The sequence below is a fragment of the Bufo bufo genome, chromosome 3 (assembly GCF_905171765.1).
Source record: "Bufo bufo chromosome 3, aBufBuf1.1, whole genome shotgun sequence".
NCBI classification, from domain to species: Eukaryota; Metazoa; Chordata; class Amphibia; order Anura; family Bufonidae; genus Bufo; species Bufo bufo.
Genome location: NC_053391.1, coordinates 373,921,600 through 374,157,631, shown reverse-complemented (window position 1 = coordinate 374,157,631; position 236,032 = coordinate 373,921,600). Strand labels below are relative to the sequence as shown.

At 43.1% G+C, this 236,032-nt stretch overlaps 1 protein-coding gene across 1 annotated transcript; it reads right to left on the bottom strand.

Moving 5' to 3' along the window:
* Positions 1-36,999: 36,999 nt before the first annotated feature.
* Positions 37,000-235,674, bottom strand: LOC120993805. Its single transcript, XM_040422271.1, has 21 exons — positions 235,591-235,674; positions 230,196-230,339; positions 227,394-227,555; positions 221,666-221,781; positions 215,113-215,144; positions 214,424-214,524; positions 213,925-214,096; positions 205,312-205,419; positions 199,357-199,518; positions 197,155-197,242; positions 196,075-196,216; positions 194,539-194,740; positions 191,531-191,709; positions 180,057-180,222; positions 176,493-176,654; positions 173,714-173,877; positions 167,950-168,125; positions 111,900-111,957; positions 60,083-60,235; positions 48,540-48,740; positions 37,000-37,126 (listed from the first exon to the last, which is right to left on the bottom strand). The coding sequence occupies exons 1-21, from the start codon at positions 235,672-235,674 to the stop codon at positions 37,088-37,090; spliced, it is 2,811 nt and encodes a 936-aa protein (XP_040278205.1). The 3' UTR covers positions 37,000-37,087.
* Positions 235,675-236,032: the final 358 nt, after the last annotated feature.

Below are 236,032 nucleotides of genomic sequence, written 5' to 3'. Positions count from 1 at the left end.
CAATAGTGGGGGATGGGAAAGTGCAGAGCGCAAAAAACACATATGGTCGGTCATATGCATGAGACCTAAGCGGGATGTGCTGCCGACAATATGCAAAGTGACTTATTTTTGCTGTTTTAGGGTCCACACACACACGGACAAGAATAGGCATTTTCTATTATGGTTACGACATGTGCGGTCCGCAAATTGCGGAACGCACACGGCCAGTATTTATGTTTTGCGGATCCACAAAACACTACGGTCTTCTGACTGCACCCTACAATATGCTGCATTTTTTAAAAAGAGGCCAGAAAGACAAAAAATGCCCAGGATCAAAGAAATGTGAACGCATTGCACTCGCACTGAATCCTGATGGGGCTGTGCACATGAGCAATGTTTTTCAAGCATCACTTGTGCGTTGCGCGAAAATCGCAGCAGGTTCTATATTCTGCGTTTTTCACGCAACTCAGGCCCCATAGAAATGAATGGGGCATGCGTGAAAGGTCCTTCAATCTTCATTCAGCAGGACCTGCGCTGACGTCGTGGTGAGGGCGATGACATAATCGAAGGTCCTTTTGCAGGTCCTGCAGGAAGAAGAAAGAAGACGATGCCGGCTGCGCGATCAAGTGGATGAGGTGAGTTAATTTATTTTTATTTTTTAACCCCTCATGCCACATTTTACTATGCATTCTGTATTCAGAATGCTATTATTTTCCCTTATAACCATGTTAGAAGGGAAAATAATACAATCTACACAACACCTAACCCAAACCTGAACTTCAGTGAAGAAGTCCGGGTTCGGGTCTGGGTAACACATTCAGTTTTTTATCACACTCGCGCAGAAAAAACTGAACAACGGAACGCAATCGCAGACAAAACTGACTGAAATTGCGTGCCTACTCGCGTGGGTTTGCCGCAATGCACCCGCAACACATCCGGACAAAATCCGTGACATCCGTGTGAAAGAGGCCTAAGGCTACCTGCACACCCTATGGATACCTGATTCTCATGCGGAGAAACCGCAGCGTAATACAGTACCAAAAAAGTGAATGATATTACAAAAATCTTATGTATACTTAGCTTTTTTTTATCCGTGTGGAAATTGTGTGATGTTTTTTTTTTATGCAATGCAAAGGGTGAGATCAAGGCAAAACCACTTCAAAATCAGCAAGTAACATGTGGATTTTGGTCCAGAAAGGTAGAGAAATCCGCACGAAAATCCAGGAGGAATTTGCGCTTTCAAACCTGCAGGAACCCTAAAAAAGGGTTTTTCCCACAATGGAGATGTACTACCTTTCCACAGGGTGATAAAAGTCCATTGTGGGAGAATCCCTTTAAGGATACATCAGCAAGGAACATAAAATGGGCAGAAAAAAATCGGAGTTTCATGCAGAGTTGTCATGGAGTTTGCTCCAGATCTGAAGTGTGTTTAAAATGGAGGTTCTGGCCTGGAGTCTGTATATAGGTGCATCTGGGGTTTGTATATTAATTTCGGAGGCCCCCTGTGGGGTCATTTATACTACCTCAATATTCAAATGGTGCCTGATGATGTTGTGTCCTATAGAAATCTGCAGGGCATATGGCAATCATTTTGGGACACACAGTGCTTTTTGTTCCCCTCTTATAAACAGAAGACACAAATGGCCCCACAATAGACCCTATTAACCTATAATGGGGTCTATTGGGGTTCCAACCTGGTGTCTCTTGTGATTTCATGGGAAGAATGCTGTACTGCTTTTCCTATCAGTATGAAGAAACTGTCGAGAGACTCCAAAGAGGACCTTAGATGGTAGTGTGAGCATAGCCTTACTTTGGCAACATTTATACCGGATCTCTTCCTCGAGGGTCAGTCAGTTTGGGCTCATTGAAATTAGGGGTAGCTGGCTAGAAAAGGGTGAGAAACACTGCTCCACATGACAGTAAACATGTTTATACACCATCTTCCACCTGTTGTACTTCCACTTACTGTGTCGTCTCACCATATGGTGCTGTTCCTGTGTGGCCAATGCTTCCACCGTGTACATGTAGAGCAGCTGTGCTTGGTTTGTATATGTCAGGGATGGCCAACCTGAGGCTCTCCAGCTGTTGCAAAACTACAACTCCCAGCATGTCCACACTGCCTACAGCTATCAGCCTACAGCAGGGCATGTTGGGAGTTGTACAGTTGTGTTCAAAATAATAGCAGTGTGTTTAAAAAAAAATGAATACAGCTTAAAATCCTTCTAATGGCTTTTATTTCCATACACACAAATGCATTGGGAACAATACACATTCTATTCCAAATCAAACATGAAGAAAAATATATCAAATTTGTGTTGTTCCTCTAAAGAAAATTGAAGAAAAGGGAATATTAGACTGTTCAAAAATAGCAGTGTTTGTATTCTTCTTTACAAACTCAAACATTCACTATATAAACTGAAAAATGTTTGAAGATTTTGCTTTAGTTTGAATCACTTTACTAATATTTAGTTGTATAACCACTGTTTCTGAGAACTGCTGTACATCTGTGTTGCATGGAGTCAGCCAACTTCTGGCCCCTGTGAGCAGGTATTCCAGCCCAGGATGATTGGACTTCATTCCACAGTTCTTCTCTATTTCTTTGTTTTTCCTCAGAAACTAAATTTTTGATGTCACCCCACAAGTTTTCTATTGGATTAAGACCCGGGGATTGGGCTGACCACTCCATAACGTCAATCTTGTTGGTCTGGAACCAAGATGTTACACGTTTACTGGTCTTGTTGGAACACCCATTTCAAGGGCATTTCCTCTTCAGCATAAGGCAGCATGACCTCTTCAAGTATTCTGATGTATTCAAACTGATCCATGATCCCTGGTATGCGATAAATAGGCCCAACACCCTAGTATGAGAAACATCCCCATATCATGATGCTTGCGCCACCATGCTTCACTGTCTTCACAGTGTACTGTGGCTTGAATTCAGTGTTTGGGGGTCGTCTGACAAACTGTCTCCAGCCACTAGACCCAAAAAGAACAATCTTACTTTCATCAGTCCACAAAATGTCTCTTTAGGCAAGTCAATGTGCTCTTTGGCAAATTGTAACCTCTTCAGCACGTCTTTTTTTTCCACAGTGGGACTTTGCGGGGGCTTCTTGCAGATAGCTTGGCTTCACATGGGCGTCTTCTAATTGTAACAGTACTCGCAGGTAACTTTAGACCTTCTTTGATCTTCCTGGAGCTGATTGTTGGCTGAGTCCTTGCCATTTTGGCTATTCTTCTATCCATTCGAATGGTAGTTTTTCGCTTTCTTCCACGTCTTTCAGGTTTTGGTTGCCATTTTAAAGCATTTGCGATCATTTTAGCTGAGCAGCCAATCAATTTCTGCTCTTCTTTATATGTTTTCCCCTCTCCAATCAACTTTTTAATCAAGGTACGCTGTTCTACTGAACAATGTCTGGAACGACCCATTTTCCTCAGAATTTCAGAGAGAAATGCATGTACAACATTCGCTGCCTTCCTTCCTTAAATAAGGGCAATCATTTCCACCTGTTTTTCAAAGAATTAAGGACCTCACTAATTAAACTCCACACTGCTATTATTTTGAACATGCCCCTTTCAATTAGTGATTCAATTACACAGAATCAGCAGCATGCATGTCATGACTGTTGGATTTCTATTACTCTACTACACCTGCTAGTAAATTATTTGTCATGTAGAAATATCATTTCTACAAAAAAACTGTGATTGATCAGGTTAGTGATGTCTGACTGCTATTATTTTGAACACAACTGTAGGTTTACAACAGCTGGAGAGCTGCAGGTTGGCCATCCCTGGATATTTTCTGACTTCAATACCAGGCTAAACAAGTGACAGTGTTTATGTAGTAAGGTTGATAATAATAGGAAGGTCACGCTAGATACAGAATTAAAATCTGTGAAAAGTTCTTTATTGTTCTCTGGCTAACACTAGTTCTGTGCCTAATATATTATCATTATTATTAATTGTAATATACCATTAATTCCAGAGTGCTGTACATATGAAAAAGGGTTTACGTATATAACATAGACAAAAACAAGTACAATAAACATTAAGTAAAAGAGTGATAGACTGTCAGAGGTGGACTGGCCATAGACTGTACAGGGAATTTTCCTAGTGGGCCAATGGCCATAGGGCCAACCAAGCCTTCCTCAATGATGCTGTCCAGGTACATATTACTGGGGGAACTATAAGGGTCAATATTAGGTAGCATGCTCAAATAGGGCTGGCTTGTTGTTGTGGCCCACATCTCACCTCCCAAGCCACCTGCTCCATATGCATATTAGAGACATTTGGATACCAGAACATGGCAACTATTGATGGTAACCACAGAGGGATGACTTCTATGGTGGTATTTTGTGTTGCATTGTTGTGTTTGGTTCTGTAGGATGGTATTCTGTGCTACACTATGTAATTACTGACACTGCCAACTTGTTTTGTCCCCATCTACTGGTGTTGCCCCTCCTGTCAAGTTGTACCCACCTACAACATTGGGGCTATTTTAAGTTCCTAGTAAACCACCCCTGTAGACTGTTGCAGAGAACCCTGTAAGAGGACCCTGCCCGCGAGGGACTACAGTCTACAGGGGAATGGGCAGGAGACAATAGGTGAGGGTAGAAGCTCCTGCTGGTAGTGGGGTGGTAATGTATATTGCAGGTTGTAGACCTTTCTGAAGAGGTGGGTTTTTAGGTTGCATTTGAAAGTCTGGATGGTGGGGGAAGAGTCTGATGTTTCACTGTAACGAGTTCCATGGGAGAAGCCTTGGAGATGGTTGTGTGTGGACAGAACGAGAGGAGAGCAAAGAAGGAGGTCTTGTGAGAAGCAGAGATTACACGTGACAAGGAATCAGGAAATTGCCAAAGACGTATGGAAGGGACAGGTTGTGAATTGCCCAGGGGCGTAGCTATGGGGAAAACAGGTGCTTTAGGGCACAAACTTAGAAGGGACCGACCCAGGAGGAGGACTAAAAGATTTTATTGTCAGAGCCCCGTCAACAGTATTATAAAATGACATTATATACAGAGACACTGCAGGAAACGGACTGGGTGGCTGGTCTGAGAAAGCAATTTTGACTAGCCACAGGAGTGGAGGTTGCATGGGAGGAGAGGTTGCGTAAAAGTTGCTTGGGCAGGGGGGTGGCATTCAAAATTTGCTGTGGGGCCCAGTCATTTCAAGTTGCGCCACTGGGATTGCCTTGTATCCACTGTTAGTAGATATAACTGAATTCTATAGGTTGATGTGAGGATGGATTGAAGGGTCAAAAGAGTGTGAGATGGGAGTCCACAGAGAAGGATGTTGCAATACTTTTTTTGGGTAATGATGGAGGTATGCACTAGCATTTTTATTGGAGGTTAAGGAAAGAGCAGTGAGCTTGTGAGACTGGGGAAAGTATAGAGCCTTTAACTGTGATTGATAGTTCTGGTGGAGACGGTTGAGTAAGATGGGGGAAAGACGATAAAATTAATTTTCTCCATGTTGATTTTAGGAAGCGTGAAGAGAAGAAGGATATTTCTGATATACACACTGGAATCTAGGATAGCAGAGGGTAACTGAACCAAGGATGTCAATTTGTGTTTTATCAGTGTAACAGTGGTGCTGAAAGCCATATGATTCCCAGGCCAAAAGTATAAATGGAGAAGAGTAGGGGTTCCAGAACAGAGCCTTGAAGGACAGAGATAAAGAGAGGGTGAGGAGCTGTGTGAGTGGGAGACACTATAAATGTTTGGTAGATGAAGTATGAGGATATCCAGTAGAGGTCTGTGATGTCAAGGGGTGAGAGGTTTTGTAACAGGAGGGGATGGTTGGCTTTATCAAAGACAGTGGACCGGTCTAGAAGGAGGAGTACAGAGTAATGTGTGGTTTTGATAACTTTGGTTAAGGCGAGTTTAGTTAAATGCTGAGGCTGGAGCCTGATTGTAGCTTGCTGAAAAGTTGGTAGGATGAGAGGTGGGAAGACAGTTCAAAGTGGACACTTTTTTCATGGAGTTTTGAGGCAAACAAGAGTAGTGAGATTGGATGAACGTGGAATGACGTGTTGAGGAATGGCTTAATAAGGATAGGTGTGATGGTTCATGTTTAAATGAAGATGGGAAGACTCCAGGGGTTAGTGATATGTTGGAGACTGCTGTATTAAAACTGGTCCTTGTTGCAGCCACAACTTATGCACAATTTTAAGGAAATATGTCAGCAGTTTTATGCTGCCCTATCAGAGGACAGCATAAACTTGTGATAAAGACCATGATTTAAATGGTGTGCCACTTTTACTTGAACTGACCAAATCATTATTGAGCTTCTCCAGTGCTAGTACAGAGCTGGAGTTGGCTCACTACAAAGCATAAGCTCAGGAGTCCTCGTATTCATGAGTTCCTGAGGGAAATAGTTTTTTTTTTATCAGATCAATTTTTATCTGCTGCTCTCACAACAGCTCAGTTGGGTTGAGATCTGGTGAGAATTCTGGTCAATCCATCCCAGTTGCAAGCTGGAAATATAGCTGTCTTTGTTTTAGATTATTTTTATTTTTTTTGTAAATTTCCCACTCTACCAGCACCAAAGCATTGCCAGACCATCACATTTCCACACAGATGGCGTCAAGCAGTCCTCCAGCATCTTTTCATTTGTTCTGCGCCTCACAAATGTTCTTCTTTGCTATCCAATGTAAATTAAGACAAATCTGTCCACAATTATTTATTTTATGCACTTATATGCTCAATACTTTTCTCCAATCATCTTCTATCCAATATATGTGTTATTTTCCTGTTCGCTAGTGTCATATATGTTTGCTGGGATTGAAAACTTCCCAGAGTCAGCTTCTGAATGTTGAAGATAGACTGGTATTTTTAGAGTACAATTTATAGGGAACCTGTTACTATCAAAATGCTGTTTAATCTATGTTATAGAGCAGGAGGAGCTGGACAGAATTATAAATGGTTTTGTGGGAAAAGATCCTGTATAACCTGTAACTTATTGATTGAACTCCATGCTCTTTCTATACTTAGAAGTCCAGTGGGTGGGCTTGCTCAGTCATTTACAGCCTTCCCTATATAAGCATGCATAAAGAGATGTCTGTTATAGAGTTTGTGTCCCAAAGCATATTCTAGATTTTTTCAAATCAGCACCTGGATCTGAATACTTTTGTACCATGTACAGTGAGGAACAGAAGTATTTGAACACCCTGCAATTTTGAAAGTTCTCCCACTTAGAAATCATGAAGGGGTCTGAAATTCACATTGTAGGTACATTCCCACTCTGAGAGACAGAATTAAAAAATAAAATAAATCAGGAAATCACATTGTATGATTTATTTGTCTTGCACTGCTGAACATAAGTATTTGAACACCTGAGAAACAGCAAGAGTTTTGGCTCTCAAAGACCTGTTACTGTGCCTTTAAAAAGTCCACCTCTACTCCACTCATTAATCTAACTTAGTAGCACCTGTATGAGCTCTTTAAAGACACCTGTCCACCCCACAGTCAGTCAGATGCCAACTACTACCATGGACAAGACCAAAGAGCTGTCAAAAGACACCAGAGACAAAATTGTGGACCTCCACAAGGATAGAAAGGGCTATGGGGCAATTGCCAAGCAGCTTGGTGAAAATAGATCAACTGTTGGAGCAATTGTTAGAAAATGGAAGAGGCTAAAGATGACTGTCAGTCTCCCTTGGACTGGGGCTCCATGCAAGATCTCACCTCGTGGGGTATCACTGATGATAAGAAAGATGAGGAATCAGCCCAGAACTACAAGGGAGGAGCTGGTCAATGACATGAAGAGAGCTGGGACCACAGTTTCAAAGGTCACTGTTGGTAGAACACTACGCCCTCATGGTTTCAAATCATGCATTGCACGGAAGGTTCCCCTGCTCAAGTCATCACATGTCCAGGCCCGTCTGAAGTTTGCCAATGACCATCTGGATGATCCAGAGGAGGCATGGGAGAAAGTCATGTGGTCAGATGAGACCAAAGTAGAACTTTTTGGTCTAAACTTCACTCCTCGTGTTTGGAGGAAGAAAAAAGGATGAGTTGCATCCCAAGAACACCATCCCTACTGTGAAGCATGGGGGTGGTAACATCATGCTTTGGAGGTGCTTTTCTGCGAAGGGGAAGGACGACTGCACTGTATTAAGGAGAAGATGAATGGGGCCATTTATTGTGAGATTTTGAGCAACAACCTCAACATGACAACGACCCAAAGCACACAGCCAGAATAACCAAGGAGTGGCTCCGTAAGAAAGCATATCAAGGTTCTGGAGTGGCCTAGCCAGTCTCCAGACCTAAATCCAATAGAACATCTTTGGAGGGAGCTGAAACTCTGTGTTGCTCAGCAACAGCCCCGAAACCTGACGGATCTAGAGGAGATCTGTGTTGAGGAGTGGGCCAAAATCCCTGTTGCAGTGTGTGCAAACCTGGTCAAGAACTACAGGAAACAAACAAAGGCTTCTGTACAAAATATAAACACTAATTTTCTCAGGTGTTCAAATACTTATGCTCAGCAGTGTGATTTCCTGATTTTTTATTTATTTATTCTGTCTCTCAGAGTGGGAATGCACCTACAATGTGAATTTAAGACCCCTCCATGATTTCGAAATAAGTAGGAGAACTTACAAAATCACAGGGTGTTCAAATACTTCTGTTCATCACTGTATCTGTATAGCCCCACCTGCTGTTTATTCTCTTCCTTATTTCTTGTCCACCTCAATGAGTTGGTCGCACATGCTCAGTTTAAGGCCTCTTTCACACGGGCGTCCCGAATTTGCTTCGGATGCGTCGCGTGTGCATTGCGGGAAATGCAAAGGGACCTTTGATGACAAAATCGCGCTTACCAAGTGGTGAGCGTAGTGACGTCAGCGCAGGTCCTGCTGAATGAAGATAGAAGATCCTTCTATCTTCATTCAGCAGGACCTGCGCTGACATCACCACGCTCACCACGTGGTGAGCGCGATTACGTCATCAAAGGTCCTTTTGCAGGTCCTGAAAGAAGACGATGCCGGCTGTGTGATCAAGTGGATAAGGTGAGTAATTTTTTTTTTTTAACCCCTCAATCGACATTTTAGTAAGCATTCTGTATTCAGAATGCTATTATTTTCCCTTATAACCATGTTTTAAGGGAAAATAATACAGTGAATTTACTTTAATGGGGTCCGGGGTTGCTCATCCCTATCATCTCCTAGCACCCATGAGTGAAAATCGCACCGCATCCGCACTTGCTTGCGAATGCTTGCGATTTTTATGCATCCCTATTCATTTCTATGGGGCCTGCTTTGCGTGAAAAACGCATAATATGAAACATTCTGCGACTTTCACGCAATGCACAAGTGATGCGTGAAAATCACCGCTCATCTGCAAAGCCCCATTGAAGTGAATGGGTCCGGATTCAGTGCGGATGCAATGCGTTCACCTCACGCATTGCACCCGCGCGGAAAACTTGCCCGTGTGAAAGGGGCCTAAATCTTCAACTGCCACCAGCCATATGTTCTTTTAGAAGCTGTAGCAGTTACAGTAAAAGAACTACAACAGAAAGGACCCCCTTCCCCCAAAAAAGGAGACACTCCCTGAGAAAGGACATGTCCCCTGAGTTGCCAGCCTCAAATAAATCTAGCAGAACAATTGGAACAATGAATGGTGAAATCTCTGGTTCCATATGAGGTACATAGTGGTTCTAGCTTTTGGTAGAAAGAGATTGTCATGTACGACATGATGTCTGATTTTCATTTCTTACATCAATCATGGCATAACCCCTTTAATCACTGATTAGGGCAGCCCAATGGACTCCTAAGCCTAAATTCAAGATATACTGAATGTTTTCCCATAGACCCAGGGATGGATTGGCCATTATCTTTACCAGGAGATATCCTGGTATAGTAGATGGGTCATAAGTTTGGGGAGGCTGTATTCAGGGGACCATGGAAGCTCTAATGAGATATCCTCTTAACTTGTACTGATTTTGCTGTCTCAAGTGCTGGTGATTAGAGTTAGGAACAGACACAGACAGGTATCGGCATCAGTGCCCTGCCCATACTGCACAATCATCTCAAACATACAGGAAGTTTGGGAAGCAGGGCCAATGACAAGATGTCCCAATTATTATAATGCCACCCTTCTCACCATTGAGAGGGGCCATTTGGAACAACTAGATATCACAGAAGGTCCTTTTCAGCATTGAAATGTTTTTTTTTAAGAATAAAAAGAGTCACTGACCCTTGGATTTATATTACGGCTGCACTCAAGGAGACCACAGTGGGGGACATTTTCATCTATACGGTTATGTAATATCACAGTCAGGGTACACAAAAGATTGCTCCATTAGTTACCAACACCTTTATGTGAAGCTGTCATAATGTGAATGTAATATTGTTTTATGGAAGGAAACAGGTTAAGATAGTGTTACAATTGCACTTAAATTATTTGTTGCACTGTTTGCAATGACCACTGATGATGAAGAGATTTGACTGACAAAATATGATGGGTTGTGATGATGAGTCATGGGGTGGATCCTTCTGGTATAATGGGTTAGTATAACCTTATGAGCTGATTAGTTCTGGAAAACAGGTGACGCTACCTGAACTAATTCTCATGGCACACCCTTCCATTATGGAGGAATAATCAGTTCCCTACCTCATGTGAGCGCAGGTGTGGAATTGGTGAATACTGCAGCCTTGGGGGGGGGGGGGGGGGGGGGAACGCTGCCTGAGGCTGGGTATACTGGCCGGGAACGAGGGGGAGGGTTAGGAACGGGGGTTGGATGCCCGACTGAGCCCGCAGTTTGGTGTGAGCTTTTTGGGTTGGTGTGGCTTGTTGCTGTGGGGGACTGGGCCTCTATGGTGTGTGTGTTTGGGTGGGAGGCTGCGGCATATGTGCTTCTGTGAGTCAGAAGTAGGGGTGTAACTAGAAATGCCTGGGCCCAATAGCAAATTTTTGACGGTCCCCCCATCTATATCCCCATTTCCCCACTCCTGTGGCTAGTCGAGCTCATCCATGCTTGCTATACAACCCCCCTCCTTCTCATATAAAAAAAAATATGAAAATAAAATAAGATTTTTTGCAATGTTGGGGTCATGGCAACCTGCAAGTCACGCTGGGACTGTAATGATTTCTATGGCTGCACTGCGATCCTTGTTTGCATGACAGCTGTCGCACCAAAGATCGCTATGTAGCCCTCAGCCTAACGCACATGAACATTGCACCTACTGTATTGTGCGCTGCCATACATCAATATTGTAGGCAGGAGATCAGTAACCTCTGGCACTCCAGCTGCTGTGAAACTACAACTCCCAGCTGTTCCTGTAACCCCCAAGGAAATTAAAGGAGGATTCTGGGAGTTGAGGTTGCAGAAGAGCTGCAGTGACGGAGGTTGCTGATCCCTGCTTATGGAGATCTGAACTCCAGGTCCCAACCAATCATCACAGTGAAAGGAGCTCTACACTCCTCCAAGTCACAGACACCAGGGCCATCCATATGACGGCTGTGCCGGACACTGCGTCTTGTCCTGTTTAAGTGAAAAAGCACAGATACAGCCATATGTACATGGATGAAGGGGAGGCAGAAGTCTCAGGAGTGACATGGCCCCTTCAGTGTGATAATTGGCGGGGGCACTGAACCCCCACCATCAAACAGTTGGTGCCTAAATTCCTGCAGAAATGTATATGCTGCACCGACAGTAAGATTATAAATTGGGGGATGCAGCAGTGCAGAGGGTGCGGGGAAAGGGGGAGACGTTACCGACAGTCCTATGAGTATGTAACACTATAGATAACATAGTGATCTCTCCGAGTACAGATAATTTAGTAGATGTTACCTGCAGTCCTATGTAACACCACAGATAACACAGTAATAGCTCTCTGAGTACAGGTAGTAGATCTTACCTGTAGTCCTATCTAACACCACAGATAATATAATAACTCCTAGTGCAGATAATATACTAGATGATTCCTGCAATCCTATGTAACACCAGAGATAACACAGCGATAAATCTCTGAATACAGATAATGTAGAAGATGTCACCTGCAGATAGATAACACAGCAATAACTCTCTGAATACAGATAGTATATGTTACTTGCAGTCCTATGTAACGCCACAGACAACACAGTGATAACTCCCAGTGTAGATAATATAGTAGATGTTTCCTGCAGTCCTGTGTAACACCACAGATTATACAGTGATAACCCTCTGAGGGCAGATAACACAGTGATAGCTCCCTTAGATAGTTAAAGGGGTTTTCCAGGATTTTACTACTGATGGCCTATTCTCTGGATAGGTCATCAGTATCTGATCAGTGGGGGTCCGACACCTGGGACCCCTGCTGATCAGCTGTTTGAGAAGGCACTGGTGCTTCTGCCACTGCCTTCTCCTAGCTTACACACATCACAGCGCCATACATTATATAGCAGATGTGCTTGGTATGGTGCTCAGCCCCATTCACTTCTATGGGGCTGAGCTGCAACTAGGCTATGTAACAGATGAATGGTCCAGGGTGTCGGACCCCGACTAGAGGATAGGTCATCATTGTTTAAATCTCGTAAAACCCCTTTAATGTTACCTGGCTGAATACTCCTCATTTTAGAAGCTGCAGCTTGATCGGGAGCCTCAGTGAAGGAGGTAGGGGGCCTGACCTAACTGCTGGCTACCTCCTGCAATTATCAATAGATAGCGCTGCGCTAGACAAAGGAGTCAGACAGTAGTATACCGGGCCTGCTGCTGCTTTGTATGTAAATGTTGGTCCTGCACTGCCTAGCTGCTGTCCAGGCCGCAAGCTAGTGGCCCAGGCCCTATTCTAGTGATGGCTCTGTAGCAGCCGCTACGGCAATAGTTAGCCCCTGGCCCGAAGTGAATCTGCCTAGTAAAGACCAACTGTAGGTTTAAAGAGGACCTTTCACTAGTTTAAAAACTAACTATCAGTGGGCAGAGCGGCGCCCAGGGGTCCCCCTGCACTTACTAGTATGTCTGGGCGCCGCTCCGGTGTCTGCAGCTCCCTCTGTTGTACTGGGCGGAGTTTTTGTATTAGGGTTGTCCCTTGCTGCAGCGCTGGCCAATCGTAGCGCACAGCTCATAGCCTGGGACTCCCAGCAAGGGACAACCCTAATACAAAAACTCCGCCCAGTACAACAGAGGGAGCTGCAGACACCGGAGCCTATACCGGGCGAACGGAGCGGCGCCCAGACATACTAGTAAGTGCAGGGGGACCCCTGGGCGCCGCTCTGCCCACTGATATAGTTAGTTTTTAGTTTTTAAACTAGTGAAAGGTCCTCTTTAAACCTGTTCCAGTTTTAGGCTTTAAACTTTAGACAGTGTTTGATCAGTGAGTTCTACCAGTGGTTGTGAGCCAAAACCAGCAGTGGAGGATACACAGAGATAAGGTATAATGGAAAGATTTGTACTTGATCTGTGTTTTTGGCCTCCACTCCTGCTTTTGGCTCACAGTCTCTGATGGAAGTCATTGATCAAACACTGACTGTGTGAAAGCGGCCTTACTGTTTATCATTCCATTCTCTTCTTCCTCTGTGGGACAGTTTAGTAACATCAGGGGGTGCACTATATTCCTACGTCTACTCCACTACTTCCCAGGTAGCAGATACACACGTAAACACCAGAGAACACAGAGTCCATACAACCTTCACCACCACATAGGCTGATTCAGAGGACTCTGCCTCCCTACGCACAGGTGGAGAAGGTTGTATGAGTTCAGCGTTCTCTGATGCTCACATGTGTATCCATGTAAGGGAACTATATCTATTCAATAAAACGATGGAAGGAGTATATGTTCCTCTATATGCTGCGTGAGAACTATAAGCCTATAGGAAAGCCTGTGATGTTTAGAACTTTAAATAAGAAGAGGCATCTCTGAAAATTATTTGCATCATATAGTATGAACAAAATTTATCAAAAGGGCACACGCCAAATGTATCTGCGTCATGGGTAGAATACTGAAATGAATGCAGAAATTATTATTGTTCCTGCTACCCTGGATTCTCCTGGTGGTAAGGCAGCAACAGAAGACAAGAGGTTTACAAATGTCTAAGAGTGATTCCCACATATGATATAATTGATTCCTGCTAGAATATAATACAATTTTACAGATATTGTAGTTGGTTAAATTGTTTATATAGTGCGACAGCATTTTATCAAGACAAATATTTAACACGCTACCAAACCATGAAAAGCATAGTTGTATAATCTATCATGAGGAGGATCAAGGGCTTTGTCCAGAGATTATTTCAGGTCAAAATAAAAGGATTAAAAAGAGTGCTGTGAACTTTCCTTTTACATCGCTATTTCTCGCTGATATGTGTATTACAGTTCTATATGGAAAAAATATTGTGTAATGTATTTGCAGCAACAAACAGAGTTCTATATTTTTAAGCATTTAAAATGTATTGTCCTGAAAAGAAACGCTAGATAACTTTCAAGGTACTTTTCCCACCAGACTCGCTGATCTTTGGTAATTTCTATTGACCCTCCACCTGCTAAATGTGAGTTGTTTTCCACCACCACCTTCATTAGAGTGCCCACTTGGTTCACCCCAAAAAGGAGGACATTGTAGGCCGCGTCCCCAACTCTGCTATGCCACACCACCACAGTAGCAGTGCCGTGCGAAAATAGAAAAAAAAAAAAAAAGATGTGAAGACCTGAAGTTGAGCTGCATGGTGCCCAGAGTGCTTCTCTCACCCTCAGTCAGTCAGTGTGCATGCTGGTATAACCTGGGCATCTCTCGTGTATAATTATATATGTACAGCTGGTATAAGTTATACATCCTATTCTATATAGTGATATGGAGCATGCTGGTATAACCTGGGCATCTCTCGTGTATAATTATATATGTACAGCTGGTATAAGTTATACATCCTATTGTATATAGTGATATGGAGCATGCTGGTATAACCTGAGTATCTCCTGTATATAATTATATATGTACAGCTGGTATAAGTTATAGATCCTATTGTATATAGTGATATGGAGCATGCTGGTATAACCTGAGTATCTCCTGTATATAATTATATATGTACAGCTGATATAAGTTATAGATCCTATTGTATATAGTGATATAGAGCATGCTGGTATAACCTGGGTATCTCCTGTATATAATTATATATGTACAGCTGGTATAAGTTATACATCTTCTTGTATGTAGTGATATGGAGCATGCTGGTATAACCTGGGTATCTTCTGTATGTAATTATATATGTACAGATGGTATAAGTTATACATCTTCTTGTATATAGTGATATGGACCATGCTGGTATAACCTGGGCATCTCCTGTATATAATTATATATGAACAGCTGGTATAGGTTATACATCTTCTTGAATATAGTGATATGGAGCATGCTGGTATAACCTGAGTATCTCCTGTATATAATTATATATGTACAGCTGGTATAAGTTATAGATCCTATTGTATATAGTGATATAGAGCATGCTGGTATAACCTGAATATCTCCTGTATATAATTATATATGAACAGCTGGTATAGGTTATACATCTTCTTGTATATAGTGATATGGAGAGTGCTGGTATAACCTGGGTATCTCCTGTATATAATTATATACTGTATATGTGCAGCTGGTATAAGTTATACATCTTCTTGTATATAGTGATATGAAGAGTGCTGGTATAACCTGAATATCTCCTGTATATAATGATATATGTACAGCTGGTATAAGTTATACATCTTCTTGTATATAGTGATATGGAGAGTGCTGGTATAACCTGGGTATCTCCTGTATATAATTATATACTGTATATGTACAGCTGGTATAAGTTATACATCTTCTTGTATGTAGTGATATGGACCATGCTGGTATAACCTGAATATCTCCTGTATATAATGATATATGTACAGCTGGTATAAGTTATACATCTTCTTGTATGTAGTGATATGGACCATGCTGGTATAACATGGGCATCTTCTGCATATAATTATATATGTACAGCTGGTATAAGTTATACATCCTCTTGTATATAGTGATATGGACCATGCTGGTATAACCTGAGCATCTTCTGTATATAATTATATATGTACAGCTGGTATAAGTGATACATCTTCTTGTATGTAGTGATATGACGCATGCTGGTATAACATGGGCATCTCCTGTATATAATTATATATGTACAGCTGGTATAAGTTATACATCTTCTTGTATGTAGTGATATGGACCATGCTGGTATAACCTAAATATCTCCTGTATATAATTATATATGTACAGCTGGTATAGGTTATACATCTTCTTGTATACAGTGATATGGACCATGCTGGTATAACATGGGCATCTCCTGTATATAATTATATATGTACAGCTGGTATAAGTTATACATCTTCTTGTATGTAGTGATATGGACCATGCTGGTATAACATGGGCATCTTCTGCATCTAATTATATATGTACAGCTGGTATAAGTTATGCATCCTCTTGTATATAGTGATATGGACCATGCTGGTATAACCTAGGCATCTCCTGTATATAATTATATATGTACAGCTGGTATAGGTTATACATCTTCTTGTATATAGTGATATGGACCATGCTGGTATAACCTGGGCATCTGCTGTATATAATTATATATGTACGGCTGGTATAGGTTATACATCTTCTTGTATATAGTGATATGGAGCATGCTGGTATAACCTGGGTATCTTCTGTATATAATTATATATGTTCGGCTGGTATATGTTATACATCTTGTATATAGTGATATGGACCATGCTGGTATAACCTGGGCATCTCCTGTATATAATTATATATGTACAGCTGGTAAAAGTTATACATCTTCTTGTATATAGTGATATGGACCATGCTGGTATAACCTGGGCATCTCCTGTATATAATTATATATGTACAGCTGGTATAAGTTATACATCTTCTTGTATATAGTGATATGGAGCATGCTGGTATAACCTGAGCATCTCCTGTATATAATTATATATGTACAGCTGGTATAAGTTATAGATCCTATTGTATATAGTGATATGGAGCATGCTGGTATAACCTGAGCATCTCCTGTATATAATTATATATGTACAGCTTGTATAACAAAGATTATGAACAAGACAGCACTACTCACTGAATCCTTCCAGCTTTTCCGTTTCGTGGCGGTGCCCACAGTGTTGAGTCCTGGCCTCCATGAGCTTGATAAAGACCTAACAGGTCGAAACGTCGCAGATTTCGGTGTAATAAAAGGTGAAGTTTCTATGACATTGGAGTGCCGCAGTTTTCTATAATATTCCAGCTTGTATAAGTTATCCTTCTTCTTGTACATCGTGATGTATATAATTATATACTGTATATGTACAGCTGGTATAAGTTATACATCTTCCTAAATATAGTGATATGGAGCATGCTGGTATAACCTGAGTATCTCCTGTATATAATGATATATGTACAGCTGGTATAGGTTATACATCTTCTTGTATATAATGATATGGAGCATGCTGGTATAACCTGGGCATCTCTTGTGTATACTTATATCTATGGGCCCCCAGAAATGCCATGCTCAACCCTGGCCAATGTCTTATTTAGTACGCTAGATTCGATGTTTGACCAATGTGACAATTATCTCATGTTTGATTGTCCTATCGTCCACCTTTGACTATGCATTTCTCAGCTCTAAGCTGACCCCGCTCAGCAGCTGCCAAGGCTTAGAGGGAACACTGCCAACAGGCTGTTCTGGCAGAGACAGGGATAATTCAAAGGAAAATTGTCCAGCAAGCATATATTCCATTAAAATATTGCAAACTTTATTTCCAAACAGCCTGCTGGAGTTCTCTGGATCCGGCTTACCCAGATGATACCGCAATGCTTACTGACCCCATTGACAATAATGGGATCCGGTGGAGATCCACCTGGCAAATATTGCAGTAACATATAGCTATGCCAGATCCAGAAAGCTTTTGCAGTCTTTTACCTGCCGGCACAGCCTGCCAGAGACTAATGTTGCTAGTGTGAAACTAGCATAACTGGTTTAATAAGTAGCTTAGTGATAGGAAACAGAGTATGGGTATTAATGGTACAGTTTCAGACTGGGTCACAGTCACCAGTGGGGTGCCACAGAGGTCAGTATAGGGCTCTCTTTTTAACATATTTAGTAATGACCTGGTAGAGGATTTATGCCTCATTCACACGTCAATGTTTTGGTCAGTGATTTCCATCAGTGATTTTAAGCCAAAACCAGGTGCGGCTCCAAACACAGAATAGGTGCAGATCTTTCCTTTATACCTTAAGTAATCAATACAGAGGAGGATATTATAATATTTGAAAGTGATTTTGGGAAGCTAGAGACTTAGGCCTCATGCACACGACAGTTGTTTTTCTCGGCCTCCGTTCCGTTTTTTTGCGGATAGGATGGGGACCCATTCATTTCAATGGGTCAACAAAAAAATGCTGAAAGTTCATCCGTTTGTGTTCCGCGTCCGTTGTCCGTGTTTCCCTTCAGCAAAAAAAATAGTTATTGTCCAACTTTTTTCACATTTGCAGACAAGGATAGGCATTTATTACAAGGGATCTGTGAAAAAAAACGGATCCTCCCAAAAAAACGGATGCCGCATCATTTTTTTTTGGCGGACGCACAATTTGTGGACGCAAAAAACAACTGTCGTGTGCATGAGGCCTTAGGCGAAAAAAAGGCATATAAGGTTCCATGTGGAAAAATGGAAGGGCCATGGAAACAAAATAAACACTTGGAAAAACTGCCAGTGAAAAAGACCAGGGGATATTAGTGGACTGTAAATTTAACTCCTTAGTGACCAGCCTGTTTTGGGCCTTACTGACCAAGCGTTTTTCTTCCCTTTTTAATCGTCACCTTCCAAGAGCTATAGCTTTTTTATTTTTCTGTCTATGTAGCTGTATGAGGACATGTTTTTTGCGGGACAAGTTGTAGTATTTAATGGCGCACAATGGGGTACACATAACCTTCTGATTAAGGGCTCATGCACACGAACGTATTTTCATACCGTGTCTGTTCCGGGTTTTTTTGCATTCATTTCAATGGGTCCGTAAAAAAAAAAAAACGGAAGGTACTCTGTGTGCATTCCATTTTCGTATGTCTGTATTTCCGTTCTGCAAAAAAATAGAACATGTCCTATTATTGTCCGCATTACGGACAAGGATGGGACTGTTCTATTAGGGGCCAGCTGTTCCGTTCTGCAAAATACGGAATGTACACGGATGTCATCAGTCTTTTTTGCGGATCCGTTTTTTGCGGACCGCAAAATACATACGGTCTTGTGCATGAGCCCTAACTATGATTAACTCTTTCTAGGGGGGAGATGTGAAAAGTTTTTACATTATAAATTTGGAGACGTTCATTTTTCCGCATAAATAACATAATATCTTTATTCTTTGGGTCAGTACAATTACAGCGATACCCAACACATAGTTATTTTTAACGTTTTACTACTTTTGTGGAATAAAACCCCCCTTTTTTTTTTTTACAAAGAAGAAAATCTTTTTGCATCGCTTTATCCCAAGACCCATAACTTTTTTTTTTCTTTCTATGGAGTTGTGTGAGGGCTTTATTTTTGCGTGATGACTTGTAGTTTTCATTGGTATCATTTTTTATTAAATAAGGCTTTTTGATCGCTTGTTCTAAAAAAATTTCGGTGGTGACTAAGAATAAATTAGCAATTCTGGGATTTTTTGGTCTTTTTTATGGCATTCACCATAGGGGATAATTTACATGATATTTGTATAGTGCAGGTGGTTACTGACACGGTGATACCAAACATGTGAATGAGATTTTATTTTTGCAATTTTTTAAAATTGAAAAGCGTATATTTAATGGAAAAAAAAGTTTTCTTTGTTTGTAGGATGATTATATGGTGCTAACAAATATAACCTTTATTGAAATTCTCTGCCATTTTCTATAGGTGTGTCCCCTTGTTTGCCAAGTCTTTTGTACTGTCCACACTGAGGGCCTGTCCATAAAATGGCTAATGATGGAGGATCATTTCCCCATCAAATCACCTCCATGTGATGTCTCCACCATTCAAATGCACTGCACCTACCATCTGCACTTGTACTGTGGGAGTGTAGGCTGAGTGATGTGTATGGTCACATGACCCTCCATCAGTAGTCATCTTATGGACAGGACCCCTATGCGGACAGCACAGAAGATTTACCTAACAAGGGAACATGGCTTATGAAATATGGTAAACTGCAAAGACTATCAACAAAGGCTATATTAGTAAGTGCCATATAATCATCTTATATACACATTGGTCAACAGTAGTCACAAAAAGCCCAATGGGCATTACTACTATGAAGGGGGCACAATGTGCATTAGTACTATGAAGGGGGCACAATGGGTATTACTACTATGAAGGTGGCACAATGAGCATTATTACTATGAAGGGGGCACAATGGGCATTATTACTATGAAGGGGGCACAATGGGCATTACTACTATTAAGGGGGCACAATGGGTTTTATTACTATGAATTCAGCACAGAGGGCATTACTGCTATGAAGGGGGCACAATGGGGGGCATTACTACTGTGAAGGGGTATAACTACTCTGAAGGGGCACAGAGAGGTCATACTACTTTGAAGGGCACAAAGAGGGCATTACAACTGTGAAGGGGCCACAGATAGGGCATTAACACTGTGAAATGGGCACAGATAGGGCATAACTACTGTGAGGGGGGACAGAATGAGGGCATAACTACTGTGAGGGGGTAAAACAATTTTAAGTATTGGGGCAGGGGTGCCAGAGAAAGGACCCGCCCCGGGTGCCAAACACCTTAGGCACGCCACTGCTTTTTTTCTATAGTGTGCAATCATGGCCACCAATGCTGGATTGCAGGGTGGTCATAACCATGGAAATGAGAAGTATATAATGTGATGGAAAAAAAGAGTAGCCACCAAAGAAAGCAATATGATAATAACAATACATTAGTAAATGCTTTTTATGACTTTCTCTACATGATAAATGCCACCTGCTGAAGTGAGACAACCCCTTTAATACACAAAAGCCCAGATGACTGTCAGTCAACCCCTACTTTTAATATGATACACTATATGGACAAAAGTATTGGGACACTCCTCTTAATCATTAAAGGGGTTCTGCACTTTGTTTTAACTGATGATCTATCATCTGGAACATCTCCTGTAACACGGAGGGGGTGGTGTACTATGCTCAATGCCCCTGCAGTTTGATTTACATAGGGATGACGACAAGGGACTTGAAAGTGAGAGTTTTAGAGCATGTCCGAGACATAAAAGCAGCAGCTGAGGTTCATGATTTCAACAAGCTTAAAAAATAGCGACCTATTACAAAACATTTCAGAGTGTTCCATGGCAGTAACCCAAAGGGGTTGTTTCAAGGGGATTGACAGATTGAATTCTCTGAAACGCCTTTGGAGATGGCTTATGGTAGAGAAATGAACATTCATTGCATGGGCAACAGCTCTGGTATTCCTGCAGTCAGCATGCCAATTGCACGCTCCCTCAAATGTTGCAACATCTGTGGCAATGTGGTGTGTGATCAAACTGCACATTTCAGAGTGGACTTTTATTGGGCAGTCTAAGGCACACCTGTGCAATATTCATGGTGTCTAATCAGCACCTTGATATGCCACACCTGTGAGGTGGGATGGATTATCTTGGTAAAGGAGAAGTGCTCACTAACACAGATTTACACATTTGTGAACAATATTTGAGAGTAATGGGTCTTTTGTGTATGTAGAAAATGTTTCAGATCTTTGCGTTCAGCTCATGCAAAATCGGAGCAAAACCGAAAGTGTTGCGTTTATATTTTTGTTCAGTGTATATGCAAATTTTTGGTTAGTTTAGATACATACTAAATTGGGTTTATATACATGCACCCTGTACATGCACTTTATGATTCAGAATTTTATTATATTAATCATTTGAGTTTTATCTGTACCTTTATATAAAGTATCTGGCCACTCTCTTCATCTCATTATGTCTACAGGTGAGTCCAGTGGGGGTTAATATTTAATATAGTTGATTATCTTCCAGCCTTTATTCACTATGGGACATCCCTTCTGTGTATTATTATGTTACTGGATATAGGCGCGGCTATATGAAACCTGTATTTCAGTATCTGGTCTCACCTGCAATCCCACCTTCTGGGGCATGTAATACATTCTTTTCAGGGGCAGTAGGGCTGAAGGCCAGTGATTCTATACAGCATTAAGGTCACTGTTACCTATTTCTGACATTGCTATCCCCGATTTATGGTTTTTATATATATTTTTTGGATTTTGTATAATAAACTGATATTTTTTTTTTAAATTCTGGGTATGTTGTTTTTTTTTTGTTCTTGTCTTGGGAACATGTTTGTAGGCTATATATAATATAGCCTACAATAATATTGGTTGAGGCTTTTTAGTTTTTCTTTTGTATTCAATTGGAAGAGCAGAGAAAGCTACTGACAGACACTTCTGGTTGCAGTTTATCTCCCGGAAGAACAAAAGGATTGGGAGAAAATATTAATTTAGTCCAATCCTTGTTTCTCCGGACATCATCTGTCTGGGGAGAGTAAGGAGATCCCCACACATGTTAGAGTGTTGGCTGAACCCGCCGTTTCTGGTGGGTTTAGCCGACAAAAGACAAATGTGTATGGGTAGCTTTAGTTCCACTGAAAGGAAATGTTAAAGCTTCAGCAAACCGAGACATTTTGGACAACTATATGCCAACTTTGTGGGAACAGTTTTAGGAAGGCCCTTTTCTGGACCAGCACGACTGTGCCCCAGTGCACAACGCAAGATCTATAAGGCATGGTTGGATGAGCATGGTGTTGAAGAACTTGACTTACTCTCGTAGAGCCCTGATCTCAACCCCATAGAACATGGTTGGGGTTAACCCCTCAAGGACCTTGCCATTTTTCACCTTAAAGAGGACCTTTCACCTTGAAATACATTGTGAACTAAGTATGCTGCCATGGAGAGCGGCGCCCGGGGATCTCACTGCACATAACGGGAGAATGGGCGCCGCTCCGTTCTCCCGTTATGTCCTCCGGTATCTTCACTCACTAAGTTATAGTAGGCGGTGTCTGCCCTTGTTCTGTGGGTGTCTCCTTCTCCTAGGCTGTAGCGCTGGCCAATCGCAGTGCACAGCTCAAATCCTGAGAGGTTTTTTTCTCCCAGGCTGTGAGCTGTGCACTGCGATTGGCCAGCGCTACAGCCTAGGAGAAGGAGACGCCCACAGAACAAGGGCAGACACCGCCTACTATAACTTAGTGAGTGAAGATACCGGAGGACATAACGGGAGAACGGAGCGGCGCCCAGGGATAATAGTAAGTGCAGTAAGATCCCTGGGCGCCGCTCTCCATGGCAGCATACTTAGTTCACAATGTTTTTCAAGGTGAAAGGTCCTCTTTAAGGACCAGGACATTTTTTGCAAATCTGACATGTGTCACTTGTGGTGATAACTTTAAAACGCTTTTACTTATCTAAGCCATTCTGAGATTGTTTTCTCGTCACATACTGTACTTCATGACAATGGTAAATTTGAGTGAAAATATTTCATTTTTATTTATAAAAAAATACCAAATTTACCAACATTTTAAAAAAATTCACAATTTTCAAAATTTCAATTTAGCTGCTTTTAAAACAGATAATGATACCTCCTAAAATAGTTATTACTTTACATTTCCCATATGTCTACTTCATGTTTGGATCATTTTGTAAATTACATTTTCTTTTTTTAGGACGTTAGAAGGCTAAGGCCTCTTTCACACGGGCGTTGCGGGAAAATGTGCGGGTGCGTTACGGGAACACCCACGATTTTTCCGCGCGAGTGCAAAACATTGTAATGCGTTTTGCACGCGCGTGAGAAAAATCGTGCATGTTTGGTACCCAAACCCGAACTTCTTCACAGAAGTTCGGGCTTGGCATCAGTGTTCTGTAGATTGTATTATTTCCCCTTATAACATGGTTATAAGGGAAAATAATAGCATTCTGAATACAGATTGCATAGTAAAATAGCGCTGGAGGGGTTAAAAAAAAAATATAATAATTTAACTCACCTTAATCCACTTGATCGCGATGCCCTGCATCTCCTTCTGTCTCCTTTACTGAACAGGACCTGTGGTGAGCATTCATTACAGGTCAAGGACCTGTGGTGATGTCACTCCGGTCATCACATGATCCATCACCATGGTAAAATATCATGTGATGGATCATGTGATGACCGGAGTGACGTCACCACAGGTCCTTGACCTGTAATGAATGCTCACCACAGGTCCTGTTCAGTAAAGGAGACAGAAGGAGATGCCGAGCATCGCAATCAATTTTTTTATTTATTTTTTAACCCCTCCAGCGCTATTTTACTATGCATTCTGTATTCAGAATGCTATTATTTCCCCTTATAACCATGTTATAAGGGAAAATAATAATGATCGGGTCTCCATCCCGTTCGTCTCCTAGTAACCGTGCGTGAAAATCGCACCGCATCCGCACTTGCTTGCGGATGCTTGCGATTTTCACGCAACCCCATTCACTTCTATGGGGCCTGCGTTGCGTGAAAAACGCAGAATATAGAGCATGCTGCGATTTTCACGCAACGCACAAGTGATGCGTGAAAATCACCGCTCATGTGAACAGCCCCATAGAAATTAATGGGTCGGTATTCAGTGCGGGTGCAATGTGTTCAACTCACGCATCGCATCCGCGCGGAATACTCGCCCGTGTGAAAGGGGCCTTAGAAGTTTAGAAGCAAATCTTGAAAGTTTTCAGAAAATTTCCAAAACCCACTTTTTTAGGACCATTTCAGGTCTGAAGTCACTTTGTGAAGCTTACCTAATAGAAACCACCCATAAATGGCCCCATTTTAGAAACGACACCCCTCAATTATTCAAAACTGATTTTACAAACTTTGAATTAAAGGAAAATGGAGATGAAATTTTTGAATTTCTCTTTTTTGGCAGATTTTCAATTTTAATAAATTATTTCCAGTAACCAAGCAAGGGTTAACAGCCAAACAAAACTCAATATTTATTACCCTGATTCTGTAGTTTACAGAAACACCCCATATGTGGTCGTAAACATCTGTACGGGCACACGGCAGGGCGCAGAAGGAAAGGAATGCCATTTGGTTTTTGGAAGGCAGATTTCACTGGGATCATTTTAAGTTGCCATGTCACATTTGAAGACCCCTGATGCACCCCTAGAGTAGAAACTCCAAAAAAAGACCCCATTTTGGAAACTACTTGATAAGGTAGCAGTTTTGTTGGTACCATTTTAGGGTACATATGATTTTAGGCAAGGTAACAAAAAATAGCTGTTTTGGCACCATTTTTTTTATTTTTTATTTACAATGTTCATCTAACAGGTTAGATCATGTGCTATTTTTATAGAGCAGGTTGTTACGGACGCGACAATACCAAATATGACTACCTTTTTTTGTTGTTTGTTTCAATTTTACATAATAAAGCATTATTGAAAAAAAAGATTCTTTAGTGTCTCCATATTCTGAAAGCAATAATTTTTTTATTTTTTGGGCGACTATCTTATGTAGGGACTTATTTTTTTTGGTATGAGATGATGGTTTGATTGGTACTATTTTAGGGTGCATATTACTTTTTGATCGCTTGGTATTACACTTTTTGTGATGTAAAGTGACAAAAAATGGCTTTTTTTTTTTTACGGTGTTCACCTGAGGGGTTAGGTCATATGGTATTTTTATAGAGCAGGTTGTTACGGACGCTGCGACACCTAATATGTCTACTTTTTTGTTTATTTAACTTTTACACAATAACAGCATTTTTGAAACTGTTTTAGTGTCTCCATATTGTGAGAGCCATAGTTATTTTTTTTTTTGGGCAATTGTCTTAGGTAGGGTGTCATTTGTTGCGGGATGAGATGACAGTTAGATTGGTATGATTTTGGGGTGCATGTGACTTTTTGATCACTTGGTATTACACTTTTTGTGATGTAAGGTGACAAAAAAAGGCTTTTTTGACACCATTTATATATTTTTTTTTTACGATGTTCACCTGAGGGGTTAGGTCATGTGGTATTTTTATAGAGCAGGCTGTTACGGACATGGCGATACTTAATATATTTACTTTTTTTGTTTATTGAAAGGGGTTCTCCAGGCTTTTAATATTGATGACCTATCCTCAGGATAGGTCATCAATATCAGATAAGAGGGGGTCCGACACCTGGCACCCCCACCGATCAGCTGTTTGAAGAGGAGGCGTGCGCCGTGCCAGCACTGCCTCCTCTTCACTGTGTACCTTCTCGCCGTCGCCTCTGCAGCGGTGAGCAGGTGTAATTACACCTAACCGTCCCATTCATTTTAATGGGACGGATCGTTCCCATACACTTGTATAGGAGCGATCCATCCCATTGAAATGAATGGAACGGCTTGGGTGTAATTACACCTGCTCACCGCTGCAGAGGCGACGGCGAGAAGGTAAACAGTGAAGAGGAGCCTCCTCTTCAAACAGCTGATCGGCGGGGGTGCCGTGTGTCGGACCCCCGCTGATCTGATATTGATGACCTATCCTGAGGATAGGTCATCAATATTAAAAGCCCGGAGAACCCCTTTAAATTTTACACAATAATATAATTTTTTAAACAAAAACAAAACATGTTTTAGTGTCTCCATATTCTGAGAGCCATAGGTTTTTTTTATTTTTTGGGCGATTGTCTTAGGTAGGGTCTAATTTTTTGCTGGTTGAGATGATAGTTTGATTGGTATGATTTTGGGGTGCATATGACTTTTTGATCGCTTGGTATTACACTTTTTGTGATGTAAGGTGACCAAAAAAATTTTTAGCACAGTTTTTATTACTTTTTTTTTACGGTTGACTAGACAGGGTGGATCACGTGATATTTTTATAGAGCAGGTTGTAATGCACGCGGTGAAACCTAATATGTCTGTTTTTTATTTATTTTTTCTATTTTTTACAATTTTATATGTCTCTTTTTATGGGAAAGAGGCTTTTTTTTTATTGAAACTTGATTTTTTTTTATTGTTAAAAAGACTTTTTTTCACTTTTATTATTTTTAATTTTTGTCCCACTATGGGACTTCAACATTACAGGGTCTGATCCCTGTTTACATCTGTATTGTACTGCACTGACTATCAGTGTATTACACAGTGTAATACACTGATAGTTTGCCTATGAGACCCAGCCTGGAGGATGGGCCTCATAGGCCTACGTACATGCCGGGCCCCAAGGCCTTGGAATGGCTTGGGGCTGCCATGGCAACCTTCGGGTCCCCGCCACCGCAGCGCGGGGACCCAATGGATGAGGAGAGGGAGCGCAAACCTCCCATATGCCGCGGTCAGCGCTGACCGCAGCATATGAGGGGTTAATCCACCGGCATCGGCGTTGTCACCAATGCTGGTGGATGCAGCAGGGATACCGGTCATTTAGGATGAGCATTCTCGTTCTGGGTCCTTAAGGTGTTAATTGGAATGGAGATTATGAGCCAGGCCCTCTTGTCCGTCATCAGTGTCTGACCTCACAAATGTTCTTCTGGATAAACGGGTAAAAAATTTCCACAGACAAACTCTAAAATCTTGTTAAAAACCTTCCCACAACAATAGGAGCTGTTTTAGCTCCATTAATACCTAATGATTTAGAATGGGATGTAGGCGTCCCAATACATTTGTTCATATAGTGTACATCTGAGCAGTGCAAATAAACTTAGTTTAGAAGTTTCCCTGACAGCAAGACATGCACTACTGCCTTAGATAAGAAGAACAGCCCAGGGTGAACTTTGGAAAGAGAGTGTCACTTCACAGTGCCGTATATGCAAATGTAAGTGAGGGGGAAGTGTTGGCAGTCACCCAGAAGAAGTCTGAAGTTTATACAAACAGTAGGAATTGTAATCAAGGCCTGTTACATCTTTACACTAGGAGTCCCTAATTGCATCTAAAGAGGTACCTGAACTAATCAGAGTGCTTATGTCGTTATTACCATGTAAATTGGGTCTCACCATGTAAAATGTTTCTAGGTTTGGTATAATTTGACCTCAGAACTAAATCAACCATTTTAAGGCTCGGGAGGGGCAAAGAAATAGAAAAGCAAAAACAAGTGTCTGATTAGATGCTCATCTTCCTTTACCCAGAAATTTCCTGAATTGAGAAAGATTACAAACATGCGTTTCTGGCTGCCTAGTGTAGCTGTTTTCACAAAGGTGGGGGATGGGAGGTGTGACAATGGGATATGCAAACAGATCTCCCATACAAAGTGTAACTATATGTATTGCATTACATTTATATCTCTTTACACATAGTGGGGCAGATATAGTAGGAGTTATCTTTAAGGTTTATTTTGCACCAGAATATTGTGCTTGTGCCATTTTTACCCAAGAGTATAAAGTGTCCCCCCACATGGAATATACTTACCCCGCTCCTGGTTCCCGCACCACCACTGCTGCTTCTCCCCATGCACGGATGAAAACATCCGGTGTCGGTGGGGGGGAGCAGCCAAATGGCAGGCAGGGACGGGGACGAGCCTCCATATTCCATGTGGGAGGCCCGGCAACATTGGGGGACACTTTATACTCTTGAAAAACCCCTTTAATTTCAAATTTATGACCAGTATGTATTTGGCTTTTTAAATGCATCTTAAGGCTCATGCACATGACCGAATGTATTTTGCGGTACACAAGAAACGGTTGACGTCCGTGTGCATTCTGTATTTTGCAGAACGGCCGGCCCCTAATAGAACAGTCCTATCCTTGTCCATAATGCGGACAATAATAGGACATGTTCTATTTTTTTTCAGAACTGACATACAGACACAAGGAAACGGAATGCACACGGAGTAACTTTTTTGCGGACCCATTGAAATGAATGGTTCCGCATACGGTCTGCAAAAAAAACAACGGACCGGACACGAAAAGAAAATACGTTTGTGTGCATGAGCCCTAAGGGTGTGTTCACATCTGCATTGGAGGTTCAGTTCAAACCAACATCGCAGATTCCATTAAAAAGACCGCAAGAAAAAGTCCTGCATGCAGTACTTTTTATATTGTAAAAACACAGGATTCCAAAGGGAAATTGAATGGGCTGTAGTCAATGGAGTCTGTTCAGCTCTAATTATGTGCCCTATCCGACACCTCCGATATTTCCATTGTTCTGCTCCTCTAACGGTGCAGAACAATGGAAAAAAATAGCAGTGATGTGAACCCGGACAAAATTTTTTTTTTCTGTAAGGCAGTCTGAAGGGAAAATGCAACACAGTGAGCCACGGCATTCCTATCTGTGACACAAGACTACCTTGGAGCTATTATAGTTTTTGACCATAGATACACCAAAATCTGTTTAACCCCTTAACGCATAATGCTATACATGTATGGCATTATGCGCAAGGGCTTGTATGCAGCGGGTGTGGGCTGTATAATACTGCAGGCACCCAGCTGTAATGCCCGGGATCAGCGATGACGCTGAAACTGGCCATTTAACCATGAATCTTCCCAGGCCTGTCTTCGTAATCTTCATGCTGAGCTCAGCAGGCAAAGTGTCAGAATTCCATTCACCATAATAGATCATAATGGAGGGGGGGGGGGGGGGGGGTTAAAGTTATTGTGTAAAAAAAAAAAATATATAGATAATGAAAGTTCGCAGCACTCCTTAAAAAATAAAATGTGCTCTTTATTCACACATATCAAGTGACAACGTTTCGGTTCTCTCACAGAACCTTTCTCAAGTCAGGTCTATATATACAGTACAGGCCAAAAGTTTGGACACACCTTCTCATTCAAAGAGTTTTCTTTATTTTCATGACTATGAAGGCATCAAAACTATGAATTAACACATGTGGAATTATATACATAACAAACAAGTGTGAAACAACTGAAAATATGTCATATTCTAGGTTCTTCAAAGTAGCCACCTTTTGCTTTGATTACTGCTTTGCACACTCTTGGCATTCTCTTGATGAGCTTCAAGAGGTAGTCCCCTGAAATAGTCTTCCAACAGTCTTGAAGGAGTTCCCAGAGATGCTTAGCACTTGTTGGCCCTTTTGCCTTCACTCTGCGGTCCAGCTCACCCCAAACCATCTCGATTGGGTTCAGGTCCGGTGACTGTGGAGGCCAGGTCATCTGGCGCAGCACCCCATCACTCTCCTTCATGGTCAAATAGCCCTTACTTTCAAAGTTTTCCCAATTTTTCGGCTGACTGACTGACCTTCATTTCCTAAAGTAATGATGGGCACTCGTTTTTCTTTACTTAGCTGCTTTTTTCTTGCCATAATACAAATTCTAACAGTCTATTCAGTAGGACTATCAGCTGTGTATCCACCTGACTTCTCCTCAACGCAACTGATGGTCCCAACCCCATTTATAAGGCAAGAAATCCCACTTATTAAACCTGACAGGGCACACCTGTGAAGTGAAAACCATTTCAGGGGACTACCTCTTGAAGCTCATCAAGAGAATGCCAAGAGTGTGCAAAGCAGTAATCAAAGCAAAAGGTGGCTACTTTGAAGAACCTAGAATATGACATATTTTCAGTTGTTTCACACTTGTTTGTTATGTATATAATTCCACATGTGTTAATTCATAGTTTTGAAGCCTTCAGTGTGAATCTACAATTTTCATAGTCATGAAAATAAAGAAAACTCTTTGAATGAGAAGGTGTGTCCAAACTTTTGGTCTGTACTGTATATATATATATATATATATAAAAAGAAAAATGGCGGCACTGGCTACGAGGGAGAAATGCGGGTGCACGTCTCAAGGGAAATAGACTAATGACCCCAATGAATAAATCCGGAAAAAAGAGCGGCACTCCAGTAAGTAAAAGAAGGTGAACCCTTTATTCACCCAAGTGGTGCAAGGTTTCGGCTCTAGTCACGAGCCTTCCTCAAGCAAAGACACAACTCAAATAACTGTGATTATATAAGAAAATACAAATCATGTGATCACAGACCCAGTGGGTGTGTTTAACAAATCATAACATATCATACAACAATGTGCAGTGAATATACATAGTGTTAAATAGTGCAGACAATACATTATCATCATTAGAAGCAGATGTAAGAAACATGATCCTACATACCGAATATATATAAATCAGGTGCATGAAACATGATCGGACAATATATCCACATTAGTTGTACATGGTGTAAGTGATAAAGAGGGGGAGGAGCAAGGAATTGGTATCGCGAACATACCTATCAAACAAGGAGGCTCATTCAACGCTGTGTTGTCGGCATTGTGGAAAACATTCTGCGCAGGCGTGGCTGGGCACCAATAGCAGATCAACACCAGGCCGGAGAAGCTGTGCGTCATCAAAGTGAGCCGACACACCTACGTCACTTTAGGCGTCTTTCCAGTTGACTCGGTGTGTTGCATGCGCATGCTCAATACACAGCTAGGCTAAAAGCGCCATCTTTAGGATTGGAGAATTGCCCATAGGAAATAACTCAACATAGCGCATCTAACCGAAACCAAAATATTTATATATATTTATTAACAGTTCAAATCACCCCTTCCCAATTTTACATATAAAAATATATAAACAATAAAAAAAGGTATTGCCGCATCTGAAAATATGTTTAACTAATAAAACATACTGTATTTGTTAAATGTTAAATATTTAAAAATACTTCCTGCGCGTTAAATGCCATAATGGAAAAAACAATAATGGTACCAATAAAAACTATAGTTTGTTTTGCAAGAAACAAGCCGTCATACAGCTCTGTAGACCGAAATATAAAAAAAAGTAATGGCTGTCAGAAAATGGCGATGCAAAGTAAATTTTGAAAGTAATAAAACAAAATAAAAAGTATACAAATTCAGTATCGCCGTAATTGTATTGAGCCGGAGAATAAGGACGGCATGTCATTTTTAGTGCACAGTGAATGTCGTAATATCAAAACCCCAAAACCTTGGCGGAATTTAGTTTTTTTTTCACTTTTCCAATACAAGATATGCACAAACAGAAGATATACTGAGACTAAAATGGGTATAGTAGCAAAATATGAATATACTTTATTGAGTGATACATAAAAAATTATATATAATGTAATATATCAGATAAAAAAGGTGGACTACACCTGAGGGGACATAACATAGTCACACAAAAATAAGGAAAAAAGGGGCAGTGAAGCAACCAAAAAATTAGGACATATATCGAACACCTTGACACATAAGGATATCATATATAGATCTCCAAGCATACATATGCATATAAAAGACCTATCCAATGTGTCTAGAGATGTCACTAATGCAGGGCCGGCACCACCTGTAAGGCGACCTAGGCAGCTGCCTAGGGCGCAATTTAGCAGGGGGCGCCGGAACTGTCCGGTTTAAAAAAAAAAATATGTTTGTTAAGTGGCCGGCGGCATCCCTCATGCTGCGCCGCTGCTCTAGTAAGGCAGGACTGTGGACACATGTCACACGGAGATGAGCGCTTTCATTGTGGAAGCGCTCATCTCCAGTCATCTGTATCACCGTCCTCAGGACAGCGATACAGATGGCTGTGCAGCAGGGCAGGGGAGGGAGAGGTGTGTCCCTTCCCCTTCCTCTGATAGGCTGCAGGCACTAGGTCGGCAGCCTATCAGAGGCCGGCACAGGCGGCGCGGTGACTTAATCGCGCCGCCTGAGCCCTGAGCCGTACATCGCAGGACACAGGCCGGAAGAGGCCTGCATCACATCGCTGACATGGAGGTAAGTATAAGTGTTTTTTTGTTGTTGTTGTTGTCAATACTGGTGGCTACTGGGCTGGCACATGATGGGGGCCTATGGCTACTGGGACATGAGAGGGATAGGGGGGGCCCTATGGCTACTGGGACATGATAGGGGGGCCCTATGGCTACTGGCACATGATAGGGGGGCCCTATGGCTACTGGCACATGATAGGGGGGGGCTTTGGCTACTGGCACATGATATAGGGGGGGCTCTGGCTACTGGCACATGATATAGGGGGGGGCTCTGGCTACTGGCACGTGATATAGGGGGGGGCTCTGGCTCCTGGCACTGGATATGGGGGGCTCTTGTTACTGACACATGATGGTGGGGGGGCTCTTATTACTGGCATATGATTGGGGGGCATCTATGAGGGAACATTTTACTGGCACATTATTGGGGGACATCCATGGGGGAACTTATTACTGGCACATTGGGGGCACTTCTTACTGGTACATTACTGGTGGGCACTATAGGGGCATCTACTGAGGCCACAAAGAACGGCTATTTTATATGGGGGCTCTGTATAGGGGCATTTTATACTGGGACACATTATGGTGGGTACTATAGGGAAGGTGGGAGAGGAGTACTATGGGGTCATCTACGGGGGCACTGAGAAGGGGTATTTTATACTTACAAATTATGGGGGACACTGAGGGCATCTACTGGGGCACTATATATGGGGCATTTTATACTGGTACATTATGGGGGGCACTAGGAGGAAGGGGGGAGAGGAGCACTATGGGGGCATTTACTGGGGGCACTATATAGGGGTATTTTATACTGGCACATTATGGGGGCACTATGGGGACATTAGCTCAACTGGGGGCATTACAAGGGGGTATTTTTTGCACTGTCACATTATAAGGAGAATTATTTCTACTGGGAGGGGCATTATGGTGGGCTTTATTACTCCCCCATGGTATGACCCCCTAGTAGCAGCACCAGCCTCTCCCTGCTCTGCTATCCCTCTGCCCCTTCTCCAAATTCTTATTATGAAATCTTTCTCATTAGGATAAAACACATCAGCTCCGCCGAGCCCCCGACCAAGTGTTGAAGTGGTGTCAAGCCAAGTAATTGTAAGTTTTCATATGAAATATGTTTATGTTATACACATATAGCCCCATGCTTGTTTCTTTAGCTATGGCTTAAGTTATGGTAGTTATTCTCCACCATTCTTAATAGGGGGCTTTATTGCAACATATAACTCTCTTTTAATTGAAATGCTGAGAAAGGGGTGGAACATATGTGATGTCATGATATGGGCAGATCATCTGATAACGGGGGGGGGGGGGGGGGGGGCGGCAATTTTTATCTCGCCTAGGGTGGCAAAAATCCTTGCATCGGCCCTGCACTAATGTCTAGATCGTATTAGTATGCACCTGCATGTCTCCACATGGACAAAAAACTGCATGTGCACTATACTAAATCCCACATGAAGACATGCATGTGCATAACAATCAATCACTTTAATGGTCCCATGCATGTAAATGACCGCTGTAAGTAATACCATATATAAAGGTAGCGGGGATTAATCACCCAGACGCCCGCATCCACAAAGTGAACAACGGAGATCACAGAGATTAACCCCCGCAACATGCACAGAGTAGCTAATTGTGCCAATAAATTGCAGGATTTAGTATAGTGCACATGCAGTTTTTTGTCCATGTGGAGACATGCAGGTGCATACTAATACGATCTAGACATTAGTGACATCTCTTGACACATTGGATAGGTCTTTTATATGCATATGTATGCTTGGAGATCTACAGGGTGGGCCATTTATATGGATACACCTTAATAAAATGGGAATGGTTGGTGATATTAACTTCCTGTTTGTGGCACATTAGTATATGTGAGGGGGGAAACTTTTCAAGATGGGTGGTGACCATGGTGGCCATTTTGAAGTCGGCCATTTTGAATCCAACTTTTGTTTTTTCAATAGGAAGAGGGTCATTTGACACATCAAACTTATTGGGAATTTCACAAGAAAAACAATGGTGTGCTTGGTTTTAACGTAACTTTATTCTTTCATGAGTTATTTACAAGTTTCTGACCACTTACAAAATGTGTTCAATGTGCTGCCCATTGTGTTGGATTGTCAATGCAACCCTCTTCTCCCACTCTTCACACACTGATAGCAACACCGCTGGAGAAATGCTAGCACAGGCTTCCAGTATCCGTAGTTTCAGGTGCTGCACATCTCCTATCATCTGAAGGCAATCGTCTATGCTGTGAAGATACGAGATGTGCAGCACCTGAAACTACGGATACTGGAAGCCTGTGCTAGCATTTCTCCTGCGGTGTTGCTATCAGTGTGTGAAGAGTGGGAGAAAAGGGTTGCATTGACAATCCAACACAATGGGCAGCACATTGAACACATTTTGTAAGTGGTCAGAAACTTGTAAATAACTCATGAAAGAATAAAGTTACGCTAAAACCAAGCACACCATTGTTTTTCTTGTGAAATTCCTAATAAATTTGATGTGTCAAATTACCCTCTTCTTATTGAAAAAACAAAAGTTGGATTCAAAATGGCCGACTTCAAAATGGCCGCCATGGTCACCACCCATCTTGAAAAGTTTCCCCCCTCACATATACTAATGTGCCACAAACAGGAAGTTAATATCACCAACCATTCCCATTTTATTAAGGTGTATCCATATAAATGGCCCACCCTGTATATATGATATCCTTATGTGTCAAGGTGTTCGATATATGTCCTAATTTTTTGGTTTCTTCACTGCCCCTTTTTTCCTTATTTTTGTGTGACTATGTTATGTCCCCTCAGGTGTAGTCCACCTTTTTTATCTGATGTATTACATTATGTATAATTTTTTAAGTATCACTCAATAAAATATATTCATATTTTGCTACTATACCCATTTTAGTCTCAGTATATCTTCTGTTTGTGTATGTTTATGTACACTGAGTGGGTACGTTATTATAGGGTACTCTTTATCACATAGGATCACTATTAGTGAATGCAAATCTATGTGTATTTTGTGACGGTTGTATTTCAAGATTTGGTATATTGAATGGTACTATCAAAAAATGCTCTTGTCCCACCAAATAAAAAGTTCTTATATGGCTATGTGAATGGAAAATGTAAAAAGTTATGGCTACTGGAATGTGGGAAGGAAAAATCAAAAATGCAAATATGAAAATAGGCCCAGTCCTTAAGGGGTTAAGACTGGAACAAAAGAAGGTGCACAGCAGAAGTAGACAAAAGTTGGTTAAAAAGTTGACTGGCAGACAGCCTGTCCAGTATGTCACAAATGGGTACAAATATTGGACTAGGTCTGCCGCAACAAAAGCAACACAGCTGCGACATGTGCCAGCAACTTAAAGGGTTTCTACCACTTCGTTTCACATAATTAGCTGTCAGACACTAGCGATCCGCTAGTGTCTGCTCTGCCAAACCATCCTAATATAATTGCTTTTGGGGCAGCCGTTTCGCTAAAAAAATAACTTTTATTAATATGCTAATGAGCCTCTAGGTGCTATGGGGGCGTCATTAGCACCTAGAGGCTCGGTCTACCTTCACAAACTGCCGCCGCCCAGCGCGTCCCTCCAGCCTGCCCATCTCCTCCTGAATGCGGAGCGTATGTATTCGGCGCATGCGCAGTGAATGTCTGACCGCTTCCCTGCTCAGACATCTCCACTGCGCCTGTTCCTCGGAGCACTATGACGTCATCTCGCAGGCGCAGTGGAGATGTCTGAGCAGGGAAGCAGTCAGACATTCATTGCGCATGCGCCGAATACATACGCTCACAGGGAGGATCGCATTCAGGAGGACATGGGCGGGCTGGAGGGACGCGCTGGGCGGCGGCAATTTGTGAAGGTAGACCGAGCCTCTAGGTGCTAATGACGCCCCCATAGCACCTAGAGGCTCATTAGCATATCAATAAAAGTTCTTTTCTTAGCAAAACGGCTGCCCCAAAAGCAATTATATTAGGATGGTTTGGCAGAGCAGACACTAGCGGATCGCTAGTGTCTGACAGCTAATTATGTGAAAACGAAGTGGTAGAAGCCCTTTAAGGCTTTCAGCCAACAGGTCATGCAGCTCCCAGGCTTCTGATACTAAGTGAGCATTTCAGCCCTCTGTTTATTCCCACAGTAATGAGCCCAGCAACTACACCTGGGTTTGCCTCAGGCTAGGTGAAAGTGTTGTACTGGAGTAGGGAAGGAATGGTATGTCCCACTACAACAACTAGATGACATTCCCTAAAAATCCAGGCCCATAAAAATACTAAAGAAAAGTGCCTTAGCAAACTACACTTTGCTGAAACCATCCAGCTTTCCTGGAATCTTCATAGATCACCTCTGTATTCGTGTGATTGAGGAAGAAAACATTAGACAGTTGAAAGTGGGGCTATGATCTGATATGCTCTGATCGTAGAAAGTAATAAGAATAAGGAAGACTAGTCACCACAGTTTTTTTTTATTAGGAGCGCCATGTACAGTGATTCAGAAAATATACTTTGTTCCAGGTACTGTTGTACAACATATGAGTTATAAAGGACCATAGCCAGCATTCAGCAGGGCCATCTCCTGAAAGAAACAAATGTAACATAATAAATAAAAACAATATAAATGCAAAAAAACCTGAAAAAATTGATATCAGGAGCAGACGATGGATTTAAGAATGAATATACAAAAATAAAACCAAATCTACAATAATGATGGATGAACATCGTCCGGGACGTTGCGCGAACGTGCGTCCGCGATCAAATGTTCGCGAACCGCGCGTCGTGGCGGGCCCCATTCACTTTAATGGCAGGCGAACCTGAAAAGTGCAGAAATAGTCCCACAACATGGACAGTGATATACCAGAGGGGGAGCAATGGCAAAAATTCCCACAAAAAATATGTATTTTAATCAGGGGCCATTTTTATGCGTCTTAAAGGGAAACTCTCAAAAATGTGCCCCGCTGGAGCCTAGCAAAGTTTTATTTTAGTCCACGGGAGTACGGGCCCCAAAAATTTGGCATTCACTGGACAGAAAAGAACAAGTGATTATGTGGCTGGAGGTATATTAGACGGTCAGTGGATAACAATTTTACTGTAGGCCAGTGGAGTACAGGCCCCAAAAATTATGCATTCACCTGACAGAAAAGAACAAATGATTATGTGGCTGGTGGTATATTAGGCGGTCAGTGGATAACAATTTTACTGTAGGCCAGTGGAGTACCGGCCCCAAAAATTATGCATTCACTGGACAGAAAAGAACAAGTGATTATGTGGCTGGAGGTATATTAGACGGTCAGTGGATAATTTTACTGTAGGCCAGTACAGGCCCCAAAAATTAGGCATTCACCTGACAGAAAAGAACAAGTAATTATGTGGCTGGAGGTACATTAGGCGGTCACTGAATAACAATTTTACTGTAGGCCAGTGGAATACAGGCCCCAAAAATTATGCATTCACCTGACAGAAAAGAACAAGTGATTATGTGGCTGGAGGTATATTAGACGGTCAGTGGATAACAATTTTACTGTAGGCCAGTACATTCCCCAAAAATTAGGCATTCACCTGACAGATAAGAACAAGTAATTATGTGGCTGGAGGTATATTAGACGGTGAGTAAATAACAATTTTACTGTAGGCCAGTACAGTCCACAAAAATTAGGTATTCACCTGAAATAAAAGAACTAGTGATTATGTGTCTGGAGGTAGATTAGGCAGTCACTGGATAAAAATTTAACTGTTTTCCACTGGAGTAGAGGCCCCAAAAATTAGGCATTCACCTGACAGAAAAAGCCTTTTATACTGCTATATATACATATGACCAGGACCTCTCTTTGTTATGGGTGGTGGCGGATATATGTGTGGGCTGGCATGAGGAAATTCAATTACACATGGTCGTCACAGGTGTTGAAACTGCAGAGGCATGTGTCGGCGTCCTGGGAGAGCCAGATGTGACCGTGCATGGTGGATGGCTCGCTCCAGACACATTTGCAGTCTGCCTTTTGCCTCCTGTGTACTGCGAGTTCTGCCTGCTTCTCCTACTTATACCCCCTATCTGCTGCTCTGTCTCTCCCTCTGAACTCCCCTCCTCTTCCTCTCTTGTGGGCACCCACATGACATCCATCGACACTTCATCATCGTCACCTTCACCACCAATGACATTAGAGATCTTGGAGTAGGCAGCAACAGCGGGGATCTCCGTACTTGGGCTGATCTGGGAACTGTTGTCAGACCGCTGGGTGGCAGCGGTCGCTACCTCCTCTTCCTTATCCGATACCAAGAATGGCTGTGCATCGGTAAAGTCTGGGATTGGATGGGAAAATAATTCCTCTGACTCGAATGGAGGGGCTATGGTGGTGGTGGTGTCTTTGGGGGTGCACACAGCAGAGAGTTGGGAGAATGCAGATACAGAGGATGAGGAGGGTGCAGAAGCGGAAGGCTGAGTGGCTCAACCAACTCTGGTGCGTCCTTTGACGTAATCGCACGCACCTTTTCCAACTTCCCACTGAGGTTCTGGCCTGGTGCACATGCCCAACCCCTACCACCCCTGTGGAACGGCCTGCCTCTTCCTCTGCCTGTCATTTTCAAAATGACCCTGTGCCAAAGTCCCTAGAGAAGAGCAGTATTTGTGGAAGCAGGTAAATCGCATGCCTCAATCAATATTTTGTGGAAGCAGGTATATAGAACCTCTTAATCAGTATTTTGTAGAAGCAGGTATATCGCACCCCTCAATCAGTATTTTGTGGAAACAGGTATATAGAACCCCTGAATCAATATTTGGTGGAAGCAGGTATATCGCACCCCTTAATCTGTATTTTGTGGAAGCAGGTATATCAAACCCCTTAATCAGCAGTTTGTGGAAGCAAGTATATCGCACCCCTCAATCAGTATTTTGTGGAAGCAGGTATATAGAACCCCTTAATCAGTATTTTGTAGAAGCAGGTATATCGCACCCCTCATTTAGTATTTTGTGGAAACAGGTATATAGAACCCCTGAATCAATATTTGGTGGAAGCAGGTATATCGCACCCCTCAATCAGTATTTTGTGGAAGCCGGTGTATCGCAGACCTCAATCAATATTTGGTGGAAGCAGGTATATTGCACCCCTCAATCAGTATTTTGTGGAAGCAGGTATCGCACCCCTCAATCAGTATTTTGTGGAAGCAGGTATATAGAACCCCTTCATCAGTATTCTGTAGAAGCAGGTATATCACACCCCAATCAGTATTTTGTGGAAACAGGTATATAGAACCCCTAAATCAATATTTGGTGGAAGCAGGTATATCACACCCCTCAATCAGTATTTTGTGGAAGTAGATATATCATACCCCTTAATCAGTATTTTGTGGAAGCAGGTATATCGCACCCCTTAATCTGTATTTTGTAGAAGCAGGTATATCAAACCCCCCAATCTGTATTTTGTGGAAGCAGGTGCTGAAACGTCTCAATTGGCTGTCCTGTCCCACCTGATGTATGTGTTATGGGTCAAAGTTCTGTGCAATGCAAGAGAATATGGTGCATGCGACCATCGCCATATGTTCACATGTTCGGCGAATCGTGAACGAGCAAAGTTTGCCGCGAAACGACCGCCGGGCGAACCGCAAGGCCATCTCTAATCTACAATAATGCTAAAAACTAAATTATTCATATATAGCTATTATTTCATATATGTATCCTATCCATTTGCCTTTTCCCCTCTTGGTTCAGATGGCAATTAGGTAAAAAGGCATTGCAACTGATGACAAATTTGTCATCTAATGCATCAGTTATTGCATCCACTGACTTCAATGTGAAAAAAAACAAGGGAACTGATGGGATAATTTCAGATTTTCAGCACAAATGTCATTGTATCTGTTTTTGCATCCATCATATTTTTGGACTGAGATCAAAGGGACAGAAAAAAAGAATGAATGGGAGAGAATTCATCACAGAGAGGAAAATGCTGCATCCATGCATGAGACGATGGATGCATTTGGAGACATTTTGAAACCAAACAAAATTTCATTGGAATCAATATGATTTGTTCCAGCATGATTTATTCCGTAAATGACAGAACCCGACAGTTTGTATCAGATTATGCAGGACAGTCATCTAAAGAAGAGCTTTTGAAGAGTTAGTTTGGGTATGATGCTAGGACTGAAAAGCTGTCTCTTTGTGGTGGCCATCAGTAGCTGCCACTTTCCGTCTCCTCCTCCTCCAGTTGTCTCTGATTAAGATACGGAGCAGGGGGCTTAGGAGGTGAGATGCAGACCACAGCAGTTGAATTCAGGAGAGCATGTGCGGTCTGCCAGGGGCAGAGGGGAGGGTTTGGGCAGCTCTCTGGGCATCGGCCCACCAGGAAATTTCCCTGTAAGATCTATGGTCAATCCGCCCCTGGTGTGTGTAGACATATCAAAGGTTTTTATTAGTATGGTTCTGAGTGCTGAGACCCCCATGATCATTAGAACGAGGAGAGATAAGTCCTCGCATAATGAGCTTAAACTTTAAAAAAAATAGTCTAGGGTACTGTTGCGATTCCGTCCCCTGCAGCCTTGAAGGACAGCACGATATGCACGTGCGTCCTTCTTCTCATTCTAGAGATTGGTGGAGGTCTCACCACTCAGACCCGATCAAAACATTTGATATGTCTGACTAGGGTTGAGCGAACCCGAACTGCAAAGTTCGGGTTTGTACCAAACTTTGCGAGTTCGGGTACCCGGACCCGGACTTTTTCACTGAAGTTCGGGTTCGGTGTTCGGGTGATTTTATTATTTTCCGTTATTACATGGTTATAACGGAAAATAATAGCATTCTTAAGACAAAATGCTAAATAAAATGGCCATGGAGGGGTTAAAAATAATTTTAAAAAACTCACCTCATCCATTTGATCACGCAACCTTGATCGCGCAGGTCTTTCTTTCTTCAGGACCTGAGAAAGGACGTCACCGCACTTACCACGTGGCGAGCGTGGTGACGTCATCGCAGGTCCTTTCGCAGGTCCTGAAGAAAGAAGACCTGCGCGATCAAGGCTGTGAAATCAAGTTGATGAAGTGAGTTTTTTAATTATTTTTAAAGGGTTTCTACCACCAGATTTTCACCTATTTAGCTGTCTGACACTAGCGATCTTCTAGTGTCTGCTGTACCTAACCATGTTCATGTATTACCTTTGTCTGGAGCGGTTAAGCTTAAAAACATAGTTTTATTGATATGCAAATGAGCCTCTAGGTGCTTTGGGGGCGTCTTTTCAGCACCTAGAGACTCCGTCTACTCACTATTTCTGCCGCCCAGCGCGTCCCTCCAGCCCGCCCCTCTCCTCTAGATTGACAGCCTACTTCTCTCCATCTCGGCCGAATTCTCACGCCTGCGCCGTGTGCTTCTGTATTCGGCGCAGGCGCAGTGATTGTCGGACCGATCCCTGCGCCGGCATCTTCACTACGCCGATTACGGCGCAGGTAGCGGTCCGACAGTCCCTGCACCTGCGCCGAATACAGAAGCACACGGCGCAGGCGCGAGAATTCAGCTGAGATGGAGAGAAGTAGGCTGTCAACCTAGAGGAGAGGGGCGGGCTGGAGGGACGCGCTGGGCGGCAGAAATAGTGAGTAGACGGAGTCTCTAGGTGCTTAAAAGACGCCCCCATAGCACCTAGAGGCTTATTTGCATATCAATAAAACTACGTTTTTAACCACCTCCGGACCGCCTAACGCAGGATCGCGTTCCGGAGGTGGCAGCCCTTCGCACAGTCACGCATATACGCGTCATCTCGCGAGACGCGAGACTTCCTGTGAACGCGCGCACACAGGCGCGCGCGCTCACAGGAACGGAAGGTAAGAGAGTTGATCTCCAGCCTGCCAGCGGCGATCGTTCGCTGGCAGGCTGGAGATGTGTTTTTTTTAACCCCTAACAGGTATATTAGACGCTGTTTTGATAACAGCGTCTAATATACCTGCTACCTGGTCCTCTGGTGGTCCCCTTTGTTTGGATCGACCACCAGAGGACACAGGTAGCTCAGTAAAGTAGCACCAAGCACCACTACACTACACTACACCCCCCCCCCGTCACTTATTAACCCCTTATTAGCCCCTGATCACCCCTAATCACCCCTGATCACCCCATATAGACTCCCTGATCACCCCCCTGTCATTGATTACCCCCCTGTCATTGATCAACCCCCTGTAAAGCTCCATTCAGACGTCCGCATGATTTTTACGGATCCACTGATAGATGGATCGGATCCGCAAAACGCATCCGGACGTCTGAATGAAGCCTTACAGGGGCGTGATCAATGACTGTGGTGATCACCCCATATAGACTCCCTGATCACCCCCCTGTCATTGATTACCCCCCTGTCATTGATTACCCCCCTGTAAAGCTCCATTCAGACGTCCGCATGATTTTTACGGATCCACTGATAGATGGATCGGATCCGCAAAACGCATCCGGACGTCTGAATGAAGCCTTACAGGGGCATGATCAATGACTGTGGTGATCACCCCATATAGACTCCCTGATCACCCCCCTGTAAAGCTCCATTCAGATGTCCGCATGATTTTTACGGATGCACTGATAGATGGATCGGATCCGCAAAACGCATCCGGACGTCTGAATGAAGCCTTACAGGGGCATGATGAATGACTGTGGTGATCACCCCATATAGACTCCCTGATCACCCCCCTGTCATTGATTACACCCCTGTCATTGATCACCCCCCTGTAAAGCTCCATTCAGATGTCCGCATGATTTTTACGGATGCACTGATAGATGGATCGGATCCGCAAAACGCATACGGACGTCTGAATGAAGCCTTACAGGGGCATGATCAATGACTGTGGTGATCACCCCCCTGTCATTGATTACCCCCCTGTAAAGCTCCATTCAGATGTCCGCATGATTTTTACGGATGCACTGATAGATGGATCGGATCCGCAAAACGCATCCGGACGTCTGAATGAAGCCTTACAGGGGCATGATCAATGACTGTGGTGATCACCCCATATAGACTCCCTGATCACCCCCCTGTCATTGATTACCCCCCTGTCATTGATTACCCCCCTGTAAAGCTCCATTCAGACGTCCGCATGATTTTTACGGATGCACTGATAGATGGATCGGATCCGCAAAACGCATCCGGACGTCTGAATGAAGCCTTACAGGGGCGTGATCAATGACTGTGGTGATCACCCCATATAGACTCCCTGATCACCCCCCTGTCATTGATTACCCCCCTGTAAAGCTCCATTCAGACGTCCGCATGATTTTTACGGATGCACTGATAGATGGATCGGATCCGCAAAACGCATCCGGACGTCTGAATGAAGCCTTACAGGGGCATGATCAATGACTGTGGTGATCACCCCATATAGACTCCCTGATCACCCCCCTGTCATTGATTACCCCCCTGTCATTGATTACCCCCCTGTAAAGCTCCATTCAGATGTCCGCATGATTTTTACGGATGCACTGATAGATGGATCGGATCCGCAAAACGCATCCGGACGTCTGAATGAAGCCTTACACGGGCGTGATCAATGACTGTGGTTATCACCCCATATAGACTCCCTGATCACCCCCCTGTCATTGATCACCCCCCTGTCATTGATCAACCCCCCTGTCATTGATCAACCCCCCTGTCATTGATCAACCCCCCTGTCATTGATCAACCCCCCTGTCATTGATCACCCCCCTGTCATTGATCACCCCCCTGTCATTGATCACCCCTCTGTAAGGCTCCATTCAGATATTTTTTTGGCCCAAGTTAGCGGAATTTTTTTTTTTTTTTTCTTACAAAGTCTCATATTCCACTAACTTGTGTCAAAAAATAAAATCTCACATGAACTCACCATACCCCTCACGGAATCCAAATGCGTAAAATTTTTTAGACATTTATATTCCAGACTTCTTCTCACGCTTTAGGGCCCCTAGAATGCCAGGGCAGTATAAATACCCCACATGTGACCCCATTTCGGAAAGAAGACACCCCCAGGTATTCCGTGAGGGGCATATTGAGTCCATGAAAGATTGAAATTTTTGTCCCAAGTTAGCGGAACGGGAGACTTTGTGAGAAAAAAATTAAAAATATCAATTTCCGCTAACTTGTGCCAAAAAAAAAAAATTTCTATTCGCCATGCCCCTCATTGAATACCTTGGGGTGTCTTCTTTCCAAAATGGGGTCACATGTGGGGTATTTATACTGCCCTGGCATTCTAGGGGCCCCAAAGCGTGAGAAGAAGTCTGGTATCCAAATGTCTAAAAATGCCCTCCTAAAAGGAATTTGGGCACCTTTGCGCATCTAGGCTGCAAAAAAGTGTCACACATCTGGTATCGCCGTACTCAGGAGAAGTTGGGGAATGTGTTTTGGGGTGTCATTTTACATATACCCATGCTGGGTGAGAGAAATATCTTGGTCAAATGCCAACTTTGTATAAAAAAATGGGAAAAGTTGTCTTTTGCCAAGATATTTCTCTCACCCAGCATGGGTATATGTAAAATGACACCCCAAAACACATTCCCCAACTTCTCCTGAATACGGCGATACCACATGTGTGACACTTTTTTGCAGCCTAGGTGGGCAAAGGGGCCCATATTCCAAAGAGCACCTTTAGGATTTCACAGGTCATTTACCTACTTACCACACATTAGGGCCCCTGGAAAATGCCAGGGCAGTATAACTACCCCACAAGTGACCCCATTTTGGAAAGAAGACACCCCAAGGTATTCCGTGAGGGGCATGGCGAGTTACTAGAATTTTTTATTTTTTGTCACAAGTTAGTGGAAAATGCTTATTTTTTTTTTTTTTTTTTTTTTCATACAAAGTCTCATATTCCACTAACTTGTGACAAAAAATAAAAAGTTCCATGAACTCACTATGCCCATCAGCGAATACCTTGGGGTCTCTTATTTCCAAAATGGGGTCACTTGTGGGGTAGTTATACTGCCCTGGCATTCTAGGGGCCCAAATGTGTGGTAAGGAGTTTGAAATCAAATTCTGTAAAAAATGACCTGTGAAATCCGAAAGGTGCTCTTTTGAATATGGGCCCCTTTGCCCACCTAGGCTGCAAAAAAGTGTCACACATCTGGTATCTCCGTAATCGGGAGAAGTTGGGGAATGTGTTTTGGGGTGTCATTTTACATATACCCATGCTGGGTGAGAGAAATATCTTGGCAAAAGACAACTTTTCCCATTTTTTTATACAAAGTTGGCATTTGACCAAGATATTTATCTCACCCAGCATGGGTATATGTAAAAAGACACCCCAAAACACATTCCTCAACTTCTCCTGAATACAGAGATACCAGATGTGTGACACTTTTTTGCAGCCTAGGTGGGCAAAGGGGCCCACATTCCAAAGAGCACCTTTCGGATTTCACAGGTCATTTACCTACTTACCACACATTTGGGCCCCTAGAATGCCAGGGCAGTATAACTACCCCACAAGTGACCCCATTTTGGAAAGAAGAGACCCCAAGGTATTCGCTGATGGGCATAGTGAGTTCATGGAAGTTTTTATTTTTTGTCACAAGTTTGTGGAATATGAGACTTTGTATGAAAAAAAAAAAAAAAAAAATCATCATTTTCCACTAACTTGTGACAAAAAATAAAAAATTCTAGGAACTCGCCATGCCCCTCACGGAATACCTTGGGGTGTCTTCTTTCCAAAATGGGGTCACTTGTGGGGTAGTTATACTGCCCTGGTATTCTAGGGGCCCAAATGTGTGGTAAGGAGTTTGAAATCAAATTCAGGAAAAAATGAGGAGTGAAATCCGAAAGGTGCTCTTTGGAATATGGGCCCCTTTGCCCACCTAGGCTGCAAAAAAGTGTCACACATCTGGTATCCCCGTACTCAGGAGAAGTTGAGGAATGTGTTTTGGGGTGTCTTTTTACATATACCCATGCTGGGTGAGATAAATATCTTGGTCAAATGACAACTTTGTATAAAAAAATGGGAAAAGTTGTCTTTTGCCAAGATATTTCTCTCACCCAGCATGGGTATATATAAAATGACACCCCAAAACACATTCCCCACCTTCTCCTGAGTACGGAGATACCAGATGTGTGACACTTTTTTGCAGCCTAGGTGGGCAAAGGGGCCCATATTCCAAAGAGCACCTTTCGGATTTCACAGGTCATTTTTTACAGAATTTGATTTCAAACTCCTTACCACACATTTGGGCCTCTAGAATGCCAGGGCAGTATAACTACCCCACAAGTGACCCCATTTTGGAAAGAAGAGACCCCAAGGTATTCGCTGATGGGCATAGTGAGTTCATAGAACTTTTTATTTTTTGTCACAAGTTAGTGGAATATGAGACTTTGTAAGAAAAAAAAAAAAAAAAAAATCATCATTTTCCGCTAACTTGTGACAAAAAATAAAAAGTTCTATGAACTCACTATGCCCATCAGCGAATACCTTAGGGTGTGTACTTTCAGAAATGGGGTCATTTGTGGGGTGTTTGTACTGTCTGGGCATTGTAGAACCTCAGGAAACATGACAGGTGCTCAGAAAGTCAGAGCTGCTTCAAAAAGCGGAAATTCACATTTTTGTACCATAGTTTGTAAACGCTATAACTTTTACCCAAACCATTTTTTTTTTACCCAAACATTTTTTTTTTATCAAAGACATGTAGAACTATAAATTTAGAGCAAAATTTCTATATGGATGTCGTTTTTTTTTGCAAAATTTTACAACTGAAAGTGAAAAATGTCATTTTTTTGCAAAAAAATCGTTAAATTTCGATTAATAACAAAAAAAGTAAAAATGTCAGCAGCAATGAAATACCACCAAATGAAAGCTCTATTAGTGAGAAGAAAAGGAGGTAAAATTCATTTGGGTGGTAAGTTGCATGACCGAGCAATAAACGGTGAAAGTAGTGTAGGTCAGAAGTGTAAAAAGTGGCCTGGTCTTTCAGGGTGTTTAAGCACTGGGGGCTGAGGTGGTTAAGCTTAAACGCTTCATACAAAGGTAATACATGAACATGGTTAGGTACAGCAGACAGTAGCAGATCACTAGTGTCAGACAGCTAAATAGGCGAAAATCTGGTGGTAGAAACCCTTTAACCCCTCCATGGCCATTTTATTTAGCATTCTGTCTTAAGAACGCTATTATTTTCCGTTATAACCAAGTTCGGGTCCCCATTGACTTTCGGGGTCAAGTTCGGGTTCTGAACCCGAACTATGTCCTGAAGTTCGGCTGAACCCGGCGAACCCGAACTTCCACGGGTTCGCTCATCCCTATGTCTGACATATTAAAAGTTTTATGAAAACTCAGTGACCCTTTAATAAGTAATCCTTCGTAAGGGCAGCATATTATAGTTACACAAAAATATTATGCCATTTTGCTATTATCAAAAATACCCTGGACTCATAGCTGTGGACCCCAGGCAGTGAGCAAGGGTAAGAAAGAAGCATCCTGGACACAAAGGTCCAACATGTATTTTTGAGAGGGACACATCCACATGAGAAAGGTCTAAAACTAGGAGCAGGCTGAATATCAGGAACCAATGCACTCTCCATTTACAGAATAAGGACTATTGCATGCATTCTGCTCAGGGCACTCAGAGAGCAGTCTTGGTGATATCTAGACCCATATTGCTCTAACTCCTACAGCAAGATATTTTGGGTAGCAGATAATATTTATTTGCTGATCATCCAATTCCAAGTTGTCTGGAATTGGACACTGCCACACCGGTCCACAGGTTGTGTGTGGTACTGCAACTCTGCTTTTATGTATGGTTTACTACGGCTTTAAAAATGGAGCTTTGCACCAGTACACATACCCTGCATTATAGGCATCAGTGCTTCTCAACGTGCTTTTTGCCTAAGCTCTGCAAATACACTGATGTTTAGTCACGTCAAACTTACAGAAAATATGGAAATCTGTTTTATTGGTGTCCTCTAGCAATACATTCTTCCCATGAAAGTGCCTTATTTATTCCAAAATTATATTCCTCTATCTGTGGAAACGACCACTCTCACTGAAGACATTTCGTACTGAGAATACCGCATACCTAGTATATTACTTACAATAAGATCATAAAACTTCTCTCCCATTGCCTCTTCATAAAAGAGTTGGTGCTGCTGATATTCTTGACTATTCCTTTGCAATTTCCTCAGTTTTTTATCCAGACTTTCTATGATCAGCATAGACATTTGTTTTCCTTTCTTACTCATCTGAGTGGCCATGAATTTCTTCATATTGCTTACTGTGAGCAAGTCATTGATAACCTGTCAAAGAAGAGATAACCACAAGAAAATATCTTACACTTTAACACAGATAACAGTTCTTCTCAAAGGCAATGCGGACAGATTTATCAAAGCGTGCATTTGCATAATGAGTTCATGGCAACTCCACAAAGATGTCCCATCCAGGGATGTAGCTATAGTGGAAGCAGCGGCCCGAACTCAGAAGAGGCCCGTCCGGGAGGAGAACTAAAAGACTTTATTGTTAGGGCACAGTATTATACAATTACATTATATCCAGAGACATGACCTACAGTATATATGTGTGGGAAACGGATGGAGCAGCTCCCGGGCTTGGTCTTAGCGATCTTGACTAGCTGCCGGAGTGGGAGTTGCGAAGAAGTTCCTTGGGGGAACTTTCTGCAGTCAGTGGAACTAGCTAGAAATCTGTGACAGCTCAGAGCTGCCGTAGATTTCTGGCTTCATATAAATGAAGAAAAATTTGTCGCTGTAACTGGCCACGCCTCCTTCCCCACTTTTGCCACACCCCCTTTTAGAAAAGTAGCAAGGACGGGCAAAAAAGGGAAGTCGCAGTTAAAAAGTTACACCTGCGACTTTTTAATGCCACTTTTCAGGCATAAAATGAATAATAAATCTCCCCCATAGATTTCTATTCATAAGAATTCATTGAACAAAACTATTGGGGTACATTCACACATGGCAGACTTATTGCAGAAATTTCCAGGACTGTTCCGTTCATCTGAATGAGGTTTGCAGAAATCCATGCACATGCTGCTGAAACAACCCCATTCACCAGGAATGGAACAGGTTTTCAGTTGCCGAAATTTCTGCAACAAACTTGCAAAATGTGAATATCCCCTGGCAGGAGATACAGAAACAATAAACAGTGCTAACGCGTTTTGCCTTGCACATGCTTGCCCACACGGCTGCCACTATAGATGAGCTTTGTACATTTCCCTCTAATAAAGGATCTACATAGCCCAATTGTCTGGCAGATTATCAGGAACGAACGTTCCTGCGAACGCTCGTTCCCAACAATCTGCCTGTGTAAAGGTGCCGCCTATCACCCGATGAAGGAGCGAAATGCTCGTTCATCAGGTGAAACTGTGCAGACAAGTAAATTATTGTTTCTGGGCAGCAGATTGTGCGGTCTAAACAGTGATCTGCTGCCCAAAAACAACGCAGCTGTATGACGATGAGCTGTCGCAATAGCGATCCCTCGTTCTCATACTGTGGAGGTGATTGTTGCATTTAATTGCAGCGCTTCACCCCCACTGTACGAGCAGCCGACTGTCAGTAAGGAGCGCTTCCTTCCCGATAATCTGCTGCTCCTCTGGCCATGATGTAAACCCACCATAAGTATATGGCTCACCCTATGAATGAGCAGTGCACAGACTCTACACAACATATCTATATAGGCAGCTGTATGGACGTGCAGGTTGACCATGTAGTGCTAGCCTCTAAGATGTCAGGGGCCAAATTGTTTTAAAAAGTAAATCAGTTATTTCTAAATGTGTGCTCAGTAGAATGAGCTCTAAGGGTACCGCTACACGGTGATATGTGTTGCACAACTAGAAAATGTGCATTTGGTGTCGTGCGCAACTTTTCTACCACTGGCTTTAACGGACGTCACACACAAATCACAGCTCTAAAACAGTTGCCATAGAGCAAGTTGCAGTCAAGTCACGCATATTTTTCACATCACTATTCTGCATGTCACCGTGTAGCTGAACCCTAGTGTTAGGCCTCTTTCACTCAAACGTATTTTGATTCCGTGTCGTTCCGTTTTTTTTTTTGCAGACCGTATACGGAACAATTAATTTCAATGGGTCCAAAAAAAAACGCAAGGTATTCCGTGTGCATTCCGTTTCCATATTTCGGTTCCGCAAAAAAATAGAACATGTCCTATTGTCCGCATTACAGACAAGGATAGGACTGTTCTATTAGGGGCCAGTTGTTCCGTTCTGCAAAATACGGAATCCACACGGATGTCATCCGTATATTTTGCGGACCGCAAAATACATACGGTCGTGTGCAAGAGGCCTTAAGCTGGGTTTTTTTATACAGTTTTTGAAGCCAAAACCAAGCATGGATCATAAAAGGAGATAAAGTATAAAGGACAGATACCATCTAATTTCTTTAAATCCACTCTTTGGCTCCAAAAACTGCTTCAGAAAAGCTAAACATGGAAACCCAGCCTTAAGCCTCATGCACACGTCCGTGGAACACGGACCGTGTGATACCGGCCTGGATTTCTTCAGAGTGCAGGAGCGCACTGCGTCATTGGTTGCTATGACGCCGTGCGCTTTCTGCTGCCGCCGCAGTACTGTAGTATCTATACCAGTGTATCACTGTACTGCGGCGGCAGCAGGAAGCGCATGGCGTCATAGTGTAGTGTCCCACTAGGTGAATGTGGGCACTACACAAGGGTCAATTGGGCCACGTGGTACTCTTACTCCTGAGGGACAGTGGCAGTGTATTTAACTGTCCATTTTAATGTATTTTCTATATGTTTTTATGTGTATTGTTCCCCTGTGATATGTACAGCAGGCCTATTAGGGTGTAGTTAGGCATCCTAGGCACTAGGGGGAGCCAGTGAATACTTAGTATAAATACTTAGACCCAGGCAGGGTGGAGTTAGTCTGTAGTCAGGAGTCTGTGGACACAGAAGTGAGAGGGCATCTTAGCCAGAGATATGCTGAGGGCCTCCTCCTGACATGCAGCTAGACAGTCCAGGCTTCTAGTTGCCACCAGGAGGCTAGTGAAGGATTATAGCCTGCCTGCGGATAATGAGCCTCAGTTAGCTCAGAAGATTTACCCCAAGAGAAGAGTTTCCTCCTCGGAGAAAACCTGCAGTTCCCACAAGCCAAGCAGAGCCAGTGTTACCAGCTAGTACAAGTAAGCAGAAGGGCAGAAGAAGTAGTAATGTAAAGCTGTACGCCTGCCCAGGGTTCTCCTACAAAACTGTGAGTAACCCTCGCTTGCCCAAAAACCGTGACCTCACAATTGCAATACCCTGCAGGTCTGGCGTGCTGCATAACCAGTGACGCCGTGCGCTCCTGCACTCAGAAGAAATCCAGGCCGGTATTACACGGTCCGTGTTCCACAGACGTGTGCATGAGGCTTTACAATCACAGAACCCCTTCAATAAAGACCTTCTACTTCATAACGACATGTAAGCCAGGGGCATCGCTAGGCCAAAACATCCGGGGCTAGAGTCTAGGATGTTTTCCCAGGGCCCCAAACATCATGAGCACAGCAGTACATTCAACTGTATTGTTGTCCTCAAGATGGTGATATGATTGAATACTGCGGCGCTGCATGGGAGCCCCATCGTTCATTCTAATAGGCCACAGGCCACTCTAGGCCTCAAGCCTATAAGAGAATGCATCTGCACTGCAGGCTGTGCAATAATGTCATTGCGACTGTCTTAGCCGGGACTCGGCAACTCAGGCCACAGCCCGGAAGAGGCAGATGGCAGCATGTAACGGGAATGAGGTGAGTTTTTTTATTTTATTTCTCACTATAGAGGAATATAATACTGTGTCAATATAGGGGCATTATAACTACTGAGATACTACAAGAGGCAAGAGCATTTTAAATACTTCGGGGCATATTAACCACTGGAGGCATTACAAAGGGGCATTTTATCTACTAGGGTCATTAGAGTGAGACATTTTAACTACTTTAATTTAACAGGGGTCAATTTAACTACTGGAGGCACTATAGGGGGCATTGTAACTACAGTGGAACTATAGGGGCATTATAAATACTTGGGACACTACAGGGGATATTACAACTACTGGGGACACTACAGAGGACATTATAACTACTGGAGGCACTATAGGAGCATTGTAACTACAGTGGAATTATAGGGGCATTATAAATACTTGGGACACTACAGGGGATATTACAACTACTGGGGACACTACAGAGGACATTATGACTACTGAGGCACTACAGGCGGCATTATAACCACTGGGGCACTATAGTGGGCACTGTAATGAATGGAGCACTATAGGGAACATTTTAACTACAGGGGGCATTATAGCTACTGGGGTACTATACACTGCTGGGAGCCCTGAGGAGTGTTCATTCACAGTTTAACAACATTCATTGGAGCTAAACCACAAGTGGGTCCGTAGTCTTGGAACTGAAATACCTCAGCAGAGACCGTAATAATTTTTGTCAGTGAACACAAGGTAGATTTTGCCTCTGCAAAATCCACCATGTGAATATTCCCTAAGGGCTCATGAACACGACCGTATGTATTTTGTGGTCCGCAAAAAATGGAGTCGCATAAAATACAGATGACATCCATGTGCATTCCGTATTTTGCGGAAGTGAACAGCCGGAGCCTAATAGAACAGCACTATCCTTGTTCGTAACGCGGACAATAATAGGACATATTCCGTTTTTTTTGCCTAACGGACATACGGAAACGGAATGCACACAGAGTAACTTTCGTTTTTTGGGGGACCCAGTGAAATAAATGGTTCCGTACACGGTCCGCCAAAAAAAACCTGAACGGACACAGAAACAAAATACATTCGTGTGCATGAGCCCTTACAGGGAGAAAATTACAGCAGAAAGGACACTACACCTGATTGATTTTATTGTTAGTGTTTTAATTTTAATTTGCCTATTTTTTTACTTCCTAAGACACATCCTTTTATGTACTCACCTTCTGGATCCACCCGGGTATCAGGTGTTCATCACCCTATAAGGGTTTTTAACACTTCAACTTGGGATTCTATGGTCCCTACTTTGACACCCTACGGCTAGACTCTTTATTGCTCTAGCTTTTGGTGCTCCACTATTCTCTTTTTTCCCTAAGGCCCCTTTCACACGGGCGAGTTTTCCGCGCGGGTGCAATACGTGAGTTGAACGCATTGCACCCGCACTGAATCCCGACCCATTCATTTCTATGAGGCTGTGCACATGAGCGGTGATTTTCACGCATCACTTGTGCGTTGCGTGAAAATTGCAGCAAGTTCTATTTTGTGAGTTTTTCACGCAACACAGGCCCCATAGAAGTGAATGGGGCTGCGTGAAAATCGCAAGCATCCGCAAGCAAGTGCGGATGCGGTGCGATTTTCACACACGGTTGCTAGGAGACGATCGGGATGGGGACCCGATCATTATTATTTTCCCTTATAAAATTGTAAAATAGGGCTGGAGGGGTTAAAAAATATAAATTAATAATTTAACCTATTTTACTTAGCATTCTGTATTCAGACTGCTATTATTTTCCCTTATAACCATGTTATAAGTGAAAATAATACAATCTACAGAACCTTGAACCCAAACCTGAACTTCTGTGAAGAAGTTCGGGTCTGGGTACCACAGTCAGTTTTTTATCACGCGCGTGCAAAACACATTGCACCCGCGCGATAAAAACTGAACAACGGAACGCAATCGCAGTCAAAACTGACTGCAATTGGGTACCTACTCGCGCGGGTTTGCCGCAACGCATCCGGACCTTATCCGGACACGCTCGTGTGAAAGAGGCCTAAGTCTTGTAGCTTTATTCGAAAGAGATAGTCATGTACTATATGATGTCTGATTTTAATTTTTTACATTCATCTTTGGATAACACCTTTAAGGAGAAGTCAGAGATATGTTTATACAGAATACTACATTATGTATGTCAGTGAAGATCTACAACTCTTCTAATAACCATTGGAATAACCATTTCATGCAGAGGCCAGAGGTAGTCAGAGTTACGAAAACAGCCAGCCGGGCTGTGAAGTGAATGAGAGCTATGGAAACAGGGTGGCAGAGTGATTTCCACTGTTTCCATAGCTCCTGAGTCACAGAAACAACACAACTCATGGTGCTACTCAGGTTATGCAGTTCCCTTTCACTTCGTTGGGACTTACAGGAACAGAGAGGCAAAGCCCACTTATCTGTTTCCGTAACCCCAGCCACCTGTGCCCACGGCATATGACGGGTATTCTGATTTTGGCCATGAATGGCAGAGATGGGGAAACCCCTTGAAAGAAAGAGGGAACACTACTACGTTTCCTATAAATGTAATCTGTGACGGACATTTTGTGCAGGAAGAGATAATTAGGGGCATATTTATTAAGATCATCGTTTTAGGCGCCGGTCTTAAAAAAAGGCCTATAGCTGGAGGTGGATCCTGTCACAGCCAGACAGTTGAGAAGCTCTGACAGGAGCCTTTCAGATCCTCCTCCTTGAATTTCTTTGTTTTGGTTGAGTTCCTCATCTCGTTAGTCTATCTCAGCTGTCATGCAGTAGGACTGATTGCTGCCCTTTTAAGTTCCTCCCCAGAATGCAGTAGTGTGCGGCTTATACAACTTCCTGGAGTGTGTGTGCATGCTGTTCCTAGTTCTCAGTCCACAGTCCCCAGTCGTCTGCAAGAGAAGTGCTGTTTATGTATTTATGATTTTCTGTTTTCTGGATCCAGGTGACCCTGACTCCCTCCGTGTCTGTGTAGGGAGCCGGTGGTCGTATCCCCTCACTATTGTAGGGTCTTCAGGTGTAAGATAGTTGAGGTACGTGGATATGCGCCCATCCACCTTTGGGGTGGTCGCATAGGCTGAGCAATTAGGGAGAGCGGCAGGTCTCATGCAGGGGTCTCCCTTTTGTTCCTTAGTTGTGGATCCAGTGAGTCATTGTTTATATTGTATTGTCTTGTTTCCTGTACACCATCCGTGACATTATAAGCCGCCAAAACCGTCTCAAGCATGGATCCGGTTTCACTTTTGGCTGAACGCTTCCAGGGTCCTTCATTGGAGGTAGCTGATCTCCGTAAGACTTTTTCTCTGTTTCAAGTGACCGGTTCAGCTTGCGTTCATGGAGTTTGTTCTGAGCCTAAGATTTCGCTCCCGGATACGTTCTCCGGGGGTAGTGAGTATTTTGTGCGTTTTAGAAAGGCTTGCAAACTCCATTTTCGCCTTCTTCCCCATTCCTCTGGTGATGAAGAACGGAGGGTGGGGATCATTATATCGCTGCTCAGGGGTAACGCTCAATCCTGGGCCTTTTCGCAGCCGGAGGGGGCACGGCCCCTCCGTTCAGTGGATGAATTCTTTTTAGCCCTGGGTCAGATATATGATGATCCGGATCGTATTGCTCTGGCTGAGTCTAGACTACGTCTGTTATGCCAGGGTAAACAATCCGCAGAGATATACTGCTCAGAATTTCGGAGATGGGCAGCTAATACTGGTTGGAATGATGCTGCACTCCGAAGTCAATTTTGCCATGGTCTTTCAGAGGGATTGAAAGATGCATTTGCCTTTCATGAGAGACCTACCTCCTTGGATTCTGCTATGTCTCAGGCTGTTCGTATTGACAGGCGTCTTAGAGAGAGAGGAGAGATCTCTCCTTCCTGTCATACTCAGTCCCGGGACAGTGCAGCGGTCTCTTTCTGTGCGCAGGGGTCTCAGTCGCTGTCAGCCCCTTCTGAGCAGGAGCCCATGCAGCTGGGGTTGATTGCCTCTGACAATAGAAGATTCAGCCCGCATGGGAGGGTTTGTTTTTGTTGTGGAGGTATAAATCATTTGGCAAATGTTTGTCCCTCTAGGAGATTCAGGCAGTCTTCTGGGAGTAATAAAGAAACAAAAAGGAAAAAATCTTTTAAAAATGTTCCGTCTGTTACTATTGGCAGGGTTGAGGCGGAAATTGAAGGTTTTCCGTTTGCTTGTAGTTCCCGTTTTGTCCTGCCTGCTAGGGTGGCGCTAGAGAGCAAGAGCATTTTTTGTGAGATTTTCGTGGATAGTGGAGCAGCTGTCAATCTCATTGATAATCAATTTGCAATAACTCATGGTTTCCAGGTATGCACTTTGGGAAAGGATATTCCTGTTTTTGCTATTGATTCCGCTCCACTTTCTCAGAAATCATTAAAGGGCATAGTTCACAATATTCGTTTAATTGTGAGTGATGCTCATGTTGAGGATGTGTCATGTTTCGTCCTTAGCGGTTTGCCTACTCCTCTAGTGTTGGGGCTACCCTGGCTCACTAAACATAACCCCACCATTGATTGGCAAGCGAGGCAAATAAATGGTTGGAGTGACTTTTGCAGAGAGAATTGCCTCATGACATCTGTTTCTGAGGTTTCTACTAAGACTGTACCACCTTTCCTCTCTGAATTTTCGGATGTCTTCTCTGAGAGTGGAGTTCAGGATTTGCCCCCGCACAGGGAGTACGATTGCCCTATTAATCTCATCCCAGGCGCCAAACTGCTTAAATCTCGTTTATACAATCTTTCCCAACCTGAAAGGGTCGCTATGCGTGCTTATATCTCTGAGAGTCTGAGAAAAGGACACATACGACCCTCGAAGTCACCTGTTGCCGCTGTTTTTTTCTTTGTTAAGAAAAAAGATGGTTCTTTAAGACCTTGTCTGGATTTCAGGGAGCTGAACAGTATCACTATTCGTGACCCTTATCCGCTTCCTCTGATCCCGGACCTGTTTAACCAGGTTGTTGGGGCTAAAATCTTTTCCAAATTAGACCTAAGAGGGGCATACAACCTGGTCAGGGTCAGAGAAGGAGACGAATGGAAGACGGCTTTCAATACCCCTGAGGGCCATTTTGAGAATTTGGTTATGCCTTTTGGTTTGATGAATGCCCCAGCCGTTTTTCAGCATTTCGTGAACAGCATTTTTTATCATTTAATGGGAAAATTTGTATTAGTGTATTTGGATGACATTTTGATTTTTTCTCCTGATTTCAAGACTCATAAGGAACACTTACGTCAGGTCTTGCTCATCCTGCGGGAGAATAAATTATACGCGAAACTGGAAAAATGTGTGTTTGCGGTTCCAGAAATTCAATTTCTGGGGTTTCTTCTCTCCGCTTCTGGTTTTCGCATGGACCCCGAGAAGGTCCGCGCTGTGCTTGAGTGGGAGCTTCCTGAGAATCAGAAGGCGCTGATGCGTTTTTTGGGCTTTGCCAATTATTACAGGAAATTTATTTTGAATTATTCCTCTGTTGTTAAACCACTCACTGATATGACCAGAAAGGGGGTAGATTTTTCTTCCTGGTCGGTAGAGGCGCGTAAGGCCTTTTCTAATATCAAGGAGAGTTTTGCTTCCGCTCCCATCCTGGTACAACCTGATATTTCGTTACCCTTCATAGTTGAGGTTGATGCTTCTGAGGTAGGGGTGGGTGCGGTCTCAGGGTTCCTCTCCTGCCAAATGGCAACCATGTGCCTTTTTCTCAAAGAAACTCTCCTCCGCGGAGAGAAATTATGATGTGCGAGATAGGGAATTGTTGGCCATCAAGTTGGCTTTTGAGGAATGGCGCCATTGGCTAGAGGGAGCCAGACACCCTATTACCGTGTTTACTGACCATAAAAATCTGGCCTACTTGGAGTCAGCCAAGCGTCTGAACCCGAGACAGGCCAGATGGTCTTTGTTCTTTTCAAGGTTTAATTTTGTTGTCACGTTCCGCCCTGGGGTTAAGAATGTGAAGGCAGATGCCCTGTCACGTTGTTTTCCGGGAGGTGGGAATTTTGAAGACCCGGGTCCCATTTTGGCTGAAGGTGTGGTGGTCTCTGCTCTTTTTCCTGAATTGGAGGCAGAGGTGCAGGCAGCCCAGTCAGAGGCTCCTGATCTTTGTCCTCCTGGGAGGTTGTTTGTGCCTCTCGCTTTGAGACACAAGATTTTTAAGAAACACCACGATACGGTCCTTGCTGGGCACCCGGGGTCAAGAGCCACAGTGGATCTCATCGCTCGGAGATTCTGGTGGCCTGCGCTTCGTAAGTCGGTTGAGGGTTTTGTGGCAGCTTGAGAGACTTGCGCTCGTGCCAAAGTCCCTCATTCACGGCCATCAGGTCCTCTCCTTCCCTTACCCATTCCTTCCCGTCCTTGGACACATCTGTCCATGGACTTCATAACGGACTTGCCTCGTTCCTCGGGGAAGACTGTGATTCTGGTGGTGGTGGACCGTTTTAGCAAAATGCTGCATTTCATCCCTTTTCCTGGTTTGCCCAATGCTAAGACGCTGGCGCAGGCATTTATTGACCACATTGTCAAATTGCATGGTATTCCTTCAGACATGGTCTCTGATAGGGGCACGCAGTTTGTTTCCAGATTCTGGAAGGCTTTCTGTTCTCGCTTGGGGGTTCGGTTGTCATTCTCTTCTGCTTTCCACCCGCAGTCGAATGGCCAGACAGAGCGCGTCAATCAGAATCTGGAGACATATCTGCGCTGTTTTGTGGCGGAGAATCAAAAGGATTGGTGTTCTTTTTTTGTCCCTTGCTGAGTTTGCTTTAAATAACCGTCGTCAGGAGTCCTCTGATAAGTCACCATTTTTTGGTGCATATGGGTTTCATCCGCAGTTTGGGACTTTCTCGGGAGAGGGGTCTTCTGGTTTACCTGATGAGGACAGATTCTCCTCGTCTTTGTCATCTATTTGGCAAAAGATTCAGGATAATCTAAATAGCATGAGTGAGAGATATAAGCGTGTGGCAGATAAGAGACGTGTGCCTGGTCCGGACCTGAATGTTGGTGATCTGGTGTGGTTGTCTACCAGGAATATCAAATTGAAGGTTCCCTCCTGGAAGTTGGGTCCTAGGTTTATTGGGCCTTACAAGATCCTGTCTGTCATCAACCCTGTTGCCTACCGTCTTGATCTTCCTCAGACTTGGAAGATCCATAATGTTTTTCATAAGTCCTTATTGAAACCTTATGTTCAACCTATTGTACCCTCGCCTTTGCCTCCTCCTCCGATTATGGTTGATGGAAATCTTGAATTTCAGGTCTCTAGGATTGTGGATTCTCGTCAGATCCGCAGAAGTTATGAAGAGGCGCTGGGATCTCCATAACTTCTGCGCATCCAGCGCCAGTTCTAAATATAAAACCGCTTCCTTGCTGTCTTACATTTAGACCTTTTTCTACGTCTGAAACAGGCATACAAAATGGTAAATGATAGGGGCCTGCTGGCTTTTCCCCTTCCCCACCCACGCCACGCCCACAATTTCAGACCTGGCATGAGAGGGGCGAACTCTGAGACACAGATAGCGGCACAACAGTTAGTTGTGCCGCTAACTGCATCTGAAGTACGCCTAAAATAGGCATATTTCAGCATGATAAATGACCCCCTAAGTGTCTATACAGCGGCACTCAAGTTGTAACATAAAAATGTGATGTATTTATTGGAGGAGATTTATCAAAACTGGTGTAAAGGAAAACTGGCTTTGTTGCCCATAGCAACCAATCAGACTCCACCTTTCATTTTTCAGGAAATTGAAAGGTAGCATCTGATTGGTTGCTATGGGCAACTAAGCCAGTTCTCCTTACACTGGTTTTGACCACTGGTTTTGGCCAGTTCTCCACCACTGTTTACAGAGATTTCAATGGAAAATGTCCATTATAGAACTGAATTTTAGCAAGGCTTACCGGTAAAGAGGGATGTTCCTCATCAAAAAAATGCCCATCCCAAATTTCAACTGTTATACTTTCATAACTTTTGTTGATTGATATCGTATTTTTCTTCAAGCCCTCCTCGATTGCTGCTTTCAGAGAAGTCACAGATACAGACTGTAGAAATGCCTGCCGATAAGATAATCATTTTGTAGGTGTTATTAAACTCCTTACAATCTGGCTACAGTTTGCACTTCAAACTCATCATTTCAGCAGTCAATTCTATTTCATTTTTATTTTGCGGATCCGTTGTTTGTGTAGCAGAATACGGACGTGGCTACGTACATGAAGCATAACTGGCACTTTGCATAAAAATGTACATCATTGCATACTATTCATAATGCAGGTCAAAGAATTAAAACAATTCAGAAAAATGTACACATTTCTACAGTTAGGCCACTTTCACACAGTCGGTGTTTGGTCAGCGTTTGATCAGTGATTTCCATCAGATATTGTGAGCCTAAGGCTTCGTTCACATTTCCGTGTCAGTGTCACATCTGTGAAAAAAGCGTACATGTTTCATCTGCGAAGATGTCTGTGAAGGATCTGTGGTTGGTCTGTGTGTCCGTTTTTACCATCTGTGTGTCATCCCTAATTCACTGACGTTGTTCAGCTGAAAATTAATTTCCAAAGAATCTCCTATTAGTCTTTAGTGAAAAACGGACGCAACACGGATGTGTGTCAGTGATTTTCACGGACCCATCGACTTCAATGGACGTGCTTGGGCCGCATCACGGATCAAAGTAGTGCATGTCCCCGTGATTTTTTTACTGAACCAGGATACACTGAATACTGAAATGTGAACAGACACATTCAAATCAATGGGTACATGTGCTGTCCGCAGAAAATGCAGTCAGCACACGTCAGTGAAAAACGGAAATGTGAACGAGGCCTAATCCAGGAGAGGAGGTTACACAGATATAAGGTATAATGGAAAGACCTGCACCTGTTCTGTGTTTTTGACCCACACCTGCTTTTGGGTCAAAATCACTGATCGAAATCATTGATCAAACACTGAAAATGGCCTTGCAGATATATTAGAAATCCAGCCTGTCTATTCATTGCTCTTCAATGTCTGTCACCTTAAAGGGGTTGATCAAAGTGTCTGTAAAATGATCGTATGGCACTTACTAATCTACAGTAGTCTTTGTAGATATTCTGCATCATTTTATACATTTCATAAGGTATGTCCCCTTGGCCAAGTCTTTTGTGTTTTCCACACAGAGGTCCTGTCCATAAAATGGCTGCTGATGGAGGGTCACATGACTAGGCAAATTGCTCACCCTCTTTAATTCAAATACATTGCCCTTGCCATCTGCATTTGCAATGTTGGGAGTTTAGTGCAAGTGCAGAGTTTGAAGAAGGCAGAGTGATGTCTGGTCACATGACCCTGCATCAGCGGCCATCTTATGGACAGGGCCTGTATGTGGACAGCACAGAAGATTTGCATAACAATAGGCATGGCTTATGAAATATAGCAAACGGCACAGAATATCAACAAAGATTATATTAGTATGTGTCAAATAGTAATTTTACCTACACATTGGTCACAAGTAGCCGGACCCCCCTTGCCAATGGCGCACTGCCAATTACCATAGTTTTTGCTTTATAAGATGCAGTGCATCTTATAAAGTGAATACTAGTGATTGCTTCCATGATGAAGGCGCTCACTAGTATGCAGGAGTCTCGGGGAATGGTGAGTGAAGCATTGTACTCACCCCTCCCTGGTCTTCTCCGGGTCCGCTCTGCACTGACTGCATACAGCAAAAGGGCATAGTGCGCACACTATGACTTGACTTTGTATGCAGTCAGGTCACAGTGCAGCATGGGCTAGGAGAACATAACGGAGTGTAACTGCAGGATAGAACCCCGGACCTGCAGAGTAGCGGCAGAGCAGGACAGGTAAGTTAATTTATATATTTTGGATCTGATCTGAGGTCTGATATGTGGGGTCTAACATGGAGGTCTGATGAGGATGTCATATGAGGTTTGATATGGGGGTCAGAGCTGAAATTTGATATGGGGATCTGATCTGAGATCTGATATGAGGTTTGATATGGGGGTCAGAGCTGAAATTTGATATGGGGGTCTGATCTGAGATCTGATATAGGGTTCTGATCTGAGGATCTGATATGGGGGTCTGTTCTGAGGATGTGATATGGGGGCGTCTGATCTGAGATCTAATATGGGTTCTGATCTGAGGATCTGATACTGGGGTCTGATCTGAGGATCAGAGATGGGGGTCTGATTTGAGGTCTGATATGGGGTTCTGATTTAGGGGTTTGATCTGAAGATCTTATATGGGAGTCTGATTTGGGGTATTATATGGGAGTGTGAAATGAGGGTCAGATCTCATATGGGGGTCTGATCTGAAAGGTAAGGGGGTATTTTTGTAGTTGCGCAGATTTTAAGGGCGTGTTTTTTTGTACTGGTGCCATTGTAAGGAGTGTTTTTTGTACTGGTGCACATTCAAGGGGGTGATTTTTTTGTACTGGCACACATTAAAGGGGTATTTTTGTACTAAGATGTAATATTATCAGCAGTAACAAAATCTCATGTCTATGCCCACCTAGAAAGATCACCACCTGAGACATTGACATTGGAAGAGATTGCTCAACTGACAATTCAAACCACAGATGCAGAAATGAGCGTTCTGATGTAGGGCACATTTCTCATTAAAGGGATTTTCCAGGAGTTCAATAGTGATAGCCATTTCTCAGAATAGATCATCAATATCTGATTGGTGGGGGCCTGACTCCCAGAGCTCTTCCTAATCCAGCGAAGTCTTGTTCATTGGTTGCATGACCTATTTGCAGTTCAGTCCCAGTCAATTGAATAGGCCTGGGCTGCAATATCAAGCACAGCTGCTATATATTGTACTAGATGGTGATGTGAGGAGAGACCAACATTCACCTGAATGCCTCGGCCTCTTCAAACAGCTGATCGGTGGGGCCTGCCTGGAGTTGGATCCCCACAATCAGATATTGATGACCTAACCTTAAGGTACGCCATCAATACTGGTCTTCTTAATTATCTTAAAGGGGTTTTCCAAGACTTAAAGATCATCAGTATCTGATTGGGGGGGTCCTACACCCCTGTTTAAGAAGGCACCAGCACTCCTGTGAGCGCTGTGGCCTTCTCTATGCTTGTCCTAGGCTGGGTGACGACACATTCATGTATCACGTGGCCTAGGAACAGCTCAGCCCCATTCAAGTGAGCTTGGTGAGCCAGGAGAAGGAAGCGGCACTTTTGTGCCTTCTCAAAACAGCTGATCAGCAAGAGTCCCGGTTGTTGGACCCCGATTGATCAGATACTGATGACCTACCCAGAGTATAGTAGTAAAATGTAAATAGAAGCAGCACTATGCGGTCCTTGGTCGATGTAAAAATACGATGCAACAGCCTCACCGTTGACCCTTGATCCAACAGGCCATATAATAAGCGAAAAATAAGAATGGCACCGGCAGCATCTCACATCATCCAATCTTTTATTGCGACCTTAAGACAAATACAGCAGCGGGCTGCTGTATTTGTCTTAAGGTCGCAATAAAAGATTGGATGATGTGAGATGCTGCCGGTGCCATTCTTATTTCTACCCAGAGTATAGGTCATTAGTAAAAAGAAATCCTGGAAAAACCTTTTTAAGCATTTTAGGTGTTTTTTTTTTTAAACATATAGCAAATAAAAAGTACACTTTTTCATTAAGAATTTTCTGGCCTTTGGAATCACTCTTGCCTGAAGAGAGATAAAAATATCTTTGAAGCCCAATCAGAGGCATACAGGTGTCTTCTGATTGGCATACTTGTGAAGTAAGTTATGTTCTGTGTAATTTGACATTTAGAAACAGTTCACAAGTTGAGAGTATCATCAAAAAGTTCTAAACTTAGACCTGATATTTTGTTAACAAGCTAGCTCTATTTTAATAAAATCAGGCATAATATTATTCAGTAGTGCTCTAAAAAAATGTATATACGGTATAAAACAGTCAATTATCAATTGCCCTCATACTCTCGTATATTTCAAAGTTCTCAGCACTTTGAACTGTCAGCAGTCCAGGAGAAAGCAGTACTTCACTGCTCTAGATCTCCGTTTTCACATATACGTTTTCATGCAGTTTTTCCCAGTGAAGTTACTAGAGGGAAAATGCTAAATAAATGGCAAGAATGGGATGAACATTTTAAACATAAAACAGCAGTCTCTCTCGACTTTTAGTCATTTACATGACTGTATTGGCAGCAGCATATCTCAAATTTACAAACTCTTTCACCTGGAAACAAGCGTAAAAGAGGAGTGAAAACGACTCTAGTCAGGGGCTAGAGTAGTTTTGTAAGGAGCACGCCTTGTCATAAATTAGGCAAATCCTCCAGCAAAGTAGAGGAGAAACAATGACTGACGTAAAAAAAAGGGTTTTTCTAAATGACCCCTAAAGTTAGACAGCACATTCTGTGATATGAAACACGTGTACAGATGCATGTAGCCATAGCTGAAGATGCAAAACCAGTATCAGGCCTCACATGTTTGGAGCTAATACTCAGTTACCCAAGCTCACCTCTCTCACGGATTACTGATGCTAGATTACTGATGCTGGACTTCACACTGCAACATACTAATGTACTCATCAGCAGTGATGAGCGGCAGGGGCAATATTCGAATATTTGGGCGAATATTCGTCATATATTCGCGAATTCAAGAATTCGTGATCTACAGTCATTATTTTCTTGATTGCGAAAATCGGCAATCGGGAAATTCGTGATACGAAATTTTTCGATCAACACTACTCCTAAAGTCAAAGATATTGCAGCCTTCTCAATGGGCCACAAGCAAGAAGCAGTGAGGGATCATGGGTACTGATGAAAAAAAATCTAGAATATTCGCGATTATGAAGATATAGCACTATATTCCGGATATTCACAAATTCTCGAAGTGGCAATATTTGCGATAAAAATTCGCGATTAGAATATTCGCGATCAACACTACTTACTGATCAGACAACATTGCTTTGTGGTGCACCCTTTCAATGAGCTTCCTTCCACTGAAGTCCCCCCATTACTAATCACTGAAGTCTCCGATGCATCTCTAAGGATTGTGCAGTATGTGGCTCGTTATCCCCTCCTCCTAAAAAAACACAACTTTTTTTAAAAGTGTGATGCAGTCGCGTACATAGAGAAGTAAGGGCCCCATAGCAAGTCTCAAACCAGGCCCCCCACACAGGACATAAGGGTTTCTGCCTAAACTCTTTTCAATTACTCTTGGGCCATTGTTTATATTGCCTCATTTGCTAAAAGTTGTTCCTTTAGAGGGTAGAGTCAGGATCAAGTTTTCACCTCCAGTAGAAGAGGAGATGGTCCCAACTAGGCCCCCTCTTATCCTGTGCCCCATAGAGGTCGCATTGTCTGCCACTACAGTAGTTACGCCCCTGATGTGATGAGAAACAGGGGAGAGGGTTGTAAAGAATATATTTCCATTTATTTTTTGGTCACTGAAAGCTGGCCCCACCCTTCCAAAAGGCATCACCCTTGGCACTAGACCTCCAGTACTTAGTGGCAAATACGGCCCAGATGGCGACATGCACACTTGTTTCATCTTGTCAGATGAACACTCCCTTAGATATGTATTCCCCATGGGTCTGTCATATTGACCTGTATGGACATGATGTGTTGAGCCTTTATGGAGATCAACCTATGTTGACATGTTACATATACAATGTCCATATTATCTGAAATAAATCAGAGTTGTGCTTTAAAGGAATATGGCAAGAGGTAAAATATGCTATAAAACAAAGAACTGAACTTCCACAGTAGATATTTATAGCTTGTTAAATCCCCAAGGTGTACAGTCGTGGCCAAAAGTTTTGAGAATGACACAAATATTAGTTTTCACAAACTTTGCTGCTAAACTGCTTTTAGATCTTTGTTTCAGTTGTTTCTGTGATGTAGTGAAATATAATTACACGCACTTCATACGTTTCAAAGGCTTTTATCGACTATTACATTACATTTATGCAAAGAGTCAGTATTTGCAGTGTTGGCCCTTCTTTTTCAGGACCTCTGCAATTCGACTGGGCATGCTCTCAATCAACTTCTGGGCCAATTCCTGACTGATAGCAACCCATTCTTTAATAATCACTTCTTGGAGTTTGTCAGAATTAGTGGGTTTTTGTTTGTCCACCCGCCTCTTGAGGATTGACCACAAGTTCTCAATGGGATTAAGATCTGGGGAGTTTCCAGGCCATGGACCCAAAATGTCAACGTTTTGGTCCCCGAGCCACTTAGTTATCACTTTTGCCTTATGGCACGGTGCTCCATCGTGCTGGAAAATGCATTGTTCTTCACCAAACTGTTGTTGGATTGTTGGAAGAAGTTGCTGTTGGAGGGTGTTTTGGTACAATTCTTTATTCATGGCTGTGTTTTTGGGCAAAATTGTGAGTGAGCCCACTCCCTTGGATGAGAAGCAACCCCACACATGAATGGTCTCAGGATGCTTTACTGTTGGCATGACACAGGACTGATGGTAGCGCTCACCTTTTCTTCTTCGGACAAGCCTTTTTCCAGATGCCCCAAACAATCGGAAAGAGGCTTCATCGGAGAATATGACTTTGCCCCAGTCCTCAGCAGTCCATTCACCATACTTTCTGCAGAAGATCAATCTGTCCCTGATGTTTTTTTTGGAGAGAAGTGGCTTCTTTGCTGCCCTTCTTGACACCAGGCCATCTTCCAAAAGTCTTCGCCTCACTGTGCGTGCAGATGCGCTCACATCTGCCTGCTGCCATTCCTGAGCAAGCTCTGCACTGGTGGCACTCCGATCCCGCAGCTGAATCCTCTTTAGGAGACGATCCTGGCGCTTGCTGGACTTTCTTGGACGCCCTGAAGCCTTCTTAACAAGAAATGAATCTCTTTCCTTGAAGTTCTTGATGATCCTATAAATTGTTGATTGAGGTGCAATCTTAGTAGCCACAATATCCTTGCCTGTGAAGCCATTTTTATGCAACGCAATGATGGCTGCACGCGTTTCTTTGCAGGTCACCATGGTTAACAATGGAAGAACAATGATTTCAAGCATCACCCTCCTTTTAACATGTCAAGTCTGCCATTTTAACCCAATCAGCCTGACATAATGATCTCCAGCCTTGTGCTCGTCAACATTCTCACCTGAGTTAACAAGACGATTACTGAAATGATCTCAGCAGGTCCTTTAATGACAGCAATGAAATGCAGTGGAAAGGTTTTTTTGGCATTAAGTTAATTTTCATGGCAAAGAAGGACTATGCAATTCATCTGATCACTCTTCATAACATTCTGGAGTATATGCAAATTGCTATTATAAAAACTTAAGCAGCAACTTTTCCAATTTCCAATATTTATGTAATTCTCAAAACTTTTGGCCACGACTGTAGTATAACATCTTTATTGGGAAGGAGTATTCCTGGGGACACTCATTCCTGATAATTGGCCTGCATAAATGTGCCACCAATCACCCAATGAATGAACTAAAACTCACTCATTGTTTCTCGACAGCAGATCATCCTCTCTAAACAGTGACCTGCTGCCAGCAAGCAATGATTTTCTATGGGAACAAGTGATCTCGGTAGTGATTACTCTTCTCCACATAGAGGAGGTGATTACTGCATGTAAATGCAGCTCTCTACTCCTCTGACAAACAGGCAATTATTGGGAATGAACTGTTTGATCCTGATAGTTGCTTGCTGTGTCGGACTGTGTAATGGGGTCTTTAGTTTTGTAACTCACATTAAAGAGGAATTCTGGTTATGTTAAGTTATCCTCTATCCATGGGATAGGAGAATAGTTATCAGATCAACCGCTGGGAACCCCCACCGATCATGAGAACGAGAACTCTGTACCCCATGGAGCCCCCCCGAATTGAACTGAGCAGATGGTCAAGCATGTGCACAGCCTCTCCATTCATTTCTGTGGGAGTTCCGGAGATAGCTGAGCACTTTACTCAGCTATCTCCATAACTCCCATAGAAATGAATGGAGAGGCTGTGCACATGCTTGACCATCTGCTCAGTTCAATTCGGGGGGGGGGCTCCATGGGGTAACATGGTCCCTGTTCTCATGATCAGTGGGGGGTCCCAGCAATAGGACCCCCACCAATGTAATAGTTATCCCCTATCCTATAACGTAACATAACCAGAATACACCTTTTACTGGAAATTGCAAAAACTTGCAAAACTACAACCTAGACTAAGTGAGAGTGAGCAAAATAGCTACTCAGAGCAGGTGAGTTTTTAAGCTAAGCCTATATTCAGACAAGCAATGTTATACTCATCCGTGTTCCAGCTGCTAGAACAGACGATTTTTAAATGGACTGCAAGTGGATGGTGTCTGTGTACGATACATTTTTCTTGTGAACCCATTTTCTTAAGTGAAAATCGGACCAGTAGTGTATGCTGCAATTTTCTCTGCATGGACCACGTGAATTTAGTGACCAGCCTATTTTGGGCCTTACTGACCAAACTATTTTTTTCATTTTTTCATTGTTGCCTTCCAAGAGCTATAACTTTTGTTTTTCCATCTATGTAGCTGTATGAGAGCTTGTTTTTTACAGGACACGTAGTTTTTAATGGGGCCATTTTGGGGTACATATAACGTACTGATTAAATTTTATTAACTCTTTCTGGGAGGGGAATAGGAAAAAACAGCAATACTGCCTTGAGTTTTTACGTTATAAATTTTGTGGCATTCATTTTTCAGCATAAATTACCTGTTAACTTTATTCTCTGGGCCAGTACGATTACAGCGATACCAAATATATATACCGGTAGTTTTTTTTATGGTTTACTACTTTTGCGCAATAAAAAATATGTTTTTAAAAAGAAGAAAATGTTTTTGCGTCGCTGCATTCCAAGACCCATAACTTTTTCATTTTTACAGAGCTGTGTGAGGATTTGATTTTTGCAGGATGCCTTGTAGTTTTCATTGGTATCATTTTGGGATACATAATTTTTTATCGCTTTTTATTCCGTATTTTTGGTGACGAATAAGCAAAAAGCAGGAATTCTGGCATTTCTTTTTTTTTTTTTTGTGTTTACCGTACAGGATAAATGACATGATTAATTTCCATTAAAAAGCATTTTTTTTCAATGAAAAAAAAAGTGTTTTTTATTGTCATTTTTTTATCATAATAAGTATTTATATAATACAATACACGATTTCTATAGTGTATTTTAATGTCCGTGCTATACTAACATTGACCAGCAGGCTATGCCAGAGAGGCACAGGCTGCTGGGAAACTCAAGAGGCAGGCCAGGGCCTGGGTGGACACACATCGATGGGAGACAGAGGGAGTCCGCTCCCACTCCGTGTGCTACCCGCATCCGTTTCTCCATTCCGTGGCCGCGCAAAAAGAATAGAACATGTCCTATTCTTGTCCATTTTGCGGACAAGAATAGGCATTTCTATAATGGGTGTCCATTCCGTTACGCAATTTGTGGATCGCAAAACATGGCACGGTTCTAAGAAGAACTGCTTCTATGCAATGTAAAGGAAGGGCCTATTTAATGGCACAATTATCGACTGAATTTTCATATAATCTTTTGAATTTGAGCAATTATCATAACATGTAATAGTGTGCAGCGATCCTGCTTCTTTTAACCAGGATCAGACAAATCTGTCTGACTGATTATCATTAGTTTCCACAATATCCCCTCATCTAATCAGAAATCTAACAGCATTTAGCAGTATAAATGCTCTAGGGGCGACCAAGCAACGTTCAGCGTAATGAGCAAACAGCAAAAAATATTTAGCGAATATTGTTATCTGTAATTAAACATCTTTTGTACGCAAACGACTCGCTAAATCGTCGACTGCTACTCGTTAATAAAATACTATCCATTATAATAAAACAGTTCAACATGAGTAGAGATGGCCTTGGGGTTCACCCGGCGGATGTTTTGCGGCAAACTTTGCTTGTTCGCGATTCGCCAAACAAGCAAACATATGGCCATGTCCGCCGGTGCCATATTCTTTTGCATTGTGCAGAACTTTGACACATGACACATCCATCAGGTGGGACAGGACAGAAAATTGAGACATTTTAGCACATGGACACACCCCCTACCCTATAAATAAACCCGATCTGGCTGCCATTTTACATTCAGTCTTTTGCCAGTGTAGGCAGAGGTTGCTGTTAGGGACAGCAGGGACAGACTGTTAGGGACACCAAACGCTAGCTAATAGGGCCACAAAAGTCCTTTTAAAGACTGGTATAGGTGTGCTATCTATAGGTGTGACATAAAGAGGGATGTGATATACTTATATTATACTTTCTAACATAGAAAGTATATTATAGTGCATTATAGTGCACCACCATAGCCCGTCCGCTCGAGCCAAAGGAATTATTTTCCCATCCATTCCCAGATCTTACCGATGCGCAGCCATTCTTGGCATCGGATGAGAAGGAGGAGGTAGCAACGGCCGCCACCCAGCGGTCGGACGACAGTACCCAGATCAGCCCAAGGACAGAGGTCTCCGCTATTGCTGCCTACTCCAATATCTCTAATGTCAGTGGTGGTGAAGGTGACAATGATGACGTGTCGATGGATGTCACATGGGTGCCCACAAGAGAGGAAGAGGAGGGGAGTTCAGAGGGAGAGACAGAGCAGCAGATAGGGGGTAGAAGTAGGAGAAGCAGGCAGAACTCGCAGTGCACATCGTTCAAAAAGCAGACTGCAAATGTATCTGGAGCAAGCCATCCACCATGCACGGTCACATCTGGCGCTCCCAGGACGCTGGCACATGGCTCCGCAGTGTGGGCTTTTTTTAACGTGTCCGCTGCTGACAATAGTGTTGCTATCTGCAGCCTGTGCTGTCAACGCATAAGTCGCGTTAAGCCCAACACTCACCTAGGGACGACCGCCTTAAGAAGGCACCTGGCCTCCCATCACCGAGCCCAATGGGAGCAACACCGTCAGAACACACAAAGCCACACTCCCGGTGCTCCACATCCTGCCTCTTCTCCTTCTCCTCCCATTTGTCCTCCACTACACCTTCCACCATGCCGTCGTCGCGTTCATCTGGCAAAAGGCAGGCTTCCGTGGGCCAAATTTTCGAACGTAAAAAGTTGATGAGTCTGACACCAGATAACCCTCTTCCCCAAAGGCTGACCAACAGCTTGTAGGAACTGCTAGCCCGCCGAGGACTTTAGAAAATTTGTGGGTATTGGCACACCGCAATGAAAGGTCCCCGGAAGGAAATATTTCACACAGAAGGGTATCCCAGAGCTATATGGCCATGTTCAGAGGCAAGTGAATGTATCTCTGGCATACAGTGTCGTGCCAAGATACATCTGACCACAGACACGTGGTCTAACAAACACGGGCAGGGAAGGTACATAAGTTTTACTGCCCACTGGGTGAACCTTCTGATTGCTGTCAAGCATGCAACCCGTGACGCCCGTGTGGATTTGGTGTTATCGCCACGGATTGCATGCAGGCCTGCCTCTTCTTCTCCTACTACTCCATCCTCCGTCTCCTGTTCGGCTGACTCCTCATTTTCCACTGCTACCGCCTCTTTTGCAGCCTTCCCCAGCTCCCCAGAACCTATTCGACGTGCCAGGTGAGACGTTGCCATGCTGTGCTGTGGATGTTGTGCCTGAAAGCCAAGATCCACACTGGTCCTGCACACCTTTCAGCTCTGCGGTCACAGGCCGATCAGTGGTAACCCCGCTCAATTTGACAGTTGGTAAAGTGGTGTGCGACAACGGTGCCAATCTGCTGAGCACACTGAAACAGGGCAAAATGACACACGTGCCGTGCATGGCACACGTCCTGAACTTAGTCGTGCAGTGATTCGTTGCCAAATACCCCGGGGTCAAGGACGTCTTGTTGTGGCAGGCCAGCAAACTCTCTCGCCATTTTAGAAGATCTTACACGGCCATGGCTCGCCTTGCTGACATTCAGCGGCGACACCACAAGCTGGAACTCCACCTTGTATATGCTTGATAGGCTGCTCCAGCAGCAACATGCCATTAACGACTACCTGTACGAACTCTGCGGCAGGACAGGTTCTGGGAGCTTGTTTTTTTCCCCCCGCGCCAGTGGCTGCTCATGCGCGACGCATGCAGACTTCTGCGGCCTTCTGATGAGATCACCAAACTGGTCAGACGCAACCAGGGCGCCATCAGTGACATCGTACCTTACGCCTTCTTTCTGGAGCGTGCAATGCATCGTGTCATTGATCAAGCCATCGAGGAGCAGGAGCAGGAAGATGAGGAAGTCGCAATGCTGAATGAAATCCCAGAGGGGGGGGCTATTCCATCTGAAACAAGGCAGCAGGAGTCTGAAGAGGAGTCAGAGGAGGATGGTGCCTGGGGGGAGGAGGGGGAGGAGGAGGAGCAAGAAGAGCAGGCTTTAAACTTTTCGGGTGTTGTCCGTGGATGGGGGGAGGAGACTGAGGACGACATTCTCCTGGGCGATGAGCAGGAGTCGGGCCGCTCCACCACTTCCAATTTAGTGCAAATGGGGGCCTTCATGCTCGAGTGTTTGAAGAGGGACCCCCGTATAAAAAGCATAAAGGGCAAGGACCAGTACTGGGTGGCAACGTACTTAGACCCCCGGTACAAACACAAAATGGCAGACATGTTACCAGCATCACAGAGGGCTGTCAGAATGCAGCATTTCCAGGCCTTGCTTCGAGAGATGCTGCATTCTGCTGTTGCGGGCGCTGGTAGAGTAATTTCTACCCACAGAGAAACAGTTGCGGATACCAATCCTACCGCACATGCAAGAAGAGGGCGGTTTGAAGATATGTTGGTCACTTCGGATATGAGATCATTCTTGCAGCCAACCTATCGACAGCCCTCCGGATCCAGCCTCAAGGAACGCCTAGAGTGACAGGTGTCCGACTACATCGGGTTAACGGCCGATGTGGATGCTCTGAGAAGAGAGGAACCCCTTGACTACTGGGTGTGCAGGCTTGACCAGTGGCCAGACCTGGCACAATTTGCCATGGAACTCTTGGCTTGCCCCTCGTCGAGTGTCCTGTCCGAAAGGACGTTCAGCGCAGCAGGGGGGATTGTGACCGATAAGCGCACTCGCCTAGCTCACGACAGTGTGGACTACCTCACATTTCTAAAAATGAATGAGGCATGATCTCAGAGGAATTCAGCACCTGTGACGACCACGTTTAATTGAATTTCAAGAGTGGGGATTTCATATTTTTTATCCAATTTAATCTTTTTAGTTCTTTTAAACATATCTATTTGACATGTATTTGTACTGCCCTGCAGTAAAATTGATATCCAATGACCGTCTAATATACCTCCAGCCATATAATGACTTGATCTTTTCTGTACGGTGAATGCATAATTTTTGGGGCCTGTAATCTAACTGGCCAACAGCAAAATTGTTATATGGTGACCGCCTAATGTACCTCCAGCCACATAATCACTTGTTCTTTTCTGTGAGGTGAATGCATAATTTTTGGGGCCTGTACTCCACTGGCCTACAGTAAAATTGTTATCCACTGACCGCCTAATGTACCTCCAGCCACATAATCACTTGTCCTTTTCTGTATGGTGAATGCATAATTTTTTGGCCTGTAATCTAACTGGCCAACAGTAAAATTATTATACGGTGACCGCCTAATGTACCTCCAGCCTTATAATTACTTGATGTTTTCTGTCCGGTGAATGCCTAATGTTTGGGGCCTGTACTCCCGTGGCCTAAAATAAAAATTTTCTAGGATCCAGCAGCGCACATTTTTGAGAGTTTCCATTTAAGACGCATAAAAATGGCCCCTGATTAAAAAACATATTTTTTGGGGTTATTTTTGCCATTCATCCACCTCTGGTATGTCACTGTCCATGTTGTGGGCCGATTTGTGCACTTCTAGTAAGTATTTGGTGGCTGCAAATATGACCTGAAGGTTTTTCAGGTTCGCCTGCCATTAAAGTGAAAAGGGGCCCGCTGCGAACTTGCGGTTCGCAAACATTTGATCGCGTTCACGCAATAGCGTTCGCGAATCTTCCCGGTCGATGTTCGTCTATCACTAAACTTAAGTATAAAGCCTAAAACACAAGGTTTACGTACCCCATTGAGGTCCTCTTCATATAGATGAAATGTGTGAAATTAGTGTAATCACTGCAGTAACTAAATGCATTTCCAGGTGAGAATCACCCATCATCCCATTTGTACAGCCGTGATTTTCAGTTCATATACCGTAATTTAGAGGAAAGCAGGAAAACATGTTTAAACTGTTTTAAAAAAAAATAGAAAACTGCGCAAAAAGTGAGTATTATACTCATTACAGTTAAAGACTGTTTGCTATCGATTTTTTCCCTATCGATTTTTTTTTTTTTCCTATCGATTTTTCCTATTCACCATTTGGATAGTCGATTTTCCAGAAAATATTTGTACAAACATGGGACATTATTAATTCATCTCAATAATTTGCATTGTATGGACTTTATATGAGCTAATTTACCTATTACCTCATCCACCCCACTATTATATGAATGTTTTATGTATTTTATGTTTTATTAAATTGCACTATTTTACCATACTATACTGGTTCTCTGCGTGAACCCATATGTTTGAGTGCCGGTCCGATACTATTTAGATTTTTACTGTTTTAAAAAAAAAACTCTTGCATGGGAGTCACTCAAATTCTTGCAAGAAGTATAAAACCTAAAATGTAGCTTGTATCATGTCCAGGTCAGACTACCTACATAGCTTTATAACCATGTTGGGACCCAGTAAAACATACTGAATATACCTGACAATCCACATGGTATAAAGACCGTATCCCTGTCATATTACAGTGGATATCCCTAGAGAACTCAGCAGACCCTGCACGGTGAAAACACCAGAGCATATGTCACCCATGTGACATGATATACATCCAGTTTACTCGTCGCAATTGATCTGCAGGAATTCTTATACATCCAGATCCAGCCACTGAATATAAGGATCAAGTAACAAGATTAACATCCAAAACCAGCTGCAATACTGCAGGATGCATAGCAATAGGAACGTCTACTAAGAGTAGTGCACACTCTATGACAGCTGCTCACATTGACTGGGTATTTATAGACTTTACTTTACATAGAGCTGCTACAAACCCTGACATTTATGAACATCAATTTGAGAACATGTTAAGAGAGGGATTAATGACTTCAAAATTAGATTGAAAACATTTAGATATATACATGGCTAATAAATAACAAATTGCTTACACAGCAATTCCCCAATATACCATAAACTGAAAATACATCCTTTCTCCCACTACAGGAGTGATATGAGATCACAAAGTCAATTTCTTCTCAGCTTCTAAAGTTTAAAAAAAACCTTCACTTGTTGACTGTCTCTTTCCAGCACTAGATATGGACTAGAGCAAGTGTGGACACATTTAAAAGTACAGTTCTAAGTATATACCCCCTTCCTTTAAAAGATACCGGTCACCACCATAATGACGCAGTATGTAAATTCACCATTTAAAGTCAAGGAGGCAGTGGTCTAGACGCTAGAAGTCAAGCTTTCAGCTCCCCAATCCTGACCTTTCACTGTTGATGGACATCTCTGTGCTAGATGACGCCACCTGTGAGGGATCTCAGGAGCATCGCGTCAGACATACACTCAGCATGGAGATGTCCATCAAGAGTGAAGAGGTGGGATTGGGGAGCAGCAAGCTTGACATCTACCGTCAACCGTCCTCTTATCTTCAAATGGTCATTTGTATACCGCGTAAGTGGCAGTAAAGTTGTATCCATCAGACAAACTGAACACAAACATCGGACCACTTTTGCAGATTTTACACTCTGCTGAATGTCTATGATTTGTGTGTTTTTTATTTCCTTTAGGGTGATGAGTGGGACTTATGTAATTTATTGATATTATATATTATTTAAGATATAGGAATGTACATTTTTATAAAAGTAATAAAGATAACTAAAAACACATCACTGGGGACATGATGACCAGAATTGTGAGGTACTCTGGGTGGTTGAAGGGGGCATTATGGTGGTAACAGGTTTCCTTTAATATTGTTACCTGCAAAGCTATGATCAGTGGTTGCAACTCACGTTGCTCCTATATGAACAGTCTGCTGCTCTGTTTCTTCAGATTGGATAATGTCCATAAGCACAAGCTCACCATTTGATTACTAGTATAGAAAGTCTATAAACAGGAAAAAGAATACCATGTAATTGGCACATGTAAGGGGGGGGGGGGGGGGTCCGGAGATCCACTTCAGCAAAAATGACTTTGCCATAAAAATTTTAAAATGAACCACTTGAAATTACAAATAGTAAGGAGATATGACAATGTGTAGAATATATGTTATTATAATTATGATTTAATTAAGCTTTTAAGTAAAATACAATTCTTTCCATTTTTCAGTAGGAACAATTATTTCAGCTGCTTGGCCCAACAGGAAGGAATGGTCACATTATCAATAAAGTAGCAAGGAATTGGTAAAGAATAAGGAAGACAAGTCCAGTAGCCGGCTAGATTCCATCTAATGGCATATGGGCCCTGCTGATGCCAATGGCTGGATGGAAGGATATGAAAGAACATGGTCCATCCTGCCAGCAATAGCAGTGCTCATTGCCAAGAATGAATCATGCAAATATGTTAAGTGTATTGCTTTGTAATTGTCTTTGACATAAGGGGAAATCTTAAGTAGGTTACAACAGGGAGAATAAATCAGAGAAGATACCCATATGATAGACACAAGCCCCAGACTCCATCACTCACTTTTTCCTATCCATCTTGGCACAACTGTTTGATGTACACTAAACAGTTCACCGCATTTTCACTTGCAATTTAACTAAAACTGATATATCTGTGAACTATTGATAGTGAGCCCAGAATTCACTTACCCATGAAAGAAAAGGAGTTTGTTAAAAAGTGTTTCCTGTCCAGCAATAATTATACTTTTCAAAAGTCAGACAGCTTTGTTTCCTGCACATTTGGTCACACTACGCCCCAAGTTTCCAGTAAAACCCCAATTCTCCATTAATATAAACAAAGTTTAAAAGACAATAAAATGTTAATATACTTTAATTTCTATGTTTCCCTTAAAATCATGGTACCCTAGGCATTAACCTAGTTTGGCTACATGACATATGAAAACCTATTATAACTTGGTTAAAGTGGTTATCCCATGAGTAATGTAAAAAATGAAAATCAGATATCATATATTGCATGCCAGTATCTTTCTAACAAACCAGTCCTGTACCTTACATGGATCCAGAGATCTCCCTATTCATTGTTGCAATTTGCCCTGCTAGATTTATTTTAAGCTGGCAGCTCAGGGGGCATGCACTTTCTCAGGCGACGTATTCTTTCTGCTGCAGCTGGTACTATTTGAAGGATGGAACTGTGCATATACAGTACAGACCAAAAGTTTGGACACACCTTCTCATTCAAAGAGTTTTCTTTATTTTCATGACTATGAAAATTGTAGATTCACACTGAAGGCATCAAAACTATGAATTAACACATGTGGAATTATATACATAACAAACAAGTGTGAAACAACTGAAAATATGTCATATTCTAGGTTCTTCAAAGTAGCCACCGTTTGCTTTGATTACTGCTTTGCACACTCTTGGCATTCTCTTGATGAGCTTCAAGAGGTAGTCCCCTGAAATGGTTTTCACTTCACAGGTGTGCCCTGTCAGATTTAATAAGTGGGATTTCTTGCCTTATAAATGGGGTTGGGACCATCAGTGGCGTTGAGGAGAAGTCAGGTGGATACACAGCTGATAGTCCTACTGAATAGACTGTTAGAATTTGTATTATGGCAAGAAAAAAGCAGCTAAGTAAAGAAAAATGAGTGGCCATCATTACTTTAAGAAATTAAGTTTAGTCAGTCAGCCAAAAAATTGGGAAAACTTTGAAGGTAAGGGCTATTTGACCATGAAGGAGAGTGATGGGGTGCTGCGCCAGATGACCTGGCCTCCACAGTCACCGGACCTGAACCCAATCGAGATGGTTTGGGGTGAGCTGGACCGCAGAGTGAAGGCAAAAGGGCCAACAAGTGCTAAGCATCTCTGGGAACTCCTTCAAGACTGTTGGAAGACCATTTCAGGGGACTACCTCTTGAAGCTCATCAAGAGAATGCCAAGAATGTGCAAAGCAGTAATCAAAGCAAAAGGTGGCTACTTTGAAGAACCTAGAATATGACATATTTTCAGTTGTTTCACACTTGTTTGTTATGTATATAATTCCACATGTGTCAATTCATAGTTTTGATACCTTCATAGTCATGAAAATAAAGAAAACTCTTTGAATGAGAAGGTGTGTCCAAACTTTTGGTCTGTACTGTATGTTAACCTCACAGAGCTGGACAGAGAATTTAGAGAAAAGGCAAACAGCAGGTGGCGCTATACAAATAGATTTCAGTGAATAACTCAGTGGCGATACTAAATTATTAATTACACGCAATTACAAAAGTATTCAGATCCAGGTGCTGGTTTGAAAAATATATAGTATATTTTTCGTGGGACAAGCCCTTTAACCAGTGTCTACCCCAATTACTTAAATGTATTTTGTATTTAGGAGTATATATGACATGAGGTTTCTGTAAGGGTGAATTTTCTGCAGCTGTCCCATTCATCTGAATAAGGCTTCCAGATAAGCATGTCCTTGCCACCAAAATAACCTCATTTAGATCAGTGTAGTTGATTTTGCAGTCACAGAAATTTCTGCATCAAATCTGCCTAGTGTACATATACCCTAAAAATGTGTCAATCTGTAGATTATTTTTTAAGTATTAATTTAGGCTTACTCACATGTCCATGAATCATGGACATGTCCTGTCCCTGTTCTTCACAGAGAGCATACATATCCATTCATTTTAATGTGTCCATGGATCAGTGGAAAAACCGTGGGTCAGTGAAAAAACAACTGAATCATGCACTCCTTTGATTCGTGGGTCCATGAAAACCATGGACAGAACAAAAATGGCATCCATTTTCTGTCAGTGGTTTTCACAGACCATTGGTAGGTGATGCTCTGGAAAGTGCACGTGGAATATAGATCACATGAGGAGGGTAAAAAAACGCCCATCAACTGACCCTTCACAAACATCTTCCCAGTGAAACACTGACCATCTTGTCACAGATGTTGTCACGGACGTGTGAATAACGCCTTGAAAGGGTTGTCCCACGAAAAATATTCTGTCAGTTTTCAATCCAGCACCTGGATCTGAATACTTTTGTAATTGCAAGTAATTAATAATTTTGGATAGCTACTGAGTTATTCAATAAAATGTATAGTGCCACTTAATTTCTTATTTCTTTGTCCTGCTCACTGAGATGGCCGCACATGCTCAGTTTCATCCTTCAACTGCCTCCTGAGCTGTGATAGGTAGAGCATGGACACGCCCCCTGAGCTGCAGCAGAAAAGACCCTCCCCTTGAGGTGTCAGCTTGATATAAATCTAGCAGAGCAATGAATGGGGAGATCTCTGGATCCATGTGAGATACAGGGCTGGTTCTATATGATGTCTGATTTTTATTTTTTACATTATTCATGGGACAACCCTTTTAAGGGTGTATTAGACATCCCAATAGGGCATAGGGAGGGAAGCTTTCTTCCTGGCAATCGCCTGCTCTCTGGCAGAGGAGATCGCTGCTATTACGAACGCTTGTAAGTGATCATCGGGCAGAAAATCTGCCCATGTAATACACCCTTAAACCATGAATCATGATTACAAGGGCTATATTTATTAGGTCACTCATAAAGTGGCATGTCCTGATATCGGTAATCAGTACGTCCAACACTAGTATAATAAAGAGGTAGCTAAGCAACAATTCCCACAGCTCAAGCATGAAAATAAGGCGATTTATTTTTTCTCAGATATTTTATTGATGTGGCAGATTTGTAAAGTAAGGGGGGGGGGGGGGCAGGACAGTCACTGTCTCTATGCTGAAGCTATTCTTTCTAATATCTCTCTCCAGGGTAAGGAGTAAAATAAAAGCTATAATTTTAATGCAGAGAACAATTAATCAGTGAGGACTCTACAACGGCACATTCTTCGGTTTTTACGCCTACTTGCCCAGTAGCAGACTGTTTAGTGTTTCTTGTCTGCGACTGGTGTTTGTATGTAATTCTTGTTTTGACTGCTTCTCCTTCTGCTGTTAAGGCTGGAAAAATAAAGACATGCAGTTCTTTTATCTTGTGCTCATCACCATTTTGGTTGAATATTGGCTGACAGTCACCAGTATTGATAGTCAAAAATTCAAATTGTGAGAAGCAACCAGCAGAGGTGTAGGTATAGGATCAGGATAGTGTGTGATCTCAGGCAGAATTACTTCACCCCATCCCACTTGTCTCAGATATTTCCTGACACAACCAATATGGGCTGGAGATGTGGAAAAGAGGAAGGCACCTTTATTCATATGTAGTGGGACTGCTTTCTTATAAAAGAAGTCTGGAACCAGGTATTCCAGATACTAACCAAACTCTGTCAATTTCCCCTCAATCCTGACCCAGCCCTGGCTCTACTTTTATTAGGTATAGACAAATTTACTTTCTTACATGCTACCATTATCTCTCACATGTGTATAGCAGTAAGACATAAAATCGCTCTCTCTTGTGCATTTCTATGTGTAACGCCCCAGAGAGGCATTACCACTTTGCAACTTTCTACTATGGTTAACCCAGTGTCATCCTGTGAATTAATTTCCAGATCCTGCAAAATGTGCATTCATAATATTGTTATGTAACTGTTCAAGTGTAATGTGCCTGGTTCACCAGCAGGTGGCAGCATAAATGGCAGAGCTATCTTACATAGAATGGAACCTTCTGTCCATTCTATTTTCTCCCTCTAGGGAGGAGATTAGCTACTGAGAGAGAATAGAGTCTAGCTTACCCCCTTCTAGAGGAAGGCTGTGTCAAAGCCAGCTAGAGCACCTTCATCTCTACTGGACACGGAGGCCAAAGGTTGGAGCCTCTGAAGCCAGGAGAAAAGGTCCCTGGATAAAGCTAGAGACAGACCAGACCACAGAAAGTGAAGTACAGCATAAAGAAGAAGCTGAGTTCTATAGCCAGCCTGTTTGCACAGCAGAGCCAGAGAGCAACTGACGTAGCAGAGAGGAGTTTGCCTGCCACAGTTTTGTCCATGCCAACACCTGCTGTAAACTAAGATAAAGCCTGTAAACTGTTTGGAAGAACGTTTGCCAAAGTAAAGTTGCTGTTCAACTTCATACAAGGTCTAGACTCAATCATTTCTTCAAATCCCTCAACTATTCCCCCTATTTGCTCTGCTTCAGACAACAACGCCTGGGGTCCAGCATATCCAGGTAGGAGCACTGTGACACGTGCAACAACACCTAAAGGGACATTTAGGCCACCCTACACTACTCTGGCATTTCTACACCTGGGTACCGTCTACCATATTACTAAAAGGGGCCCTGTGCCCTTGTTGCTTCACTGCAACTGGCGTCACGACAATACATATTAATTTCCTCTAAAGAGGGACCCCCAGCGCCTGGCCGGCCTGTCGCATATGTATATGTTGTTACATAGACTGGGCCAAATAATCACTAAAATTAATGATTGGACATTAAAAACATTATGCAAATCTAGAGTAAAACTATTAAATGCCTTTAGTTATCAAAAGGTATAAGCCGTAGGTTGAATTTGTGAATATTGTGGCCATTTATCTAATTAGTGGGATACAGGCACCATGGTTAGTCAGAATGATTGAAACACTTGTAGTACTGTTCAAGAGGGTCTGCATGTTGTCAATTTCATTATGAAGTTGATAGAAGGAAATTTACACATAGAGAATTTTGGAGGTGGTATCAATGGTTACATTATATCATTAAGGGTGCTGGCACCCATAGTGTTCTTTTTTTGCATGAAAAGGGCATCTAAAAATGCTGAAAAAGATTGCCACAAGCTATTTACCTGAGGTGGTAATCCTGAGGGTCCCAACATATGAGGTAGACAGTGTGAAATGCAAGTTTAGTGGACTTAAAGGGTTTCTATCACTTCATATCACATATTTAGGTGTCAGACACTAGCGATCTGCTAATGTCTGCTCTAACAAACCATCCTAATATAATTGCTTTTGGAGCAGCCGTTTTGCTAAAATAACAACTTATATCTATATGCTAATGAGCCTCTAGGTGCTATGGGGGCGTCATTAGCACCTTGAGGCTCCGTCTACCTTCATGAACTGCCGCCGCCCAGCGCGTCCCTCCAGCCCGCCCATCTCCTGCTGAATGCGATCCTCTCCGTGCGCGTCTCTGTTCTGAGCATGCGCAGTGAATGTCTGACCGCTTCCCTGCTCAGACATCTCCACTGCGCCTGCGCCGATGACATCATAGTGCTCCGAGGAACAGGCGCAGTGGAGATGTCTGAGCAGGGAAGCGGTCAGACATTCACTGCGCATGCGCAGAACAGACGCGCACGGAGAGGATCGCATTCAGCAGGAGATGGGCGGGCTGGAGGGACGCGCTGGGCGGCGGCAGTTCATGAAGGTAGACGGAGCCTCTAGGTGCTAATGACGCCCCCATAGCACCTAGAGGCTCATTAGCATATAGATATAAGTTGTTATTTTAGCAAAACGGCTGCCCCAAAACCTATCATATTAGGATGGTTTGTTAGAGCAGACACTAGCGGATCGCTAGTGTCTGACACCTAAATATGTGATATGAAGTGATAGAAACCCTTTAAAAAAAAAAAGTAGACTTCTGTTAGAAGAGAATATTCATAACCATCTTACTTAAATGGGTTGTCCAAGATTAGCAAAATTAGCTAGTGCTGGTCCTCCCCGCCAGTATTTGTTAACAGGGCTCCAGTGCTGACATCATCTTGAGTACAGGTGACAGTTTGGGAGCTTGCATTTTGCACACATAGGCATATTTAGGTCACACCCTCTTTCCAACTAAGCCAGGCCCCTTTCCTGTAATACCACAACCCCTTGTTAGGCGAGGCATGCAAAAAATGAGCACAAAATGAGCCAAAAAGCTCTGCCCCCACATGTCACATGACATCACAGCAGGTCCTTTCCCGCCACTTCTCCCCTCCACTGCTGAGCTCCGTCCCCTGCTGCACTGTTAACATGATAGTGACGTCATCACAGGTCTATGTCAAATGACCTTGACAACGGACAAAAAGTTAAAGACTGTATCTAAACTATCTTTCAACACAGTTTAGTTTTAAATATATTGATATGGGTCATAACTTTAACCAAAAGTTATTTACTCTACAATGTGCCTGTAACCAACTCTCATAGATTTTAATGGGAAAGGGGGTCGATGCCTTACAATGAATAGGTTTGTATGATAAAGTGAGCGGATCTATGACATGCCATCACACTATGGGCGATGAGGGTCCCTTGTCGATCCTGAGAATGAAGGGGCAAGCAAGGGAATCAGAGTGGCCTCTGCAGGGGGTACTTTATTAAATATTAGCCATTCAAATGAACTGCCATCCATACAATATATAAATGGCCCATAAACCTCCCACTATGACATCCAGATATTCATTTTGCAGGCAATTTTTGGGAGGGAAGCATTTCTTCCCAGCAACTGCCTGCTTGTTAATGGAGTAATTACATAGAAAAAATTGGGCTGGGCATAAAATTTTCAATAGATGGTTCCGCAAAAACGGAACGTATACGGAAGACATATGGCAGGGATGGCCAACCTGTGGCTCTCCAGCTGTTGCAAAACTACAACTCCCAGCATGCCCAGACAGCCAACAGCTATCATCCTACAGAAGGGCATGGTGGGAATTGTAGTTTTACAACAGCTAGAGAGCCGCAGGTTAGCCAGCCCTGACATATGGAGTACATTCCGTATGTGTTCCGTTTTTTTGGCGGACCCATTGACTTGAATGGAGCCAAGGAACGTGATTCGCGGGCAATAATAGGACATGTTCTATCTTTGAAAAAACGGAAATACGGAAATGGAATGCATACGGAGTACATTCCGTTTTTTTTTTTGCAGAACCATTGAAATGAATGGTTCCGTATACGGACCATATACGGAACTCAAAAAACGGCCCGTATACGGAACGCAAAAAACATTCGCGCAGACGAGCCGTAAGGCTGCGTTCATACTGTCAGTGTTTGATCAGTGATTTACATCAGTGATTGTGAGCCAAGGGCAGGTGTCTGTCAAAAACACAGGATGGGTGCAAATCTTTCCCTTCTACCTTATCTCTGTGTAGCCTCCATTCCCGGTTTTGGCTCACAATCACTGATCGGTGATTTCCATCAAACACTGACTATGTGAATGCAGTCTAAAAGTTGTCAATTGATTGCTCATTTTAATAGCTGTGCAGTTTCACAGGTAAACCTGCAAAACAGTGAGCCACTCGCTATATGGTTGACAATTTTTAACAACAGAAAACCACTGGAGCTTGTATGGTTACACAGTTTCAGTTGCATCGCGTCCCTGTCTCGACCACCCATTAGCCACTACAAATGTTCCTACCTTAATGGGCCCATCAGATTTTTCATTTTTAACTTTTTATTTTTTTAATGGACAAGATTACTGTAGTGTGCTACATTATTTTTCAAGTGTGAACAGAGCCTTCAGTCAATTGCTCGTTCAGTGAAGGAGAGATCCCTTGTCCCCATACAGAATCATTTTTGCTCGTTCATCGGGTGATCGGTGGCCAGATTAGTGGGAACGAGCATTAGCAGGAACAGTCGTTCCTGATCATCTGGACAATTATTGGTTCATCTAAATCCCCCTTAATTTCCAACTGCTTAAAGCAGAAACCCCAATGTATTTTAAGGGTACTTTCACACTAGCGTTTTTCTTTTCCGGCGCTGAGTTCCGTCCTAATGCATTCTGAATGGACAGTAATCCGTTCAGGATGCATCAGGATGTCTTCAGTTCAGTCTTTTTGACTGATCAGGCTTTTCAGAAAAACGTAGCATGTTGTATTTTTACCTCCGGCCAAAAATCCTGAACACTTTGACTGAACGACGGATCCGGTCTTTTTCCCATTGACTTGCATTAACGCCGGATCCGGTGCTGTGTGTTCGGTCAAACCGGATCCGGCTTTTGCATGTTAAACCCGAAAAAAGTGAAAAAAAAGTTAAAGTCCATAAATGGCGGATCCGTTTTTTCCAATGCATTTTTTCTTTGTGATGAAAAACCTGATCAGGATTCAAATGTAATCCGTTTTCACACGTTTTTCCGGATCCGGCGGGCAGTTCCGGTGTCGGAATTGAACGCCGGATTAAAACAACGCTAGTGTGAAAGTAGCCTAAAATGGGATGTTAAATTGTGCATTTTACAGCATTATTTGCTTATTCTATTTACCGGTAGATGTAAGGGGAAAAAAAACTGATCTGAAACTGTACAGTTTCTGTTGGTTTAGTAACAAATCTAAATGACCATTTCTATAGTAACCAATATACGGTAGGTTTATGCTGATTACATGCACAAACACATTAAGAAACAGCCGAGACACTTGAACTTAATCTTCTGTCCTTAGTTGTCCTTTTGAAGTTGTCATCTAAATAATAATAATAATAAAAAAAATTACCCACCATACAACCAGCACAACCAATTCCATCAAGAACAGCGTCGCGAAAAGTCCTGCATGTAGGACTTTTTTCTCTGCTAAAAAAGCGGTATCCCAAACGTTAGACAAACAGACCCCATTATAGACAATGGGACCTATTTGGCTCCATTTGGGTCAGTTATGTGCCGAAGCCAGAACCGCCTCTATTTACGTTGTTCTGGTCCTGTAAGAACAATGGTAGTAAATAGCAGTGGTGTGAACTGACCCTTAAATGAAAATCTGGCGAAACTGAATGCAACTTGTATTTCAGTCTACAATGGCAATATCGCATGCAGCTTGTGACCCGCAACCAAAACATTCAGAAGGGCTGGATTTTTGGCAGCATATGCATCAAGGTCATAGGTTGCAATGTGACCAAATAGACAGTTATTAGATATGATGCTGCAGTGTGAAATGTGCAGTGCCCCAGTGGACTGCTGCAAAGGGTTAATTATTGCTAAATGGGTTAATTTAATGTTACTGAGTCAAATGTTGTAACTTACTGTTAAAGCGTTTATTTTTTTGTGCATTATGTATACCTAATGGCAATGTATGGGCAATATATGGTTAACTAACTGGCAGACCTGGTTAGGTTGCCAGGGTGATGGACTTGGTCCATCCCCTGGTTATTGAGTCTTAGCTGAGCAGCGCAACAGGCAAGATGTGTGTGTGACAGCTCCTGCAAAGTAGGCCCAGAGAGAAGCCTCATCCAGGAGATTCCACTCTTGAGACTGAAAAGGTGCTGTCATTAACTTCCCAGTCCGAGCTCTAGCAGCCAGATCTCCAGCTACGGCGCAACTGCGGGAGAGACATACTGCGAAGCCACGCCCCATGGTGACGCGACAGCATCCCTAACAACTGGATGCAGTGCTCTGTTTCTCCCCACAGCGGGCTTGTGCTGGAAGAAAACTAGTAGTGCTTGATTATTCAGCTGTTCTGTTCCTGGGTGCTGTGTATGACTAATGGAGCATCAAGTCATGGACCTAACAGGTTCTGATCCTGGGACTCGGTGCTCCATTTAAATCCCTTGCTGGCAATTCACCCATGCCAGTTATAGGCTTACTCCCTTGCTGTGCTCCTGGGTCTGTCTGTTAGTGTTTTGGATTGTTTAGTATATTGACCTTGGCTTGCTTCTGACCTTCCGCTGTCTTGTGATTTTCTACTGTTCTACCCATCGGGTTGACTATTTTAACTACCCTTCATTCTCTGATTTTGCACTGTATTGTCCCCCCAGTTTTGATATATTTCCGTACGACCCTTCTCTGAGTGGTTGCGTCTCTGTCTTGCACTTAGCAGAACAGGGAACATCGACTAGTTGTGCACTTGCCGCTTAGGGCTTGCACTGTAAGTAGGCAGGGAAAGCGGATTGGGCTCCAGTCAGGGCTCACTGTGTGCGTGTTTCCTGTCCTACTATGCTGCCAGCGAGTTACTTAACTGAGAGGATACCCCTGAAAAAGAGAACAGACATTTTAGAAGGTCTAGAACCAGTAAGGCCATGCATTGGTTCAGACAGTAAGATATCGCTCGTTTATGGCAAAATACTTTACTCCTTCAGCACCCGCCACACTTTGAGATGGACTGGCAATGCGGATCTGAGATCTGCACCCCACAGCCAGGGAATTACAGGAGTTAATAATAAGAAATAACTCACCTGTGGTTATCATGGAAAGACTGCAAACTATTTAAGAGTGACTTGGGGCAACACCGTTATTGGAGAAAATAACTACACTGTGATGAACCTTGGAACTGTGCCTTTGCTGCTATATGTACTACTACACTCATCATCAATTCAGTAGACTTTTTTTATTGTAACCAAATGGGCCTGGTTACTGAATCTACCATCCAACAGTCCCTACATCTGCCTTTCTGCCTTGCACCCTGCCAACTATCCACAATCAAGGGCACCCCAACTACCACAAGGCAGGAGCCCCAGAAAGTCAGGGAGTACCCCAAGAGAAGAAAGGGTGCAACCTTCACCCAACTGTGAGTACTACTAGCTGCCTCATAGCCACTACCACTCCTGCCATCCCTGCCTCCCCCCCGTGTCGCTGCACATTGCAATCTTTATGCTGTACAACAAATATAGTCCTATAGCACTGCTATATTCCATATTCGTTAACTTCGTTAATTCTAGGCTAGAATTAACGAAGTTAACGAATATGGAATATAGCAGTGCTAAGTTGAAATCATATGCGATTAATCATATGCATTGCGATTTCAACTTAGACCTGGTTTACTATGGTTGGCTTGGTAGAATTAGCGAAGATGACGAATGTATTCGTCATATTCCTCAAAACGAAGATAACAAAATATTCTCCATGTTTGTTTTAGCTCCATATTCGTCAACTTCGCTAATTCTAGCAATCAAATAGGAAAGTTGACTATAGAGACAGCTGTGTTTAATTCGCTATTGATTATATTACTTAGCTTTTTTTTTTTATAAATACAATAATTATAATACTTGATAATTATTATAATCTATTTATTTAAAAAAAAAAGCTAAGTAATAAAATCGCATAGCGAATTAAACACAGCTGTCTCTATAGTCAACTTTCCTATTTGATTGCTAGAATTAGCGAAGTTGACGAATATGGAGTGCAACTGAAATTTACTTTCCAGGGTGTGACCTCTGTGAAGACTCAACAGGAGGCGTTCACTCACATTGTTGTTTTATGTGTCTCCCCGGCAATGTGATGTCATCATCACATGACCAGGGGCGGGTTATTTAAACCTGTTTTGTTTGCATGTTCTTCCACTCATACTGCTGCTCACTTCTCGTTTGAAAAAGGCACCTGTGAGTGCCGAAATGCCGCGCGTCATATGAGTGACCAATAAATCTATCACCAGCAAATATTTTTGGGAGTGTCGGTTTTCTTTCATTCTTCTGATTTTGGGATTACCTCCACACAAACCGAGCACCCCTCAACCAGTACGCTGTGCCGCCTGACTTCATTACACAGTAATACTGAGGACCTATCCTGTGCTTGGTAAGCACGGAGAAGGCCGCAGCACTCACGGGAACACCGGTGCCTTCTCAAACAGCTGATCGGCGGGGATCCTTGGTATTAGACCCCCACCAATCAAATACTGAAGACCTATCCTAAGGATAGGTAATCAGTATCAAAATCTCAGAAAACCCCTTTAACTATGTAAAAAAAAATTATAATTATAATATATATATATATATATATATATATATATATAATAAAAATAGAGAGAGAGAGATAAAAGAACTCTGCAAACCAGATAAAGTACAATAATGCCATAGAAAGTACAATAATGCCAAAAAATATTTTAGTGCTAATGCTACGCTTATTTATAAAGTGAGATGCTTGGCAAATGCATTTTGTACAAAACCATCTGAGCCCGTCTGCCGAACGTCAAGGCGATCTCTGTAAGACGGGTCCTAACACTAAATACTACCTGTTATGCGCCATAATGGCCGCCATAAAATTGTTGGATCTACATGCATGCTGGGTCCACTCTGCCTTTTACCACTGTTGGTGCCAAAATGGCCTCCAACAGGAAGGAACACAAAAAATATTATAAGCAATAGAGAAAAATAATTAACACCTTCTACCTAGGAAAGGAACCCCAAAATTTCCTGATTAAAAATCTTATGACACCTACAACAATCCCAGTGGCCGAATTAATATGGAGACAAAATTCCAATGGTAATACAAATTTATTAATGCAGTATATGGAGAAGCAGAGAGGTATCCGTGGCTGGTACATATGGAGTGCAGAAACAAAGGGAACGGCTGTTGAAGGCTAGACAAAGTGTAATGTAGCACAAAATGTCTGTCATCTTTGTTTCTGCACTCCATATGTACCAGCTTTGCAATAAATAAAGAAATTTGTACCGGATGGTAAGTGTCACGGATTCCTCTCTGCTTCTCCATAAACTGCATAATCTACCGGTAGAGCACCACCGCACACACAGCCCTGTCTGTCCGTCACATAGAATTCAATGGCTAATAGATTGTTCATCAGTAGTAGTGCCAGTCCTTCTTCTGTGTAGACAACTTTATTGATGTATACACTTTATGATTAATTGTGATATTTATATCTTAAAGGGTTATTCCAGCTTTTTAAGTTCTCCCCCATCCTTGCGAAATCTGTGGAGTCAAGCATATTTACCTGTTTCCCGCCGCTCTGTTCTGGCTCCTTTGGTCCACTTTCTTCGCTGCCACTCTCCAGGCCCCGCATGTAAACTTCCAGCATGGATGGGGGTCACATACTTCGCTGCAGCCAATGACTGGGTTGGGTGATGTTGTGTCCCCCAAGTGGCACATTACCCAGTGACATGCTGCTTGGGGAATACATCACTTTTGTGGTCAGTCATTGGCTGCAGTAGCACATGTGACCCGCCCACCCCATCCTTCTGTGCTGGAAGTCTGTATGGTAGTATTTTTCTAACTTTGGTTTTGGCTTGACCTCTCTTCTCTATCAAAAAGGATAAGCAATCATGTTGCAGCAGAAAAGATCTGCAGACCATCTTTCTTTTTTTATTCAAGGGGCAATCAGAGCCTATGGAAGGTCCTGATTACATGGACAAAAACATCAAGACTTAAAGGGGTTGTGTCACTTCAGCAAATAGCATTTATCATGTAGAGGAAGTTAATACAGGACACTTACTAATGTATTGTTATTATCCATATTGCTTCTTTTGCTGGCTAGATAAATTTTTCCATCACATTATGCATTGCTCGTTTCCGTGGTTACGACCACCCTGTAATCCAGCAGCGGTGGCCGTGCTTGCACACTATAGGAAAAAGCATCAGCCAATTTGCTGTCCCATGATCCTGGCCACTAGAGAGGCTGGCGCTTTTTCGTATACTATGCAAGCACGACCACCACTGATGGATTGCATGGTGGTCGTATCCATGGAAATGAGCAGTGTACAGGTGAAACTCGAAAAATTAGAATATTGTGCAAAGTTCATTTATTTCAGTAATGCAACTTAAAATGTGAAACTAACATATGTGATAGACTCATTACATGCAAAGCGAGATATTTCAAGCCTTTATTTGTTATAATTTGGATGATTATAGCTTACAGCTTATGAAAACCCCAAAGTCACAATCTCAGGTACCCTTTGCTCAGGGGGTATGGATTAATTAGCTGACTAGAGTGTGACACTTTGAGCCTAGAATATTGAACCTTTTCCCAAAATTCTAATTTTAAGCTGCATTAATGCAATTCCTTTTAAATTGCATTACTGAAATAAATGGACTTTTGCACGATATTCTAATTTTTCAAGTTTTACTTGTATAATATGATGGAAACACAAATTCAGCCAGCAAAGGAAGCAATATAGATAATAACAATACATTAGTAAGTGCCTTGTATTAACTTATTCTACATAATAAAAGATATTTGCTGAAATGAGACCACCCCTTTAAGGTGGATTTAGACGAGCCAATACTCGTCCAGATTATCGTGAACAACTGTTCCTGAGAACGCTCGTTCCTGATAATCTGGCCATCTAAATGTGCGGCCAATCACCCGACGAATGAGCAAAACGATCATTCATTGGGTGATCCTGTTGTTCATGCAGGCACTCCAATCATCTTTTCTAGGCAGCAGATAGTGCTCTGTTTAGACAGCACTATCTGCTGCCTAGAAAAGATGATTGGAGTGCCTGCATGAACAACAGGATCACCCAATGAATGATCGTTTTGCTCATTCGTCGGGTGATTGGCCGCACATTTAGATGGCCAGATTATCAGGAACGAGCGTTCTCAGGAACAATTGTTCACGATAATCTGGACGAGTATTGGCTCGTCTAAATCCACAGCGATCTGCTGCCCAAAAACAATGATTCTGTATGGGGATGAGTAATTGCAATAGCGATCCCTTGTCCTCATACTGTGAAGGAGATCGCTGAATGTAAATGCAGTGGTCTCCTTCACTGAGCGAGCAGCCGACTGTCGGGAAGGAACGCTTTTTTCCCGACAATCGGACATTCCAAAGTCCTATGTAAACCCACCTTTACCAGTGTGTAAAAACAAAATTAGCAGTGCAGACTAATTTAAGTTCTTATCTGTTTTATTATCAGTTGCAGTTAAACTGACAGAATGCCTAGGTATTGCTCTGGAGCAACGGTACTTTGGACTATGGATGTTTGTGGAGATTTTTTCTATTGCTACTTCATAAAGCCATCAACTCAATACTTTAGTGCACTTGGAAGTGTTAACTTGCACTATGCCGTTGTTTACACTTATACTGTTTTATATTATTGAACTGCATTTTATGTGTTTATTGTAATATATCCTGTTCATTGTCATTGTTATTGTACTATATCTGCAGTACACTGTGGAACGGGTTTATAGACAGCCAGCTAAGACTACTTTCACACTAGCGTTTTCAATTCTGCTATTGATCTCAATAGCGGAAGAAAACGCTTCAGTTTTGTCCCCATTTATTGTCAATGGGGACAAAACTGAACTGAACAAAACGGAATGCACCAAAATGGGTTCCGTTTGTTTACGTCCAAGCAGCGTTTTTTTCTGTCCGCGATGTGGTCCGGAGCAAGACGGATCCGTCCTGACACACAGGCTACTTTCACACTGCCGTTTCTGGATCCGCCTGTGAGATCCGTTTCAAGGCTCTCACAAGCGGCCCAAAAGGATCAGTTCAGCCCCAATGCATTCTGAGTGGATAAGGATCCGTTCAGAATGCATCAGTTTGCCTCCGTTCAGCTCTGGAGGCGGACACCAAAATGCTGCTTTCAGCGTTTTGATGTCCGTCTGACGAAACTGAGCCAAACGGATCCGTCCTGACTTACAATATAAGTCAATAGGGAAGGATCAGTTTTTACTGACACAATATGGTGCAATTGAAAACGGATCCGCCTCCCATTGACTTTCAATGTAAGTCAAAACGGATCCGTTTGCATTATCATGAAAAAAAAAAAATAATAAATCCGCACCTAAACGCAGGTGTGAACGTAGCCTTAGACATAATACAACCGGATCCGTTCATGACAGAGGCATGCGGCTGTATTATTGTAACAGAAGCGTTTTTGCAGAACCATGACGGAGCCGCAAAAAACGCTAGTGTGAAAGTAGCCTAATACTGAGAGATTTTGGGACTGTATATGCAGTGAGAAGCTAGTAATTTTCCACAGTTACTAGAAAGAACTATGCAAAGTTTTGGAGGGAAAAAAACTGACTTGAAGACTTGTTTATGTCTGGAAGAACTGCTCAGTTATTCCCACAGGGTAATACCAGGGACTGGTATTGAAACTGTATACAAGTCTATGACACACTGAAAGTGCAAAAATGTGTCTGTTTAGGCTGTGCTTCTCCACTCCACCCCTCCCACTAGAAGGTTCTAGTTCGGCTAGAAACTGTATATAAGAAGAGCAGTTAGAGCCTCTAGTTGTATGGACCAGTGTTTAAGAGGAGAGACTTTGCCAGTCTGCAGAAAGGAACGAGTGTTTAGTAGAAGAGACTCTGCCATTCTGCACGAGTGACCAGAAGAAGATACTGAGACAGGGATACTCTGCCACAGACCCTGGGTCACCAACCCTTTGACCAGAGGGCCAGACTGATAACTGGCCAACCCTTTGGCTAGGGTACCAGCCTTCTGAGAGAGAAAAAGGGACAGCTAGCTCAGGCCTTTCCTGACTTCTTCTGCCAGGGAGGAGACTGGAGAAGCCAACTCTTTGCCTTGCCTGTATTGTTTTGCACTTTACTCTCCAGTAAAGAAGCACACTGGTTTACTGCAAACCTTGACTATTTAGACTTATTTCCCATTGGGGGTGCACCACACCTTACCATCTTTGCTGGAGAGCAACACATGGTGACACCTTGACGATATCTTGGAGACTCAGTGTGGCGTTAGGACCACCCCAAACTAGCCACTGCACCTATAATAGGCATCAGTACATGACAGGCATTGTTAGCTGCCATGGTCACCCCTGTTACAACCATGATCACATTGTGGGGAGGAGCGATTGAGTGAGAGAGAGCCCCCTCCCTTTTTCTAACCACTTGTATACCACAGTCAGCAGTGGCTGTGGCACTTAAGGGGTAAACTGCTGGGACTGATGTTAACTCCAATCCTGGAGATGAGAAGAGGGTGCCAGATGTATAATACAGCTGGTGCCCACAAGTGATAAAGCGCATGCAGCTCCTGAACTCATGCCATCACTGTTCTGTAATATTATGGCAGCTCGTGGGACATATGTACTTCCTACAATATATTATTATACCACAGGTCAGGAAGGGGTTATAATCGTAGTTTCTTGGCAGCACTTTGTGCTTTTTAAGGCTACTTTCACACTAGCATTAATATTTTCCAGTATTGAGATCCGTCATAGGGTCTAAATACCGGGAAAAAACGCTTCCGTTTTGTCGCCATTCATTATCAATGGAGACAGAACATAACTGAACAGAACTGAGTGCTCCAAAATGCATTCCGTTCCATTCTCATACCGGAGAGCAAACCGCAGCATGCTGCAGTTTTCTTTCCATCCTGGGATGCGGAGCAAGACAGATCCGGCATGACCCCCAATGCAAGTCAATGGGGACAGATCAGTTTTCTCTGACACAATAGAAAACTGATCCGTCCCCCATTGACTTTCAATGGAGTTCATGACGGATCCGTCTTGGCAATGTTAAAGATAATATAACCGGATCCGTTCATAACGGATGCAGACGGTTGTCTTATCAGTAATGGAAGCATTTTTGCTGAACCCTGCCGGATCCAGCAAAAACGCTAGTGTGAAAATCGCCTAAAGGATGTGTTGTAGACAATAATAAAACTGCATTGCAACAAACAATGGCATTAGTGGTTGTTCAGTCACATACAGTGCCAATAGTTGTTCCATGTAAATGGAGACAAACAAATGCCATTGCACATGCTATATTATCAACTGGCACTCCACAACAGAAAATCTACTAGTGTAAATGAGCCCATACACTCTTTAATTAAGTGCGCCATTAACAAGTAGCTGACTCCTAGGTACTAACGTTTTTCATTATGGTGTTACTACTTTCATAATATGATTTCTGACCAAGCCATTTTTCAGTGTTTGACCTTTTTTCTTATAATGTAATAATGACACATTATTAAATATACTGGTGTCATGTACGGAGTATTCTGTAGCAGTTCATTGACTCTCCACTCAGGCTACTATGAAAATCCCTGTAGTTTATGGTTGTGTTTGTGTTGGAACGCAAGCGCAGGCTGTGCAACCTAATTAGCTGGCTTGGAGGCTGATCCATGCCATGTTGCTTGAAGGCAGGATACAAGACTGGAATACATGAAGCCATATACTGTATCTTTATGCACTATCATTTCAACACATCTTAAAACCTTCATTTTGGCAACTTCAATTGCATTTGCAATAATAGTAGGCACTAGTGTATAATACATACTGTGTAATGGACTTGAAGCCAAATTAATTCTTTTAGGGTGTCAAAAAACTTTTCAGTAATAACAGTGTGATAGCTTTTTTTTTTATCTGGTGATTTTACACATGCAGAATTTTTTTTATATGCAGCTATTATTATTCCTTCTAAAAATGATAACTATATTGACTTCTGGGATTTACTAGTTGGGGATGTAACCCTACATATTCTAAAACTGTCCAATGAATGGTGACAGTACTAGATTCTGTAGGGACATATCCTGTTATGGTAACTTCCAATTGTTAAATCGTTCAGAAAAATGGAGGAGGAATAACAGAGGTACAAATCATAGTTATAGGAAATTATGCCCCAGGATTAAATGGGTTGTCTGGGTTCAGAGCTAAACCCAGACATATTGTCACGACTGTGACTGATCCAGACAGGTCTGGGAGGAGAAGGTCGCAGCGACTTGCTACTCGCGATAGCTTGTGAGTTTGCTCCGTGGTTCAGGGTATGTCATCTGGGTTTTGCCTTGTGAACCTTTTTGTCCTGACTGGGAGTTTGTAGGCATCCTTCTCAGGTGAGTCCTGTCTGCCACTCCCAGCTACTATATTAGTTTCACTTTCACTTGCAGTCATTGCCAGATATAGTCCTTACTTCCAGTGCTACTCTGACCTTGGAAGGAGATCGTTTGATGGTGTTGCTGTGGAGCTCTTGTCCGGCGTGGACTGTCGTATTTGGGATCGCCTTCTCTGCTCGTGACTGGATAAGTCTATCTCTGCTGTTGTTTGTTTGTTGCTGTCTTCCCCTGTTGTTTTCCTAGACGTGAGTGATGGTGACTAGCGCTCCCATCGGCCTTTCCCCAGTCCAGTCTTGTTAGGGCGACTGAGGGTTTAGGCATCCTGCTCGCCGCATGGGTTCACACCCCGTCTAGGGTATCAGGGCAGACATGTGCCAGCTTAGGGTTAGTCAGGGGTGGCCATTCTATTTCCCATCCGTAGATAAGGGTCCCCCTTCCCCTCCGTCTGGTGCGACACGACTGCTGCTGGGATAACGGTCGTGACACATATCCCCTTTTTTACCCAGGCAGCCCCTCTGATATGAGCATCGGAGCATTTCATGATCCGATACTCTCCCTTGCCCTGCACAGTATCGCGCAGGGCAAGGACGTTTTTGTTCCCATTTTTCACTGCATGGCGGAGGCTTCCACCTAGCAGTGTTGCCAGTGACGTCACCGACTCTAATGAAAAAACCCTTGCCCTGAATGATTCAGCACAGGGCAAGAGAGAGCATAGAAGCATGAACAGCTCAGATGCTCATCTCAGAGGGGCTGCCTGGGTCAAGAAGGGGACATTACATGGTACATAATGTCACCTAATCAATTAAAATGTCACAATCACCTTTTAATAGAAGGGCCCCTAAAACAGGCAGCAAATGTCTAATGTCCTTACAGCATCACCACAGGAGAAATGAAGCCTTTTGATATCAATGGACCATCCACATAATCCATAGATTTGCAGGGCCTCCAGATAGATGTGACCACTATCCACTTCAGCCCCCTATGGAGGTCCCAAAATAAAGACTCTCCCTTATTAACTCGGAATATAATAAATAGATTTGAAGATGGGTTTTGTAAACCAGTGAACCCCTTTAAGCATACCTCTCAACCGTCCCGGATCCGGCAGGACAGTCCCGCATTTCAGTGGCTGTCGCGTGGTCCCGGTACGGGCAGGAGTGTTCCCTGGACTATTACTAACTGCTGGCATAGCACATGGGTACCCTGTACCCATCTACGATGCCCGGATTAGCTGAGCGGAGTGGGCTCTTGCTTCTGCCTGCTCAGCTCAGCTAAGGGCTATGTGCGCTCCTGCCTGTACTCCCTGTGCTGCTGCGGCTCAGCGGTGTAGAAAGAACTGAGTTTTAGCGCACCAGTGAATGGCGCGCTTTAGGGATGAAAAAGTAGAGTAAAAATAGAAAATTATTAAATAAAGTATATTAGAAAATGATTTTTTTAGGGGGTTAGGGACAACATATTAAAAGTTTGTATAAAAGTTTAGTTACTCTTTAAGGACTCTAATTTATAAATGTGCCTGTGTGTTTAGTCTATACAGGGCAGCATTTTGTGTACTGATACAAGTGATCATTACTGTTAGACAATCCAATTAAAGGCAAATACATATTTATGACCCTAATACTTAAGAATCTGCCGTTGATCTCCTATATATATAAAGGGGCCTACTTACTTTTTCCCAATGGGTTGGGCATGTTTAATTCCAGCATGCACAATCCTTCTGTTCTAGATCAAAATAAACATGAACACACGTTTATGGTGAAGTCAGCGAAAATAGCTCTGTGGTTGACACTCATGTCTTTAGTCTGCTTAAATGGAACGTATCAACAGAAAATGCACAAATGTTTAAAGGGAGTCTAACCTTTTTTGACCACTTCATACTGTTAACATCACGACATAGATGAAAGAAAAATGATCATTCTGCTAGCATATTAGGAAAAATCAAGTTTTAATGACTCACCCACTGTATGCTAATGAGAAGTCAAGTGTCCGTTGGGAGTTCATCAACCAGCGAAGTACCCGGGCTCTCAGCTTCAAAGCCTTCCCAATCCCACCCTTTTGCTCTTGACTGAAGCTTCAAGGGTTCTTCAGTGTCATGTAATGTCCTAATAAAGAAGTCAGTCAAGGGTTGGAAAGAACTTGAAGCCAAGAGTCCAGGATAATTCCCTGTTACTGAATGCCGAGTAGACAGCAGGTGATGTTCATAGCTTACCCCTCCAGCTCTCTGCACAGGGTACAGACCATGCTGGTCCATGTGGCTATGAACTGCTGTTAACAGAACAGAGCAGTAGCTCAGATAAGATGGCTGCCCTAATGATCATGGACAGGAAATAAAAAAACTATTCTACAATAATCAAAACAACAAAACAAAACAGAAAAATATAAGGGGTTCTCTGAGAAGGGGAACCTCTTGTAATATGGACAGGCAGGGTGCAGGGATTAAGAAAAACTCACCTGTCACAGGTTCTCTGCACTGAGCAACCTACTCCTCTGTTTCTTTTCCCTGCTGGACCAGAAGTATGACATGCCATCTATATGTCACAGCTGTGTCACATCTGTGACAGGTCCCAGAAGGTCTGAAAGATTATCTAAACATTAGTGATCTGACAGCCTCTTTTGGTTTCACTTTGTCTGTGTGTTGCTGGTATGTGTACACCTCCTGTTCAGGTGTGGATCATGTGACCTTTACCCATCCCTATTTAGTCTGACTTTACCCATCACTCCTTGCTTGGGATAGCTTCATTTGGTCTTGGAAGAGCTGGAGTGTGGTTCGTGTTGAAGTCCTGTTCATCCTTGATCCTCTGAAGTTAAGTGTTCCGCTTGTCGTGTTTTGTATCCCCCCCATCCCACCCGGTTGTTTACTAGGCCTCAGTGAGACGCTGGTTCCTTCACCAGGGAAATAACAGGTTGTCTCTGCCCTGTCATTACCTTTAGGGCATCTGAGGGTCACCAGGGTTTTCTAGGTTCCTGTGTATGGGCATCTCTACCATCGAGAGGTGCCCAATACAGATAGGAGTTAGGGCCAGGAGCAGGGTTTTATAGGTGGTGACCCTTTTCCTTCCCTAGCGGTGAGACCTAGTGTCTTTCCCCTTTCTTCTTGATTGTCTTTTGGTGTTCTCCCCTACTACATCCGTGACAAGCTGCCAGCCAATTAACAGCCTCAGCAGTGGCAGAGATCATGTGCCATGCCTGCACACATCACTGCTGAGGCCATTCACTGACCAGCAGCACTGACATTCATGTAGATGGAATGTCACACTTCTGGTTCAGTGGGGACCCAGAAATGTATGAGGAAGGAACTTGGCTCTGGAACTGAGTCATCTGTGAGATGTGAGTTTTTTTTAAGGGTACTTTCACACTAGCGTTATTCTTTTCCGGCATTGAGTTCCGTCCTAGGGGCTCAATACCAAAAAAGAACTGATCAGTTTTATCCTAATGCATTCTGAATGGAGAGTAATCCGTTCAGGATGCATCAGGATGTCTTCAGTTGTCTTTTTGCCTTTTCAGGACTGAGATAATACCGCAGCATGCTGCGGTTTTATCTCCGTCCAAAATACCGAAACACTTGCTGGAATGCTGGATCCGGCATTTTTTCCCATTGAAATGCATTAATGCCGGATACGGCCCGAGTGTTCCGGCAAAACTGATCTGTTTTTGCGGTCTGCGCATGCTCAGGAACCAACAGCTGAGACAAATTTATCTTTGTTTACACCAGTATTCTGTTCGGGTGCAAGGACTGCCGGAGGATGCGCCTAATTTATGATCATCATAAATTAGGCACATCCACCAGCAGTGGGATATCAACACCAGTGCCTGTCTTGATAAATCTTCCCCAATTTGCCTGGCTTGGGTGAAATCTTATGTTGTAGACCAGGCATGCTCAACCTGCGGCCCTCCAGCTGTTGCAAAACTACAACTCCCAGCGTTCCCGGACAGCGTACAGCTATTAGCCTACAGCAGGGCATGATGGGAGTTGTAGTTTTACAACAGCTGGAGGGCCGCAGATTGAGCATCCCTGTTGTAGACAAACTGTTATTACTGGGAGAGGGAGGAAGCAAAGGCCTTTCTGGAGTGCCGGCTGAGTGATTTACATCAGTGATTTGTGAGCCAAAACCAGAAGTGAAGCCTACACAGAGATAATGTATAATAGAAAGATCTGCAAGTCATATCTATACATTTATCACTTTCTTCTTTTACTCTAGTATTACTGCATATTGACTTCTGAATTGCCATTTTTTTACACTACCGTGTAGTCAGGGCCGATTCTAGCTCTTCTGCTGCCTGAGGCAAAAATTTTAATGGCGCCCCCCCCCTCCCATAAAAAAATTGTATGAAAGCCAAGTAGCCACCGAACTCCGAGACTGTCCTGACAGATCTGGGGCGGTACAAGTACATATAACGTTGTTGATATGACCTGCAGTCCTATGTAACACCACAGGTAACACAGTGATAAATCTCTGAGTACAGATACTATAGTAGATGTTATCTGCAATCCTATGTAACAGCACAGATAACACTATTGCTGTTCCCTTATACGGAGTGCCCCTCTATTTGTTATCACTATTTTTGTCTACCGCACGGTCTGGGTGGACCGAGAGGTGAGCACCCACATCCATTCAGTCTATAGGTGAGTCGCTGATTTGTACCACAAGTACATATAACGTTGTTGATATGACCTGCAGTCCTATGTAACACCACAGGTAACACAGTGATAAATCTCTGAGTACAGATACTATAGTAGATGTTATCTGCAATCCTGTGTAACAGCACAGATAACACTATTGCTGATAATTTGGTAGTGTTAGGCTACTTTCACACTAGCGTCGGGGCTCCGCTTGTGAGCTCCGTTTGAAGGGTCTCACAAGCGGCCCCGAACGCATCCGTCCAGCTACCAATGCATTCTGAGTGAATGCGGATCCGCTCAGAATGCATCAGTCTGGCAGCGTTCAGCCTCCGCTCCGCTCAGCAAGCGGACACCTGAACACTGCTTGCAGCGTTCGGGTGTCCGCCTGGCCGTGCGGAGGCAAACGGATCCGTCCAGACTTACAATGTAAGTCAATGGGGACGGATCCGTTTGAATTTGACACTATATGGCTCAATTTTCAAACGGATCCGTCCCCCATTGACTTTCAATGTAAAGTCTGGACGGATCCGTCTGAAGCTACTTTCACACTTAGAATTTTTTCTATAATATAATGCAGACGGATCCGTTCTGAACGGATCCCAAGTCTGCATTATATGCGCGGATCCGTCTGGGCAGACCCCAGACGGATCCGCTCTGAACGCAAGTGTGAAAGTAGCCTTACCTGCAGTCCTTTGTAACACCACAGGTAACACAGTGATAAATCTCTGAGTACAGATACTATAGTACATGTTACCTGCAGTCCTATGTAACAGCACAGATAACACTAGTGCTGATAATGTGGTAGTGTTACCTGCAGTTCTTTGTAACACCACACGTAACACAGTGATAAATCTCTGAGTACAGATACTATAGTACATGTTACCTGCAGTCCTATGTAACAGCACAGATAACACTAGTGCTGATAATGTGGTAGTGTTACCTGCAGTCCTATGTAAAACCACAGATAACACTAGTGCAGATCATGGAAACTTCAGCACTCCAATGAGTATGGTGATATCAAGGTGTCTTTATTTTTAGTTTTTCTTATGCAAGGCAACTAAAAGGTGACAGTGTGACGTTTCGATCAAATTAGACCTTTCTCAAACACTAAAACAGAAAATTAAACATTGACGTTTACATGGTGGTTTTTCCATACAAAATAATGATAATATACAGTCAAGTAGCAAAAAATTGTATAACTTATAAGGTTACACCTATACAAAGATATATCAAGAGATAACGAGGTGCAGGGTTATCGCTCTTAGGTAGTATTGTTGATAATGAACATTAGAGTCCACAATATGGTTGTTCTATATATTCTCTTTCAACAATATGCAAAAGTCTGGAAAATACACTGCTCAAAAAAATAAAGGGAACACAAAAATAACACATCCTAGATCTGAGTTAATTAAATATTCTTCTGAAATACTTTGTTCTTTACATAGTTGAATGTGCTGACAACAAAATCACACAAAAATAAAAAAATGGAAATCAAATTTTTCAACCCATGGAGGTCTGGATTTGGAGTCACACTCAAAATTAAAGTGGAAAAACACACTACAGGCTGATCCAACTTTGATGTAACGTCCTTAAAACAAGTCAAAATGAGGCTCAGTAGTATGTGTGGCCTCCACTTGCCTGTATAACCACCCTACAACGCCTGTGCATGCTCCTGATGAGGTGGCGGACGGTCTCCTGAGGGATCTCCTCCCAGACCGGGACTAAAGCATCTGCCAACTCCTGGACAGTCTGTGGTGCAACGTGACGTTGGTGGATAGAGCGAGCCATGATGTCCCAGATGTGCTCAATTGGATTCAGGTCTGGGGAACGGGCGGGCCAGTCCATAGCATCAATGTCTTCATCTTGCAGGAACTGCTGACACACTCCAGCCACATGAGGTCTAGCATTGTCTTGCATTAGGAGGAACCCAGGGCCAACCGCACCAGCATATGGTCTCACAAGGGGTCTGAGGATCTCATCTCGGTACCTAATGGCAGTCAGGCTACCTCTGGCGAGCACATGGAGGGCTGTGCGGCCCTCCAAAGAAATGCCACTCCACACCATTACTGACCCAATGCCAAACCGGTCATGCTGGAGGATGTTGCAGGCAGCAGAACGTTCTCCACGGCGTCTCCAGACTCTGTCACATCTGTCACATGTGCTCAGTGTGAACCTGCTTTCCTCTGTGAAGAGCACAGGGCGCCAGTAGCAATTTTGCCAATCTTGGTGTTCTCTGGCAAATGCCAAACGTCCTGCACGGTGTTGGGCTGTAAGCACAACCCCCACCTGTGGACGTCGGGCCCTCATATCACCCTCATGGAGTCTGTTTCTGACCGTTTGAGCAGACACATGCACATTTGTGGCCTGCTGGAGGTCATTTTACAGGGCTCTGGCAGTGCTCCTCCTGTTCCTCCTTGCACAAAGGCAGAGGTAGCGTTCCTGCTGCTGGGTTGTTGCCCTCCTACGGCCTCCTCCACGTCTCCTGATGTACTGGCCTGTCTCCTGGTAGCGCCTCCATGCTCTGGACACTACGCTGACAGACACAGCAAACCTTCTTGCCACAGCTCGCATTGATGTGCCATTCTGGATAAGCTGCACTACCTGAGCCACTTGTGTGGGTTGTAGACTCCGTCTCATGCTACCACTAGAGTGAAAGCACCGCCAGGATTCAAAAGTGACCAAAACATCAGCCAGGAAGCATAGGAACTGAGAAGTGGCCTGTTGTCACCACCTGCAGAACCACTCCTTTATTGGGGGTGTCTTGCTAATTGCCTATAATTTCCACCTGTTGTCTATCCCATTTGCACAACAGCATGTGAAATTGATTGTCACTCAGTGTTGCTTCCTAAGTGGACAGTTTGATTTCACAGAAGTGTGATTGACTTGGAGTTACATTGTGTTGTTTAAGTGTTCCCTTTATTTTTTTGAGCAGTGTATATATATCGACAACATTTTCTGTCTATGGGACGGTCCTCTTGACTCTCTCCTTCTTTTTCACCAGCATCTTAACTCCATCTACCCCGAACTTCAATTTACAATACATCATGACACTCACACTGTAAACTTCCTCGATACCGAAATCACTAAACAAAATGATGGCTCACTAACCACCAATCTCTAGTGCAAACCCACGGATCAGAACAACTTGTTATACACTACAGCAGCTGCCATGCACCCTCCACAAAGAAGTCACTACCAAAATCACAATTCGAACGTATTAATAGGATAGTCACTACCGAGAACATCAAACACAAAAAACAAATCGAAATGACAACAAAATTCCAAGAAAGGGGGTACCCACTTAAAATTATTGAAGAAGACCTAACACTTACCACTAGACAAGATAGGCAATCCAACAAAAGACTACCATTTGTCCACACATTTCACCCCTACTTTCATAAAGTAACTAATATTTTCAAAAAACATTGGAACATCCAAACATCGAACAGTTTAATTCACCATTCCTACCATGTACCAGACGACCTAAAAATTTACGAGACTTTCTAGTCAAAGCGGATATAGGCTCAAATAAAACAACAAACAATACTGTACTGGGTACAGTAAGACAGGGTACATTTCCCTGCCTACACTGTGCCCAATGTTCTAATGTCCTAAAAGGAGATAAAATACACCATCCACTCACAGGTCAGGAATTTCAAATAAAGGGTTTCCATACATGTTAATCTAACTTTGTGGTTTACCTCCTCAAATGTCCATGTGGAATAGTGTACGTGGGCGAAACTACCCAAAATATTAGAGACAGAGTATGTCAACAAAAATCGACAATCCGTTGCCAGAATCTAATACTCCCAGTCCTGAATCCCTTTTTCAAAGGCTAAACACAACATCTCCCAGTTAAAATTCCAAGTAATCGAACATGTGGCTATGCCAACAACTTCTAAAATTAAGAGAGGCCTTCTGGATTCACAAACTACAAAGTTTGTGAATCCAGAAGGCAATGTAATATTTAAATAGAGTATGAACTTTCGTCATTTATATAAGCATTATAAACTGTAGTACTTGGGCATCTGTCTGTATAAACATCACTAACATTCTCCTTTTTATTTAGCAGACCCATTAGAATCCAGGAGCGGATCCCCACCACGTTTGCCATCTCTACTGTTTACTTATGAGTTTTCCTCCCTCCTAATTTTACTATTCCTTCTCTTTTTTTCCTTTATTTTCCCCTTTTTTCCCATTTCACATTTCAATACTCTCACATTTCTCATACTACTTTCCCACAGTCACCACACCTCACATATGTACATAGATATTATATCATATACATTTGACCTCACATAACATATCTTATATTCATTTTGACTTCATACACCATTTAAATCAATCTTTATTTCCCCATAAGTCTACATATCTATACTGATAACTAGACATGACACATATGTACAAATAGCCTGTCTCTAGCATTATACTGCAATGCATTCCACGCTGGAACGCATCGCATTCTCACTTTCAGGCATACTTAGATGGTGCGTTCCACTGTGGAACGCACCCCCATCTCTGATTTTCAACCCTGTCCCTGTAGACTGGTGCACTCCTACTGGAAGTGCGCAACTGCGCTTCCTCCCATCACACAAGTTGGCCACCACGATCGGTGCGTTACACAGTGGAACGCAACGCTACTTAGCCTCTCTCTCTCCGTCCTTCACAATTCTGTGCGCCCCACATCGAAGAGCACCGCATTTTCAATGAGATAGGCCAGCTTCCGGTGCATTCCACCGTGGAACGCACCGTCATCTTTGATCCTCCACTTCTACTCCTGAATAATCGGTGCGTTCCATGGTGAAACACACCACCATATTGGACCTCCACTTCCACCAACGCAGTGCCAGCTTTCAGGCATACTTAAACAGCTTACCTATTTAAGACACACTACAGCTACCATACATACACTTTCTCCTTCCACTACCAAATAAATATAACTATACAGACATAGAGTCTGTCCTCCTATTACCGTCCATGCGTTCCACGCGAGCACGCAAAACACTTCCTACTGTAACATCAATTCCTGTCTCTGACATCATAAATAGTGGACACCGTCCTATCCTCTCTAGCATTACTTATGGTGTGGATACGAATATCTACCAGCTCAATACATCTTCCATCCTTTTCCCTAACCTCTCACTGGAAACTTGGTAAGTTTGATCTATACATCAGGGGACCCGGTTCCTTATTCGATTATATCTGGCTACTATGTTTCTTAGCACTGCGCTTATTTTTACCTTAAGATCTAACTGTGATTTGCTATTAGACATAGTTAATGCAAGCTTAACTCTATCAAACAGATACCTGCACAGAACAGCCATATTGTGGACTCTAATGTTCATTATCAACCATACTACCTAAGAGCGATATCCCTGCACCTCGTTATCTCTTGATATATCTTTGTATAGGTGTAACCTTATAAGTTATACAATTTTTTGCTACTTGACTGTATACTATCATAATTTTGTATGGAAAAACCACCATGTAAACGTCAATGTTTAATTTTCTGTTTTAGTGTTTGAAAAAGGTCTAATTTGACCGAAACGTCACACTGTCACCTTTTTAGTTGCCTTGCATAAGAAAAACTAAACATAAAGACACCTTGATATCACCATACTCATTGGAGTGCTGAAGTTTGTGCCCACTGTGCCCCCTTTGTAGTATTATTGCCATCTCCTCTGTGCCCCCTTTGTAGTGGAAATGCCATCTGTGCCTCCTCTGTGTTAAAAAAAAAAACACAGTAACTACTCACCTTGTCCCGTTCCTGAAGCTCACAGTCCTCTCTTCTCTGCAGGCACTGTGTGGACAGAGCAGATGTAGATTCCCGGGCTGCAGGCTCCTCCCAAACAGGCCGGCAGCGGGATCCGTGCCTACAGGCTGAATGGTGAAGTAGGGAGAAGTCTCCCTGCTCAACCATTCAGTGCTCTGCTGGCCTGAAGGAGGGGAGGAGCGCGGGGAGCTGAGCGGTTGGTGAGTGGGAGGACAGCAGCTTCCTGCACTCCAGGTGAGCGCGGGGTGGGGGTGGGGGGTGGTCAAATGCGCAGCTCAAAGGGAACAGTGGCGGCATCCACCAGCAGTGTTTAACTGCTGTGTGGATGCCGCCCCCTCAAAAATACAGAAAACTGCCGCCTGCGGAAAAATGCTTATCTCTTGTTCTGGCAGAAACTGCCCTGCGTGTAGTTGTACAGACTATTTTCTTGTTCAGCTTTTCACGTCACAGGTAAGAAAAGACTGTGCAGTAAGCAAAAGTGACAATAAATGCGAACAATTAAATCAATAAATTCTGTGGCAAAGTAGGACACTTCCATTTACATTATATCCAGACAGACGTCTTAAAAGTATAATTTTTTTTCGTGCTGACTACGCATCCTGTTTCAGCCTTCCAGGATAAAATGTATATTTCCCAACCTAGAGGGCAATAATAAAAACAAGTGATGCCCATGGGAAAGTTGTTAGATACAGTTAATGACAGTAACAGTATAGTTGTAGAATGGCAAATCTTAACTTTACCATTATAATAAAATTATTTCAAATAAATAAAACGCCGTTACTTCCAAGTGGTAATTACCAAGCTGAAATCATTAAATGAGATTGCCATCTTCCATGTTTATGTGGCATTCTGAGCGTGTATTGCTCTCTGTGGTTGAGAAATAGACAAGATAATTAATTTCTTCAACAGCTTCATTGCAAATTATATTAAAACACAATCTGTAAAGCAGCCTGTTGTAATGTATACATATTTCACACTCACTAACAGCCTCATAGAATAAGAACTCATCACAAGGATAAGCGGGCGAAAAAGAACATGTTGCTTCAAAAACAATTTATATCTATCTGACATGACACAGTAATCCTATTAAATTTGAATGGAAGCCGCAAGATATGAAAAGGGTAATGAGATTACAGGATTACTTTTTTATTATTTAAACTGCTGAACTGTTTGCGTTATTTAGTTTCTTGCACTGGGAATAATGTAAAAACTTGTTAATCCCAATTATACTAATGCCACCCTAATAACACCAATATTTTATACAAATTTTTTCTTTTTTTATGATATTTTTTTGCAGGAGAACATAAAAAAAAAATTCCAAGAGAACATTAGGGAGAACATATGTTTGAAAAGTATATGCAATAATCTCTCTATAAGCAGGCATCATTAAGTCCTCGAATCATTCAAGACAAAAAAAAGAGCCTTGAAGAGTCAGTGCTGAGCAGCCAATAGCCAGATTGTTTTTTGGAGGCAATGTCAGGTTTTATCAATAATGGCATCTCTAGAGTGAAGAAAAGGCAATGCTGAAAACAATCCAGTTCAACCTAAAGTGGATTATTTCCAAGACTAGACACATTAAGAGAAGAGCTGTATACTTTTCTAGGATTACCTAAGGGAATCTAGGTTAAGAATAAATAGAATGTATGGAATCTGGTCTCTGATGGGTCAAGTTACAGGAAACCTATTAACTGTAGTAATCCAGACATAAAAAATAAAAATAAAAAGGTCAGATAAACAACACATGATAAATTACCTTCGTTATTTATTCAACAAAAACTAGGTCAAAATGCAGAAGCTGTATGTGAAAAATTAAGTACACTCTAACTCTGTTTCTATAGGAATTAAGAGGGTAAGTGGCAGTCAGGTGCTGCTTATGAAATGCACTTGATCAGTTGATCATCAGCAAGTGTGACCACCTCTATAAAAGCAGAACATTTGGCAGTTTGCTGGTCTGGAGCATTTAGGTGTGTGTTAATACAATGCCAAGAATGAAAGACATCAGCAATGATCTTCATTATTCTACAGTGAAAAAGATTATTCACAAGTGTAAAACATTCAAGACAATTGACAATTTTCCCAGGAGCAGACGTCCCAGCAAATTCACCCCAAGGTCACATTGTGCAAATGCTCAGAGAAATTGCAAAAAATAAAATACATCAAAGACTTTACAGGTTTCAGTTAGGATGTTAAATGTTCAAAATCATGATGGCACCATTTGAAAAAGACTGAACAAGTATGGCTTGTTTAGAAGGTGTAACGGTCACGTACACACACACACAGGGGGGAGGATAGTGACCACTGCGCTCCATCCTCACCCCCTGGCCCTGCCTACTTGCCTCACGAGTCCTGATGACAGGGGACAACTGGACTGCAGTCCCTAACTTAGGATACGTGCGGGAAGGACAAACAAGACAAATAACGGATAGTGAACGGACCGGGTCAAAACCAAAAGGACAACGCAGAGGGATAAGCAAAGAGGGGTCAGGAGAAGTCGGGGTCATAAATACCAGGAGAGTCAAGAAGTACCAAAGGAGTCCTCAAAGAATAGTCAGGTGGAAGCCGAGGTCAAAATACAGGAGGAGCAGGCAAAGGATCGTCAGGGAACAGGATCAGGTAAGTATACAGGTATCCAACAAATGCCAGGAACCTAAATTAACAGGCAACCTGTGGCCAGCAGGCTGCCTGTATTTATAGTGGGGAGTGAGGGTCATGTGATGTGGCCAGCGTTCACATGTTCGACAGACTGACTAGTCGAGCACTGAGTGATCAGCTCGGCGCTCAAGGCAGACCTAGGAGCAGCGAGCCTCCCAGCTAGCAAAGCTGCCCTGGGAACGAGGTCAAACACAGATCCTCGCTCCCGAAGCTAAGCAGCAGGTCTGCGGCTGATGGGAGACCGAGTGCACCTTCGGCACCCCGTTACAGAAGGGTTGCCAACAGAAAGCCTCTTCTTTCTAAAAAGAACATGGTAGCGTGGCTTAACTTTGCAAAGTTGCATTTAAACAAACCACAAGACGTCTGGAACAATGTTCTTTAGACAAACAAGACCAAACTGGAGATGTTTGGCCATAATGCACAGCGCTACATTTAGTGAAAACTTAACACAGTTTATCAGCACAAACGCCTCATACCAACTGTCAAGTATTGTGTTGGAAGGGTGATGAGTTGGGTTTGTTTTGTAGCCATGGGACCTGGGCACCTTGCACTCATTGAGTAGACCAGGGATCAGCAACCTTTGGCATGCCAGCTCCTGTGAAACTACAACTCCCAACATGCACACTTACTCTGCTGTTCTTCTAACTCCCATAGAAGTGAAGTGAGGATTCTGGGTATTGTCAGTGCTTTAAGTGGGCCAAAAGAGGTGCCGGTACTCTATTAGGCGCCGGTGCTCCCCCCCCTGCACATCAGACCCCCCCATCACACACATATATATTAGTTCCTCTATGTACCAGTACAGTACCCCCCCCCACCACCGCACATTCGTTCCTCTCTGTACCAGTACCCCCCTGCACATCAGACCCCCCCCCCACTCATCACACACACACACATTAATTCCTCTCTGTACCAGTACCCCCCTGCCAGGGGGGTACTGGTACAGAGAGGAATTAATGTGTGTGTGTGTGTGATGAGGGGGGGGTCTGATGTGCAGGGGGGTACTGGTTCAGAGAGGAACGAATGTGCGGTGGTGGGGGGGGGGGTACTGGTACATAGAGGAACTAATATATATGTGTGTGATGGGGGGTCTGATGTGCAGAGGGGTACTGGTACAGAGAGGCACTAATGTGTGGTGGGGGGGGGGGGTACTGGTAAAGAGAGGAACTAATGTGTGTGATGAGGGGGGGGGGTCTGATGTGCAGGGGGGTACTGGTACAGAGAGGAACGAATGTGCGGTGGTGGGGGGGGGTCCTGGTACATAGAGGAACTAATATATATGTGTGTGATGGGGGGGTCTGATGTGCAGGGGCCCCCTACACATCAGACCCACCCATCAGACACATATATATTAGTTCCTCTATGTACCAGTACCCCCCCCCCCCCCACCACCGCACATTCGTTCCTCTCTGTACCAGTACCCCCCTGCACATCAGACCCCCCCCCCCCCCTCATCACACACATTAATTCCTCTCTGTACCAGTACCCCCCTGCCAGGGGGGGGGGGGGGGTACTGGTACAGAGAGGAACTAATGTGTGTGGGGGGAGGGGGGGTGCCTGTCACTCACCAGTACTCTTCAGAAGTTGGATTCCAAAGCAAAGTCGATGTTCTTTGCTGCACCGTCCGACTCCTGACTCCAAGGAGGACCAGTCACTGGTCGCCGCACTGATAGCTCCTCAGTCACAGGCGCGCGGGAAGGAGTTGACGTCACCTAACGTGAGGTCAACTCCCTGCCTGCGCCAGCCTGAGCCGTACTCTGCAACGACCCGCCCCCCTCCACTAGCTGCCCAGCCAACGACATTAGGGAGGAGATACTGCCAGCTCTCCGCTGCGCTCCGGTACCGGAAACCCACGTACTGGGCGCACGGAGAGGTGCTGGTACTCTCCAGGGCAATTTTTGGAAGTGGCGGTACTGAGTACCGCCGCGTTCCGGCCCACTTCAAGCACTGGGTATTGTAGTCTCAGAACAGTTGTAGTGCTGGAAGTTGTTGATCTCCTCATGAACTCCTCTGTATACCAAATTATTCTAGAACCAAATGTGAGACTATCTATAAAACAGCTAAAGTTTGGCCAAAACTGAGTCATACAACAGGATAATGATACTAAGCACACCAATATATCTACAATAGAACAATTGAAAAAGAAAAGAATCAAAGTGTTGCAATGGCTCAGCCAATGCCCATACCTCAAACCCCACTGAAAACCTGTGGCAGAAGTCACAAAAGATGCTGAAAAGTTCACATCTATGCATCTTTGGGAACATCGGATTATGTTGGCTGATACTGCTTGCAGCTCTTCAACAGTGATGCTGCAAAAGAAAAAATGTCCTGCTTTAGGCCTCATGCACATGACCGTTCCGTTTTTTGCGGTCCGGATCCGCAAAAAACGAAAGCCGCCCAAGTGCCTTCTGCAATTATGCGGAACGGAATGGGCGGCCCATTGGAAAAATTCCTATTCTTGTCCGCAAAACGGACAAGAATAGGATATGCTATATTTTTTTTTTGCAGGACACGGAACGGAGCAACAGATGCGGACAGCACACGGAGTGCTGTCCGCATCTTTTGCGGCCACATTGAAGTGAATGGGTCCGCACCCGAGCTGCAAAAAATGCAGCTTGGATGCGGACCACAACAACGGTCGTGTGCATGAGGCCTTGAGGCATGAGGCCTTATCCAACAATATGGGGCAACAGAAAGTGTCCGCTAACTATCCACATCCCCTTGATGAACTCAAGGAAAACATCACAAACACTATCTGCAGCATCGTAGTATCAGCCAACGTGCTCAAAGATGCAAAGATGTGAAAGGGGACCACTTTCAGCATCTTTTGTGACTTGTGGGTAATTAAAAAAAAACAATCCACTTGCTCATTCATCTTGTCATACTATCGCTGGAGGCGGGCTACTTTTTCTTGGGACACCCTGTATAAGAGAGAGATAATCATTTCTCTGTCCCACCATTCCAGGAACATACTCTAGCCTCTCACTTCACTGTGAAAATTCATGTTTCAAGTCAAAGTTTTTGATTCCATATAAGCTCTGTTCCATTTCACTTTTTCCATTACTTCACGGGAAAAAACGTAGTGGCGGATGCATCATATGACAAACTCCAGTAGCACCCAGCAGCTTTCGCTACAGTGTGTGCCACTAATGGGAAGAAGAGAGCTTCTTGCTGGGCTATTCTTCCCGTCAAATATGGCAGAATCCCCGAATAGACGCTCCGAAGGAAAATGTGAACAGAGCTTTGCTAGGATAATGTGGACAATAAAATAATTAATTAACAATGAAAAGTTTAACTGAGAACAGCAAAAACTTACGGCATTAGGAAGACCTTGAAAGAGAGGAGCACTGTGGATGCCACTGTTCACATAGTGCCTGGAAGATAATGATTTAATCAGTAAATGAATATCACCTACACATAGCCCACATATATAATATGTCAGATATCAAATATAGACATCTCATTGAATATTTAAAATATGTACATAGAAGGTACCACTGCCAAATCAACGTCTGGTAACATTGCTTTACACATCTGGTAATTGGACAAAGAATTTTCTACAGCCAAAGCAATTAATATTGTCAGCCACTCCATTAACATGCATATTACTCCCTATGTATGTGGGAGGTATGAGCACCTGCCACACAAATGGGACACTGCTTCTCTCTCGGGAAATTGATAAGAGGAGACAGGAAAAGTCATACTGGTCCGATTCATTTTCCTTCGAAGAGCAGCTGCTCAGTAATTGCAGTGAGATCAGACAGTAAAGAGTAACTCTCACTATGATCTACTTTGCATAAAATATTTGCAAATTGCATAAATTGTAATCTAATGCTATGACCGGAATCACTCCCATTAGCTGGGTGAAGAATCTTATCCGGCTCCAGTCTTGCATGGGAAATCGAAATTCCCAGTGGTCAGCTGAGAGATAAGTGACTTTCTGAAGACTTAGTACCAAAACAGACTGCTATAAACTATGGGGAATTTCAATTTCATATTTTTCCTGTACCTATTTATTTTATTTTCTTCTTTTTAAATACTACCATAAGATTCTGAAGAGATGGTAACCATCACATCAATAAGTTTGGGTTCATCTAAAATTACCTGTCCAGCGGTGATACTAGGATAGACTTGGCCTTATAGAAAATTTTTGAACGTCCCCTGCCTAATCAACCCCACCTCCTGCAGCTAGTCAAGACCGTCTACGCTCCCTATACAATTCCCCACCCACCTGCTCACTCGGTTTTATTTGAAATAAAACGCTTACTTGTCAAGGCTGTGTCTCGGTTCCGGTGTAGTTTGCCATGACACGTCTGCTGTGCATGCAGCTGCCTGGGGCAACATGTTTCTTTATGTGTGTGCACTGCTCCTGTTTCCTGGCCTCTCCCCAGCCTGGTGGTTATGGGGTTAAGGTGTGGATCTGGGTGTGGTCTCATGGCTCTACTTATCCTGTTGCTGTGAGATTGAGGTCAGTTGTATTCCAGCCTTGGTTTGTGCTGGAGCCTTGCTCCTTTCCTGGATATTCCATCTGTCCAGTGTGCGGGCCCCCTAGTTTGACATCAATGTCTTCTCTATGTTTCTATGTATTCTACCCTACCTTCCCTTGTATATGTTTGGTGTGGGTTATGTTCAGGGTCTATTCTATGTCTAGTTGTTGTTCCATGTCTGGACTGTCATTGGTGTGTATTGTCCTGCATGGATGCTAGACGTTCCCCTGTTTGTTTGTGCCTTCAGTGAGAGGGCTCCTGGGTTCCCCGGAAGGGGGAACTACAAGTCAGTGAGAAGCTCTGTCTGGTGCCATCATGTATCTGGTTCGCATGGGGGTCCAGGCAGTTACTGGTGTGTTGCTGCGGCAGGTAATTGCTAGTTGTTCTGGGTTCTTACCTGCCGATCAAATAGCTTTTCACTGTCTTCCCCTTTTCTTGCAGCTAGGCCAGTGGGAGACTTCTGTTCATCCTTCTGGTGGAGGAACCGGTCGTATATGGTCCTGACTCCAGGGTTAGTAGGGCCCAAGGTTCCTGTGTATGAACCCTCCTACCATCTGGGTCCACTCATAGAGTTAGGAGTCAGGGCGAGGTTTAGGGATACATTAGGAGGTTTCCCTGCTCCCCTTCCCAGGTGTCCTTGCCTAGTTGCTATTCCTGCTTCCCAACGGTGTTCAGTGTGGAGTTTTCCCCCCACACTGCACTGTGACATTAATGGACAGGAGGAGGTGCCATGAGTTTATTCCACCCAGGCCCCGTGAATGCTCGCTTAATGTCTCCTTCACAGTAGTGATGCCTACTTAGTCCCCCACACAGTAGAAACCCTACTTAGTGCCCCCACACAGTAGTTATGCCCCAATAGTGCCTCCACATAGTAGAATGCTCCCTTGGTGCCCCCACACAGAAGAATACCCCCGGAATTCCCACACACATTAGCTATGCCCCATTAGTGCCTCCACATACAGTAGTAGAATGCCCCATTGGTGACCCCCCCCCCCACAGAAGTCATGCTCCCCTTAGTGCCTCCTCACAGTACTCATGCTCCCCTTAGTGCCCTTCCATAGTAGAATGCCCCCTTAGAGCCCCCTTACAGGTATGCTGTCCCCTTAGTGCATCCATTACAGTAGTGAAGTCCCTGTAGTGTTAATAAAAATAATATTCACCTAGCCCTGTTCCCTCGAACAGAGCAAACCATGCTGTCCCCAGCAGCAGTTGCGACGCAGTGACATCATTGCACCTGCTGAACTGAGTAGGAGAGCGCAAAGACCAGGGATGATACTCAGCCTGTGCACTCTCCTAATCAGTCCACCAACTGCCATGGCATCACTGTATAGCACCTGCTGCTGGAGAGAGCACAGGCCAGGGAATGAGGCCTGGGCCATAATGGATGACAGACATGGCATCCGGACTCGGCCTGAGTCTGGCTGCTGTGCACGTCATCTATTAAAGCCTGGGCCTTGTCTGCCAGTACATGCACACACAGTAGTCATTACTATGTGTATCCAGGTAAGACACGGTCCTTTGCTAAAGGTCCTCTGACGGTAGCTCCGCCGAGTGGCTATCCCTATAATTGTCTGTTGACATATTTTTCGGTAAAATAACCCAATCATGTAGCCACGTTTCACTATACTAGGCAACTATTTTGTATAATGATACACTTTTTATTGTACAGCTACATGATGTTTATGTTTCTTCCTTCTTTACTGGCAAATGGATCAAGTTATGAAAAATCGAATGAACTGTACAGAACAGCTGTCTATCTCTCTAATAAGGGCACTGATTAACAGGCTGAGGTATGGTGTCAGGGAGGTCAATTTATGACATGTTCAAGGCAGACTGCACAACTCAGGGGGGGGGGGGGCTTAGCTGCCAATACAAGAATGCCAGTGTTCTGGTATTATTTTACACAGATTTTCCATAAGGCCAGTTTCAAAGAAGTTTAATGCAGGTGGATCTTTTGATCCAGTAAAACAAACAGTGTAACTATCTATAGGAACAATTTGAATTTGCAAAGCCTGCAATTCCCCTGAGCATACACTAATACTGATAGTATAAACCTTTTTTTTTCAAAATTGGTTATTACAACTAGTGTTGAGCAAATCAAAGTGAAACAAATTCAATCCGAATTTCCTCTTGATTTGTTGTAATGAATAATTTTTTTCCTAAAATGGCAGCTACACCTGTTACAAATTGAAAGTAAGAAGCCCAGGAACGAGATATGACCCATAATTGTCACGGATGTAGTAGGGGAGAACACCAAAAGACAACAAGAAGGAAGGGAAAAGACACTAGGCCTCACCTCTAGGGAAGGAAAAGGGTCACCACCTATAAAACCCTGCTCCTGGCCCTAACTCCTATCCGTATGGGCACTTCTCGATGGTAGAGATGCCCATACACAGGAACCTAGAAAACCCTGGTGGCCCTCGGATGCCCTAATGTTAATGACAGGGCAGAGACTACCTGCTCCTTCCCTGGTGAAGGAACCAGCATCTCGCTGAGGCCTAGTAAACAACAAAGGTGGGGGGGGGATACAAAATACAACAAACGGAACACTTAACTTCTGAGGCTGATGGATGATGGATGAACAGGACTTAAACTAGAACCACACTCCAGCTCTTCCAAAAACCAAATGAAGCTATCCAGAGCAAGGAGTGATGGGTAGAGTCAGACTAAATATGGGGAGGTAAAGGTCAAATGATCCACACCTGAACAGGAGGTGTGGACATACAAGCAACACACAGACAAAGTGAAACCAAAACCAAAAGAGGCTGTCAGATCACTAATATGCAGATAATCTTTCAGACCTTCTAAAACCTGTCACCGGTGTGACAATAATGCCGTGCAGCCAGCCAATCAGCAGATTGCCATCCCCTATGATGTCACAGTCCTATAAAAGCCTCATCCCGAACAGGTGTCGCCATTTTACTTTGAACTGAGCATAGGGAGAGATGTGGCAAGTGCTAAGGAGAGTGTTTTAGCAATCTTTTAATTGCAGAATACTGGATAGGGAAAGTGGATGGACAGTGTAGGGAGATCGTAGGGAGAGTTTTCAGACTGCAGGAAGAAAATAAAGGGAGACTGCAGTGACAGTGCAGGCTCAGTGTAATCATCCTGTGCATCTTGTTCATCTGCCATGCAATTCATTCTTAATCTGTTCTGTTATACATAGACTTACTTACTGGATAGGGAAAGTGGAGGGACAGTGTAGGGAGATCGTAGGGAGAGTTTTCAGACTGCAGGAAGAAAATAAAGGGAGACTGCAGTGACAGTGCAGGCTCAGTGTAATCATCCTGTGCATCTTGTTCATCTGCCGTGCAATTCATTCTTAATCTGTTCTGTTATACATAGACTTACTGTGCATCAGACTCATTGTCATCAGGGGGTCTAATATATAGGCACGTTTATCTAGTTCATCTGCTGCGCCATTTATACTTAATCTGTTCTGTTATACATAGACTTACTGTTGCCTGGGTCCTCAAAAGGAACGGGCAGTAGCAAAAATGTTGCTATAGCCGGCATAAGTAGCAGCAAAATAATGGGTTGGTGTTAGCAGCAGCCGCAGCAACAGGCCACAGCTGCCAGTGTCATTCAGTGGTCGTGTTTTGACAAACAATTCAGCTGTACTGGAATGGTTGACGCACTTTTCAACATCATATCAGGTTACAACAGATTCACACAGCCAGAAATCAGTGGGTTCATCAGCCAGAGAATTCTTGTACAGTCACTCAGAATTGAGAAAGCTCGTTGGAAGAATGAGTGAAACGTTTTCAAGAAATCTACAGTAAGTCCAGTTGCCTTGATTTATTCTTTACAGATACACCATGACTTCGATAAATGAGAACCTTCACAGACCTTTATAAAGATAAATCAGGCCTGGATCAACCAGGATTTCCAGACATCGATGCCTGATACAACAGACTAGATCATTCTGGCAGTAATGATCTGACTGTACCTCCCATGTTTTGAAAAGAAGGAAGAGGGACACTATGAAAAAGCACGTCGCAACAAATTTTCCTGCACTAGGCCATGCCTCTAACTCCGCCTAAAAAAAAACTAAACACCTAATCCCACCTAGTCCCCTAAATGCCCCCACATAGTAATTATTCCCCCTTTATGCCAACACACAGTATTTATGCCTACATTGTGCCCCCTTCACAGATTATGCCTAGATATGCGCCCCCTCACAGTAGTTATGACAGATATATGCCCCCTCACAGTAGTGATGCCCAGATATGTGGCCCCTCACAGTAGCGATGCCTAGATATGTGCCCCCTCACAGTAATTTTCCCAGTTGTGCCCGCTTAAAGTAATATGCCCAGGATTGTGCCCCCTCAAAGTAATATGCCCAGGATTGTGCCCTTTCACAGTAATATGCCCAGGATTGTGCCCCCCTCAAAGTAATATGCCCAGGATTGTGCCCCCTCACAGAAATATGCCCAGGATTGTGCCTTCTCACAGAAATATGCCCAGGATTGTGCCCTCTCACAGAAATATGCCCAGGATTGTGCCCCCTCACAGTAATATGCCCAGGATTGTGCCCCTCACAGTAATATGCCCAGTTGTCCCCTCTCATAGTAATATGTCCAGGATTGTGTCTGTGTAGAAGGAGGAGGAGCAGAGGATGACTGTGGCTGGCCCCTCCCCCTGCACAGACAAACAGGGTAGAGTGCCGGCAGGAGGGAGGAATGATGAAGCAGAGAGTGGACGGCTCTCTGCTTCATCATTACAGGCAACTGTCTCTGCTGAAGCAGGGACAGCTTCCCTAGACCGTACCGGGACCGCAAAACAGCCACTGAAATCCAGTACTGTCCCACCAGATCCGGGATGGTTAGGAGGTATGCTGTAGTGTGCTGCCACACCAGAACATTGTGATAAATGTCCTGTTACTTCTGTCCGTGTGCTGCTGTCACTATTCTGATGCTGTCACTTTCCTGATGCCACATGCCTGCTGCCTCTACTGCCATCTGCTCCTACTGTGATCTGCCACCATCTTGTGCTGTTACTACCACTGTTGTTGCCACCCCCCCATCCCCACTCTGTTCTGGGGCCACTATTGTGCCGCCCTCACCAGTCTGTTACAGGGCCACTAGTGTCTCACAGTTTATTTTTCCATTCTTCTGATCTGTCAGAAGAACAAAAAAAATTTAAAAAAATTGGTCCTTTCGTTTGAGCGTCCAAAAAACCTCTATCACAAGGTTAGTATTTTCAGGATTTGATTATGATTTGGAAGCCAAAAGCAGGAGTGGGTCCAAAACACAGAAGACATGTAAATATTTCCATCACGTTATCTCTGTTTTGGATCCACTCCTGTTTTTGCCTTACCAACACTGATCATTATACTGATGCAAAAAACTGACCAAATACTAATCGTGTGATAGCAGCCATAAAAGTCTTGCATGCAGGAATTATTTTCCATCTGAATAAAACAGATTTGAAATTGAGCATGAGTCAGTATTTTGTTTTAAATATATCTAGTATGTACATTGTGTTTTTTTATAAATGATATAATGAGCAAATATTGCAACAATTTTGTATACCATCAGTATTAGTGGATTCTTATGGTAATTGTATGCTATGCACAATGTATATTTAGTATTCTAGTACTAGAATATACTGAGTATATAGCGTACTTTAATGGTATACTATGTTTTAATATTAGTAGCAGCATAAAAATTGGAATTGTGCTTAAAATTTCCAGCAAACTAAATCTTTAAACACTATGGTTCCACATCACAGCCATCATTATGTACTAGGACTGTGATGGCTCACCTCCGGCACTCCAGCTGTAGTAAAACTACAACTCCCAAGATGCACACTTGGCTTGGCTGTTCTCAGAACTCCAAAGAAATGAATGGAGCATGCTGGGAGTCATAGTTTCACCACAGCTGGAGTGCCGGAGGTTAGCCATTACTGTACTAAGGCATCTCTGTTTATAGGTAAGGTTTCACAAGATTATGTCAAATGAGCTGATAAACACATAATCACTTTTTTTTAGAAAATTATTACACAAAAACTCTATTAAATGCTTCTTTGGGCTTTATAAAGATAGCTGAAATGTAGTACAGTGGTCCCTCAAGTTACTATATTAATTGGTTCCAGGGCGACCATTGTATGTTGAAACCATTGTAAGTTGAGTAATCGGTTCCAAAGCCTCAAAATGTCATCCAAGATAAGAGAAAATAAAGATTTAAGAAAAATAAGCAGATAACAAAGACAGACACAAGTCCTTACAGATGTAGCACAGTTAAGGCTACTTTCACACTCGCGTTTTGGCTTTCCGTTTGTGAGATCCGTTCAGGGCTCTCACAAGCGGTCCAAAACGGATCAGTTTTGCCCTAATGCATTCTGAATGGAAAAGGATCCGCTCAGAATGCATCAGTTTGCCTCCGATCAGTCTCCATTCCGCTCTGGAGGCGGACAGCAAAAGGCTGCAGGCTTGACGAAACTGAGCCAAACAGATCCGTCCTGCCACACAATGTAAGTCAATGGGGATGGATCCGTTTTCTCTGACACAATCAGAAAACGGATCCGTCTCCCATTGACTTTCAATGGCGTTCATGACGGATCCGTCTTGGCTATGTTACATATAATACAAAACGGATCCGTTCATGATGGATGCATGCGGTTGTATTATTGTAACTGATCCGTTTTTGCAGATCCATGACGGAACCGCCCAGAACGCGAGTGTGAAAGTAGCCTAACACACAAACTCTCAACTCAAATTTCTTAACTCATCGTGTTATTTTGAAACAAAAGCCATTGAAAAGCAATTGAAGGTGGTTGCTTAACGCATTTAGTTTAGATAACACGTTTCATAAAGCATGTGTGTTAACTCTACTACATCTGTACATATAACTAACTAGCAACTAATCCAGCTATTTTACCAGAGAAGTGGCCTTGATTGGTTGGATCCGAGTCTGAGATATTGTATGTTGAGTCTGGTTTCAACTTACGATGGGTCAGAAAAGACCACTGTATGTTGAAAATATTGTATCCTGAGGAATCACTGTACTTGCAATATTTCTTCAACAGCAAATTTTGGAGAACGTGCCTACAGCCTCAGAGTTGTGTGTACATATCCAGCTCATCCATGGATATGGATAATGCACATAATAAAACCCTCTTTAAACATATCTCATTGTGGATATTGCATGCAGCCCTAGTAAAGAGGAAGGTCTATAGTATGTGTCTTTGAGTTGCAATATAAGCCAGTACCATAATATTTGACGGAAATATACTTTATAGGTATCATGTAGAATGATATCAGATAAAAACTAGTCAATCAATTCTGCTTAGTTGCTTTGGTAACAATCAGGCTTTTTTCAGAGAGAATTTCTATACATCATATATTACATCAAGTGCAGTGAAGTTGTCAAGGTGGCTAAGATTTGTAGAATTGTGCACCACACTTTAAAGGGTTGTGGCCTGCAATAACCCCCTTTTTGCCTTTCCAAATATTGTATGCCTCAATGCACAGGCCAGTGGTTTCCCCATTGTCCCAGCATGACCTGCCAGACATGGGAGATTGAGAATACAAAGTTCTCAAGTGCATAAAGAGAGAAGATAATTCCCAGCATGACCTTCTATGCCATCGCTGCCTCGCCTCTTCCCCCACTACTTTGCTGATTTGTTTTCATCAATGAAAGGATGGATTCTACAAGTGTTATTTCCAACCTATTGTTCATTCCTGTACCATAGCTTTTAAACCTGATTTTGCTTCCCACAGACTGGATTTTTTTTTTATTAAGCTTTTTATTGTAATCACATCAACAGCCAAACAATTCAGCAATCTTCTGCTTTGCCAGCCTACACACTGAGATCTTGCTTGGACAGGCACAAATGTGCTGCTATAACAATAAAAGTACCCACTGGAGAAAATGTGCTATTACGGCGGTAAAGAGAAAGTTTTTATTCCATTATTGTTAATAGGAAAAAATATTCATTGGTAAAAAAAAATTCCTAACTTTTAAAAACTGCTCACTGCAGACTTAAAGGGGTTGTCCAGGATTAAAAAATTGATCACCTCTCCCTTGGTCATTAATATCAGATCAGTAGGTGTCCACCACCCACTAAACATCAGCTGTTCCCCAATAGCTCTGGTGCTAAGGTTCATACTTATAAGGTTTATAATCCAATTTCCTCATTTACTAGAATGATTATTTGGTCAGTGAAATCAAATCAAACCACCGTCATGAAAAATTGTTTAAGGTTTTTCTTCCATGCGATAAACAAGATTAGGACTCTGTTTTAGGACCAGGCACATAGCTAAAATATGGAACCATGCTACCTGCTATCGACTAGTATTGAAACACTCATTTTATACACTGAAATGTCTTTCTTCTTTGTAGCAGTCATGACCAGTGATGGCCAGTTTGCAGTGTTCGCCAGCGAACACATGCGGGCTGCCATCTTTAGTAAGGTTAGACTCACCCGTCCGGCGATGCACAGGTAAGCTCTTACCTGTGCCGCAAGCCGGTCTGAAATTAAATGCGCTCACCGGGAGCAGGCAGTTCCTAGAACAGCCGCCGGGGGCCTTCATCGGGCTGTTCTAGGAACTGCCTGCTCCCGGTGAGCGCATTTGATTTCAGACCGGCTGACGGCACAGGCACAGGTAAGGGCTTACCTGTGCATCGCCGGACGGGTGAGTCTAACCTTACTAAAGATGGCAGCCCGCATGTGTTCGCTGGCGAACACTGCGAACTGGCCATCACTGGTCATGACCCACTATTTCCCTCCCACTTCCTTTGCCCTATTTTCAAGTTTTTCACTGTTACACATTGAAATTAATATAAAATATTTCTTCCTTCTGTGAAAAAAATACGTGGAAAGCTTCAATGCATGACATATTATGGAGGTATAATCTCTCCTAGCATTGATTCTAAGGGCTGTTTCACACGAGCGAGTCCATTGCGAGAATCACGCTTCGTGTGTGAGTGTGATCCTCCATTCTGGACTTGCAGGAGCGCACGGCATTATCATGATTTATAATGCTATGTGTCTCTGCATGGCCTTTTTTCCACAGAATCATAGTGACATAAAGCTGTCAGTATGATTCTGTAGAAATAAGGTCAAGCAGAGACACATAGCATTATAAATCATGATAATGCCGTGCGCTCCTGCGAGTCCAGAGCGGAGGATCACACTCACACACGGAGCGTGATTCACGTAATGGACTCGCTCGTGTGAAACAGTCCTAAGGCTTCCTGCACGCGACCGTATCGATTTTTACGGTCTGCAAATCGGCCAAGTGCTGACGCCATTTTTTTTTTTACACCTGCAGAAGTGTCCTATCCTTGTATGCAAAACGGAAAAAAATAAGACATGTTTTATTTTTTTTGAAGTGCCACGGAATGCTGTCCGCATCTTTTGCAGCCCCATTGAGATGAATGGGTCCGCATCTGTTCCGCAATAAACGTGGATCGGATGTGGACCAAAACTAGAGCTGTGTGCATGAAGCCTAAGGGTTGAATAGTGGACCTCAATGAGGTGCTATATGGTGAAATATGTTGTGCCAACAGGTCCTTAATAAGGGATCAGTCCATGTACCTTTCTCATGTGCATGAACCCAAAATAAATACAGTGCATAGAACCTAAATATCAAGATTAGATCTATTGACAAACTCAAAAAGTCTAAACTGTAAGGTATGGTATGCACCAGTTTCTATCCTGTGGGACATTTATTTAAGATTGAGTATGTGTGAAATTGTCAAGATTGTCCACTTCGTAGAAGTATCAATATCAGTGTCAGATAAGCAAGGGTGTAGTGGACGGAGCTGGTAACTGCAGCACTACTCACATTCACTTCAATAAGAGCAGCTCTGCAGTGCTCACATTTACTTCAATAAGAGCAGCTCTGTGCAGTTCCAGCGTCAACTTTCTGGTACTACTCTGATCACTGATCGTAGGGGTGTCAGACCCCAGCCAATCTGCAATTTATAGCCTATCATGAGGATATGCCATCAATATTAAAATCCTGGAATACCCCTTTAAGGGCCATCGTTGTAAACTCCACACAAAGCCTGAAGAATATACACTCACCTAAAGAATTATTAGGAACACCAGTTCTATTTCTCATAAATGCAATTATCTAGTCAACCAATCACATGGCAGTTGCTTCAATGCATTTAGGGGTGTGGTCCTGGTCAAGACAATCTCCTGAACTCCAAACTGAATGTCAGAATGGGAAAGAAAGGTGATTTAAGCAATTTTGAGCGTGGCATGGTTGTTGGTGCCAGACGGGCCGGTCTGAGTATTTCACAATCTGCTCAGTTACTGGGATTTTCACGCACAACCATTTCTAGGGTTTACAAAGAATGGTGTGAAAAGGGAAAAACATCCAGTATGCGGCAGTCCTGTGGGCAAAAATGCCTTGTGGATGCTAGAGGTCAGAGGAGAATGGGCCGACTGATTCAAGCTGATAGAAGAGCAACGTTGACTGAAATAGCCACTCGTTACAACCGAGGTATGCAGCAAAGCATTTGTGAAGCCACAACACGCACAACCTTGAGGCGGATGGGCTACAACAGCAGAAGACCCCACCGGGTACCACTCATCTCCACTACAAATAGGAAAAAGAGGCTACAATTTGCACAAGCTCACCAAAATTGGACTGTTGAAGACTGGAAAAATGTTGCCTGGTCTGATGAGTCTCGATTTCTGTTGATATATTCAAATGGTAGAGTCCGAATTTGGCGTAAACAGAATGAGAACATGTATCCATCCTCTGATGGCTACTTTCAGCAGGATAATGCACCATGTCACAGAGCTCGAATCATTTTAAATTGGTTTCTTGAACATGACAATGAGTTGACTGTACTAAAATGTCCCCCACAGTCACCAGATCTCAACCCAATAGAGCATCTTTGGGATGTGGTGGAACGGGAGCTTCGTGCCCTGAATGTGCATCCCTCAAATCTCCATCAACTGCAAGATGCTATCCTATCAATATGGGCCAACATTTCTAAAGAACGCTATCAGCACCTTGTTGAATCAATGCCACGTAGAATTAAGGCAGTTCTGAAGGCAAAAGGGGGTCCAACACCGTATTAGTATGGTGTTCCTAATAATTCTTTAGGTGAGTGTATAACCTGTGAAGTATTTTTTTAAAAGTGAATCTGTCACTCCGATTTTGGACCATTATTTACAGTAATACATGTGTAGGACTGCCTATATTGAGTGCAGATCACTATTTTTATTTTCCTTCTTCCTCTCGTTCCCACGCTGTCAGCGCTCAGAGATGCACTGAATTACATTGCCAGGACTGCTGTGCATGCGCATATGTGGCCTCTCCATTATATTTGAATAGCACAGCAGTTCAGACTGTGTATTTCAGAGCAGATTTGAGCTTTGACAACGAGGGAAAAGAGGGAAATAGAAAAAAATATATAGTAACCGGGACTCCTTACTTGCAGTACTACTCATGTATTACTGTAAATAATAGTCCAAAATTGGAGTGAAATTCCCTTTAAGAGTATAAATGTTGGCGAAGTCTGATGAATATACTAAAATAACCAAATTTTTTTTTTTGTTCCTGCCATCTGATGACCGTTCAACAATATATAATAATATAAAATCACTCCACAGAGACAAGGTCACAGTTGGCACAGATTTGCATCTCTTTTTTTCTTACTATACTGTTCTTAATTATATATCTAGGGTGGGGCACAACTATTATGTGAAAAGAGCAAGTTTTTTAACACATATAATAAAATAACAGAGTGACATGACATACTATCTATCTATCTATCTATCTATCTATCTATCTATCTATCTATCTATCTCATATCTGTAATGACCCAGAGTGGCATTACCACCTCTTTTGGACCCCCACTATCTTTATTGGTGAATCCTGTTTCATCATATATATATTTCTTGCCATTTCCTGCAATGTGTATATGTATTTCCTTAAAAAAATGTAATGTTTAAGTGTAATGTGCCTGGTTCACCAGCAGGTGGCGGAAATCTGAGCAGTGTTAGTTTCTCTGGAGAGGAACCTTCTAGTTCCATTCCAGCCCTCTCTAGAGAGGGAGGAGTTAATGTTAGTCAGTCTAGCTTACCCTTCCTAAGGGGAAGGCTTTGTGTCGGCCAGCAGAGCTCTGTCTGCTCTGCTGGGCCTGCAGACCCTGCCTGCAAGTTCTACATGGTTGCTTGTCCCCTCCTGGGCTTGCATTGTCTATATCCAAGAAAAGTGAGCTTGAAGCAAGGAATAAGTTAGACAGCTAAGTTCCAGCAGAAGAGGAAAAGTTCCTATTCAATCTAGCCAACATAGCAGAGTTAAGAGAGTTTAGATGTAGCAGAGCTGAGAGTGTTTGCCTGCCAGAAGTTAAGCCAATACCTGCTGATAACCAAGACAAAGTCTGGAAACTGTTTGGATTCCCGTTTATTCAAGTAAAGCTGTGTTTAACGATAATGCAAGTCTGGACTCAATTATTCCTTCATCATCCAAGTTATTCATCCCTTTTTGCACTACTTCGGACTACCATGTCTGGGATCCAAGGATATCTGGGTAGGAGCATCATGACACCTGCATACAACACCTTCAAAGAGATTGTAGGTCACTCTACACCACTCTGGCAATTCTACACCTGGGTACCACCACTTCCATCTACTAAAGGGGACTTCAGGTCCTCGTTGCTTCATTGCAACTAGCGTCCCGACAACTTGCTCTAACAGAGGAACATATATCGTAAAAACCTCCTAAAGGGTAAGGGATACCCCAGACACCTGCGATTAGTCCGCTGCATCAATTGGCGTCACGAACAGGATAAGAACAGGATTCATGCAACGTTTAAAATTGTGTGCCATTAGGAGCAGGATACGGACAACACTAATTTGTGTGCTTACCAACTTTATTAGCCTATTGGATGTACAAATCTGCCTTTGAAAATGACTTTAAGGTGTTCGCTACCGAGCAACCGGCGCAAAATGCTGCAAACAGGCGCCCGAGGAGTTAATTCACCATCTTTGACACAGCTTTTGGCACAGCTTCTTCATGCCCAACAAAAGCGGGAAAAGTCAGAGACGCCCCTTTCTAAAGTTGGAAACTCTAGCCCAGCCTACCGGGAGCGGTGTTACTGCATGAAGAGGGAGAGAGGGAGCCCCTCCCAAGAAGCTTCTCCTTTTTTTCCAGTTTTAGCCCGCGTGAAAGATCGCAAGATGGCGACTGAGGCGCACCAGGGGGAGACTATCCCACAGTCTGCTGGGGAAGAGATGCCCATCAGAAGTGACCTATCCACCGGTGAGGAGCCCCCTGATACTGCTCCAAGCACTCCGGAACCACCACCGAATGTGGAAATTCTTGCTATGAAAGACCAAGGGTCTATCCTTTATTGCTGTCCGGAGGATCTGTCACCTACAAGGAAAAAGCCAAGGCTTTCAGAGGATCCCCCAAAAGAAGGCGATCCTTCAATTCCAAGTTCCACCACAGGAGGGCAGTGGCGTTCTACTACCCGTGCATGGATGGATTTCCAGAGGGAAGACAAACCTCTTATCCAGATTAGTAGCTCTAACAGAGAGGAGGACATCCACTCCCTCCTCTAAGGAGCTGGACTATCTTCACCTTAAAGGAGAAACATCAATGACTTTGGGAGCCACGGCGTGGACTACTTCTGAAGGGTGAGGGCCTGTTTGGCATGTTGTGTATTTTAACATGTTTTTATGTTCCAGATTGCTCCCCGTTCTGCCCTCAGTCGAATGGTCATGATTTGTAAGGACCCAGTTACTATCATCTATATCCCAGTTGCGCAAGGACAGCCCCAATTTCCATTTTTATTTTTCCCCTTTTCAGGTTATCTGGGAGCCCTCTTTGCTAATGGTTCTCATGACCTGTGCTGCTACATTATTATTACCCATGTGGATTACAATTGATTTTACTTGGATTTGGATTACAAATAATGACATTGCTATTCCCATGGATTACAAAAGACTGTTGCTGCACTTAAAGTGACAGTGTGATGCACTTTATCTTCAAATATTGAAGAATGGACTCTAAAGTGACTCTATATTTGCACTACTTTATTGCATTAAAAATGAGCCTTACCTATTTGCACTAACGTTTTACATTTTCAGCAATGTTTAAGAATGTTGCCCATTGTGTATTTCTCTTGCAGGTACAACAATGTGTTTTCATATGCACTATTGCGTGGATTATATTTGCACTTTTCAGATCACCAGATGGTAAGCACCTTATGTATTGCTTAGTTATTATGGACTGCCCCTGAGGACGTCTGGTACGTTCCAAGCAGATCTAACACTGACTTGCTCATTATGGATTGCCTCTTAGTACAGTCAAAAATTAACGGTCCTTATCTTTAAAGGAACCGAGTGGTTATGTGCCAAGCAGATCTAACACCGTTAAGGGTGACCCGCTGCTAATATGTGTGTTTTGAGAAAATAGTCCTCATGGAGATGTGGGAGAATACCATCTCCTCCTCCTAAATTGCACCTTGTGTTTAGCCAAGGTTGATTATGTCCTAAGGCCTTGCATGCCGCCTTAAGGAAAATGTTTAGCTACCTGTTTCATTCATCAAGGTGATGAAGCATAAAGCATAATTAGGCCTTGTTGGAAGGGAATACAGGATAAAGCCACCCTTCTGTTTGGTGGCGTTTCATTGCATAATGGTGGGATTACAGAGTAAAGACGCCCTGTGCTTTCTTTGGTATTCATGGCCAAAGTACAGTCGTGGCCAAAAGTTTTGAGAATGACACGAATATTAGTTTTCACAAAGTTTGCTGCTAAACTGCTTTTAGATCTTTGTTTCAGTTGTTTCTGTGATGTAGTGAAATATAATTACATGCACTTCATACGTTTCAAAGGCTTTTATCGACAATTACATTACATTTATGCAAAGAGTCAGTATTTGCAGTGTTGGCCCTTCTTTTGCAGGACCTCTGCAATTCGACTGGGCATGCTCTCAATCAACTTCTGGGCCAATTCCTGACTGATAGCAACCCATTCTTTCATAATCACTTCTTGGAGTTTGTCAGAATTAGTGGGTTTTTGTTTATCCACCCGCCTCTTGAGGATTGACCACAAGTTCTCAATGGGATTAAGATCTGGGGAGTTTCCAGGCCATGGACCCAAAATGTCAATGTTTTGGTCCCCGAGCCACTTAGTTGTCACTTTTGCCTTATGGCACGGTGCTCCATCGTGCTGGAAAATGCATTGTTCTTCACCAAACTGTTGTTGGATTGTTGGAAGAAGTTGCTGTTGGAGGGTGTTTTGGTATCATTTTTTATTCATGGCTCTGTTTTTGGGCAAAATTGTGAGTGAGCCCACTCCCTTGGATGAGAAGCAACCCCACACATGAATGGTCTCGGGATGCTTTACTGTTGGCATGACACAGGACTGATGGTAGCGCTCACCTTTTCTTCTCCGGACAAGCCTTTATCCAGATGCCCCAAACAATCGGAAAGAGGCTTCATCAGAGAATATGACTTTGCCCCAGTCCTCAGCAGTCCATTCACCATACTTTCTGCAGAAGATCAATCTGTCCCTGATGTTTTTTTTGGAGAGAAGTGGCTTCTCTGCTGCCCTTCTTGACACCAGGCCATCTTCCAAAAGTCTTCGCCTCACTGTGCGTGCAGATGCGCTCACACCTGCCTGCTGCCATTCCTGAGCAAGCTCTGCACTGGTGGCACTCCGATCCCGCAGCTAAATCCTCTTTAGGAGACGATCCTGGCGCTTGCTGGACTTTCTTGGACGCCCTGAAGCCTTCTTAACAAGAATTGAACCTCTTTCCTTGAAGTTCTTGATGATCCTATAAATTGTTGATTGAGGTGCAATCTTAGTAGCCACAATATCCTTGCCTGTGAAGCCATTTTTATGCAACGCAATGATGGCTGCACGCGTTTCTTTGCAGGTCACCATGGTTAACAATGGAAGAACAATGATTTCAAGCATCACCCTCCTTTTAACTTGTCAAGTCGGCCATTTTAACCCAATCAGCCTGACATAATGATCTCCAGCCTTGTGCTCGTTAACATTCTCACCTGAGTTAACAAGACGATTACTGAAATGATCTCAGCAGGTCCTTTAATGACAGCAATGAAATGCAGTTGAAAGTTTTTTTTGGGATTAAGTAAATTTTCATGGCAAAGAAGGACTATGCAATTCATCTGATCACTCTTCATAACATTCTGGAGTATATGCAAATTGCTATTATAAAATCTTAAGCAGCAACTTTTCCAATTTCCAATATTTATGTAATTCTCAAAACTTTTGGCCACTACTGTACACAGAAAAAGTCAGGAATGAGCGCTTTGTGCACATCATTTGGTTCTCTGGTTATACCCGAGAGGGAAACTGTTCTCGGACACCCTACTCATACAGGCAGAGAGACCTTTTGGTAGCCGTTGCTATATCGAATGGTAACAAATATTATTATTTCATTGCAGCACTTTATATTTATTTGGTACCGTGAGAACATATAATGGTATTTATATATTTTGTATACCCTAAGCACAAGCCAAGAGCGGCTTGCCTCTTACGTGCCGGGAAATGTAATGACCCAGAGTGGCATTACCACCTCTTTTGGACCCCCACTATCTTTATTGGTGAATCCTGTGTCATCATATATATTTTTATTGCCATTTCCTGCAATGTGTATATGTATTTCCTTATAAATGTAATGTTTAAGTGTAATGTGCCTGGTTCCCCAGCAGGCGGCGGCAATCTGGGAAGTGTTAGTTTCTCTGGAGAGGAACCTTCTAGTTCCATTCCATCTCACTCTAGAAAGGGAGGAGTTAGTTAGTGTTAAGGGGAAGGCTTTGTAACGGCCAGCAGAGCTCTGTCTATATCCAAGCTAAGTGAGCTTGAAGCCAGGAAGAAGTTCTTAGCATTAAAGTAAGAGACAGACTACAGACAGCTAAGTAAAGTTTCAGCAGAAGAAGAAAAGTTCCTATTTAATCCAGCCAACATAGCAGAGCTGAGAGAGTTTAGATGTAGCAGAGCTGAGAGTTTTTGCCTGCCAGAAGTTAAGCCAATACCTGCTGATGACCATGATAAAGTCTGGAAACTGTTTGGATTACCGTTTATTCAAGTAAAGCTGTGTTCAACGATAATACAAGTCTAGACTCAATTATTCCTTCATCATCCAAGTTATTCATCCCTTTTTGCACTGCTTCGGACTACCACGTCTGGGATCCAAGGATATCCAGGTAGGAGCATCGTGACACTTGCATACAACACCTTCAGAGAGATTGTAGGTCACTCTACACCACTCTGGCAATCCTACACCTGGGTACCACCACTTCCATTCCATCTACTAAAGGGGACTTCATGTCCTCGTTGCTTCATTGCAACTGGCGTCACGACAACTTGCTCTAACAGAGGGACATATATCAATCATAAAAACCTCCTAAAGGTTAAGGGATACCCCCAGACGCCTGGGAATAGTCTGCTGTATATCAATCTATATATCTATCTCATATCTATCTATCTGTCTATTTATCTATCTATCCATTATCTTTCTATCTGTCTATCTATTATCTATCTAATCTAATTATCTGTATATCAATCTATAGCTAACAGCCTGAAAATACCTCTGTAGAGAGGTGAAACATTGCTGCTGTAAAATGGGTAAACAAACACTTTTCGGCACTGGATCCTTGATGAGTGCTACAAGTTCTTACTTTACATAGTATGTGTATTTGATATTTTAATTGCATAAAGCATTATAATATTATAACATAAATATATATTCTATTACATTTTTGCATACCTTGCCAGATGTCAATTTCATAAGTCCTAATTTAACTCACTTTCCACTCATTTGAATTTTTTGCATGACAATATTTTTTGTAATGGGCAGTATACATTATTAAATGCAGCATACTAGTGTGTTCGCATAGCTTTCACTTTCTTATCTTTTCTTATGATAGACAGGCATTGAAACATAACACAGAATGACAAACAGATCTGCAATGAATCATGGGGTGTTTTAAGGTCTTATTCTTCTGAGAATAATTTAGGAACAATTTTTGTCTATGAATATTTACTAGCTGAGCTGATGTACCGCTTGTAGTTTAACGGCTTCTGTGAAATAACTATAGTCTGCATTAGGAAAATTGTTTAAAATCCGTAGAAAGGAATGTGGAATATGTCAAGGAAACTGTGCAAATGTAACTGTAATCTATGCAAACTCCTGTGAAACTAATTTAGAACATATTAAATATCACAACATTGTCTTCCTGCAAACTGCTCACCATTATTGAAGTAATGTATTTTAGGGGACTAGAAAATTTTATTTTAGAATAAATGCATTATTCAGTAATCACGAGCAGAGCTGCAGCTTCCAAATGGACTATTAACCTCCACTGATTCAGGATCACGCTAGGTTTGCAAATCTGCCTTGTGCACTTTGAACAAACTTATATAGCATGGTGGCTCAGTGGTTAGCATTTGTGCCTTGCAGCACTGGGGTCCTAGGTGTAAACCTGACCACGGACAACATCTGCATGGAGTTTGTATGTTCTTCCGGTGTTTGCGTGGGTTTCTTGCCACACTCCAAAGACATACTGATAGGGATCTTAGATTGTGAGCTCTATTGGGGACAGTAAGTGATGATAACGTCTCTAAAGCGCTACGGAATAGGTCAGCGTAACATAAGTGAGTAAAATAATATATATATTTCATTTGTTATTTTAAAAATCTATGGTCCAGAAGAAAATAAACACAAATTATACATTGTAGATTGTTTAACCCATTAAAGCAGTTATGCCATGACTGATGTAAAAAATTATAATCAGACATCATATACCATAGTACATGACAATCTCTTTCTAACAAAGCTAGAACCAGCCCAGTACCTCATGTGGAACCAGAGATCTCCCTATTAATTGCTCCAATTGTTCTTCTAGATTTATTTCCGGCTAGCAGCTCAGGAGATATGTCCTTTCTCAGGAGGCATATCTGCAGCGACCGGGTCCGCAGGGACAACACGTGAGGTACAGTGGGCCAATGGGGGTAGTAGTAGTTTTACTCAAGGTTAGCAGAGCCTCCCTGGGCCAGCGTGCAGTGAAGGGAAGGACAACACAAATTCTCTGGGGGTACTCTCCATTTGTCCATGGATTCCTGCCAGATGGTGGTAGAGGTGCCCTTGGTGGAATGGGTTTAAGGTGCCCTGAACGGATCTCACAAACTAAAAGCCAAAACGCGAGTGTGAAAGTAGACTAACAGGCTTGGCAATTGTAACTTGAGGAGTTCGCCTTCTTTCTATATCTGTCTATACTTTGTCCACACTCTAGCACTCAGGTACTGGATATACAGTCCTGATCAAAAGTTTAAGACCACTTGAAAAATGGCAAAAAATCATATTTAGCATGGCTGGATCTTAACAAGGTTCCAAGTAGAGCTTCAACGTGCAACAAGAAGAAATGGGAGTGAGATAAAACATTTTTTGAGCATTCAATTTAATGAAAACAACGAATAAACTGAAACAGGCTGTTTTTCAGCTGATCAAAAGTTTAGGACCACACCTCCAAAAAAAACTAAACCCCCCAAAACAGAAATCCAACTTCCAAACATGAACTCAGTAATGAATAGCTCTGCCGTTATTGTTTATCACTTCCAAAATTCATTTCGGCATGCTTGATGCAAGCGTTTCCATGAGGTGAGTGGGAACATTTCTCCAAGTGGTGAAGACGGCCACGAAGGCCATCTACTGTCTGGAACTGTTGTCCATTTTTGTAAACTTCCCTTGCCATCCATCCCCAAAGGTTCTCAATTGGATTTAGATCAGGGGAACACGCAGGATGGGCCAAAAGAGTGATGTTATTCTCCTGGAAGAAGTCCTTTGTCCTGCGGGCATTGTGTACTGTAGCGTTGTCCTGTTGAAAAACCCAGTCGTTACCACACAGACGAGGGCCCTCAGTCATGAGGAATGCTCTCTGCAACATCTGGACATAGCCAGCAGCCGTTTGACGCCCCTGCACTTCCTAAAGCTCCATTGTTTCACTGAAGGAAAAAGCACCCCAGACCATTATGGCGCCCCCTCCACTGTGGCGCGTAGAAAACATCTCAGGTGGGATCTGCTTGTCATGCCAGTAACGTTGGAAACCATCAGGACCATCAAGGTTACATTTTTTCTCATAAGAGAATAAAACTTTCTTCCACCTTTGAATGTTCCATGTTTGGTGCTCTCTTGCAAAGTCCAAACGAGCATTTCTGTGGCGTTCAAGGAGACGAGGTCTTTGAAGTCGTTTTTTGTTTTTTGAAGCCCTTCAGTCTCAGATGCCGTCTGATGGTTATGGAGCTGCAGTCAGCACCAGTAAGGGCCTTAATTTGTGTCGAGGATCGTCCAGTGTCTTGACGGACAGCCAATTGGATTTTTCGGCTCAGTGCTGATGAAATTTTTTTGGGTCTTCCACTTGACTTTTTTGCTCCATAACCCTCAGGATTATTTAAGAAATTTCAAATGACTGTCTTACTGCGTCCCACCTCAGCAGCGATGGCGCGCTGTGAGAGACCCTGCTTATGCAGTTCAACAACCCAACCACGTTCAAAAAGGGAGAGTTTTTTTGCCTTTGCCATCACAACGTGTGACTACCTGACAGAAAATGACAATGAATGCACATATTTGCACAGATTTGGTCTTTTAAAGGTCCTAAAATGTTGATCAGCTGAAAAACAGCCTGTTTTAATGTTATTTTCATTAAATTGAATGCTCAAAAAATGTTTTGTCTCACACATTTCTTCTTGTTGCATGTTTAAGCTCTACTTGGAACCTTGTTAAGATCCAACAATGTAAAATATGATTTTTTTTGCCATTTTTCAAGTGATCTTAAACTTTTGATCAGGACTGCAATAAACTTCTTACTTGTAATTAGCAATCCACAGGGCGGTCTCCCTAACGGCAGGCAAAAAATTCTGCTCCATTATTTGTACAGGATGCTTCCATAAACTCTGCATGTGGGAATGGACAACTTTGCGCTTAGTCGTCCGGCTGTGTCCAGGTGCTTTTAGGCTTCTCCCGGTCACTGATGCTGTGTAGTCCATAAACTAATGCATTTTCTATCTCCACTAGTCTTGCTCTATATCCAGACATTGACTCACTGGTCTGTGCTTAGTAGCTATAAGGATCTAGTCCACACTCCCTTAGCTTGATCAGGGCCAAGGGGCTGAAGTGACAGCTACATATTGGACTGCTCTTTCACCTCCTCCATTAACTTACTTCCTCTCTGTTCTCTTGTTCTCTCTACACTGCATGGCCACACCCTCAGATATACAGTACAGACCAAAAGTTTGGACACACCTTCTCATTCAAAGAGTTTTCTTTATTTTCATGACTATGAAGGCATCAAAACTATGAATTAACACATGTGGAATCATATACATAACAAACAAGTGTGAAACAACTGAAAATATGTCATATTCTAGGTTCTTCAAAGTAGCCACCTTTTGCTTTGATTACTGCTTTGTACACTCTTGGCATTCTCTTGATGAGCTTCAAGAGGTAGTCACCTGAAATGGTCTTCCAACAGTCTTGAAGGAGTTCCCAGAGATGCTTAGCACTTGTTGGCCCTTTTGCCTTCACTCTGCGGTCCAGTTCACCCCAAACCATCTCGATTGGGTTCAGGTCCGGTGACTGTGGAGGTCAGGTCATCTGGCGCAGCACCTTATCACTCTCCTTCATGGTCAAATAGCCCTTACTTTCAAAGTTTTCCCAATTTTTCGGCTGACTGACTGACCTTCATTTCTTAAAGTAATGATAGCCACTCGTTTTTCTTTACTTAGCTGCTTTTTTCTTGCCATAAAACAAATTCTAACAGTCTATTCAGGACTATCAGCTGTGTATCCACCTGACTTCTCCTCAACGCAACTGATGGTCCCAACCCCATTTATAAGGCAAGAAATCACACTTATTAAACCTGACAGGGCACACCTATGAAGTGAAAACCATTTCAGGGGACTACCTATTGAAGCTCATCAAGAGAATGCCAAGAATGTGCAAAGCAGTAATCAAAGCAAAAGGGGGCTACTTTGAAGAACCTAGAATATGACATATTTTCAGTTGTTTCACACTTGTTTGTTATGTATATAATTCCACATGTGTTAATTCATAGTTTTGATGCCTTCAGTGTGAATCTACAATTTTCCTAGTCATGAAAATAAAGAAAACTCTTTGAATGAGAAGGTGTGTCCAAACTTTTGGTCTGTACTGTATATATATATATATATATATATATATATATATATATATATGTGGTGCCGGCACCACCTAGGGGTGAGTGGATGTAATGACACTGTAACAGCCTGTTAATAGGAATTACAGCTACACACAAAAATACATTAGATAGGAATATACAAAAGTTCCCACGACCATCACTGAGTGGGACACTGCATATCCTTTCTGCTGTAGCTCTCCTTGTAACTGCCACAGCTTCTAACAGAAGATAGAGCTGGTGACTAGAGATGAGCGAATTTCTCAAAGATTTGATTCGGCCAGTTCGACAAATTTTCTGAAAAAATTTGGTTTGATCCGAATTTATTTGTGGCGAATTGCTTTAAAAACAGCTATTTCCTGGCTGCAGAGAGCCTTTATAGTGGTGTAGAACACTGTGCCTTGCAGTAACATGCATAGGGAGTCTGCTGTGGTAGTGAAACAATACTGTAAGTCAGTATGACATGTAGATGACAGGGGTCGCTCTTATAATCACTACACACTTCACTTATTTGGGCAGTTACAGGGCCAAAACTGGCCAAGTAACTCAAGTGTGAACTCAGCCTTACAGGTCAATGTTAGTGCCAGGCATGAAGAACAGTGCAGGGGCCCAAGATCCTACTATAGCGTGAAAGAGCGCACTCCTTTTACACCAATTCACAGATTCCAGATAGATTTCTACAGAACCTGTTCTATTAAACGCTTATACAATTAGAGCCCCCTGACAGAGTGGAGTGGGTGTCAGCACCAAGTGTCACGGTAGGTGAGGGAAGGGAAGAAAACCAAACACAAGAAAATTAAACAAAACAGCAGACTAGGCCCCACAGCTAGGTAACAGGGAAAGGTCACCTCCTGACAATCCCTGAGCCTTTCCCTGACTGCTACCAACATGAACAAATCTCGATGGCAGAAGTGTTCATGCACACCAACCTAAGCCCTATTGCAACTGACACAAACCCTTAGCTAGGGAGCAGGCGAAAAGACAACCAGTTCCTTGCACAAGATGAAGGAACCAGCGTCTACCTAAGGCCTAGCCAGTACAAACAACAGAAGGGAAGGAAGGAGGACTTAACTGAAGACAAAACTGGGAGCAGGAGATCCACAAAACACCAGAAGAGATCTCCAGGAAAAACTATAAACCGCAAGGGCTATAGTGAGAGGCAGGTATAAACAGCATCCCTAACTAACTAATGAGCAGAACCTGTGAGGGGGTGGGATCCTGCCCAAAGCCACAACAAAGCAATCTGTCAGATAGATTCACCTGCAGCAAGTCTGACAGATCTTCTCAAATCACTCACAGGGCAGGGCGTGACAGTAAGTTTGTGTTGACGTCACTGATTATTTTGCCCTTCCTCTGATCCGTCAGAAGAATAACCCCCAAAAAACGGATCCTGTCTGTGGAGCATCCGCCTTCACTTGGTCAGCATTTGGTCAGTAATCCATTAGTATTGCTAAAGCCCAAAAAAACCGGAGTGGATCCAAAACAGAGATGACACGTGAATGGAATATTTGCATGTCTTCTGTGTTTTGTAGCCACTCCTGCTTTTGGCTACCAAATCATAAGCCAATTCCATAAGCAAAATAGGGACCATGTCATGCAGTCCTTACAGCTGTTACATAGACAGGATCCGTTGTGCGTCTCATTTTTCCTTCCTTCTGACAAATCAGAAGAAGGGTCAAATAAATGATGATGTCAGCTAGGCCGAAAAGCAAAATAGTGGCCCAGTCATAGAGTGGGGAGGGTGGGAACAGCATGAGAAGTCCACAGAGTGGCCCTATGACACAGTGGATGTAACAATGGCAGTTGGCAACCGCCAGCGTGCAGCGCATCCTGCTATGTACCTCAGTCGAACTGCACACAAGACTCCTCCTCTCCGCTGCAGGCTCCGGACCCGATTTCCTGCACTGTCGCAGGCGGCGACAGCTTCAGTTGCACCTTGTCGAGCCGCGCGCGTCCTGTTTCTTGAGGGGTTCGTGCACGCCCCTGATTCCACCTTCTCTCCAATCCCGGCCAGGCACCACCTTTATAAGGGTGCTTCCCCCTTCCTGTGATGCCTGAGCAATATTGTAGTTTTCTACAGCGAAGGTTGCAGCTCGTAGTTCCTGTGTTGTTATCCTGCTTCCGACCTTAGCCTGTATCCTGACCTCGTCTCTGCCTGATCCTCCTGTACCTCGCTGCTCTAAAGTGTATGATTCGGATTGTCGACCACGCCTCTGTCTGCTGTTCAGCTTGTTACACCTGCTGCACCTGAGCTATTCAGCTCTGCTGTTCTAACAGCTCCAGCTCTTCTTAATCACTAACTCAGCTCTACTTCATCTGACTCTGCTGCTGTGCTTCTTCCATCCAGCGACAGCTCGCTCCACCTGCCTGTATCCCCAGTGCTTGCACCAGGGCGTTCTGGCCTGCTCGGCCAGCTGCCACTTAACCGGGACCACTCTTGCGGTAGCGACCTGGTGTCTCCCCTGCAGCTAAGACCAGCTTCCGCATCTTGGAGCGGGATAAAGGGTGAAGACCAGGGGAACACTTAGACTCCGCTCCCAAGTTTGTCCCAAAGGGTCCACACCCGTTGGAGCGTTACAGAGGAGACCACAGAGTGGCCCAATGACAGAGTCTGGAGGTGGCAGCAGCAGCATCAGGAGGAGGCCACAGAGTGGCACAATGACAGAGTGTGGAGCTGGCATCAGTATCAGGAGGCCACAGAGTGGCACAATGCGAGATGTGCCCCAGGCCTCTACTGGGTTCTCACCCTTCGAACTGCTATATGACAGACACCCTCGCGGTCTGTTGGACGTGGCCAAAGAGGCATGGGAGCAACAACCCACATCGCACAGAAGTATTGTTGAGTATGTCACCCAGATGCAAGGACGGATGGAAACGGTTTTACCTCTGGTTAGGGAGCATATGGAGGCAGCAAAGCGAGCCCAGAGTGGGATCTATAATCGGCAGGCTCAGGTCTGGACCTTTAACCCGGGTGATCAGGTATTGGTTCTGGTACCAACCATAGACAGTAAGTTCCTATCTAGGTGGCAGGGGCCCTATGAGGTGCTTGAAAAAATTGGAGAGGTAGATTACAAGGTACACCAGCCAGCGAGGGGAAAGCCGGAGCAGGTGTACCATGTGAATCTGCTCAAACCCTGGAAAGATAGGGAAACCTGTACGAAAGACAGCCCACGACCAGGGTTCCTAGGGGAAGTGGTTTCGGCCCCTCTGTCTGAAGAAGGGAAGTGGCTGCCACAGTGAAAATTGTTGACAGCCTCTCCTCTAAACAGGCTCAGGAAGCCAGGGAGTTCATTAGTCGGAACACAGATGTGTTCTTGGACCTCCCTGGATGCACTTCCATAGTCCGACATGACATTATCACTGAGCCTCAGGCAAAAGTCCAGTTAAAACCATCCTGGGTACCCGAGGCTCGGCGACAAGCCATCAAGGAGTCTTAAAGTGAATGGACCAGTCCGATAGTCTTAATACCCAAGCTGGACGGGACATTGCAGTTCGGTAACTACTTCTGCAAACTGAAAGAGGTGTCCAAGTTTGACGCATATCCCATGCACCGAGTGGATGACCTTAGTGAGAAGTTGGGCCAAGCCCAGTATTTTTCTGTGTTGGACCTCACCAAAGTGTACTAGCAGGTACTCTTGACAGAGGCTGCCAAGGAAAAAACTGCTTTCATCACGCCAGAGGGGCTGTATCAGTACAAAGTATTACCCTTTGGTCTACATGGCGCTCCTGCCACTTTTCAAAGGCTAATGGACATTGTATTCTGTCCACATTGTCGGTACGCTTCGGCGTACCGGGATGGTATCGTTAGCCACAGCACCGACTGGGAAAGTCATCTACCTAAAGTACAGGCTGTAGTGGACTCCCTTAGAAAGGCTGGCTTAACCGCTAACCCAAAGAAGTGTGCGATAGGGTTAGAAGAAACCAAGTACCTAGGGTATGTAATTGGGCGCGGAACTATCAAACCTCGGGTGAGCAAAATTGAGGCAATTAGGAATTGGCCCCGACCTGTCACTACTTGGCAAGTAAAGACGTTCATGGGTATGGTGGGGTACTATATGAGGTTTGTCCCCAATTTTGCTACAGTCACCACACCATTTACAGGCCTTTTGAAGGGAAGCAAGTCAGTGATGGTTCAGTGGAATGAGCAGGCGGAAAAGGCTTTCTCCGCTTTGAAGTCTGCCCTGTGTGGGTCCCCGGTATTGGTGGCGCCTGATTTCAAGAGGGAGTTTGTGGTACAGACCGATGCCTCTGAAGTAGGCCTCGGAGCTGTACTCTCTCAGGACATCAATGGGGAGGAACATCCTGTTGTTTTCCTTAGCCGGAAGCTTACACCAGCCGAGACTAGGTACAGTATAGTGGAGAGAGAGTACCTGACCATCAAGTGGGCACTTGAGTCTCTCCGCTATTATCTGTCTTGGGGAGAAAGTTCCATCTGGTGACTGACCACTCCCCTCTCAAGTGGATGAGCCAAGCCAAAGAGAGGAATGCTCGGGTCACCAGATGGTTCTTATCTTTACAAAACTTGAAGTTTTCCATGGAACATAGTGTACCCGGGACAGGGCATCTGCGTTTCCCTGTAACCTGTCTGGCGGGTGTTCACCCTCTCAGGGTTGAATAAAGGGGGGGAATATGTAGGAAGGCGCAAGGGGCCATCATTGGTGGAAGGTACGTGTCACCAAGATTCCTGGCCTCGGTGAGGTAAGAGTCGGTAGTTTTAAGTGTCAGCGGCAGCTAGTGCTGACTGACACTGTTTTTTGTTAGTATGGCTGTAAAGCCGATTCAGGCCGGCTCTTACTGGGAGTAGCCAAAGTGCTGGGTGGGTGGCTTCTCCCCACGCTCCAGGCTGGGTCTTTATGGCCTATATAAAAAAAAACAGCCAGCAATCTCAGCTGGGTGTGGTTTATCCTCCATCTGACAAAGAAGATGGGGAGTCTCTGTTTTGGGACCTGTGAAGTTGTGCCGTGCTAAAGGGCTGAGAGCCGCATGCCGGGGAACAGGCCCCTAAAGCCTGCTGTGGACTGCGGTGGAAAACTGCTAACCAGGTGACATTTTTGTTCTATGGACGTTGCATGGTGTTAACAAACACCAAGACTGTGAACGGTCATTTTTGTTTTTCCTTATGTGTGAATAAACACTGAACTGTTTAAGTTAAAGACTTTACACACCTACACAGAGAATGCTATTAATAACTGATAACACCTACCCTGTGTACAAATATCATTGTCTGACAGCTATCTATGTATATACACTTAAACACTGCTCTGCAACAAGCTGCCTGCAGATTCCACTGCATTTTGTGGTGACAGGTTCTCTTTAATTAAATCAATATTTTAGCTCCCACAAGTTAGATATAGATGAACAAGAAAACTGGTGAAAACGGATTCAGAGTAAATAAACTGTTTACAAAGTTACACAAAATTTGATGTAGATTATAAAGAGGTTATCAAGGCTTAGGTGTCACGACTGTGACTGATCCAGACAGTTCTGGGAGGAGAAGGTCGCAGCGACTTGCTACTCGCGATAGCTTGTGAGTTTGCTCCGTGGTTCAGGGTATGTCATCTGGGTTTTGCCTTGTGAACCTTTTTGTCCTGACTGGGAGTTTGTAGGCATCCTTCTCAGGTGAGTCCTGTCTGCCACTCCCAGCTACTATATTAGTTTCACTTTCACTTGCAGTCATTGCCAGATATAGTCCTTACTTCCAGTTCTATTCTGACCTTTGAAGGAGATCGTTTGATGGTGTTGCTGTGGAGCTCTTGTCCGGCGTGGACGGTCGTGATTGGGATCGCCTTCTCTGCTCGTGACTGGATAAGTCTATCTCTGATATAGTTTGTTTGTTGCTGTCTTCCCCTGCTGTTCTCCTAGACATGAGTGATGGTGACTAGTGCTCCCATTGGCCTTTCCCCACTCTAGGCTTTAGGGTGACTGAGGGTTTAGGCATCCTGCTCGCCGCACGGGTTCACACCCCGTCTAGGGTATCAGGGCAGACAGGTGCCAGCTTAGGGTTAGTCAGGGGTGGCCATACGATTCCTATCCGTAGATAAGGGTCCCCCTTCCCCTCCGTCTGGTGCGACACGACTGCTGCTGGGGTAGCGGTCGTGACATTAGGATAGGCCATCAAAATTAAATGATTGCTTCTCAGCAACCTCGGGAATCAGCGGTTCAAAATGGCTGCAGTGATTTACATTTATCTGGACAGCGGTTTGTATTTCCAAATGCTATATTTTTAATAGCAGCAGTGCAGGTTATTGCAGCTTTGTCCCACTCCCACAAACAGCTGGTCATCAATACATGGGCACCGGCCATGTGCACCCCGCATCACACATGCTGACCCATGCGCTTGAATGGGTCCGCAATCCGGAAGGTCGGTGCGGAACAGAGGCACGGAACCCCTCGGATGCACCACAGATTTTTTCTGTGGGGTTTCTGTCCGTGCCTCTGCACTGCAAAATATTAGTGCATGCACTATTTTTTTGCAGGGCGGACCGTCGGATGAAGTGAATGGGTCCAGGTCCGCATGCGGCGGCCCTACGGTCGGTGCCCCTGCATTGAGTACTGCAATTTGTGGTCCGCAGCACGGGTCCGGCCGGAACATGTTCATGTGCCTGAGGCCTAATACTAATGTCCTATCTTAAGGATAGGCCATTCATTTTGATAGCCTGGATAACCTCTTTAACTCTGTAATGAAATTTTTTTGATATTATGTATCTTATTATGGAAGTAAGTGTAGATTTTTGAGGTGTATATTGTATTTAGGGTCAGGAATTTATGATGTATCCATCTATAGTATAATGATAGAGATAGCATTCCAAGATTCTACATTCTTTAAATATTTGCATATTTTGATGATCGATATAAATGTTCACAATACATAGTTCAGATGAAAAGAACAAGGAACTTTCAAGATGTTAGGATCATATGCATAGGGCTGCAGTGAAATCTGTTCTTTAGGTCTTGAAGGAGACAAAGGCAGCTCTGCCTGTGATCTTGACTACATGATGATGACATTGCAGCAGAAACTGTGTATTTCTGTCAACAACATCATTAACTAAGCCCCTCGATTTCAAAGTAAATAAAGGCATCTGGGTCTGCGGCTCAGCACTGTTAGCATATTTATACCTCATACATAGATGAATTTGCAGTGGACCGCATTTGCATATTAATGAAGATCTAATTGTTCTTTGCAGTCAGTTTTGTTGCAAATGACTCCACTACTGTTTGCACAAAAATGTTGTTGTCTAAACAGATTAGAAGCTGCGTAACGTATCTAGCTACGGAGATTCTTGCTGCTGGTAAACATTTGTATCTCTTCTACAAATGAGCCGTAGGGGTTAACATCCTTCAAGGCTCCATGGTTATTACTGACTATAGGCACATGGTATACAGCTCTATCTGGGCTTTACATTATATTGCACAGTTAATGCTGGTAAAATATATAATATAGCATAATAAATAAACACAAAAAGTAACAGTCATAAACCTGGCATCAAATTAGAGTTAACCTTGTGCAAGTAGTTGTTTCTAAGAACGTAACCTAAATATCTGCAATTTGAATGGAAGAGCAAAACTTCAGAGTAACATCAACCCTGAAGCTGAAATGTCTGTGTCACTTTATGTTACTAATGATTTTTAACAGTCGGAGGGCTTTAATGGTAATAAAGAGTTCCATTTACTTTGATGTTTCATGTTTTTCGAATGTGTATTTCTCTAAGTAAGCCTGTTTTTTTTTACCACTGATGAAAATGGAATTTAACAGATGGTCTTTACTAAACAGAAATTCAATTTATACAGCACAAATAAAATGTGATTGACATTGATAAAATAATATGTCCACTCCTAATAAAAAAAAAAGAAAAGAAATTGTAAGAAGATCCACCACAACTATAGAAAAATAAATAAAAATATGGGTAATTTACCATGGGGGGGTATTTGAAGTCTTTCTTTGAGTCTGTGTTATGTACTTTATGCCAAATTCATCAAATAGTATATATTGCTTGTTAAATTTAGACCATTTTTAAACCTTACACTTTTGTCTAGAAATGCTATTGCAGTTTTCTGCACCACTCCACTGTTGGAGTGGCTTTGGGTCTTTTTTTATTTTTTTTTTGCGACTAAAAAAAGTCTAGAGTAAAACTCATTTACATAGCTAACCATGAACACTTTCCCACCTAGTTTTTCGAAACTGGAGTGAGCAGTGTAAAAATGCAAAAAGTCGCTAAATATTTGTACGTGACCTCAAAAAGTTGCAAAGCCCTATTTTGCAATTTTTTGAAGACAGAATTCTGAAGTACAGGGCTTGATAAATTCTTCCTATGGAGTGCACATACTCTTTTGCTTGATTTCACATAGATCATCTATATATTTCAGCTTGTTATGCAAGCTGGTGTGGACCCACGGCGCCACTGACTGGCTGCACTCTGGAGGGGCGTAACTAAGCAACTACCTGGTCTTCACTAGAGCCTCTGATGGTGAGGATAGGCTTGAGCCATTAGGGTAGTTGCCAGGTACCACTCCAGAGCAGTCCCCGAGTCAGTGGCAGCTGACCAGGGGGTTAGAGTACAAGGTGCAAGCACTGACGGGATGTGCGTGGCCAGGAGGTTCCGGATCAGGACAGGCAGTGATCAAGCAAAGTCAGTAAGCGATATCCAAGGTCAGAGGCAGGCGTCAAACAAACAAAGTTCATAAACGAAATCCGAGGTCAAAGGCAGGCGGCAAACAGTCAAAGTCCAGGAGTTCAATAAGCAAGGTCCGGTACACAGCAAAGCAGACAAGAGAGACACCTTAGCACTTGGAGATAGACAAGCTAAAACCATGAGGTTGCGCAGGCATCTTCCTATAGTAGGAAGTGCCTTTAAATACCTGCTGCAATCCAGCCATAGGCTAGTGAGACAGAGGGCGTGTATGTGCTGCTTAATAGGTGAAGAGAGACACACCCATGTAAGCTCAAACACCAGTGCAAGTCTCCAGCAGAAAGGAAACTCTGGCATGGAACACAGATAGCATAGTTAAGCTACCTGCTGCCCGCGCTTGTCAGCACGGCGCATGGTGGCAGGGAAAGAGGGAGCCCGGAGCCCTTGCCCGCGGTTAGGGGCATCTCCAGCATGGACTGCTGGGCTAACAGGGAAACGGCTGACATCACTGCCTCCCAGGTGACGACAGCCAAGGATTACAGTAACCATTATTCATCAACCCAAAGGACTCATCCATCTGGTAAACTGACTTTTTTTTGCTCTGTTTAAGGGTCCATTCCCTGGTTTTAAATTTGGAAACAATACATATTTCACATTCACAATATCACCAAAAATGGTGTTTTCTGCTTTCCAAAATATCTAGTATTGCAACTAGTAATCGAATACTGTCTAATCCTGTTACAAGTTTTAAACAAAATCTACTTAATAAAGATCTCAAAATCTAATTAATAAAACTGCAAGGTATTCTAGCTCGTACCTTTAGGCCATGCAAACTCCAGTTGCTTCCCTGTATTTTCCCAGATTAATAACTCCAACATACCCTGGGGGCAAACTTGAGATTTACACAACATTTATTCTTTGCTGTTGGCCTGTGTGAGGAATGTAGAATTATTGTTTAATGTCAGCCATGATCTCATTCCAGCCATCTGCTGTCAGATAGCAGAGGTAGTGAACTCCACAGGGGTTCTGGCTTCAAGGAGGCCACATGCGTACAAATTCACACCTAAATCAGCCAGCATGGAAGCCAGCTAATCCTACAGGAAAACCTCTCTGTAAGGGGTCTCAGCTGTTGCCCAGATCTATCATACCCCTCAGACATCATGTAACCTTCGATTCATAAGGAATTATGAATCGCCCGTCCATCACATGCATAAACCAGATATATTTTTGTGACCCTGTGGCCAAGACAAACAAGGCCCTGGTCGTAGGTTGGTAATAGGAGGCCAGGGAGGGGAGATATATAGATATCCCCACAGAAACCTAATAACGGTACCATGTTTGGACTCTACCTGTAGCTGGAACCCAGGGGGATCCATTGGTCCCAGAACCATCTCCCTGTTACCTTCTGGTCTGGAGCTATGAGCCCTAATGGGTTTTGTGGGTCCTTGGCTGCCAGCACCAGAAGAGGAGGAGTGGACCCCTCCCAGAGGCAGGTAGGGGAGGGGCTGGCTACAGGTCAAAAGGCCCATGCAAGCCAGCGGGCGTGTCTTTTTTCTGAAGGGGGGTCACGCTGCATCACGTGTTTGGAAGGGACCGGGAAACGGCTGACATCACTGCCTCCCAGGTGACGACAGCCAAGGATTACAGTAACCATTATTCATCAACCCAAAGGACTCATCCATCTGGTAAACTGACTTTTTTTTGCTCTGTTTAAGGGTCCATTCACACATCCGTATGTGTTTTGAGGATCCCCGGATCCGCAAAACACGGACACCGGCAATGTGCGTTCCCCATTTTGCAGACCGCATATCGCCGGCACTATAATAGAAAATGCCTAATCTTGTCCGCAATTGCGGACAAGAATAGGACATGTTCTAATTTTTGGGGGAACGGAAATGCGGACCCGGAAGTGCGGATCCGGACAGCACATAGTGTGGCCCCATAGAAATGAATGGGTCTGCAATTCCGTTCCGCAAAATGCGGAACAGAATATCGGACGTGTGAATGGATCCTAACCCTGTTTGTACCACGCCATCTGTATTTAAACCTCAGACCACTGTATATATTCCCTGTGTATATCGTGTTATGTCTAGTGAGCCCTTAAGGCAATTAAATATATAATTTAATCTTGTGCTGTTCTGGTATCTCGATCACGAATCCCCACGTCCGTGTTTCGGCCTAGTTATACGCTACTGCGGGTTGGTTTCTCACCCTATATAATACTGTTAGCGGACCGGGCTTATATCAAACGAGAAACTGGTGGCAGTCTACCCGGGCTGAGAAAGCACTGTTTCACTGGGGCAGTGAAAAGGCTCTATCAGATTGTTGACTCTCTGTGCCTGCGTGGACAGGAGGTGTCTGTGAGGGGTCTCAGCTGTTGCCCAGATCTATCATACCCCTCAGACATCATGTAACCTTCGATTCATAAGGAATTATGAATCGCCCGTCCATCACATGCATAAACCAGATATACTTTTGTGACCCTGTGGCCAAGACAAACAAGGCCCTGGTCGTAGGTTGGTAATAGGAGGCCAGGGAGGGGAGATATATAGATATCCCCACAGAAACCTAATAACGGTACCATGTTTGGACTCTACCTGTAGCTGGAACCCAGGGGGATCCATTGGTCCCAGAACCATCTCCCTGTTACCTTCTGGTCTGGAGCTATGAGCCCTAATGGGTTTTGTGGGTCCTTGGCTGCCAGCACCAGAAGAGGAGGAGTGGACCCCTCCCAGAGGCAGGTAGGGGAGGGGCTGGCTACAGGTCAAAAGGCCCATGCAAGCCAGCGGGCGTATCTTTTTTCTGAAGGGGGGTCACGCTGCATCACGTGTTTGGAAGGGACCGGGAAACGGCTGACATCACTGCCTCCCAGGTGACGACAGCCAAGGATTACAGTAACCATTATTCATCAACCCAAAGGACTCATCCATCTGGTAAACTGACTTTTTTTTGCTCTGTTTAAGGGTCCATTCACACATCCGTATGTGTTTTGAGGATCCGCGGATCCGCAAAACACGGACACCGGCAATGTGCGTTCCCCATTTTGCAGACCGCACATCGCCGGCACTATAATAGAAAATGCCTAATCTTGTCCGCAATTGCGGACAAGAATAGGACATGTTCTAATTTTTGGGGGAACGGAAATGCGGACCCGGAAGTGCGGATCCGGACAGCACATAGTGTGGCCCCATAGAAATGAATGGGTCTGCAATTCCGTTCCGCAAAATGCGGAACAGAATATCGGACGTGTGAATGGATCCTAACCCTGTTTGTACCACGCCATCTGTATTTAAACCTCAGACCACTGTATATATTCCCTGTGTATATCGTGTTATGTCTAGTGAGCCCTTAAGGCAATTAAATATATAATTTAATCTTGTGCTGTTCTGGTATCTCGATCACGAATCCCCACGTCCGTGTTTCGGCCTAGTTATACGCTACTGCGGGTTGGTTTCTCACCCTATATAATACTGTTAGCGGACCGGGCTTATACAGTATCAAACGAGAAACTGGTGGCAGTCTACCCGGGCTGAGAAAGCACTGTTTCACTGGGGCAGTGAAAAGGCTCTATCAGATTGTTGACTCTCTGTGCCTGCGTGGACAGGAGGTGTCTGTGTAAACTATATCAAGCTGACCTTCCGCGCTCCTAAGGAGGGCGTAACGTCATGTCTTGGTAACCAGTGACTATACCGTATCTCGAGAGCTCGACGTAGTTGACGTCAGGCGGCCGTGAGGTGCGATATTTGTCAAAGGCTGGTACCTCACAATTTTTTTGTATAATTGTCTTTTTATTGAAGAAAAAAGTACAATAATAAAAGTGCATTTTTAAAATTTTTTCATGTAAACAATTACCGGTAGCTATCAGGTATTTTAAATGGATAAAATTGCAGGAATGACAATACAAATACAGCGTCATAATGCTTATCCCAGTATGCCATATTAAATCCCGAAAACCGGGTAGATGAATCTCACATTCTAAAATAATAATATATACTTATAAAAGACGAAAATAGGAAACAAGACAAGACACAAAAGGGCAAACATACAAAAAGGGGAAGAGAGTATCAGTCACTTTTATCAAAGAAAGTATCCCAAGGTTGCCAAACCTTATTAAACTTGTCTACCGTGTTATTAATAACTGCTGTCAGATACTCCATTCTTCTAATTTCCGAGATACTAGTAAACAAATCTAGCTTAGTAGGTATGTCCTGCCTCTTCCAAAACTGGGCAATGAGGCGTTTTGTCGCTGACAGGACATGAAGTACCAAGCAAAGCACCGTCTTCTTTAGCACTATTGGAGGCATGTTCAATAGAAACATGTAGGGGTCCAATGAAAACTTGATATTAAAAAGCTTCAATAAAAGGCACTGGACTTCTTTCCACAATGGGAAGATGGTAGAACAATCCCAAAAAATGTGGACCCTTGACCAGAGTCACACCTCCAACAAATACCAGAAACCGTAGGGTTCAAGTGTCTAAGCATCTGGGGGGTATGATACCAAAACATTAATGTCTTGTATGAATTCTCTCTGAAGGACACACAAGTGGATGACATTGCAGCCCTACGCCAGATAAGCTGCCACTCGTTTGGCGAGATGTCTCGCTCAAGGTATCTCTCCCATTTAGACATATATGCATGTCGTATGACCTGAGGTTGCTCCGGGGTTGAGAGGAGGACATAAATATCTGATATAAGACCCTTAGTAGAGGTCGAAAGTTTGCACAATTTTTCAAACTGTGTTGGAATGGACACTTTCGTATCTCGGAACATAGATCTAAGCAAATGTTTTATTTGGGTACCTCACAATTTATACTATAGATATTCAAAAAGGAGATCTAAAATAAAAATAACTTTCAAATACCACTTACCTATCCAATACAGTTATTTCCCAACTCCTCTCCCCCTCTCTGTTAATTTTCTGACCCTACCTTCCTACTATTTGTGTACATCGGTGCATGATTACACCTTGCCCACAGCACCGCTTCCGCCACATATTAAAATTTTGTTATGGTAGAAGGTGCACTTAAAAACTGCAAAATCCTATGTCTTATCTGGGATGCACTGGAGGAAACATGGCAGTGGAGGCTATAGGTCGTTACGGCCCCTGAGTAGTTGCTGCTTTTGCCCTTCTAAAATTTGGACTGTTAGGCCTGTATTACACCAACAGATTATCTGAACAATATCTGTCCAATCAGACCAATAGTTGGCGTGTATAACAAAATATCTGCGTGTGTAAACGGCCATCTGACCAATGATTGTTATAAAATCTGTTGTTATACCCCCCTAACTCACCTGTCCTGGATCCAGCATTGCCCCAGTTGACTTTTCAGTCTGGAGCCTCTGCTTTCTCTGTGCATCAGGTTTCTATGGCAAACCAACACCCAGAGGTGTCATCTCGATGGTGGGTTAATTAAACTTGCCTATGACAGCAACTCCCCACTTGAATATTCACATTGTTCAGCCTCCCTACTGTCCATTATTTGTTCATTTGCACTTCTTACTGTTGCTACTCTACTTTGGACATGATACTGTTGCTACTCTGTTACACTGTACTTGCTACTGTAGCTACTCTGTTGCACTGTACAGCACTACTACAGTACAGCTAATCCAAGTTTGTTTCAACTTTGCTTTCTTGCTGCACCTCCTCCACAGCTGAGCATTGTACGATGCTACTACAGCACTACTACTCCAAGTGTGTTAAACTCTGTTTCAATGCTGAACATCCACAACTCAGCACTTCACATAAATACTACAGCCCTGCTATTTCAGGTATTTCAAATGTACTTCGTTTCCACAGCTCAGCACTACATAACACTACTACAGCTCTGCTACTTCAAGTGTGTTTCGACCCTGCTTTATCACAGCACATCCACAGCTCAGCACTGCACAACACTACTACAGCTGTCCTAATCCAAGCGTGTTTCAACACTGCTTTATTGCTGCACAGGTGCAGCTTCAGATTTGCAGCTTCTCCAGATCAACTAATAAGATCTGGTATGTCCTAGCCTCTGTTGCATCCGTGCTTCTGCTCTCCCCCACAGCGCCATCTGTCAGCAGAGTTCCATACCTGCTCATCCAGACCTGAGGCTTAACGAATCCATCCTACCAGGTGAAACATAACATGGAGCTGTATGTCTTTTATCAACTTTCTCTGGGACATTTTTGATGTTCAACTTACAGATTAAACAATAAAAACAATAGTTTTCCAATTTTGGAAGACCATCTTCTTTTTATACATCCACACTTTTGGTTGAAATCAATTCCCTTAAAGGGAATCTGTCACTAGCATATTAGCAATTTTTTTTTTTTATGAATCCATGTGTAATAAAGTACCTTATATCCATATGTCTTGTTCTTTTTATTGTGAGTCTTGTCATTTCTTCCAAAAAACGCTTCTTATGATATGCAAATGAAGCTGTAAGGAGCCCAGAGGGGCGTTATTCTTTCTCCACGGTGCCCAGGAACGCCCCTCTGAAGTGCCGTGCCCGCCTAAATTTGAAAACGAATAACTCCTCCAAGTTCAGCTAAATCGCCTCCCAGAGGCGAGGCTAAGTGCTCCCCCCCCAGCGCCGCGCTCAGCGGCAAACACCCCCGATCCTCCTCTCACCTGCAACCGGAATCCCGCGCAGGCGCAGTGCCGGCGATTTAGCTGGCTGAGGAAACAGCGAACACATCACTGGGATGCCCAGTGACGCTGTTGAAGCTGTTGCCCTCAGTCGTCTTATCAGCGCAGGCGCAGGAAATCGCAGACACTGCACCTGCGCGGGATTTCGGTTGCAGGTGAGAGGAGGATCGGGGGTGTTTGCCACTGAGCGCGGCGCTGGGGGGGAGGGAGCACTTAGCTTCGCCTCTGGGAGGCGATTTAGCTGAACTTGGAGGAGTTATTCGTTTTCAAATTTAGGCGGGCACGGCACTTCAGAGGGGCGTTCCTGGGCACCGTGGAGAAAGAATAACGCCCCTCTGGGCTCCTTACAGCTTCATTTGCATATCATAAGAAGCGTTTTTTTGAAGAAATGACAAGACACAGAATAAAAAGAACAAGACTCTACTATACTTTGACTGATGTAATGCAATGATGATATATGTAATTGCCTGATATATGTAATTTGCTTGTCATTGTATGGAATCTCTTAAACTTAATAAAAAGATATTTGAAAAAAAAAAAAAGAACAAGACATATGGATATAAGGTACTTTATTACACATGGATTCATAAAAAATATTTTTTTGATAATATGCTAGTGACAGATTCCCTTTAAAGGGGTTTTCTGAGACTTACTGATGAACACTGAATTTCAAAAAGGCTAATTTCCCTGGGTTGAGGGCATCATTTCAGGGCATAGACTGGGAGCAGCCACTGTCACAGAATAATACTGAGGATAAATGGGAGAGATTCAAATCCACATTGAGTAATTGCACTAAAAATGTTATCCCTTTAGGTAACAAGTATAAACGGCTACAATTAAACCCCCCCATGGCTTACAGCTACTGTAAAAAGGGCAATAAAAGACAAAAAGAGGGCATTTAAAAAATACAAATCTGAGGGGTCAGCTGTAGCGTTTGAAGATTACAAAGGGCTTAAAAAAATCTGCAAAAAGGAGATAAAATTAGCAAAGATACAAAACGAACAACAGGTAGCAAAAGAAGGCAAAACAAATCCCAAAAAGTTTTTTAAATGTATAAATGCTGAAAAACCTAGGTCTGAGCATGTAGGACCCCTAAATAATGGTAAAGGGGGGATGGGGTGTAGTCACTGAAGATAAGGAAAAGGCAGAGTTCCTAAATAGTTTTTTTTGCTTTGTATCTGTGGCGCCAGGCCTGTTAGTACATCCATTGATATACTCAATTGGCTAACTGTAGATATGGTCTAAGAGAAGTTAAATAGGGTAAATGTGAACAAGACTCCGGATCCAGATGGATTACACCCAAGAGTGCTTAAAGAGCTCAGTTCAGTCCCCTGTTTATAACTCTCTAGGTACTGGTACAGTGCCAAGTGATTGGCGCAAGGCTAACGTGGTGCCCATATTAAAAAAAGGATCACGGTCCTCCACAGATTATAGACTGATCACTAAAAGATACCAGCAATCAGGTTCATTATACCAAACACGCCCACCCCACCCCCGAACCTCCCCCTTTTTAACCCGCCAAAACAGCATTTTAAATATCCCGATTACAAGTGTATCTTCATTCTGTATATTGTCCTGACGAAGGGGGCACTTTGCCCTTGAAACGCGTTGACTATAATAAAAAGAATCTTATTCATCTCAAGGACTGATTTCTATGCCTGCAGCGCCGAATAGTGGTCTGACATTTTTAAGAATTTCTGCAGATTATAGACCAGTTAGTTCAACTTCTGTTGTGGGAAAAATGTTTGAAGGACTCTTAAGGGACTATATACAGGAGTATGGGACTATAAATAATATTATAAGTTATAACCAGCATGGGTTTCCCAAGGACAGAAGTTGTCAGACTAACCTGATTTGTTTTTATGAGGAGGTGAGTAGTAGCCTGGACAGAGGGGCGGTTGTGGATGTTTTTTTCTGGATTTTACAAAGGCTTTTGATACTGTCCCTCGTAGAAGCTTAATAGGTAAAGTAAGGTCTATAGGCTTGGAAAGTATAGTTTGTAATTGGATTGAAAACTGTCTGAAGGACCGTGTCCAGAGTTGTGGTCAATTATTCCTATTCAGAATGGTCCCAGGTTATAAGTGGTGTACCCCAAGGTTCAGTGCTGGGCCCTTTATTATTAAATTTATTTATTAATGATATTGAGGACGGGATTAATAGCACCATATCTATTTTTGCAGATGACACTAAGCTGTGTATGTCACGGATGGTGTTGCAGAAAGCTGGAACTTATAAATAAACATCCGACTGGCTTGATCCCAAACTAAGGAGCATATGGGTGAGCCCTATAAAACCCCTAGAGCTCTCCCTGACTGCTATCCCCATGCAAAGATTTTTATGGTAGACGATTGCATGCCCACGTACCTAATACTATGTGACACCTGAAAACCCTATAATAGTGAGTGGACACGACCACCGGCTCCCTGCACTTAATACGGACGGAGTCAGGGTCACCTAGAATCAAGCCAGAAAGGAAACACAAATAAAGGAAAAAAACTTATCTTGGGGAATCAGCAGCAGAAGCCTCCAGCAGTGAACACAATCCAGGAAGTAGTATAAACCGCAAAGTGAGGCAGTATGGGAGGGAATATAAAGGGAGGCAATTAGTGTAAATAGGTGACAGCTGGGAGAAGGAAAGGAAATGACAAAGTGAAACCAAAACAAAGAACATCATGCAAGAGGTAGAGAAGAACGTCTGCCAAACCTTCTCAGTGAACCGGCGGTCACAGTACCCCTCCCTCTACGGGTGGACTCCGGACACTCAGAGCCCACCTTCTCAGGATGAGACTTATGGAAAACCCTGATGAGACGAGTGGCCTTAATGTCCGCCACTGGGACCCACATGCTCTCCTCAGGACCATAACCCTCCCAATGAAAGAAGTATTGGAGAGAACCACGGATAATGCTAGAATCCACAATCCTAGAGACCTGAAATTCAAGATTACCATCAACAACAATCGGAGGAGGAGGCAAAGAGGCGGGTACAGTGGGTTGGACATAAGGTTTTAATAGGGACCTGTGAAAAACATTATGGATCTTCCAAGTCTGAGGAAGATCAAGACAGAAGGCAACGGGATTGATGACGGACAAGATCTTGTAAGGCCCAATAAACTTAGGACTAGAGTTGAGCGAACACCTGGATGTTCGGGTTCGGGATCCGAAGTCGACCCGAACTTCGCCCCGAACCCCATTGAAGTCAATGGGGACCCAAACTTTTCAGCACTAAAAAGGCTGTAAAATAGCCCAGGAAAGGGCTGCAAAAGGCAGCAAAATCAGGCTTCATGTCATAGCAGAGAATCAGGCTTCACATCACCCACCACTGGAACAGGCCATTGTCAGATATTTAGGCCCCGGCACCCAGACAGAGGAGAGAGGTCCCATAGCAGAGAATCAGGCTTCATGTCATAGCAGAGAATCAGGCTTCAAGTCATAGCAGAGAATCAGGCTTCAAGTCATAGCAGAGAATCAGGCTTCACGTCACCCACCACTGGAACAGGCCATTGTCAGATATTTAGGCCCCGGCACCCAGACAGAGGAGAGAGGTCCCATAGCAGAGAATCAGGCTTTATGTCATAGCAGAGAATCAGGCTTCAAGTCATAGCAGAGAATCAGGCTTCATGTCATAGCAGAGAATCAGGCTTCAAGTCATAGCAGAGAATCAGGCTTCATGTCATAGCAGAGAATCAGGCTTTACGTCACCCACCACTGGAACAGGCCATTGTCAGATATTTAGGCCCCGGCACCCAGACAGAGGAGAGAGGTCCCATAGCAGAGAATCAGGCTTCATGTCATAGCAGAGAATCAGGCTTCAAGTCATAGCAGAGAATCAGGCTTCAAGTCATAGCAGAGAATCAGGCTTCATGTCATAGCAGAGAATCAGGCTTCATGTCATAGCAGAGAATCAGGCTTCACGTCACCCACCACTAGAACAGGCCATTGTCAGATATTTAGGCCCCGGCACCCAGACAGAGGAGAGAGGTCCCATAGCAGAGAATCAGGCTTCATGTCATAGCAGAGAATCAGGCTTCATGTCATAGCAGAGAATCAGGCTTCATGTCATAGCAGAGAATCAGGCTTCATGGCATAGCAGAGAATCAGGCTTCACGTCACCCACCACTGGAACAGGCCACTGTCAGATATTTTTAGGCCCCGGCACCCAGACAGAGGAGAGAGGTCCCATAGCAGAGAATCAGGCTTCATGTCATAGCAGAGAATCAGGCTTCAAGTCATAGCAGAGAATCAGGCTTCACGTCACCCACCACTGGAACAGGCCATTGTCAGATATTTAGGCCCCGGCACCCAGACAGAGGAGAGAGGTCCCATAGCAGAGAATCAGGCTTCATGTCACCCACCACTGGAACAGGCCATTGTCAGATATTTTTAGGCCCCGGCACCCAGACAGAGGAGAGAGGTCCCATAGCAGAGAATCAGGCTTCATGTCATAGCAGAGAATCAGGCTTCAAGTCATAGCAGAGAATCAGGCTTCAAGTCATAGCAGAGAATCAGGCTTCAAGTCATAGCAGAGAATCAGGCTTCAAGTCACCCACCACTGGAACAGGCCATTGTCAGATATTTAGGCCCCGGCACCCAGACAGAGGAGAGAGGTCCCATAGCAGAGAATCAGGCTTCATGGCATAGCAGAGAATCAGGCTTCACGTCACCCACCACTGGAACAGGCCATTGTCAGATATTTAGGCCCCGGCACCCAGACAGAGGAGAGAGGTCCCATAGCAGAGAATCAGGCTTCATGTCATAGCAGAGAATCAGGCTTCATGTCACCCACCACTGGAACAGGCCATTGTCAGATATTTTTAGGCCCCGGCACCCAGACAGAGGAGAGAGAGGTCCCATAGCAGAGAATCAGGCTTCATGTCATAGCAGAGAATCAGGCTTCATGTCACCCAACACTGGAACAGGCCATTGTCAGATATTTTTAGGCCCCGGCACCCAGACAGAGGAGAGAGGTCTCATAGCAGAGATTCAGGCTTCATGTCATAGCAGAGAATCAGGCTTCATGTCACCCAACACTGGAACAGGCCACTGTCAGATATTTTTAGGCCCCGGCACCCAGACAGAGGAGAGGTTCATTCAACTTTGGGTTGCCCCGCAATATAATGGTAAAATGAAAATAAAAAAAGGATTGAATGAGGAAGTGCCCTGGAGTACAATAATATATGGTTAAGGGGAGGTAGTTATAAATGTCTAATCTGCACAAGGGATGGACAGGTCCTGTGGGATCCATGCTTGGTTCATTTTTATGAACGTCAGCTTGTCCACATTGGCTGTAGACAGGCGGCATGAGTTTGTCTGTAATGACGCCCCCTGCCGTGCTGAATACACGTTCAGACAAAACGCTGGCCGCCGGGCAGGCCAGCACCTCCAAGGCATAAAAGGCTAGCTCTGGCCACGTGGACAATTTGGAGACCCAGAAGTTAAATGGGGCCGAACCATCAGTCAGTACGTGGAGGGGTGTGCACACATACTGTTCCCCCATGTTAGTGAAATGTTGCCTCCTGCTAACACGTTCCATATCAGGTGGTGGTGCAGTTAGCTTTGGCGTGGTGACAAAACTTTTCCACATCTCTGCCATGCTAACCCTGCCCTCAGAGGAGCTGGCCGTGACACAGCTGCGTTGGCGACCTCTTGCTCCTCCTCTGCCTTCGCCTTGGGCTTCCACTTGTTCCCCTGTGACATTTGGGAATGCTCTCAGTAGCGCGTCTACCAACATTCGCTTGTACTCGCGCATCTTCCTATCACGCTCCAGTGCAGGAAGTAAGGTGGGCACATTGTCTTTGTACCGGGGATCCAGCAGGGTGGCAACCCAGTAGTCCGCACACGTTAAAATGTGGGCAACTCTGCTGTCGTTGCGCAGGCACTGCAGCATGTAGTCGCTCATGTGTGCCAGGCTGCCCAGAGGTAAGGACAAGCTGTTCTCTGTGGGAGGCGTATCGTCATCGTCCTGCGTTTCCCCCCCGCCACGCACCAGTGATGGGCCCGAGTTGCGTTGGGTGCCACCCCGCTGTGAACATGCTTCATCCTCATCCTCCTCCACCTCCTCCTCATCCTCGTCCTCCTCGTCCTCCAGTAGTGGGCCCTGTCTGGCCACATTTGTACCTGGCCTCTGCTGTTGCAAAAAAACTCCCTCTGAGTCACTTCTAAGAGACTGGCCTGAAAGTGCTAAAAATGACCCCTCTTCCTCCGCCTCCTCCTCCTGGGCCACCTCCTCTTCCATCATCGCCCTAAGTGTTTTCTCAAGGAGACATAGAAGTGGTATTGTAACGCTGATATCGGCGTCATCGCCACTGGCCATGTTGGTGGAGTACTCGAAACAGCGCAACAGGGCACACAGGTCTCGCATAGAGGCCCAGTCATTGGTGGTGAAGTGGTGCTGTTCCGCAGTGCGACTGACCCGTGCGTGCTGCAGCTGAAACTCCACTATGGCCTGCTGCTGCTCGCACAGTCTGTCCACCATGTGCAAGGTGGAGTTCCACCTGGTGGGCACGTCGCATATGAGGCGGTGAGCGGGAAGGCCGAAGTTACGCTGTAGCGCAGACAGGCGAGCAGCGGCAGGATGTGAACGCCGGAAGCGCGCACAGACGGCCCGCACTTTATGCAGCAGCTCTGACATGTCGGGGTAGTTGTGAATGAACTTCTGCACCACCAAATTCAGCACATGCGCCAGGCAAGGGATGTGCGTCAAACTGGCTAGTCCCAGAGCTGCAACGAAATTTCGCCCATTATCGCACACCACCAGGCCGGGCTTGAGGCTCACCGGCAGCAACCACTCGTCGGTCTGTTGTTCTATACCCCCCCACAACTCCTGTGCGGTGTGGGGCCTGTCCCCCAAACATATGAGTTTCAGAATGGCCTGCTGATGTTTACCCCGGGCTGTGCTGAAGTTGGTGGTGAAGGTGTGTGGCTGACTGGATGAGCAGGTGGAAGAAGAGGAGGAGGAAGCCGAGTAGGAGGAGGAGGCAACAGGAGGCAAAGAATGTTGCCCTGCGATCCTTGGCGGCGGAAGGACGTGCGCCAAACAGCTCTCCGCCTGGGGCCCAGCCGCCACTACATTTACCCAGTGTGCAGTTAGGGAGATATAGCGTCCCTGGCCGTGCTTATTGGTCCACGTATCTGTGGTTAGGTGGACCTTGCCACAGATGGCATTGCGCAGTGCACACTTGATTTTATCGGATACTTGGTTGTGCAGGGAAGGCACGGCTCTCTTGGAGAAGTAGTGCCGGCTGGGAACAACATACTGTGGGACAGCAAGCGACATGAGCTGTTTGAAGCTGTCTGTGTCCACCAGCCTGAATGACAGCATTTCATAGGCCAGTAGTTTAGAAATGCTGGCATTCAGGGCCAGGGATCGAGGGTGGCTAGGTGGGAATTTACGCTTTCTCTCAAATGTTTGTGAGATGGAGAGCTGAACGCTGCCATGTGACATGGTTGAGATGCTTGGTGACGGAGGATGTGGTGTTGGTGGTACATCCTCTTTTTTCTGGGCGGCAGGTGCCAACGTTCCTCCAGAGGCGGAGGAAGAGGCCGAGGCGGCGGCAGCAGCAGAAGAGGTAGCAGGGGGAGCCTGAGTGAGTTCCTTGTTTTTAAGGTGTTTACTCCACTGCAGTTCATGCTTTGCATGCAGGTGCCTGGTCATGCAGGTTGTGCTAAGGTTCAGAGCGTTAATGCCTCGCTTCAGGCTCTGATGGCACAGCGTGCAAACCACTCGGGTCTTGTCGTCAGCATATTGTTTGAAGAACTGCCACGCCAGGGAACTCCTTGAAGCTGCCTTTTGGGTGCTCGGTCCCAGATGGCGGTGGCCAGTAGCAGACGGACTCTCTTGGCGGCGGGTGTTCTGCTTTTGCCCACTGCTCCCTCTTTTGCTACGCTGTTGGCTCGGTCTCACCACTGCCTCTTCCTCCGAATTCTGAAAGTCAGTGGCACGACCTTCATTCCATGTGGGGTCTAGGACCTCATCGTCCCCTGCATCGTCTTCCACCCAGTCTTACTCCCTGACCTCCTGTTCAGTCTGCACACTGCAGAAAGACGCAGCAGTTGGCACCTGTGTTTCGTCATCATCAGAGACGTGCTGAGGTGGTATTCCCATGTCCTCATCAGGAAACATAAGTGGTTGTGCGTTAGTGCATTCTATCTCTTCCACCCCTGGGGAAGGGCTAGGTGGATGCCCTTGGGAAACACTGCCAGCAGAGTCTTCAAACAGCATAAGAGACTGCTGCATAACTTGAGGCTCAGACAGTTTCCCTGATATGCATGGGGTGATGTGACAGACTGATGGGCTTGGTTTTCATGCGCCATCTGTGCGCTTTCTGCAGAAGACTGGGTGGGAGATAATGTGAACGTGCTGGATCCACTGTCAGCCACCCAATTGACTAATGCCTGTACCTGCTCAGGCCTTACCATCCTTAGAACGGCATTGGGCCCCACCAAATATCGCTGTAAATTCTGGTGGCTACTGGGACCTGAGGTAGTTGGTTCACTAGAACGTGTGGCTGTGGCAGAACGGCCACGTCCTCTCCCAGCACCAGAGGGTCCACTAACACCACCACGACCATGTCCGCGTCCCTTACTAGATGTTTTCCTCATTGTTACCGTTCACCACAATAAGAAAAAAATGATTTGGCCCAATTTATTGAATTCAAATTCAGGCCTTTTTTTACAGGCACCTAACACTATCTATTTAGGTACCGTATTACACTAATACAGGCACAGCAGTAACGACAGATTTAGCTGAATATAAATTGTAGGCCTAGTATTTAGGCGCTGGATGACGGGTATCCCTTTTACGGACAGAATTAGATTTGGAAATGCACGGTAGCGTGTGAAGTTATTGAGGATGACCCTATCCGCACCTTCAATCTAATATACCCTTTTATGGATAGATTTAACCTTGGCCTGATAGAGCAGAAACCACAAATTTAGGTAATTGCTAAGTTGGGAATTGTATTTCAACCCAGAACAAAAACTGTGCTTTGGCAGACACTAAATAGATTGACCAGCCACAGCAGTAACAACAGATTTAGCTGAATATAAATTGTAGGCCTAGTATTTAGGCGCTGGATGACAGGTATCCCTTTTACGGACAGAATTAGACTTGGAAATGCACGGTAGCATGTGAAGTTATTGAGGATGACCCTATCCGCACCTTCAATCTAATATACCCTTTTATGGATAGATTTAACCTTGGCTCGATAGAGCAAAAACCACTAATTTAGGGAATTGCTAAGTTGGGAATTGTATTCAACCCAGAACAAAAACTGTGCTTCGGCAGACAGCAGACAGTATTACAATTGGCTAGCCACAGCTGAAACACCAGATTTAGGGTACTGCTATTTTGGCAATTGTATTTTACCCCTCAATAAAATAGCAAGCACAGCCAAGCCCTGATGTAGGATATAGCAAAAAAAAACAACACACTATTGATGGTTAAAAATGGACTTGGTGGCAGCTTGTGCTGGCGCACCACAAGACACAAAATGGCCGCCGATCACCCCAGAAAAAAGTGACTGAAAAACGCTCTGGGCAGCCTTAAAACAGTGAGCAATTGAATAGCAGAGGTTGTATGATACACAGCTGTATATCGATCACTTCAGTAAATAAATCCCTGCCTAATCTCGCCCTAACAGCAGCAGCTGCATCCTCTTTCTACACTGATCAGAGCAGAGTGACGTGCGGCGCTACGTGACCCCAGCTTAAATAGAGGCTGGGTCACATGCTGCACTGGCCAATCACAGCCATGCCAATAGTAGGCATGGCTGTGATGGCCTCTTGGGGCAAGTAGTATGACGCTTGTTGATTGGCTCCTTTCAAAAAGCGCCAAGAAAGCGCCGAACACCGAACCCGAACCCAGACTTTTACGAAAATGTTCGGGTTCGGGTCCGTGTCACGGACACCCCAAAATTCGGTACGAACCCGAACTATACAGTTCGGGTTCGCTCATCCCTACTTAGGACCCAACTTCCAGGAGGGAACCTTCACTTTGATATTCTTTGTAGACAACCACACCAGATCACCCACATTCAGGTCCGGACCAGGCACACGTCTCTTATCCACCACACGCTTATATCTCTCACTCATCCTCTTCAGATTACCCTGAATCTTTTGGCAAATAAATGACAAAGACGAGGAAAATCTCTCCTCATCACGTAAACCAGAAGACCCCTCTCCAGAGAATGTCCCAAACTGCGGATGAAACCCATATGCACCAAAAAATGGTGACTTATCAGAGGACTCCTGGCGACGGTTATTTAAAGCCAACTCAGCAAGGGACAAAAAAGAACACCAATCCTCCTGATTCTCCGCCACAAAACAGCGCAGATATGTCTCCAGATTCTGATTGACGCGTTCGTCTGACCATTCGACTGCGGGTGAAAAGCAGAAGAGAACGACAACCGAACCCCCAAGCGAGAACAGAAGGCCTTTCAGAATCTGGAAACAAATTGCGTGCCCCTATCAGAAACTATGTCTGAAGGAATGCCATGCAATTTAACAATGTGATCAACAAACGCTTGTGCCAGCGTCTTAGCATTGGGTAACCCAGAAAAGGGAATGAAATGCGCCATTTTGCTAAAACGGTCCACTACTACCAGAATCACAGTCTTCCCCGAGGAACGAGGCAGGTCCATAATGAAGTCCATAGACAGATGCGTCCAAGGACGGGAAGAAATGGGTAACGGGAGGAGAGAACCCGATGGCAGTGAATGAGGGACCTTGGCACGAGCGCAGGTCTCGCAGGCTGCCACAAAACCCTCAACCGTCTTACGAAGAGCCGACCACCAGAATCTCCGAGCAATGAGATCCACTGTGGCTCTACTCCCCGGGTGCCCATCAAGGACAGTATCGTGGTGCTCCTTAAAAACCTTGTGTCGTAAAGCGAGAGGCACAAACAACCTCCCAGGAGGACAAAAATAAGGAGCCTCTGCCTGGGCTGCCTGAACCTCTGCCTCCAAATCAGGATAAAGAGCAGAGATGACCACCCGTTCAGCCAAAATGGGACCCGGGTCTTCAAAGTTCCCCCCTCCTGGAAAACAACGTGACAGGGCATCTGCCTTCACATTTTTAACCCCAGGGCGGAACGTAACAACAAAATTAAACCTAGAAAAGAACAAAGACCATCTGGCCTGTCTCGGGTTCAGACGCTTGGCCGATTCCAAGTAGGCCAGATTCTTATGGTCTGTAAACACGGTAATAGGGTGTCTGGCTCCCTCTAATCAATGGCGCCATTCCTCAAAAGCTAATTTGATGGCCAACAACTCCCTATCTCCCACATCGTAATTTCTCTCTGCAGAGGAGAGTTTCCTTGCGAAAAAGGCCCACGGTCGCCATTTGGCAGGAGAGGGACCCTGAGATAAGACCGCACCCACCCCCACCTCAGAAGCGTCCACCTCAACAATAAAAGGTAGAGAGACATCAGGTTGTACCAAAATGGGAGCGGAAGAAAAACTCTCTTTGATACTAGAAAAGGCTTTAAGCGCATCTACCGACCACGAAGAAAAATCTACCCCCTTTTTAGTCATATCAGTGAGTGGCTTAATAACAGAGGAATAATTCAAAATGAATTTCCTGTAATAATTGCCAAAACCCAAAAATCGCATCAGCGCCTTCTGATTCTCAGGAAGCTCCCAATCAAGCACAGTGCTGACCTTCTCAGGGTCCAGGCGAAAACCAAAAGCGGAGAGCAAAAAACCAAGAAATTGAATCTCCGGATCCGCAAACACACATTTTTCCAGTTTAGCGTACAATTTATTCTCCCGCAGAATCAGCAGGACCTGACGTAGGTGGTCTTGATGAGTCTTGAAATCAGGAGAAAAAATCTAAATGTCATCTAGATACACCAGTACAAATTTCCCCATTAAATGATAAAAAATGCAGTTCACAAAATGTTGGAAGACGGCCGGAGCATTCATCAAACCAAAGGGCATAACCAAATTCTCGAAATGACCCTCAGGGGTATTGAAGGCCGTCTTCCATTCGTCCCCTTCCCTGACCCTGACCAGGTTGTATGCCCCTCTTAAATCCAACTTAGAAAAAACCTTAGCCCCAACAATCTGGTTAAACAGGTCCGGGATCAGAGGAAGCGGATATGGGTCACGAATCGTGATACGGTTCAGCTCCCTGAAATCCAGACAAGGTCTTAAAGAACCATCTTTTTTCTTAAAAAAAAAAAAACAGCGGCAACAGGTGACTTTGAGGGTCGGATGTGTCCCTTTCTCAGGCTCTCAGAGATATAAGTACGCATAGCGACTCTTTCAGGTTGGAAGAGATTGTATAAACGTGATTTTGGCAGCTTGGCGCCTGGGATGAGATTAATAGGGCAGTCGTACTCCCGGTGAGGGGGCAACTCCTGGACACCACTCTCGGAAAACACATCAGAAAATTCAGAGAGAAAAGATGGCACAGTCTTGGTAGAAACCTCTGAAATAGACGCCGTGAGACACTTCTCTCTGCAAAACTCACTCCAACCATTTATTTGCCTTGCTTGCCAATCAATGGTGGGGTTATGTTTAGTGAGCCAGGGTAGCCCCAACACTAGAGGAGTAAGAAATCCGCTTAAGACGAAACATGACATATCTTCAACATGAGCGTCACCCACAGTCAAAAGGATATTGTGAACTATGCCCTTTAACGATGTTTGAGAAAGTGGAGCGGAATCGAGAGCAAAAACAGGTATATCCTTTTCCAAAGTGCATACCTGGAACCCAAGCGATATTGCAAATTGATTATCAATGAGATTGACAGATGCTCCACTATCTACAAAAATCTCACAAACAATGTTCTTGCTGTCTAGCGCCACCCTGGCAGGTAGGAGAAAACGGGAACTACAAGTAAACGGCAAACCTTCAATTTTCGCATCAACCTTGCCAATAGTAGCAAATGGAAAGTTTTTAGAGGATTTTTTTCTTTTTGTTTTTCTTTTATTACCCTCAGAAAACTCCATGAATCTCCTAGAGGGGCAAACATTAGCCAAATGATTTATACCCCCACAACAGAAACAAACCCTCCCCTGAGAGCTGAATCCTCTACTATCAGAGGCAAGCAAACCCAGCTGCATGGCCTCCTCCTCAGAGGGGATTGAGAGAGACTGAGACCCCTGCGCACTGAATGAGACAGCCCCACTGTCCTTGGACTGAATATGACAGGAAGGACTAGTCTCCTCTCTCTCTCTCTAAGACGCCTGTCAATACGAACAGCTAGAGACATGGCAGATTCTAACGAGGCTGGTCTCTCATGAAAAGCAAATGCATCTTTCAATCTTTCCGAAAGACCATGGCAAATTGACTTTGGAGTGCAGCATCATTCCAACCAGTATCAGCTGCCCATCTCCGAAATTCAGAACAATATATCTCTGCGGACTGTTTACCCTGGCATAAAAGACGCAGTTTAGATTCAGACAGAGCAATACGATCTGGGTCATCATATATCTGCTCCAGGGCTACAAAAAATTAATCCACCGATCGGAGGGGTCATGCCCCCACCGGCAGCGAAAAGGCCCAAGACTGAGCATTATCCCTGAGCAGCGAGATGATGATCCCCACCCTCTGCTCCTCATCACCAGAGGAATGGGGAAGTAGGCGAAAATGGAGTTTGCAAGCCTTTCTAAAACAAACAAAATTCTCACTACCCCCGGAGAACGTATCCGGAAGCGAGATCTTAAGCTCGGAACAAACTGCATGAACGCCAGCAGAACCGGTCACCTGAAACTGAGACAAAGTTTTACGGAGATCTGCTACCTCCAGGGAAAGACCTTGCATGCGGTCAATCAAGGCTGAAACCGGATCCATGCTTAAGACGGTTATGGCAGTTTATAATGTCACGGATGGTGTTGCAGAAAGCTGGAACTTATAAATAAACATCCGACTGGCTTGATCCCAAACTAAGGAGCATATGGGTGAGCCCTATAAAACCCCTAGAGCTCTCCCTGACTGCTATGCCCATGCAAAGATCTTTATGGTAGACGATTGCATGCCCACGTACCTAATACTATGTGACACCTGAAAACCCTATAATAGTGAGGGAACACGACCACCGGCTCCCTGCACTTAATACAGACGGAGTCAGGGTCACCTAGAATCAAGCCAGCAAGGAAACACAAATAAAGGAAAAAGACTTATCTTGGGGAATCAGCAGCAGAAACCTCCAGCAGTGAACACAATTCAGGAAGTAGTATAAACCGCAAAGTGAGGCAGTATGGGAGGGAATATAAAGGGAGACAATTAGTGTAAATAGGTGACAGCTGGGAGAAGGAAAGGAGATGACAAAGTGAAACCAAAACAAAGAACATCATGCAAAAGGTAGAGAAGAACGTCTGCCAGACCTTCTCAGAGAACTGGCGGTGACAGTGTACAGTCTATGGAAGATGTCCACAAACTACAAGCTGACTTGAACACTCTGAGTGATTGGGCATCAACTTGGCAAATGAGGTTCAATGTGGATAAATGTAAAGTTATGCATTTTGGTAGTAATAATCTCTGTCCTTGAGGATGGTAGATTACATTACAGAATACAATGTCAATAAGCTGCTTCTAAGGCCACCGGGATATTGTCATGCATTAAACGAGGCATGGACTCGCGGGGCAGGGATGTAATATTACCACTTTACACAGCGTTGGTGTGGCCTCATCTGGAATATGCAGTTCAGTTCTGGGCACCAGTCCATAGAAAGGACACACTGCAGCTGGAAAAAGTACAGAGAGCGACTAAACTGATAAGGGGAATGGAGGGTCTTAGTTATGAAAGATTAAAAGAATTGAATTTATTTAGTCTTAAGAAGAGACGTCTAAGGGTGGACATGATTAACCTATACAAATATATAAATGGGCCACAGAACAAATACGGTGAAAAGCTGTTCCATGTAAAACGCGCTCAAAAGACAAGGGGGCACTACCTCCGATTGGAGAGGAAAAAGTTCAGTCTCCAGAAGCGTCAAAGCTTCTTTACTGTAAGAACTGTGAAGCTGTGGAATAGACTTCCTCAGGACGTGGTCACAGCAGGAACAGTGGACAGTTTCAAAAATGGTTTAGAAGAATTCTTAAGGCTACTTTCACACTAAGAAAAATAACTGAAATAAAGTGGCCATGGGAGGAAATGCTTAAAAACCCCAAACACTGTAGCGTGTTTATAACTGGGGGAGAAGATCCTCCGCATGTGATCCGTTGCTAACGGCAATCCCCAGCAAAAATGCATACAATGGAGGATGTCGGACCACATGCACCACAATGGCATCCTACACAAGATGGGATAATGTGTGGATGCAAATATAAAAATACATAAATCATTGCGAAATGTACACCACAATCATATGCAACTGACAACACTGGCCAACCCCTCAAGCTGATGTTAAGAACTGAGACTTTAGCCAATGTATTCCAGTCAGGAACACATCGGAGCCCTTTTGCACCACCGTCAAGGTATCTCAGCATGGTACGGGTTCCTACCACTAAGCTACCTACAGAGTGTGAACAACGGTCTGAGAGGTGCTAAGATACAACTTACAGCCACATACCTCCATAGTGAGATCACTCAGGCAGTGGGAGAGATAAGGCTGTAAGCCCTACCTATAAAAGGCCATGTGACACAGGCTACCAGGTGCAGCTACCACTGCATGAGTGATCTCACTATGGAGGTATGTGGGAGCTTGGCTGTAAGTTGTATCTTAGCACCTCTCAGACCGTTGTTCACACTCCGTAGGTAGCTTAGTGGTAAGAGTCCATGCCACGCTGAGATACCTTGACAGTGGTGCAAAAGGGCTCCGATGTGTTCCTGACAGGAATACATTGGCTAAAGTCTCAGTTCTTAACATCAGCTTGAGGGGTTGGCCAGTGTTTTCAGTTGCATATCATTGTGGTGCACCTTTCGCAGTGATTTATATATTTTTATATTTGCATGCACACATTATCCCATCTTGTGTAGGATGCCTTGTGGTGCATGTGGTCCGCTGCCGACATTCTCCATTGTATGCATTTTAGCTGGTGATTTCCGTTAGCAACAGATCACATGTGGAGGATCTTCTCCCCCAGTTATAAACACACTACAGTGTTTGGGGTTTTTGAGCATTTCCTCCCATGGCCACTTTATTTCAGTTATTTTTCTTGATATGTTTAGACTGTGCCATTGCGTACTGCTGGTAGCATTCTGTTGCACCTGGTAGCCTGTGTCACATGGCCTGTTATAGGTGGGGCTTACAGCCTTATCTCTCCCACTGCCTGAGTGATCTCACTATGGAGGTATGTGGGAGCTTGGCTGTAAGTTGTATCTTAGCACCTCTCAGACCGTTGTTCACACTCCGTAGGTAGCTTAGTGGTAGGAACCTGTGCCACACTGAGATACCTTGACGGTGGTGCAAAAGGGCTCCGATGTGTTCCTGACGTGAATACATTGGCTAAAGTCTCAGTTCTTAACATCAGCTTGAGGGGTTGGCCAGTGTTGTCAGTTGCATATCATTTTGGTGCACCTTTCGCAGTGATTTATCTACTTTCACACTAGCATTTTGGCTTTCCGTTTGTGAAATCCGTTCAGGGCTCTCATAAGCGGTCAAAAACGGATCAGTTTTGCCCTAATGCATTCTGAATGGATAAGGATCCGCTCAGAATGCATCAGTTTGCCTCCGTTCCGTCTCCATTCCGCTTCGGAGGCGGACACCAAAACGCTGCCTGCAGCGTTTTGGTGTCCGTCTGACGAAACTGAGCCAAATGAATCCGTTCTGACACACAATGTAAGTCAATTGGGACACAATAGAAAACGGACCATCCTCCATTGACTTTCAACGGAGTTCAAGACGGATCCGTCTTGGCTATGTTAAAGATAATACAAACGGATCCGTTCTGAACGGATGCAGACGTTTGTATTATCTGTGCAGATCCATGACGAATCCGCACCAAACGCGAGTGTGAAAGTAGCCTATAAAACATTAATGCTTATGAAAACGTGTAGAAATCTGAGTCTCAATTCCTTTTGGGATTCGCATTCCCACCTATCCCTTGGTTGAACTTGATGGACGTATTTCTTTTTTCAACCGTATTAACTATGTAACTATCCTCAGGATAGGTCATCAGGATTTAATTGTGGGGGTCTGACAATCGGGACCCCACCGCTGCAGTAATGCCACAGCCTTCTCTCAGTTTTTCCTAGGCCAGTGAAAACACGTTTATTGGTCACGTGGCTTAGGCGTAGTTCACCCCCAATGAAGTGAAAGGGGCTGAGCGCGATACCAAGCACAGCCACTGTACTATGTACGGCGATGTGCTTGGCAAGCTGCGAGAAGTCAGCGGTGCTCAAGGAGTACTGGTGCCTTCTCAAACAGCTGATTGCCAGAGGTCCTAGGGGTCAGACCGCCACCAAATAGATACTGATGACCTATCCTGAGAATTGGTCATCAGTTATAAAGTCTTGAAAAACCCTTTTAAAAGTTCTTTTACAGAAATATCATTTATTTACATTATGCTTAAAGAATAAAATACCTGTCAAACAGCGGGAAAACAGTCCATCCTAATGGAGGTTGAAGCTGAATCTCTTGTCCATTACTGGATATCACTTGACCACGCTGTTCATTCCTGGGATGAGGGATGTATGTAGCAGCCATACCAAATACTTGAACAAGAAGCACGCTATTAATATCCAAATAAGGATGAAGAACCTAGAGAAACATTTTGGCAAGGTATAATAAAAATATTAATGAGAAATACTATGAAGAGTAAGAAGTAGTCTTCAAACATGGTAAACTCCTTGAAGGTAAATTGCAACAATAAGCAATAAATTACCAATGCACATCCAATGTAACAACTGTATGTAGCTGAGTCACACCCTAGAACTAGTTCTAGAATAAGAAATGTAACTTATAGGATAGCTTGTAAATATATTTTCATATGGCCTAAAGCTTACAACGTAACCTGCAGTTTTCCTTAAAAGTTAAGAAAGTTGGACAGAAACTGTTGTATGTTGAAAATAATGGCTATGAACACCTCTGGGGGCCAGTTTTTATCATTGCAATTTACTCATTTTGGGCAAAAATAATAATTTTTTCAATTAGCTTTTATTAAAAATCAGTTTTTGTTCTACAGCCTTCACTTTCAGTGTATCTGTAGACTATTGCATTGTTACAATACGTCAGGGAGCTGTTCTGACAGCATGATGTGTAGTCCTTATCTCTGAACTCCTGACAACTCATGAACACATATTTAAGTCATATTTTTGCCAGTTTGATAATAATTTAGCTTATGAGTGTTTATGAGCTGTCAAGAGTTCAGAGATCAGGGCTACATATCTAGTTGAAGAATTCAGTGTGAAATATAAAGCAATAGTCTGCAGATACACTAAATGTGTAGGCATTAGAATAAAAACGGTTGAAAATGTTTCATAAAGAACAAAATGTAAAAATGTATTTTCTTTTCACCAAAATGAGTAAAATGCAATGATAAAAATTATTCCGAAGGTGTTCATAGCCTTTAAAGGTATTGCTGGTCATTTTTTTGACAGGTGCTAGGACAGACCAACCTGTAGTTTCTTTAGTGTACAGTAAAAAGAACAGCATTACCCCAATTACAGCCATTACAGGGCAAATCTTTAACCATTTACTCTAGGGCAGGGATGCTCAACCTGCGGCCCTCCAGCTGTTGTAAAACTACAACTCCCACCATGCCCTTCTCTAGGCTGATAGCTGTAGGCTGTCCAGGAATGATGGGAGTTGTAGATTTGCAACAGCTGGAGGGCCGCAGGTTGAGCATGCCTGGTGTAATCACTATTAGCAAGTATGTGTTCCATAATTGACAATGCAGTCCAGTGCGAATTTTGTGCAATGTATGCAGTCCTGGAACAGACATTTGAGGGTGCATTTTGTGTTGCAATATTTGAGTAAATTGCATGTTTGCAAGCCCAGATCCTATATCTAAATGAGTTCGTTTCAACACTGAGATGCCTTGACAAAATAGAAAGTTTGCTGGTCACTGCAGAGACACCCGATGGGGTAGGGTGATAGTATGGAGAAACAGGGAAGGAGGTAGCCAGCTGGCTTAAATGTGGCCTGTTTGACCCAGGGAGAAGTGCAGTGGCATCTTAAAAAGATTAATATAGACAAATAACCGGATCCAGATGGCATACACCCCGTATTTTAAGATAATTAAGTAATGTAATAGACAGACCCTTACTTCTGATATTTAAGGACTCTATAATGACAGGAAGTGTTCCACAGGATTGGCACTTAGCAAATGTGGTGGAAATATTCAAAAAGGGGTCAAAAACTAAGGCAGGAAACTATAGGCCGGCGAGTCCAATATCTGTCCTAGGTAAACTGTTGGAAAGTTTTGTAAGAGATGCTATCCTGGAGTATCTCATTGAAAAAAAGGGTATAACGCCAAATCAGCAAGTGTTTAGGAGGAGGTAAATTGCAGACTGGATTGGGGTGAGTCACTGGATGTCATATTTCTTGACTTCTCCAAAGCATTTGATGCTATGCCACATAAAAGGTTGGTACATAAAATGAGAATGCCTGGACTGGGAGAATATGTGAGTATGTGGGTAAGTAACTGGCTCAGTGATAGGAAACAGAGGGTGGTTATTAATGGTACACACTCAGATTGGGTCACTGACACTAGTGGGGTACCACAAGGTTCAGTACTGGGCCCTATTTTCTTTAATATACAGTATTTATTAATGAACTTGTAGAAGGCTTGCAAAATAAAAGAGGACAGTATAATGCTACAGAGGGATCTGGACAGATTGGAGGCTTGGGCAGAGAATTGACAGATGAGGTTTAAAAGGGTTTTCTGAGATTTAAATGCTGATGACCTACCTCTGGATAGGTCATCAGTACCTGATCAGTGGAGGTATGACAACCGGGATCCCCACCCTATCAGCTGTTTGAGAAGGCAACAGCACTCCTGTGAGCGCAGTAGCCTTCTCTGTGCTCACCAAGCACAGAGCTGTACATTGTATAACTACGGTGCTTGGTATTGCAGCTCAGCCCCATTCACTTATATGGGTCTGATCTGCACTTAGGCCATGTAACCAATGAATGTGTTGTCACTCAGCCTAGGGAAAGCTGTGAAGACTGCAGCGCTACTGTATGTGCTGCCGCCTTCTCAAACAGCTGTTCGGCTGGGGTCCTGGGTGTCGGACTTCCACTGATCAGATACTGATGACCTATCCAGAGGACCTACTTTTAAATTCTTTAAATGCCTAACTAGGTCCTCATTTTAGCTCTGATAATACCTTTCTATAGGCTTTGTTTTATTTTGGCTAATTTCACACCTGTGGTATGAATTCCGGCAGAGAACAGCCTGCTGGAATTCACTGCATCCGGCACTGCCGGATGCAGACGGAATGTCCGCTGGCCCCATTAAGTATAATAGGGTCTGGCAGAGATCCAGCCGACAATGCGGAGAATCGGTTGCATACAAATTGTTGCATGCTGTGGTTTGTGTCCAGCCGTTCCCGGCATTGTCTGCTGGAAAAGCCTGCTGGAATTCACACCGGAGGTGTGAAACTAGCCTTAGGAATCATTACAAAAAATGTTCATTTGTATTTGTTTCTTTTCCTCAAAGAGCTTTTGCTAAGCTTCTAGCACCAAACGTAACATTAATTTTTTACAGTGTAGTATGAGAGAAGGAAACAAGTAATTACTTTGCTCTAAATATAGAACCACTATTAAAGGACAAATCTGTAATAATTTTGCACTGAAAGAGACCGCAACAAATTGCAATAAAATGAGTATCGACTTTTATATAATTCTGCTTGGCAGCTGACAAATCTAGTACAAAATAGCCCTATTACAGGACAAATAAACATGAGATTTTTTTTTTCTGTCGGATTGCACTTCAGAGTCTCATGTCAATGAGAAAATAAATGCCTGAATGTAGACACGGTGGGTCAGCAGGGATTGGACAGACAGGGGCGGACTGAAACTTTCCAGTGGGCCAATGTCCAGGGGACCACCCTAGCTCTCCCCATGGCCGCTAGCCAAGTACATAGTGATCTGATGCTCCGAGCATAAAACTGGGAGCATCAAGTCCCTATGTCACCTCCAAAAATCAACTGTATCACCATCCTCAAGATGGCATTACAGCGGAATACTGTGGAGGGACATGGGAGTCAATGGCTATCTGCCTCGCTGTTTACCCTCATAGGCCACAGGTCAATAGAACATTATTAATGTGGTCACAAAAGAGGAAATTATTATTGCTGGAAACACTGAAAGGGACATTATTAATACTTGAGGCACTATAGGGGATATTATTACTAGGGCAACTATTATTACTACTGAGGACACTATAAGGAAGCACTATAATGGTTGAGGGCACTCTACTTGACACAATTATTTTTGTATGGTACTAGTATTTTTCAGGGGCACTATATGTATGGCACTTTTATTTCTACAGTAGAGCACAGCAAGCACAGTATTGGGAGTGAAAGCAGGATGACTCTTTTGGATGGGGATGTTTGTGTGTCAAACTCTACAGAGACCAGATGTAGATGAAATAAATTGTTATGGAGGTCTGGGCTGAATGGAGGAGATGAGGAAAGAGAACCTCACTGTGGATGTAATAGACATGTAGTACAGTATTCTCTGGTATGTATGGCAGCACTGAAGGACCAGGCAGGGTGCAGAAGGTAGAGTTAGCTTGATTCTGTGGCCTACATCTCACCTTCTCAGCCCTTGACCTTCAAAACTGATAATCATCAGGTCCAAATGGAGCCCAGATTGGTGATGAAACAAATACTTTTAATGTCTAGTGCAGCACAATATGTAGAAAATACATTCCTAAGTAAATGATTCTAGGGTACTACTCATAGTCCTTTCCTGAGGAAACTTGGGGTGGACTGGACAGTTTCTATATGAGCTTCATAAGCCATCTTATTCTTTGTGGCCTTGGTCTATACGGAGGATGTACAACACTCATTACACACTTTATGTGAAGATACACACTAGCTTCTCTTAAAAGGGTTGCAGCAGTGATGTGTCACCCATATGTCAGATCACTGGGTCACGTGACACATGGGTGAGACATCACCAACGCGGCCAATCACTAATGGCAGCAATGACGTCACCCTCTTTAAACATTTTTAGCATATACTTTTTAACAAACATATAGATGATGACAATATATTACATGGTCTCTGTTCCAGAGTTTTGAGACAACAAGCTCTTGATGCATACACTTGGTATATATGAGATTTGAACACCTCAATATATTATTTTTACATTGTTTTGTGTGTAAACCTACGCTTGGAAGTGTTTTAGGTGCAAATATTTGTTTTGATGCATTTCTTTTAAATAATTCCTGTTTCTCACAAAGTTGAGATAGGAGAGAAACTCACAACAGCAATCCAGGTATTACAGGACCCATTCCATCCCGTGAATGATCCAGTAGAATGAGAGTGTTCAGCATGAGAGAAAAAATCTAAAGTCATCAGGTTCAAGGTTGTCTGCTTTCAGGAAATATATAGATTTGGTGGTGCACTTACTTTTCAAGGACTTTATTAACTGTATTGTCTAGATTGCTACTTTTTTACATTTCCAGCTTAAAACCAGATTTTCGCTCTTCCCAGATCTAGTGATTTTATAAAAATATTTGTATATAAATTTAGGCCTAACTGGTATATATGAACTCTGCACATGTCGAACGCTTATTAAAAAGATGTGATCCATATAACTTTCTGCTTGGGTTACACTTTTACCCACTAATATAATCTTTTCATGAAAAAAATTACACTTTGGCATAAAGTTGCATGAAGGTGTGTGTGTGTAAAGGGATAAGTGGTGTTCTGACAATGTACCAGGTATTAACTTTCAGAAAATATATGTGTAGGGTGTTAGTATGGCTTTATTTGTACATACCAAATATCCCAAAAAAAAAAACGGCAGGGAAAGTGTTAAAGGAGATGTATTCTGCTGCTATTCTCAAATAACCACTCCATTTTGGTGCATTAATTAATGGCTCCTACAGGCATATCATCCTTATTTAGCATTCCTGTGTTAGCTTAAATCATTTTCCTAATTATGTGTCTTTGGTTACCTTATTTATTTCTATGAAGTCAATGTTACCACCTCTATTATAATACTAATTTAAACTTCTGGAATTAAACGTTTACTGCTTTTCCATATTGGAGGGTTCTTTTGTAAATTATCCTTTTCTTTTAATGTTTCAGAGGACAGGTTTTACAAATAGAAATGAGCTGAAATAATGTAACTATAAAGAAAATGCATCTTTCTGTAGTCACGTAACATACCACTGAAGGATCTATCCACTGCGGTGACCTCTGTAGACTTGTGAAGTCATGCTGATGTGTCAACAGCTTTTCCTCTCCTCCCCAGCCTTGTGGTAATTCTGGAAGTTGCATACTCTGTGGCCCCTTTAAGATCCTAGCGAACGCATTGACGTATAGACCATCTGCTGTGTTTACAGGGTTAAAAAAAAAGAAGAAGCATAATATCAGTACAGTGCAGTAAACAAGAAAAACAAGAAAAAGAGAACCATCAGCCTCACAGTACTTCAACGTAAAAATGCAAAATGGAAAAAAAGATGTCTAGATTGTTTAAGGGTACAATATAATGAGAGTTATTGCCTTATTTCCTATATATTACTTACTACTTATAAGGGAATTTCTGCTTAAACATTTCCCCCCCAAACGTTCTATTAGAAAATTATTAGTTAGTTATTAGAGGGTGGGTTGGGGTTCTCACCAGCATCTCATCAATGGAAAACAGCATCTTTCAATCTGGAAAATCCAACCTGTCTATTAATTTCAGTGAGAACATAGACCTATCTGGAGAACAGAGGTCTCCCAACCCTGTGCAGGTGGCTACTGGCTGCTGCATCCTGCCTGGGATTAAGGAAACATGCAGTGTCACGCTGTTTCCATAACTCCCATTCACTCTTATAGCAATTATGGAATCGGAGTAGCTTGGCTCTTTCCATAATCCCACACACCTCTGCCTTCAAGCGCAGCATGGATGCTGCAACTGAAAGGTTGGAGAGCCTTCAGTCTCAACATCAACACTTCCTAATGTCCCCACATTAGAAATGAGTGTTGAGGGTTCCAGCAACAGGATACCTGTGATCAAATTAAAATGGGTTTTTCAGGGGGACAAAAATTTGGACTTATGGGGCCAGAATAGGGTTATAGGGTTATACTCACTGATACCTTCTCGATACGATTCTGATGCTAGTTTAGTCCCTACTGCTCTCCCCTTCCTGGTCCTGAGTCAACCAACATGAAATATTCGGAAATGCTCACTCAGCCAATGACTGGCTAAGGGGGACTGCAGCCCGTGACTGGTTGAGTGGGCAATTCCTATGTGATGAGTCCTGCCCTTTTCAAATAAAATTCTGCCTCCCCCACACAAACTGGAAAGCCCCTTTAATGTTGTTAAAGGAAACAAATACTGTTCAAACTCATTAATTGCCATTACTGACATATTCTTCCTCTTGTACTGGGGGACACAATCTATGGAAAGTCAGCACATGCTAAATGCTGTATGATTATCTTTCGGGTGCCATCACACGTGAAGGAAAAATTTCCATGAGGTCTTTATCAAGCTTGTTCGAAACGTTGCTATGTATGCTGCCTAATTGAATAAAAAACCATTGCTTGAACTGGACGAGTGCTACGGACCTTTCTATACTGCTGTTTCTACTGGGATCCAGAGCCTGGACCCATCACCGGGTGCACCACTATGTCCTGGATTTATACCAGGTACCTTGACCACAGAGAATGGATTTACCCTATAAGGGACTTTACACCAGTTTAGAAATAAAGATATAGTGACGGACCCAAACAGCAGCGTTGAGGGTGCTTGGAGAAATATTATAGGTAAGTATATTGTTATTATAACATGTTGAGTTCAGTATTTTTTTAATCCAGAGAATGTCCACTTGGCTACTGTCATTGCTAGAAAAGAGTATAACTGCACTTAGGTTTGTCTTTACCAATCAAGCACAAGTAACTCCCTTCAATGCTATGCTACAAGGTGTCAGCACACAAAGAGGACTACATGCATTTTTTTTCGCGTGGATTTTCATGCAGAAAAACCACAGTGTAATACCAGCATAGTGTATAAGATTAAACAAATCTCATGTACACAAAATGTAAATTTTTCTAGTGTGGATTTATGTGCCTTTTGTTGTGTGGTTTTGGTGCTGATTTTCTGCAGATTTCTGCACATAAATCTGCACTGTGTGCTGCCTCCCTAAATAATTTGTTAAAAATGTTAAACAAAAGGCTCAAAAAGCTGTGAAAGATAAAAGAAGCCATACTCACCCCACTGGTAACTACATTCTCGTCACTCTAAGTATGCAGGATATGACCTCTCTGCCAATCACTGGTTGAGGTGGGTCACCACTGCAGCTAGTGACTGACAAAGCAGTCGTTTCCTTCGTGTTAAGAGGCACCAGAGCAGTCACCAGGGAGGGAGTCAACAAGCGATGGAATAGTGGAGGACCAGTCAGGTGAGTATTGACTCTTTGATTTTTTTTTATTTATAATTATTAGCCCTTTAAAGGAAATATTTAACTGCTGGAAACCCCTGTAAAGAGTTGTCCAGAATTAGAAAAGGGTCCTTTTTCAGAAACATCATAATTTTTGTCCACGGATTGTATCTGATATTGCACTGGGCTGCAATATCAAATACAGTCCACAGACAAAAGTATTACTGCTTCTGGAAAAACTAAGATCCTTTTTTCTAATCCTGGGCAACTCCAATCAATGTGGACAGTATCAAAGCAGTGAATATCACTTTCCCATGGGAAATGAGATCTGTTGGGGGCACCCTTGGCTGTTTCCTTAGCATATGATTAGGCGCCCCAAATTAAGGAGCCTGAAGTCGGTCATGGGGGAGGAGCAAATACAAAGAAAATGAAAGTCATGGTGGATTAAGGGGAGAGTCACAGAAAGATGTAGATTTAAAAGATTACACAGGTAACAGGCACTCGTTAAGGAAGACAGTAGATTTCACATGTTATAAATATTAATAACAATCTAATAATAGATTAATAAAGCCGTAATGTACCTTCTAACCCAAATGCTTGTTTGATTCGGACACGGAGACCGGTTTGCTGTCTATATCGTACCACACTAAGCGTGTTGCAATAAGCTATTGATGGCTGTACCCAGGATGACTTCTGACCACCTAACCGTGTTTCATACCAGTCCTGCACCTGACTTTCAGACACTGATAATAAAAATTTCACAAAAACCTAAAGATTAATACATTGCATTCATATAAAAAATGTATGTATATCAAAAATACAATACAATGTATATATAAAATACAATAGTGGATAACAAATGAATGAAATTATTTATTATAATAGATTGAAAGCTGTAGCTCCAGACCTGACTTTAAAGGAGTTATCCGGAATATTGATGGCCTACTCTCAGGAGTCCCGTCACCCTCTCTGATCAACTATTCGAAGAGGCCACTACACTCACTGGAGCTCTGGTGATCACTGCTGCTTCCTCGCAACTTACCAAGCACAGGGCTGTCCATTGGATAGCAGTTGCTTGGCATTGCAGATCAGCCCTATTCAATTGAATGGAACTGAGCTGCAACTAGGCCATATGACTGATGTATGATTATGTCACTGGCCTAGGAAGAGGCCTAGGCGCTCATAGACCACCAAGGCCTCTTCGAACAGGTGGTCAGCGGGAGTGCTAGGACTCAAACCCCCACTAATCTGATACTAATGACCTATCCTGAGGCCATCAATATCGAAATCCCAAATAATCTCTTTAATATCCTTCAATAGTCGTTGGTTCTCCCCAATGACCAGTTTTGATTCCACAATATTAAGGGCAAACACATTTATATTTAGAAACCTAATCTCTATGCAACATATATTCCTCAGAACCAATGTCTCTAGAGCTAAACCTCCTTTTGTGACAGTCCCCCCATTCTTGTGATCAGTGGGGGTCCCAGAGGTGGGTCCCCCAGTGATTAGACACTTACAGACATACAAACAAACACTTAGGATAAGGCCCAAAATAGCTGGTCACTAAGGAATTAAACCTTTCCCTGCCAAGAATATATCTCAAACTTCCTTGCTACTGATGGCTGGATCTCAGGCTGTGTTACAGCTAGAGCTATCCACTATGGCTTGTTTCAAAGCTGAAAATCATGAATTATAGCTGTCACGGCCACGGTTTTGGCCGTGACTCCTTGGGAGCCGCATACTGTTGCCCGCGGTTTTGTGTTGTAGTTTCAACAGCAGCTTGAGGCATAATGTAGTTGGCCTCAGGTGCGGTTGCCGCGGACAACAGCTATGTGTGCGGTTTCCTAGGAGTTGTGTGTATGTATGCACTTTTGTATGTCGGTGTGCACTCTCTGTTTTGTGTGGTGTACACTTACATCTTCTCCTCACTGTGGTTGCCCGTGGCAACGTTTGGTTGCATGGTGTACATGTGGTGGCAGTGTCCCGGCCTTCGGGCTGACTCCCAGGACATGTTTGCCACCCATGTCGTTGCCTGCGGCAACAGCCACAGTGTGTTTCTGAGTTGGACACTTTCACTTTTAATTTATGTTTCCCTTCCCTGGTGTTGGAAGGGTTAACCTCCTTCCTAGTGTGTGTGTGTGCACTGGGTGTGTCTGACTGTGGGTGTGGCTTCCTGGCCTATATAGCCTCGCTGTTTGCATGGCTCAGTGGGTTGTTTCAGCCATGCTTGCTGGAGCAGCCTCCTGTGTTATTATCTGCCTGTGAGAGCCACTCCTGTGGTCATAAAGAAAATGTCACTTTATGTTTTATGTCATGTTGTGTGAGATGTCCATCTGATGTTCTGTTGGGTCCTTCCTTCGTTTGGTTTGTGCAGCTAATGGTTCTGGATTCTGTGTGTTCTCAGGGATCCAGTCAGCAAGGCTGTGGCAGGTTGGTTGAACTACTTAGTTCACCTGCCATTTCCGTTAGTCTGTTTTGGTTCCCCTTTTTCCCAACAGCTTGGCCAGTGAGACTCCTGCTCCTCCGTGCCTAGGAGGAGTAGGTCGTCTTACCCTGACTCCTAGCGCAGGGACCGGACGGAGGGTGAGTTAGGGATCCGAGGTTCCTGCGCATGGGTCCTCCTACCTTTAAGGTCGGCCCATGCAGTTAGGAGTTAGGGTCAGGGTAGGGACGCTGTTAGGAGGTGACCTGCTCTCTATCCTGTTCTCCTGGCCGAGTAGGCCAACAGCATCTGGCATCGCACGGCTGAGGATTTCCCCCATCCTCAGCCGTGACAATAGCCCTTAGAAATGGGTCCCAGTGACAGCTGCATATACCTGCAGCTCTCACTCCTGACTCGATTTCCAAAGGCTTTATCTCTGGATGTAGGGCAGATAGCACTGAATTCCAGCTTTTAAACAAGATATGGCTCACATCTCTATTCCAGGTTAAAGTATCCTCCTCCTTTCAGCCAGCGTCCTGATCACAGTGACAAATAATTAGTACCAAACACACCACAAACAAACATCAATAAAGTTTACATTTTACACTGTCCCTATCCTGTCCATACCCGACCTTTAGAGTAAAATATACAGACTACTGCTCTAGCTATACCAGTTACATGCTACAGTAATAGCAATAACAATTATCATTAGAGAGGAATATCTAATATATTTCTGACAGATGGAAAAGATTTTCACTTACTGACTGTCATTATAAATAATCCTTTCTTAATTTTATGATTTTTAAGAGAAGTTTTTTTATTTTAAGGTCTGATCTGAGGTCTGATGGGGGTCTAGTATGGGGGTCTAAAATGGAGGGCTGATATGAGGTCTGAAGAAGGTCTGATGGGTTTTGATGAGAGTCTGATATGAAGGTCTCATGTAATGTCCTGATATGGGGGTTTCATGTAATGTCCTGATATGGGGGTCTCATGTAATGTATTGATATGGGGATCTCATTTAATGTCCTTATATAGGGGTCTAATGTAATGTCCTGATATGGGGGTCTGATGTGATATCCTGTTATGGGGGTGTAATGTAATGTCCTGGGGGTCAGATCTGAGGATTTGATATGGATGTCTGATCTGAGACTCTGATATGGGGGTCTGATCTGAGAATTTGATATGAGGGTTTGATCTGAGGATCTTATATGAGGTTTGATGAAAATATTTTTTTCTTTTTTTCCTCCTTGGGTGCGTCTTATTAACAGGTGCGTCTTATAAAGCGAAAAATGGCTACCAGAGGGGAAAAATGTCCAAATACCCCTAGCAGTGAAATGGTTAATGCACATGAATACATTTGTTATAAAAATAAATTATGTGGAATGAAAACGTTCAAGTTCTAAAATATGAGAATTTCAAATACTATAATAAAAACTGTAGCACTTGATACATAAACACATCCAATTCTACAGTAAACCGCTATAGAGGCATAGTTCATAGCTGAATTGCATTGTTTGTAGGAAGACTGGTGATGATAGTTGGCAGAAATACAGTACTTGATTGCTGTTCAAAGAGTTTTCTCTAGCAGGCCTAACGTCCCTCATTATGTTATTTGTTTAAATGTAAAAGAAGATGAAATGCATAACGCTACATAAAGCCAGGAAAAAATAACCAGCATCCACATGTTCCACTACTCCATCCCAGTCTGTAGTCTATATACCTTGGCTTTGCTCTTTCTCCATTAAATGTTCTGCCATATCTTTTACACTCTTGGGAAACAAGACATCCTCCTGAAATGTGGATATAATCTGGAGCTCTGACCTCGTAGGTTTGGCATCATCAGTGAAGTAGTAGCCCGATATATAGCTGGCCATGGGCTCTGGGTGCTGCAGGAAGACAGCGAATATAGTGAAAATGAGAAGTATTTGGCACTGTACACACTGACATATGTTATGCTGGTTCAGCAACACTAAATCAACATAATGATGTCTGTAATGGTTTGCATTCATGCTTGGACTGCGTACTCTGGTAATGAAAAAAATTTTAGAAAGATTTCAGCTGCAGCAGCTTTTAATAAAATGCTATGGGAGCCATATAAAAGGACAGCAAAAATAGCATTAGATTGCAGAGTAAGATGACTGACTATATGCTGCTTCTTAGCCTCCAGCATATCCTCCTCCAAATGTAACAGAAGTGTCTTCATGATGTCAGTACTGCTAGGCAGATGTCACTGAAGGACAGATACAATGCGGCTTTATACTGCTTTATGTTAGGTCTGCTAACAGTTTCCAAAACCTTAGAATAAACATTATTTGTATGATTGGTGGAGGTCCTATCCCTGGAAGCCCCAGTAATACTGAGTGCAGAGGTATCTGTGCTCACATTCCTGCTTGAGAGTCCATCATCATGGAAATCTACAGGAGCTATAGAAATTGAGCATTCAGATGATTTCATATGTCTCGTAGACTAAAATGACTGACCATGCATGCAAAGCCAAATCTCTGCCGTGAAGAGAGCATATCAAATTGATATGACACCAGTGTTAATCATGTGTAAATCCCCTATAAAGGAACATTCTAGTCAAATAAGAAAGATCATCTGTTGACTCGTGTTTATATAAATATACAGTATCTCCTTTACCTTCACGTCATAAAGGCTTTGTGTGCCCTACAATTTGCAATATATGTATATATACAGTACTCTGCAAAAGTTAGGCAGGTAATGTTACAAAGTAAGAATGCTTTCAAAAATACAATGCCTTGCAAAAGTATTCACCCCCCTTGACTTTTTTTTCGTATTTTGGTGCCTCACAACCTGGAATTAACATGGATTGTTTGAGGATTTGCATCATTTAATTTACAGAACATGCCCACAACTTTGAAGATGTATTTTTTTTTTTTTATTGTGAAGCAAACAACAAATAGGAAAAAAAATACCAGAAAAAGTAAATGTGCATAACTATTCACCCCCCCCCCCCCCCCCCCCTAAGGTAAATACCTTGTAGAGCCACCTTTTGCGGCAATCACAGCTCCAAGTCGCTTTGGATAAGTCTCTATGAGCTTGACACATCTTACCACTGGGATTTTTGCCCATTCCTCCTTGCAGCTCCAGCTCCTTCAAGTTGGATAGTTTGCGCTTGTGAACAGCAATCTTTAAGACTGACCACAGTTTTTCTATTGGCTTGAGATCTGGGCTTTGACTAGGCCATTCCAACACATTTACAAGTTTCCCCTTTAAACAGGGTCAGACTGGCAAAAGATCCTACAGGGAATTTGCCCGGTGGGCCGATGCCCATAGGGCCACCCAATCCCTCCTCACTGTCACTGGCCAGGTACATACTACTGGGGAAATTAGGGGGGTCATTATTAGAGGAAGTCCAGTATTAGAGGCAATTGGAGGAGGAGGAGGAGGAGAACAGATGGTGGCAGCGATTGATGGCCACTACAGAGACTGAGAGCCTCTGGGGAGGTGTTTTGTGCTGCACTGTGGTATTTGGTTGAGTGGGATTGTATTCTGAGCTGTACTATGGTATTATTGACCCTGCCACTTGTATTGGCCCCATCCAGGGGCGGACTGTCCATAGACCCTACAGGGAAATTTTACGGTGGGCCGGTGTCTAGGTATTGTAGGCCCCATCTATTTCTGTTGTTCCTGCCTACTTGTGTTGGCCATTCCTATTTGTGTTGTCCCAGTTTGGACCTCCCTACAAGATGAGGCCACATTTCGTTTTTTTTTCCAGGGCCACTTTAAGTTCCCAGTCCGCCCATGCCCCCATCTAATTGTGTTGCTCCACCTCCTGTCAATTCGGACCCACCTACAACATTGGAGCCACTTTTAGGTTTCTTTCCAGGGCCACTTTAAGTTTCCAGTCCGCCCCTGCCCTTAAACCACTCAAGTGTTGCTTTAGCAGTGAGCTTGGGGTCACTGTCCTGCTGGAAGGTGAACCTCCGTCCTAGCCTCAAATCACGCACAGAGTGGTACAGGTTTTGCTCAAGAATATCCCTGTATTTAGCACTATCCATCTTTCCCTCAACTCTGACCAGTTTCCCAGTCCCATCCCCACAGCATGATGCTGCCACCACCATGTCTCACTGTGGGGATGGTGTTCTTTGGGTGATGTGATGTGTTGGGTTTGCGCCAGACATAGCGTTTTTTTTCATTGGCCGAAAACTTCAATTTTAGTCTCATCAGACCAGAGCACCTTCCTCCATACATTTTGGGAGTCTCCCACATGCCTTTTTCGCTAACTCACAACGTGCCTTTTTGTTTTTAGCTGAAAGTAATCGCTTTCTTCCAGCCACTCTGCCATAAAGCCCAATTCTATGGAGCGTACGGCTTATTGTCGTCCTATATACAGATACTCCAGTCTCTGCTGTGGAACTCTGCAGCTCCTCCAGGGTTGCCTTAGGTCTCTGTGCTTCCTCTCTGATTAATGCCCTCCTTGCCCGGTCCGTGAGTTTGGTGGGCGGCCGTCACAGGTTTACTGTTGTGCCATGTTCTTTCCATTTGGTTATGATAGATTTGATGGTGCTCCTGGGGATCATCAAAGATTTGGATATTTTCTTATAACCTAACTTGTAATTCTCAACAACATTGTCCCTTACTTGTTTGGAGAGTTCCCTGGTCTTCATGGCAGTGTTTGGTTAGTGATGCCTCTTGCTTAGGTGTTGCAGCCTCTGGGGCCTTTCAAAAAAAGGTGTGTATATGTAATGACAGATCATGTGACACTTAGATTGCATACAGGTGGACATCATTTCACTAATTATGTGACTTCTGAAGGTAATTGGTTGCACCAGAGCTTTTTATGGGCTTCCTAACAAAGGGGGTGAATACATACACACATGACAATTTTCTGTTTTATATTTCTAAATAATAGTTTTATTTACATATTTTTCTCATTTCACTTCACCTACTTAGACTATTGTATTCTGATCCATCACATAAAATTCAGATGAACAAAACATAGAACTTAAGGGTATAATGTAACTGTCACGGCCATGCCCATGACCGTGACTCCTTTACCGCATGCAGTTGCCTGCGGTTTTGTATGGGTGTTCAACCACGGGTGAGGGCCGCTTGTCTGTGGCCTCACTTGTGGTTGCCGCGGGCAACCAGTGTTGTATTTTGCAGCAGAGCAGCCTGAGCGTCGCTAGGCAGCTTGCTGCCCTGGAATGCGGTCACACCTAGCTTCCTTTATGTTAGGTGTGTGTATGTTATGCACGTTGTATGTATTGTGTGCACTTCCCATTTATGTGTCTTTCCCTTCTGTGGTACTGGAAGGGTTAATTTCCTTCCCAGTGTGTGTGTGATGTCACTGGGTGTGTCCAACCCTTGGGTGTGGCCACTTGGGCCTATATAGACCCTCTCTCTAGCAGGGCTCAGTAGGTTGCTTCAGTCTTGCTAGCTGAAGCAGCCTCCTGTGTTTTCCATCCGCCTGTGAGAGCCACCACTGTGGTCAAAGTTTAAGTTTAAGTTTAGCTAAGTCTGTGTGATGTTCAGTTTATGTTTATGTTTTCCTGTACTATTTAGTGCTGCCATGTATCTGGGTTCCGGTGTGTGGATGAGTTTGTGCTGACGTCGGTCTGCTATTTGTGGACTTCAGCTTTCCTGCACATGGATCCAGTCAGCAGGGCTTTGGCAGGTGGCTGGAACTAGTGCAGCACCTGCCATATACATAGGCTGTTTATGTTTCCCCTTTTCCAGCAGCTTGGCCGTTGAGACTCCTGCTCCTCCGTGCTTAGGAGGAGTGGGTTGTCTTACTCAGCTCCTAGCTTAGGGCCATCTTGAGGGCTAGCAGGGACTTCTAGGTTCCAGAGCATGAGCCCTCCTACCATCAAGGTTGGCTCATGTAGCTAGGAGTCAGGGTCAGGTTAGGGATGCGTTTAGGAGGTGACCTGCTCCCTAATCCTGTCTTCTTGGTCAAGCAGCCATAACATCACCTGGCTCCACACGGCTGAGGATTTCCCCCATCCTCAGCCGTGACAGTAACAAAATACGAAAAAAGTCAAGCGAGGTAAATATTTTTGCAAGGCACTGTAGAAGTGCTAATAGTTTAACTGCTTCACAATATCCGCTGTATATGTATGACAAATGTCAGGTCTTTAAAGATGGGACCCCTGACATGCTTGTTTTAATACCTACATGCATTTCTCATAAAATAACTATTCTAGAGCATCTATTCTTATCACTTTGTGTCCTGCCATTCCTTTATTATTTCTACTAGAAGTTATGAATGAATTGCTAGCAGTCTGCAGTAAGGGTACAGAGGGGAGGTAACTAGTTGGGGGGGTGTCCTTGCACAGTCTGACTCTATCCAGTCAGTGCTGCTATTGTCTATTGTATTGACTGTGACAGGACACACCCCTAACTGGTTAACACCCCTCTATAACCTAGAAATTCAGTCATGATTTTTATTTTTATTTTCTTTCAAAATATACAATGGAAAACAACACATATTATAATAGAAAAAACAGCTAATACAGGATAGCCATTATGGGCAATAGTCAACTACCCTATAAAATACAACAAAATCCTGCATAAATTATAAATATAACTGTAAATTCAAATTTAATACAAGAAATAGAACTATAACCTCCCCTGAATAAAATATTTAGCCGGAGTGCTTCTTTAAATGTGTCCTATGTAGACATGACCTGAAAGGCCACCCAGCAAGGAAGAAGCCATTGCTCTCAAACCACTATTAAATACCAGATTACCGTTTGCAACTGCACATTGGGACAAAGATCTTTTGGAGAAATGTCCTCTGGTCAGATGAAACAAACATAAAACTGTTTTGCCATAATTACCATTGTTATATATGGAGGAAAAACTGTGAAGCTAAAGGAGGCACCATCATGTTGTGGGGGTTTATTGCTGAGGAGGACTGGTACACTTCACAAAACAGATGGCATTATAAAGGAAGGAAAATGATGTGGAGATACTGAAGCTTCATCCAAATGGGCAATGACCCCAAGCAACTTCCAAAGTTGTCGCAAAGTGGCTAAAAGGGGATGTGTCACCTATAATTTTTGTTCTGCTAGTTAGAACCAGATAGCGACACATATTTTTTTAATCTGTTTTCATTTTCTGATTGTAGATAATATTATTCTGTGTTATGCTGCTGGCCTGTGCCCACTGCTGCCTCAATTCTCTGAGCGGGCACGGGTGTCACATAACTCACCAGGCCTGTCCCTCTGTTGCCCAGTGGCCTGGACACACTTGTTTCCCCTGGCTGCTGGCAGCAGGCCCAGCTACTGGTGTCCCATGTGCTCCCCTGCTGTAGGCCGCAGCCTGTGCCTCTCCTCCAGGTCCTGTGGGCCTTAAAGGGATATGTGCATAACATAGTTTTCCCCAGCCAATCACTGGGCACTGCTGGGTACATAAGGCAGCTTCCCCTAGGGGAAAGTGTATGAGCTTTAGGTTATTTAGATTGCTATTTAGCTCTGGGCAAAAGCATGTCTAGCAGTCAACAATCTCTCACAAAGTACTACCCTACCCAAGAGGGGCCTCTGAGAGCCTTTTTATAGGGCAGCGGGGATGCACTTTTATGCCCTCTTGTGGCTGAAGCAGAACTGCATGCTGAGTTCTGCAGCAATCCAACATTTCTATCTGGGTGTGTTTTTGTGTGTCAGTGAGTGTATAAAGGTGTTATCTATAAATAGGTGTCACTGTAATCATGTCTATGATGATAATGATGAAGAGTGACCTGTACAGACCAAGTGATTCCTATTGTTAAGCTTTCTGGCCAATGCAAAACTTGCAGGATTTTAGTTATTTTTAATCTATATAATTAGTGACATGGAAACCAAAAAATAACATCACCAAAAATTCTTAAAAAAATGTTTAACATAAAAACTTGATTTAAATAATAGTTTATTTTCTGACACATTCCCTTTAACCTCTTACCGACATCGCTGTACATGTACCGTGGAAGTAAGGTCTTTGTCTCACTTCAGTAAGTGGCATTTAACATGTAGAGAAAGTTAATACAAGGCACTTACTAATGTATTGTTATTATCTATGCTGCTTCCCTTGCTGGCTTGATTCATTTTCCTATCACATTATACACTGCTCGTTTCCATGGTTACAGACCGACCCCCCCCCCCCCCCCCCCCCCCCCCCCCCCGGTGCAATCCATCAGTGGTGGTCGTGCTTGCACACTATAGGATAAAGCATTAGCCTATGTGCGCTCCAATGGTCCTGGCCACCAGAGAGGCTGAAGCTTTTTCCTATAGTGTGCAACCACGACCACCACTGATGGATTGCAGGGTGTAACGAGCATTGTATAATGTGATGGGAAAATGAATCCAGCCAGCAAAGGAAGCAATATGGTTAATAACAATACATTAGTAAGTGCCTTGTATTAACTTTCTCTACATGATAAATTCCATTTACTGAAGTCAGACAACCCCTCTAAAGATGGAGCCCCCTCAGAAGCTGAGCTGGTGCAATAGCCGTCTGGTGCCTGTTGTTTTACAATCAGCAGGTGTCCTGCCTGTATATGGATGCAGGGATGGCCAACCTGAGGCTCTCCAGCTGTTGCAAAACTACAAATCCCATCATGCCTGGAGAGTCTACAGCTATCAGCCTACAGCAGGGCATGGTGGGAGTTGTAGTTTTACAACAGCTGGAGAGCTGCAGGTTGGCCATGCCTGTATGGATGGATCACCTAATCCAGGCATGCTCAACCTGTGGCCCTCCAGCTGTTGCAAAACTACTACTCCCAGCATTCCCAGACAGTCTACAGCTATCAGCCTGCAGCAGGGCATGGTGGTAGTTGTAGTTTTGCAACAGCTGGAGGGCCACAGGTTGAGCATCCCTGACCTAATCCATGCACATTTTATTAAAATTCCATACATTTCTTAATAGGATTTTAACAAAATAAGAAAACAAGCAAAATTTCAAAATCTGGTTAATGACTATTTCAGATTACTACAGAATTCCTATCACTTCCTAGAATCCAGTCTTTCCGGAGACATCAGCAGTCTAATATATTATCCGTTGCAATCTCTCACTGCATTAGCTTTATTATTGTGATCTATCCCTTTGTGTAGATCTTAGTGCTAATACTGTTGGCCTGAAGCAGATTTTGTTCTGAGATACAGTACGTACATTTGCTTCCTAGTTACAGTTTGCATTTGTGACACAATACAACATGCATGAGCACTTTTCGGATGAATACAGAGATTTGCTCCAGTGCTCTGACCTAAATATGCCAATGACTATCATTTGCAGAACGAAGACCGTTTAGATTCCACACATATTTCAGATCAGGGCAGCTGCTCTTTGAAAAAGGTGTGCTTTAAATTATCCAGTAACTAGATAAGCAGATTTTTTTTCTATATTGTTTATGGCACAAGAAATATAATAATAATATACAATATACCAACTGTATATATGAATGACTTGCTTTTGAGGAGTTGAATTGCTCATTCCTTGTGAACTGTTCTTTGAGCTGACACTTGGAAACTTTTCACTTAAAGGGTTTTTCCAGCTACAGATATTGGTGACTTATTCTCAGGATGTGTCATCAATATCAGATTATTGGTCGGGTTTCACACCCTGCACCCCTACCGATCAGTGTAGTGGCTGTTCCAGGTTACTGCACTCACTTGAATAGGAGCTGGAATGCTGTAACCCGGCATGACCACCACACTTTGAATAGCGATGTGCTTCTGAATCAACCTGCCACTCCTGTGCAACAGCTTATCGGTGGGTGTTCCAAGTGTTAGACCCTCACGGATCTGATATTGATGAGTTATCTGGAGGATAGGTCACCTATATCTGTGGCCTGGAAAAAAACATTTCAATTAAAAAGATAAAGGGAAAATAATTTCTACTACATTTACCTATACACCCCCAAGGTGGCTATACACATTATATGATTGTCGGCTTAACCCGTCAAATCGGCAGGACTCGCCAACCATCGAATGTCAAAGGATATGTTCTGACTCTCATCTGACAGCCGATATCAGGGGAAAGAAGGAGTGGCTGTTGGATCCCTGCCTATTAAAGACACACGTACGCTCAACTGAGTGGTGAGAAGGAATAACTGTTGGCTGAATGAGCATTTGGCAGACTGCTAGCTGTGTATAGGAAGGCTAACATCAGTGACTCAAAGTAGATTTAGTTAGGATTTTTAAGAGTAGCCCAAAAAAAATAATGACAGGTTAAGTCAAAGAAACCATTACACCAGGGTTTTCAACCCATTGATTATTCTGTACTGAGTGCCCATCTCACTGGTTACCATGGAGTTGGAGCTGGGTCATACCCATATAGCATCAACGCAATGACTCTAGTTCAAAGGAGCCCTCTCGAGTGTCAATGTTTTGGCTTCGGTCAGTGGAGAGAGCTTGGTCTTCTCTCTACACACACAGGGAGGGTGTCTGCCAGCTCCAAGGAACTATGAATCTGCGTCTCTTGGTGGAAGAAAGGTAGGGAGCTCCCAACTTGCCTTGTACCCCAATAGAGTGTTTCTGCATGCACATGGAGGATGGGAATGCTGGGAGTTGAACTTTTAAAACACTTTGAGAACCACAGTAGCAGATAACCTCCTTAGCATATAGTTAGGTCTTCATACTTGTGGTTTGATCAGAGAAAAAGAACATTGTACCTCTCCAACTGCCAAAAACATAGAAGTCAATGAGAATATTGTGTGACAGTGTTAATTGTGCTCTTTCACATAAATGCTATGGTCAACTCTTAGCAGTTGTGTGGTTCTAGTGTTTAGGAAGTACCAACATCTGGCATGTTGGCTCACTTGAAACAAACTACATATTCCTATGCCTCCTTTACATAGATGCTTATTGTTGTTATTTGCATACAACTAAACTTGCATGTTCATATGTTTTTCAACAAGGGATTGCATGGCATAAAACTCTAATCGATGGGAATCCAACCAGTAGGACCCCATCACTGAGGGGTCTCACAAAGGTGTCACAATAGGTGAGCACATTAAAAAAAATTTGGCTCAGCAGACTTTTCTGTAACCAGTGGAAAATATATAACTTTCACACCATTCCTCTCATGGTCCTGTGTCACAATTCTGTGACAAGAAGATCTCAAGACTGTCCGAAATTACAAAATTAGATCTCTATCCCTCGAACACTGCCTACCCCTGCCCATGTGTTACTCCATTCCTTCTGCCCCTGCGTCTTGCTACCCTATTGATAGTAGCTTTGAAGGAGAAGCAAGAGAGAGAGTGACTCCATCTGACAATTCAGTTGCCGAAATTAACAGCACCGATTGTGGGCCAGTTGGAAGCAAAAGTGTCAAACAGGTGAAGAACCATCTGGAAAGATACAGTATGCAGCCATTTTTCAGCTCCGTGCGGACTTGACAGGTCCTCAAACAGGGAACTGCTAGGAACATTTTTTTTACTTTACTTATAAAATTAAAGCTTATTACTAGAAAGCAGCATTACCTGTCATAGTATTAAAGGGGTTTTGTGAGATTTTAATTTTGATGACCTATCGATCAGCTGGTCTGCAGTAGCTCCAGCACTGTTCCAATACTGTTCCAGCAATGTCCCAGAACTGTGAAGACCGCACTGGAGCTACTGCAGGATAGCTAATCAGCTGGGGTGTGGGGTGTTGGACCCCCACTGATCGCATATTGATATCCTATCCTGAGAATAGGCCATCAATATTAAAATCCTGAAAAAAATGTAATTAACTACATTTCTCAAAAATTTTTGTATTATTATAGTATGTATGTTATTGCATTTAACTTACAAATGAGTATTTGTTTAATTTCACAAGATATTCTTGTGAATATGCCAATGAATGGAAATTGGTGTTATCATTCACACAGTGCTGTAGGACACAGTGCTGTATAAGGCTACATGCACACGAACGTTGTTTATTTCCGTGTCTGTTCCGTTTTTTTTTGCGGATAGGATGCGGACCCACACCGTGTGCTGTCCGTATCAGTATGTCCATTCCGTAGCCCCGCAAAAAAAAATAGAACATGTCCTATTCTTGTCTGTTTTAGACATTGTTACAATGGATCCGAAAAAAAAAAAAAGGATGGCATACGGAGGTCATCCGCTTTTTTTTTTTCTGGATCCGCAATTTGGAGATGGAAAAACACATACGGTCGTGTGCATGTAGCCTTAGTCTGTGATATGGTTCTTAGAACTGCAACATGCTTTATATCAGTAGTATATTTTACTGCAGTCTCCCCTTTTTGCTTTCAATTGGAAAAACACACCCCAAAATCACCCACACATGCACTTTCTTTATGTGCAACACTGTATAGGATAGGTATCAATATCAGATCTGCGGGGTCTGACACCTCGGACGGCGGACGACTGTTTGAAGAGGCCGCAGCACTCTGGGGCCAGTGACATAATGTTCATTGGTCACTTCGCCTCAGCGCAGCTCAATCCCATTCGAGTGAATAAGGCTGAGCTGTATACCAAGCACAGCCACGATCCAATGGATGGAGCTGTGCTTGGTAAGCTGCAAACAGGCTGTAGAGCTCACCGGAGCATCATTGTCACGGCAGACAGGATACAAGATACACAGGATATAACAAACAAGTTTCTAGGCAAGAAGCTGGGGAAAGGGGTCACCTCCTGACAAATCCCTACCAGCTCTCCCTAGACTACTATGCCCACATTCAGACCCTGAAGGTGGGAATGAATGTGTCCTCGTGCCTGGGCTGAAGATTCCCTAGAATCCCTAAGATGGTGAAAGGGGGAAAGAGGCAGCCTGCTCCCTCAGCCCAGACAGACGACCACAATAAAACAAAACCAACTTATCTATTGCTGAGCAGAAACAGCCAGTCCTTCCTTCCTTCCTCTGACCCAGACAGAAGCTATAACCCGCCCAGGACACTGGGAGTGGGCGTAATTTAAACTCTTACCAATGACCCCACCCAGTGCACCTGAAGGGAGGCGGATACAGCTCCACTCCAAAACAATAACAAAAGTCTACACATGTGCTGCTAACCTAGCAAACCTCCGCACATGACCTGAGCAGGGCATGACAATCATGGCCTCCTCAAACAGCTAATCAGCTTGGGTTCCGGATGTCGTACCATGGCTGATCTGATATTAATGACCTATCTTGAGGATAGGTCATCAATATTAGAATCTCAGAAAACTTTTTTAACAAAAATTACATTTAGATTTTTCACATGCAATGTGACTGAATTCATCTGACTTATATGGGATAGTGTATTTAAACTTACCAGTGTATGCGGCAGAAGTCGAACCAAGAGAGAACAACATGGAAAAGCAGGATAGATGGCTAAATCAGGAGGTGCCAGGATTTGTAGTTTTTTGTTTGGTACACCTGTTCTGAGCTTTAGTTGAAATCCTCCAACATTGAGCTTTCCGTCATTATTGAACACACGAAGCAAGCAGTTTCCTAGATAAGAGATGGAAGTTATAGTAGGTATAAATACAGAGTAAAATAGTTTTTTCAAGATATATAAATCAAAAAACTTTTACACAGCCAAAAACCAAGAGTGGATCCTAAAGGGAAGACATAAGTGTTAGCTATTACACCTTTTATAAAAATTTGTTAAAAGTGTATCCAAACTGAACTGTGTGAACTCTGACTAAAGGTATTTGAAAAATATTAACATTTTAATGACACATTCTCCTGAAATTAATAACACATTAATTTGTAAGCCAAATTATTACGCAAAGCGGCCACTTGTAGTAATGCTATAACTTACCTAGGAAGTACAAACTCCCCTAAAAGGGTTTCTGTCATGAAAATGTCACCTGAATTTAACTCTGCATTATTTTTTTTTTAAGTATGCCCCAATTTTTGTGCAATTATAACTTTTATTATATGCAAATTAGCCTCCAGGAGTAGGATGTGAATAGTTAACGGGGCGGCGCAGGCACGAGATTTTCCCGGCAGACAGGGCCAGCAGGAGAAGACCAACGCTGGCCTGGCACTGTCAATCAAGACAGAAGGGTGAGGAATGAGGTGGACGAACGGAGCCTCTAGAAGCGGGTGCAACGCCCCCCCCCCCCCCTTGCACCTAGAGGCTAATTTGCATATAATAAAAGGTATAAATTCACAAAAACAGGGACATACTTAAAAAAAAGAAATGCAGAGTTAAATTCAGGTGACATTTGAACACGTATAATGTCAGCCTGTTTATTAGCAAAAATTGCTTTAAAGGGGTTCTCCGGGAATTATTTAAAATGGCCGCCAGCAACCTGTCCTAGGATGTGAGGACTGCTTGCCTCCACTTACAGAACTGCCTAGGGGGTGAGAGGGTGAAGCCTCACTATCATTACATTGCTCTACAATAGATGGTAATGGTTTGATCCTGCCTATAATATGCAATCATGGCTGAGCAGCCTGACAGGAACACACATAAATATGTAGTATATGCAAGTGCCAGAGTGTAGTGTGTAGTGAGGCCCCGGCCCCTCACCCCCTTGGCAGCTCTGCAAGTGGAGGCAACCAGCCCTGCTCACATTCTAGGACAGGTTGTTAGGAGTCATTTTAAATTGTTTCCGGAATAAGCCTTTAACTAATATTTGTTCTATATTGATATACTGATTGCCAAACTTACTTAATAGTTTAAACAACTAAAGTTGTCATAGCTTCATAAATGGAAGTCATGACACTAGTGTGAACAGAGCCCTGAACTGGCCATACACATTAGATTAATGTTGACGGTACTTTCTAATTTTGGTGGGATCAGCCAACCATCTAATTTGTATAGGGGTTTCTCAACTGCTGATGTCAGGACAGACAAGGATTGAGCTGTTGGATCTCAACTGCTGATCCTTTAATTCACACAGGAGAAAGCTCCCCTCTCCTTGTTCAGGACACAAGCAGGCTTGGCCAAACCGGGCGCGCATATGTATGGAAGGGCCAGGAAAGATAGCTGTCTGCTGAACAAGCTTCTGGCAGACAGTTTTCTAACACGTATGGCCAGCCTTCCTTCTTCTCATCTATACACTCACCTAAAGAATTATTAGGAACACCATACTAATACGGTGTTGGACCCCCTTTTGCCTTCAGAACTGCCTTAATTCTACGTGGCATTGATTCAACAAGGTGCTGATAGCATTCTTTAGAAATGTTGGCCCATATAGGATAGCATCTTGCAGTTGATGGAGATTTGAGGGATGCACATCCAGGGCACGAAGCTCCCGTTCCACCACATCCCAAAGATGCTCTATTGGGTTGAGATCTGGTGACTGTGGGGGCCATTTTAGTACAGTGAACTCATTGTCATGTTTAAGAAACCAATTTGAAATGATTCAAGCTTTGTGACATGGTGCATTATCCTGCTGGAAGTAGCCATCAGAGGATGGGTACATGTTCTCATTCTGTTTATGCCAAATTCGGACTCTACCATTTGAATGTCTCAACAGAAATCGAGACTCATCAGACCAGGCAACATTTTTGCAGTCTTCAACAGTCCAATTTTGGTGAGCTCGTGCAAATTGTAGCCTCATTTTCCTATTTGTAGTGGAGATGAGTGGTACCCGGTGGGGTCTTCTGCTGTTGTAGACCATCCGCCTCAAGGTTGTGCGTGTTGTGGCTTCACAAATGCTTTGCTGCATACCTCAGTTGTAACGAGTGGTTATTTCAGTCAATGTTGCTCTTCTATCAGCTTGAATCAGTCGGCCCATTCTCCTCTGACCTCTCGCATCCACAAGGCATTTTTGCCCACAGGACTGCCGCATACTGGATGTTTTTCCCTTTTCACACCATTCTTTGTAAACCCTAGAAATGGTTGTGCGTGAAAATCCCAGTAACTGAGCAGATTGTGAAATACTCAGACCGGCCCGCCTGGCACCAACAACCATGCCACGCTCAAAATTGCTTAAATCACCTTTCTTTCCCATTCTGACATTCAGTTTGGAGTTCAGGAGATTGTCTTGACCAGGACCACCCCCCTAAATGCATTGAAGCAACTGCCATGTGATTGGTTGACTAGATAATTGCATTAGTGAGAAATAGAACAGGTGTTCCTAATAATTCTTTAGGTGAGTGTATATCTACAGCTGTCCACGCTGAAGTCTGAATACAAGTGCTGGAAACAAATAAGGCTACTTTCACATTAGCGTTTTTTTTGCGGATCAGTCATGGAAGACGCAGATGTGAAACGAATTGAAAAAACGCAGATTTAAAAGTAACCTAATATATAAAACCTGAACAGCCATGAGTTCCTAAATTATAACTGCATATAAATGAATAGATTAGGCATATAATTACCAATTATAACCACATTTCCAGAATCTTGGTCTACTGTAGTCACTTCAAAGAGAACGTAGGTATTAACATTTAGTTTTCCATCCTCAGTGTTCAGTTTTTGGCAGTAATTAAAGACAGGATTTCGGGCTGAACTGGAAATGCTTGAGAAAGCCACAATTTCCGATCCAGATTTTGTTCCAGAATTTAGAATTTTTGCAGAAACCTAAACACATATAGTATAAGAATTACTTAATATGTTTATAGAGTTTTCCAACAGAAGAACCGCTATTATTGTGGAGATTTAAAGCTTCCATAATATGGCATAAATGAAAAACAAAAGGTTGCCACATCTTTTTGATATACTAATTATGTTTTTGAAGGTAACATAAAAGTAGATATAATGCACCATCACTACCTCCACGATGGTATTAACCACAAGGGACTTTGTGACTTCAGAAACCTCTCTAAATACTCATAAATGTTCCTGGCATAGCATTTCCTGCTTTCCAAACTGTATCTCCTACTAACACTTTTACATTTCTAGATGTAGATTTAGTTGCGACTGTCACTGGAGGCTCTCTATCAGAAAAGAGTCCCTCTGCAAGAGTACTACATGGACCCCTAGTCCCTTATGAACTAAGTGATCATCATACAATTATGCTTCTCTAGCAAATCCTGCACTGATTTGTCAGTCTCTCAGCTATAGGGCTGTGAATTAAAGAAATTATTTGCCCAGTCCCTTACATGCAATAGGGTAGACAGTAGAAAAGAATAGCAAATTTTACATGGCACATATGTCCTACCTGTACTCTATAATGTAACCGTTTATATCTGCATTAAAGGGGATGTCCAGGATTTAAATATTGATGGCCTATCCCCAGAATAGGTCATCAATATCTGATCGGTGGACTTCTGACTCCTGACAGCCCTGATGAATAGCTGTTTGAAAGGGGCTGTGGCGCTCTGGTTACGTCACGTTCTTCGGTCACAAGACCTAGGCGCAGCTCAATCCATTTCAAGAGAATGAAGCACAGCTCCTATACAATGTGCTTGGTAAGCTCTGAGGAGGCCGCATCACTCACTACATCGCCACCGCCACTTCAAACAGCTGATCAGTAGGGGCGCTGGGTGTTGGACCCCCCCACCGATCAGATATTAGTGACCTATTCTGAGGATTGGCCATCAATATCAAAATCCCAGAAGCCACTTTAATGTTTTATCATTCTCATAAAAAAATAAAATAATAATTAAGAGTCCATGTCTATTCATTTGCTATACTATTCCTGATGAAGAGACCTAAGTTGTCCCAAAAGCTTCTTATGTAACATCATTGCTTCTATTGTTGTCAGCCATTGAAAGGTATCATACCTGCAAAATATTATTATTTTTTCTTATGAGAGCAATAAACCATTTTTCTATTGGCTAACACAACACCTTTTTTATCTGCATTTATTTAACACTCTACTTTTTATGTTTCACAAATTACCACACGTTCACTAAGGTGAAAACATATTACGATGAACATACATTTCAAAGTCAAGCAAACATTTATTTTACCTTTACTATAGTGGCACAGTCAGGTATATAGTGCACAGCATCAATGTAGAAGTTAAAGGGCTCCTGAATTGTTGTGGGATGTGGCAATGCACTTGATTCATTATGCTTCACCCAGGCAGGTACAGGGGATAGATTATCTTTCCTAAACACAGAAACAACAAACTGAATACTATGACATTCAATATTACTTTACAAAATAATACAGAAAGAAGGAGATAGAGTGCACAGAAATGTATAAGACACAGCTAGATTCTAAAGGGGTTGTCCAAGACTGGGAACCCCTTTTCATAAATGCAGGCTGGGTTTAAGGGCTAAAAGAAAAAAAAAGACTCACCTATATCACTGGAGCTCTGGTTCCAGCAGTGAGTTCCCTTCTCTGCTCACCGGATGTCTGATATGTTCAAAGGTATAGCTATAGGGCGTACGGAGGTAGCAGTCACTAATGAGCCCAGGAGCCTGAGGGGGCCTAAGGTCCCCTTATGCCCATAAGAAGACATCAGTATTATAGAAATGCTGGTCAAGTTACACCTCTGGCTGAAGGAGGGAAGGAAGGGGTTAGGTCAATAATTTGGCATGGGGGGGGGGTGCCGTTTCAATTTTTGCCTCAGGCAGCACAAAGGCTATGTGCTTCCCTGCCCCTGGCCGCAAAGCACTGAGGGAAGGGGGGGGGGCCCAAGCTAAACTCTTGCACCCGGGCCCAGGAGCCTTTAGCTATGCCCCTGGACATGTCATCTATATGCACGTCATCACTGCTGGTTAATCAATGACCTCAGAGATGACGTGTACAAGCACAGTATGTGACTGCTACCACTGCTGAAGCCACTGATTGACCAGCAGGTTGACATGCATGAAGATGACATGCCACACTTCTGGTATAGCGAGAATAAAGGAGTGTTGGAACTGGAGTGCTAGTGAGTTGTTTATTTTTTTAGCCCTTGAACCCTGCCTGCACATATGAAAAGGGGTTCCTGGTCTAGGAGAAGCCCTTTAATTGCAAACTACAAATGCCAATCAGTTTAGCATTTACTTTTTTTTTTTACTCGTTTTACACATTTACTGGATAAGTATTCTGTTTCTTACCTGCTCTCTACCTCCATATGATTGCTGCTGCTTTTATAATCTTTTGTTGGATCATAGACTGTAAATTCAATGCTTGAATGATTTGATCCTAGGATAAACAGGATACCATTATATTTTGTCAGTTATATACACAAAAGTTTGGTCTCATTTACATTTTAAGGGTCCATTCACACGTCCGTAAGTGTGCTCATGGCCGGCACTATAATATAAAATGCCTAATCTTGTCCGCAATAGGACATGTTCTATTTTTTTTGCGGAGGTTGCGGAGGCGCGGACCGGAAGTTTGGGGCCACGGAACGGAAGTGCGGGTGCAGACAGCACAATGCCCTACTACTGTACTTTTGATGAGGACTGTTCTTGAAGGGGTTGTGCAATGCTTAGATATTGATTCTCAGGACAGGTAATCAACATCAGCTCGGTGGGAGTCTATCACCAGGCACCCACATAGATTAGCTGTTTGAGACCGTCTTCTTCACTGTTAACCTGCTCACCACCTAGATCATAGCAGCGGCGCAGTGTAATTACACCTTTCACTCCCTTTCACTTGAATGAGAGAGAAAGGTGTAATTACACTGCGCCGCTACAATCTTGATGGCAAACAGGTTAACAGTGAAGCGCTGCGGCATCTTCAAACAGCTGATCAGCGGGGTGCCGGATCCCCACTGATCTGATATGGGTGACCTATGTTGAGGAAAGCAGACAATACAGGGGATCATCCTGCAACGAAGAACTGATCATTACCTACCTGGTAGCTCCTGCGCTTTTTATCCAGCTGCAGTAGTGATGACACTTCGACAACACGTGACTGCTGCAGCCAACCACTGGCCTCAGCAGAAGTGGTCTAGTGAAAGTCAGGTCAGAACAAGCAGGAATGCATGATCACAATGAAGTTTCACCATGTTGTAGAACACAAAAACTTGCATAGGTGGTCGCAAAAACTTGGATTAGGCGCCCTAGCAACCTGCTGATTGGTCAGATGATGAGCACTCTGAATGGCCAGCAAGTGAACCCTCTTGATTGGTGGAAAGACTGGGTCCTGTGAATGGTCAGACAGCCCTGCTCTCTGTACACATGTTGCCCTACACCCCACCACTGTCTCCAAGAAGATCAGAGTGGTGAAGGGACGGATGTTACAGAAGTACTGGGAGGTAAGTACGTGACAACTATAACTAGTTTGGCCTACCATTTTTTTTAAAATTGGGCAACTGACAGCAATAAGGAAAGTAGGTTACCCAGGCTTTGTGGGGATTATTTAACTGATCTTTTCTTTCTCCAGGAGTACTTACTTTCTCATACACCAAATTACTAGAATAGGAAAAGCAATCTAAAATACATGGGACGCATGTTTTGGTCCTCCTTTATTTCTTGCTAAACCTTTGTGGTTTTAAAAAGAAAAGGTAGGAAAAGGACAAATAGAAAAACGGGTCCCTTTCGGTTGCATTCCGTATAGCATCTACTAAAGGAGCTTACATTCATCATACACATACAATGTGAGGCCATTTAGGCCTCATGCACACGACCGTCGTTCTGGTCCGCATCCGAGCCGCAGTTTTTGCGGCTCAGGTGCGGAACATTCACTTCAATGTGCTGTCCGCATCCGTTGCTCCGTTCCGTGACCCCGCAAAAAAAAAAATAACATGTCCTATTCTTGTCCGTTTTGCAGACAAGAATAGGCATTTCTACAATGGGCCTCCTGTTCCGTTCCGCAAATTGCGGGCGTCACCTGTTTTTTGCGGATCCGCAAATTGCGGACCGCAAAAAACGGCACGTTCGTGTGCATGAGCCCTTACAGACATTAAACCGACTTGCCACAGTATACAGTAGTTATGAAGTTAGGTACTGTATATTGTACCCGCAGCACTAGTTTCATAATTTACCAACACTTTTCCAATGAACTAAAGTTCTTTAGATTTTAACCTTATGTATCCTGTTGTAACCTTATGTATGTATCCTCAAAGTTCCCCTTTTGTGTGCAGACTATTAAAATGGAATTCAATTCAGTTTCAGTAAAGGGACACATATTTTCAAAATCAAACTAATTTCCCACTCTAATAAAGCCATACGGGAGAAAAAATAAACATTTTTGGTTTAGGAAATTGACAGAACAGAATTCAGATGCTTTAATGACAGGTTTCATTGTAGACAATGTCATGTGCACTGCCACATGGATGGTAATCAGCATAGCTTGTTTCTTTTAATTACCTGATCCGCTGATACTTGAAGTGCACTCATTAATATTATCTGGCTCCTTCCCAGGATGAAATGATAAGAGCGATGAGAACTCCACGGGTTTCCATGTGAGATATCTGCTCCCTGCTTTCTGTTCAAAAGCATCAACTTTGGTCCATCCCAATGTATGCACACCTTAAATAAGAATGCTTGTAGGATTAGATATCAACAATGGTGATACAGAAAATGTAATTAGTTATTTTTTTTTATTATACAGGCGTATCTATCAATTCTCTGACTTTAGATTTCAGAAGATATACCTGGTAACTCCTGCATAATGCAGAGATTTACAGCGCACCATGCTCTTCCTGTACAATTGCACACTGGAGTGTGGTCTTGATTTGAGAAAACCCAGATCCTGGCAGGTTTTCACTGTGAGCGGTGTTACCTATTCAGACCTGTCCAGCCTGTTAGGATATGGCTTAGGTATTCCCTTACAGCCAGTGAAAATCATCCATATTTATTGGCCAGAAAATAGATGCAAAAATGGCAAAAAAAAACAAGCATGAAAAACTGACAGTGTGTCTTTTTTATTATGGCTATTTTTTTCACTGTGTGAATGTAGCCTTAAAAGATGTTACAGACATTACGACATGGGGTGATAGAGCAATAAAACTAAAGTTATTGTTACAGATGGACAGACAAAAGGGGTTAAGACTTAAGGCCCCTTTACACAGGTCAATTTTGCAGACGATTGTTGGGAAGGAAGCGTTCCTTCCCAGCAAGGCGCTTGCTAATCAGCGGTAGAGACTGCTGCATTTACATGCAGCGATCTCCTTCACAGTATGGCGAGGAGCCATTGCTAATGCTATTGCTTGTCCCCATAGACTCGTTGTTTGCCGGAGCAGATGTTGATTACACAGCACTATCTGCTGCCGGCAAACAACGATTTTTGTGACCGCATGAATGATGTGATTACCCATTTGTCCATCGGGTAATCAGCAGCAATTTTACACTGCCAGATAATCGCTAATAAGCGTTCCTATGAGAGTTTGTTAGCCATCATCTGACAGAAAATCGGCCTGTGTTAAGGGGCCTTTAGGGCTGTATTAGACTAGCAGATGAACATTACGACCATCGGAAAGGAAGCGTCCCTTCCCGACAATCGCCTGCTCGTCACTGAAGGAGGCCATTGCAATTACATGCAGCGATCTCCTCCACAGTATGAGGAGGAGTGAACGCTAATGCCATTGCTCGTCCTCATACACAATCATTATTTGCTGGCAGCAGAGCAGGATTAGACGGCGCGATCTGCTTCCGGCAAACAATAATTTTTTAGCCTGAGTAAAAGATGTGATTGCTCGAAGAATGAGAGTTTGCTCATTCATTGAGTAATCGGCGGCACTTTTACACAGGCAGATCATCACTAAAGAGCGTTCCTACGAATGCTTGTTAGCGATGATCTGGCCATAGGAAATAAAGAGAATCAGGTCCAGTAGAGTGGATGGTGCAGGGCTAAATCCATTTATGATACGTATTAGTTCCTCTGTATGTTATTTAGTGGGGTCTTCTTTGATTAGGGTGTAGTATTTTGTGTCAGAGAGTTGTTGGCATACTTCCGGGATGTAATCTGATGTATTCATGATTACTACTGCTCCTCCTTTATCCGCTGGTTTGAAAATTACATCTCTGTTAGCCTTCAGTGATTTTATGGCTTTCTATACACTGCGTGCAGAATTATTAGGCAAATGAGTATTTTGACCACATCATCCTCTTTATGCATGTTGTCTTACTCCAAGCTGTATAGGCTCGAAAGCCTACTACCAATTAAGCATATTAGGTGATGTGCATCTCTGTAATGAGAAGGGGTGTGGTCTAATTACATCAACAACCTATATTAGGTGTGCATAATTATTAGGCAACTTCCTTTCCTTTGGCAAAATGGGTCAAAAGAAGGACTTGACAGGCTCAGAAAAGTCAAAAATAGTGAGATATCTTGCAGAGGGATGCAGCACTCTTAAAATTGCAAAGCTTCTGAAGCGTGATCATCGAACAATCAAGCGTTTCATTCGAAATAGTCAACAGGGTCACAAGAAGCGTGTGGAAAAACCAAGGCGCAAAATAATTGCCCATGAACTGAGAAAAGTCAAGCGTGCAGCTGCCAAGATGCCACTTGCCACCAGTTTGGCCATATTTCAGAGCTGCAACATCACTGGAGTGCCCAAAAGCACAAGGTGTGCAATACTCAAAGACATGGCCAAGGTAAGAAAGGCTGAAAGACGACCACCACTGAACAAGACACACAAGCTGAAACGTCAAGACCGGGCCAAGAAATATCTCAAGACTGATTTTTCTAAGGTTTTATGGACTGATGAAATGAGAGTGAGTCTTGATGGGCCAGATGGATGGGCCCGTGGCTGGATCGGTAAAGGGCAGAGAGCTCCAGTCCGACTCAGACGCCAGCAAGGTGGAGGTGGAGTACTGGTTTGGGCTGGTATCATCAAAGATGAGCTTGTGGGGCCTTTTCGGGTTGAGGATGGAGTCAAGCTCAACTCCCAGTCCTACTGCCAGTTTCTGGAAGATACCTTCTTCAAGCAGTGGTACAGGAAGAAGTCTGCATCCTTCAAGAAAAACATGATTTTCATGCAGGACAATGCTCCATCACACGCGTCCAAGTACTCCACAGCGTGGCTGGCAAGAAAGGGTATAAAAGAAGAAAATCTAATGACATGGCCTCCTTGTTCACCTGATCTGAACCCCATTGAGAACCTGTGGTCCATCATCAAATGTGAGATTTACAAGGAGGGAAAACAGTACACCTCTCTGAACAGTGTCTGGGAGGCTGTGGTTGCTGCTGCACGCAATGTTGATGGTGAACAGATCAAAACACTGACAGAATCCATGGATGGCAGGCTTTTGAGTGTCCTTGCAAAGAAAGGTGGCTATATTGGTCACTGATTTGTTTTTGTTTTGTTTTTGAATGTCAGAAATGTATATTTGTGAATGTTGAGATGTTATATTGGTTTCACTGGTAAAAATAAATAATTGAAATAGGTATATATTTGTTTTTTGTTAAGTTGCCTAATAATTATGCACAGTAATAGTCACCTGCACACACAGATATCCCCCTAAAATAGCTAAAACTAAAAACAAACTAAAAACTACTTCCAAAAATATTCAGCTTTGATATTAATGAGATTTTTGGGTTCATTGAGAACATGGTTGTTGTTCAATAATAAAATTAATCCTCAAAAATACAACTTGCCTAATAATTCTGCACTCCCTGTATATAAGAACAACACCATACAAACATCAGTCTACCATAAACCTACACGCATATCAGGTTGAGCATATCTAAAGCTTATAGTGCACTGGCAGATCACACAGGCGATTGTCAGGAGGGAAGCGTTCCTTCCCGGTAATCGCCTGCTCACTGGTGGAGAAGACCGCCGCTATTACATGCAGCGATCTCCTCCTCAGTATGGGGACGAGTGATGGCTAATGCAATCGCTCGTCCCTATACTGAATCATTGTTTGCTGACAGCAGATCGTGATTAGACATCACGATCCTCCACCGGCAAATGATTTTTAAACCTGTTGAAAGATTCCAATTACCCGGTGAACGAGTGTTTGCTCGTTCATCAGGTAATCAGTGGCAGTATTACACTGCCAGATAATCACTAACGTGTGTTATTATGAATGCTTGTTAGCAATGATCTGCCAGGTTATCTGCTAGTGTAATATAAGCTTTAGATGGAATGGCTTCTAATCAAAACACACAAGTCCATCAATTACAGACAAGCTCTGTGATACAACCAGATCTGATTAGACACTGAAGACAGGAAACAAACATCTGCTGACACAGAGGAATAAATTTTTACATCAAAGATACCAAAGAAAAAAACAGCAGGGTGCTCCTTGTGGTCAACTACAGCTCTAAAATGAACATCTACTCCACAAAGATAATAGACTAAAACAGGTCTTTCAAGATCTGTATCTCCTTTTCTCCAAACAACTCTCAAATGGAAGGAATCTCCAGGTCAGAAGTGCCCTGTCATCACCATCAGAGACAGCCAGATTGTCCTGTAACAGCAAGAGATGCAAAACTTGTACCCACATCTTATCAACAGACACCGTCCATACACCCAACCAACAACGGGACTACAAAGTCACTGATGCATTCTCATGTGCATTCTCCCATATGGTGTACATGAAACAATGCACAACATGCCCCAATGATGGCATCTATATTGGGGAAACCATGCAGAAGAGACCACAGTATCATGAACTTAAATGGTCTTGGTACTGAAAAGCAATTTTAAAACCAGCTGAAAAATCTAGGAATTCAAATTGATAACATTCAAGTCATTGAAAAGAAGACTTAAAGGGGTTAAAGGGGTTATGCTAGGATTAATGTAAAAAATAAAATCAGGCAACATATAGTACACGACAGCCTCTTTCTAACAAAGCTAGAACCAGCCCTGTACCTCACATGGATCCAGAGATCTCCCCATTCATTGCTCTGCTAGATTTATATCAAGCTGACAGCTCAAGGGGAGGGTCTTTTCTGCTGCAGCTCAGGGGGCGTGTGCATGCTCCCCCTATCACAGCTCAGGAGGCAGTTGAAGGATAAAAACTGAGCATGTGCGGCCATCTCAGTGAGCAGGTCAAAGAAGTAAGAAAAAGAACAAAGAGCAGATGATGCTATACGGATACCTTTTATTGCATAACTCAGTGGCTATACAGAATTCTTAATTACAAAAGTATTCATATCAACATGTTGTTTTGGAAACTGTAGAATTTTTTTATTTTTTTTGGACAACCCCTTTAATTTAACACCTGGATTTATGGCCCACTACATGGATGCATTTCCTACCCCTCCTCATTAGACTGACTCCAGAGTATCTTCATTTCTTAATGAGGTTCCCTGGGAATTATTTAAAATGTCTGCCAGCAATCTGTCCTACAATGTGAGAAGGACTGGTTGACTTCACTTGCAGAACTGCCTAGGGAGGGAGGCAACGGGCCACACTTCAATATCCAGCACTTGCATATACTACATATTGGTGAGTGTTTCTGTCAGGATGCTAAGACGTGATGGCATGTCATAGACCAGATAACATCATTTCCATCTATTGTACAGCCGTGTAGTGTGTAATGAGGCCCGCCACCTCAACCTCCTTGACAGCTCTGCAAATGGTGGCAACTAGTCCTCTTCACAGTCTAGGACAGGTTGCTGGTGACCATTTTAACTAATTCCCAGAGAACCCATTTAAGTCTTAAGAAATTTACACTGCGCCGATGAACAGACAATTGTTGGGAAGCGTTCCTTCCCAACAATTGCCTTCACTTTAGTGGAGGTGAAGAGCTGCATTTACATGCAGCGTTCACCTTCACAGTGTGAGGACGAGAGATTGCTACTGCTTTTGCTCATCCTCATACAGCTGCATTATTTTTGGGCAGCAGAGTACAGATAAGACAGCACATTCTGCTGCCCAGGAACGATGATTGAGATGTCCACACCAACAATCATTTCACCTGATTTACAAGCATTTTGTTCATTCATCTGGTGATCTGCGGCACCTTTAGACAGGCAGATCATTGGGAATAAGTCTTCGTAGGAACTTTCTTTTCCGATAATCTGCCTGACAATTGGGCAGTCTAAATGAGGCATTAATCCAATTCTGTCCATTTGTCATGATAACTTTAGTTTTATTACTCTTTCTTATCTTGATGATGTATCATCCCATGCACTAATGTCTGTAACATGTTTTAAGTGTTGTGCTTTTCTCACAGTCACTCATTTCTGTATGCCTGATCTAAATAGAGTTAATTAGACTATTTTAATCCCATCCGTGTTTATATTTCCTAGTGCACTTCTGTACGTCTATAACAGGAGAAGACTTGTCCTTAAATTGAGGCCAAGTGAATCTAAACCTATCAACCATGGTTTAAGCATTTATGCTTGGTTATGATGAAAGGACACACCTTGTGCTCTGTCACTGTAAGATGCCCTTATTACAAGAAAAGGCTTTCCTCCAGTGTCTGTATAATTTGTATTATCTGATGGGTCAACAGATTCAAATTCAAAGAGGTCTGAAAGACAAAATATAGGGTTAGATCAAGTGACATCTACTGAAATATTTGTCATTTACCATTCATAATACATACAGACAATAAACTAGTCTCTAATCTTTTTGTTTAATTTCTTTCAAATTTTGCTACTAAAAAATCCTGTAAGGGAATATTAAATGTAGTGCACATTGTTTCTCTCCATGCTTGAGTGGTCAGGCTCTTAAGATGCCCATACATATTAGTTTAAAACTGATCAAAATGGACGATTTCAACCAAAATAAAGGTTCATAGGTTGAAATTTAACCACAAACGATCGCTTTAGCTGACCGGTAATAGGCTATTATCTAGAGGTGGGACGAATCGAATTTTTTTCGAATCCGAAAAGGTTCTCGAATATATAGAATCTTTTTGAATCTCGAATCCTACGAATCCTGTACATAAGAATTGTGTGAACGGTGTAAGAAACAAAGTGGTCCAAACTCAATATTCTTTTAATATGAAAAAATAAAGAGTCCTTACTTTTTTAACAAAGTATTCGTCAACACAGAAAGAAAGTAACAGCAGATAAGGCGCCAGTAGATAAGACTACGGAAGCTGCCAGAGAACCAACAACCTCAAGGACAGCGGCTGAAGAGGCTCAAACTGCGTCAGTTTATCTGAACCTCCTCCTCCTCCCTCTTTTGTGGGTGGAGAAAAATTTGGCAGGAGAGCTGTGCAAACATGTCCAAAGAGTGTCACCCGCTGCCCGGGCACGGCAGAGGCGGCTGCCCGGGACCCGAGGTGAGTGCGCTCCTTAGGCTGCTGTTATGCGGTGCTTGCTTTGAGTTTTACTAGGGAAAGTTCACGGGTAGGGAAATAGCAGGCGTCTCGGGAGGCGCAGAGACGTGACATCGCGGCGGGATTCGAATTTCATAAATTACGTCGGGATTCGAGTCTACGAATCCCACAAATCCAGCAAAATTCGAGGGATTCGTGGATTCAACTGATTCATCTTCCCACCTCTACTATTATCGTTTGTAAAGAAGTCCGCTGTGTTTAATATTTTCATCTGATCTTTTGTTCAAAAAAGATTGTTTGTGAATGAAAGATCTTTCTTTGAAAGAACCTTCCAAGAAAGTTCTTTCGTCCATCGCCTGGTTTCATTGAATGCGTCTGGACAGATTGAACAACTGTAACTGCCAATATGTACTAAAATGTGTATGGCTGTGCCTGTAAAGAGGAACGTTCACCAGATGATTGTTTATTCAACTGCTTTTCAACCATCAACCAACTTCTATCTAATGTATATGGCCACCTTTAGTGATGTATCGTCAGAAATATGCTTTGTGCTCTGAGCCAATAAGATGTTTCCCAACTCCTCTTCCACCCCCTCTCCCATTTATACTGTTTTGCTAAAACACTAAATGCAAGACTGCCACTGCACCCCCTTCGTTCTGTCTTCCATTTTCTGTCTTCCACTAAACAGATTTCGGTGACCAGGTTTCTGAACATCTACAGAGCCTGCAGCACACATCTCATCATTTGAATCCTCAATCTTGGGACATTTTAAGCCCTACTTATGATCTGCCCAAGAACGCTGACAAAACCTTTTGAAATGTCTACTGTCCATAAACTGCCACCTTTAAGGTCCCATTCACAGGACAATACAACAAACAAGAAAAAGATATGGAAAGTATGGCTGCAGTGAGCTAACTGGTGACTATAGGATGCTGGAATTTGAGGAAAAGGCCACTTTTAAGATATATTACAAAATGTTATATTATTACATGTACTACTGCATAGGTTGGCTTTAAGATTTCAATGTTACATTGTTTTATAACGACTCGGATGCCAGTAAAATGGGCGCAGACAGTTCCACCAAATCCCCTTCAGAAATGTCAGGTCAGATGCAGTTTTCCACCACCAGTTTTGTATATTGAACATGCAAGAAAGTCAAGCAATTCCACATTTTTCTGATGTCTCCCTCAGAGTTATCCTGTTAATAGCATTGGAACAATGTACAAATGCATTGCTTGCATGTTCAATAAATAAGACAGTTGGATCCATCTGCACCCATTTTACTGGCATCCTAATCTGCACAGAAGTCCAGGTGAAGCAGCGACGGACAATTGGGATAAAGTGGAGACCAAGAGTAAAATAGAGTTGTTCCTAGGAAGTGTTCAGTGAATTGGGTTTGGATTGCTGTATCCGAACCCAATTAGTTTGAAAAGTTTGTTGAAGACCTGACATATTAGATGTCCACTGATCAGCAGAAAAAAAAAACTGTCTCTTAAACATTTATGCAGACACAATGGTACATTTATGTATGTGGCTGTGCCTAGTACTGCAGATTAGTTCTAATCAAGTCCACACACTCTTTATTCTGTTGATCATGGGGGTCAGTCCCCAATAATCAGTCACTGAAGACCTGTGGGAAGGATAAGCTATCAATGGGAATTGGCAGAAAACGTATTTATGCTTGCAGCATTTAGTTCGTAACAAAAAAGAGAAATTTAAGAAATGTATTAATCGGTTTCAATTAGAAGAAGTCATTTACATTGATCAAAATTGGTTATCGTTTAGATTTCTAGTTGTGTCATTAAAGGGGGTGTCCCTGGTTCAGGGAACCCCTGGTTGGGTTCAAGAAACCAAACGGATTTGGAGAATCCTTATTAAGAAGCTCTGGCCTATGATAATGGCCGTATGAAAAGGCAAGCAATCATTCATATTACAACAGCAGAACAGAATTCATGTTAAGCAAAGAAGAAGACGAGGCTCCATACTAATGCAGACATCTGACAATGTGACAATGATTTGCAGCCTCTTATATTTATCTATATTATAATGAAGGTGGATGAAGCCTGTATATTACATGCTAGTAACATCTGTGTTGTGGCTTCTATTTATAACAGAAGCCACAATGTTGTTTTGTGGCCATTGCATGACAGACACTAGTGGCGCCTGATGAATTTTATGAACTTGTAATGGGTTCTGCTGGGGTGTGCACTGCATGCAATGCTAATATTTCCTGTCAACGACAAGAGAACCAATGCAAATGTAAACATAGCCTTGAAGAGATTGTACCGTAAACTACTTTACACTCTAAAATGTATTTTCATCAGTTACTCTCACTCCCATTCCTTCCTGGATTGTTTTTTATTTATTTATTTATTTATTTTTTATTTACCTCATTTACAGTTTTCTCTTATCCCCCATGCTTGAATTCTAATTTCTGGTTTGTCATGTGTCTGCTGTCCCATCATGCCTTAGGGCAGTCAGATTTCTCTTGACATCATATGATACTAACCATACTCCTTGTTTTTACCAATGGCACCTCCTATGTCCTACATTACAAGGCTCAAATGCAGGACTTAAAGGGATTCTGTCAGCCCACTAAACCGTTTTTTTTTTTTTTGTTTAATAATAATGCCTACACTGCGATCTCTGCAAACATAAGTAAAATAATAATTTTCGTTCAGTAGAATTTGATAAAACGCTATTTTTATAATATGTAAATTACCTTGCTACCGGCAAGTAGGGCGGCTACTTGCTGGTAGCAGCCGCATCCTCCGATCGTAATGACGCCCCCTCCGCATTGTGATTGACAGGGCCAGCGGACGGGATCTTTCTCTGCTGGCCCTGCCTGTTTTCATTCAATATCTGGCGCCTGCGCCGCGGCCGTACCTATCTTCAATCTGCGCAGGCGCACTGAGAGGCGGCCACTCACTCGGCCGCTTCATCCTCAATGCGCCTGCGCCGATGACGTCACATCTACACCCGGCGCAGGCGCATTGAGGAGCGAGCGGCCGAGTAAGTGGCCGCCTCTTAGTGTGCCTGCGCAGATTGAAGATAGGTACGGCCGCGGCGCAGGCGCCAGATATTAAATGAAAACAGGCAGGGCCAGCAGAGAACGATTCCGTTCCCTGGCCCTGTCAATCACAATGCGGAGGGGGCGTCATTAGGATCGGAGGATGCGGCTGCTACCAGTAAGTAGCCGCCCTACTTGCTGGTAGCAAGGTAATTTGCATATTTTAAAAATAGCGTTTTATCAAATTCTACTGAACGAAAATTAGAAAATTATTATTTTACTTATGTATGCAGAGATCGCAGTGTAGGGATTATTATTCAAAAAAAATACAAAAAACGGTTTAGTGGGCTGACAGAAGCCCTTTAACCAACAACAACTGAATATCAAAACAAGTTTGCCACAGGGTGCAATTGTAGGTTATTAACTTCAGAATAAGGCAATTCTGATAAATGGAGGTATTTGGGAAAAGTGATATAATTTAATGACTGAAGTTTTTATATGATAAAATATCAGTGTACAAACATTATACATCTCCAGAACACTGCACTGCACTGAATTGTTGCAAAAGGTTGAAATACTGAAATCCTTTGACCTGAAACAATATAAAGAAATTAATTTCCTTAAGGCTGCAAAGAAAATCACCACTTATATATGCAAATTTAATCTAATGGATTCATACTTATACTGATTGTTCATGCTGATTCTGATTGCCATAGAGCTGAAAGCTTGAAAACCATTTGATTTTAATGTCAGAGGAGTTTCATATCATCATCTGGTTGCTTACAGGTCAGGTGAGGTGTCACTATGCATTTTACATATGATGTAACAGCCTGGCTCAAAGCCTCATATGCAAAACTGTTCAAACTGTGTAAAAATCTCACTTGAACAAAATATGCACTGTAGCCACAATTCCCATTCAGATAACCAATACGTTGACAATTACTTTAAAGAGTAACTATACTTTGACATATTTTATTCCATTTAATAGAGAATGGTGTAACTAGAAAATTTCTAAATCACTTCATTTAAAATATATGCATCCACCTGAAAAGCACACCCACCTAACGTGCAGTCCACGGACGGTTGTCACGCAAAATCCATCCCTAATAACAAAGACTCAGAAGACAGCAGAGAGGAAGTGGGGGGTGTTAGAACTAGCTGAGATCCTAAGCCTGATAAAACAACTTCTTCTACACTGCTACTGAATACCACAGGAACCTCCTGCCTTTCTGTAAGTGTGATATATCTTTCCTTATCAGCTTTCTGAGCTCCCTAGAAGAAAACAAGCACAGTGGGAAGTAAGGTCACTGTATACAGTACAGGCAGAAAGGAGACACCCACTGCTTGTGAGAGAAATGCATCTAGCTGTGCAGCCAAAACAGGGAATAATAAGAGACTTAACAGACTTAACAAACATAACAGTCCCTTTACATTTATGGCTGTACAAAGAAGTACAGCCTTTATGCAAACTTTTTTTGAAAACTCAGGTACGCTTTAAGCCAAATATGAAACATTGCACACTAGGTGATTTACTCTAAATCTATGAGAAAAAAAACCTCTCTGTGTCTCAGTATAAATTGTGACATGCTCCCATGTATGCCATATTATGAAGCTATTTATATGAAGCATAGCTTCAAGGCAAGAATATGGCTTCTCACAAAAAGCACCATCTATTTTGTAATGCACATCTGTGGGGACTGCCCTTGTCACTGTACAGGCACCAATTACACACATGCTTGCATAACTCCTTAGGCTGCCACAGAAGAATTTCCAGGTTTGAGTAGCACTGTCCAAATGGTGACATGAGGCAAGGGGATCTGGTCTCTGCCACAGTCAGTTATTAGCTGCGGTTATGTCAACCTGGATGTTTTCAGCAAGGGAGCCCAGCAAAGCATCAAAGGCCTGGAAGAGAAAGAGCAGGGAGCTAGCGCTGGGAAGCAGGTAATCAAGCTTCCCTTTAGAGATCTGGCCAAGAGGTGGGGGGTTTCCAGAAAATAACAAACAATTCTTGCACAACCCCTTTAAGGAGAACTTTTACCCTTTAGCAGGTTTTCTGGGAATTTGATATTGTTCTATATCTATCCTGTTCATATATCAGATTGATAAAACATGTTACTAGAGGGATTTCTCAGTCAGAGAGTTCCTCGCTCATTTGCCTTCCTTCTTAAAAATACAGTTAAAGGGTAGTTTACATCATGTGTTTGCCCTATGTTTAACATATAAGTTGGGTAAAAAAAAAGGATGCAAAAGCGTAGTACACTATGCTTTTCCATCCTGCAGAGTACAGCAAAAAAAAAATAACATATACTTTAACAGAACCCTATGGTGAGACATGCCACTTTATAGCATTCGTCAGAGGCATCCATTAACATACATGTCATGTGTATATACTGTGAGGGATTAGCTCTTTTTCAGGGGTCATTCTCACAATTATCTTCACAACAGCCGGATTGCACACAAAACAAAGTAACACCTTGCCCGTCTAAACATGAAATATCCCTACCTCACTTAAAGCACCACTTACACACGGTAATAACATGCGGCTTTTCCAGCCAATAGTCCAGCTCACTTCCAGGCTGTAACAAAGTCAGTCCAGTACCTTTGGGGATATGGGGTCTAGCAGTCCTGCCGACTCTGACCTTGCGACCGTCGTTTCCCAGACCTCACGGAGTCCCCTAAAGTTCAGACTATCAACTAGCCCCGTGGCCCCTCAGCCAGCCTGGCTGAGACCACTCTTACAGAGCCTCCAGCAGGACTCTGTTGCACAAAGACTCTCTCTCTCTGACTGACAGTCTGGGCTGGGCCCTTATCCCAGACTGATTGTTGCACCTGGTGCTGCCTCAGACCTGATGACTGACGGGGAAGACATGGAAACTCCTGCCATGAATCTCCCCTAGCAGCTATTAAGCCTGTCACTGCCTCGCACTACTAAAAGTGGGACAAAAACGTGATGTGAACAGAGCCTAAGGAGAAATGGCTACTTAAGTTAAAATGTAACTTTACTTATTTTATAATTAAAAATTAATTCATTAGGCCTGGTTGGTCTGTAGTGGGTATGGTATGCTCCTGCACTGCTGGGCTTTGACTTTAACAAGCTAATGCTTTACTCTAAATGCTTCATAATAGAGAACACTAACACTTAATACTGACTATAGGTGGAGCCATCGCACTTAAAAGATTGACTCCAGATTAGCACAGGAACCTAGACTATGACTTGACCTACCTTTCCATAAGCTGCCCCTACTCTCACGCCTTCTCACCTTAGGGGAGAGGCAGCTTATGGATATCAGATTGGTGCATATCCAACACACCGCAACCCCACTGATTACCTGTTTTGGGCAGCTGTCAGTGCAGGAAACTATATAGTGAATGGAATTCCCCGTCCACTGTAGAGTTTACGGTGACGGCCTACTGTAACTATGCTCCCATTCACAAGAGCCCTGTGTTTCCGTCTCTGTCCACTATATATTTTCTGGCTCCAACGAATGCCTGAAACTGAAAATCAGCGGGAATGCAGGCTGTCCAATCCCCATTAATCTGATATTGGTGACCTATCCTGAGGATAGATTATGAATATGGATCCCCACAGTGTCCCATTATAGTCAATGGGACCTGGCAGTGCTCTGGCCATTTCTGGCCTAGCTGGATACAATGAACTCCAGCAGGCTGTTACGGCAGAGGTTTTAACACTAATGTGAAACTAGCCTAAGTATGCTGTATACTTTTAAGTTCCTGCAGGTGACTGCATGTAGCCAGTACATTATTATTTAAATAGACACTGTACTTTCGCTTGCAGAAATCAATAGTAAAAGTGTGTAATATATCTCATCAGAAAAAAAAACTCTTTTTTATTAGCTACTTCTTCCTCTGCCTCCTAAATTGATTGCTCACCCTCTATTGCAACTAAAATCTCTCTTGAGAGATGAGACTAATTATCCGATTACTCAGCTCACTGCGTTTACATGCTGCCCCTAGAAGTCTATGGAGAGAGGAAGGGGAATAGGAGAGAGCTGCTGTAGGGAGACAGAGGCATAGACACACAGAGACAGTGAGTACGAGCTAACTGTAATCCTGAAGATTCCCAATTACATGGCTCAGAACTGCTGTAAAATGTTCTACATGCTGCTGCTACTTCTGGTGTGGTGCTACAAAGATATAAGGGAGTAAGATCTCCTCTTCTTTGTGTGTGCAGTATTTGGAATATATCATAGCAGCTACTCTACATCCCTAAAACTGATAATCAAAAAGTGCAGAGGAGAAAAATGCAGGATACACGTCACATAATGGCCAGATACTGTTATATCTCATGTGTATATGAGGCAGCTTATTCTGAAAAGTCAGCCGAAATGGCAGATAAGCTTTAAATCTTTTCTATCAAGAAAGAATATTGGACCCCCATCACATGTTTGATTATTTCAACAAACTTGCAGAAGACTAGCAGCTTTGTATGGTCAATTTCTTGCTTACCTACGTTACATCTTAGTTCCAAAACTCCAGACTGATAGTGACTACTGTTGTATATCTAATCTAACTCTTGAGATTGGTTAGTTTATCTCATGTATTTTTGCAAATGAATAAATAAGACAAAATAATATAAATACAATAAATACTTTTTATATTTGTTTTGAAATAAAATATTTCATGTATTACGTTTTTAATGGTTCTTACATAGGCAGATGTCTATGTAACCCAAAAATATAATGCATGCTAATTCAACTCTACTGATACAGACACCTTACCATTATACTTCAGCAGAAACAGATGGATATCTCTGTTCACGGTTTCATTTGTATTGACCTGTTCCAGTAGAATTGGTTTCACAGAACTTGTTTTGGAATGTAACTTCACATGGCCAGAATACACCGATAATGTCAGTATTAAATCAGTTGGATCAAAATCTTTAAAAAAAGTCTATTGAAAGAAGAGGTTTGCACATAAGTACCGTACATTAGCAAGGAAAAACATTGTTAACACCAGTAGAATAAGGCTACTTTTACATCTGTGTAATGAATGGGGACAAAACTGAAGCGTTTTCCTCCAGTTCATTACCAATCATTTCCCACTCATTTAGCTTCATGAATGATCATTACTACAATCGCTACTTCCCATACAGTTTAATTGACTGTCGGCAGCATGCTCCTATTTAACTAGGGCAATGTGCTGCATTGCGTTGAACCTTTGTCCGTAATTGGGCCAATAATTTGCCCATTGAAATAGGCCCTAATTTTAAGAACTTACATTTGAGGATGTCTCAGAGTAATCCCTTGGAAAGATCTTCAGCACAATATCTTTGACACCAAAAGGCAAAATTTTAGGAAAATTCTCAGTAACCATTGTGCCTGTAAACAAAAAAATAAATACAAAACTATATATGTATACAGCATAAAGGCCCCCTTACTGGTGGAGCAAGTCCTTCTCTGCTCATTGTCACTCCTGTTTCCTTGCTATGTACTCCTGCTTCTGTTATTAGTTGCCCTGTTTTTATTTGCCTGTCTATGTTATGTATGCCTATGTGCCGTCGGTACCTTCTGGTACCTGTTGTCCATTCGTTCCTGCTGTCACTGTCTAGTTCACGCTCCAGAGTGGACCCTGGCAACTTCCTTCTGCAAAGCCTAACCCTACCATCTGGGGCCCTAATGAATACCAGGAGTATTACTAGACAGTGGCGCAGTGGGGGTTTTCTCCCACTGTGCTGACGGTACATAGAGCTCATGTTTTGTCTGTGATGCCTTCCCTGGTTTTTGTTTGTGCAATACTTGGACATGGTGATGGTAAGATAATGCTAGCAATAAATACAAGAATAAACAAAGTCTGGATATACATATACTTCAGAGTAAAGTATCACATATGAAGGTTTCTATTTATAATTTATGACACTGAAAATAGGAAAACATTGTGCCTCATTATTTGCAAGAGACATTACATACCTTCGAGCCTTGGAGACAGTTCACGGACTCGCCTGCACATAAAAAGTACTAATTAATTTATTTTAATAATTTATTTTTTTTCCTGTTACAAGGCACAGTGTAATAAGCTGTACTCCTAGTGGAATTACAAATGTAATTAAGTTTAATTTTTAGATAACAATAAAAGTAAAACAGTAAAAAGGTGGAACCCAAAGATGTCAAGCCCTATATGACTATGCAACCAAAAGCACCCCTTATCTGCCTGGATTTATGTTGCTTTGTCATTGAATGACAGTTATTTTTTTTTTTACACTGGTGAGCAACTCTCTACTAACTGATTTGCAACTGTCAGATAACCTCAACTTCCCTATTAAGGAAAAGCTGCGACTTGCAACAATGAGAATTCCAACCATGTGAGAACTGTAGGATACATTTTCCCCCACTAGAAAAATTTTGCCAAAATTTTACTGCATCCAAAAGCTGCAGTGACTCTAGTGTTACATGTTCTATTGCACAAAGACCATACAGTTCAGGTAAGAGTTCAAGTTTTAGCATAAATAATGTTAAACGTCAAGACATTTTAAGAAATGGTTGACACAACAGCAAAAGCTGGAATAAAGATATAGTCAGTGAAGTAATGAAGCAGTCCAGGAACAAATAGCAAAGGCCCAGCAGATCTAGGTTTGTAACTGACCAATAGCAGAGTCTACATGTGGAGCATAGACACAGGAGCTGGAGCACAGACACAGGAGCTGGAGCACAGACACAGGAGCTGGAGCACAGACACAGGAGCTGGAGCACAGACACAGGAGCTGGAGCATAGACACAGGAGCTGGAGCATAGTCACAGGAGCTGGAGCATAGACACAGGAGCTGGAGCACAGACACAGGAGATGGAGCATAGACACAGGAACTCAAGTACAGAAACAGGACTGCAACATAGCCAGAAGCAGGGTGTGGTCTAGGATGTAAACAAGGGTCATCCACTGGAAAGCAGTTCAGGAACCAGACATAGTAACAAGGCAGAGCATAGTGATAGATAGCTGGTAGCACCCCAAATACCAGTAATAAGCTGGAACTAAAAAGAAACTTGGAACAAAGTAGCCTGAGGCAAAAATCTACAAAAGAACTGGATGGATCTATCCAAGAATACACTTGTGAAATGTAAGTAGATCAAGTAACCTAGATGATGAAACTGGGTGGATATTCATAGCAGATTTTGATTGACTCATTTGTAACAGCAGCAGAACTCAGAACCACTGCTTTGCTGGTGTAGCAGGATGTGGCTGAGATGTTCGGGCAAAACAATATAGGGGGAGATTTATCAAAACTGATGCAAAGGAAAACTGGCTTAGTTACCCCCAGCAACTAATCAGATTCCCAGTTTTCCTTTGCACCAGTTTTGATAAATCTCCACCACAGAGTTGGACTGCAGCCATAATAGCAGAATTAAATTTAAAGAGGATTTTTGGTGTGGATTTTGGAGAGGATTCTATGGATTCAATGACCTTCCTCATTGATTTCAATGAGGAATCTGTGTGTTAATCCTTACAGCACCATTTTTCTACTTGTGGTTTTGAAAACCGCCCCCCTGGAAATAAAGAAGAGTCCTGTCCATTGCTGACGTGGATTCCCCGTGATATCAGTGTCCAAAATTCCCACTGAAAATGGGCAGGAATGAAAAGCCTCACCGAAAATGCATGCAAAAAACCTAATGCGGATTCCACATTAGGTTTTTCAGCACTGAACATACCCTCAAACAAGCCACCCAGGTCAAAAAGCTGAGTAGCTGTGTAGGCCATGACACTTTTTCTTGCTAAACATTAAATAATTGAACATGTAACTACTCCAGGTGTTACCAGGACACAATTAAGGCTACTTTCACACTCGCGTTTGGTGAGGATCTCTCATGTTTCTGCACAGATGGATCAGTTCAGATAATACAACCACATGCATCAGTTCAGAACGGATCCGTTTGTATTATCTTTAACATAGACAAGACGGATCCGTCTTAAACACCATTGAAAGTCAATGGGGGACTGATCAGTTTTCTATTGTGCCAGATTGTGTCATAGAAAACAAATCCGTCCCCATTGACTTACATTGTGTGTCAGAACGGATCCGTTTGGCTCAGTTTCGTCAGACGGACACCAAAACACTGCAAGCAGCGTTTTGGTGTCCGCCTCCAGAGCTGAATGGTGACTGATCGGAGGCAAACTGATGCATTCTGAGCGGATCCTTTTCCATTCAGAATGCATTAGGGCAAAACTGATCCGTTTTGGACCTCTTGTGAGAGCCCTGAACGGATCTCACAAACGGAAAGCCAAAACGCCAGTGTGAAAGTAGCCTAAATCATAACTTGTACAGCTAATTTGTTTTCGAAGCCACACATATAGTCAAAGATCGCCTGTTTGCAGTCAAGTGATAAAGTACAAACCTGTATCTGGAAAGGTTCAATTTCTAATTAGTTTACTGGCCAAATCAATACCATTAAAAGAACAACTCTGTATAAGTAATAAGAAAAATCCAATGTTCTCCTTCATTAAAATTAATTTCTACATACCCATGTACCTTTAAAGGTGTAAGTTGCACTATGTTGTATAAGAACCTTAGAATTTCATCACAAAACCTACCGGTAGCTCTTGCCACTGCTGATTGACAATTAGGAAGAGACTGCACTAATTATGCTGTCCAGAAAGCTGCCCAGCAAAGCATCAGAGCAAGACTAAGGTTTGCTCATGAACATCTAGGTAAATACCAGGACTTTTGGTACAATGTGCTCTAGAACAGCGAGGTAATGTTAGATGGTCACAGTATTGGAAGACATGTTTGACAAAAAAAGGCAGCATTTCACCAACAGAACCTGACACCAACTGTAAAGCATTGTGGTAGGAATGGTAGGGCGCAGGGCTGTGCTGCATCAAGGAATGGGCAGGTCACCATCATAAAATCCACATATTAGTCAAAGGTGGACCTTTCAACATGACAATAATGTTGTAAATGCCAGTAAATCCACCAAGGCATGGTTAAAACTAAATAAAGCAAAAACGCCTTAAAGGGGTTTGCCACTTTCTGGTTTGTGTTGACCAATATGTTTGTGAGATGACTATATGGCACTTACTAATATAGCCTTTGTTGATATTCTGTGCGGTTTTCTATATTTCATAAGGCAAGCCCATTGTTTGCCAAGTCTTTTGTGCTGTCCGCATGGAAGACCTGTTCATAAAATGCCCGCTGATGGAGGATCCTGTGATTAGGGAAATCCCTTCCATGTGATGTCTCCTCCATTCAAATGCACTGCACATGCCATATGCACTTTTGGGAGTTTAGTACATGGAGGAGGCTTCGTGATGTGTCTTACATGACCCTCCATCAGTGGCCATCTTATGGACAGAACTTCTATGCAGACAGCACAGAATATTTGCTAGTACAATGGATTATAAAATATAGCAAACGGCACAGAATATCAACAAAGATTATATTAGTAAGTGTCAAATGGTAAGTTTATCTACACATTGGTCATAAGTAGCCAAAAAAGTGGACAGCCCCTTTAAACATTATACAGCTGAGAAAAAAGTAGGAAACATTTACTACATGTCAAACACTTGTACATTTACAAAAAGAAGCATCTGCTAGAGATTGTTTCTGTCAGAGGATGCACAGGCAATACAGTCAAGGTTGCACAAATTTTTTCCACAGAAAGAGATGGCATATTTTTGAATGGTTTATTAAATGGATTATTATTTATATTTACTTCAAGGCCATTTTTTTCTTTTCAATTAGATCACCTTTATCTTCATATACTGTGCTGTGACTAAGATCTTATGATAGAAACACGTAACAAGATATTGAAGATGTATGCATGTTGATGTTTTGAAATAAAGTATAGAAGATTTTACACCGCTCACAGGAGTGCTGGATATTCCTTTCTTCATGTGTAATGTCTGAAGTATAATAAAGGACAAAGAAAGTGAGGCCCTGAACTGACCCATCTCACTATCCCTACCTAAACGGCAATACCACAACTGGTCGACGGACCCTACACTATTAAGTGCAGAGACGGAAAAACAAACACACAGACAGACAAACACAATAAGGCAGAGTCAACAGAAAATGGGTCAAAACCAGACAAGTTACAAAGTACAAAAACGTATGGCAAAGAAGGGTCCAAGACGAGCCAAGGTCAGAGTGACAGGAATAAATCAGGAATACAGGAACAAGGGAGAATGGAATAAACGCTAGTGAGCCACTATAGACTATCACTAGCACTGGAAATCCTAGGAAATCACGGCCATTCTAGTGCCGCCACCTCACATTACAAGGTGGACGACGTGCTGCATGTTTGTCTGTATTAGCTCAATTTACCCTGTGTTCCTGATGAGCCTTAGTCAGGCAAAACGCATAGAGCTATAGATAGGGTTAGCTTGAGGACAGCGGTGCAGATGATCCATTACAGCAAGCGCTGAGCCGATGATTCGGCGTTCACTTCCTTTACAGCTGGAGGGTTAGGTGCAGACATTGTATCGAATGGTACCACAGGTTTTTATGCTAACAATTAACAGATAGATTGTTGAACCTTGCTTGGCCAGATTACATGCAACTGTGCACTGGTTGTTATTTTTTGTTGGGGGCATATGGGTCTCTGTATGTAGATACTCTCAGTGACGTCATTTAATTCACTGAACTTCACTGAGGTGATTAGTATCTTATCCAGGCCCTCTTTGATCACTTTAGCCTGAATATACCTGATCACACAGGTCTTTCCCTTCAGTTTTGGTTTTAAACATTCCTTTGAGGCAGTGAGTTGTATTGTATTGTGGAATGTGAACCTAGTAACCTATATATCAGTAATTCATTATCACTGGCACTGGCTCAAAGCAATAGGGGGTTTAAAAAGAGTGCTGGGTCCCCAGACCAGAAGCTGATTGGTCCAGTGAGCCAGCACTCCATAGATCATTCAACAAAACAGAACAGCAATAGGGCAGAAGGGCTGTCATTCAGCCCACTGCCCGTCTCTACCTGCGCACGCACACTGCGGAGAGAAACAGACTATTGCTCCCTGTAAACAAGGACGAAGCTGTGCCACTGGGGGGTGTGGTTCAGTGAACCGGGCTGAAGCTGAGGAACGCGCTGCTGGAGCCTGAGCAGGTAAGTTGGTAAGGTACTTATGTGACGAAAACCGTACCCCGACTGACGTCGGACATCAAATACGTAGAGCCAGCGAGATACGATATAGTCACTGGTTACCAAGGCGTGACGTTACGCCGTCCCTGAGGAACAGGTAAGGTCAGCTTGGTACAGTGTTCACAGACTCCTCCTGTCCATACGGGCACAGAGAGGCAACAAGCTGAGGGAGCCTTTTTACTTCCCCAGTGAAACAGTGCTTCCTCAGCCCGGGAAGACTGCCACGAGTTTCTCGTTTGATATAAGCCCGGTCCGCTAACGGGATTATATAGGGTGACAACCCGCAGTAGCGTATAACTAGGCCGAAACATGGACGTGGGGATTCGTGATCGAGATACCAGACAGCACAAGATTATATTATATATTTAATTGCCATAAGGGCTCCCTAGACATAACACAATATACACAGAACATATATAAAGTGGTCTTAGTGGTAAATACAGATGGCGTGGTACAACAGGGTTAAGCAGAACAAAAGTCAGTTTACCAGATGGATGAGTCCTTTGGGTGGTGATGAATAATGGGTTTCTGTAAGGCTTGGCTGTAGTATGCAGCATGTAGCTGGCCCCTCCCCTCCCAGAGGCGGGCACTCCCCCACTCCTCCTATGCTGGGGCTAGCAGTAAATGAGCCACAAAACCGATTAGGGCTCATGGCTCCAGACTAGAATTTCGCAGGGAGGTGGTTCTGGGACCAATGGATCCGCCTGGGTTCCAGCTACCAGTAGAGTCCAAGCATGGTACCGTTATTTGGTTTCTGTGGGGAGAATGGCATTCTACCACCAAACTATGACCACAGGCCTGTTCATCGTGGCCACAGGGACACAAATATGTATCTGCTTTATGTCTGTGATGGACGGGCAATTCATAATCCCTTATGAATCGCTGGTGCCATGATGTCTGATAATGTTCATTAAACTGGGGAACGGCCTAGACGCCCTGCAGGGAAGCTTTCCTGCAGGATCCGTGCTATCTGAATGGAGGTGAGAAATTGTAAACGAAGGTGGCCTGCTAGAAATTCTCTGCCATTTGGCTGGGCTTTGAAGCAGGGCCCTCCTGTGCAGTTCACTACCTCTGCTATCTGACAGCAGATGGCTGGTGTGGGAACATGGCTGACATTAAATAATAATCCATATTCCTCAGACCTTACATCATGTTTGAAGCTTTCCAGATATTTTCCATGCACCCAGATGACTACAATTAAGAAGTCAGGTGAGCTGACTACAAGTATGTACTGGAACCCTTCATATACAGTTCAAATGAAGATCAACCATTGCTATCTCCACAAACGTTAACAAGAAATAATGTTGAGGTGTCCATTCGTCACAATAAAATATACAGTACATTAATATGTATGTACAGTATATTAATATTATTTTGGATTTATGTATTACCTTTGTCTTAATCGATTCATGCCAGGGACATCAGCAAGTAATCCTCCTTGTTGTAGGTGGATCCAGGCTTTCTGGATATCAGCTGTAAATAAGCGATATCCCCCACTCAAAAATATCTGTACAAAGAAAGATGTTAAAAATGATAATACTACTATTACTTTATGTATTGTATAGAAACTGCAATTAGACTTGCTCCAGTTGCTCACATTATGAGGGTTTAGTTCTTTCAAACTAATCTTATCATCTTTTATAAAGAGGTAAGTTCCATAGTGGACTGGGGTAATACTCTGGATGTTGTCTATCTAGAATTTTCAAAGGCGTTTGATAGTTTACCACATATAAGGATGGGAAATAAAATAATATTGCTCAGACTATGGGAAAATTTGTGTGTAATTGGGTTAACAACTGAAAGTGGTTATAAATGGTACAGTCTCAGATTGGGTCACAGTCACTAGTGGGGTGCCACAGATTTGGTCACAGTCACCAGTGGGGTGCCACATTTATTATTGGCCTTGTAGATTGCTTACAGAGCAGAATTTCAATATCTGCAGATGCTACTAAGCTCTGCAAAGTAATCAACACAGGAGAAGGTAACATAATATTACAACAGGATTTGGGAAGGCTTGAGGCACGAGCAGAGAAATTGCAAATTAATTTTAATGCGAAAAAATGTAAAGTTATGCACTTGGGCAGAGGAACAACATGTGCAATTATGCACTAAATGGTATGACATTGGGCAAAACTGCCAGTGGAAAAAAACAAGGATATTGGTGAACAGTAAAATTAAAGAGTTATTTCAGAATCCAAAATATGTCTCACAAGCCCAAAAAAAGTATGGGGTATAAAGTATAAATACTCAATCTCTAGTAAATAAATATTTTCAGTAGTGTCCCACATCACTAAATCACTCACCACTTAATGGCACACAATATGATGCTTTTAAATTGCTTCCTATGGTTAAGACATGTAATTCAGCTGCAGCTTGATGGTAAAGCATGTTCAGTTGCAGCACTAGAAGTTATAGGAGGCTGTAAGTGGGGGCTAATGTGAGAGGCTCAGCAGCAATGCAATGCAAAGAGGTACCGATGTAGTAGAGTTACACTCATGTTTTCAGAGATTTCTGAGATGTGTTATCTAAACTAAGCAAACACCTTCAATTGCTTTTCAATGGCTTTTGTTTCAAGATAACACAAGGATTTAAGAAATTTGAGTTAAGAATTTGAGTGCTAACCCAATCTGGGGTGCTGCTGAAGACAAGTCCACTCTTTTGCAGAGGAGGAGCACACAGGGAGCAACAGTGCAAGAAAATAAATGTAATTATACATATTTAGGATATAGCTTAGGATAGTAACTGTCACAATCTGTATGCCAAAATGGTGTACATTGGAACGCGGGACTAGTCCAAAATACCCCCAATAACACCAGTAGTCAAAGAATTACATTTCCAGCCACAATCACATTAAAGCAAAGTAGCAGTGGAGGAACTAATTAATGCACCACTACCTGACCAGGTTGTGGTTTAGTGGAAAATAGGTCTCCTTAGAAGCCTAAAAACATGTCCTTCCTTAAGTCAAGGCTCAGAGTCCTCAAACCACAAGCGGGTCCCAAACACAATGATAAAGGCAATTCAGGCCTGCTCCACAGGTGATATGGTCTTAGACCACTAGGTATGAAAAGAGGACGCAAGTAGTGCAGACAGTACGGATAGGTTAAAAGCAGGGTAAATTTATTCTCCATACTTACAAAGATAGGTAGATTCGCCGACTTGTGACTTATTCTGATGTCCTGGAAGAAGCCAGAATTTGGAGAAACCCAGGGTCGGGCTTGACGAACAGCGCCTATACATTTTTTACATTTATATGATTGTTACTACCTATCTGTGAGTATAGAGAATAAGTTATCCTGCTTTTTACCTATCCGTATTTTTTGCACTATTTGGGTCCTCTATTCATATATAGCGGTCTGAGGTCACATCACCTGTAGAGCGGGCCTGGATTGCCTTTATCCCCATGTTTGGGACAAGTTTGCAGCTTGTGGATTCTTGACTGAAGGAAGGACAAATTTTTTGACTGCTGGACCTATTTTCCACTAAACCACAAACTGGTCGGGTAGTAGTGGGTTGAATAGTGTTGTACTCTGTGTGCTGTGAGCCTACAGGCTTCTTTTATGCGTTTCGGCCAAATGCCAGAATATCTCTTTAACTGTAGCAACCAGTGTCAGGCAGATGCTGCCAAGGCAAGTAAAAATAAACGCGAGAGTCATAGATGCTCATGAGAAAACATCACTAGTCAGAACACCTGTATATAAAAAGGATGGGTGCAGAGAAGAGTGACCAGGGTAAGAGGTAATAAAGGGAATTGTTGGATTGCAGTACTAAGCCGGCTTAATAAGTTTGGAAGACGGCTTAAAGGCAATCTAATTACAGTGTACAAATATTTGAATAAACAATATTGGAATCTTTCTAAATATCTTTTTACACCTAGGCCTATAACCATGACAAGAGGGCATCTTCTACATGTAGAGGAAAGAAGGTTTCACCATCAACATAGAAGGGGGTTTGTTACTGTAGGGGCAGTGAGACTATGGAACTCTTTGCAAGTGAAGGTTGTGATGATTGCTTCATTGACCAAGTTCAAGAGATAGGACAATGGTCTAAGGATTTATTCTGATTTGGATGCAGGAAATAATTTTTTCTCCCCTTAAAATGGTACAACTGGCATCTGCCTCATGATTCATTGACATCTGCAACATAAATACTGTCTTAAAAAAATTAAGTACTGCAGGGATTCCACTGGGCATCCAATCTTTTTAATGGACAAAACAATTAAGTGCTAGTGGCACTATTCAAGCAAGTACTCACACATGGGACACTAAGATGCTGAGGATTCCTCGCTAGTGCTCTGTACATAAAATAGATTCAATAATTCAATACAAGCATATCCTCAATAAGAACTGAAAATGCAACACTCAACGATCCTTAGCCAAGGACAGACACAGACAGCTGAGGGTCCCTGGGCAAGAACCATATATGTGCCACTTGATTTCCAAAAAGCTCATTATATAGCACCCCTTATGTCTTTCCGGTGATCCACTAGTTTCTATAAGTCATGAAACACATAGGCCCAGATTTACTAAGCCTGTAGATGGTGGAAAATTAGACAGGATGTCCAGACCCACACCGGATCTATCATAGTGGCTCAGGATGATAAATGTGGTGCAGGGATAGACACTTTTCTCTGACTTTATACCAACTGGTTGGCTTACTCAAAGAAAGATTTTTACGCCTGGATTGTGCCAAAATTGTGGCTCAAAACAGCGCATCTTAGGTCCACCCCCTTATCTGCAAAGCTTCATCTACTTCCCGCTAAGTCCTGCCCCCTTTTTCGAGCATGTCAGAAAAAAAAAGTTGAAACTCTAGATGTACCAAATTGCACCACTTTTTTAGACAGGTTTTTGGCATAGATACATTAGTAAATCTGGGCCATTAATTTAGTTTCTTACATGCAATCTATTATGCATTAGAATGGATTAGGATGCTTTTAAGGCGGCAGTGGGCCTCCTTACCTATTCGGACCCTGTGCAGCTACATAGGTTGCACATATGGTATGCCTGCCCCTGCCTATAGCATTAATACCATCACTTAAAAAATGTACAGCGTTTGGCAGGGATGAACAGGCCAGAAGAAGTGTGAGTTCACATAAAACTGACATCTTTCCTCCCTGCTAACTATTGTACATTTTTTTAAGTGATGGAATAAAGGCTTAGCTTATAAGGATTGGTGAGTGCCACACTTTTCTTACTGAGGATATGCTTGTATTGTTTTTAAGGGGCACATGCAGTCTCCTAGAGTTCACCAGATACTCCTCAAGACCTGTAGCTAAGTATGCACTAATTGTAACATATTTAGTTAAAAAAGAAAGACACAGTGACACGACCGTATGGCGTTTTCAGTGTTTTGAGGGACGTTTTTAACGGATCAGTTTTTCCATTTTTTGTTCAGTATTGTTTCCGGTTCAGTTCCCTTTTTTCCTTTCCGTTTTTCTGTATGGCATATACAGTATACAGTAATTACATAGGAAAAATTGGGCTGGGCATAACATTTTCAATAGATGGTTCCGCAAAAACGGAACGGATACGGAAGACATACGGAGTACATTCCGTATGTGTCCGGTTTTTTTCGCGGACCCATTGACTTGAATGGAGCCACAGAACGTGATTTGCGGGCAATAATAGGACATGTTATATCTTTCAACGGAACGGAAATACGGAAACGGAATGCACACGGAGAGACTTCAGTTTTTTTTGCTAACCCATTGAAATGAATGGTTCAGTATAAGTAACGCATACTGAACGCAAAAAACAGGCAGTATAGTGAACGCAAATTTTTTTCGTGTGCATGAACCCTAATACTACAGTTTTGATCCAGAGAAAGGAAAAAAAACTGTTGATTGCCTAATATTAGGGGGGGGCAATTTCTTCCCGACTCTAAATTTGGCAAACAGCTAAAAATCTCTGAATCAGCAGCCCATCTCCAGTTATCTAGTATATACAGTAAAACTTATCTTTTGAAAAAGCAATGCAAGCTCTTCTTGAACTTCCATGAGGGAACCCAACCATCACAACATCTTGTAGGAGAGAGTTCCATAGTTTCACTGTTCTTAGTGTAAAGGTCCTTTTACATGGACCCATAATCAGGCTATTTATCGGGGATGACCGTTCGTAGAAATGCTCGTTCCCAATAATTGGCCTGTGTAAAAGGTGACAGTAATCACCCAATGAATGAGCAAATGCTATTTCATCAGGTGATCATGTGTTTCAACCGACACCAAAAATAAGATCTGTGCAGAAGAGAACAATGATCTTCTATGGGGACAAAGCATAACTGTATGGATTGCTTGTCCCCATACAGCGGAGGTGATTGCTGCATGAAATGCAGTCCTCATCTCCACTGACAATTAGGCAATTAGCGGGAACCTCTGGTTCATTTACGTTAATTGCCTGATATATCAGTCCATGTAAAAGGACATTAAAGAAACACCTTTTATGTTACTGTAGAAATCTTCATTCCTCTAGGCATGGTGGATGTGTCCTTGTCTCATTATTTTAACTTCTTATGGCAAGAACTTGTTTTTTTGTACATAGTCATATAGAGAGAAAAAAACGAAGTCCCGCTGTCGGCACTGCTACTACTTCTAGGGTGGACCGCAGTTTTTCTGCATTGGCATGCGATACTGTGGGCGGTGCTCTGCATTTGTAAAAGAACAGTCCAAATTTGTGAAAATAGATAAGGATAAATTGCCGCACTCACCCTATTATCTTGCAGCGTTTTTTTCAAAACATAAAAACAAGGTTGCGGATGCGGGCATACACTCAGTCACAGGCAGCCGCCTGTCACTGAGGATATTCCCACATTCACAACCTTGTTTTTATGTTTTGAATAAAACGCTGAAAGATAATAGGGTGAGTGCGGCAATTTATCCTTATCTATTTTCACAAACTAGTTTTTTTGGTTGTATAGTTTTAGTATTAAGTGCTCTTGTAATATACTTTATTGAGAAGTTCAACCCCATGCTAAGGGTGCACAACCACTGTATGGACACTCAAGCACTATGCTGACAATCCCAGTACATAGCAATCAATGTATAGTGCGCATCTATTAAGTACACTCTATGAATTTCCAAAGAACACCTTTAAAGAACTGACCAATATGGGCATGAATCTACATTACCTGTCTGATTGCAGGAAAATCACTGGCAGCCATGATAGATTCTTTCAGTAACATAAGCAATATGAGACAGAAACCTTCCATTACATTACGATTCCAGTTGTGCATGAAGAGCTGATCCCATATAAGCAAAACTGCAGGCAGATCCAGTGAATTTACAAATCCCTGTTGGAAACAAGAAGAGTGGGGGGAATTTATGAAGCCCTGTACACCAGTCTTAATTTGTTTAATTTGTTCTGCACTGACATGGCATGAGATGTGCCACACTTAGTAAGAGGCGTATAATAATTGTGGCACATTTTGGGTTGCTCGTGTTCGAGAATGGAAATCTTCTCTACCCAGGAGCTGGAGTAGATTTCAAGTGTAATGTGCTCCAGTTTTCTGGTGTACATATTGTTAAATATGTTGAACCCACTGACAGCCCAATCCCACTCACAGACCGCCCACACCTTGCACAATTTTTATAAGAATTCTGAGGGTGTTGGAAAGGAAGCAAATGTCTGCAAACCTGGACCTGTGCCAAAATTTTAGACTTTTCTATGCGTAGAAAATTAATGAAGCTCCCTATATAGTCTAAATTGGTAAATGCCCTATATGGTCCAATTTTATAAACCTGTCTATAAATGTAATGCAAAATAAAAGCACTATTCAGTATAAAATTATACAAGCAGTAGTGCTGCCAGTGAGATTTTAGATTTGTGTTGGATTCCGTACAGAAAGTTGTAAAATGAAAGCAGATGTATTGAGTATACTATTTTCCCATCATTTACTGTAGGGTTGCACCAGGTATTGAATTATCGATACCCAATCGATACTTCAATACCGGGATTTTCTATTTACCGATAATAGGCTGCGCTACTACAGCGCGCTCCATGTTCCCTCAGCAGCACTCTCTCCCTCCCCTCTGTGCTGCTGCTGCTGCCACCGATGAGGAGAGAGAGGGGCGGAGGAGGGGAGGGGCTGTTGCCACTGTGTCACTAATGATGATAACTAAACCAATCGCAGCTCCCTGTCATAGAGGTCGGGTGCCGGCTATGTGATTCTGCCTACGTCACCCGCCTCCTGTATTTGTATTAATGGTTTAAAAACATTGGTGGCGCAGTGGCAGTTGTGATCGGAGCCCCAGGGGCTACGATCGGTTACCATGGGTGCCAGGACTCTACTGAAGCTCTGTCTGCCATGGTAATTTCCCTGCTGCTTTGTGCACAAAGTACAGGGCAGCAGGGAGAGTGTGAGGTCCTATTCACCCTAATAGAGCTCTACCAGGGTGAATAGGAAAGGGATCAAAAGATCCCAGGTTACAGCCCCTAAGGGGGAAATAGTTATTAAATAAAAAGTAAAAAAAAAAAAAAAAAGAAACACCAAAAGGTTAAAAAAGAAACACCAAAATATTAATTATAAATCACCCTCTTACCCAATTTTACATATAAAATATACAGTACAGACCAAAAGTTTGGACACACCTTCTCATTCAAAGAGTTTTCTTTATTTTCATGACTATGAAGGCATCAAAACTATGAATTAACACATGTGGAATTATATACATAACAAACAAGTGTGAAACAACTGAAAATATGTCATATTCTAGGTTCTTCAAAGTAGCCACTTTTTGCTTTGATTACTGCTTTGCACACTCTTGACATTCTCTTGATGAGCTTCAAGAGGTAGTCCCCTGAAATGGTCTTCCAACAGTCTTGAAGGAGTTCCCAGAGATGCTTAGCACTTGTTGGCCCTTTTGCCTTCACTCTGCGGTCCAGCTCACCCCAAACCATCTCGATTGGGTTCAGGTCCAGGGACTGTGGAGGCCAGGTCATCTGGCGCAGCACCCCATCACTCTCCTTCATGGTCAAATAGCCCTTACTTTCAAAGTTCTCCCAATTTTTCTGCTGACTGACTGACCTTCATTTCTTAAAGTAATGATGGCCACAAGTTTTTCTTTACTTAGCTGCTTTTTTCTTGCCATAATACAAATTCTAACAGTCTATTGAGTAGGACTATCAGCTGTGTATCCCCCTGACTTCTCCTCAACGCCACTGATGGTCCCAACCACATTTAGAAGGCAAGAAATCCCACTTGTTAAACCTGACAGGGCACACCTGTGAAGTGAAAACCATTTCAGGGGACTACCTCTTGAAGCTCATCAAGAGAATGCCAAGAGTGTGCAAACCAGTAATCAAAGCAAAAGGTGGATACTTTGAAGAACCTAGAATATGACATATTTTCAGTTATTTCACACTTGTTTGTTATGTATATAATTCCACATGTGTTAATTCATAGTTTTGATGCCTTCAGTGTGAATCTACAATTTTCATAGTCATGAAAATAAAGAAAACTCTTTGAATGAGAAGGTGTGTCCAAACTTTTGGCCTGTACTGTATAAACAATAAATAAATAAACATATTACATATTGCCACGTCCAAAAAAGTCCAAACTATTAAAATATTAAAAAACATCTCCTATGCGGTGAACGCCGTTAAGAAAATAAAAATTACTCACCTTGTCCCCCCAAAAAATAGGATAGGACTGTTCGATTATGGGCCAGACGTTCCATAAAATGTGGAATGCATGCGGCTTTTTTGGTGTTCGAAATTGAATCAAAATTTTGGTATCGTGACAGCCCTAATTTACTGAGATACAGTAACATCTTTTTTATCTGGTCGTACTTAGGGAGTCGTCATATTGGAGCACATTTATCATCTCATTATGAAAGTTACGAAGAATGTCTATGTATTGCACGTTAGGCACTTGCCACGTGACCTGATTTCCTCTCTATGAGATTTTCTGATTGCCCCCAATTGTTCTTACCTCGCCCATCCATTTTCTAAGGAAGATGATTGGACTTGCCAAGTGTTCCTCATGGAAGTTAGAAAGGCTTTGAGGCTTGTAGCTACTTGCGTAAAGTTTCAGAGCTTCTTCTCTTTCTCTAGCTATCAGTTCTACTAAGAAATCCTAAAGACAGAAGGAGAACATTGCCACCTGCAAATTATTCTTATTTTGAACATATCACTCAGATAGTAGGCATTGCAAAGACGTTTGCATTAAAATAAAATTAGAAACTACCAATGTTCTCTGCTGTTATCATCAAAATATATTATGTTCTGCAAAATTAAGTATGTTCAGATTGCAATTTATTTCATTAGAGCTGTGCATAGTTCATTCTGTGCAGTGAAGATGCTCATTATCCTTACTGCAGTGGAAGAAAAGTTGTAAAAAAACCTAGTTATATACAGGAAAACAAAATGATACAGCTGCATGCTATTAAGAAGATATTAGAATATAATTACAGATTTAGCATTTTAGCCTAAACTGATAATACACCAATTCAGGACGCAGCTGAACCTATCACTGAATGCTCTGGTTCTATGAGATTAGAAATAAGGGCCTGCTTTTATCCAGAAATGGTTCCACTCTTGTCCATGAGCTTTAGTTGCAGTGCAGCCTATGGATTAAAATAGAGCTGTTTCTGGGAAAAATAACATTCTTTTTTAATCTCATACAACCCCTTTAACCTTTTAAAGAAGCGCCTAGTTTGGGTTTTAAATCCAGCTTTGGGTCAATTTTTTTTATTATTGCTTTTTACTCGTTTTGGGCTAAAAATCACTTAGGTCTTTATTTAAAATGTTCAGTTCTTTTGAATTCCGTCATTTGATGGCTCATGTGTCGCTCTTATCTTTGATCTCCTGACCTCATAAACACTAATTATAGCTCAATTTTTAAAGGGTTTCTGTCATCAGAAAAATCGTTATGTATCTGGCTGACGTTAGCAATCTGCTAATGTCAGCAGTACATAACTGTATGCTTTATAACTCCCTGCCTGCCGCCGTTATAAAGACTTTTATAATATTCAAATGAGCCTCTAGATGCTAGTGGGGCGTTGCTGCAGCATCTAGAGGCTCCGTCTTCTCACCCTTTGGCACGCCCATGTCCAGTTGATTGACGTCCTAGTTCTCCTCAGTGCCCCATAAATCCCGCGCCTGCGCCGTCCCGTTTAGTATTCGGCGCAGGCGCAGTGAAAGAAGCCGGCAGCAGGAGAGCGTCCTTCACTCACTGTGCCTGCACCGAATACTAAACGGTACGGCGCAGGTGCGGGATTTACGGGGCACTGAGGAGAACTAGGACGTCAATCAACTAGACATGGGCGTGCCAAAGGGTGCTGCTGCAGAAATGCCCCACTAGCGCCTAGAGGGTCATTAGCATATTATAAAACTCTTTAGTTTGAGGGAACGGCGGCAGGCAGGGAGTTAAAAATCATACTGTTATGTACTGCTGACATTAGCACATTGCTAATGTCAGCCAGATACCTAACGATTTTTCTGATGACAGAAACCCTTTAAATAAATAAGTGTTTATGAGGTCAGGGGATTAGAGAGAAGAGCTACACATGAGCTGTCAGATGATGGGATTCAAAGAAAACAGAAACTGCAAACAGACTGATTTTTAGCCCTGTATCTCAGAAACATGTGTGCCGCTGCAGCCAATGACTGTCCTAGTGTGACATGTTCCTAAGTGGCATGTGACCCTGCAGGGAGGGCCAGTCATTGGCTGCATTGGGAAACATGACCCCATTGGAAGTTGACAGAGGGATACCAGACCGGTGAAAGGAGACAGAGAGCCAGAATGGAGCGGAGGGGAGCAGGCGAGTATAGATTTTCCACAGGTACAGCTGGCTGGTGTGCAGATTGAAAAACAAAAGGTTAAGACCATTTTAAGAATGCAGTGATTTTATTTTTTTTTACTTTTTTTTTTCATCTCCACATTCTGGAAGCCATACCTTTATTACTTTCTGTCAATGTAGACATACAGTATGATTTTTGGAGGACATATAGCGGAAGCCATATCTTTATTACTTTCTGTCAATGTAGACATACAGTATGATTTTTGGAGGACATATACTGTACTATATACAGTAATGGAAAGAACTGCAATTATATCATTTTCTTTTGGGGGGGGGGAGTTCTTTTTATAATGTTCACTGTAGAATAAATAACATGGTATCTTTATTCTGTGGTTACAATTATGGTGATACCAAATGTATCCATTTTATATGTTTACTACTTTTGCAGAATAAAAAAATCTTTTTTTCCCCACCATTTTCTGAGAGTCAAACACAGCTTTATAATGGACTGTTTTCCAAACCAATCCAGAAACACAATGAAATGATGTGCTTAAAGGGGTATTACTGTTAAATAAAGTTATCCTCTATCCACAGGACAGTGGATAACTATTAGATCAGCAGGGGTCTTACCACTGAGATCCCCACCAATCACAAGAATAGGGATCCTGTACTCCAGGGGGCCCCTTAAAATGAAAGGACCAGCAGGTCTTGCATGCATTTATGGGAGTTTCAGAAATAGCCGAGCACTGTCTAGCTCCAGGACCATCTCTGAGAACAGTACTTGTCTATCTATGGAACTCCCATAGAGATAAATGCAGCAGCTGGATCGGTAATGCACATGCTCGACCTGTCACTTCATGAATTTTGGAGGACCCCATAGGTAAAGGGTCCCTATTCTTGTGATTGGTGGAGGTCCGAGCGGTAGCACCCCCCACTGATCCATAGTTATTACCTTTCCTGTGAACACAACCAGAATACCCCTTTAGGCTAGGGCTACACTGCAACTTTTTGTAGCACGACTAATCGATTTTAACTGTTGAACTACAGCTGCAGTCCACAAGATTGCATTCAATTTAATACATTCATTTGGACTGAGCTGTAGTTCAATAGTTAAAATGAATAAGTCATGCTACAAAAAGTCGCCGTGTAGAGTTACAACAATTATCTAGTGTAAACACATAAAAAGGTCAACTAGGAAAACTGTAGAAATACTGTTTATCAGCTGAGTATCCAGGTATATTATGAAAAAATTGTCTTCTATGCTGTCTCATACCCAGAATGAATTAAAAAGTTTGCAAGGATTTGCAAGATTTTCTTTCAAAAAACTGTTCCACACCTATGTCTATGGTTAGTTTTTGGCAACGCAGCTCCACTGAAGGCAATAGGCCAGTATGGCAATACCACTCACAATCTATAAAGAGGTAGGTTGTTGTCTTTAGAAGAAGGTAGTCATGTTTTTCTAATTCTGGAGAAGCCTTTTGAGGCATATCTGCTCCCTGTGGCTGGACTATGATGTTCCATCTGGCTCTGCCAGCAGACTCCCTTTGCCCTGCTTTGTCTGATAGTCCTTCTTTCCGCCAAATTTATTTTTAACTTTTTTTCTCAAATCTGCTTCTGAATTGTCTGTGGCGTTTTCCTTCTTACTTTTAAAAATGGTTTGTACAATAATACATGGTTGATTCACAATGTTTCCAAGCTTGCCCTAATAATTTCCAGGAGTAGAATAACAAGAATGATGGAAGTGTTGGAGCCGTCAGATGACCCAGATGTGAATATCATATGATATACTGTAGATAGACATGAGACAGATAGAGAGATAGATAGACAGCTAATAAAAAATATAAAATTCCATGGCACATCCAAAGCAAAGCATGTGTTTATTCACCAGAAAGCGATGTTTCGGTCCTCTCAATGAGACCTTTCTCAAGCAGTGAGAGCTTGAGAAAGGTCTCATTGAGAGGACCGAAACGTTGCTTTCTGGTGAATAAACACATGGTTTGCTTTGGATGCGCTGTGGAATTTTTTATTTTTTATTACGTTTTGTTGGTGGATCGCCTCTTCAGCCTTGTTTAGATAGATAGCTAGATAGATATGAGATGCACTTTTTTTTACAGACGCCCATCTAGTAGCTAATAGCTGATCTTGGGATCTTTTGACATTGATCCACAGGATCGAATGGGTGGGGAGTTTTCAGTCGGGGGGGGGGGGGGGGGGGCAATAAAAGGGGATTTAAAAGAAGCAGATTGGCAGCTGTATAGGTAAATGTGCACATGATATCACAACATTCCATGACATCATGGCATTCTGTGACATCACAATGAGTTAATTTTCATAAGAACACCAGACACTATTGGGGCTGAATTCATTATTGGGGATTGATAGCTAGATAGAAATAAACAAAAAATTAACCAGCACCTCCAGATGGATAATTTAAAAGCAGGTGCAAGCTACCATGGCTATTATATACGGTATGTAGAACTAGAAGTAGTAGCACACCACTATATGCACTAAGACACAAGTAAATGGTGAATATATAAAAAAAAAAAGTAAAATGCATAACTGCTCTACTTACTATAAGACAAAGTAGAAGCTCTTAGCGCATATTATTGATCAAAAATATGTCGGGCCCATCTACCAATCGACAAGGTGGCTTCTAGCAGACGGGACCTACTCTAAGGCCCCTTGTATATGAGCCTTTTGTCACGCTGCGAGTCCGCAGCGCTGCTCCCGGCCTGACCTCCCTAGCACTGACGGGGTCACATAGCATTATATTGATTTATGATGCTATGTAACCCTTACAGTTCTGGAATATATTGGATGACACTGGCAACATTATGTCAGTGTTATCCAATACATTCCAGAACTGTAAGGGTTACATAGAATAAATCAATATAATGCTATGTGACCGCCGGCAGCGCTGGGAGTTCAGGCCGGGAGCTGCCCTGCGGACTCTCATCGTGACACATCCACGTCTGCAAGGGGACTAACACATGCTTGTAACCTACAAGATTCTAGATCATTTGTGATATTCCTGATTAAAAGCAACACGCAGGTGGGCGGGAGTGCTAGGTTTCTGCAGGGGATGCCTGTTCCCCTATATACATAGTGTAAGGGATCGATCTCTCTCTCAGGGGGTCGCAGTTACAGACTTCTTCACAAACAACAGTGTTTAATGTCCAAACTGGTGCTTTATTTTGGCACTTCAGCACCCGCACATACAATAGCATAAAATAAACACCTGCCCGTCTGGGCTCTAACTAAATACAAAGTAGTTTTCCCTGACTCACCTCAAATCACAGGGTCTCAGGCTCCAAGCCTTAGCAGGTCTGCTCATCAGACACAATTCCAGACATGGAAGAGATAAGGCTAGACACAGGCTCATGGCCCCTCAGCCCTCCTGGCTGAGACCACCCAGAGCATCACTAGGCCTCTGTTTCCAAGTCTTTCTCTCCCTAGACTGACACACAGAGGTTGGGTTTTATTCCTCCTTGATTACAGCAGGCTTCACCTGCGATGACCTCAGGCTAGAGGAAAATCTGCCATGGAATGGGGGGTGGACTGGGAAGGTCCCACTACCAAACCTACCTTCCAAGTCCAAATAAAATCCAGCGCTTGTACTCCAACAAAACAAATTGCTCCAGCAACTATGTTTGCTGAAGCCAGTGCCATCCTCCTGGATTTTACTTATCTCACCCAGTTGAGGACCCTGGGTGAGATATACACCCCTTCCAGGACTTTTACTGTACACATCGCCACAATAGAAATAAACAAAGAATGAACCAGCACCTCCAGATGGATAAGTAGATAGATAGATAGATAGGAGATTCACTGTATGGCCACTTTACTACAGATGCCCATCTAGTATACTAAAGCTGATCTTGGGCTCTTTTCACATTGATCCACAGAATTGAATGGGTGGGGAGTTGTCAGTCTGGGAGGCAATAAAAGGGGATTTCCACAGTTTAAAAGACAGCAGAATGGCAGCTGCATATGCAAATGAGCACATAACATCACAGCATTCCATAAC

Coding starts and splice junctions, on each gene's coding strand:
- LOC120993805 (XM_040422271.1), bottom strand. CDS start 235,674: ATGGCACTGGCTTCAGCAAACATAGTTGCTGGAGCAATTTGTTTTGTT. Junction 205,420..213,924: donor GTTTCTGCTGAAGTATAATG/GTAAGGTGTCTG, acceptor TTTGTCTTTCAG/ACCTCTTTGAATTTGAATCT. Junction 191,710..194,538: donor TGGAAATGTGGTTATAATTG/GTAATTATATGC, acceptor TCTCTTATCTAG/GAAACTGCTTGCTTCGTGTG.